This window comes from Pristis pectinata, chromosome 19 (genome assembly GCF_009764475.1).
Source record: "Pristis pectinata isolate sPriPec2 chromosome 19, sPriPec2.1.pri, whole genome shotgun sequence".
NCBI lineage: Eukaryota > Metazoa > Chordata > Chondrichthyes > Rhinopristiformes > Pristidae > Pristis > Pristis pectinata.
The window spans coordinates 6,809,863-7,098,220 of record NC_067423.1 but is presented as its reverse complement, the minus strand read 5'-3'; the positions used below and the strand labels follow the sequence as shown (position 1 = coordinate 7,098,220).

General features: G+C 40.8%; 2 protein-coding genes across 6 annotated transcripts; both read right to left on the bottom strand.

Annotated features, from left to right (window-relative positions):
* Positions 1-50,472: 50,472 nt before the first annotated feature.
* gata3 (GATA binding protein 3) lies at positions 50,473-78,518 on the bottom strand. 5 transcript variants are annotated; one of them, XM_052033634.1, is made up of 8 exons: positions 78,456-78,518; positions 77,114-77,150; positions 69,507-69,896; positions 67,751-68,290; positions 64,875-64,976; positions 63,431-63,576; positions 60,989-61,114; positions 50,473-52,671 (listed from the first exon to the last, which is right to left on the bottom strand). In XM_052033634.1, the coding sequence occupies exons 3-8, from the start codon at positions 69,739-69,741 to the stop codon at positions 52,372-52,374; spliced, it is 1,449 nt and encodes a 482-aa protein (XP_051889594.1). In that variant the 5' UTR covers positions 69,742-69,896; positions 77,114-77,150; positions 78,456-78,518; the 3' UTR covers positions 50,473-52,371. The 5 variants fall into 5 exon arrangements, with proteins under 5 accessions (XP_051889594.1, XP_051889593.1, XP_051889595.1 ...); XM_052033633.1 differs by lacking the exons at positions 77,114-77,150; positions 78,456-78,518 and adding an exon at positions 70,322-70,464; XM_052033635.1 differs by lacking the exons at positions 77,114-77,150; positions 78,456-78,518 and adding an exon at positions 70,322-70,464 and having other exon boundaries at positions 63,431-63,573.
* A 40,805-nt stretch (positions 78,519-119,323) lies between these two features.
* Positions 119,324-276,844, bottom strand: taf3 (TAF3 RNA polymerase II, TATA box binding protein (TBP)-associated facto). Its single transcript, XM_052034131.1, has 8 exons — positions 276,667-276,844; positions 276,178-276,318; positions 269,000-269,242; positions 162,155-163,941; positions 150,907-150,989; positions 126,353-126,617; positions 121,584-121,690; positions 119,324-120,040 (listed from the first exon to the last, which is right to left on the bottom strand). The coding sequence occupies exons 1-8, from the start codon at positions 276,842-276,844 to the stop codon at positions 119,926-119,928; spliced, it is 2,919 nt and encodes a 972-aa protein (XP_051890091.1). The 3' UTR covers positions 119,324-119,925.
* Positions 276,845-288,358: the final 11,514 nt, after the last annotated feature.

Sequence of the window (288,358 nt, the reverse complement as noted above, 5' to 3'; positions counted from 1 at the left end):
AGAGGGGATAGATCTTAAAGGGGCCTGAGGGGAAACCCAGGGGGTGCTGGGTATGTGGAATGAGCTGCCAGAGGCAGGTACAATTATAAAAGTTAAAAGACATTTAGACAGGTACAGAGATAGAAAAGGTTTAGAAGGTTATGGGCCAAACGCAGGCAAATGGGACCAGCTTGGATAGACATCTTGCTCGGCATGGACGATTTGGGCCGGAGGACCTGTTTCCATGCTGTATATCTCCATGACTCCATGACTTTTCCATCTCTGATGTATTAGAGATCGCTCATCGTTGACATTGCATTAGTGAGGGCCATTTCCAGTACCTGCGTTATTTCACCTGTACCCTTTCTGTGGTCAGGCAGTTGTATCAAGCATTTTTTTTACATCTTACTTCTTTTATGAAATTGTATCTTTTTTTTCTGAGGCTCAGATGTTTTAACTGTGCTGTCTATCATCTTATTAAATTCTTTGATGAAGGCAAAAATAATCTCAAGCAAAAGGGGAGGGAGAGTTCAAATTAAAACTCAATTACGAGCCATTGGCACTGAGAACCATAGAGAGAGATAGGATCAACCCTTCTATCATTCAGCGTTATTTTTAACAAAAGGAGTGAGCTGAAAGATTAGGTTAAAAAAGACATACAGAAAGGCACAAGAATAGCATGTAATGAGATTGTCTCAGCTGCAGTCTTCACAAAGCAGTGCTCCAAGTTATATTTGTGACCTGTCAGAAGCCTACATACAACTGTGATCACACTTTGAAAAGAACTTCACAGGCTGTAACCCAGTCTGGGATCTTCCAAAAAGCTCAACAGAAATGCAGGTCTTACCGTCAAATGTGCGTGGAATGGGCTGCCGGAAATGGTGGTGGAGGCTGATACGATAGGTATATGGAGCTGAGTAAAATAGAGGGCTATGGGTAAGCCTAGTAATTTCTAGGGTAGGGACATGCTCGGCACAGCTTTGTGGGTCGAAGGGCCTGAATTATGCTGTAATTGTTCTATGTTCTATGTTCTATGATACCTGTGTCTGCTTCATTCAGTTGCGAAGACTGCTCGTGATGGATTAGCATGAGTCCGAAAGCTGGACTTTGGTGCACTGTGTCATCTGAGGAGCATCATAGCACCCCTTCCAAACCTCCATCAGGTTCTTGAAATGATCTGCACAACCCTAACCTTACCTCAGCAAAGGAACACTACGGACCACCTCTTGCACTACCGTGGACTCTGATTGTGTCTTTTTTTTTGCACTGTCTTGTTTTTGTTGTTGGATAGGCACATGGAGCTGAGAAAAATAGAGGGCTGTGGGCAAGCCTAGTAATTTCTAAGGTAGGGACATGTTCGGCACAACTTTGTGGGCCAAAGGTCCTGCATTGTGCTGTAGGTTTTCTATGTTCTATGTTCTCTCTCTCTTTTCACTGTCTTGTATAATTTATGTATAATTTATGTTCTGTGTGTTGTCTGTACCTACGTGCCCGTGATGCTGCAATAAGCAAGGTTTTCATTGTGCCTGTACCTCACCGTACTTGTGTACATGACAATAAACCTGACTTGATTTGACATTCCAGGAATGTCAGCCCTAGCTGATATACTCAGATCCCTCTTGACAGTCCCAGTGCTCCTGATCCATGCGTGGAAGTCTGACCAACTGAATTGTCCAGACACTGATATTTGTTAGATCATAAAGGACAGCTCACCAAATGACTTGCATAGATACTTTCTGATATTTTTGATATTTATTTATTAGTCACATGTACATCGAAACACACAGTGAAACGCATCTTTTTGCCTTACTGAGAAGGTGCTGGGGGCAGCCCGCAAATGTCGCCACTCTTCCGGCGCCAACATAGCATGCCCACAGCTCCTAACCCGTACATCTTTGGAATGTGGGAGGAAACTGGAGCACCTGGAGGAAACCCATGCACTCGGGGAGAACGTACAAACTCCCTACAGACAGCGGCAGGAATTGAACCCGGGTCGCTGGCGCTGTAATAGCGTTACGCTAACCGCTACACTACCATGCAGCCCCCTAAGGAGGGTTCTAAAGAAGGGATTTATCCCTGACATTATTGCATGGCTTCGTCCTTCTCACTCAAGCTCATGATGCTCAACACTTCCAACTGATAAGATAAACTTGATCTTGGACCTGTTAGTGCTATTACACAGACAAAGAAGCATAACATGCTCCAATCCCCACCATGAACCCATTTGGTCTCTCCCTATCAGAGATATTTCCCTTGTTCTACTCATTCCTTCCACCTGAAAACATGTTTTTCTCTCTTTCCCAGTTCTGATGAAGGGTCTCAGAACCTGAAACATCAACTGTTTCTCCTTCCACAGAGGCTACCTGACCTGCTGAGTGTTTCCAGAATTTTCTGTTTCTATTTCAAATTTCCAGCAATTTTTTGTTTGATTTTCGTTCACTGTTAGTGTTATTTTTCCTTTTTTCTCTTTAAGGGCGTGCCCGCCTTATGAAAGTGTAGATGGTTTTTGCCACGAGATAATGAAGGTGGCAGGGAAGGGGGAGGTGTAAAATATATTATTATCGCCACTGAATCTCACAGTCTCTGAAGCAATAGTATATCTCATACAAGCTCCATATCAGAGCACCATTCATTATATTGTTGGCTCTGGCAGAATGGGGAGAAGGAAAACTAACTCTAGCCACTTCAGGATTGAAGAAACACTTTAAAATGGCTGAATCCACTATTATTTTAAACATTCATGTATTTCCTGAGATGTTATGAGGTTAACTGAAGTTAAGAGTAATTTGAGACCCATCATTCTGCTACTTTTTGGTATTGGTATTGGTTTATTATTGTCACTTGTACTGAGATACAGTCTAAAACTTGTCTTGCATACCATTTGTACAGGTCAATTCATTACACAGCGCAGATACATTGAGTTAGCACAGAGTGCATTGAAGTAGTCAGGTAAAAACAATAACAGAGTACAGAGTAAAGTGTCACAGCTACAGGGAAGTGCATTGCAGGTAGACAATAAGGTGCAAGGTCACAACAAGTTAGATTGTGAGGTCAAGAGTCCATCTCATTGTATAAGGGAACCATTCAATAGTCTTATCACAGTGGGATAGAAGCTGTCCTTGAGCCTGGTGGTATGTGCCCTCAGGCTCCTGTACCTTCTGCCTGATGGGAGAGGGGAGAAGAGGGAATGACCCGGGAGGGTGGGGTCTTTGATTATGTTGGCTGCTTCACCAAGGCAGCGAGAGGTATAGTCAAGAGTCCATGGAGGGGAGGCTCGTTTCCATGACACGCTGGGCTGTGTCCACAACTCTCTGCAGTTTCTTGCGGTCCTGGGCAGAGCAGTTGCCATACCAAGCCGTGATGCATCCAGATAGGATGCTTTCAATGGTGCATCGATAAGAGTTGGTGAGAGTCAAAGGGGACATGCCCAATTTCTTTAGCCTCCTGAGGAAGTAGAGGTGCTGGTGAGCTTTCTTGGCCATGGCATTTATTTGGTTGGACCAGGACAGGATATTGGTGATGTTCACTACTTTTGCTAGAAAAGTTTATTAAATTGGTAAATTGGTTTATTATTGTCACATGTATTGTCACATTATTGTACAGTGAAAATCTTTGTTTTGCATGCCATCCATACAGATCATTCCATCACATCAGTACATCGAGCTAGGACAAGGGAAAAGAAATAACAGAATGTAAACAAGGAAACATCCCAAGACACTTCACAGGAGCATTATCAAAGAAACCTTGAAACTGAGGTAAATAAGACGTTAGGACAGGTGATCCAAAGCTTGGTCAGGGAGGCAAGTTTTAAGGAATAACAAACAATCTGCTGGTCGGCGGGTTGAGCAGTATCTGTGGAAGGAAAAGAATTGTCATCACTTCAGGTTGAAACCATCTACAGGGTTGTAAAGGGCTTCAATCCAAAATGTTGACAATTCCTTTTCTCCCATGGATGCTGCTTTGACCCGCTGAGTTTTTCCAGTAGATCGTGTGTTGCTCCAGATTCCAGCATCTGCAGTCTCTTGTGTCTGCAAGTTTTAAGGAGTGTCTGGTAATAATGAGAGAAAGAGAAATGGAAGGAAAATCCAGAGTTTGGAGGCGTTGCATCTGGCTTGCAATTGTTGAGTGGTTTAAATCAGGGATGATCAAGATGTCTGAATTGGAGAAGAGCAAGTTTGTCAAGGAAATTTGCTTCATTTAGGACCCTAACTATTCTATACACTTCAAAGAAATCTTCCCTCAACCTCTAGAGAAGAAAGGTTCTGACCCGAAACGTTGACTGCCTGCTTTTCTCCATGGATGCTGCCTGGCCTGCTGAGTTCCTCCAGCACCATCGTGTTTTACAGCCCCTCAACCTCTTCTATCCTGAAGAAAACAACCCCAACCAGTCAAATCTTTATTCTCAGTTACAATTTTCCGGTCCTTCTAGATCACTTCTGCACTTTCTGCAGTACAATCATATCTCAGTCAAGAAGTTATATCAAACAGGGGGGCAGAGGCACTGTTGCAACAGTGTGGAAATGGGAGAAGTGCTGTATAGGAACCCCAACAACACAAGCCAAACTGAATTGAATCTAATGTGCATTGAGAATATTGGTTTATTATTGTCACTTGTACCCAACTTGCCTTGCATACTTTGTTGTGGATTTCATAAGCAACCCACTACCCTATCCATCCAGGTACAAGCTACCCAATAATTCATGGACTTAACCAAACTTTAATGTCATTCTGTACAAGGACAGCCCAGTATGTGAATGTGCTGAGGCTGCAGGGACTGTTCGCAGCATACCCACACACCCAGGGTAAGGATCTGCCAAGCATCAATATGGTTTTCTCTCTCCACAGATGCTCCCTGACCTGTTGAGTTCTGCTTTTACTCCTGATTCTAATGTCATGCTCTACCTATGTTGTTGCCGTGTAAACATAGAACATAGAACAGTACAGAACAGGAACAGGCCCTTCAGCCCACCATGTCTGCGCCAAACATGATGCCAAATTAAACTAAATCCCATCTGCCTGTACATGGTCCATATCCCCCCATTCCCTGCATCTTCATGTATCTATCTAAAAGCCTCTTAAATGCCACTATCGTATCTGCTCCCACCACTACCCAGTAGCCTGTTCCAGGCACCCACCACTCTCTGTGTAAAAATCTTGTCCCACACCTCTTCTTTAAACTTCCCCCCTCCACCACCACACCACCCCCCCCCCCCCATATGTGAGGCACAAGGGAATAGTAAAGGGAAAGATAAAGATATAAAAAGAGTCCAAGAAGAGATGTAAACAGGACCAGCAAAACCATTATCTAAATCATTATCTCTATGCCTGTCACACTATTAAGTACTTATAGCAATTGAGCAAAATGTTGTGAATCTTCTACAGGGCAGGGACTTACACTAATTGAGTATTTTTGTTATGATCTAAGGATATCTCAAAGTGTTTTATAACCAATTAACTGTTTTTAAAGTGTAGTCACAGTTGTAAAATAAGAAATCCGGTAGCCTGTTTGCACAAAGCAAGCTCTCACAAACAGTGAGGTGGTAATGAGGAGATGATCTAATTCCATTGAAAGGATAAAGGTTGCTCAGGATGTTCCCTGCTCTGCTTTGAAAGTGTGCCATGCAAACTTACACATCGACCTGAGTGGGGAGATGGGACTTCAGTTTAATGTCTTACCCTGCTACAATCATTTAGTTTTAGCAAAGTGCAAGGAGACATGTAGAATGCTGAATTGAATGTCACAATTTCACACATACTTACCAATTGATTGTCACTTTAACAAATCACTGCATCTCCAATCCAGATTGGGGAACATTGCAGGTAGGTTAGAACATAGAACAGTACAGCACAGGAACAGGCCTCTTGGCCTACAGTATCTCTCATAATTAATCTAAACCGATCTGCTTGCACATGATCTGTATCCCTCCATTCTCAGCATATTTGTGCCTATCTCAATCCCTCTAAAATGCCACCATCGTACCTGCATCCACCCCCACCCCTGGCACTGCATTCCAGGCACCCACCGCTCTCTGCATAATAAACATCACTCACCTCTCCTTTCAACTTTCCCCCTCTCATCTTAAAGCTCCAATATTTGACATTTCTACTCTGGGAAAAAGACTCCAACTATCTACCCTATTAATGCCTATCATCATTTTATAAACCTCTATCAGGTTTTCCCTCAGCCTCCAACACTCCAAGGAAAACAATCCAAGTTTGTCCAAACTCTCTTTTTAGCTAAAAGAAAAACACGATGATGCTGGAGGAACTCAGCAGGCCAGGCAGCATCCGTGGAGAAAAGCAGGCGGTCAACATTTCGGGTCAGGACCCTTCTTCAGGACTCCTGCCTGCTTTTCTCCACGGATGCTGCCTGGCCTGCTGAGTTCCTCCAGCATCATCTTGTTTTTCATCTAGATTCCAGCATCTGCAGTCCTTTATTTCTCTTTTTAACGAGTATTCTCTGATCCAGGCAGCAGAGCGAAGAGGATATTAACCAGGATGTTGCCTGGACTGGAGGACCTTAGTTATAGGGAGAGATTGGATAGGCTGGACTTGTTTTCCCTGAAGTGAAGGAGGCTGAAAGGTGATCTGATAGACTCTGTATGAAATTATAAGAGGCATAGATATGGTAGGTAATCAAAATCCTTTTTACACAGAAGGATGCCCCATTATAGGAAGGATGTGGAGGCGTTGGAAAGGGTGTGGAGGAAATTTACCAGGATGCTGCCTGGATTAGAGAGTATGGATTATGAGGAGAGACTAAGGGAGCTAGGGCTTTACTCTTTGAAGGAGGATGAGGGGAGACATGATAGAGGTATACAAAATATTAAGAGGAATAGATAGAGTGGACAGCCAGCACCTCTCCCCCAGGGCACCAATGCTCAATACAAGAGGGCAAGGGAGATGTCAGAAGGAGGTTTTTCACCCAGAGAGTGGTTGGTGCATGGAATGCGCTGCCTGGGGTGGTGGTGGAGGCTGATACGTTGGTCAAGTTCAAGAGATTGTTAGATAAGCATATGGAGGAACCTAAAATAGAGGGATATGTGGGAGGAAGGGGTTAGATAGTCTTAGGAGTGGTTTGAAGGTCGACACAACATGGTGGGCCGAAGGGTCTGTATTGTGCTGTATTTTTCTATGGTTCTATGGCAGGGATATCAAAACAAGTGGGCATAGGTTTAAGGTGAGAGGAAGGAGTTTCAAAGGTGACCTGAGGGTAAAGTTTTTACAAGGAGAGTGGTTTATGTCTGGAGCACACTCTCAGAGGAGGTAGTGGAATCCGATATGATTGGAAATGGAATTGGTATTGGTTTATTATTGTCACTTGTACTGAGGTACAGTGAAAAACTTGTCTTGCCTATCATTCATACAGATCAATTCATTACATAGTGCATCGAGAAAGTACAGGGCAAAACAATAACAGAATACAGAAAAACAGCTGCAGAGAAAGTGCAGTGCAGGCAGACAATGAGGCACATGGTCACAACGAGGTAGATTGTGAGGTCAAGAGTCCACCTTATCGTACTAGGGAACTGTTCAGTAGTCTAGTAATAACAGGATAGAAGCTGTCCTTGAGCTTGATGGTACATGCTTTCAGTCTTTTATATCTTCTGCCCGATGGGAGAGGGGAAAAGAGAGAATGTCAGGTGTGGATGGGGTCTTTGATGATATTGGCTGCTTTACCGAGGCAGTGAGGAGTGTAGACAGAGTCCACGGATGGGAGGCTGGTGTCTGTGATGCACTGGGCTGTGTCCACAACTCTCTGCAGTTTCTAGCAGTCACGGGCAGAGCAGTTGCCACACCAAGTCATGATGCATCTGGATAGGATGCATCGATAAAAATTGGTGAAGAACAAAGGGGACATGCCAAATTCTTTAGCCTCCTGAGGAAGTAGAGGCGCTGGTGAGCTTTCTTGGCCGTGGCATCTATGTGGTTGGACCAGGATAGGCTATTGGTGATGTTCACTCTTAGGAACTTGAAGCTCTCAACCCTCTCGACTTCAGCACCATTGATGTAGACAGGTGCATGTGCACCAACCCCCTTCTTGATTGTTATGTTTAAGACCCATTTAGACAGACACTTAAATAGGCAAAGCATAGAAGGATATGGTCCCAGTGCAGGTAAATAGGACTGTGTAGACGGGCAGAATGGTCAGTATGGACATGATGGACCAAAGGGCCTGCTTCAGTCCTGTATTACTTTATGAAGTAGCATCGAGTAGTACCCTAACTAATGAAGGCCTTCAGTAAACCTCTCCATCCCACGTTCAATGAGAAACACATTAAATAGATTAGTTTCCAGGTCTTCGATCCTTTGAGAGAGAAGGAGGCATTTTTATACTGACGGTTCCATTATCCACCTCCATTTAGTGTGATTGTAGGGATTTGATGGCTGGCAGGTGAGCAGTCACTCCAACACACACCTTTCATCGGCATAGTCTTCCCTTGCACACCCACTTGGAAAGATTTTATGAGTTTACACCCCTTTCTTTATTCTACTCTGTGGAGAATAAAGAAAGGTGTTTTCAAAGAGGTAGTTCTAGGATAAATGAAGTGACATTGAAACCATGCAGCCTGCTCCGATGTAATCCAAATTGTATTCAGCTAAACTTTATTGCATTTACATCACCTCTACTTCCTCAAGAGACTAAAGGAATTTGGCATGTCACCTTTGACACTCACCAATTTTTATCGATGCACCATAGAAAGCATCCTATCTGGATGCATCACGGCTTGGTACGGCAACTGCTCTTCCTGGGACCACAAGAAACTGCAGAGAGTTGTGGACACATCCCAGCATGTCACGGAAACCAGCCTCCCCTCCATGGACTCCGTCTACACTTCTCGCTGCCTTGGTAAAGCGGCCAACATAATCAAAGATCCTACCCACCCAGACATTCTCTCTCCTCCCCTCTCCCATCGGGCAGAAGATACAAAAGCCTGAAAGCATGTACCACCAGGCTCAAGGATAGCTTCTATTCCTCTGTTATAAGACTATTGAACGGTACCTTTTTTTGATAAGATGGACTCTTGACCTCACAATCTACCCCATTATGGCCTTGCACCTTATTGTCTGCCTGCACTGCACTTTCTCTGTAACTGTAACACTTTATTCTTCATTCTGTTATTGTTTTCCCTTGTACTGCCTCGACGTACTGATGTGATGAAATGATCTGTATGGATGGCATGCAAAACAAAGCTTTTCACTGTACCTTGGTACAATAGTAAACCAATTTACCAATTGCAAAATCATTCGTCCATGCTACTATGTAAGGGGCAAGAGCCTTCTATGTTACAATGTTTACTGTTATCAGGAAAATAAAACCACAAACGATCTTTAACAAGGATAGTGCCATAGTAAACGCCCAAACTTATCGAGACACAAACCACACGTAGCGGGGTTAGAAACTGCTAGCGCGTGTAGTCACAGACTACAGTGGCGTTGCACATTGGGGTCATATCAACTACTCCCAGGGCCGCAATGAAATAATTCTCCACAATGCAAAGTGCCTTTTGTTTAAGCAGCATCATTCCCAGAATTTCAATCAGGTTACTCAATATTCAATTTCAAAAGCGAACTTATATGTATATTTGTAAAGTCAGGGCCTCTCCCCAAAGAAAGAAGAAGACTTTACCTTGACTGCAGAGACATCTGGGCCATTGATCCATATTCAATTGCTGCCTTCAGTGGCAGACTTCCTGACACCAGCTCAGGGAAGGGTTGGTACTTTGATTGACACTGGAACGTCTCTTCCTCCCTCTGTTAAGGCCTGAATTTCTAGTCATGGCCCCTCCCATAACTTGCAAAATACTTTCCATTTTCTAGCCTGTAGGAACATAAGAACATAAGATAAAGGAGCAGGAATCGGCCATCTGGCCCGTTGAACCTGCTCCACCATTCAAAGAGACCATGGTAGATCTGGCCGTGGATTCAGCTCCACCTATTTGCCTTTTCCTCATTACCCTTAATTCTCCTACTATGCAAAAATTCATCTCTGTCTTAAATATATTTAATGAGGTAGCCTCTACTGCTTCCCTGGGCAGAGAATTCCACAGATTCGTTACTCTCTGGGAACCTCCATGAGGGAGTAAAAATTAGTGTTTGGTCATTGATGTTAAACAAATGCACAAGCAATAACTATCAGTTGTATAATGTGTTCCAGTGAAGGCAAGGTAATGACCAGTAACATCTCTACATCAAAGTCCTTCACAATAGCAGTTACAATGTTACAATTGGCCTTGTACTCTTGTAGAGCATCAATCTATCTTCGTTCTCACAAATATTTGGTCAGAGGGTTGGGCAAGGACTCTCAGACGGAGTCTATCTATGGGGTACTCCATCAACCCAAATGGTGACCCCCCCCCATCCCCAGTTTGAGTGTCCCCTCCCAACCCTAACACCGAATATTTGTGAGGACGAAGGGAGATTGGTGGTGTACAGGATTACAAGCCCAATTGTAAAACTGCAACTGCTGCTGTGGAGGCCTTCAGCGGAGAAACATGTGAAGAACTGACAACTTTAGTTCTAGTTCTTGTACCCTCTAGTACAAGAGGGCACAACTTCAGGATTGAAGGGCGCCCATTCAGAACAGAGATGCGGGGAAATTTCTTTAGCCAGAGAGGGGTGAATCTGTGGAATTTGTTGCCACGGGCGGCTGTGGAGGCAAAGTCATTGGGTGTATTTAAGGCAGAGATTGATAGTTATCTGAGTAGCCAGGGCATCAAAGGTTATGGTGAGAAGGCGGGGGAGTGGGGTTAAATGGGAGAATGGATCAGCTCATGATAGAATGGCGGAGCAGACTCGATGGGCTGAATGGCCGACTTCTGCTCCTTTGTCATGGTCTTATGGTCTAACTCCCGGTAAGGGCAGCTTGTAACACTAACATTTGCAGGCCTTTGTTCAAGTGACTTGACATCTCCAGCAATTTTATTGTCCATCCCTAATTGTCCCCTACAGACTATTACAGGCCTCAGCTTAAAGTTAGACCACAGTGGCGACTCGTAGACCAAATCAGGTGAGTAGGGCAAATTTTTCTTCCTAAAGAATATCAGATAACAAAATAGATTTTTACAATAAACTGATAGTTTTATTGTTGCTTTTGTAAATGCCAGCTTTTAATTTATTTAATTACTTGGATTTAAATTCCCCAGCGGCAGTGATATCATTTGAATTTGCCCTCATTTAGGTAATTATTTTTAATTTCAAAAATAAACATAATAAAAAATATATTTAAAGGAATAAATACAGTGCAAAACCTTTTACATTATTAGATGGTAATTTGTCCTAATATGGCTGGCAAAAAATAAAACTAAGCTATTAATCTTCACAAAATCAAAGAACCACATATACCTTTTCTTGAAACAACGTTTTCACTTGTTATGTCAAACTTTTTATTTATTACTTCACAGGATGTGAACCTCACTAGCAAGTACAGCATTTATTAGAAAATCTGAGATATGGGAATCCTTGGTTTAATAAATAGGGGGATAAATTTCTTAAGAGGGTATGTAAATTTTCACAAATCATTGGTCAGGTAAGAGATAGCAGGAAAGTTCTGAAGTTTAAGATGCTGAAGAGATCTCTCTGGAAAGTAATGCAGATCTCCAGGCGTTTCTTTATTTTCTGGAGAAGATTAGAAGCTCAGCCTGCTCCTTGTAATTTAGGTTAGGGGTATGGAAGCATGGTGGTTAGTTTAGAAAGGCACAGTGGCAGAGCAAATAGAGCTGCTGGCTTACAACTCCAGCAACCTGGGTTCGAGCCTGGCTTGTGTTGCTGTTTGTGTGAAGGTTGCACGGTCTCCCTGTGACTGGATGGGTCTCCCCCAGGTGCTCTGGTTTCCTCCCACATGCCAAAGATGTGCTACAGACCACCTTTTGCACTGCAATGGATTGACTCTGATTGCGTATTTTTGCACTAATGTCTTGTGTGGTACAGTTTTTTTCCTTCACCGTCTTGTATAAATTATGTATAATTTATGTTCTGTGTGTTGCCTGTACCTACGTGCCCGTGATGCTGCTGCAAGCACGTTCTTCACTGTACCTGTACCTCACCGTACTTGTGCACATGATAACTATCTCGACTTGACTTCACTTGACTTGACCTAATAGGTTAATTGGTCACTGTAAGATATCCCTTTTGTTTTAAACCAGAAATGATAAAACATTTTACTAAAGATCATGTCTGATGTACATGAATCAAAACTCAGTTTGGTTTTCTAATTTTCATAGATAGTAAACCATTACAATGTCAACAATGTCTTGCCTGTACCCATTCTGCAATCTATTTACCACACCCTATTCCAAGTATTTTTTTTAAAAATAAGGTTACAGCAAGCGAAAAATGAAGCACAAAAATACATAGAAGCAAGTATTATAGTTTCACATTAAAAATTAAGTGGAGAACCAGATAGATTTCTTTTAATAAAATGATACTTTTATTGTTGCTGTTGGATTTAATTCCAAATTTATTTAATTACTTAAGTTTAAATTTCCCAGCGGTGGTGGTGAGATTTGAACTTGCATCACCGGATCAATAATCTAAGCCTTTGGGTACTATTTCAGTAATTTCTCATGTTTCTTTGTGACTTACAAGGAGGCAATTTAGCCCACCAAGTATATGCTGGCTCACAGAGGTACAATGGTTAAAATTCAGCTTGGATGCACACTGATCAATTAACTGGACCCTGTAAGGCACAGCTTGTGCTGCAGAGCCGGGTGTAAGATATCCCCAGTGCAGGCAGACGAATCAGGGTGGAGTTGATGGGCATGTGAGAGGGAATAGGTTAAAGGGGAGTAAATTGGGGAATGGGATTGGCATTTCTCTGTGAGCCAGCATATACTTGGTGGGCTAAATTACTCCTTGCACGTCACAAGGAAACATGAGAAGTTACTGAAATAGTACCCAAAGGCTTAGATTATTGATCCGGTGATGCAAGTTCAAATCTCACCACCACCACTGGGAAATTTAAACTCAAGTAATTAAATAAACTTGGAATTAAGTGCAACAGCAACAATAAAACTATCACTTTGTTAAAAGAAATCTATCTGGTTCTCCACTTAGTCTACTTGCTTTTGCCTACTGGAGCCACCAACTTCCATTTGCCTTTTCGGAGATCAGTTAAGGGTCATACATGTGCAGATTTGAATAAGGACTTCAGACTTCCTTTCCTGAAGGAGGTTAGTGAACCATGTGGGTCTTTACAACTATCTGGTGACTTTACGATCAACATTAATGAGCTGAATGGCCTCCTTCTATCACATAATCAAACATGGAAATTCCATATTTTACTTGAATTCAGAGACAGCACAGCAAATCTGGCCATATCTGCAATAATGAGGACTTACGAGGACTGGAAAATTGTAGCATTGAGGAAAGATTGGATAGGCTGGATTGATTTCTTAGGAACAGAGGAGTCTGTGGGGAGACTTAAATGAGATGTTTAAAATTTTTAAGAGACTAAGAAGAGTAAACAGGAGTTATTTCCCTTTGGGGTCAAAAATCAGGGTGCGCAGATTTAAAGTAATTAATGGAAAGAATAGAGGGCGAGTGAGAAAAGGTTTAGTGGAGAAACGATGGGAGTCTGAAACTCACTGTCTGAAACGGTAGAGGCAGAAATTCTTACCGTGCTTAAGAAGTACTTGGGCATGTACAGGAAGAGCCATGATCTGCAGGGCTATGGACTGAAAAATGAGAGGTAGGATTACACTGGTTGGCCCTTTCTTCTTTGGCGCAGACTCAATTATCCGAAGATGAAAAACACGATGATGCTGGAGGAACTCAGCAGGCCAGGCAGCGGGGAGAAAAGCAGGGGCTCAACGTTTTGGGTCAGGACCCTTTCTCAGGACTGAAGATCGGAAAAAGGGGAAGCCCAATATATAGGAGGGAAAAGCAGAGCAGTGATGGTTGGACAAAAGAGGGGAGGTGAGTTGGGCACAAGGTGGTGACAGGTAGATGCAGGTAAGAGATAGTGATGGGCAGGTGCAGGGGAGGAGGGGAGAGTAGATCCACTGGGGGATGGGTCACAGGTAAGGAGAGAGAAAAAAAATGGGGGTAGATTCCATCTAGATCCATTTTCACCTAGATTCCAGCATCTGTACTCCTTTGTTTCTCAATACTCGAAAGGCCTCCTTCAGTGCTGTGGATTTTCTACGATGTTATAGAAAGACTTTGATGAGTGTCAGCTCAGTTTCTCTCACCACTGATGCTGCCCGATTTACTGAACACTTCCAGCATTTTGTATGTTTCTGTGTGATTTAACCCACATGGTCACAGGGAGAACCTGCAAACTCCACACAGACAGCACCAGAGGTCGGGATTGAACCTGTGTCACTGGGATTGGAGCACAAACTGTTGCACTACTGTGCCATCCAATCAGACAGGCTATTGAGAAGTGAAATTAGGAAACACATACTCATGAAAATGGTAGCAGTAATATAGTGCTTTATCCCACAAAAAGCAATATAGATGAACTCTGTTGATACTTTTAATTGTGGAATTGACAGAATTTTGTTAGACAAGAGCATTAAGTCAAGAAGAGAGGATGGAATTAAGATAAAGTTAGCTTTTTGGAGCACGTTACGTTATAAACATGACAAACATACAGTAAGTTAACATAAACTTAAATTAAGATAAAATATACAGAACTTACACTACAAAATAAACATAACGACATCAGTGCAAGATGAGAGAGAGAAAAGAAAAATGGTCTGAGGTAATGTTAAGGTTTTTCAGGTGGGTTCAAGAACGTGATGGCAGTGGAGAAGAAGCTGTTGTTGAACCTTGAGGCGTGGGTCTTCAGGCTCCTGTACCTCCTGCCTGATGGCAGCAATAAGACAAGGGCATGGCCCGGATGGTGGGGGTCCCTGATGATGGATGTCGCCTTCCTGAGACATCGACTCTTGTAGATGTCCTCGCTGGTGTGGAGAGTTGTACCTGTGATGGAACTGGCTGAGTCCACCACTCTCTGTAGCCTCTTGTGTTCCTGTGCATTGGAGTTTCCGTAGATCTATGATCTTATGGAATGAAAGAACATGGCTCTAAGGGATGAACAGTCTAGTCCTGATGCTATGTTCATAGATAAACAACAGAGCAGACATTGAAAAAAATCATTTCACCATTTTTTGACATAGCCATGGTTTTGTGTCTCATTTTAGTTTCATATATGAATGGCTGCAACTATAATCAGGTAGCAATCCTTAGTATTGCAGCGGAGTATTATGACCTAGATTGCACTAGTTTAGGAGTTGAAGCCTTGTCCTTGACTCAGACACAAGAGTGCACAGCAAACTGATGGCCTCAGGAAGGACAGAAATGCAAATTCACCTGAGGCACTGTCTGTGCTGAAAGTGGAAAAAGTTTGCACGTATTGATGCTCCAGGCACTAGATGGAGAGTGTGGCTCTTGGAACAACGTACCAGGTAGCATGTGAAAGGGGTACAGCCAATCCCCATAGGAAAGGTATAAAAACACCTGTCTTTCTTCATTCTTCATGTGAAGTTGCATTTTCAAAATTCACACCTTACAAAGCAGTGCATTCTCTCAATTTTGTTAGTGGATTGTTTCAATGTGAAGAAAAGCAGGCATTCCTCCTTGTTACGTTGAAACGGACACCCCTGCTGTCCAGTCTTGTAGGAAAAGTGCGGCTGGGAGTTTAAACTCTCAGAATGCATAGAACCTAATCCAGCATCCATCCACGCTATCAGAAGGAGGCAAGAATAGAATCAAAAGTTCAAGCAACTTCAAAGTATCCAAGGATCTAATACCGCTCAAGGTAATCATGCAGGAATATGAATATTCCATTGTAAATTCATGCTCAGTGTTGGCATTTGATGAACATGTCTATTTGTCGATCTAACTGGACATCTCAAGCACAAGAGAACTATGGTTAACAGCAATTGAGATATTTATCATATTTTGCTGTTAATGTGACCTGCTATATTTATACCATGTGTTAAAAATTGAAATTGACACAACGTTCTGCATTTTGCTGAAACACAATACTTCTTAAATAGAAACAGCATATTTTTTTTTAAATTTGGGATAACGCAGGAAGAGGGAGAACAAGGTGAAAAACAATAGAACCCTAGGAAAAGGACCATGACCATCCACTTTACCTATGCCCCTCATGATTTTATCTACCTCTGTAAGGTCACCCCTGAGCCTCCTACGCTCCAGAGAAAAAAGTCCCAGTCTATCTAGTGTCTCCTTATAACTCAAGCCCTCCAGTCCTGGTAGCATCCTTATGACTCTTCTCTGCACTCTATCCAGCTTAGTGACATCCTTCTTACAGCTGGGTGACCAGAACCGCACATGGTGCTCCAGTGTGGTCTCACTGTTGTCTGGTACTGTGGTAACGTAAGGTCCAAACTCTTGTTCTGATGAAAGATCACTGATGTGAAACACTAACTTTCTTTCCCCACGGATGCTGCCTGAACTGCTGAGTATTTCCAGCCTTCTCTTTTTATAGATTTCCAACAACTGTAGTTTCCATAGTCCCTCTCTCTCTCTCTATATATATATCTCTCTCGCTGCCTCTCTCCCTCTCTGTCTCTTACTCTCTCTCTCTCTCTCTCTACCTATCTCTCTCTGCCTCTCTATCTCTGTCTCTGTGCTCATTCGTCTCCTTTCATTTACATCTCCTTTGGACAGATCAGCTGTGAATAACAAGCCGTCCTCGTGTTCTCTCAGTCAGCATTACTGCCACTGTATCATTCAGCCATGGTCTCGACTCTATCACACACATTTCCCTTTGTTCTCCCCACCCATCCCTTCACCTAAAATCAAAATCATATTTGATTCCTAATTATAGTCAACCTGAAATGCTAACTCTGCTTCTCTCTTCAAAGTTGCTTCCTGACTTGTTGAGTCAGTCTTCACTTCACTCCCAGTGGTAATCTCAATGGATGCGTTCCAGGCTTCTGGCTTCATATATTACAGCAGGGGACCAGGGAAAAGCAGGAGCAATCAGTGAGTATCCATTCAGGTCCTGAGGTATCAAGTTCCATTGACAATCCCACTGAAGATTTTAATGGGGTTTGTGGTCAAGTGCTCAGAGATGGTTTCAATGTTCGATTATCTCCAAGGGTAAAATTGAAGATACAGTCACAGTGTCACACAACACGCTGGAGGAACTCAGCAGATCAGGCAGCATCTATTGGAGGGAAATGGACAGTCAACGTTTCAGGTTGAGACCCTTCATCAGGACTGGAAAGACAGAGGGGAGAGAGCTGGTATAACAGGGTGGGGGGAAGAGATGGAGCAAGATCTGATGGGTAATAGGTAATAGGATGATAGGCAGGTGAGGGAGGGGGAGAGTGGGAATGATGTAAGATAAGATAAGATATCTTTATTAGTCACGTGTACATCGAAACACACAGTGAAATGCACCTTTTGCGTAGAGTGTTCTGGGGGCAGCCCGCAAGTGTCGCCACGCTTCCGGCGCCAACATAACATGCCCACAACTTCCTAACCCGTACGTCTTTGGAATGTGGGAGGAAACCGGAGCACCCGGAGCAAACCCACGCAGACACGGGGAGAACGTGCAAACTCCTTCCAGACAGCGGTGGGAATTGAACCCGGGTCACTGGTGCTGTAATAGCGTTATCCTAATGGCTACACTAGGTGATGTGGAAGTAACAAAGAACTGGAGAGGATGAAATCTGATAGGAGATGACAGTGGACCATGGAATAAAGGGAAGGGGGTGAGGAGGAGAGCCAGAGGGAGGAGTGTGTGGGTGATGGGCAGATCCAGAGGGAGGGGGAGGGGAAAGTAAACATCAACTGTCCATTTTCCACCATAGACGCTGTCTGACCCATTGTGACCCATTGCTTGTTGCTCCAGATTTCCTGTGTCTGCGGTCTCTCTTGAGTCACAGAATCATAGAGTCATAGAGCTATACAGCAAGGAAAACAGGCCCTTCAGCCCAGCATGTCCATGCCAACCAAGTTACCTAACCGAGCCAGTCCCATTTGCCTGCATTTGGTCCATATTCCTCTAAACCTTTCCTATCCATGTATTGGTATTGATTTATTATTGTCACTTGTACTGAGGTACAGTGAAAAACTTGTCTTGCATACCAATCGTACAGGTCAATTCATTACACAATGCAGTTACATTGAGTTAGTACAGAGTGCATTGAGGTAGTACAGGTAAAAACAATAACAGTACAGAGTAAAGTGTCACAGCTACAGAGAAAGTGCAGTGCAATAAGGTGCAAGGTCACAACAAGGTAGATTATGAGGTCAGAGTCCATCTCATCGTATAAGGGAACGGTTCAATAGTCTTATCACAGTGGGATAGAAGCTGTCCTTGAGCCTGGTGGTATGTGCCCTCAGACTCCTGTATCTTCTACCTGTCCAAATGTCTTTTAAATGTTGTAATTGTACCTGCCTCAACCACTTCCTCTGGCAGCTTGTTCCACATACCCACCACCCTCTGTGTGAAGAATTTGCCCTTCAGATCCCTTTTAAATCTTTTCCGTCTGACTTTAAACCTACAGCCTCTGATTTTAAACTCCCCTACCCTGGGGAAAAGACTGTGGCCATTCACCTTATCTATACCCCTCATGATTTTATAAACCTCCACAACAAGGTCACCCGTCAACCTCCTACACTCCGGGGAAAAAAGCCCAAGACTTGTATAATCATTAGTAACTTCTTGGAAATCACAGCTTTAGTGACCTGGGTTTGTGTGGTGTTTGCACGTTCTCCCTGTGACCATGTGGTGTTCCAGTTTCCTCTCAGTTCCAAAGGCATACAGATTAGAAGGTTAACTGGCCGCTGTAAATTGTCCCCATTGTGCAGAGGAATGATAGAATCTGTGAGGAGTTGAAGGGAGTGTGAGGAAGATAAAATGGGATTAGTGCGGGATTAGTACAAGTGGGTGTTCATTGGTTCGCCTGGACACAATGGGCCAAAATGCCTGTTTCCGAGCTGTACGGCTCTGTACCTCGATGACTATGAAGTTCTCCAGCTGTCCTTCACACCAACTGAACATTACGTATTTTCACTCCTTATCTTGCAAGTAAAACCACAGCAATTTTCTGGTATGCATTTACTTGGAGCCAGTGTTTAGCTGCACCCTTTCATTTCTTATCCAAAATTGATTTCAAAATTAAAAAATAGTGTGAAAGTTAGAACTCCTTATCGATGAGATAAGACACGTGTTGTCATTGCAAAACCGTTGGTTCTCTGCGCTGTTGGTTTGTTCATCCTGCCAAGTCCACCGGCAAGATAAGTGAGCTAATGTCAGCATCCTCTGCTGGGCTAACGTCCCCAGTATTGAGGGATTAATTGCACTCAGTTAATTATGCTCAACTCCACTGGGCAGATCACACTGTTCGCACACCAGGCACCAGACTCCAAAAGCAAATACTTGTTCTGAATTCTGTCGGGAGGCGAGTATACAGAGGAAGCAGTTCGAGGCAGAGCGGAGGTGCTCGTAGCGTTTCTGCTCCACAGCTCCAGCAACCCAATTCAGCCCTGGGTGGAGTTTGCACATTCTCGCTGTGACCGTGTGGGTTTCCTCCGGGTGCTCCGCTCTAGTACGATAAGATGGACTCTTGACATTACAACCTACCTCGTCATGGCCTTGCGCCTTATTGTCTACCTGCACTGCACTTTCTCTAACTGTAACACTTTGTTCTGCATTCTGTTATTGCTTTACCCTTGTACTACCTTGATGTACTTATGTTTTGAAATGATCTTTACGGATGGCATGTAAAATGGAGTTTTTCACCATACCTCAGTACATGTGCCAATTTACCAATTCCTCCCACAATCCAAAGACGTGCAAGTTGGTAGGTTGATTGGCCGCTGGTGTGTAGTTGAATCTCGGCGGGTGTTGATAGGAATGTGGGGCGATTTGTGTAGGAATGGTTTGAATTGGTACTTGAGGAGCAGTGCAGACTCGACGGGCCGAAGAGTCAGTGTCCATACTCTGTAACTCCAAAATGTTATCAGAGGCTCTGAGAAACTGAAACTTAAAGAGGAGAGTAGCGTTTGGAATAGCACTGCAGACTTCGAGTTGGAAGCGCACTGAAGTTCAGCATAAATGGCAATGGGAGCACCCCACCACAAAACTACCCACCTGCCCTTTCCATCAGGAACCTCTTGTTCCTCCTAAGGTCCCACATTGACCTTGCCAGTCACCTCAGAACCCAAATGTGCTCAGAGATAGATTTGGTGCCTGTTCACCTGAAGGATGCAGTCCCTCCACATTCCTTGCTGACCTATGGAATTTAGTCAACCGATGCTCCCCTTCACCAGCTGAACTTTGCCATGGTTCAGGATACTGTAATGAAGGATGTCCAGCTTAAAAAACGTTGCTGAGGTCATCAGGTTGCATTGATCCTCTTCTTACTCTGCTTGGGTGGTCCCTCAGGATCGAGGATAGACTCATAGAGTCATAGAGTTATACAGTATGGGAACAGGCCCTTCGGTCCAACTCGCCCATGCTTACCAAGTTTTCTGTCCCATTTGCCTGTGTTTGGCCCATTTCCCTCTAAACCGCTTTTTAATTGGTAAATTGGTTTATAATTGTCACTTGTACCGAGGTACAGTGAAAAACATGCCTTGCATACCATTCATACAGGTTAATTCAGTACAACAGTGCATTGATGTAGTTCAAGGTAAAACAATAACAATAATGCAGAATAAAGAGTTACAGAGAAAGTGCAGTGCAGGCAGACAATAAGGTGCAAGGTCAAAACGAGGTAGATTGTGAGGTCAAGAGTCCATCTTATCGTACTAGGGGACCATTCAATAGTCTTATAACAGCGGGATAGAAGCTGTCCTTGAGCCTGGTGGTACGTGCTTTCAGGCTTTTCTATCTTCAGCCCGATGGGAGGGGGGAGAAGAGAGAATGTCCAGAGTGGGTGGGAACTTTGATAATGCTGGCTGCTTTACCGAGGCAGTGAGGAGTGTAGACAGAATCTATGAAGGGGAGGCTGTACAAATGTCTTTTAAACATTGTAAATGTACCTGCCTCTACCACTTACTCTGGCAGCTTGTTCCACATACCCACCACCCTCTATGTGAAAACGTTGCCCCTCAAGTCCCTTTTAAATCTTTCCCCTCTCAGCTTAAAACTATGCCCTCTAGTTTTAAGAGTCCACTATCCTGGGACCATCCACTTATCTACACCCCTCATGATTTTATAAACCTCTATAAGGTCACCCTTCAGCCTCCTACGCTCCAGGGAAAAAGGTCCCAGCCTATGCAGCCTCTCCTTATAACACAGGCCCTCCAGTCCCGGTAACATCCTCTTGAATCTATTCTGCACCTTTCCAGCTGAATTTATTTCTGCTCCAGTTCTGTCAGTTCTGGAGGGACTGATGAGGCCGGTGTGGGACCCAGAGAATTTGCCCCAGTTGGCTCCTTTTGGGGCGGGTGGTTAGTTTGGGACGTGTGCACCTTCCGCCCTATTATCAGCCATCTGTGTTCACCTCACTTATCCATATAAAGCTCTCATTAACATCCTCCTTCAGTCCGAGCAGTTATGGACCAGGGGATTCCCAGAGTTGATGGGACTGTTGCATTTTTTTTCAAGGAGACTATCCTTAAATCTTTACCTCTAATGACCTAGTAATCTCTTAATGTGATGATGCTTGGCCTAGTGTCTGTTTTGGGAGTCTGATGAAAAATGCAACCTTCTCGTTGGAGCTGACTGAATGGAATTAGAACCTCAGTGCTGGGAATGTTGGCTGAGAGAAGGTGCTGAAACTGGTTGACTTACCCTGCCAGCATTGGTGACAGCTCACTATTGTTTGAAGTGCCCGTTTTATATGGTCCATTTCTCTGAAGCCTGCTGGAGATCCCTGCTGCCTGGTCGACCATAACCATTTTGACAGGTTCTCTGTCTTGGTCTTCAAACAGTCTTTCTTCAGGTGGCCAAAGGCTGTACTAGGGCACTGGGGGTGCTGGTGAGGGCCTCTTCTCTCATAAGATTCAGGTGTTACCCTTTGGAAGGTCAAATGTAAGGTGAAAGTATTGCAGTTAATGACAGGACCCCAAACAACATCAATGTACAAAGAGATCTTGGGGTCCAAGTCCATCACTCCCTAAAAGAGGCAACAAGATAGATAGCATGGTAAAGAAGGCACACGGTATGCTTGCCTTCATCAGTCGGGGCATTGAGTATAAGAGTCAGGAAATCATGTTGCAGCTGTATAAAACTTTGGTCAGGCCTCACTTGGAGTATCGTGTGCAGTTCTGGTCGCCCCATTACAGAAAGGCTGTGGAGGATTTAGAAAGAGGGCAGAAGAGGTTTACCAGAATGCTGCCTGGATTAGAGGGTAGTAGCTATAAGGAGGGAACACACACAAAATTCTGGAGGAAATTAGCAGGTCAGGCAGCATCTATAGAGAGAAACAGTCGATGTTTTGGGTCAAGACCCTTCATCAGGACTGGAATGGAAGAGAGCAGAAGCCAGAATGAGATGGTGGAGGGGAGGGGGAGTAGTACATGCAGGCAGGTGTTAGGTGAGTCCAGGTGAGTTCAGTGCACTGTCTCTGTAACTGTAACATTTTATTCTGCATTCAGTTATTGTTTTTCCTTGCACTACCTCAATGCACTGATGTGATTAAATGATCTGTATGGACAGCATGGAAGACAAGATTTTCATTGTACATTGGTACATGTGACAATAATAAACCATTTTACCAACTTACCTCATGACCTGCCCATCCCTTCCCCTGCCTTCATGACCTGCCCATCTGTACCCCACCTCCTTCCCTTTATTCCATGGTCCACTGCCCTCTCCTACCGGATTCCTTCTTCTTCAGCCCTTTGCCTCTTCTACCGATCACCCCTCAGCTTATTACATCTCCCCCCCTCCCCCACCCACCTCACCTGGACTCACCTATCACCTGCCTGCGTGTGCTCCTCCCCCTCCCCCCACCTTCTTATCCTGGCTCCTGCCCTCTTCCTTTCCAGTCCTGATGAAGGGTCTCGGCCCGAAACGTCGACTGTTTATTTCCCTCCATAGATGCTGCCTGACCTGCTGAGTTCCTCCAGCATTTTGTGTGTGTTGCTCCAGATTCCAGCATCTGCAGAATCTCTTGTGTCTCAGCTATAAGGAGAGGTTGGACAAGCAGGGATTGTTTTCTCTGGAGCATCGGAGGCTGAGGGAAGACCTGATAGCTTACAAAATTATTAGAGGCATAGATAGGGAAGACAGTCTTTTTCTCAGGGTAGAAATGTCTAGTACTAGAGGGCATAGCTTTAAGGTAAGAGGGGGAAAGTTTAAAGGAGATGGGCGGGCAAGTTTTTTTTACACAGGGAGTGGTGGGTGCCTGGATAAGATAGACATCTTTATTAGTCACATGTACATCGAAACACACAGTGAAATACATCTTTTTACATAGAGTGTTCTGGGGGCAGCCTGCAAGTGTCGCCACGCTTCTGGCGCCAACATAGCACGCCCACAACTTCCTAACCCGTATGTCTTTGGAATGTGGAAGGAAACCGGAGCACCCGGAGGAAGCCCACACAGACACGGGGAGAACGTACAAACTCCTTACAGACAGCGGCGGGAATTGAACCCGGGTCACTGGAGCTGTAATAGCATTTCACTAACCGCTACAGTACCGTGCCTGCCGGGGTGGTAGTGGAGGCAGATATGACAGTGGCGTTTAAGAAGCTTTTATATAAGCACATGAATATGCAGGGAATGGAGAGATATGAATCAAATACAGGCACTTGTTTAATTTGGCATCATGTTTAGCACAGACATGATGGGCTGAAGGGCCTGTTCCTGTGCTGTACCGTTCTATGTTCTATGTAACAAGTCACTGATAATTTGAAGCTCAGCCTGCAGACATGTGCTTGTAAAAGCGTTATCTGCATACTGCAGCTCAGGGACAGAGGTTGGGGTGTCCTTAGCTCCGGAGATGTGGGGACATAAGTTTGAACAGCTTCCATATGAGGTAAGTGCTGGTGCGATGACCCAGTCTTGCTTAACACCGGTCGACACTGACGTTGGATCTGTTATGGATGTGCAGACTGATATGAAAACTGGACCCCTCTGGCTCTTCACTAAACACCTCATAATTTCTCTGTCTTGGCAAGCCTAAAATTATGGGTTGGATTGCAAAATGGTTGTCATCTCTACGACCACATACAATACAATTATCAAGTGGGTGATCTTCACTAAAGGCTCACAGTTTAGTGTTGTCAGATGATACAAATGAGTCTTTTTCTACATGTGCCACTTGGAAAGAAAGCACACATTATAAGTAATGCTACCTAAGATTTTATTTTAGATATGACCTAGCTCAAGTATGCCAAGAAATAAAGACACAGCACCCAGGAATGGGTCCAGGTACCCAAACTACTGAAAACATGTCATTTGAAACTGTTGCTGTCTTGAGGCAATGCTTGAGTCATTTTATTTTTCACTCTGCACCTGTCCTTATATCCCGCCCCCTATGAAACTTTACAGTATCTGATATAGTAATAACCTGAAGTGAATAACAGCTAACAAGCTGCATGAATCACATACTCTGGAGTCATTCTACCTGGGGCGCATGACTCCAGTGTCTCTAAAGGCAGAGAAAAATATAGTCTGCCACTATTTATCACCCCATCTGTCAACAAACCAAGCCAAGGCACCTACCTGCCTCCCAGCCTTGATGCTCAGCAACCTGTGCCAAGAAAGGTCACACAGAGGTAAAGACGCCTTTCGAAGACTGTGCTTACAATTCTAGGCGCTTCCCCCCTGTATAATTGCAGCAATCACAGAGCTCAGGAATTTGCAGCCTACCAGAAGGGCAGGAAACAAAATTCCAAAGCTCTGCTTCAGTGATTGAGCAATCTTAACGCTTGCTTTCCAATTCTCTTTATATATCTGCGCTTCAAAGAGCTTTATGGATTCTCTCTTTTCCCTTCCCTGCAGAGACACATGTTGCATTGTAGAATAGAATCAATGTCTTCAACTCCTGTAATGGAATCATTCAGTTTTTTTATTTCTTAAGGTCTGTACCCGGTCCTTTGGGAATAGACATTTTTTTTTTAACAATCCTCTGAAATTCTCAGTGTTTACTTTCATTGCAAGATTTTCCAACTGACCATATTAGTAATGTAGAAGCAAATGGCCTTGTATAAAAATAGAAAGAACACAAAAAGAAATAGAGGCAGGAACAGGTCATGAACACACCAAAACCTGCTCAGTCCTCATTGACCCTCATTTTATCAATACACTAAAGAAATCATCCTTTCCGGATATATCATGGCTTGGTATGGCATTTGCTCTGCCCGAGACCTCCAGAAACTGCAGAGAGTTGTGGACACAGCTCAGCTCATCACGGAAACCAGCCTCTCTTCCATGGACTCTGTCTACACTTCTCACTGCCTCGGTAAAGCAGCCAGCATAATCAAAGACTACACCTACCCCAGACATTCTCTCTCTTCTCCCCCCTCCCAGTGAGCAGGAGATACAAATGCCTGAAAGAACGTACCACCAGGATCAAGCACAGCTTCTATCCCACTGTTATAAAACTATTGAACGGTCCCCTAGTATGATAAGATGGACTCTTGACCTCACAATCTACCTCGTTATGGCCTCGCACCTTATTGTCTACCTGCACTGCACCTTCTCTGTAACTGTAACACTTTATTCTGCATTCTGTTATTGTTTTACCTTGTACTACCTCAATGCACTGTTCTAATGAAATGATCTGTATGGACAGAATACAAAACACTTTTCACTGTACCTCCGTACATATGACAATAATAAACCAATTTACCAATTTACATGAATGCAAACATGGTTTATCCTCTACCCAAGTCAATTTTCCCAATCAATTCCTATGTCCCTTGATCCCATAGTGTCCAAAGACCTGTTGGTCTGGAATGTACAACTGAACATCTACAATTTACTACCCACGGACCAAAAGAATTACTACTCATCTTACCCCAAGATGGTCACCCCTGATCGTCAGCTGATCTCCCCTCGTTCTGAATTCTACGGCCTGAGCAAACAGCCTGTCAACAGCCTCTGTTGTTCTCTCTTCTCAGCCCACTGTTTTCCCGCCACCTCCCTTCATCCACCAAATTTCTCTGCAAAGAACCAGCCTGCTTCATAAGCCCATCATTCCCCACACTGAACATACATCCCCTCCACTATCGGTGCACCGTGGCTGCAGCATGTACCATCTACGAAACACACTACTATTGGATTCTGACAACAACTCACAAATCCACAACTTCCACCAACAAGAAAGACGAGGGCAACAGTTCCATACCATCCTGACTTGAGAGTATATCACCATTCCTTCAACACCACTAGGTCTAAATCTTGGAATTCCCTCCCCAACAACTTTAACCAGAGAACAGCAATGGTTCAAGTTGGTGATTCTCCACCACCTTGTCAAGGGCAATTAGGTATGGCCTTACTCTGAAACAATTGAGTAAGTAAAAACCTTTAAGATTGCTATCTCTACTTTCTCCACTTGAGGTGGACCTTTAGCACAATTTATTTCTGTATGACCGGTTTAACATATCCAGTCAATAAAAATGAAACAATGGCAGGGCCCTGAAGAGTGTTGTAGAGCAGAGAGACCTTGAGGTACAGGTTCCTATTTCCCTGAAAGTGATGCCACAAGTAGACAGGGTGGTGAAGAAGATGTTTGGCACATTTGCCTTCATTGGTCAGAGCATTGAATACAAGAGTTGGTACGTCATGTTACAACTGTACAAGACATTGGTGAGATTATACTTAGACTATTGTGTGCGTTCTGGACACTGAGTCATAGGAAGGATGTCATTAAGCTGTACAGAGTGCAGAAAAGATTCACAAGAAGGCTTGAGTTATAAGGAGAGACTGGATAGGCTGCGGCGTTTTTCCCAGTAGTGTAGGAGGCTGAGAGGTGACCTTATAGAGGTTTATAAGATCATGAGGGGCATCGATAGGGTGAATAGATAAAGTCACAGTCTTTTTCCCAGGGAGTCTAAAGCTAGAGGATATAGGTTTAAAGTCAAAGGGGAAAGATTTAAAAAGGATCTGAAGGGCAACCTTTTCACACAGAGGGTGGTGGGTATGTGGAACAAGCTGCCAGAGGAAGTGGTTGAGGCAGGTCCAATAATGACATTTAAAAGACATTTGGACAGGTACATGGATAGGAAAGTTTCAGTGTGATATAGGCCAAATACAGGCAAATGGGATTAGCACAGGCAGGTGACTTGGTTAGCATGGACGAGTTGGGCTGAAGGGCCTGTTTCATAACTCTAGGACCCTATGACCCAAAAAAATTGCAGATACTGGAAATCTAAAATGAAAACAGAACTGCTGGAAAAACTCAGCAGGTCAGGGAAAAAAACAGTTAACGTTTCAAAGTCCAAAGTCGAGTTTATTGTCAGATGCACAAGTACATGCATACACAAGGGCAATGTAAAACTTACTTGCAGCAGCATCACAGGCACATAGCATCATATAGGCAGCAATCATTAGAAAAACATAAATTAAATATAAATGATACACAATGAAAGAACACCATTAGAACAACAAAAAAACAAAGTCCATTTTAGTGCAAAGTGATCAAAGTGGTCATAGTGTTGCTAAACTGCAGTGAATAGGGTTGAGCCATTTGGTTCAAGAACCGAATGGTTGAAGGAAAGTAGCTGTTCTTGAACTGGGTGATGTGGGACTTCATGACTGAGACCCTTGACAGACCTCCAGTATTTTCTGTTTTCATTTCAGACACCGTAGTGTAGCGGTTAGTGTAACACTTTACAGCGCCAGCAACCCGGATTCAATTCCAGCCGCTGTCTTTAAGGAGTTTGTACGTTCTCGCCTGTCTGCGTGGGTTTCCTCTGGGTGCTCTGGTTTCCTCCCACATTCCAAAGAAGTTGTGGGCATGCTATGTTGGCACTGGAAGCATGGTGACACTTGCAAGCTGCCCCCAGAACACTCTACGCAAAAAAGATGTATTTCACTGTGTTTCGATGTACATGTGACTAATAAAGATCTTTTATCTTATCTATCTTAATATCTGCAATAGTTCTGAAACTAATATTTTAAAATAATGAAATGGTAAGATGGATGTGAACAGGTTCATTCAAATGACTGAGGGCTCTGGATCAAAGGGATGTAGATATATAATTTAAAATAAGTAATTAATGGATATTCTATTGACATGTTCTATTGTAAGAGTGTGGAATGCACCTTAGCCTGTTATACACTTTGAGGCAGGTTGTGAGTTCAAGTCCTACTCGAGGTTTAAGCAATTCATCTCCACAGAACTGAAGGAGTGCAGCACTGTTGAAGGTCCTGCCTTTCAGATGAGACATTAACCCAAGCTTACAGGAAAGGATGTGGAAGGTACCTTCAAGGAAGAGCCAGAGAATTCACCTGGTGTCCCAGGAAATATTCAACTCTCAACCAGCATTATTATAAAGTTGTTGGAAGGATATCATCTCAACAGTTTGTGGGCATGTCGATGTCCACAAAGTCACAGTAGCTGGTATTCAAGTATCCTGAGAGTTGGTTTGGAAATGGAAGTCCTTTCAGATCACAGTTTAGTGACTGAAACTCTGTCATTGATAATGTTTTAAAATCATGCAGGATGGGAGGGAGGGAGTTGAAGGAAAGGAGAATAAAGCAGAGTGGAAATATAATAGGCACTGTCAATAGCAATCAATCCGGTTCAGAAAAAACACCAGAATGGAGAGATTGGGCTAAACGTACATTTTCCATGCCAGAGTCTCTCTGTAACTCCATGGAAAGTCAGTCTGCAGTGAGGGAACAATCAAACAGGTTCCAGCAAATGCCTTACAGGTGGCGGCTCAGTCTTGTTTGTTTGGTGTAGGTATTGAATTGGAAACTTGCCTGGTTGTGACCTAATTTTTATCTCTGTGTAGGATCGGTGCCTTGCAGAAGTATCGACTAAACAAGATGGCATGTTGAGGTCAAGAGAAAGCTTAAACATCAGACCCCATTTTAACATTCAGGCCAGATTTTAGCTAAACCAGGAAGAAAGTAACATGGAGGAGGGGGGTGAGAGGGGTTAGAGAACAGAAGAAGGCTGCTTGAGAACTGAGGAATTGGTTTGGTTTATTATTGTCACTTGTACCAAGGTACAGTGAAAAACTTGTCTTGCATATCGTTCATACAGATCAATTCATTACACGGTGTACTGGGGTAGTGTAAGGTAAAACAATAACAGAATGCAGAATAAAATGTCACAGCTACAGAGAAAGTGCAGTGCAGGTAGACAATAAGGTGCAAGGCCATAACGAGGTAGATTGTGAGGTCGAGAGTCCATCTTATCGTACTAGGGGACCATTCAATAGTCATAACAGCGGGATAGAAGCTGTCCTTGAGACTGGTGATATGTTCTTTCAGACATTTGTATCTTCTGCCCGATGGGAGGGAGGAGAAGAGAGAATGTCTGGGGGTGGGGGGGGGGTGGTGGTGGTGTCTTTGATTATGCTAGCTCTTTACCGAGGCAGCAAGAAGTGTAGACAGAGTCTATGGAGGGAAGGTTGGTTTCCTTGATGTGCTGAGCTGTGTCCACAACTCTATGTGGTCCTGAGCAGAGCAGTTGCCGTACCAAGTCATGATGCATCCAGATAAGATGCTTTCTATGGTGCATCGATAAAAGTAGGGGTTGGGGTTGGATGGGAGACCATCCAAAATTTGGAAAGTTCCGCGTTTTTTTTACTCTTTTGCTTCCCTAAAGCCCATTATGTTGGGAGTGTGATGGAACACTCTCTGGATTAGCTCCAACCAGCTTAAGGTCATGTAGGATTTACCATCTGCTCTTTTGACACCCCATCCATCACCCTAAATATTCCGTCCCCCGTGACCAGTGAATCATTGTTACAGAGTAGATCATTCTCAAGATGCACTGCAACAGTTCACCAAGGCCATGTAGAAGGATGTCCAAAATGGGAACACTATCCCTGCAGGTTCCCCTCCTAGTTGTGCTCTGTCCTGGTCTGGAAATATATCACTCATTTCTGGGTCTAAATCCTGGATCTCCCTTCCCAGCAGCGCCATATCTTCTCCTGGGCGACAATGGCTAACACGAGGGGACAAAATTTTAAGGTGATTGAAGGAAGGTATAAGGGGGATGTCAGGGGTAAGTTTTTTACACAGAGAATGGTGGGTGCATGGAACACACTGCCTGCAGAGGTTGTGGGGGCAGATACATTAGGGACATTTCTCTTAGATAGACACATGAATGAAAGAGAAATGGAGGGCTATATGGGAGGCAAGGGTTAGATAGATCTTAGAGCAGGATAAAATGTCGGCACAACATTGTGGGCTGAAGAGCCTGTACTGTGCTTCAGTGTTCTACATTCTATGTTCTATGAAAGACAGTAACAGTTCAAGAAGGTGGCTCACCACCAACTTCTCAAGGCACTAAGGATGGGAAATATATGGTAATGAGACCCCATCCCCAGAACTAAATCAAACCCTTTATTTTTTTGATGGCTGAATGCAGAGCAAGACGCTTGCCCGATTAATCAGAAGCAAATTTTTAAAGGGTGCCCTCCTGTTTGCTTTAAATATTACTAAAACGTTTAACGACTTTGAAACCTGTTCCATGCATCTACACAGGATAACTAAAATTAGCTTCCGTAAATGTAACTGTGACCCATTGATTACTAAATTGGTCTGCTTCCTCAGAGGTAAAATGCACGCTGAGTTTGAGCTCGAAAGGTGGTGATTTTACCAGTGGGACAAGATAAAGGGTACTGAGGCAAATCAAGGCATTGAAGGTGATTCACTTTTTTCGGCCACTGTACCTCTCCCTTTTAAAACCACCACCATTAGTCCCTTCAAAAAACCCCTCTGTTTCTCCTCAGTTCCTTTTTCCCATCTCCTTCCTCTCTCCATGATCCTTGATCATGCCACTGCCTTCCAAATCTGTCCACCTGCGACTCCCAGCTTTGAATTACTCCAATTCAGACCCCACGGGTAGCATTCTTGCCTCTAAATCAGGAAGCTTTGAGTTCAAGGCCCACTCCAGATGTCCGTGGCAAACACTCCAAGGCAGTTGGAAGTGCTATCTTTCAAGCAAGACATGTTTTTTAGTACTTATTCATTTTACAGGATTTGGTCATCATTATCAAGGGCAGCATTAATTGCTCTTGAACTGAGTGGTTTGCTGGACTATTTGAGAGTCTGATTTAAGCCAGACCAGGTAAGGATTGCAGATTTCCTCCACTGATGTGTTATTAGTTAAACGGATGAGATTTCATGACAATTCAGTGGCTTTTTCATTGTCATTAACAATCACTACTTTCAAGTGATCAACTGAATTTATTTCCACAGTTGTTCTATGGGTCATAACATCAGTTTAAGATCAGAGGAGGAAAGCTTAGGAGAGATATCAGAGGTAGGTTTTTCACACAAAGAGCGGTGGGTGCCTGGAATGCACTGCTGGGGTTGGTGGTAGAGGCTGATACAACAGGGACATTTAGATAGACGCATGGAAGTAAGTAAAGTGGAGGGTTATAGGCTGTGTAGGAGAGAAGGGTTATAGGTTGGCACAACATCGTGGGCTGAAGGGCCTGTTTGGTGCTGTACTGTTCTATGGGATTCTGAATTCAAGTCCTTGGATTGTTAGCCAAGGCCACCGGTTTACTAGTCCAGCAAATTAAACACTGCATTGCCACTTTATCCAGCTGATAAAGATCCCACACTGCTTTAGAGTCATTGAGTTACAGAGCATTGAAACAGGCCCTTCAGCCCAACTCGTCCATGCTAACCAAGATGCCTACCTTAGTCCCATTGCCTGTGTTTGGCCCATATCCCTCTAAACCTTTCCTATCCATGTACCAGTATAAATGTCTTTTAACTGTCGTAATTGTACCCACCTCCACCACTTCCTCTGGCAGCTCGTTCCACATACTCACCACCATCTGTGTGAAAAACTTGCCCCTCACTATTTCAAAAGGGAGCAGGAAAATAACTCCTGTTGTTCTGGCCAACATCTATCCTTTAACCAACTGCATCAAAGCAGATTACCGAGTTATCAGAACATTCAAAGGTAAAGCAGGAACAGGCTATTCGGCCCCTCATACCTGGCCCAACATTCAATCAGGTCATGGCTGCTCGTTCACCACAGTGCAACTTTTCTGCACTAACCTCAGACCCCTTGATTCTCTTAATATCCAAAAATCTATCCACCTTTCGTCATGAATTTACACAGCAGCTGAGCCTCCACAGCCCTATTGAGTAGAGAATTCAAAAAATTCATGACCTTTTGGGTGAAGGAATTTCTTCTCAACTCTGTCCTGATTGGTTGACCCCTAACTTTGCGACTGTGGCCCTTGGCTCTAGACAACACGGCCAGGGAAAGCATTCACCTCATATCTAGCTGGTTTTGTGCATTCCAATGAGGTCACCTGTCATTCTTTTAAACTCAATAGTGTATAGGTCCAGTATGCTTCATATCTTCTCACATGACAAAACTGCCATCCCAGGAATCAATCGGTGAACTTATCTTGCATTCCCTTTATCACAACTTCTTCCGTAAATACAGAGACCAGACCTGTACACAATATTCCAGGTGTGGTCTCACCTGAAATATATATAAACGAAGCAATATGCCTATTGTCCTCAAATCCTCTCAAAATAAAGGCCAAGATACAGTTTCCTTCTTAATCACTTGTGGTACCTTCATGTTAACTTACAATGTTGCATGGACGAGGACTCCCAGATCCCTTTCAATCTTTCATGACGTAAAAATACCCAACCTTACAATTTTTATTACCAAGGAAGATGACCCGCCCATTTTTCCATGTTATAGTCCATCTGCCAGTCCCATTCACTTAGGCTGTCCATATCGCACTGAACCCTTTCAGCGTCCTCCTCACGGCCCACACTGTCAATTGGTTTTACATAGATAATGACAGACTTAGGTATAATGCTATTGTACCCCATGCCATAACTGTAATTGGTTTATTTTGTCACATGCACTGGGTGAAAAACGTCATTTGCCTGCAAACATTTCAAAACATAAGTACATTGAGGTAGCACAAAGGGAAAAGTTATAACAGAATGCAGAATATAGTGTTACAGTTACAGAGAAAGTGCAGGTCAGGTAGACAAATAAAGTGCAAGGGTCATGATGAGGTAGATCGTGAGGTTAAGAGTTCATCTTTATCGTACAAGAGGTCTGTTCCAGAGTCATATAACAGCAGGATAGAAGCTGTCTTTGAGCCTGGCGGTATGTGCTTTCAGGCTTTTGTATCTTCTGCCCAGTGGAAGGGGGGAGAAGAGAGAATGTTTGCGGTGGGTGGGGTCTTTGATTATGTCGGCTGCTTTGAATTTACACACAGCGAGCTCACAAGAGCAGCAGCGGACAGCAATGCAACAATGAGCAAACAATTGATTCTGGTTGGCAAAGAGATCGTCGGGGTCAGGGTGGAGACCAAGGTTGTCCAGGTGATATAATTGAGTCATAGAGTTATTAAGCACAGAAATAGGCCCTTTGGCCAATCATCAGATAGCTCATCCCATTTACACAGAACAGTACAGCACAGGAACAGGCCCTTGGTCCCACAATGTCTGTGCCGAACACGGTGCCAAATTAAACTAAATCTCTTCTACTTATACATGGTCCAGATCCCTCCACTCCCTGCACATTCATGTGTCTATCTAAAAGCCTCTTAAGTGCCACCATTGTATCTGCTTCCACCACTACCCAGTAGCCTGTTCCAGGCACCCACCACTCTCTGTGTAAAAAATTTGTCCCACACACCTCCTTTAAACCTTTCCCCCCTCACAATAAGGCTATGTCCTCTAGTATTTGACACCTACCCTGGGATAAAGATTCTGATTGTCTACCCTATGCCTTCTTTACCATCCTATCTACTTGCATGGCCACTTTCAGGGATCTATGAACTTGGACCACCGGATCCCTCTGTACATCAATGCTGTTCAGGGTTCAGCCATTAACTGTGTACTGTCCCTTTACATTTGACCTCCCAAAGTGCAACACCTCACACTTGGCTCTGACGAAAGGTCATCAATCCAAAGCATTAACTCTGTTTCTCTCTCCACAAATGCTGCCTGACCTGCCAAATGTTTCCAGGTGCTTCTAGTTTAGAGTGCCAGAATCTGAAATCTGATGACGGAGGGGAAGAAGCTGTTCCTGAATGGCTGAGTGTGGGTCTTCAGGCTCCTGTACCTCCTCCCTGATGATAGTAATGAAAAGAAGGCATGTCCCGGATGGTGATGGTCCCGGATAGTAATGAAAAGAAGGCATGCCCTCTGCAACCTCTTGCGATCCTGTGCATTGGAGCCTCCATTCCAGGCAGTGACGCAACCAGTAAGAATGCTCTCCACTGTACGTCTGTAGAAATTTGCAAGAGTCTTTGGTGACAGACAGAATCTCCTCAAACTCCTAATGAAGTAAAGCAGCTGGCACGCTTTCTTCATGATTGCATCAATGTGTTGGGCCCAGGATACATCCTCTGAGATGTTGACACCCAGAAACTTGAAGCTGCTCACCCTTTCCACCGCTGACCCCTCAGTGAGGACTGGTGTGTGTTCTCCCGACTTCTCTTTCCTGTAGTCCACAATCAATTCCATGGTCTTGCTGACATTGAGTGCGTTGACCCATCCCTTGGGTTCATGGTTTGGGATTTTTTACCGAGAGCAAAATAATATCATTTGCAGCTTTCCTTTCCCCTTCACATCCTTGAGGCTCAGAGATATTTTTTTAATATTTTATTTACAGCGTGATAACAGGCCCTTCCGGCCCAACGAGTCTGCGCCGCCCATTTTAAACCCAAATTAACCTACCCGTACATCTTTGCAATGTGTGAGGAAACCAGAGCACCCGGAGGAAACCCACGCAGACACGGGAGAACGTATAAACTCCTTACAGACAGCGACGGGAATCGAACCCCGATCACTGGCGCTGTAATAACGTCACACTAACCGCTACGCTACCGTGCCAACGTACATACTTTTAACTTGTGAGCTTTTGTACCTTGTGTCCTCACAATGCCAGAAGGGTGTTGAAATGGAAGAATCCTGGCTTGCAAAAGTTGCAGCTGCCTGGCTAGTATTTCACTGAGATGCTCATTCCAAGAGGCTCTCCATAATTGGCTGTCTGGTGTCAGGAAATGGTTTCACTTGTAGGAAGAAGACTGAACCACATGAGACAGTGTACTCTGAAAGTTCTCTCAGCATTTACTGCCCACAATGCCCAGTTCAGACAAAGCTGGAATGAAGTTAGGCCAGAAAGTGCACACAAGTGGCTCCGGAGTAACCACTAAGCGGGCTGTATTAAGGAAGCACATTTTTTCGAAGGTATAAAAATGCACCCATTGACTCAGCAGTCATGTAGTGGTTCAGCATGAAGGTAACCAAAATAATATTCAATATGATCAAAGAATCCACCTCTGTGGCAACCAGAGGCAACCAAAAATTCTGAAGTGAGGTGCTGCATTACCAAGAGACCACAATCAGTGAGGATAGGCTGCAGCACCTCTGCCACAATTATTCTCAACACTGGTGCCCCACAAGGCTGTGTCCTCAGCCCCCTACTCTACTCCCTATGCACTCGTGACTGTGTGGCCAGATTTTACTCTAACTCCATCTACAAGTTTGCAGATGATGCCACCATAGTGGGTCATATCTCAAATAATGATGAGTCAGAGTACAGGAAGGAGATAGAGAGCTCAGTGACATGGTGTCATGACAACAAACTTTTCCTCAATGTCAGCAGAACAGAAGAGCTGGTCATTGACTTCAGGAAGGGGGCACTCCTGTCTACATCGATGGTGCTGAGGTCAAGAGGGTTAAGAGCTTCAAGTTCCTAGGAGTGAACATCACCAATAACCTTTCCTGATCCAACCACGTAGACACCACGGCTAAGAAAGCTACCCAGTGCCTCTACTTCCTCAGGAGACTAAAGAAATTTGGCATTTGTCCCCATCAACTTTCACTAATTTTTATCGATGCGCTGCAGAGAGCATCCTATCCAGATGCATCACGGCTTGTTACGGCAACTGCTCTGCCCGTGACCTCAAGAAAGTGCAGAGAGTTGTGGGCACAGCTCAGCACATCACGGAAACCAACCTCCCCTCCATGGACTCTTGTCCACACTTCTCGCTGCCTCAGTAAAGCAGCCAGCATAATCAAAGACAAGACAAGGCAAGATATCTTTATTAGTCACATGTACATCAAAACACACAGTGAAATGCATCTTTTGCGTAGAGTGTTCTGGGGGCAGCCCGCAAGTGTCGCCATGCTTCCGGCACCAACATAGCACACCCACAACTTCCTAACCCGTACGTCTTTGGAATGTGGGAGGAAACCGGAGCACCCAGAGGAAACCCACACAGACACATGGAGAACGTACAAACTTCTTACAGACAGTGGCCTGAATTGAACCCACCCACACCAGACATTCTCTCTTCTCCCCTCTCCCATTGGGCAAAAGATACAAAAGCCTGAAAGCACGTACCACCAGGCTCAAGGACAGCTTCTATCCCACTGTTATAAGACTGTTTAATGGTCCCCTAGTATGATAAGATGGACTCTTGACCTCACCATTTACCTTGTTATGACCTTGCACCTTATTGTCTGCCTGCACTGCACTTTCTATGTAACTATGATGCTTTATTCTGCATTCTGTTATAGATTTACTTTGTACTACCTCGATGCACTGTGTAATGAATTGATCTGTATGAACGGTATGCAAGACAAGATTTTCACTGTACCTCAGTACATGTGAATAATAAACCAATTCCAATTATGAGGTTGGAATTAGCCAGAGGCTTGAGCTAATGATCTAGCATTATGAGTTCAAATCCCACCACATCAGCCAAGAGATTTAAATGCAGGTAACTGAAATAAATTTGGTAAATTGGTTTATTATTGTCACGTGTACCGAGGTACAGTGAAAGACTTGTTTTGCATTCTGTTCATACAGATCAATTTCATTACAAGGTGAAAACAATAACAGAATGCAGAATAAGGTGTTAAAGTTACAGAGAAAGTGCAATAATTTGTAAGTAAAGTATGGCCGTCAGTAGCAGTGTCCACAGAACTACTGGTTCACAATGGGAAAGAAACTTGGTAGCCTTATTTGTTCTGGCTCCAGTCACATAGTAATGTGATTGTGTCTCAATGACATAGAAAGCCTAGGGCAGTTGATAATAAACACCATCCCCTAATGCTTATATCCTGGAAAATCTCTTCACAGCAGCCTCACTAGTTTGAACTCAGATTTTAAATGCAATCTATTTGGAAATGTTCAGAAAAGTTGTACTGGCTTGAATGGAATTGAGAAAATTAGACATAATTCTGAAGGGAAAATGCAAATGAAGAAGATGATCAAGAACTGGCTTGTTACATGAGTGAACTTTGAGAGGCCGAACGGCTTTTTTCTATTCTTAAAAATTCTTATGATAGTCAAGAAAGGAATTGTTGACCTAAATATCTAGGAATAGGGCTTGAGATCAAAATCAAATTGTTGGCATTGAGAAAGATTTGTGTTTGCCAACCATGCATTCAAAGCTAAAAATGGCAACATCTCCCTCTATGTATTTGTGGCTACAACATGCTGCACTAATGTGTGGAAATCTTTTATACATGGAGAGTAGTTATGAGCTTGGAAAGTCCTTTACCGCATTTTAATGTTAGTAAAATAGTATTGTGTGCTACCTAACTCTGTTTTAAAAAGGTCACAGTTTTCAAATGCAAGATACTCAGTACTGAAGGGTTTCTCTGCACAACATCACCTAGTACCACTTTCAGTGCATGCTAGTCATAGAGCCATGATGTCTTACTAACACTCAACTTCGTGATTTTCCTTTGCCTGCCAACACTTGGGGTAAGACAAAGGTCTGAGCTTGGGCAGGCACGGTAGTGTAGTTGTTAGCATAATGCTAATGGGAACCTGCAGTGACCCAGGTTCAATTCCAGCCGTAGTCTGTAAGGAGTTTGTACTTCTCCCCGTGTCTGCGAGGGTTTCCTCCGGGTGCTCTGGTTTCCTCCTACATTCCAAAGGTGTACGGGTTAGGAAGTTGTGGGCATGCTATGTTGGCGCTGGAAGCATGGCGACACTTTGCAGGCTGCCCCCAGAACACTCCATGCAAAAGATGCATTTCACTGTGTGTTTCAACGTACATGTAACTAATAAAGATATCTTATCTTATCATGAAGGCCTTACAGGCCAAATGGTCCACCAGTAGTATTCAGACATGCATCAGAAAGAACAAATTTGGCAAGGCATTAGAGGAATGTCATTGGCTCTTGGCAAAAGCCAGTACTCCCAGTGGAAGTTGGGGGAAATCTGGAAATTTAAAAAGGAATTATCTTTATATTCATAACTAGTGCAGTGTAGAAACAGGCCCTTTAGCCCACCGACCATCAAACACCCATTTATATTAATCCCATGTTATCTCCCCACACATTCCCATCAACCACCAGCTCCCCCCACTCACCAACCAGATTGTATTGTTCACCTACACACTAAGGGAAAACTCACAGCAGTGACAAATTAACCTACCTAGTTAACTGATTAGTTACGGTTTCTGATGTTCTATTTGGTTTTGGATCCTTATGGCTTGATCTATTCCAAGATCTTGCAACTGCCAGCATTAACCGTAACTGCCAACCTTGGCAGCCAGCAATTAAAGGGACGTACACACTTTACAAGCAGCACTCTTCAGGCCACTGAAGTGTGATGCTGTTTAAAGAATGATATCTACAATGATGAAAGAGGGAAGAGTGCTCTCAGGAAGTCAAAGGGACCTGGAAAAAGCTGGTGGAGAGCAGTGCCCTCAGGAAAGATGTTCTTTATGAAAGACAGGAGACCCTTGAGGGAAACATCCAGTTACACCAGGATAGTCTTTATAAATAACACAGGAGACCCTTGAGGGAAACATCCAATTACACCAGGACAGTCTTTATAAATAACACTACGACAGAGGTGGAGTCTTTGAATGCCTAGTATTTGGTGAGGCTTGCAGTGGTAGAAAATACTTGTGCCCACTCTGAAAGAAAAGTAAATCCAGTCTTCTCTCCTGGTCTATGGAGCTCAGGTAACCTCCCCTGTGCAGCAGGGAGCAGCAAATTCTGGGATGTGGCTTGGAATGATGCTGAATCTGAGACCATGACCTTGACTTACATTGGAAAAGCAGACTAACTGCATGTGAGGCTGTATTTTAAGTCACAAGAGGTTGCTAAGGTTGGGGTTGTCTTGGTGAAGTGCGGGTTGCATACAAACTGTTCCTCAGGTATATGTATTGGTATTGGTATTGGTTTATTATTGTCACTTGTACTGAGGCACAGTGAAAAACTTGTCTTGCATACCGATCGTACAGATCAATTCATTACACAGTGCATTGAGGTAGTACAGGGTAAAAAGAATAACAGAATACAGAGTAAAGCGTCACAGCTACAGGGAAGCACAGTGCAGGTCGACAATAAGGTGCAAGGTCACAACAAGGTAGATTGTGAGGTCAGAGTCCATCTCATCGTATAAGGGAACCGTTCAATAGTCTTATCACAGTGGGATAGAAACTGTCCTTGAACCTGGTGGTATGTGCCTCAGGCTCCTGTATCTTCTACCTGATGGAAGAGGAGAGAAGAGAGAATGTCCTGGGTGGGTGGGGTCTTTCATTATGCTCGCTGCTTCACCAAGGCAGCGAGAGGTAAAGTCCAAGGAGGGGAGGCTGGTTTCTATGATGTGCTGGGCTGTGTCCACAACTCACTGCAGTTTCTTGTGGTCCTGGGCAGAGCATTTGCCATACCAAGCAGTGATGCATCCAGATAGGATGCTTTCTATGGTGCATCAATAAAAGTTGGTGAGTGTCAAAGGGGACATACCGAATTTCTTTAGCCTCCTGAGGAAGTAGAAGCACTGGTGAGCTTTCTTGGCTGTGGCATCTACGTGATTTGGCCAGGACAGGCTACAGTAAGCTGTACAGGGAGGCCCTGGGCCACAGTAAGCTCTGGTTTGTAAGTCTTTGGGTAATGTACTCTTCTAAAACTCCTCCCACATGGAGCCCGTGGCTGTCTCTGGTGCTCAAAGCCTATCTCCATGCCTCTCAGATAAGGGGAGTGTCAGATGAGGCAAAGGATCATTGGATATCAACTTGTAGTGCAGAAACATCATGGAGTCACAGTCATAGAGCACAGAAACAGGCCCTTCAGCCCAACTGGTCCATGCCGACCAACATACCCCATCCAAGCTAGTCCCATTTGCCAGCGTTTGGCCCATAACCTTCAAAAACTTTCCTATCCGTCTACCTGTCCAACTGTCCTTTGAGAGTTGTTACTGTACCTGCTCAACCACTTCTGCTAGCAGCTCGTTCCACATGCATACCACCCTTTGTGTAAAAAAAGTTGCCCCTTGAGTTCTGATTAAATCTTTCCCCTCTCACTTTAAGCTTATATCCTCTTGGTCTTGATTCCCCAACCCTAGGAAGAAGACTGTACGCATTCACCCTATCTATGCCCCTCATGATTTTATACACCTCTATAAGGTCACCTCTCAGTCTCCTACTCTCCAAGGAATAAAGTCCTAGCCTGTTCAACCAGCCCCTCAAGTCCTGGCAACCTCCAGTAAATCTTTTCTGCACTCTTTCCAGCTTAATAACATCTTTCCCATAGCAGGGCGACCAAAACTGAACACAATACTAAGTCATGGAAGATGCAAGGAGGACTCAGTGTTAAGTGTAAAGTGTATAGAGCAAGCAAGAATGCCACAGAGCATTACGGAACAACCTGAAAGCAAATGCATTCTGAGTCACAAGAAATTCTGCAGATGCTGGAATCTGGAGCAATACACAAAAAGTGCTGGAGGAACTCAGCAGGTCAGGCAGCATCTATGGAGGGAAATAAACAGTCGACATTTCGGGTCGAGACCCTTCATCAGGACTGGAAAGGAAGAAGGCAGAAGCCAGAATAAGAAGGTGGGGGAGGAGCACACGCAGGCAGGGAGAGGTGAGTTCGGGTGAGAGGGGGAAGGTAGGTGGGTGGGGGAGGGGGAGAAGATGTAATAAGCTGAGAGGTGATCGGTAGAAGAGGCAAAGGGCTGAAGGAGGAGGAATCCGGTAGGAGAGGGCAGTGGACCATGGAATAAAGGATGGGGGAGGGGAGGAGAGGAGATGGGCAGGTCATCAAGGTGGGGGAAGGGAGCCACAGGAATAAGGGAAGACAAAGGAGTGGGGGGGGGGGGATGAAAAGAAACGGGGTGGGGTTTCCAGAAGTTAGAGAAATCGATGTTGAGGCCATCAGGTTGGAGACTCCCAAGGCAGAATATTAAGTGTTGTCCCTCCAACCTGCGTCTGGCCTCACCGTGGCAGTAGAGGAGGCCATGGATAGAGATGTCAGTATAGGAATGCGATGTAGAATTGAAGTGGGCGGCCAGCAGGAGGTCCTAGCGGACAGAACGAAGGTGCTCGATGAAGCAGTCACCCCATCTGCATCGGGTCTCACCGATGTAGAGGAGTCCACACCAGGAGCACCGGATGAATAAATGACATTCTGAGTGCTAGCCCTTCAACTAATACAATTTTAGGGGAAACAAAGTAGGTCGTTTTGCAAAGTTGAATATCACACTAAAGAGAATTTTTGGTGTTCCACAATCATAGACATTGTTTGCAGAGTTTTAAGTTGGAAGCATCGTCTTGGTGCTGAGAAAAGCCCTGCTGGAAATGGAATTTCCCTTGGGAGCTAAGATGCCTGGAAACAGACAGAATATTGCTCTCCTCCAGAGAAAACCAACTTTCAACTACACAGCACCGAATTTTTTTCAGCATTGCAAGAAAGAACTTCCAGGCCATTTCTGGAGTTCATTGCAGTAGGAGTGGTAAAACCAGGATCGACCTGTGCCTTCTGAAAGGATCTGGAGAGGTACCACAGGGGAATAATTTCAGTTCTATGGGAAAAGAGGGGAAATGAGATTACATCGAACATAGAACAGTACAGCACAGGAACAGGCCCTTCGGCCCACAATGTTGTGCCGAACTAATTAAACTAATCTAATGAATCCTTTCTGCCTACACAATGTCCATATCCCTCCATTCTCTGCACATTCATGTACTTATCTGAGAGCCTCTTAAATGCCTCTAAACACAATTGCTCTGCAAGAAGCCAGCATAGACTCAATGAGCCAAATGGCCTTCTTCTATGCCGTAATGATTGTATGGCACCATTTCTTCTCAAGATATCCAAAGTGACAATATTGGAAGTTATAATTCATATTGGCTCATACGATCATGCCACATGGCAAATCTGACACTTCACGACAATGACTTCTATGATAGACACATGAATGATAGGAAAATAGGAGGCTATGTGGGAGGGAAGGGTTAGATAGATCTTCGAGCAGGATAAAATGTCGGCACAACATTGTGGGCCGAAGGGCCTGTACTGTGCTGTAGTGTTCTACGTACTATATGTTCTATGGAAGGTAAAATGAGCTGAGAAGGAAACAGGAGCCATGTGTCACCAAACATCAAAAACCACATAATGACATTTTCACTATGAAGTAAACATTACAATGAGGCTCAAATCACTCCCTTCTGAATGATCACACCTTAATAAATGCAGGTGCCTTGAAAGCACAACAATATTCTTTTGATTATTCACAACAGCTGGCTCTCTAAAGCCTGTCTCAAATGATTATATGCTAAATATAAAAGTTTGAATATGAAAATTACATCTGGGTAACTTTACATTGGATAGTTAACCTTAAATACACGGCTGTGTCAGTGTGACTCTGTTGCCACCCACTCTAAGATCAGAGTCAGAAACTCTGTATTGATGGTCCCAGTCCAGAGATTTGAGCAACAATATCCTGGCTGTTAGTGCAGGGAGAGAATGCTGCATTGCCAAAGGTGGTGTTCTTTTAGATGAGGTGTTAAACAGAGGCCTCTAGTCTCAGGTGAATAAAAAGAATCCCTGGCACAATGCAGAGATGGGTATTACCTCTGGCCACTTATCACTCAATCAGCGTCACAAAAACTCTTTGGAAATGTTACATTGCTTTGTATGGAGACTTGGATATGTGCAAATTGACTGCTGAGGTTCCTACATTACAATAGCACCCCACCATCGAAAGTATGTACATGAGGCACTGCCTTAAGAAGGCAACATCTATCTTCAAAGATCCCCACCATCTGGGCCATGCCATCCTCTCGCAGCTACCATCGGGCAGGAGGTACAGAAGCCTGAAGTCCCATACCACCAGGTTCAGGAACAGCTACTTCCCTTCAATCATTCCGTTCTTGAACCAACCTACACAACCCTAATCACTACCTCAGTATAGCAACACTGTGACCACTTTGCACTACAGTGGACTCTTGTTTTTTTTTATTCTAATCATGTTCTTTCTTGTATAATATTGTATAATTTATGTTTATGTTTTTCTTGTCAATGCTGTGTGTCTAATGCTATGTGCCTGTGATGCTGCTGTAAGTAAGCTTTTCATTGCATCTGGGTGTACATGTACTTGTGCATATGACACGAAAACCTAATTTTGACTTTGACAACACTTAAAAAGTATTTAATTTGTCTTGAAGTGCTATGGGTTGTTATGAAAGAAATGTGAAGGGTACAATGTAAATATAATCCTTCTTGCTTCTTCTCATTAAATGTACAGTTCATCATAACTAGCAAAATGCATGTTATTGGAGGCTGTATAGGTGCCTAGATAGATAAGCTAACACCTCATCTAAGGCTAAGGCTAAAAGCCTCATCTGCCACCAATTTGTGATTCTGATTAGAAATTAGACTAAAGATCCAAAAGTCCTTGGTTCAATCCTGGGTTTCAGCAGTAGCAAGACAACATATTTATTGAAAGCATCACACAAAAAGTGCTGGAGGAACTCAGCAGGTCAGGCAGCATCCATGCAGGGAAATAAACAGTCGACATTTCAGGCCGAGACCCTTCATCAGGACTGGAAAGGAATAGGGCAGAAGCCAGAATAAGAAGGTGGGGGAAAGGGGAGGAGCACATGCAGGCAGGGGATAGGCGAGTCCAGGTGATGGGGGAAGGTAGGTGGGTGGGGGAGGGGGACAAGATGTAATAAGCTAAGGGTTGATCGGTAGAAGAGGCAAAGGGCTGAGGAAAGAGGAATCCGGTAGGAGAGGGCAGTGGACCATGGAATAAAGGATGGAGGAAGGGAGGAGAGGAGGTGGGCAGGTCATCAAGGTGGGAGAAGGGAGCCACGGTAATAAGGGAAGACAACGGTTTGGGGGGGGGGGGGGAGAAAAAGAAGGGGAGGGGTTACCGGAAGTTCGAGAAATTGATGTTGAGGCCATCAGGTTGGAGACTCGCAAGGCGGAATATGAGGTGTTGTTCCTCCAACCTGCGCCTGGCCTTATTGAAAGGGCGGCACAGAGGCACAGCTAATGGAACTGCTTGCTCACAGCTCAAGCACTCTGGATTCAATCCTGACTTCTGGTGCTGCCTGTGTGGAGCTTGCATGTTCTCCCTGTGACTACGTGGCGTTTCTCCGGGTGCTCCACTTCCCTGCCACGTCCCGATGACATGGTAGGTTAATTGTCCACTGTCAGTCATCCCTGATGTAAGTGAGAAGGTAGAGAATCGATGGGAATGTTTAGTGTAGGATTAGTGCTAAATGGTGCTTGTGTAGGGCAGGTGCGGTAGTGTAGCGGTTAGCGTAACGCTTTACAGCACCAGCGACCTGGGTTCAATTCCCGCCACTGTCTGTAAGGAGTTCGTACGTTCTCTCCCCGTGTCTGCGTGGGTTTCCTCCAGGTGCTCCAGTTTCCTCCCACGTTCCAAAGACGTGCGGGTTAGGAAGTTGTGGGCATGTTATGTTGGCGCCGGGAGTGCGGCGACACCTGCGGGCTGCCCCCAGAATATTCCACGCAAAAAAGCTGCATTTCACTGTACATTTCGATGTACATGTGACTAATAAAGATATCTTAACTTATCTCTTATCTTGAAGCTCAGCACAGACTCAGTGGGCTGAAGGGCCTCTTTCTGTGCTGTGTGACACTATGAATGTAAAGCTGAGTCCTTTGTAAGTTTCCAGATTTCTCCCAATTTCCACTGGGATTACTGGTTTCCACAACTAATGACAATCCTCTTATACCTTGCTAAATTTACTCTTTCTGATACAAGTCCAATTCATCCTGGTGGACTATTTAGCCTGTGAGGGCTTCATGGCCAAGCTGAGACACCATTGGACAATGAACAAGAAAAGGAACCTCAACTTATTTTTGTCCCTCCCCAAGTGTTGACAGTCGGTACATTGAGCGTTAACCCAATATTAGGGTAGCACAGCGGCACAGCTGGTAGAGCTGCTGCCTCTCAGCTCCAGCGATGCAGGTTCAACCCCATCTGTGTGGAGTCTGCACATTCTCCCTGTGACCGCGTAGATGTTCCGCTTTTGTTCCAACTCCCAAAGGTGGTTGGTTGAGTTATTGGCCACTGTAAATTGTCCCTAGAGTGTAGGAGAGTGGTAGAAGCTCAGGGGTGTGCAGAGTTGATGGATTGAGGGGAGAATAAAATGGACAGGATTAACATAAAAATGTGTTGTTGATGGTCAGTGCGGACTTGGTGATTCAAAGGGTCTGTTTCTGTGTTGGATCCTTCTATGACACTATGTGCTCAGTTGAAGAGATATGATCACGTAAATTAGTGTGATGAACATTGACTAAGCTGCAGTGCAGTCTCAGATGTGAAGCCTTGGTGTGTGCCTCTGTTCCCACCAACATAACATGCATAATTAGAACTTCCAGGCACAGAGGACTAAACCAGCAATTAAGAACTGCAGATGTGATGAATGTCTCTGTCAAGTGGAAAGATTCAGGATATTTCAGTGATCTGTTTCCATGTACACCACAATGTGCCAATAGCTGTAAACAGAGCCAACCACTTTAAAAGGGTTGTTGGTACTGACTTGCTTTAGAATAGTAGGGACTGGCTCTGTGGGTGTGACAGCAGTTGTTCCACAGATCCTAAAGTCGTGGCCCAAATAAACAGAGGCTACCCTGAGGGAGGAGAATTTTGGCACCTTTGCCAATAGACAGCTGGTATTAGCATTTGGCAGAGTTTAGTTCAGAGAACACAGATGTTCCTCCTGACTGTTCTCATGAAACTTTCACTTTAATATCTGTCAAGAATAAGAGGAGAGCCACTCGAGTGAAGGTCCATTCTGTTGCTGAGATACCGCTGTGTAACTCCCCTGTTTTTCAATTGGTAGCATAATACATGTCCATTTCTGTTTGCTAAGTCAAGAACAGCACAAATATTCTGCAGAATCAATAGATTCCAGATACAGTTGTAAGGCAGCAATATGGTCAGCTCCATCACAGGCACAACCCTCCCTGCCATCGAGGACATCTTCAAGAGGCGGTGCCTCAAGAAGGCGGCATCCATCATTAAGGACCCTTAGCATGCCCTCTTCACATTACTACCATTGGGGAGGAGATAAGGAGCCTGAAGACCCAAACTCAATGATTCAGGAACAGCTTCTTCCGCCATCAGACGCAATACTGGACCTGGTACTAGGCAATGAGCCTGATCAGGTTTCAGATCTCTCAGTGGGAAAGCATTTTGGAGAGAGTGACCATAAATCCTTGACCTTTACTGTAGCCTTGGAGAAGGATAGGAGCAGACGATACTGGAAAGTATTTAGTTGGGGAGGGGGAAGTTATGGTGCTATTAGGCAGGAACTTGGGAGCGTAAATTGGGAACAGATGTCCTTGGGGAAATGCACAACGGAAATGTGGAGGTTGTTTAGGGAGTACTTGTATGGTTCTGGACAGGTTTGTCCCATTGAGGCAGGGTAAGGATGGTAGAGTGAAGGAACCATGGTTGACAAGATACATTGAATACCTTGTCAGGAGGAAGAAAGAAGCTTACCTAAGGTTTAGAAAGCAAGGATCAGACAGAGCTCTGGAGAGTTGCAAGGTAGAGAGGAGGGAGCTTAAGAATGGACTTAGGAGAGCTAAAAGGGAGCATGAGGAGTGCTTAGCAAGTAGGATTAAGGAAAACCCCAAGGCATTCTACACATATGTGAAGAATAGGAGGATGACTAGAGTGAGGGTAGGACCGATCAGGGATAAAAGAGCAAATATGTGCCCGGAGTCGGAAGAGATAGAGGAGGTCCTTACTGGATACTTTGCTTCAGTGTTCACAAGACAGAGAGACCATGATGTTTGTGAGGATGGGGTACAACAGGCTGATACACTAGAACATGTCGATGTGAAGAAAGAGGATGTGCTGGACCTTTTGAAAACCATTAGGATAGATAAGTCACCGGGACCAGACGGGATATATCCAAAGTTATTACGGGAAGTGAGGGAAGAGATTGCTGCGCCTTTGATGATGATCTTTGCATCCTCACTGGCAACAGGAGTAGTGTCAGATGATTGGAGGGTGGCAAATGTTGTTCCTTTGTTCAGGAAAGGAGGCAGGGATAACCCTGGGAATTATAGACCACTGAGTCTTACTTCAGTCATGGGCAAATTACTGGAGAAGATTCTTAGAGACAGGAGTTATGAGCATTTGGAGAAGCATAGACTGATTAGGGACAGTCAGCATGGCTTTGTGAGGGGCAGGTCGTGCCTCACGAGCCTGATTGAATTCTTTGAGGATGTGATAAAGCACATTGATGAGGGTAGAGTAGTGGATGTGATGTACATGGATTTGAGTAGGGCATTTGATAAGGTTCCTCATGGAAGGCTCATTCAGAAAGTCAGTGGGCATTCAGAATTGGCTCGCCCATAGAAGACAGAATGGTTGTAGATGGAGCGTATTCTGCCTGGAGGTCGGCAACCAGTTGTGTTCTGCAGGGATCTGTTCTGGGACCCCTGCTCTTTATGAATTTTATAAATGACTTGGATGAGGATGTGGAAGAGTAGGTTAGTAAGTTTGCAGATGACATGAAGGTTGGTGGTGTTGTGGATAATGTAGAAGGTTGCTGTAGGTTACAACAGAACATTGATAGGATGCAGACCTGGGCTGAGAAGTGGCAGATGGAGTTCAACCCAGATAAGTGTGAAGTGATACACTTTGGAGGATTGAATTTGAAGGCAGAATACAAGGCTAATGGCAGGACTCTTAGCAGTGTGGAGGAACAGAGGGATCTTGGGGTCCACATCCATAGATCCCTCAAGGTTGCCATGCAGGTTGATAGGGTCGTTAAGAAGGCATATGGTGTGTTGGCCTTCATTAGTTGGGGTACGGAGTTCAAGAACCATGAGGTAATGTTGCAGCCATATAAAATTCTGGTTAGACCAAACTTGGAGTATTGTGTTCAGTCCTGGTCGCCTCATTATAGGAAGGATGTGGAAGCTTTAGAGAGGGTGCAGAGGAGATTTACCAGGATGCTGCCTGGATTGGAGAGCATGTCTTATGAGGATAGGTTGAGCAAGCTCGGGCTTTTCTCTTTGGAGCGAAGGAGGATGAGAGATGACTTATGGAGGTGTACAAGTTAAGAAGCATAGATCAAGTGGACAGTCAGAAACTTTTTTCCAGGGCAACAATGGCTAACACGAGGGGGCATAATTTTAAGGTGATTGGAGGAAAGTATAGGGGGGGGCACGTCAGAGGTAAGTTTTTTTTACACAGAGAGTGGTGGGTGTGTGGAACACACTGCCGGTAGAGGTTGTGGGGACAGATACATTAGGGACATTTAAGAGACTCTTAGAAAGACACATGAATGGTAGAAAAATGGAAGGCTATGTGGGAGGGAAGGGTTAGATAGATCTTAGGGTAGGATAAAATGTCAGCCAAAGGTAACATGTGGGACAACATCGTGGGCCAAAGGGCCTGTACTGTACTGTAATGTTCTATGTTCTATTTCTGAATGGTCCATGTACCCATGAGCACTATTTCATTATTCCTCTTTTGCACTATTTATTTATTTTTGTAACTTATAGTAATTTTTACGTCTTTACGTCTTGCACTGTACTGTTGCTGCAAAACAACATTTCATGACATATGTCAGTGATAATAAACCTGATTCTGATTCACCCTGAAAGTTTGATTCTCTCATATTCCATTTTGGTTAAAAAAAGTATTAAATCCTGCCTTTTTTGACCTTGGGATGCCCCAGAATTCTTTACAGCCAAACTAAATGAGCTCATAGTCATAGAGTAATAGAGCAAGGAAACCGTCCCTTTGGCCCTACTGGTCCATGCCAATTAAGCTGCCTATCTAAACTAATCCCATTTGCCCATGTTTGGCCCATATCCCTCTAAACCTTCCTTATCCATGGAAGTGTTCAAGTGTCTCAACCACTTCTTCTGACAGCTGGTTCCATATACGCACCAACCTCTGCATGAAGAAGTTGCCCCTCAGGTCCCTCTTAAATTGATTTCCCCCCCCCCCCACCCCTCACATTTAACCTATGCCCTCTAGTTTTTGATTCCCTTTCCCTAGGAAAAAGACTGCATGCATTCACCATATTTCCCTCATGATTTTATACACCTCTATAAGGTCACCCCTCAGTCTCCTACACCCCAGTGTATAAAGTCCTAGCCTGCCCAGCCTCTCCCTAAATTCAGGCCCTCAAGTCCTGGCAACATTCTCATAAATCTGACATCTTTCTTATAACAGCTGAACAATCTAATAATTAATGACACCAGAATAAATTAATTATAGCAAAGAACCAAATTCAAGTATCAACTACAACTTAGTTGATGCTGAGTAAAAGGCTTTTGAGTTCCACTCACTCCAGGAACATGACCACAAAAATCCTCAGGAAGTGTAGCATTGTGCTGGGATTCTGAGAGATATTAATCTGGTGTCTCAAGTGGATGTGAAATATCCTATGGATATCATTTTGAAGATGACATATTAAAGATACATACTGGTCACCCAACATTTTGAGAAAATATCTGGACAGTAGAACATTGTTCCTTATGGGAGCAAGCTGTCTCAATATTAGTTGCCTTGTTTCCTGTATTAAAAAGTCACCTGCAAACTACATAACTGGATGAAAAATTGCTTAGGGACAAGATAAAAAGGTTTAGTAGAAATGTATCTTTTATTTTACTCATGTTTACCTCCAAATTGCTCTTACCCTCTCAAGGGGATTTCCTATTTCCTGCATTTACCCATACCCCAATAAGATTTCCTGCAACAGTAACATTGTTTTTCTTCTGAGCAACTTCAACACCATCTTCCTGGGCTTGGGACCGTGTCAATATTTGCATGCAATTGCCAGTAATCTGCCAAACAGAGATCAATGTAATGTATTATTGGCGTGGGTCTCCTAACTCCATTTTGCAGCCAATACACTTACTTACGCGTATCTATGAATAAGCACAGACGTAGGGAAGAAAACAAGTCTTAAATGCAAACAAACCGTCAACTGAAGAAAACCATGCAAATCAATCTCAAATTTCTGCCCTGCCCACACATATTAGATACATAGCAGATTCATTCAACCTCAACTACAGACCTTGAAGGGATGGATCATTACATAAGACAACAGATACAAACACGGACACTTCTTCTGTTCATTTATTAATGCAAGTAGCATAGTATTCCATTCTTTACAAGGATAGGAACAGGTAAGGTAATATCTATTCACCAATAACTTACTTTACTAGAAAAAAAAGAGAAATACTGTATCCTCAAAGCTCCACATCTGAAAGGTACTGCATAATTGTACAAATAACTTAGAACCTGTTATATTCGCTTTTGCTGCCAGTTTTCTATGTCATATTGCACCCCTTTTGTTTTGGCTTTGTCAGTACCTCGAAAACAACAAGAACAAGACAGAAATTATTTTACAACAAAAAGGAAAGAGGTGTGATGGGGCAACGTGTGTAAAAAACAGCCACTAAAAAGATGCACAAGGGGTTGTTATATGATGTGCCTGCTCTGCACCGTGGGTAAGGGTGCACAGCACCATCGAGTTTTTGGGTGGTTTACTGGCACTGCACTATTAAAAGGACTGCCAATAACTTGCTTGTTAACTCCCAGATGTGCTGAATTTAATGAGTTTTTACAGTTATTTAGTCCTTGATTAACTTCCATGTGGTTGAGGTAGAAAAGATTGGACATTGAAAGCAAAAAAAAAGATTTCTTTTAAGGGCTTGTAAATAAATGTTTTATTCACATTTTACTTAAATAGACTGTAGCAGTTAAAAGTTGCAAGAGGAGCTAAGATTTTTTTAAAATTTTTTTTAATGTTTTATGTGAAGGAGACAACATTTACAGTACTTAACTCTCAAGGCTACAGAAACTCTCAGAGCAAACCCTGGAGATTACAGGAGGTACACATTACCAGAACCACAGTATTTTGTCACTAGGCCTTAGGCTTTGAGGCCAATAGTGCTAACATGCAATTTTTATATTTCCTGTACAACCACAAACGCAGAAATTTTGTGGTGAGACGGACAAGCAAAAACAGACATTGTGGTGCCAGGAAACCATCCAAACATCAGCAAACCAAAACAAAATTTAAAAAACCCTCTCAAGCAGAATCGCAATAGATCAACAAAATTAAGTCTAGTTTATTTTTTTCTTAAAAAATTATCCAACAAAACTGTTGCAGTCTTTTTTTTAATCCACTAGCAATTATAATTGTTAAATGTATACAACCATCCAGCGTGTACAGCATGTAATGAAATAATTCTTCTACATCTTCTTCTGGTAGTTTGAATTACTTACAAACAACAGTTACAGGAACTTGTTCACAATGCATTTCAGCCAGGGACAATAGATGTCCAGATTCTTCATTGGTAATATCCGTGTATTACACTGATTGCTTGCAACTGATAGCACTTCCTATGTGGAGGCTGGAGGCCAGATAAATGGTCTGTCTACAAGGTAATGCATCAAACAACTTCCGCTGGTGTGAGGCAGTAGATCTGGGAGTTAGTTTTCGGCAGTTTTACGAGCAGAGAGGAGTTGTCTGGCTCCCTTTGGTGAGTTTGCTGTCTCCTCCTTCAAATTATGTGTGTCTCTCTTTCTCTCTTGGTCTGAGAGTCCTCTCACCCACGGCTGATCATGTTGCACATAAGAAGCCCCACACAGTCTCATGGTTGACCATTCTTCCTTGTATATTTTACAGGTATTTTCAGGATTTGGGGTTGTGGTTGGTGGGGGGGTGGAGTGGGTGGGGGTTGGTGGAAGCTGGAGAGAAGAAGGGCGGGGTCAGTGGTATTTTGTTTAAAATGATATTTCACAGCACAAGATCCTGTCTCACAAATAAACAGGTGACGAGACTACAATGGTGTATTCACAAATGATGGTTGACGACTCAGTATACATACACAGCATACCGAGCTCCTTATAGGTGATGTCTAGGGAAACTCTTATCTGAAGCAAAGCTTGTTAATTGAAGTAAAGTTTATGGTTGCTCAGTCTCAGAGATTTCCTATCATCTGAAAACAGTTGAAGTCGCTCGCATTTTTGTTTAATCCCTCGTTTGGAAAATGTTAATGCAAAGCAGGCGTGCTCTGCAGCTTCCCGCTGGAGATCTCTAGCCCATCGCAGTGACCATACTAGAGGGGTGGTGAGGTCCAAAAGACAGACCAGAGGATGGATGAACCGGGGTTGGTGTCGTCAGCACGTGGCCTGAATGGCTGAATGGTGGGATGTGATGAATGGGCGACATGTGTCTCGTGAGTGCTGTGGGGCTGAACGAACTGGCCTTGTCCATGAGGCTCTTTGAAAACTCATCCAGACCGTCGTGGGTCTTTTTGCTCTTCTTGGATTTGCTGGACATTTTCCGGTTCCGGGTCTGAATTCCTTCTTTCTTCATGGTCAGTGGTCGGTTAATCTGCAGGGGAAAGAAAGGATTTTAAAATGGCACAATTGATCATTCTCCCCAACCCCCGGCCTACAGTTTAATCTTTTCCAAGTGCTGGCTTCTATTGACACATGATGCAATGCATCCTGGAAAGCCTACCATCTCACCACCCTGAACTTAAAGTGATGAGTATCGAAAGACTCGGCACCAGCACAATCCCTCGATACTCCCAACAAACTCTTGAAGCACGGTCGCCATTATGGATCCCACAAACAACATTGTGATAGTTTGCTTTGGGGAAGTTGATCAAGGGACAAGTATTGGCCAGGACAGCAGGTGAGGGTGTTCTTCAAAAAAGTGCTGCTGGGTCTTTTATTTCCTCTTAACAGAGCAATGGTGCCTCAGTCAGTAAGTGGTGTGAAAAGTTAGCACCTCCAAAAGTGCAGCTATTTCTAGGAAGTTTACTTGATTGCCAGCCTGTGTAAGTTTGGACTGGCAGACTAATGAACTCCAGATGGTTGAAACGAATGCTGAGCTTAACTGGTGTGTTCACAGACAAACAAGGACACCTACACACACACTAACACACACACACACACACAAATTTAATTGCAATCAGAATCAGAAGCAAAAACCTTTATTCTTCCTTACACTAGATCACTAAAGCTAATCATGACACCCAGTTTGATTAAGTGAACTAGCTCAGACTGGGAGTTGAACAGATCTATGAAGTATTACATTTCTAATTGTTTTAATGTACTAAATTCAATTTGCCGAGTTTTGATGCTGGTAATTTTTTTTAATAATAAGGCTTGATATGTACTGTATATAGGAACAAATGGTTTGAACAAAAGATCCTCCACTATCTCCAATCAAAACAGAAACATCTACTATCGAAACCCAAGATGACACTTATATTTGTTTGCCTGTTTCTTTGGCAGAAAGGACACCAAAAGTATTATATACCAAAGCAACAAATGTTCTCAGGTTTCTGCAAGTACCAGCTAACTCATCTTCATTTACAGTCCTGCTACTCAATTCCCATCTTCAGATGCACTGTCTTACGTAGCTTCAACAGCTGTCAATCAGGTTTTAAGTGCAAGACTACCACCTTCTAAATATCACACGGCAAGGATTGGCCCAACGGATTTTCAGGAAGAAGAACCTTTGTGCAGGATCAAACAGAGCTCGGTCATAAAAAATATAGCACTAAATTTAAAACAATAATAGTTTGTGTGGTAAGTGTCAGGAAGTGATTGCACATTTGAAACACTTCCCTCAAAAACAATGGCGAGGAACCAACAAACAGCACATGAAACAGAGGGGGTTTTAACCAACTTCACCAATTGCTGCCTGCACCTTTTTTTAAACTTCTCAAAACTGGATTTAACCATCCATAACACCAGCGTACAAACTTAGCAGACACAATTATTTCCCTGACATCTAACAATATATAAATACAAGTCTTCTCAGCCTTGAAAGAGCTGAGAAGACTTGCATTTATATACCTATCAAATCCTTTCCAATGCATTTACACAATGTAACTTGCTGAACTGCAGTCACCATTTTAGTTAAGAACTCACAGTAGCCAATTGGCTCTCAGCAACCTCCACAAAAGCAATGAGCCGATCAAAGCGTTCAGAAACATAGATTAGGGAATAAAACATTGGGCAGGATACCGGGGGAGAATCTCCCTACTTCTCACGGGAGTGTCAGACTGAATTTTTGCACTCAAATCCCAATGTGGGACCATCTGGAAGATGAGCCACAGCTATATACGATACAATTTATGCAATGGATCTATAGATGAACACAATATGGTTGAGACTAAACCATCAATTTCTTAGAATGTGCTTGTGCATTGTGTACAAAGTACAGGCAGGTAATATTCCCTTTGGTCAGAACAGTTTCAGATAGAAGACCTTTCTGATGAAGGGCCTTCGACCTTAAATGTTAACTGCTTCTCCCACAGATGCTGCCTGGCTTTCTGAGTGTTTCCAACATTTTCTGGTCTTATTTCAGATTTCCAGCATCTACAGTTAGCTTTTAAAGGACCATTTTATTCATCCTTTGAAGCAGAATTTCAAAATAATAAATTGCTGACTCAGAGTTGCATACACATTGGCTGTTGTGATCACACCCAAGCCTTACCTAAATATATGGGTTAAAGTGCTGATCTGAACATTGCTTGTAGTACTGTTGCAAGATCATGGAACACTTTTTTTTGCTGTTTCACACCCCTAGGCCAATGTCTGCAGCTCGTTTGCATTATATCCAGCATGGATGGAAAACACCGTATACACTCCTTAGTAGATGACTGTTAAATGTCTAAAACAGCCCAAGCTGTTAAGTTTATAGTTCTGCCTTCAAAGCATTCTACTTTAAGTTCTTTTTCTTTAACCAACTAAGTGCTTAAGCGATGGGGTTGTGTTAATATCTCCAGTCCATTGAGAAATTTTAGGTGAACCAATAAATGAACCCAATCAAATCCATTCAAACAACCCATTTTTGGAGACAGGGGGGACAGGCAGGAAGGATTCCTTTATTTCCAATAAAACCAATTTCCGCTTGCATTTTTGTCCCTGCATTCTGAAAAGAGATTGTTTCCGCCGTTATATTCAACATTATATTCATGAAGAACAGAGTGAGCTCATGCTGAAAATTAGCCGGCCCTTGGTACTTTGCTCAAATGTCCCTCTGTAGGACTTGGTACTTTCACCACCTATTCAACCATTGGAGCATCACACTCAAACCCAGTCCTGGGTTCACCCAATGTCACTCAGAGGGACTTGCCATTGAGATGGTGGAGTGGAGGAGTATATCACACACTGATAACGTGTAAGGATCACTGAATTCCAAACTGTTAACAGGGCAAGGAAAAGCAGCAAGATTCCCTGGGAAAAAAGTATGGATAAGAAACCAACTGTACTCTATGGCTGCTCGACACCATCCTCTGAAAATAAAGGTTCACTTCCAAAACATGGATCACTTCCAAAATCTTGGAAGCCACCCCTTAACGAAGGAAGTTACTGATAGTGAAATTCACCCTGGCTGTAAGTACACGAGCATAGGAAAAGTGTTTGAAAATCAAAACCACAAACCTGGCACTAAATGGGTCAGCAGTACTCTCTGCCCTCCTATCTACTTCTATGGCTTGAACATTTTACAGCAGACACCTCAGAAGACTGGAGAGATATCACCAACACTGCAAAGTCCTTCAGATCCAACATCAGTTTGCTCTCCCAGGTCAATATCCCCATTACAGAAGCCCTAATTACACTCACACTGTTCTGCTAGGCAAACCACATTGTTTGCTTGCCTGACACTAGCCTCCCCAAACTAACACTCCACCCCGAGCTCTGTCACGGAAGACAGAGAAAATCTCCCTGAATTAATGGAACGTCCCTGTGACCATTCGAAGTGGAGAAGGAGCACACGGGATACCACTGCAAACCTCGACGCCGTGCATTGAGAACACACTGAAGTCCAGTGCAAATGATTGAAGGAGTGCCCCACCTCCCAAATGACCCACCTGCAGGTCCCGTCAGGTAGCTCTGCCTCACCCATGCCAAAACCCACAGGTATTGCATTAACTTCATTGGTCAACCGAATGAAGTGGAAGCAAGTCAACCTCAATCCCAAGGGACTGCCCATGAAAAGATGATACATTAGTCTACTCTTTCCAACCAATGTTCAGTTTCTGTCAAATAACGTCTGTTTTGTGGCACATGTGGACACTTTCATCCCAAAATCATCTCACATCTCCACTGGCCAGTTAGTTGGTGAAGGAACTGAGAACTGAGAAGTAGATTTTGAAGAAGTTCCTTATCTAGAATGGCTATTGTGGACCTCTTAGAACGCTGGGGTTCTGACTTGCTGCCTAACTACCTCAGGAAAGAAGATCCACATTCCATCTACCTTCAACACTTGCCACTCTTAGTTCCTCAACTCCATCTCCTCCACTGCTCTTCTTCAACACCAGTGTACGTCGTCAAGTTATCCCCCATGGTTTCAACTCCACCTCTGCACCTTCATGAACTAGGGATAAGCATCCACCTGCTTTCCAAGTGCCAGTTTTGCAATTACCATTAAAAAAGAATGTTCACTTATCTAAACTCAGTGCCAGTCAGGAGCTGGAAGCCAATCTTCCACACAGGCATCCAAGACTTGATGGCTTGAACTTAGCAGCTGGCTCAAGAAGTTACTCTACTCATTTCTATGTCAAGATCTCCCTCTCCAATCCGGAAGACAGCCATGATAATTGAACTGAAATGTTTATCCCATATACATAATAAGTGGAACATAATCCATCAGACTAGTCCTGGGAAATACTAATTAACCTTTCCTTAACAGAAAAACACTGTCCCTAAAGATAGGTGTTTTCCAACAAACGATGTCCTCTGTAGTTATAAATTTGCTCCACCACTTAATTTAGTAATGGCATCAAGCTAAGAACTATCTCTAATGGATACACAACAGCAAGTTCTAATGCAGTAACTGAACAAGTGCCATGTAACAACAGCTACTACACTGCAAAGAAAGTAAATGCACAAGTACTTTGAAGTGTGTCGCATGCCAAATCTATCAAGTTTATGCTAAAGTTGTGACTTTCTCAAATTGGACATTGAACACATTAATACACAGTGGCTGTGCTTTAACTTGCCTTTGACGAACTCGAAAGGAATACATTAACCAGTATGAAAAGCTGAGTCATTTTAAAACTATGCAAGCAGTTTTATTTATCTTACCACTATTAAAATGTTGACTTCATTCCCCCTTTTCCTCTTCCCCCTTATACTTCCTTATGCACAGCATACCTCCTGTTATTTGTTGCAATCCATACTGACCCTGGCTCTCATGCACACTGACAGGAGATGTTACCCAACATCAACATCCATTCCCTCCTACAGAGGTGAGTACAGTTCTGCATAACAAACCTGTACTTAGGCCAATACCATCTTCCAATGTATTAATGACCAAAATTCTTTCCATTTTGACTTAAAACTGGCAACTGAGCAAATGCATCATTTAGATATATATTACAAATGATGTAACAACCATTATCTACTGCATCTGTATGATTGCTTGTGGTCTTTTAGTGTAGTAACTATTCAAATCTATTACTACGAAAATCATAGCATATACAACAGCTATTGCTAAATAACTAATATAACATAACGTACTGTAATTTTTGTTTTAACATGAAAGATTAATATAAAGTATCACACTTTGGGCCAAAACTCTTATCCCAGAGTAGTTGGCCCCTAGCTTTACAATGTCCTTACACTAACCAGTTAGACAAAGATAAGAGAGAAGAATTAGATTTAATAAGGGATTGTCTAAGCTGTAATGTCAAAACAAAAAATAGATAAAGGAGTGGAAAATATTGAGCATAACATCAAATGATTTGATGGCAGGGATGACTGATGAACATCGCATCACTACCCTTCAAATGCAGTGTCACAGTATATTCCTGTGTATGAAAGTAAACGTTCACTTAAACAGGGATTGTTGCGTGCGCAAATGATCAGTCTGAAATTTTCTTTTTAAAATTACTGGTAAATCAAACCCACAGAAGGGGCAACCCCCAAAGCATCTGAACTTTAATAAGTAAATTCTGGAGGCTAAATCATTGTCTTTTTCAATGGAACACTTTTGAACCATTCTCAAAACTAATAAGACAGAACAGAGATAGGCAAACCCCAAATCAGCAAGCATTACTCAAAAGCCTGTGGGCTAAAGTTTATTGGCAGCTCCAGTGAAATGCACACCAGCTGAAGTCTGTTCACACTGCTGCACCGTAAAGATTAATTGATTGAATTAGACTGGCGCCATTCACGTGACAATTAACACAGACCTTAAATCCTTCCCAATAAACTGACAACAGAGGTGGTCTCTCCCACACCGTCCCCAACAGTACAATCCTGGTCTCATTTCACAGGAACACAACCAGAAGGTATCATTTCCATTTTTTAAACCTTGCACTCATGATTCCATCCTTTTGTCAACCATCATTCCAAAGAATTTGATTAAAGTTGCATGGTGCTCATATTAACACGTCAAGCAATTCAAGTCAATTACACTCGCACTGCACTTCAATTCCAACTCATTTACAACTGAATTACCTTCAATTTCATTTTTATTATCAGTTGCCTACTTTGACTCGCTGAATTTATTTCACAACATTACTGTGCACTGTTTCTCCAATCATAAGGCGCAAGTTCTGACCAAATACATTGCTTCTGTATGGATTAATTTACATATTAATAGATTTAAATATGATGTATTTATTATCAGTTTTTTTCTAGTCATTCTCACATCTTTCAGTGGATCGGTGATATCATAACAAAGCTCAGACTGTTATTTAATTTGCTTTGACATCCACTTCACCTTTTACATGGTTACTCTATCTCCACACCACTCCATAGCTCAAGCCATTCTACAAAGTTCAGTGTACCTTTAAGTTTACAAGAATTTTGTTGACTATTAGGCATGTCCCTGTTTTTTCTCTTGCCTTACCATTACCAAGACAACCTCCTGGGTTTTCTTCTTCCTTTGTGATTTGTTAAATTCAAGTTATATTTTTATCTGCATCACAAGGCTGCTGTCAGCCAATTTCAGCCCCAGCTGGCAAGGGTGAAGGAGTTAATTCCTTCCTGGACATTCCTTGCCTTTTCCTGGGAAAGGGATATACAGGTCGTCCCCAGATTACAGCAGGGTTCCGTTCATGTGAACTGTTCGTAACCCGAACAGTTCGCAAGTCAGAAATGCGGCCATGAAACAAGTTCCCAGGTGACAAGATATCTGAAGCCCCACAGCAGCTGGTAAATCCATCCCACCGGTCTCCCAAATCCTCGTTGGTAATGTATAGACTGTATATAAGCCAGCGATTTGTAGACTGGGGAGGATCTGTATCCAGTAACTCCTCTTTGCTGATTTTCTCCCTCTCTTTCCTACTATAACTCTCATTATAGAGGCCTACAGCATGGAAACAGGCCCTTTAGTCCAACTGGTCCATGCTGACCAAGATGCCCAATCCAAGCTAGTCCCACTCTCATTAGAACCTGCTTCGCATAGAGTCTTCACTCACACACATGCAAGGACAATCCTGAAGATAGGATTGTGAGTATAGACAGGATATCAAGAGGCTTCAAATGGAAGTGGACAGGCTGAGTGAGTCGCTGAGCACAAGGCAGATGGAATCTAATGCGGAAAAATGAAAGGTCACTTATGTTGGTGCACATAATGAAAAGCAGAGTATTTGCTAAACAGTGGCAGATCGAGTAGTGTTGATGTGGACCTGGGTGTGCTTGTACACATGTTACTGAAGAGTAACATACAGATTTAACAAGCTATTAGGAGGCCAAATGGTATGTTGGACTTTATTATGCAAGGAATTGAATACAAGAGTAAAGAAGATTTATTGTAACTTCATAGGGTCTTAATATTGTTCTTAATGTTGATCTCCTTGCTTAACAAAGGATGTACTTGCCATTGAGGGAGTGCAGTGTAAATTAACTAAACTGATGAAAGGGATGATGGAGCAACTGACAATCTGCTGGAGAACCTCAGCAGATTGAGCAGCATCTATAGAAAGAAAGGAATTGTCAATGTTTCTGGTCGAAACCCCGCATCCACGGTTAGCGTAGCACCATTACAGCGCCAGCGACCCAGGTTCAATTCCAGCCGCTGTCTATAGAGAGTCTGTACGTTCTCCCCGTGTCTGCGTGGGTTTCCTCCGGGTGCTCCGGTTTCCTCCCACATTCTAAAGACGTACGGGTTAGGAAGTTGTGGGCACGCTATGTTGGCGCCAGAAGCGTGGCAACAGTTGCGGGCTGCCCCCAGAACACTCTATGTAAAAGATGCATTTCACTGTGTGTTTCGATGTACATGTGACTAATAAAGAAATATTACCATATCTTATTGGCTTGCTCTCAAAAACAGAATATCTTAATCCAGGAGCACTGCTATTTGTGGGAGCTTACTGTGCACAGCTGGACTGCAGGGTTTCCCACATTCCAACAATGATCACATTTAAAGTACTCTACTGGCTGCAAAGTGCTTCTGAAAAGGGTGTGAAAGGCACTGTATGTGCAAGTTGTTGCCAACAATTCTTTTTCTTTGTATTAAAATGCACCCTTTTCTTCCCCAATGACTGATAACAAAAAGAGTTTGATCCATTGTCCCTGTACAGGGCATTGCTCTTTGGATAATTGGAATTTGCTCCCTCCTTCCCCCCCCCTCAACAATCCAAAGGCACAGGGATAGGGAAGGGAGGAAGGGGTTGGGAGAGGGAGCCACAGGCAGGTAACAGGGCTCCTGAGTAAGAGGCGGGGGTTGTACTCACATTGTGGAGTTTGTAGTAGAGCCCACAGGCGTTGCACACGGGGTCTCCATTGGCATTCCGTCTCCACAGAGTGGTGGTAGTGGTCTGACAGTTTGCGCAGGATGTCCCTGCCCGTCTAGCAGCAGACTGGAAGAACACAACAAAAACAAACTCATTTAGCAAACACACATATGCATGAACTCTGTCAACCAATGCCAAACTTTCAGTGAACACCTTGTTTCATTTTCTGTATTGTCCATACGCTAAATAATATTTTTAAATAACATAACTTTCTTTCCTGTTTTCATTATAGCGGAGCAAATTGCTTCACAAGCTAACTATATGCACCCTCTTATTGACTTTAAATTTTAAACAAAACTCTTGACTGCCTTGGGAGAGTGTGTGCACGCTGTATGCAAGTAGACTGCTGGATAAGGGACTGCTTCCTGAAGCCCAAGCCCATGGAAAACTAAATCTGCACAAATACTACCTTGTAAGACTTTGATGCTGTTGAAGATCCCTAAATGGATAGATAACATCCAGGCAAGTGACCAGAACCTTATTAAATTGGGCCTGTCAAATGTTCCACATATCATTAAACAATTGCATCACCAGGACAGGACATTTAAGTAACAGCTGTATGTTTTAACCATGTTCGCTCACTCAGAAATTCCTTATCAAATAAAAAGTTTTTTTTAGTATCAGAAAAATTATTTGTCAAAAAGGAAGCAATGCTATATTGAGGGAAAATGTTTTAGTTTGCGTCATACAGGAGAATGGCATTGGCTTAGGTCTGGGAAACAACCCTGGTGTTGGGATGAGACAGACGGAGAGAGAAAAAAATCTTTGCATCTCTCCAATATTCAATAGCTCCATCTACGATATATATTTCCATTTGTGCAGCCCACTTAACTTTTGCTCCTGTTGATCTGTTCCACATTACCAGCAACAGAACGTGAAAGAATTTTTTTTAAAAGAACATTTACTGGCCTTTTAAAAATAACAAAAGCAATGGACACAATTCAAAGGATGCCTGACTTGAATACTTCTTAATACATGTTATTGTACTGAGTATTCAGAGCAGTCAGGGCTAATAGAGTGCCACATATTTTTCTGCTGATGACATAGACTTTGAGTTGATCCTGTTTGGACAGTCACCCGAAACTACTTCACCAAACTTTAGTCGTTCCATTCCACCCCCCCCCCCCTCCCAATTTCTTGTTCAAACACCTTTGTGTTTTGAGGTCGGGAAGTGATATTGTTGTAGAAAGCAGTTATCTCGACTAGGCAGATATCCGGCTGCTTTCCATAGGAAGTCAGCTTTTTACATTAGAGAGCAGGGAAGGTGGGGGTGGGGACAGAGAGTAAGAAAAGGGGAGACCTGCTGCCAAGTAAATGCACTGCAAACACTTCTCTCCCTCGAAAGTTTTCCTATCTTAACGAGGCTATGAAAGATTGGAATTCCATTAGGGGTCAATCATTAAAATCAACATTTTCACAAAGGCACAATGGGAGTGGGATGGTTTGGTCAGGCTAGTGCTACTGGGACAACACTAAATTCATGTTGATTGATCTGAGGCAACGATAACCCACGTTACTTCTTTGTTTGTTTCTTTGGTGGAAGGTTGATGTTGGCGGGGGGGGGGGGAGGGTGGGGGCAGTGAGGAGGTAGGGGCAACATGGTCTTAAAAAAGAGAGCTGGCAAACGACGGACGTCTTAAAGCCAGAACAAGCCAGGTTCAAATGAAGTCTGTGCTAAAGAGACGGCAGTTCACTCAACAATCAACAGTGTGTACTCTGAAACATTATTGATGGTCAGGGTGCCAGTGATAATTGGCATTTCAATAGGCCTGTCAAATGGTTTAGGGATGGTTTGTTAAACTTACAGGGGCCTGTCACTTGAATATACTGCATTATATATATTTTAAATGGAATTAGGACACTGTGTGCCTGACTCTATAGTACAGTATATCAAAGAGCATTTTGGCAGGTCTGATCAAATGACGTGGATGCAATATTTGCAAAAAAAAATCTACAAAACTGGCATAGGAAAACCAATTTATTTGCTGTGATCTTTCCAGGAAGTCAGTATGTGTTTAAAAATGTCACTTGAGGAACATCACACGTTAAGAGTTTGGACAGACAGCCTTAAAAATATACATACTAATTCACATTTGATTTCCATTTGTGTTTGAGATGACTAATTTAAAGTTTCTGTCAATGAAAAAGATAAGCTTTCAAAGCTAACGCAAGGAGAAGTGAGATGTTGTTTCCCTTTAATGTGTGGTACAAAAATACTAGAAAATAGCTGCGTTGATCATTGCTACTTTGGCTACCGAGACATTGTCAAAACTGGTTGAAATTTCCGCAACCCCACCCCACCCCCCCCCCCACCCCAAAAAACCTTACTCAGATCAGGAAATGAAAAACTGCTGTTAGATCACTTAATCCCCTGCTACCTACCAGTCTCCTCTTGGGTTTGATAAGAGGTCGGTTCTGGCCGTTCATTTTGTGGTAAAGACCGCAAGCATTACACAGATAATGCCCAGTACCGTCTCTCCTCCACAGGGGTGTAGAAGTGGCTCCACAGTTCACGCATTCTCGACCTTCTGAAACAAAATCACAAGCCAGTCACTGCCAGTCTCGACAACTCGCCACAGATTATGAGATGAATTATTGCTGGTGAACTGCGAGGGAATGTATACAGTACTGGATACATTTGTGACACTTCGTGGCAGATTTGCCCAATATATTAACCACTAGCCACATGTGGCTAATTGGAAATCCAGATGTGGCTAATTGCCCTTCAGATGACTAAATAGCACATGGGTGGCACACACCGTTCTTGAACACGTGATTCATTTGGTTCGTGTATGCGTTAACCTTTTATTTTGCGGGAGAACGGGAGCAAATATTTTTTTATTATTATTGTCATCGTGATCTTTCATTTTTCCTTAGTTACTAAATAGCGGGGGGGGGGGGTCTTCGTTAGCTAAATAAATAAACTTTAAGCGCAATCATTTGAGTTGACTAAAGCGATTTCTACCAATGTTAGTCTCAAAAGTTATCCCTGGTTGAGGTAAATTTACTCCCCGAATCTGACTCTCTCGCCCACCATCCTAATCACACGCTTCCTCTGGATGTTCGCAAGCTCCTTGCTTTGTTTTCGTTTATCTTTCGGTGCATCACCTTGTAAAAACTCCTTGTGAAAATGTTTTAACGTTATTTATGGTGGTTAGTGCTTTTCAATACTCTTTAGAACGATTCTTTATTTAATTTCTTCATAATGCGCCTGGCGCCACAGAGGATATCAAACTACAATAAAGTGTGCTTTAACTCACATTTTTAGGCAAATATTTGCAATGTACTGGGAAGGCAATTACATTAAGCTGAGTGCAGTCTTTAACTTGTAGGTCAGAATATCTTGGTAAAGCTATTTGCAAAATTTTTAATGGTCGATGTTTATTGGTGGGTCCATAGATAACCAAATAAATAATTTACATAGACTGATCGAGTGGGAAAATATTTCTCAGTTTTATATCTAGTTAGTTATTCATTAATCCGTTTATGCCGCTTCTGTGCACTAGAAGCGTAAACATATTAATAAATAACGTCAAAAGTGACTGTACATAACACACAAAAAAATTAAAACAATGGATAATTGAACATTTTACAGTTTTCAATAAAATGCAAGTCAACAAAATGGCACGGACACTGCAAAAAAAATCTTAAAACTTCTAGATACAAAAGTGTCAACTGTGTTACGCAGGCTGTCGCCATCAGCAAAAGTGTACATCATCTATTGATAATGGCTACGTGAGCATTCCTAGCTGTCAACAGTTGACATCTTTTAGACAAGAATATGCCATATACTGGACAATGTCCTGACCTACATAAAGTTGCACACCTATTAAAATGTCGAATGCACATATCCCCAGATCACTACAGCTTGCTCGGTCAACTTCCAAATGGTGCAATTTACAGTCACGAAGTATTTTTTCGCGATCCCCTGAAAAAACAGAAGGGGAACGGTCAATGCATTGGTAATGTATTCTTTATGTCAGTCCGAGGGATACTCAGACACATTAAAAGGGACTTTTGTGCATTAGATTTTTTAATAAACATTCAAAAAAAAGAGGGCGAGGGTTATCGTGATTAATCTTGACTGATTTTTAAATTCAAGATATTATTCCTACAGATCTAAAATCCGCCCCCTGTCACTGAAACTAACTGGGGCTAAACTAAACATTAAATGGAATTAGTCAAGAATTATCTGGTTTTGGGGGTGTGCTCAGTATTAAACACTGAAAATAAAGTGAGTCCATAATGGCAGCTTGAAGGGACAATTTGAAGGTGAGTGTTTTCTCGAAAGGGGGGTGGTGGGGTGAGGGGGGTGGGTGTTGGTGGGTGCTGAAACTGACACGTCCCGTTGCCTCAGGAGCAACCTTTGTATTTTCAGTGGCGCGTGTACGTGGTGACAACCGCAAGAGTTAAAAAAAGTTAGTTGGTAGCATCACGGCCCTTGTAATTTACATCCTTTCATTTTTCACCGTTGCCGTCATTAAGTTCTATGTCGCTTTACTTTTTGTTTGTCCTCGACGGTTTTTAGTGTTTGTTTTTCCAATTCCTAGTCGTTTCTTTGCTAGCCTGGCCGTCCTTGAGTGTTAGAGTGAACCTTTACAAAGCATGCAAAGGAGGTATTGAATAAGTACGTTAAGAAGAGGCATCCGCACCCTAACCACAAACTCTAACCGTTTTTCCAAAAGTTGCAGCTTGACATGATCTCTATAGAAAATAATACAATTGAGGGCAAGGCCCTCTTAATCAATTTGCGTTCCCACTCTTTAGCCTTTAAATGTTTGTAATCCAGTTTTTCCTGTTTTATTTGTTTGAAAAATTGAAATATTTATTACAAAACATTCTCTTGGTTTGGCTTCTCCAAACCGCAAATACCTGACTTATGCATTAAAAAGTCTCTCATAAATAGTGTGTAAAAAATATACATCACGCTGCGCGTCAAAAGTGACCTATTTTAAAACATTTTTTTCCTAGCCTGTATCAACTTACGCCTAGTCTGCTGCCGTGTACGACATTACAAGAACAGCTTTGTAGAAATCTAGCTGATGCAAGTCATTTTCAATAAATTAGCCCTAGGACTTTACTTTGCCATATAAATAGCGATTAATCTCACGGTAATCCCACCAATGTACAGAATATAATCATGGAAGAGTATTTTGGAAATGCTACTCATTCAATATTTGATGCAATGACATACAACATACGCACATAGTGTGTTATATATCTGAATCATAAATATTATCACAAGATTACAAAAATTTTGTTCGGTAGAAAAGCTTTTATAGAATACTCCGTGATTTCTTTGCCCATTGCCTCAATGGTTTATTTATCGGTTGTGTTTGATTTGCTAATAAACTTGTTTTCATTATCACTGTCAGTGTCTAATTGTTGCGTTGATGGGTGTTGAGGTTAGATAGTGTTTCTGAGTGTCCGGCTGGGTCGCCTTCCTGGGTCACTCTGTCACGGGGAGCACAGCGGTTAACGTTCCGTGTGTAAGAAGTCTGTGGGTTCCCTACACCTCACCCCTCTCTGTCCCATTGCTCTGCAGTTTGGCCTGTTCCATTACTGCATCCGGAATCTATTAAAGTTGCCGGCGCTGGATAAACAATGTAACTATCGCGTGCATCAGTCTGAAATTAATTGGATTAACTAAAATACTGAGACCCGAAAAAAGGGCCTTTCTAAGTGCCCCAGTTCTATTAGCTACACCGGCGAGGCAGCCCTCGAAACCTGGTCGCTGTTACAGTTTATCGCCGGGGAAACAGCACTAGATTAAAACGACTCCTTCTCCAATAATAAAAGCGATTACAAATCACACATACAAACCACGCTTTGCGAGGTACAACGTTTAATGGGATAGACATTGTGGTTTCTCTTCCCCCCCCCCCCCCCCCCCCACGTTAAGAGCCTTCGAGTTGGAGGCTGACATCTATCATACTATCACAGTTGATAACAACCAGTGAATTACAGCACCTGAACTGCAATGAGGAAATAGGAGTGGTTTGATATTAATACAGAGATTATTTCCAGTGTTTGCTTTTGAAGTCTATGTCAACATCAGTAGATAAGATTCACATTAATTTGATTTTAGTGTACTCCTTTAGAGTAGGATATTTCCATCTGTTATCTTCCAGTATCTTTTACACACATTGGTTACAGTTTGCAAACGTGTTCAGAGGAGTTATGGGTCAAGATCGGACTTCTAGTCGATTTCAGGGGGGATACATGTCCCTGGTGCTATTTGCTAATAGTGATATAATTACAGGATACATGTCTCATCTGAGGTGCACTAACCATAAGCTCCTATTGGAGAGTGCTTTATTATGAATTTGGATTCAAAAATAACTCTCAATAGGCAAATCAAAGTACTACTGCATAATTTGTTTGAATGCTCAAGAGTAGCCTCCAATATATTCTGGATGTAGGTATTTAATCCATGCTAGATTGTCTTAATTATTTAATGTAAATCTTTCTGAAAAAATTGTTTTGTTTGTGTTTATTAGTGCACTGGTGCATGCTTGTTCATTCAAATATCATCCTGCCTAATCCTGATTACTTTTGTGTATACTGATGATGAGCACAGAGGAAAGATTGTCAGTTTCATAAGGCAACGTTGATTTCACAGTGCCTCCAAGTGTTTCAGTGAGCAGTGCCACACTTATTGTGGGATGGTGCTTTGTTAAATAAGGAAGGAGTCATGCTTACCTGTGCTAGAGCGTGCTTTTGGTCTTGCTTTGGAAGAGAAGCTTGGGGGAGAAGTTCCAAGCAGACTGCCAGATGGGAAGAGGCTGGTGCTGTATTCAGGGACGTAGGATGGGTAAGTGGTCAGAGGGTGATGGGCTGCGGTTGAGCACCCTCCTAATGCCATGCTGCTTCTAGGGTGAGAGGATCCTGTCTCCAACTTCATGCCCTCAGCCAGGGACACCTGGTACTTGATGCACTCCTTGTCCTCCTGGCGGCTGGAGCTGGTGGACCCAGGGGTGGAGATGGTGGGGTCTGGGGAGACATCCTTGGGAGGGGTGGGGGGGAAAGTGAAGAGATGAGGGCTGGAGTGTCCCGCCGAGAGGGATGCTGAAGAGGATGGAGGGTAAACGGAAAGAGCTCCCGGGGAGCTGTGGTGGAGCGGGGCCTTGCTGAAAGCACTCAGGTTCCAAGGAGAAGCATTGTGATGAGATGCAAGGGCTTTTCCTCCATCAAGCCAGGACAGAGAGCTGTGAAGCAGAGGAGGGCGGCAAACCTGACCCCCTGTAATGTCAAAATAAAAGTATGCATCAGTATAACACAATGTATTTTCATCAGAAAACCTACTGAGATTTGCTTTCAATTGTATTTGTTGTAGCTGTCACATTCCCAGTCTCACTGAAGCTACATTTTTGTTTCATTTAAAGCTCTTTACTCACACAGACCCGCATTCATTGTTACAATAAAAATTGCCCTGTCTGTCAGTAATGTTACTTTTTCCCCCTTAATTATCTAGCTTGTTTCTTACAGCGTGCCAGATTTGCACCGATAGTTTGCTGACGCTACGAAATGTTTTGTTTCCTGCCTTCTAAACGTTTTGTATATTTAGTTCCCTCAGTATATATATTCTTAATGCGTGGATATGGTGTCTTAGACTAAAGGCAGTGGTTGTGCTGAGAGAGACGTCCCTTTAGACACACATTGTTGCGTAGCTGTATTTAAAAAATAATTATTTTAGTGTGTGTAAATTGGTACGCTAAACGGCAAAGAGAAATAAAATAGTCCACAGAAATATTTTCAGTTTATAAAGTATATAGTTGTCTCCCATCAACTTTTAACCCTGTCAGCAATGACAGCTTTTAAACGCGATCAACAGGTCACAATTGAACGCCCACGCGGCTGATAGCCAGAAAAATATTTTAACTTTTAGTGCTTAGGGTCCAGTCCGCCTTTAAAATGTCAAACTCTGCAACAGGCTATACTGAATGTAACAATCCCAAATGGATTGAAAATATTCGTTCCAATTGGCATAATAATTTACTGCTTTTTTCTTAGAAAAAAAGACAAAACTTGAGTTTCAAGACTCAGAGAACAGCACCTCTCTATTACATCCGGGAAGTGTTCGCAGAAAAAAAATGGCCCAAGAGCCCCTCTTATTTTTGTGTGTGTGAAGATCTCGAACATTATATCAATTTCAGATTTATACAAAAAAAAACAATACTTTCTCCCTGGTGCCTGAGGCCCGTTTGGCAAGCGAAATGTTCCCAATGGAATACTTGAATGTATTTTTAAATGTCCCGCAGTGATAAACTTGCTTCTTCCCCCAATTGCTCCATGTAACATGTAATACAGGCCTTTTCCACACAAGAATTAAATCTCACTAACAGTGCACTGCATCATTCCCTAGCCGTGTTTGCGAAATCCTGAAACACGCGTGGATTGACAATTAAACAAAACCGTGGATGAAGAGTTTAACATCGACCTGAACGCCAAGTCTTACCGTGGTGAGGTGCGGGGTATCTCTGCACGGCTGCCCTGACCGAGTTTCCATAGTAAGAAGCAACGTGGTTGGCTTGGCCGTCGATGTTGAAGAGTACATCCACTTCTTCGGACGGGAGATACGGCGCCGAGTCCACATAACCATGGCCAAGACCCGGGTGGTGAGAATCGGGATGTTGTCCATTTAACACGGCAGGATGGTGGTGACTCATCCAGCGGGGCTGATCGACTTCCATCGCGATCAAACTTCGGAACAAGCTTGGATGTTTTTACAAAAAGGTTTATGTATATATATTTATATATATATATATATATTAAAGAAGTCCAATATTTGGTCTCTTTAGATTAAAGAATCCACACAGTGATCCTTGCCGTCTGTTTCCTCATACACCTGTACGCCAGAGGAAGGAAATAAAATAATTAGACGTGATTAGCACCTGACCTTTGAAAGCAGACACAAAATCGGGAGGGGGAGAAACATGTAGATCTAAAATCGAAAGTAATGTAAAAAGACGGAGACAGCCATGGAACAGAGGATGAGAATTACATTATTTAACTTAATGAACATCAACGTTAAAATATTCTGTTCCAATACTCCGCGGGAATCGAATTCTCGATTCTGCCGTCCACCAAATAAAAAGTGCTCAATAACTGAACTGTCATCCCTCATTCCCAATAATTGCAGTTCCATGGACATTGCATCTTATACTGTCGGCATTTCGTAAAATAAACAACGATATAGCACAGTCCTCTTTTAGAAGAAAGCCTTGGGTGAAATTAATTTGTTATTATTTTGCAGAAGAATGCAAGACAAACCTTGTTGCTGGCTGAGTGGATTTTATCAGCGGCTCACACTAGCTGCGGCTGCAGAGCTGACTGATCAGATTGTGTTTATGTCCCAGGTTTTTTTACAGTGAAGGCATTCTCTCTGAACTGGCGGATGGCGCCAGTCGGCTACAGCACGGCGGGTCGGAACTTAAAAAACAACCCACCCCCTCGCGGCCAATCAGAGACCTCCTCTCCTCTCGACCACTGCATGCTCTGCCCCCGAGCCTGCCCTCTCATTGGTCCACCCACTCACAGCGTCCCGCCCCTCGACTGCCTGCCCATTGGCTGGGTCTGGAGCTGGGGGACCAGCCCACAGCCACTCCATTGGCTGGTTGATGGGCATCGTTGTTCCAGGGTTTAGAATGAGGAGGAGTCCTCTGAGAATAATCAGAGGAAGTCTCCTCCTCCTGGGTCATGGTTGGTTGGGCTTGGGAGAGTGATCATCTGACTATTGGCTAGCAGTTAACGCAACCCTTCCGCAATTAAGTTCGACCGAAGTTTTCAAAATAATGTCAATAGAAGTCATATATTTGGTAAAACATCATTTTTTTTCCCTTAAATATTCTATCCCAACTTGGAATGGTTTTGTTACAGTTAAACGCCGGCATTGTTAATGCTCCTGCAATTAATACCAAAAGAATTAAAGTCCCCATGTTAAAACAGATCACGAATGCATGAGTATAACCTCGGTGCTTATAGCAGGAGACGTGTGATAATTGAGAAAAGGGGGTGGTTTTTAACACGAAAAATAATTATAATCCAAAAAACACACTAGCAGTTAGGAAATAAGGACCAGATCCTATTAGATCTTTTTGATCCTCTTTTGCACGATTTATTTATTTTTGTAACTTATAGTAATTCTTATGTCTTGCACTGTACTGCTGCCACAAAACAACACATTTCACGATATGTGTCATTGATAATAAACCTGATTCTGAGGTTATCACTTGCCCAAGTTTCCTTTTGGGAAATGAGTTCGGGTACTTGCTTTCAACGCGAAAGAGTGCAACAGGTGATTCTGGATGTACCCGCGACAGGTAGGCACAGTGGTTTGCCTTCGATAATCATTCCACGCCATTGCATCGCAATAGGAGGGCCGCGGGCTGGTATTTAGTGTCTTAATTCCCTGTTTGGCGGGTTCTGGCCAACAGATTGACAGTATGTAATTGGGAAATGGGAGGTTGCTCTTTTGATGCTATGCATTTTACTGAAATGCCCAGCCATACCGACGCCACTTGGCGTGACGTCATTAGCTGAACAAACAGGGAGGAAATGAGTGGGGTACAATGCAAGAGGGAAAATATAGAGAAAATTCCATTTTAAAAAGTAATATTCAACCGGAAGTAACATGGGAGGGAGAAATAAATACTGTTTTATCTATGCCAGTTAGTGATGAGGAGATAAATATTGACGATTCTGAGCAAAAAGTTTTTTTTTCCTGAACTTTTTATCTGCCAACTCGCTGCTACAGGCGTGTGCCCGCCGTTACGGCTTAAAACATTTGACGAAGGGTAGGTTCACTGTCTCTAATCTGACAATACGGCGAAAGGACATTCTTGCATTTCGGATCTCTGCTTCAGTATGAAATAAAAATGTGTTCTAATTTCACACACGGTGTCGAGTCCGCTTGGTGTTAGTGAACCCAAGCAGGGCGTTCCCAGCTCTTCAGCTGGGCTTGTGAAGTGGTTATTCTTTAATGTATATTCTTGGATCAATTTTCACGATCCGCGCACACAAAAAATCTGCACGATATACCTTTCAACGTAACTTCCCCTACACCTTTCCCTCTTATCCCCTAAAAGTAAATTAAAAATCTGAGTTTGAATGATAAAATTGGCGATTGATTCCAATCCAACAAGAGATATAGATAGATATTTATTTATTGTCAATGGTTTCCGGCCTATCAATGCAATTAAATTCTCGGTAGCAATAAGATACCATATCAGAATATTATAATTAGTGTGTATTCTTTCTAAATTTATCCTGCTTCAACAAGAACATGGACTGCCCTTTATAAATGGTCCGAAAAGCTTCTTCGTTGGTTAGTTTCCAATTCAAGCCCAACAGAATCGGATCATTGGCTTGCTTTGATCCTTCTCTTCAGACTAACTAATTTCGGTCCATTTTATAAATTTGCTTTCTCAAGAGAGCCAAGATAGATAATTAAATCAACAGGCCCATGAACCCCTTGAACAGGCCAAACGGGAGTGATTTTAAAATGAAGAGTGAAACGTTGTTAGCACAGATGATCTGTCACATTTTGAGGACATCTTGCATTAACCATTGTAATGGGGATTGTAAACAGGGCCTCAGCCAGAGCCAATATTAAAGATCAGTGAATTCATTAAGGACCCTCACCACCCGGGACATGCCCTCTTCTCGTTACTACCATCGGAGAGGAGGTACACACATTCAACGATTCGAGAACAGCTTCTTCCCCTCCGCCATCAGATTTCTGGACGGTCCATTAACCCATGAATACTACCTCGTTATTCCTCATTTGCACTATTTATTTATTTTTGTAACTTATAGTAAGTTTTATATCTTGCCCTGTACTGCTGCCACAAAACAACAAATTTCACGCCACATATCAGTGGTAATAAACCTGATTCTGAATCTTCACCATTGTTTCGGCAGTCGAACATTTCAACCGTATGATGAACACCCAACGCGTCCCAAGATGTCATGTGGAATCTAAACAGAGCTTTGGTAAATCCAAATACAGTAGTTGTCTTTAGTATTTACAATGGGTCAATAATGATACAGAGACACTCGGGACTATAATTACAATCTGTGGACCATAATTTATTGAGACAGGCCACACACGCAATTCGTAGTGTGCCGTAGGACCGGGGGGAATTGAACGAGCGAAGTTACGGAGTTTGCTGGGTTTAATGTGTGAAAGTTGGGGACCATCTTTGGACGCGGCGCCCCAACAGCTTTTAAGGAGCGTCGAGCCTCCGAAGAAAACCCACTTCTCAGGTTGTCTGTTGTACTTCAAGGATCACTGGTGATGCCGCATGGTTACGTGCTGACTGACAGGGCCCTGCTAATGGGCGCAATTGTTTCCACAATTAGCGCGAAGAAAAAATCCCCAATTGTGGATGTGAAGTTTAAAAGGTGCGCCACCGCCATTGATGTGGGTTGTATCTCTTGTCTAGTTGTGAGATCAAACAAGAGTGGGGGTGGGGTGGGGGCTGGGGGGTGGAGGGGGTATATAAAAAAATGCCCGGGGAATATTACCCATTAATCTGCATCGATTAACTCCTAAAGGCAGGGATACATTCGCTGCCATAATCACCAACTGCAGTGGAGACAGACCACGTGTAACAGAACAGATCCCAACTAGCCTGCAATTACAGTTTAATTAATCGGGTAACAGTTGCACCGCGTTGATCTCTTGTCTGTCTGTCTGTCTCTCTCATCTGCAATTAATATTTGGTTTAAATCACCGCTCCCCTGCGCAGGTAAAGCTGTATAAATAGTCCTTGGCTAAGGCAGGGGGTGGGGGGTTACGCCGAGGACACGCAGCCTGGAGGTGAACTGCTCCCTTAATGTTCAAAGAAAATGAACGCAACAAAAAACCTGAAATATAACAACTATCTTGTAGTTTGCGTGCGGACGGAGGACTAGATGGTAATTAGCGGGCAGGATATTTCATGCAGGAAATACTTTAAACAGTATTTTACCGTCCTAATGGATTACGAGTAGTCACTTCCCTGAGAGAGAAAAAACACACAAATAGCCTTTTATAAATCCTTTAAGGAAGCGGGTAAGAAAAATAAAGTATGCGCGATATATCCCACTTTATCTACACCCCGTTTACTGGCGGAGCTCCGTCTAAATAAACCGGTATAATGCGGAGATTTCTAGATTTATGAAAGCCTAACCGGACATTTCACAAGCGAGCTTTTTCGGATAAAAGATATCAGACATCTGTAGTATAAAAGACAGCCTAGTTATTTATTGCTCCTCCTACCTTCCCGAGAACAATCTTATTTAAGTGCTAATTCGATTCTTATCAGATTTATTACTTGCAGAGCGGGTAAAGGTGTTAGCGCGCTGATATATTTATAGTTAAATAGTGACACATAGAGGATGAATGGGTTTTCTTCAGAAAATTGATAAATCTGATGTTCAACTGAAATAGAAAAAAAACCCCAACAGCGTTAAATGAGTAATCAGCGATTGTGTTGATGCAAAAAAAACGATTGGCTTTCAATGGTCCTCTCTGGACTAATTTGCTAGTTTAGAATGCGGGGTGGTTATTAGGTCGGTGTGTGCGTGTGTGCCTCTGTGTGTGTGTGTGTTTGTGCCTGTGTGTGTGTGTGTGTGTGCCTCTGTGTGTGTGTGTGTGTGTGTGTGTGCGCGCCTGTGTGTGTGTGTGTGTGTGTGTGTGTGTGTGTGTGTGTGTGTGTGTGTGTGTGTGTGTGTGTGTGTGTGTGTGAACTCCTTTGCGGACGTGTGTGAACACACTGAACAATGGCACGTCAGTTTTAGGTCCAAGTTCCAGTGAGTTTCGCTCTGTGATTAACTTCAGGTTAGTTTTAACCTAACGATACGAGCTCTCTGCCGTGCCAATATGAAATGGTTCTTTCATTCATTCAGTGCTTTATTCAGCATTTGTTACAGGACGTTTTTTTTACGCCGCCGGGGAAAAAGAAGAAGAAAATAATCTTCAATTCTTCAAAAGTTATGCAGTCCCATTTTGGTCTGAGCAGCGTGCGGTTAGTGCGGGGAGTTGCTCTGATCGGAGTTTCAGGATAGGACCGAGATGTGGAAAAATGTCTTGGAATACCCTCCACCCCCGAGGGCCATAAATGCTTGGTACTGGACCATATCCAAGACATGCAATTGATAGTTTTATTTGCACTGTGCGGGGATCAATGGACGTGGGGCTCGGGTGGGGAGGGGTAAGGTCTTACTAAACGCCAGCTCAAGCTGAACGGGCCAGATTCTTGCTCCCGTGCCTTATATTCCTGACTAGACCGCTGCACGTTATAAAGCAATAAATGACTGATTTGCTTGCACCTCCACCGCACCGTTTTCTGTTGATATTCCATCCTCAACACTTGACGAGAGAAGATTGACAAGGACTGCAGGAAAATCGGTGTAAATTCGGCGACACACTCAGTAACTCTACCCCTGATTATACTACCTACAATGGTTCTAACTCTATTCTGGCACGTCAGATCGAGGAGAGAAATTCTACAATATGCTGGACCATATAGTCCACGATTCCATTTAATATTAAACATAATTACCATGCGTTAGTGTGCATTCAACGTGTATCAGGAATGTACTACGGGAGGGGAACAATTGTCGTATGAATTTTCTTGTAGAGGAAACGATTGTTGTTTACCTAAGTGGGAGAGCCTTTCGGTGACCAGATAAACCCTCGAGATTCTTAAATAGCGAGACCAGGTAATTTATACTAAGTTTTGTGTTCTGACACGCTAAAGCCGTGTCTCAGTCCCGTTAAGGATTTGATTCATCTCTCAACCCTTCTCGTCCAACTGACCGCAACGGATACCAAACCCATTAAACAGCAGTCTGACAGAGTGAGGGATGGGGTGTTAGTCTGAGCTATTGACATATCTCTGGCTTTGTCAGCTCGAATATTCGACCTGGCATGTACTGAGATAGTAGCCAATGACTGTGCGGAGATAACTGTAGCAGTCGATTCAGAACTCAAGTGTTTTCCCCCTTTGAGTATCAGAAAGGACCTATCTACCGCCTCTCAGAGGTGACACTGTGTATGGTTAATACAGAACAGTTTAATAAAAGAGCGACAATCATCAAAAGAACATCCCTTCTCCCCGACACCGTACTTTCTTTCCTTAATAGCGGATGGTTCTACTGAATGACAAGGAATTAAGAACGGTCACATTGTTCGGATGATATTACGTATTCCAACACAAAGTTTAGCCGGTTAATGAGATGCTACTTTATCCCTCCCCGTCTCTGTCAAGTTCTACAAGACCCATTTGGGGCCCCGAAACTATCCAAGCGATCCTTTGTTGCTTCCGAGGCGTTTGAGCATTTTCAAATGGAGAAGAAAAACTCCATCGGATTACACCCCCAACCCGACCACGTTCGGTTTTCGAACGCAAAAGAGATGTTTTAATTGCTAGTTAATCTGTGACGCGGTGCACACGGCGGACAGATCGCTCGCATTGGTAGGTTAGATGTGTCAGGGAACACGGCCGATTTGTGTTCGCACATTCCCGTTTTATTTTGATTCGCACGTCACATTAAATCTACAGTCCCACACATAACACGCGAAAATGTCACAAGACAGGTTTACATCGCCGGGACGATGTCCTTTGCCAAAAAGACTAGACGGAAGAAGGAGTGAAAGCGGAGAGATGGGTTGAGTGAATGGTTGGAGACAGGCCCACGGGAATAATCTGATTTACGGCCTTTCAATTCGATGGTGATAAGTTTTACCCTACTGAGTAGCTAGATAGATGCGCGACATTATAGTACAATTGACAAGACATTGTTGTCTTAAATAGAACATTCATTCGCATTGAGGTGCAAAGTACATCAAATACTTAGCACCCAGAATTTAAAAGTTTCAAATACACTCATATACAATCCGATATATTGCTGAGGTAAACATACAATCGCGCATATGTGTATATGTACACGCACATACATGTACACACGTAGAGTTAAGTATCTTCATATGCATACATACATTCACATGAACAAGCACACATACATAATGCGCACGTTTGCATATTTCGTGCGCTTAAATATAAACGCACCACTTACTGATGTCGCCGCTGAAGAATCTGCCAAGGACGCCGTTCTGAAAAAGTGAAATTGACATGAAATTGATCATTACCTAGTCTGACAAAAGACAACCGTCACTGCGAAATCACGACCTCTTCCTGTTTCTGTTTCTCTGTGTTTCGCAGACCAGCGAAGATTCTTACAGAAGTTTAGAATAAAGGTTTTATTCCCAGCAGAATACCGGGGATAAAAAATAATCAACTTGCTGCATAATATTGTCATAATGCTTGACGACATAAGAACACCTGCCTCATACTCCCACAAAAGACCATGGTCAGTTAATAACTACTACTGTGACACATTATTGAATCAGTGTCAAATTCTAATATAGCAGTCTGCAGAATTATAAATAATAGCATTTAAGTTATAATAGCTTCGAAGATATTAACCGTATATTAGAACTAATATTCAGTTTATTTAATACAAAGAGTCGCAGGGATATCTGACACACGTTTAACACTCCAGACCGGGTTAGATCAGGTTCAATTTCACATTCGTGCGGCAGAAACCGAGAATTTGGCGCCCGCGTCCCGAGGTGTCCCACCCAAGTCCAATTTCGACATGACGGATAGCGCCCCCCTCCCCCCCCCCCCCCCCCCGGTACAATCAAACAACCTGATTAACCTCACACCTTGTAACGTTTTAAGCCCATTTCCAATCCGACAGTTTTATGCGAATCTCTGCACGAACCGACTCCTTCATTGCCAAGCAGCAACCGAGTTAGCCGTAAAAATGAATTAATTTGGATTACTTTCATACACTCCGTTTGCACTGTTAGTATTGAGATCGTGATATATAAGGACAAGCTTTAGGGTCCATCTTAAATTAAGTTCTGACTGTATTCAACCTGAAGGTCGGAATCAACAGTTTCCTCAACCAGTTTCACACAGCGCATGTTTAGTCAGACCCATCTTTATTTCTAGACGGTACCGAGGATAGATTCACATGCAGCTGAAATTATTTCTGTTCTGTTTCAATCAAACCAGTGTACCCGAGACCTCGATGGCTCGGCTGAATTCCAGAGTAATTGATTTCATGATATTCCCAGCCACATTGTTATGTCCCGATTTCTCTTCCGATTGACAATCGGCTTTCACAACATAATTTCACTGCAAAATGCGGGTTGACATTCAAAAAGAATACAGCTCACTTCGACAGGGCTCAATCAGTTGTCAATGCCGCCGCGTTTGCTCATCCTATATTTTTCCAGCGTTAATATTAAGGAATAAAAATATTACTAATTTAGCCCCGAGCGAGTGCCTTCGGGGCTAGCCGCGTTACACGTGGAGAAAATGTAGAGAAAATATCAATATTTACTGACCTCTTGAGCTCTTGTGTGGAGCCTGACGCTTCAAACTCACTGTTTTTTACCCCCCGATCTCTCTCCCAAAAGGGATTGCATAGTGATAGACAGAGAAGCGATGAGCAATTAGAGCAGAGCCCCTATTTCAACCAGCGAAAGCTCTTCGTTCAGCCGTATCTGCCCACGCAAAGCCAGCCTCCCCTGTTCTCTTCCGGGTTGTTAAGATACTCAGGTCAAAGCGAGGAATGACCAGAGACGCAACGCGATTAAATCTTCTTTTAAATGGTTTAGACAGAAACAAACAAACAAACGCCGCGTTTTATAAGCGTGGCTCTGATGTAGGGGAAGTGTAATATCTCCCCGGTTGTAATTAACTCTGTTTTGTTTATATCATCAATGCAAAAATGTAGAAATTTTTCAGATGTACACTGCCCGTTCTAATAGGGGGAATATATCGTTTGACAAAATCTAATACGATACTATTAATGAAATTTCCATTTCTCTACCGCCTTTCAAATAAACTTTCCCCTCTATCCCAACATGAATTTTGTGTACAGGATTAATTAATGAAATAAACGGATTCAGATTTTTGCAACTTTAAAAAAAAGGTTGCATAAATTCTTGTTAATCAAACAAATAAGGCAACGGAAATGTGATCACATTTTTAATTATCTAAAACTTAAACAGAAGGTAATAGAGGCACGAGTCAAGGGATTCTCCTTAGCGCACATCATTTCAATCCATGTCTTTAATGAAAAGATAATCTTTCATAAGTGTTCCAGACAGATAGTATCTTGGCAAAACGTGAAGATTTTGTTACAATTGGGGAGGAATTTTCTTCACACGAAATTAAAGCTGATTTTGAGAAAGGTGCCCTTTTTAACCTGCGGTTTTGGAATTTGTATTAACGTTACGAGGGATTTGTAATATCTTTTCCCTCTTCCCACGTCAACCAATGTCTTCTATGTCTAATGTTAATCCATTTATTAATCCTTGTGTATTTCCTATATGTGTTCTTTTATAACTGGGTCTAATAAATCTCGTGGAAACTGATTACATCCTCGCTGGGCTGCTGAAAGAAGTGTTGGTATCATTCATTGTATCTCCTTGGATGTGAAACGTAAACTGATCGCTGTAATTTCTATCATCGGTAAACGAATTCAATCAAGCTAATAAGTTAAAGATAATTAAGTAGCAGCACAAGACTGATACAATTCAGCAACAATGATCAGAAGTGCAGATTTAACAAAAAACAAGGGATAATTTCTACAATGTTAAGAGCCGATATGGAGGAACCTGACTTTACATTTATTGCAGGTCTATTACAATGAAGAAAATGTCTTTATTCTCCACATTCATTCAATACAAAGAACACTTAACAGTGACGCACGGGAGTGACGGATTCCGTTAGACGATAACAGAATAACGCGTTTCCAGCATCTATTGTTTGCAGACTGCAAGAATATCTGCGGCAAAATTATTTGTTTTAATATATCGACTTTACTATGCCTTAGTCAAATTAACGTCAAAACCTGAGAGGTCAAAAGAACAGAAAAAAAATTAAACGACATGCAAGTGTTTTATACATATATAATATAATCTATATACAAATGATTTACTTATGTAGTTTTATATACTTGTGTGTGTATGTGTGTCTGGATAGATACATAGATATATATAAAACGCTTTTTAACAAATACATGATTTGCTCCAGTGAAGTTGGCGGACGTTCTCTGTATATTGTGCCTTTATTTTAATTGTTGGGCGAGATATTACTGTCACCATAACGGTCGGGGACATCTATGCACACAGACCAGGCTTGTGTGTGTGCGCTTGAAGAAATACAGGAGGGTTTTCGTGATGCAAACGAAACCGGAGGCAGTAAAGGGTTTTATTTTGCCTGATGCAGGATGGAAGAAAGCCAATTTGGGCGATCAGACTGATAGTAGTTGACATGTATTAATATGAGTAAGATTTTAGTTACTGTGTACCAATACACTAGGCGCTGTTCCTTTGTGTTGTGGCAACCGCCCACTAATCCGTCAGTCTTGCTTGCTTTTCATGTGCTTTTAAAAACATTTTTCGTCTTTCCAATGGCCACTGCATGTCCTAGGAGAGAGAGAGAGAAAGAGAGACAGAGAGAGACAGAGAATGAAATCAGAAATTCTCTTTTTTTTCCATATCCAGATAGTTTGATACCGATTAATAGTTTTTCAAGGAGCACAATAACAAAAAAATACATAGACTAAGTCATGGTAATGTTTCATTTTCCTAAAAGGATGGATTAAGATTACAACCTGCAACTATTTATGGCATTTATTTCAATGTGTGATTCTGTCATAATTTTGGAAACAATTTCCATTCCCAGACCTTGGGCTATATTACTATGTATATCAGGTCATGGTATTATTGATAGTTATTTCATTCGGGAAAAAAAAACCTGAGGAACAGGATTGGGAATAAGTTTGTTCACCACAGATAATTAGCATTAAAAATTCTCCTATTAAATCTATGAAAGGCAGCAAAGGAAAAACGAATTTTCATCTGCTAAACGTGCCATCAAAAAACAGTTGAAACTCTTTTTTTGAATAAAACGAGAATATATTTGATGATCTTTTATAATTAGCCACGATTGTTGAAATACCTTTATAATTTTATTTGCTTCCTTATCCCTCAAAAGCACTCAGTGTTGTAAAAACGATGATAACAGAGTCAAGGAGCATACGAATAAATTCTTATATCAATTCTCGGAAATGATATGCTTTGTAATATGTTTATCTCGATCTGACATCGAATTTCACGGTCATCTTCGGGCAAATGATGTAATCATCCCACAGCATCTGATTTCTGATAGGAGGTCTTAATACCATCTGAATATCCATCCAAACATCGTTGAAACTGTTAATACACACTCTCTCTCTTTCTCTCTCTCCCTCACGCACACACGCACAAAATTATGTCAATTTTCTTTCTCTCCCCCCCCCCCCCCCTTTCTCTTTGGGATGAAAAATTTAATTAAATTGTACTAATACCAACAATTTTTCATCTGGCTCCGTTAGTGTTTTTTATGGCGAGCTGGGGCTGACTTTTTAAATATTAGTGAAGGTGGCGAATTATAAATTACTTGCTGCTTATCTGTGCTGCTCATGGAGCCGGGATAAGAACGCCTGATTAAGAAAGAAGTCAGAGTCAACGTCGGATTCATAATGATTTCGAATAATGCACCCTTATCTCTGCACTGCAGATAATCAGCCTTTCAACTCCCAGTGTTTTGTTACATTGGGTAATTTATTGCATCTAATACATCACAATGAATCTGATGTAAAAATGCGATGGTCACCGTTGTAAAGCCCCCTATTTTTCATCCAGGGGGTAGTGAAATGCCTTACGATTTTAATTGGGAAAATATAGTGGATCTGATAAGGGCAATAATCTGCCTTTGAGTGCTCTAGTGCTGTTTAATTAGTGTGTCAATTTCTAGCCTGAAATTAACAAGATCGACCTGAAATTGCGCGCTTTTCCCTTTCTAAAGCACCTCAAGATATTTTCATCAGAATGCATGTCTAGAATTGTTGCATTAAAAAACACAATGATAATTATCATAAACATTAGAGACACCGTATCTTTTAGACCGCGTAGCATTATTTTGCATACTCGGAAACGGGATTGGTCAATCTACTGAATGTTTCGTTATTCCTAGAGTGTTTATTTATATTGGAAACTGTTTAGCGGGCATTTTTGAGGGTAATTTTTGAACATGCATTGTTCTACTTCTGCAGATATCATATTTAATATTATAAAAAAATCGATGGGCAACACAGAAGGGGAATTTATGGACGAAAATAATATTTATTATATGCAAATATTTCGTTTCTTAATATCTATGTATGTTTTCATACATATCTTAGAAGACATCGAGGACTATTGTGAAGCATATAATAGTATTATACCACTGCCTATCAAAATACATGCAATATCCCAAGATAGGTTTTGACAATAAAACTGCAGTCACATTTTTGGCAGGTACTTATTGAACAAAAACATACAGCTCGTTGCCTTGTTTCTTAATATATTGATTCCATTAAGGAGTCCCTGCATCTCCTTGCTTTGGCGCCTATAGAAATTCTCCGTTTTAAAAAAGACGCTTTCGTCCATAAACACTTTCTTTAAACCGCGTGTTCTTAATATCTCCGTTGATTGACTGGCTTTGTCAGACAAAAGACGCTGCTCGCTCTACAAGCTATACTGAACAGCGAGGTAATCTAGAACAACGGGAGGCGAGTGGAGAATATACTCTGCACAATTAGCCGTTTATTTAAGCATTTCCAACGCAAATTTAAACCCGGCGTTTGCAATAATGACTGCATGGATCTGCACATGTCACACAGACACCCGGGAACCTCAACGTGATTCAGGTATCTCTCTGGTCACCGACATCAGGTGTGCCTCTATAACGGAGAAGGACATAGTTTTGCAATTTGAATCGTCAGGAAATCTTGTCCATTTCGATTGTCCATATCAATTTTGTCGGATTAAGCAGTATCACACTAACATTGCAAATAAAAAAAATCACCCGCACATTAAATACGACACCTGAGAAGGTATTTATTCATGTCAACACCAACATAATCATTGCCGTTTTTAAAATTAGCTCCACGTTTTAACCCGCATTTTCAATTCCCTGCCAGTAATAAATTTGCATGATATTTGCAAGTTTAATTAGTGGATTCACATCTTCCTCCAAGTCCTTGTTTTTCTCGCCTCCGCTGTAATTCCAACCTCCCCCCCCCCCCACAACCCAACACACACGCCAGCAACCCACCCTTCCCCCACCCTCTGTTCTTAAAACAAAGAGAACCCTCTATGAGAATAATCTCTAAGCAATTGATTTTTGATATCAAAGTCTGTATTGTATTTGGTAAAGGGCACAAAGGACTTTCATCAGTATTGAGCATCAGAAAGTCAACCCCACGCAAGGTTTTTGGCAGTCCGGGGTGCCCTTTGATTGCAAAGCGACACATGGAGACTACAGCGCAACGCCAGTCACTTTACGTGGGCTGATATTAGATATAGTTTTGTAAAAGTCGCGGGTTGGGGGTTAAGTGTGGCAGGTGAACTGGGGTTGAAAATTGGGATTGTACCCGTTTGGGGTAAAGGGACAACCATTCTTGTACGCACATTTCTCCTCTTTTCTCATATTTAATAAGGAGATGAATCTTATATGGTTTCCAAATCCCACAAATTCCAAAGAGATCGCTGGTTGGACGGTTTCACCTTTAGGAAGTTGTCAGACAGGACTATACACAACATGAAACGGGGTGGGTAGGGGAGGTGGTATCCCGGACTCGGATCATTTAATACATTAGAACGATAACTCTATTTGAATAACAATCGCATTGAAATAAACTTGCCGCTGCCACAATAAATCGATGTGCTGGCAAAAAATAGGAAAATAAAAAAAACACGTTACTGCTTCGGATTATGAATTTTAGGAAAAGTTTATATCGCACACAGGTAGATAAATTTATTTTCACATGACTACTTAAATATAATGTTCAAAACACGGATTTATATGTGACATGACATTGCTGTCAGTATAAAGCACACTCATTAAATAGCTGGGGAGACCTTTCACTGTTACTTAACGCACTTTACCTGTTCATTTTGAAATGCCTTTTTATGAATGAAATTACAATGAACAATTTATTACACTTAGAATTTTACATATATTTAATAATAGAACGCGTTTGAATCCAGTCATCGTGTAGTGTTCAGTTTTTTATTTGAATAAACAGTTAAAAGAACTAAGTTTTAAGAAGTTAAATTGTGATTTTTCAGATAAATATTCGCCACTGGGGTTGGTGCGGGGCTAACAATGCAGCGATTTTTTTTACTTTTGCTACTGTCTGCTCTATCTGGGTCGCAGTCACTTTTGCTCCATTCGGGAATTCATTATGGTATTATTAAGAGAGTCTTTAAGCGGCTTAGTGAATGGCTGTTTGTGGAGACTCGGGAGCTCCAGTAAAAAGGACTCGGTTTCACTGCAATCGCTGGAACAAATAAATGTCGTTTAGCGTTTACACTCCGCCTGGCGACGTCTCGTCGGTGGCTATCTGGAGATTTCTCTTTCCACACGGCTAAAATGTCCTCAACTCTTTACAGAGCCCAACTTCGAAGCTATCAGGTTCTGCTGATCGCCGTCATTTCACAAGGCTTTGGTTACAGGAATGAGTTGTCCGAAATTTACTTACTGCTACGGGGTCCCCAATGAGAGTCAGAGATCCCAATATCAAATGGCCGGGGGTCACCGCATTTCGTTAACTTTTTGCTCTCGGCGTGCATTTGTGCGCAGTTAGATTCCCCCCTCCATAAACTGAGCACTTTACCGTGCAAACTTAATAGAGACAAACCAGTTAGGATTTTAATTGGTGTCGTCAAAGGAAACAAAATGCTCACAAGAAAACACTGATAAGTGACAGCTTTATGTAGTTTGGAGGAAAGTAAGTTTAAATATTGGCCCGGGAGTAATCCCATTGTATTGTAGGATGTATGTGATCTGGTTCTTGACAAAGAAAATGGATCTTTTTTTTTGTAGCTGACGAGAAACTAAATGTCTACATTTATTGCAATTTACGATATATTTAAACAATTTATAGTGTATACATATTTAACATATGCATTCACACATTAGACACATCTGTTTAAGTCTCTATATATTTCATTTTTAAATATATATCTATATCTCTCCATATATAGTATAGGTTATAATAGGTATAATGTATATAGGTAGTGGATAATAGGTATACAATAGGTATAATATATATAAGGTAGTTGAGTGGTGAAGGAACATTAGATCCTCAGGGCATGCACGCATAAACACCTCACCAACTGCCCGCCCGGATCTCCTGCCCAATCTACAGTGGGACCCACAAATGGCCTGTTCCGCCACCTCAAAGGCCACCTAAGCTGAGTGCAAGCAACTCCACCACCCCCACCCCACTCCCCCGCCCCCCCCCCCCCCCCGATCCCAACAGACCGCCCTAGACGAAGTTGCAAGTAAAGCTTTTTAGCCTAGAATTCACTCACGCGCATTGCTGACATTTTTTTGGGAACAATGTATAAATTCATTGTATATTTTGTTAGCACGAACGTGAACATCATTTGGGGATCATATTTTAACTGGAATGTATGAAAATACGCGTGAACACACATTCACCACAGCCCCATATTATATAGCATGGTATTTAATGTTCTCGAGCGGTGATCCTTGGATTGAATACCCGAGAGAAGCATTGGGGAGCAAGGCTGGGGTGCCTACGGCTAACGAAATTGACAGAGACCTATAACTGTACGAGGAAATTTGCAACTTCCCGGGCGTCCGAATTCTCCGTGTGAACTCAGGGCACGTGTGAGAACTTGTATGTGGTACTTTGGACAAATGGCGCCCGGAGAATGGGAAGGCAGTGATCTATTATTTTATTTCCCAGTCAGCTCTCGAATAATGCAAGCCATTTCCTATCCGTCACGAGTAAATAGCTCGGCATATAACAACACATCATAATCTAGGATTAAGTAACCAGAGAGAATGGAAGGAGATCTCCATCTCTGCGGCGCATTGTGGACACAACGACCCTGTTACTTAATGCAAGATTGGGACCGTCTATATTCCAACATCTCCAACATATTAGAGCAAACTTGAGACTCAAAGGCTCAAAGGGTTAAGCGGTGTATTTCTCTCAGTCTGGGAGTGTGTTGGTCTCCAAGCGCCGCAGGATTTAAATGCCGCCAGCATCAAATGATCGAAATAATCTTAAATAAATAAGTAAGCGGTGAATCTGCAGGCAAACTGAGTTAATGTCGTTCAGGGACTTTCAAGACACATTTTCAGGGGTTGAACGTAGTGGAGAGAAAGGCAGTTTCAGCTTTGAAACAGTGTATTGAAAATAGATGTAAGTGCAAAAGTTGTACCTTTGGGGCGGTAAGAGGGTTTCCCTGAAATAACTAACTTAAATAATACGGTTTAAGGCAAAGCGAACGCGATGTTGTATGTCATCTTGCAAGTCGCTCTGATTGACATGCTGCACCTCGGATCGGGTTAATCCTGTCTTCACTTCTGCGTTTTCATAACTCATTTATCCCTCCTAGATTATGACTTTGATCGTTGCCATGGAGAAAACGATAGGACTAAAGCCATTTCCATGTCTGTAAGAAGACCATTATTCCGCATGCATAGGCCATTTTCAAAAAGGTCGTCACAAAGTCATCGGCCACTGAACAGGTTTACACTTCGGATTTTATTTCCCCTCGCTGCCACTCAACCTTACACCTTCCCTTTAAATATAAATGCCCTTGCCCCCTTCCAATAAATAAGCGTGACAGCTTGTTGAGGAGGGAAAACAAGGAACGATTTTGCATCTTCATCAGTTTATTTAGAGGGAATAATGAGTTATAATATGGAAATAGTGTTCGAATAAATCTGGAATTAAACTTGATTAATTTCATTACCTGTTGCACGCTCCTATAATATCACAATGCAACCTACACGTAATTACATTCCCTTGCATTGTGGCTGGTGGAGTTTGAAATACACAGAGGTACACAGTTAAGTATATAAATCTAGCCCTGCAGTATATTTACCTCTAGGTAACTGGCACCCAGGGGTCAACGTTCATTAAAAATGTGCGATGGTGTGACTGTCAATGGAGCACTAATTGCTGAAAAATCGACACTGTCAACGTAAGATGCCAATGGCTGGAATTATTCTACACATGGATATAACATTATAATAATTTCTGGAACAGTTTTCCCTTTGCCTTTCTATGTAGGTCGTCATACATGTAATTCCGTTCACTGGAGCCACAGTAAAAGGCCACTCGTTCTTATCATCGGATAGTAAAATTACATCTCTGTCAGAACTCAGAGAGATTGCAACCTCCTCTCTCCTTGCTTTTTTTTAAATAAAATTTTGTCAAGGCGAAAAAGAAATGCGGGTGATTGTCTATTTTATGTAATAAACGCCCCTGGACTAATTGATGGGCTCCCAATACTTCATTACTGATAAAGACTCTTGGAGTAATGCTGATGTTTAGCAGAGTCTGATAACATTTTGTTAACAAGTAGATAACAGAATAGCAAGATATGTTTGTTTAGCTGTTTTAAGATAACCAGCTGCCTCGTTTAATGATAAGTTTTTTTTCTTTTGTAAATGATTGCAAATGGAGGAACGGCCAATCCCCGTATTTCGATTTGTCATGAAACTATCATAAGGAAAATGTAGCAAAGAGGTTTCATTATACCAATTTACCATGCTTAACCTGAAGAATCTATCCTTCGAGACTGGGTTTATAAAAAAGAGTGCATCAAGAGGACCGCATTAATTGATACTGCGTGAATTAATGAATGATTATCTGAATTTTAGACACTTTGATAGAAAAGTAGCTCCAAAGATCAATCAATTAAACACAACAACGTCTTTAAGAAAGAACATCTAAAAGCTTAGCTGTAACCCAAGCAAAATTTAGGAACAATTCGAGTTTGGGCGATGGCTGATAAATCGAATTAAGTTTTTTTTTAACATTGAAAAATACTTCAAGCAGGCATGTATTTAAAATGACATTCACCCATAGAATGGTGATATATTTCTAAATATATTCCAATTTCCCACGGTGACCTCGAAGTCTGTCCAAATATTTTGAAAACACAGCTGAATCACATTGCTTATTTCTTTTTCAGAACAAAATATCTGTTTCAATAATTAATTAATTTTGTCGAGAAATTTCACGTTTCAAAAGTCAGCTTTATTTATGTTATTGATAGTTCTGATTTCATTCAAGGGAGTCAGACAATTAGACGTAGCCGTTTATCTTTTAGTTGTTCGGTTGCAAACCCAGTTCAGACACCGTTTTGATTTTAATCCCTAATGTTCCCCTGGTTTATGAACGCCGTCGAAGTCAGGTTGATTGCAGTTCGCCTCGGCAACTGCAGATGCAGCGAACAACAGCAGGGGGCTCTGTTCCTCCCTTGTTCAATCTTTCAGTCCAGCTTCGAGACGCATTGAATCTGCTCTCGCTGCACTCTTCTCACTATCTCCCGAAAGAGCCAGTTTTCTTCTTTGCCGTGAGCTCTGAGGAACATCAATCTAATTTAGCAAGAGCGATTTATTTGTTTTGAAGTACATTGTCATGCAGAATTTGGACAGAGTAACGTTATTCCGTCTGCAGCCCATTTGAACCTTGTTGCTCAAAGACTAGGTACAATGGAGACAATGTAATGACTATCCCAGATAGGAATACCAACTCTCTGCAGATCAATATTTGTAAAGGAAATGAAATGTGAGGTCGGACCTTATCGGGATTATAAACGTGTATCAAAGTATTCAAATGAAGCTATTAAGCAGTCTAATGGTACATCAGCCGGCCATAACGCCGTAGGTGGTGTTAAAAAATGAAGGCAACCCGAATTTTACAAAGTATAGTGTTTATTAATGTTTTTTTTTGTGGCATGCCTAATTACACAGAAGTGCTGTCAACAGATAAATAATGGGATTCTTAATTAATTTCCGACTCTTCGCTTCATTATAACGTCCAGTAATGACTGTGGTATGATTATCAGTGGATGATTGCAAAACCGGGTTAAACCCGTGCAGAAGTGAAGCTGGGAGCATTTGTCTTTCCCCCATCCAAAGGCACAGGGCACGCCGCAAGGAAGCAGCACAACTCAATTTCATGTCAACCTTCCAATTTGTCAGTTTCTTTCATTGCAATATCGGACAACACTCTGCTATTAAAAGAAGCGAAAAGAGCTGTATAATTTACAGGGCGCACAGTGTACCGGGAAGATGAGAATCGATGATAATTTAACCCGTGGGCCGGAATTCGGATAACCCTTTTGGGTTGAAGAACACATGGAAGAGAATTCTCCAGTCCATTCAAAGTGGCTGCTGTCAGTGATTAAACTGTTCAATTCCAAGAGTACAATCGGAGAAAGGCCGGGGTTTATATATGCACAGAAATACATTGGTTATAAATGTATTGAAACACATTCAATAAAAAAGGAAATACTTTTATTTCTGTTGCACCTTTCACAATCTCTATATGTTCCAAAGAACTTTACAGACAATGGTGAGGCCAAATTTGGAGTATTGTGTGCATTTCTGGTCACCTAACTATAGGAAGGATATCAGTAAGATTGAAAGAGTGCAGAGGAGATTTACTAGAATGTTGCTGGGTCTTCAAGAGTTGAGTTACAGGGAAAGATTGAACAGGTTAGGACTTTATTCCTTGGAGCACAGAAGAATGAGGGGAGATTTGATAGAGGTTTACAAAATTATGAGGGGTATAGACAGAGTAAATGCGAGTAGGATCTTTCCACCTAGATTAGGAGAGATAAGTACGAGAGGACATGGCTTTAGGGTGAAAGGGGAAAGGTTTAGGGGGAACTTCTTCACTCAAAGAGTGGTGGGAGTGTGGAACGGGCTGCCATCTGATGTAGTAAATGCGGGCTCACTCTTAAGTTTTAAGAATAAATTGGATAGATACATGGATGGGAGAGGTCTGGAGGGTTATGGACTGGGTGCAGGTAAATGGGACTAGCGGAATAAAGTGTCAGCACAGACTAGAAGGGCCGAATGGCCTGTTTTCTGTGCTGTAGTGTTCTATGGTTCTATGGTACAAGGAATTACTTCTGCAGTGTAGTCTACTAAAGAATCTTCACACAGAAAGCTCCCACCAATAACAATGTGGTAATGAGCAGCCTGTTTTAGTGACATTAATTGCAAGATAAGTATTGGACAGGTCACCTGTTCTCCCCTTCAAAATAGTTCCATTGATTTTTTTATGCTCATCTGATTTGGTTTGGAATTGGTTTATTATTGTCACAACGATACAGTGAAAAGTTTCTGTTTAGCATGCCATCCAGACAGACCATTCCATACATAATTATATCAAGGTAGGAAAAAGAAAACAGAATGCAGAGTATAGTGTTGCAGCTACAGAGAAAGTGCAGTGCAGGTAGACAAATAAAGTGCAAGAGCTATGACAAGGTAGATTGGGAGTTCAAGAGTTCATCTTTTAGCATACGAGAGGTCCGTTCAAGAGTCATAGAACATAGAACAGTACAGCACAGAACAGGCCCTTCGGCCCACAATGTTGTGCCGACATAGCTATTCCCTCCTACCTACAGAATGCCCACACCCTTCCATTTTCCTCTCATTCATGTGCCCATCCAAGCCCTTCTTAAAAGCCCCCAATGCCGTGAAAGTCTCTGAAATGCTGTGTCTCTGACAGTGCGGTATTGGAGAATCAGCCAAAATTTTTACGCTCAAGTATCGGGTGCAGGGCTTGAACCCATAAGGATTTAAGAAACAGAAGCAGGAGTGGACCACTCATCTCTTGATCTTGCTTTAACATTCAATAAGATCAAGGGAGATCCAATGTTAGTCTCACCATCATTTTCTGACTTTCTCCCTATAGCCCTTGACTCCCTTGTAGTCTATATATCTGTCTGTCTCCATGTTGAATATGTTCAATGATCCCACCTCTACAGCTCTCTGGATAGAGAATTCCAGAGACTCATGTCCCTCTGAACGAAGAAATTCCTTCTCAACTCCATTTCAAATGGGTTATCCCTCATTCTGATGTAGAAGACAATGGGACGGGAGCTCTGGTGAACAAAGGCTTACTCTCTCTCTGTCTCTCCTGGTAAACAGCTTGAGTCACCTGCTCGTGTAGTCTCTGCTTGGCTGATAAGGAACTTCAAGGCCACAAGAACAGGGTTGTTTCAGACTAAATGTGAAAGATGTGTTAACCTGTCTGGGACCAATGGTAGCGTGAGCTGGTCAAGCATACCCAAATATGGGTATGTCAGTGCAGTGGTGGACACCCACCAAAGAACAATGTACTTAAGTCTGTTAGCACCCTGTATTCCTTGAGTCATGTGCAGGGAAGAGCAGCACCGTGTTTGCTCTTCCGTGTACCCCCTACTCCTGCTAGCATCAAACAATAAAGAACTTTTTGTACGCTCCTTGGTTCTGCTGTTGTCTGATTTATTACAGAGCGCGGGTCAACTTTGACACTGAAACTAGTTCTAGATACCCCACTTCTAACCAAGGTTGTACATGTGCAACATGCTGTCAACTGTGACACATAAAAACAAAAAAAAATTGCATTTATGTGGTACTATTCTATAGTCCTGAAGATGTCCCCAAGAGCTTGCAGCCACTTTTGAAGTGTAGTCATTTTTGTGATGGAATCAATAACCAGGATAATCAGTTTTTTAGTAACATTGGATGAGGGTTAAATATTAGCCAGGACACTAAGGAGTTGCCCCTTCTCCTCTTTGGTTAGAGTCATGGGATCTTCCCTTCTTTATCTTGATGGGGCAGATGAGGTTAATCATCTAAGATGCAACACCTCTGAGGGTGCATATTCCCTCAGTTCTGCACTGAAGGATCAGTATAGATTATACACCAAGGCTTTGCAGATTTAATTTATGTTGAATTCATTTCATTCACACAGGTAATTTTCATAAAACCGAGGGCTTCCTTCACATAAAGAGGCTATTGTGTCCATTGAGTCTTGTGCTGGCTCTTTGCAAGAGTAATTCAGCTACTCCTACTCCCTCAACCTTTCCCCATAGCCCTGCAATGTTTTCCTTTCAAGTACTTGTCCAGTTCCTTCATGGTATAACCCACCATCCACCACCAGATCCTAACTACCCATCCCATTGAAAAATATTTTACCCTCATCTAACTTCTCGATCCTTTGTCAACTCCCTTCATCCTCTATCTCATGGTTCTCAGCCTCTCACCCACTTGAAAGTTTCTTTCTGTCTACCCTGTCTGTACCTTTCTTGGTTTAAAATAGATCATCCCCCTCACATCCTCTTCAGTTGCAAGGAGAAATGTCCTATCTTCTCCTGTCAATCCTTACAACAAAAATCCCTCAATTCTTGAAATTATTTTCATAAATATCTTCAGCACCTTTTCTTAAGGCCTTCAGATCTTGAAGAAAAATGAAAAACACTATGATGCTGGAGGAACTCAGCAGGCCAGGCAGCATCCATGGAGAAAAGCAGGCGGTCAACGTTTCGGGTCAGGACCCTTCTTCAGGACTGAAGATAGGAAAAGAGGAAGCCCACCTTCAGCCTGATGCTGCCTGGCCTGCTGAGTTCCTCTAGCATCATTGTGTTTTTCATCTAGATTCCAGCATCTGCAGTCCTTTGTTTCTCTTTCTTCAGATCTTCTTGTAGTGTGCTAACCAGCACTAGACACAATACTACTACTGTTTAAAATAGATTTAAAAGAATTAATAAGGAATTTTATTGGGAAGTTATAGAAAATTATAGACTTGGATAAGGATATTGTTGATGCAAAGAGGTAGTAAAGAAATCCTGATATTGCAAGAGATATTACCTTCTAAAAGAATATCCCCTGTGAAATATTCTCCCCAATGAATTGACTCTGATTAAGAGATGGATGAGGGAATCTTCTCAAACATATAAAACATCCACCAATCAACTGAAAAAAAAAGCCCTCCGTAGAGAATCTATTTCACAACTGAGTTCACCCAATAAGTTCATCGCAATGTAGGATCTCCAGTGCAAGTGCATCCACCAGTGCAGTCTCCTTCAGTGAATCAATTCTAGTATTGATTCTTTTTGAAATAAACCCTAAAGTCCAACAAGGTCATGTCAACCCACAAACTGTTTGATGTTATTTGTCCAGTGTGAGCACCAGGGATAGTACCACCATTTATTGTCCATCCTCAACTCCTCCTCAGCAGTTGGTCTTGAAATAACTTCCTGAAGCACCACCGTTTATGTGGTGAAGATGCTCCCACAGCAGTGCAGGTAGGAAGCTGAGGAAGTCTGACCCAATGATGATGAACGAATGGCAAGATATTTCCAAATATTCAAGTGACTAGGGAATTAGTTTTTTAGAACATGGATACCCCATTCACTTGATGCCTTTTTGTTTATTGAAAATAGGGGGTGAAGATTTGGGAAGTATTATCAATGAAATCTGGTAACTTACTGCTGTGTTTCTTGCTGATGGTTACACAGTAGCCAATGAGAACTGGTGATGGATGCTTAAGATGGTGGACGGCGTGCCAAGGAGATGGGGTGTTTTGCTGGACGATATCAAGCATTTTGACTGCTTTAGGACCCACTCTCATCCAAGCAAATGGAGAATATGCTCACACTTCTGATGTGCACTTAAGCAATGGTAGTCAAATGGTTTTGATAAACTGGAGGGTGAATATCTCAGCATAGGCTATCCAGCCTCTTCCCAGCTCACAGTGTTACCAGGACTAGAAAGCTTGAGTTTTTTGGAGAGGTTGGGCAGGCTGGGATTTATTTCCCTGAAGTGTAGGAGGCTGAGGGGTGAACTCCTGGAGGTTTATAAAATCATGAGAGGCATGGATAAGGTGGATGTTCACAGTCTTTTTTCCAGGGTCGGGGAGTGTAAAACCAGAGGACATAGATTTAAAGTGAGAGGGAAAAGATTTAATAGGGACCTGAGGGGAAACTTTTTCCCACAGAGGGTGGTGGGGATATGAAACAAGCTGCCAGAAGAGGCTGTAGAGGTGGGTACAGTTACAATGATGAATAGACATCTAGACAGGTACATGGATAGAAAATGTTTAGAGGGATATGGACCAAACACAGGCTAATGGGACTAGCTCATATAGGTGGCATGAGCAAGTCAAAACGCTCTATGACTTTATGTCTCTAGCTACTGTCTTTATGTGATGGGTCCAAATGAGCTTCTGCTCAATGATTCACCTCTCTCCCCAGGAAACTGAAGGAGGGAGACGTTTGTGCAGTTTCCCATATTGTTGGATAGATTCCATGATTGTATCTCAACAAAGGTTTCAGGTGGCACAGTGGTACAACTGTTAGAGATGCTGCCTTACAGCTTCAGTGACCCGCATTCAACCCTGATCTCCAGTGCTGTCTGTGTGGAGTTTGCACGTTCTACCTGCAACCACGTGGGTTTCCTCTGGGTGCTCCTGTTTCCATTCACATCCCAAAGACGTGAGGTTTGGTAGGTTAATTGGTCACCGTAAATGCCCCTCGTGTGTTGGTGAGTGGTAGATTCTGGGAGGAGATGTTGTGAATGGGGGAGAATAACTATAAATTGACCAAGGCAGCGAGAAGTGTAGACAGAGTCCATGGAGGAGAGGCTGGTTTCCGTGATGTGCCGGGCTGTGTCCACAACTCTCTGCAGTTTCTTGCAGTCTCGAGCAGAGCAGTTGCCATACCAAACCGTGATGCATCCAGATAGAATGTTTTCTATGGTGCATCAATAAAAATTGGTGAGGGTCAAAGGGGACATGCCAAATTTCTTTAGCCTCCTGAGGAAGTAGAGGTGCTGGTGAGTTTTCTTGGCCGTGGCATCTACATGGTTGGACCCGGACAGGCTATTGGTGATGTTCACTCTTAGGAACTTGAAGCTCTCAACCCTCTCGAGTTCAGCACCATTGATGTAGACAGGTGTATGTGCACCCTCCCCCTTCCTGAAGTCAATGACCAGCTCTTTTGTTTTGCTGACATTGAGGGAAAGGTTGTTGTCATGACACCATTCCACTAAGCTCTCTATCTCCTTCCTGTACTCCAAGTCATCATTATTTGAGATACGGCCTACTATGGTGGTATCATCAGTGGCTTTGAGCTAAAATGCAAATGTTTTTTCTCTTTCCACAGATGTGCCTGATCTGGCTTTTTCTGTTTTTATTTCAAATTTCCAACATCGGCATTTCTTCCTGATTTACGCAATCTGGGTATCAGCAGCCAGTTTACTGGTGGATCTTTGCTTGAGAATTGTTGGCTGTCTGCCCCAGGTTCCTTCTAAGATAAAATATCTTAATTAGTCACATGTACATCAAAATACACAGTGAAATGCATCTTTTGCGTAGAAATGTTCTGCAGGCAGCCCGTAAGTGTCACCACTCTTCCGGTGCCAACATAGCATGCCCACAACTTCCTAACCAGTACGTCTTTGGAATGTGGGAGGAAATCGGAGCTCCCGGAGGAAACCCATGCAGACACGGGGAGAACATACAAACTCCTTACAGACAGCAGCTGGAATTGAATCTGGGTTGTTGGCGCTGTAAGAGCATTATGCTAACCACTACTAGCTTGGTCCAGGGTGTGATTTTCCATTGAGGTCAATGGTTCCCAGCAGTTTGGTCTAACGGTGCATACTGTAGATAGCTCAGCACCCTCTCCACAGAAGGGGTTTCCCAGCCTGTGAAGTCCCACCCCAAACTCAATGACAAACAAAGTGACCTTTAATGTTCATAATCATTCAATAACACGGAAGGTGTCAAAAACCTTTTAAAAATATATTGACACTTAAAACAGGTACAATTGAAAACAATTAAAAACATAGAAACTGACTTAATTAAATAATAAGGAAGAAGATTACTTACACTTTTTCTGTCCGCCCTTTCTTCCTGTTCAAAGTCGATGTTATCAAAGTCAAAGTCAAGTTTATTGTCATATGCACAAGTACATGTATGCCCTGGTGTAATGAAAAGCTTATTTGCAGTAGCATCACAGGCACATAGCATTAGATATGCAACATTCACAAGAAAAGCATAAATTAAAAATAAATAATATAACATTTTACATTTATGTGGGGCCATTTCCCTTGGCACAGCTTCTGTGGACAGCATTCACAGCCTGAGATCCAGAAATCCAGCAGAAGTCATTGGCCTACACTGACACTGTTGTGGGGAAGCTAGCTTGAAAGGTGTAGATTTCACAGCATCCAGATCATGCCAATAGTAGGGCAGAAGATTTGTGCTGTAAACCCCGGCCATACTTCAAGCCAAGCTGCTTCAGTCTTAGAGTCATCCAGCACAGAAACAGGTCCACCAAAATCACCCGACCATCAAACCCCCAGTTACATTAGTCCTACAACAATCACAATAAAGTCATTGACTTCAGGAAGGGGGATGGTGCACATGCTCCTGTTTACATCAATGGTGCTGAGGTCGAGAGGGTTGAGAGCTTCAGGTTCCTGGGAGTGAACATCACCAATAGCCTGTCCTGGTCCAACCATTTAGATGCCACGGCCAAGAAAGCTCACCAGTGCCTCTACTTCCTCAGGAGGCTGAAGAAACTTAGCATGTCCCCTTTGACACACCAATTTTTATTGATGCACCATAGAAAGCATCCTATCTGGATGCATCACAGCTTGGTATAGCAATTGCTCTGCCCAAGACCGCAAGAAACTGCAGAGAGTTGTGGACACAGCCCAGCACATCACGGAAACCAGCCTCCCCTCCTTGGACTCCATCTACACTTCTTGCTGCCTCAGTAAAGCAGCCAACATAATCAAAGACCCTCCCACCCCAGACATTCTCTCTTCTCCCCCCTCCCATTGGGCAGAAGATACAAAACCCTGAAAGCACGTACCACCAGGCTCAAGGACAGCTTCTATCCCACGGTATTGTAGCGGTTAGCGTAACGTTTTACAGCACCAGCGACACGGGTTCAAAGCTGGCCACTGTCTGTTTGTACATTCTCCCCGTGTCTGTGTGGGTTTCCTCCGGGTGCTCCGGTTTCCTCCCACATTCCAAAGACGTATGGGTTAGGAAGTTGTGGGCATGCTACGTTGGCGCCGGAAGCGTGGCGACACTTGTGGGCTGCCCCAAGAACACTCTACACAAAAGATGCATTTCACTGTGTGTTTCGACATACATGTGACTAATAAAGATATCTTTTGAATGGTCCCCTAATACGATAAAATGGACTCTTGACCTCACAACCTACCTCCTTATGACCTTGCACCTTATTGTCCGCCTGCACTGCACTTTCTCTGTAACTGTTACACTTTATTCTGCATTCTGTTATTGTTTTACCCTGTACTACCTCAATGCACTGTGTAATGAATTGATCTGTACGAACGGTATGCAAGACCTCGGTGCACGTGACAATAACAAACCAAATCCAATTCCAATTCCAAAGTCCCATTACCAGAACTCAGAGTGAGAGAAAACAAGTTACTTTTAGAAGAGGCACCGAGGAGTAGTTGAGGCCAGCACAGATCAGCCACGATCATATTGAATAGTGGGGCATGTTTGAAGGACCGAGTGGCCCACTCTTGCTCCTGTTGTCTTGTGTTCTTATCAGACAAAACAGAGCAGCCATACGTGAATAAAACCAAAACAATGCTGGGCGACTTGACCAAATTTATAATGCTGCATCAGAATGGAGCAGAGGAAGTTTTGGAAGCTGCTGTCACAAGCTCCCTTTGATTGACAAGGCAAGAGATATGGACACCTTAGCAACGACTGTTATCTTCTCAAAAGGACGAGACTATAGCTGTCCCCTTTGCTCAGATACCATAAGACATAAGAAACAGAGGAAATAACACATTCAACATCTCACACCTGCTCCACCATTCAGTAAGATCCCAGTGTCACTTTCCCAAATTTACCTCAAATCCCACGATTCCCTTTAATACACTCTGTCTACACTTCTCGCTGACTCGGTAAAGCAGCCAACATAATCAAAGACCCCACCCACCCCGGACATTCTCTCTTCTCCCTCCTCCCATCGGGCAGAAGATACAAAAGCCCGAAAGCACATACCACCAGGCTCAAGGACAGCTTCTACCCCGCTGTTATAAGACTATTGAACGGCCCCCTAGTACAATTAGATGGACTCTTGACTTCACAATCTATGTCGTTATGACCTTGCACCTTATTGTCTGCCTGTACTGCACTTTCTTTGTGACTGTAACACTTTATTCTGCAGTCTGTTATTGCTTTTCCCTTGTACGACCTCAATGCACTGATGTGATGAAATGATCTGTATGGATGGCATGCAACATAAAGTTTTTCACTGTACCTCGGTACATGTGACAATAATAAACCAATTTACCAGTAACTAAAAGTCTGTTAATTTCTACCTTGAAGATACTCAGGATAAGCCATGCACGGCTCTCGTGGGCAGAGAACTCCAAAGATCCTATTTTCATCTCCATCCCCCCTGCTCCCTGGTCCATCACCTCCCCAATACATTTCACCCATCAGATCTACCTATTCTCCTCTATCTGGTCTTGGTTCCATCCGTCTTTCACCTCTTCTCTAATGGTTTCCACAGTCTCTTTCCTTACTTATCAGAGTCCAGCACCAGCAGCCCTTCTTCCAGTTTATCACCGTCCCAGTTGTCTTCAACATTTACCCTCCCCTCTCCCCACCTGGCTCCATCTTCCTCTTCTGTTTTGTCTGCCTCCATCTATCATCCACCTGCCTATCTCCCAACTCCAAGCCTCCCCCTCCCCCACACGGCTCGATCTGCCCACTATCCTTCACCCGCTGCCTTGCTCCACCTGTCACCTCCGGTGCCTGCCTCAGCACCCCTGCTCTTCTCTGCAGGCAGACTATCTCTCTTTTTCACTCTTAGTCCTGATGCAGGGTTTCGACCCAAGACGTCGACAATTCCTTTCCCCCCCACAGATGCTGCTTGACCCGCTGTGCTCCTCCAGCAGATTGTGTGTTGCTCCAGATCGCAGCATCTGTAGTCTCTTGTGTCTCGATCCATCTTCGTCTAGAATGTACTCAGTGAAAGAGCCTCCACAGCCCTCTTTGGTCAAGAATTTCCTCTGGATGAAGAAATTCCTTCTGATCTCTGTCCTGAATTGGGGCAGAGAGATATAGTTTGTTGTAATTTTGTGCAGAAGATGCAAAAGTATCATTCATTTCCAATCTTCTTTCATAATCACTGTAAGCAGATTGTTTGTTGCTCCAGGTTCCAGCTTCTGCAGTCTCTTGTGTCTCCAAAGGTTCATTACCCACTGGGTGAAGAAATTTATTCTCATTTTACTCCTGTCTCACTTTAAATATTTACAAGGCTGTTGCCAGGACTTGAGGGACTGAGTTATAGGGAGAGGTTGGACAGGCTAGGACTTTATTCATTGGAGCGCAGGAGACTGAGAGGTGATCATATTGAGGTGTATAAAATCATGAGGGGCAGAGATAGGGTGGACGCACTCAGTCTTTTTCTAAGAGTTGGGGAATCAAGAACCAGAAGACATAAGTTTAAGGTGAAAGGGGAAAAATTTAATAGGAAATTGAGGGAGAACTTTTTTATATCTATCTAGAATGAGCTGCCAGAGGAAGTGGTTGAGCACCAACTTTTAAAAGACAGTTGGACAGGTACATGGATTGGAAAGGTTTAGAAGGTTATGGGCCAAACGCTGGCAAATGGGACCAGCTGAGATAGGGCATCTTGGTCGGCATGGACCAGTTGGGCTGAAGGGCCTGCTTCTGTGCCGTTATAACTCTATGACTATGACCCTTTGGTTGTACACCTCCCCAAGGCAGGGGAAACATCAACTCTGCATCTATCCTGTCAAGCCCCAGTAGCTGCAGAAGGTATAACACTCACATTTGTTAATGGTTTCTAGGAAAGAGACCATGAAGCAACTCAAAGAAGGCATGAACACTGCAACATCCCAAAGAAAGAAAATTGACAATTCTAGGTCTTGCTGTGCTCCTGTGAGTATCTTTATCTGTAAAATTACTGTGCCCTAAAGCCAATCAACCAGTAATTTAGGAAAGTACTTCAGTTTATCTTTTTAATCCCTCATGTTGTAAGAAGTTCGAAATTAAACTGCAAATTTTGGGCAACCTGCCTTCACAACATTGAAGAGAGGTCTGAGCAAAATGTTGATTCCAGAACTCCAAACTAAGTCAAAAGGTAACATTATCAGAAAATAATTTCCTTTTAAGAGACAAAAAACTGAGCAGAAACCTGATCTAGATCTTTAAATTCTGAGCAGCATAAATAATGCACACAGTTTTATTAAGTTAAAACATGATCACACAGAATAAAGATTAAAATAAGGGCTGTTAAAGTTTTTAAATGATTCCCATTAACTCTTGAATGGATAAATATTTGGTAAAGTGAAGTTTGAAGGTTAAAGTTAAGTTTGATAAAGGTGGTTTCTGGAATATTATTGATCAAGGTTTTTGTTTGTCATTTTTCAATGTGTGGGCTTTATTGCAAGACCAATATTTAATATACATCTCTAAACACTCCTTCAGAATGTGATGGTGAGCTGGCTTCTCAAACTATTGCAAAATGGCAAAGGTGTTCCCAGAATCATGTTAGATGGAGGTTTGCAAGACTAATGAAGGAATAATGAAGGAACGGCAATATATTTCCTCATCAGGAAGGTGTGTTACTTGGAAGGGAAGCTACAGATGGTTACCTTCTGTGCACTTGCTGCCATTGTTCTAGGTGATAGAGGTCCCTGGTTTCAGAGGTAAAGTCAAAGAAGCCTTGGTGAATATTTGCAATGCATTTTGCAGATGATCCCTACTGCAACGATAGTGCAGCAATGGTAGAGGGAGTGGACGAATAAGGTGATGGCAGGGTTACCAATCAAGCTTCGTCCGGGACTGCAGTGAGCTTCTTAAGAACTACTGGAGTTGCATACATTGAGGCAAGTGAAGAGTGTTCCTCTACGCTCCTGACCTGTGCTTGTAGACAATGGAGAGGCTCTGGATAGTTGGAAGGTAAACAAAATCCACGGTAGTGTAGCGGTTAGCGCAACACTATTACAGCACCAGCGACCCGGGTTCAATTCTGGCCGCTGTCTGTAAGGAGTTTGTACGTTCTCCCCGTGTCCGTGTGGGTTTCCTCCGGGTGCTCCAGTTTCCTCCCACATTCCAAAGACGTACGGGTTAGGAAGTTGTGGGCGTGCTATGTTGGCGCCAGAAGCGTGGTGACACTTGCGGGCTGCCCCCGGAACGTTCTACACAAAGATGCATTTCACTGTGTGTTTCAGTGTACATATGCCTAATAAAGATATCTTATCTTACCTTTTCAACTGCTCTTTCCAATTTAGTCTTGGCATCCCAGGAGAAGAATAATCTCAGTCCATTCTGTTAGCTGTGGAGATAACATGGTTTCTTTCTTCTCTTTTAGACATTCCTGACGACCATTCTAAATATTCCCTGATTTGCAATAACCTGCTAAATAAGCCCCCAGTTATTTATCATCAGCTAAGTCTCTAAGGAGAAAGGCAAGTCTCGGTGGGCCGGGGAGCCGAAGAAAGGCTTAGAGAGTGAAGGATGGGCGTCACTGCAAGGCTAGTTGGTGCAAGGAATAATGTGCTGGGTAGACATGCAGAGGCCTTGGAGTTATACCACATTCAGGATGTTGGTGAATGTGTTCACGCACTCACCTTTCCTGCACTGCTGAGGTCATTAAAACCACGTTCAGCATTGAATCCATAAGAGGAGCACCTCATCAGTAATTTCCAGCCCAAACTTAATTTCACCAGTAGGCTTCTTCCTCCGATCCAGAGGAAATGAATATCCCTGCAGCCCCTTCCAGTCCTAAGGACATATTGTACAGTCTTCAGTGAATTAAAGTGAACCCTTGAAATCACTGGATTTCAATCTACTGGTCCAAATCCAGAATCAATCTGTTTTTAAAGAGTCCCTTTGAATACTGCATTTGAAATTACTCACACATGTCCTGACCATGCCCACTCATTCTAATCGACCAGGAAACTTGGAAATAAATCTGGATTAAAGCACCGCAATTAGCTGCTCTGCACTCACTTTCCAGCATTCCCAAATGTTACTGGACCCACCAGCTCCCTGCATGCCAGGAAATTAAAGTCTAGCCCCAGGCATGTGGGAGGAACTAGTTTCCACAGCAAAGTAATCACATCATGTCTTAGATTCCTGGAGTGTCATAACATTTCATTATCAGAATGAGATTTGTCAAAGTACAAGCAAATAAGCACTTAATGGGTTGCACCAGAACATTGATCTACAATAAACACACACCATGGGCTATTGATAAAATAAGATAGATGTATTGCCAAATGAAGCGATGTTCTTTGCTGCTGTCTGTCTTTCCAATCATTATAGTGTGCAATTTTAAGGGGCCACGGTAATTGTTTTCCTCAAACAAAGTGAAGCTTAAGAAATAAACTGGTGCAGTAAAGCAGGATGTTTTCATATCATTAAGTTTAGTAGACAGAGTAAGTAAGGATAAACTGTTTCCATGTGCAACAGTCATTAACCAGAGAACACAAATTTATGGCACTTGGCAAAGAAGGCAGAGTCGTGAAGAGAGGAACTTATGTTGGACATGGCAAATTAATTGGTTTAGGAATGCATTTAAGGTAAGAGGGGTAGGTTCAGAACAGATGTGAGGGGTACGTTTTTTACTGAGAGAGTGGTGGATGCCTGGAATGTGTTGCCTGATAGGGTGGTGGGGGCAAATTCATTGGGGGCTTTTAAGAAGGGCTTGGATGGGCACATGAATGAGAGGAAAGTAGAGGGATATGGGTATCCTGTAGGTAAGAGGGAGTAGCCATGTCGACACAACATTGTGGGCCGAAGGGCCTGTTCTGTGCTGTGCTATGTTCTATGAATGCACTTCCTGGCAGTTGGAAAAGGAAGTGGATAAAATACTTGAAGGGAAGACAATCTGAGGATACGGGAAAAAAGCAGGGGATAGCATGCCCCTATAGTTGAATGGCTTTCTTTATGCTCTATAATTCTTTGCAATCTATGGTGGACTTAAACTATATCCCAAGAAGAACCGTGAAGTTCCATGATGGCTGTGTTGGTAAAGTACTATCAGGAATACAGGTATCCAGGCCAGGAAGATTATGGATCGAGTTGCCTGCTTTGAGCTGAATTCAGTGTGGGCAGGATTATTATGGAGCACCTTTGCTCCGTCCGCCGGACTAGCCAGGATCCCCCGGCGGCCAGCCATTTTATTTCACTTCCCATTCCCACACCGACATGTCTGTCCACGGCCTCCTCCACTGCCAGGTTGAGGCCAGACACAGATTAAAGGAACAACACCTCATATTCCGCCTTGGTAGTCTCCAACCTGATGGTACGAACATCGATTTCTCGAACTTCCGGTAATCCCCCCCCTCTCCCCCCCCCCCTTTTTTCCCTTATCCCACCGGCCTCCATCACCTCCTTCCCTCCCTCTCGATCTGCCCATCATCCAAACTTTCCTCCCTCCGGTTCCCCTGCTCACCCCTTTATTCCATGGTCTACTGTCCTGTAGAATCAGATTCCATCTTCTTCAGCCCTTTGTCACTTCCACCTATCACCACCCAGCTTCTTACATCATTCCTGCCCTCCTCCCTCCTTCACTTGCCTATCAAACCCCCCTCACCTGGCTCCACCTATCACCTGCCGGCTCTTGCTCCACCCCTTCCTCCCATCTTTTGTATACCGGCTCTCTCCCCTCTATCTTTCCAGTCCTGATGAAGGGTCTCGACCCGAAACGTCAACTGTCCACTTCCCTCCATAGATGCTGCCTGACCCATTGAGTTCTTCCAGCCTTTTGTGTGTTACTTAAGGAGTATTACCCGGGCTGGGTTTGGAAGGGGTTTGTGGGACCTACTCCTTGTGTAAGCCAGTGAATTCTCCAAACAGCGGCATATAAGGTTGGACTTTGCTTGGCATCCATGTGAGAAAACCCATTGAAGATCAAGATCTAGAATGCCCAATCAATGTTCCATCAAGACTGACTGTGGTAATCCATCGAAAATAACCTTTGAACATCCACCTGCAGTCACATGCAGAGGTGGGCTCTTTGATGCGGTATTATAGTGGATGCTCTGACTGGTACGGGCTGTAACCCAGGGAGAGGCGACTCAAGATCATGAGATAATTTTCAGGATTCAGGTGGCCCTTGATTCAGGTCTGACACAGAAGCTGCACTCTTCATTAACCCCCAGAAGTTCCCATCACAAATGCTACAACAACTTAGAGGAACATAAAAAATGTGAAGTCAAATCACTTCAAGGTCTTACCCCTCTCTTCCTCTGTAATCTCCTTCTTGTGAAACAAGTTTGAGGTCTCAAAGGACAAGGACTCTGAACACAGCCTTAGAGTTAAATGATTTATTTACAAAGGCAGACGCAGGGAAAAGGTAATGGGACAACACACACACACACATAGCGGTGATAGTGAGCATGGGAAAATCGCAATAAGGGTAAAACACACACACACACACACACACACACACACACACACACACACACACACACACACACACACACAAAACAAACTGAGTACAGACAATCAAGGAAAATCAATATGATACCCGCCACGCCTTGAATCAGTGCAGGCATGGCTCCACACCACTGGGAATACTAAATTAAGATGTTTCTAACCCTGTTGAAGTGCACACCTTACCAGCGGCCTCTCCAGCGTCGTTTCGCGATTCCTCCGGGGAAACGAAGAGACCGGACCCAGCACATGGGGCACTCTTTATAGTGCTGGAGGGCTGGGGGGGGTGGTGGGGTGTTCAGCCCAGGTAGTTCAAAAGGGCCAATGGCCTGGTGCCAGCAAGGACTAATTGATCACCAGAGACCAATGGCCCAAGGCAAGGTACAAAGATGCTTAATGGGGCCGATGCTCAGGTGTGCACTGATGGATGGGGTGGAGCCAAGCCTTGATTGACAGTGGTGTGTCTTTTGACCAGGTACTGGGCAGTGCTGTCACGTGACAGCCCCTGTTTCTGCCCCCCCCCCCCACAATACACTCCTCCAGCTCTACAACCCCCTGTGATTCTTAAATCTATATTTCCCATATTTCCTTAAGACGTAGAAGGAGAGACCATTTGGCCCATTGAGTTTATGTTGACCATCAATGCAATTGCATCAATTCCATTCTTCCAAATTTTCCTGTAACCTATTCTCTTCCATGCGCCCATCAACTTTCTGCTGATTTTCCTGGTCCACCTCCTCAAGAAGCAATTTATAATAACCAATTAACCTGGCATCAGAGTCAGCACAGACATCGTGGGCTGAAGGGCCTGTTCCTGTGCTGTATTAATCTATGTTTATGTTCTAATCTACCCAATCAGCATGCTTTTAGGATGTGCACCTAGACATCAGCAAAACATACGTCAGGCTGCTGTTTATCGATTGCAGCTCAGCGTTCAACACCACCATCCCCTCAGTACTAATCAACAAGCTTTAAAACCCAGGCCTCTGTAACTCCCTCTGCAACTGGATCCTCAACTTCCTTATCAGGAGACCACAGTCAGTGCGGATCGGTACTAACATCTCCTCGTCGCTGACAATCAACACAGGAGCACCTCAAGGATGCGTGCTTAGCCCACTGCTCTACTCTCTCTACACTCATAACTGTGTGTCTAGGCACAGCTCAAACACCATCTATAAATTCGATGATGACACTACTGTTGTTGGCAGAATCTCGGATGGTGACGAGGAGGCGTCCAGAAGTGAGATAGATCAGCTGGTTGAGCGGTGTCGCAACAACAACCCCGCACTCAACGTCAGCAAGACCAAGGGATTGATTGTGGACTTCAGGAAGGGGAAGTCAAGCGAACACACACCAGTCCTCATGGAAGGGTCAGCAGTGGAAAGGGTGAACAGCTTTAAGTTCCTGGGCGTCAACATCTCAGAGGATCTATCTTGGGCCCAACACATCGATGCAATCATGAAGAAGGCACGCCAGGGGCTCTACTTTGTTAGGAGTTTGAGGAGATTTGGTCTGTCACCAAAGACTCTTGCAAATTTCTACAGATGTACAGTGGAGAGCATTCTGACTGGTTGCATCACCGCCTGGTATGGAGGCTCCAATGCACAGGATCGCAAGAGGCTGCAGAAGTTTGTAGATCAGCCAGCTCCATCACAGGCACAACTCTCCCCCCCATCAAGGACATCTTCAAGAGGCCGTGCCTCAAGGAGGCAGCATCCATCATTAAGGACCCTCACCACCCAGGGCATGTCCACCACATTACTACCATTGGGGAGGAGGGACAGGAGCCTGAAGACCCACACTCAACATTTCAGGAACAACTTCTTCCCCTCCACCATCAGATTTCTGAATGGTCCATGAACCCATGAACACTACCTCATTATTCCACTTTTGCACGATTTACTTATTTTCGTAACTCATAGTAATTTTTATGTCGTTATATCTTACACTGTACTGCTGCCACAAGACAACAAATTTCATGACATATGTCAGTGATAATAAACCTGATTCTGGTTCTGACATGGGTGGGAACCAGGTGGCTATAGGAAGAACATGGGAACTCCACAAAAAGCACTCGAGGTCAAATCGAACCTGGGTCACAGGGGTTGTGTGGAATCAACATTATCTGGTGCTGGGATCAAAGGCCTTGCAATGAGAGAAGGCGGCAGAATGGGGTTGAGAAAAGAAAAAAAACAGCCATGATTGAATGGTGGAGCAGACTAGATGGGCCGAATGGCCTATTTCTGCTCCTATGTCTTATGGTCTAAAATGGGAGCAGGAGTAGGCAGCTCAGATCCTCAAGATTGCCCCATGATTCAACGTGATCATTGGTGATATGCCCCAGGCCTCATCTCTTCATACCTATAGACCTCAAGGCCGCGACCTTTCTAAACTGTATCTAACCCCAATGATCTAGCCCTTACAACCCCCTGGGTTTAAGACTTGAGATCTGTCTTAACTAGGAGTTTCCTTCCTTGTCACAGGTAGCTCAGCAGAAGCAGGGTGGATTCTCTGAAGCTGCAGATAATAAATCTGCTATTTTCTACCAGCAGTAAAAAATGTCACACTGGATGTCTAGAAAGTCACGCAGCCAACACGAAACGATCGGTGCCGTAGTTTCAGATAGGAAGATACTTTAACATCTTGGCACATCATTGCAAGGTGTTGTTATTTAAATAAGATATTGCCACTGGAAAAATAAATGATTTAAAATAACATATTTTGCAAGATTAATGTTCCTTTCATTTACAAATGAGCTCTTTCAACAACGTCAGTCATCAACAATGTCTTTTCGTTCAGTAGATGAGCTGAAAGATTCAACAGAGTGGTTGGTTCCACAGGATGTACAGTAGGCTGACAGTTCCTAGCAAGGAAGTCATTCTTCTTAACCTCATGTTCCAGGTGAAATATGTCATTGAGAAAATGAGCATCGTCGCATGGAATTTCATATAAGAATGCGAGAAAAAGAAGCATTCGGCCCCTCTGCTTTTCAATGAGATGCTGGCTGATTTTCTACCTCCCTGCCACCTTTGTTGATATCTCCATGTCCCTTGATTTCCTTCGTATGCAAAGGTCAGTCTTGCGATCGGCCGAAATTGTTGAAACACTTCTCTTTTGACTCCTCTCACTTCCAACAGATTGAAAGTGTATCCATGGGCACCCACATGTGCCCCAGCTGTACCTGTCTTTTTGTTCCCTGTTCCAAACCTTCTCCGATACCGCTCCCCAACTCTTTCTCTGTTACGTTGACGGCTGCATTGGTGCTGCTTCCTGCACCCCTGCGGATCTCGTCAATTTTATCACCTTTGCCACTGACTGCCACCCTGCTCTCAACTTCACGTGGACCATTCCTGGCACTTCCCTTCCTTTTCTAGATCTCTCTGTCTCCATCATAGGAGACAAACTATCCACTGAGAGAAACAAAGGACTGCAGATGCTGGAATCTGGATGAAAAACACTGTGATGCTGGAGGAACTCAGCAGGCCAGGCAGCATCACAGTGTAATCCACTGAGGGTCTTGATGCAGGGGTTTCAACCCGAGACGTTGACAATTCCTCTCCCCCCACAAGACGCTGCTCGACCTGCTGAGTCCTGATGGTTTGTAGCTCCAGATTCCAGCACGGAAACCAGCCTCCCCTCCATGGTCAAAAACTCTCACTGTCTTAGTGAAGCAGCCAGCAAAATCAAAGACCCCACCCACTTCTCTCCTCTTCCATCAGATAGAAGGTACAGAAGCCTGAGGGCATGTACCACCAGGCTCAAGGACAGCTTCTATCCCACTGTGATACGATGAGATGGACTCTGACCTCACAATTTACCTTGTTGTGACCTTGCACCTTATTGTCTACCTGCACCGCACTTTCTCTGTAGCTGTGACACTTTACTCTGTACTGTTATTGTCTTTGCCTGTACTACCTCAATGCACTCTGTACTATCTCAATGTAACTGCACTGTGTAATAAATTGACCTGTACAATCAGTCTGCAAGACTACATCAGTGGTGCTGAGGTCGAGAGGGTTGAGAGCTTCAAGTTCCTGGGAGTGAACATCATCAACAGCCTGTCCTGGTCAAATCACATAGATGCCACGGCCAAGAAAGCTCACCAGTGCCTCTACTTCCTCAGGAAGCTAAAGAAATTTGGTTTGTCCCTTTGACTCTCACCAACTTTTACTGATGCACCATAGAAAGCATCCTATCTAGATGTATCATGGCTTGGTACAGCAACTGTTCTGCCCAGGACCACAAGAAACTGCAGAGAGTTGTGGACACAGCCCAGAGCATCACAGACACCAGCCTCCCCTCCTTGGACTCTGTCTTTACCTCTCGTTGTCTTGGCGAAGCAGCCAGCATAATCAAAGACCCCACCCACCCGGGACATCCTCTCTTCTCTCCTCTTCCATCGGGTAGAAGATACAGGAGGCTGAGGGCACGTACCACCAGGCTTAAGGACAGCTTCTACCCCACTGTGATAAGACTATTGAACAGTTCTGTATAGGATATTTTCTATAGTACATTGATAAAAATTGGTGAGTGTCAAAGGGGACATGCCAAATTTCTTCAGCCTCCCGAGGAAGTAGAGGTGCTGGTGAGCTTTCTTGGCCGTGGCGTCTATATGGTTGGACCAGGACAGGCTATTGGTGATGTTCACTCCTAGGAACTTGAAGCTCTCAACCCTCTCAATCTCAGCACCATTGATGTAGACAGGTGCATGTACACTGCCCCCCTTCCTGAAGTCAATGACCAGCTCTTTTGTTTTGCTGACATTGAGGGAAAGGTTGTTGTCATGACACCATGTCACTAAGCTCTCTATCTCCTTCCTGCACTCCGACATCGTTATTTGAGATACAGCCCACTACGGTGGTATGGTCTGCAAAGTTGTAGATGGAGTTAGAGCAGAATCTGACCACTCAGTCATGAGTGTATAGGGAGTAGAGTAGGGGGCTGAGGACGCAGCCTTGTGGGGCACCAGTGTTGAGAATAATTGTGCCAGAGGTGTTGCTGCCTATCCTCACTGATTGCGGTCTGTTGGTCAGGAAGTCAAGGACCCAGTTGCGGAGGGAGGTATTGAGTTCCAGGTCTTGGAGTTTGGTGGTGAGTTTGCTTGGAATTGTAGAGTTTTTGTCAATAAACAATAGTTTAACGTAGGTGTCTTTACTGTCCAGATGCTCCAGAGATGAGTGTAGGGCCAGGCAGATGGCGTCCACTGTAGATCTGTTTTGACGGTATACGAATTGCAGTGGGTCAATGATTTCTAGGAGGCTGCAGTTAATGCATGCCATGACCAGCCTCTTGAAGCATTTCATAATGGTGGATGTCAAAGCCACTGGGAGGTAGTTATTAAGGCATGTTACCTTGTTTTTCTTCAGTACCAGGATGATAGTGGTCTTCTTAAAGCAGGTGAGTACCTGAGATTGAAGCAGGGAGAGGTTAAAAATGTCTGCAAATACCCCCACCAGATGATCAGCACAGGATCTGAGGACACAGCCAGGGACACCATCCAGGCCAGATGCTTTCCTCGGGATCACTCTCTGGAAGACTGATCTTACGTCCTCAATGGTGACCATAGGTTCAGGTTCATTGGAGGCTGTCAGGGTGGGTGGTGACTATCCAATCCCCTTCTGTTCAAAACGTACATAGAAGGCGTTAAGCTCATCAAGAAGGGCTGTTCTGTTGTTGGCGGTGCTGCCCGACTTCATTATAACATGTAAGCCCTGCCGCAACTGACGGCTGGTCTGGGACTCGATTTTGGACTGGTGTCGTCTCTTGGCATGCCTGACCACTTTACGGAGGTCTTATCTTGATTTCTTGTGAAGGTCAGACTCACCTGATTTGAATGCTGCAGTCCTCGACCTCATTCAGGAGTGAATCTCCCGGCTTATCCATGGTTTCTGGTTTGGGAACACCCATTTGGGAACATAGACGTGTCCGTCCCTACCAATGGCAGAACAAGTCCATTCCCCCCTCCCTCCACAGATGCTGCCTGACCCACTGAGTTCCTCCAGCAGCTCCTTCTGTTTGCGGCAGAGCAAGTTTCCTCTCACTTTCCATTTTCAGTAATTCTTTCTTATCAGTCTGATGTGTTTTTGATGCCATTTTGTTACAATACTGTTGCGGTACCGTTACCACATTGAGTGATTTTAGTGTATTTTCTGACTAATGGACAAAATCAGCTGAGGGGTGTCTGTAAAGAACGGAACCAGGGACAGCCGGTAAACCATTTTAGGATGAAAAACTCGGCGTTGCCCCTCACCAACCAATTTGGGGTGGGATAATGATTGTTGACCTCCTGAGAAAGAATTAAGAAATCTCCAATTTTATTCAAACCCAGTCACAGGCATGCACTACGTGTGTGCTTCACGAACTGCACCGATATAGAAAGAAGCAGTTTGTCAACAAGATGATAAATAGGCAGACCAGGGAGAGAAATTGAGACCTCGAGTGTAGGCAAATAGAACGCCAGAACATAAAAGCTGAGGCTTTATAAGGCGTTGGTCAGACTGCATTTGGAATATTGTGAGCAGTTTTGGGCCCCGTATCTAAGGAAGGATGTGCTGGCCCTGGAGAGGGTCCAGAGGAGGTTCACAAGAATGATCCCAGGAATGAAAGGGTTAACATATGAGGAGCATTTGATGTCTCTGGGCCTGTACTCGATGGAGTTCAGAAGGATGAAGAGGGGGATCTCATTGAAACCTACCAGATAGTGAAAGGCCTGGATAGAGTGGATATGGAGAGGATGTTCCCATCAGTAGGAGGGTCTGGGATCCAAGGGCAAAGCCTCAGAATATAGGGATATCCCTTTAGAACTGAGATGAGGAGGAATTTCTTCAGCCAGAAGGTGGTGAATCTGTGGAATTCATTGCCACAGAGGGCTGTGGAGGCCAAGTCACTGGGTGTATTTAAGGCAGAGATTGACAGGTTCTTGATTGGTAAAGGTGTAAAGGTTACGGTTAAAAGGTGGGAGAATGGGGTTGAAAAAAAATCAGCCATGGTTGAATGATGGAGTAGATTCGATGGGCCGAATGGCCTAATTCTGCTCCTATATCTTCTGGTCTTCTGGTCTTAATGCAAAGTGCAGCAGCTTTTCCCGACTAAATCCAGTCAGCACCGAGATCAGCACGTTCTGTAGGCACAAGTGATTGACAGTGGCTTGTTATGGAGTCAATGGCCTCTCACATGTCTTAGGACGTCCCAGAGTGAACCATAGCCTGAAATGCCATGATAACTGCTCACAAGGGAAACAGGTGCTTTTTCCCTTCAGACCCGTGGTACAGAATAAGTGGCTTGGAAGCAAGTGCTATCTCTCAGACACAAGGATTATGGAATAGTGTGGCGTTAAATGCAGCCTGAATGAGGGAGTTGAAATTGTTGCCTTTTGAACCCTTGTGATACTGCATAAGGCTCTTCACTAAAAAGAGATTCTGGTAGATTCCGAATGTATGAAGATCTGCTTATACCACTCACCACAGCATTAATGTCAATCAAAATGAACCTAACCTCACCATTAAACTGAAACTTGATGATTTAAGGTGGAATCCAGTTTTGCATTTGCCAGAGAGCAGGTTTTTCCTCTCTGGAATAAGTGCGGATAGATCCAATTTATTCAAGGAGAGCGTTAGGCAAAGGTCACATCTGGCAAATTAAATGATTTTTTACATGCAGCATGGAGTCTACATTCCAAGTCACGCCACATGGTAGCAATTCACCTAAACAAGAGTTAGATCATTAGATCCCATAGAAAAATATTTAGAAGGTTTTTTTTTAAAGATAAAGGCCAGCTCAGGAGTTGCCCAATGACTGAGGATTTTATACAGTATTCAGGTAAAATATAATTCATGCATCTGAAAGGGATCTTGATAGTTTCTGTGAGATGTGCTCTTACCTTTGTGCAGTTTTAGTCAGTAATGGGAGTGAACTCCAATGCAGGACTTGCTTTACAGTTAGATCCAGTGTCACAGAGTCATAGACAGCACGGAAACAGTCCCTTCAGCCCAGCTGGTCCATGCCAACCAAGATGCCTATACAAGCTAGTCCCATTTGCCTGTGTTTGGCCCAGATCCTTATGAACTTTTCTTATCCATGGACCTGTCCAAGTGTCTTTTAAAAGTTGTTATTGTACCTGCCTCAACCGCCTCCTCTGGCAGCTCGTTCCACATACGCAGCACCCTTTGTGTAAAATAGTTGCCCCTCAAGCTACTGTTAAATCTTTCCCTTCTCACATCAAACTTATGCCCTCTAGTTCTTGATTCCCCAACCATGGGAAAAAGATTCACCCTATCTATACCCCTCATGATTTTATGCACCTCTAAGGTCACCTCTCAGCCTCCTGCACTAAAGTCCTAGCCTGTCCAACCTCTCCCTATAACTCAGTACCTCAAGTACTGGCAACAACCTTGTAGATATTTTTTGCACTCTTTCCAGTTTAATACCATCTTTCCCATAGTAGAGTGATCAAAACTGAACACAATACTCCAAGTGCGGCCTCACCAGTGTCCTGTACAACTGCAACATAACTTCCCAGCTTCCATATTCAATGTCCTGATTGATGAAGGCCAGTGTGCCAAAAGCCTTCTTCATCACCCTGTCTACCTGTGTCTCCACTTTCAGGAAACCATGTACCTGAACTCCAAGGTCTCTCTATTCTACTACACTCACCAGGGCCCTGCATTTACTGTGAAAGTCCTACCTTGATTTTACTTTCCAAATCCATTACGTGAAATAACAGGGTGCAGGAGACTATTCAATTTATCAGAACCATCCCAGCTCTTTGAAAGAACTGCTCACTTTAGTCCTGTTCGCCTGCATTTTTTACCCATAACCCTGCATTAATCTTTTATTCTAGTTCGTACAAGTTGCCTTTTGAAGACTGCATATTGAATGGTCAAGTTTCAGTTTAATGGCAAGGTGAGGTTCATTGTAAATGTCCTGGAGTGGAATTGGATTCTTTCCCTAGTCAGGTAGAGTGTTGTGGAATCTGTTTTTTTCGTTTTGCCAAAACCTTTACATACATGCTCTTTGGTTGTAGCCTATTTGTCTGAGCAGCTTAATATATTATTAAATTTTTGTTCTTTATTTTTCAAGATCTGGGTGTTGCTGGCAAGCAATTGATTGCCTGTCTCTAACAGCCCCTGAATTGAGGACTTAATGGGCTATTTCTGAAGACATTTGAAGAGTAACTCACTTGTAAGGTCTGAAGTCACAGATAGCCACACTGGGTAAGAACTGCAAATTTTCTTCCCGGATGGACATCACTCATCCAGAGAGATTTTTACAATGGTCCAATAGATTGGTGAACATCGTTAATATTGACGTTATTTTAAAAAATCCATCTTATTAAATCAGATTTTAAATTCCATGGTGGGATTAGAACTCAGGTCTCTGGATTACTAGTCTAATAGCTGCACCACTACCATACCCATTTTTGCTCCAGCAAAACCCATCGTAATTATAAATATCTCTGTGGGGTCACCCCTAACATTCTGCCCTAAGGAGAACAACCTGGGCTTACCCAGTCTTTCCGTGAAACTAAGTTCCTTGTACCTGGGACCTTCCTAATGAACTTTCTCAGTATCCTCTCATAAGAACAAGAAATATCGGCAGAAATATTTCCCATTTTTCCCATTATTGAGTGATCTAAAACCAGAGGGCATGCATTTAAGGTGAGAGGGGGTAGGTTCAAAACAGACGTGAGGGGTACGTTTTTTTACTGAGAGAGTGGTGGATGCCTGGAATGCGTTGCCTGATAGGGTGGTGCAGGCAAATTCAATGGGGGCTTTTCAGAGGGGCTTGGATGGGCACATGAGTGAGAGGAAAATAGAAGGATATGGGTATTCTGTAGGTAGGAGGGATTAGCTATGTCGGCGCAACATTGTGGGCCGAAAGGCCTGTTCTGAACTGTACTGTTCTATGTTCTATGTTCTAAGTAGGCCACATAGCTCCCTGCTCTACCATTAAGATCAAGGCCAATCTCATCTTGGCCTCAGCCCCACTTCCCTGCCCAATCCCATGAGCCTTGACTCTCCTATGGTCCAAGAATCTGTCCAGTTCGACTGCGAACATATTCAACGATTCAGCCAAGCCCTTGACTTTCTTTCTAAATTTAGTGTCCAAAAATGTCCTCAAGCAGAGATTCAAAAAAGGTTGTATTCAGCACTTCTATTTATAAACCTACATTTCCAAATGTTATCTTAATTTCCTTACTAGCTTGTCTTGCTTCCTTCAAAGATTTCAGAATATACCTCAGGTCCTTATCACTCCCAACATAGTTCAACTTATTCTATACTGGCTTCTGCATTGTTTCTCCAAGAATGTAACAATCATTCACAATTAACTTCACAGTAAATTTTGGCTACAGTGAAATTATTCTTGAGTGAATTCAAATAGACTAACACAATGGTAATGCTGTTGCAATGACATGTTCCTTGCTGGGAGCTCAGCTACAAGGAAACTAGTTATGAAGCTCTCTGGTGTATCAGAACCTACCAGTTCAAACATAGCAATGTGTATGGCAGCATATTGGTTAAAGTACAGGATTAGTATCTTGAAACCTCACCAATTTTTATAGATGCTCCATAGAAAGCATCCTATCTGGATGCATCATGGCTTGGTATGGCAACTGCTCTGCCTGAGACCACAAGAAACTGCAGAGAGTTATGGACACAGCTCAGCACATCACGGAAACCAGCCTCCTGTCCATGGACTCCGTCTACACTTCTCGCTGCCTTGGTAAAGCAGTCAGCATAATCAAAGACCCCTCCCACTCCGGACATTCTCTCTTCTCCCCTCTCCCATCAGGCAAAAGATACAAAGGCCTGAAAGCACATACCACCAGGCTCAAGGACAGCTTCTATCTCACTGTTAAAAGACTTTTGAATGGACCTCCTGACCTCACGATCTTCCTCATCATGGCCTTGCACCTTATTGTCTGCCTGCGCTGCACTTTCTCTGTAACTGTAGCACTTTATTCTGCACTCTGTTAATGCTTTTCCCTTGTACTACCTCAACGCACTGATGTAATGAAATGATCTCTATGGATGACATGCAAAACAAAGTTTTTCACAGTGCCTCAGTACATGTGACAATAATAAACCAATTTACCAATTTAAAAAACCTGAACCATTATCTCAGTTATCTCACTAGAAGCTGGGGTATTTAAATTCAATTATGGTGGCTGTGAATCTACTAAATTGTCATAAAAAATTACCGGATTTGCTAATATCCATTAGTGAAGAAAATCTTCCACCGTCACCCAGTTTGGCCAACATGTGGCTCCAGTCTCACCAACGTAGTTGACTTATAACTACCCACTCACTACAGTGTTTAATTAGTAACAGAGATCACGTCAACATTGTCAGTGCCGTCCCCACACAGTGAGCAAGCTTCTAATGGGTCCTGACACATATAAACCCCATATAGTGAACTCAGAGACAGCCAAGGACCATTTTGATTCATTCACTTTTTGAATGACGTGGTAATTATTTCACATTGATAACAGTAATACTAAGCATTTGTATTCTTTGTTTGTTCATAAAGGTCAGTTATATGTGCCTCAAAGATCAATATAAACCAATGCTTCTGGCCACAGTGACTAACTCTTTTAAAAATGTTAATTCCTGCAACGTCTACTTATGACTCATGCCTAAAATACTCCCCTTGTGTCTGTGGTGAAATTAGGGGCTCTTTGTTCGGTCTTTCATAAAGTTTCCTTCAGTTGTCGCTTTATTCCGCATAAATTCTCCTGTGTCATTCCGTCCTTAATTGAGAAAATTTCCTGCAATGTTCATTCATTTGGAAAAACATAATTGCATTCCTTTGATTTAAAAAAAAGATGGTATTGCCTTTGTAGAAACTGCTTTGGGTTTTTGCTCTGTTCCTGATCTGATTGCTGTGGACTTCGGACACAGAAAACCTCTGGAGACACAGGAGACTGCAGATGCTGGAATCCGGAGCCACACACACAAATGCAGGAGGAACTCAGCAGGTCAGGTAGCATCTGTGGAGGGAAATGGACAATCGACGTTTCAGGTCAAGACCCTTCATCTGGACTGAAAGATAGAGGGGAGATGGCCGGTATAAAAAGGTGGGGGGAAGGGGTGCTGGCAGGTGATAAGTGGATCCAGGTGACAGGGGTGATAAGACAGTTGGGAGAGGGGAGAGAGTGGGAATGACGTCAGAATCTGCGAGGTCAGAATCAGAATCAGGTTTATTATCACTGACATGTCATGATATCCAGTCTCTGACCTGGTCTGCAAGATGCACGACTTATATGGCTGTGTTTGCAGTTGAGTTTCCATTCAGTGGTGACTCCCAGGATTGATGGTGGAGAGCTTGGTGCAGGTAATACCTCCGACTTTCAGAAGTAGGTGGTTTGAATCTCCTTTGCTGCAAATGTTCCCAGATGAGGAGTTTCAGCTTCAAGGTTAGACCAGAGAAGCTGGGGTTGAAATCCCTGGATTCCCAGGGGACCAACGCTCAATACAAGAGGGCATGGCTTTAAAGTAATGGGTGGGAACTTCAAGGGAGATATCAGAGGAAGGTTTTTTTACCCAGAGAGTGGTTGGGGCATGGAATGTGCTGCCTGGGGTGGTGGTGGAGGCAAGTACATTGATCAAATTCAAGAGATTGCTCGATAAAATAGGGGGATATGTGGGAGGAAGGGGTTAGATAGTCTTAGGTGAGGTTTAAAGGTCGGCACAACACTGTGGGCCGAAGGGCCTGTATTGTGCTGTACTGTTCTATGAAAAGAGAAAGCTGAAGGAAAGTTTGATGGAGGTGGACAAGATCAGGGCTGGGTTAGATCGAGTGCTCTGAGGGAAGTGGTTCTCATTAGGGATGGTTTCAGGTCCAGTGAATGAAAATTTAAAATTTTGATGCAAAGTAAAATGAGGAAGTGAGAAAAACCTTTAATGCAGAGAATGGTGATGGTCTGGAGCCCACTAACAAATTGGACTGGTTCAGTTAGGCAACTGGGTCACACGGACAAGTTGGGGCCTACAGTAGGGCGACCAAACCTGAACACAATACTCCAAGTGCGGCCTCACCAGCGTCCTGTACGACCGCACCATGACCTCCCAACTTTTATGATCAATGCCCTGATTAATGAAGGCCGATGTGTAAATCTGAGTTTTATTTAAAAGCTCAGGAAGGTGGAAGTCCAAAGGGAATTAAAAGTTCATGCATGTAGTAATCAGGTACAAATTAAGGTTCTTGGAATGTTAGCTTTAATATCTGGAATGGTAAAAAGTAAAGGAGAAGAACAGTTGCCATGATTATACAAAACCCAGGAACCCACAGGGTCTCGGCCCAAAGCATCGACAGATCCTTTCCTCCCACAGATGCTGCTCGACCCGCTGAGTTCCTCCAGCAGGTTGTGAGTTGCTCTGGATTCCAGCGTCCGCAGTCACTTGTGTCTCAATATTGAGTGCCGTTTGGGTCCAGATTGTCATTTGCACCCACAAAGTAAGCAGCTGCCCCAAGTATTTTAAACCTCTAAACTATCTAGTTAATGCAACCTGAAGATTGCAGTTCATGTCTGGCTGCCTAATTGATTGGAAGAACGAGTTGCCTGGATTTTAATCACATAATGACGGTGAAACTGCTGGCATTCACTGTGGTAACTCCATGAAAATGAGAACAACGTCAGCATTGCCATGCACACACAGAGTAAAACAGAAATCCTGTTGCTGCTGTTGGTGATTCAGTGGTTCATTCAAACCGTGGTGTTTACAGGTGTCTCCAGCACAGTTCAATCACTTGAACTGACATTAGTTTCAGGTATTTGTTAATAAACCCCCTGTAAAATATCCTGAAATTCTGCTATGAAGCCTAACTGAATAAAATGTCTCTCTCTAAATATGGGCAAACTATCCCTGAAACTATTTCCTTAGCTAACTGTGGTCATCATAGTGTAGCAAGATAAATTACAATCTGTTAGGAAGAAATGTATCCTAACCCATAATTATTAGAAGCCATAGAAAGGGTGCAGAGGAGATTTACAAGGATGCTGCCTGGATTGCGGAGCATGCCTTATGAAAGCAGGTTGAGGGAACTCGGCCTTTTCTACTTGGGAGCGACAGAGGATGAGGGGGTACCTGATAGAGGTGTATAAGGTGATGAGAGGCATTGATCGGGTAGATAGTCAGAGGCTTTTTCCTAGGGTTGAAATGGTTGCCACAAGAGGACATAGGTTTAAGGTGCTAGGGCGTAGGTATAGGGGAGATGTCAGGGGTAAGTTTTTTACTCAGAGAGTGGTGAGCGTGTGGAATGGGCTGCCGGCAACGGTGGTGGAGGCGGATACGATAGGGTCTTTTAAGAGACTTTTGGATAGGTACATGGAGCTGAGAAAAATAGAGGGCAATGGGTCTCTAAGGTAGGGACATGTTCGGCACAGCTTTGTGGGCCGAAGGGCCTGAATTTGACTGTAGGTTTTCTGTGTTTCTATTTGTCAGTAAACATCTGGTCCTAACACACTAATTGGTAATTTCACAATTAAAGTAAAGATATTTCAAAACATTTTTTCAACTTCAACCATATGTATAATGTTTAAGAAGTTAATTAAAATTTGTGCTCTTTGCCTTATTTGCTGCCTATGAGAATTCTTTAATGAGATTGGCTGCTCAGCCAGTTTGATGATGTCAGAGCACCTGGTCGCCAAGGCTACCTTTGAACTGATGCATGCTACATTGGGAAAGGGGAAATGCATCCCACAGCAATCAGCAGCTCTCCCGGAGGTTAGCAGAAAGCATTGTTGCTGACTGCGGATTCTGGGCTAACAGTGTCTTCCAGCAATGAAGGTGTGCTGCGAGATTCAATCCATCAAGGTGCAAAATGACTGAATTTTGAAAAAGACAGATTGTCCTGTGCCATACACAATTCTTAGGAGGAATATTTATTTTACAGTTATTCATCTTTTTTGGAGGATTCTGGTGCTCTGGAAATGAAGTTCTTTGAAAGCAACGTACCAATTGAAATTCTGAAGGCATGTGTTACAATCCATTCATTTCTTAAAAGCATCACAAATACATTACTTCCCAGTACAGATTTTTTTTTAAAAATGTAATTTATTCTCTTAATAAACCTTAGCAATCCACTATTTTGGTTACAATCACCATGCCACTGTTGGTTAAAGCAATGAGGGTTCTGAGCAGGGAAGATAAAATATATTACAAGCATAACTAAGAGGATGATGAGTCCGTACAGAATGCAAAAAATGATTGTGGTGTATAATACAAACTTTCATTTTAAAAGTATACAATTAATTACACAAAAAGGCTAACAAAGGGGTTCATTCTCCAGCCTTTTCCTAGAAATGGGTGGAATTTGAGCAAATTTTTTATTTACTGCACTGTACAAAGCCACTTATTCAGGTCTCGGATTTACACAATTCATCACCATCGTTGTCCTTTCAAAGAAATGGAATCAAAAAGGAAGAACCTGCTGCAAAATATAAAAGGGTACGTAGTTTGAAAACCCTCTTAATGGGCTCGAGATTTCTTTCGCTTATGTTTTTTCTCCTTCTTCTTGTTGATGCACTTGGGGCAAAACCACTGTACTTCATCAGGAGGTGCGGCAGTGATTCCAACACACGGCCTGCGAACATGAGAATCCAATGTAAGGTACCGTCACAATTCAAGTTACTTCAACTGAACTCAACAATGCAGACACCATTTGGTTCTTAAACCAAACAGCACAACCCTAATCACTAGAGTTTAGCAACACTTAAGACCACTTTGCACTGAAATAGAGGATTTTTTTTGTTTTCATTGTGTTCTTTCTTGTAAAAGTTGTGTTTAATTTATGTTTTTCTTGAGAATGCTGCTTATATGATGCTCTGTGCTTGTGATGCTGCTGCAAGTAAATTTTTTTATTGCAACTGTGCACACATGGACTTGGGCATATGGCAATAAACTTGACTTTGATTGGCATCTTTTAACAGCGTCAGTGAACTAATATAAAGTTAATTTTGAAGTTGTGGTGACCTGGTTTAGGTGACAACTGGAGTATTGCAATCCCACTCTCCTGCCTCTCTTTAGGAAGATTGTTAAACTCCCAGAAGAAGTGCATGAAAGGTTTACTGGAATGGTTGCAAGGATGAGGGATTTCAATGACTGCACAGTGGCGTTGCGAGTAGAGCTGCTGTCTCACAGTGTCAGAGACCTGGTTTCAATCCTGATCTCGGGCGCTGTCTGTGTGGAGTTTGCACGTCCTCCCTGTGACCACACCAGATTTCTCTGAGTGCTCCGGTTTCCTCCCACATCTCTAAGACATGTGGGCTGGTAGGTTAATTGGGCTGTTTTTCTGTGATGCATCTCTCTGTGACCCTGGAGAGGCTGGAGTCATTCTCAATGAAGCAAAGATGTTTGAGAGGAGATGTAATATAGACCAACAAGATCACAACTGGCATAGGTAGGGGCTGAGATAGAAGGCGTATTTAAAATATTGAGTCAAAGGTACAAGGGAGATGGGAGGTAACATTTTATTTTTTAAATGCCAGTAGTTATGAGTTGGAACAGACTGCCTGAAAGGATGACGGAAAGGTGCCTTTATAAGGGAATTGGATAGGCACCTGAGAGAGAGTAACTTGCAGGGATACGGGGAAAGAACAGGAGAACGGGACTGCCCTACATGGAGGTGGTTGCCCTAATATTTATTAGCCTACAAAGTTGTTGAAAGTGTGCAGTGAGGGTAACTGGGACCTTTATCAGCAAAGCCTAAACTCAATCTCTTATTACACCATTCACTAGGCTTTGCATTACTGCTCAGACATTAGACCCAACTGAAATGGAGAGGAGGACTGGTGTTGATGTGCTCACTATTTCAGTTTGCTTCTTTTGTAAAATGCACCAAATACCGTAATGATTCAGGATAAATCTACCTCGTCACCTCCTGATCATGCTTTGCTTCAATGGGACACAGCTGGCTTAAGCTTAGGGAGTGTCACCTTATCACAGAAAAGAAATAATTATTTGTACTTGCACAATTTTTTTTGTCTGTGTTTACTGTATGTCTTCTGTTTTATGTACGTCCTCTGTTGTGTGATTCTGGGGGAAACAACATTTTGTTCCTCCATGTGTTTTTATAGCATATGGGTGAATGACAATAAAGTAACTTGAACTTGAACTTGATTTCTTACCAATGGTACCAATCATCACAGTCATCACACCCGATCATCGGGCTGCCATCGTCTGGTTTGTTGCAGCCCGGACAGATCCAGATCTGGTTCCCCCATTCGTCACGGATCTGCAGGTACAATGGAAAAAACAGTTTTCAGGTAATTGGTCAACAATTAAAACAGATGGTTCAGGGTATAAGTCTGTCAGTCTCAATATCCTACATGCTCCTTTGGAATTTACCTAATGTACAAAAATGCATGCTACAGAGATAGTCATTGTGTTCAAATGTTCTGATTCACGATCAGCATAACATACTGCGTGAATGGAAAGGGGAGGAGCTGAGAATTCCATATGGAATTTGACAGGAATCCTGATGGGAAAAAAGGGTCTCTTAAGGGCAGTATAAAAAAATCAGCACTTCATTGTAGTGTTCATCCAATGAGCAGATGATTATGGACTCAGTCTGATGTGATGCTACATTAGACCAGCAGTGTGGGAATTACAACTGACCTTGGCAACCTGGGAATACAGGGAAAGTTGTTGGTGGGGGGTGGGGATATCAGTAGAGGGAAGGAGGTTTATTCCCTGATCAGGAAAGGATACACATGGATATCCAATAAAGGGCTGAAGAGTTACCAAGTCACCCATTGCTGCTTAGTTGGCTAATACGGTTCAAGCTCATTTATCAGGCATGGTCACTTGAGCAAAGTAAATGGAGCTCTGTCAATGTGATTGAAGCTATACCCAAGTATCTTTATTGCAAAAGATCACAACACTTAGGGAAGCAAAAGCATTTCATTCATGGATGTTTAAAATTAAAATTTATTGTCACTGCAGACATCTACTCGGCTTGGTACATCTGAGTTAACTACTATTGAAACTATTAAATAAAGCAACCACTACTAGTTTTCTTTCATTCTGCCCAGCAATGTAGGCTCCTTATGGATAAAATCTGTCCACGCAAATGGTGGAGTTAAATATATTGATATGGAGCTCGTGTGAAAGATACGCAGTAGCTCAGATGTTCTGTGTGCACCATGATATTTGAATGCTGGCTTATATACCACCAGAACACTTTCACAGCATTGTAATTTCACACTTAGGGAGTGGACTATCACTTGCAAACATCAATCCATCTGATATGCCTCAGTGTTCTATCCGAAAACAAAGAGGACCCATCTCTGCAATTGTGTCTGGTACTACTAAAACACAACTAACTAATTTGTAGTGAGATCATTTATTAACCCGCAATACATACAGGAAAAATTGTTTAGTAAAATTAGCCAATAATATTTTCACAATAAATTTCTCCCTTCTTTCTTAAAGCAACCAAGTTAGGGGGAATTCAGTATTTATTTTAACTTCAACTTCTCACTGATAATGAGGTAAACAGAAACATTAAACCAAGACCCTGGGTCTACCTGTTTAGACAGATGTGAAAAAAAATCTATAGAATCCAAAACAGTAAGCTGTTAAAGTTCCTCATTTTTATCTCAAATTAACTCAACTCACTACAGATTTCAAAACTGGTGGATGGAAAACTCAGGTTGCTTGGATCAAACAGAATGTTTCTGGAGAAGACAGTGATGTGAATTTCCAATAAATGCAAACTACCATGTACTTCTCCTGGAAGCTTTGCAAGTTTGTCTTAAAGTATTTAATATACTTCATTGTTACTTCTGTACTGCTGGGAAATAAATGATATTACACTGGAGAATTTGGTTGCACAAGTCTACCAAGTGACTCAGATATGGTTCAATCCTAGGAATGTCCAGATAAGATCACAGACCAACTGTATTTACAGTACCGTGTGATGATGTCATGTGTTTTAGAGTGTTTCTCTTGCCATGTCAAGGAAATACTTGAATCCTCAAGCCTCAGTTTACAATGCTCTTGGATGGCTCATGGCAGACTAGAGGAAGTGCATTTCTTGGTTTGGGTAGTTTAGGACAAACAAGACTTTTAGCAAATAAACTGTGTTCGCTAATCGATAGAATTCTCAAAAATCATCTGTTTAGTTGGATATAAGATCTTTATTAATCACATGTACATCAAAACACACAGTGAAAGACATTTTTTGCGTAGTGATTTTGGGGGGCAGCCCGCAAGTGTCGCCATGCTTCTGGCGCCAACATAGCATGCCCATAACTTCCTAACCTGTACGTCTTTGGAATGTGGGAGGAAACCGGAGCACCCAGAGGAAACCCACATAGACACAGGGAGAATGTACAAACTATCAAACTGTGATATTTCACAAATACCATAGATCCCAATGCTTGTCAATTTGTTACAAACATTATACCCACTAGTCCTGCTATTTTGAAGCAAAACTCACAGGTATAGGTTACAGTATAAATGCTATGGTTTGGTGATAAGTGCATACATTTAAGGTTCCAGCATTTCAACATTTTCAGAATCAGGGAACAGAGCAAACTAAAGTAGCAACTGCAACGTAGGAAATGGGTGGACAGTTTAAGAGGATGCAACAGCTTCCTTCCCTGGCTGTACATTCCACAGTGATAAGTTCTCTAGGGAGCATGGTGCAAGACAACAGAATTACTAGTCAAAAGCAAGACAGATCTTGAAATGAGCCCCATATTCACAGGGGAATATTGTAACTCACTGAGCAAACAGATGAACTATTCAACAATGGAAAGTGGAATGGGGTAAAACAGTAGTGCTTGATTTGCATCAAACTTTCAAAATTGGACAGATCTTGTAGAAAGTTAAGAGTCAACATCTACTGGATTAAAAGGGCCAAGTCTTTGCACACAGAGGGTGGTGGGTATATGGAACGAGCTGCCAGAGGAGGGGGTAGAGGTGGGTACAGGTACAGTTCCATGAAACCGCAAGTAGCTCATTGTTTTCATATGTGGCAGTTGGCAAACTTTAGTTACTGCAATGTACTACCAGGAAGCTTCATTCTACACTGCTTTCAGCAGGCACAGTAGTGTAGTGGTTAGCGTAACACTATTACAGCGCCAGCGACCCGGGTTCAATTCCGGCCGCTGTCTGTAAGGAGTTTGTACGTTCCTCCCATGTCTGCGTGGGTTTCCTCTGGGTGCTCTGGTTTCCTCCCACATTCCAAAGACGTACAGGTTAGGAAGTTGTGGGCATGCTATGTTGGCGCCAGATGCGTGGCGACACTTGCGGGCTGCCCCCAGAACACTCTACGCAAAAGATGCATTTCACTGTGTGTTTCGATGTACACGTGACTAATAAAGAAATCTTATCTTAGACATTCAAAAGTACTGCACAGTATTACAAGGTTTAAAAAATATTTGGACAGGTACATGGTTAGGAAAGGTTTAGAGGGATATTGGCCAAATGCAGGCAAATGGGATGAGCTTAGATAGACATCTTAGGTTGGTATGGAGGAGCTAGACTGAAGGGCCAGTTTCTGTGCTGTATAACTCTATGAATCAATAAAAAAAATAGATGTCCATATTGGATGGATAGAATCATTTTCCCTGCACAACCCTTAATGCTCCACTTGTATTACATGGCTTGAGGTGCTGTAGCTCTGAACTCCACAACATTCAGCCTAAGATTTCCTGCCTTATTAATCTTTCCTTTCCTCCAAAAACCTCCTCACCTATCACCGTGTCTTGCTTTTGTCATAGCCCTCAATTCTTCATTTACTGGTATCTAGCTCTATTTTAACTTACTGTGAAACACTTTTGAATGTTTTCACATGAAAGGAGTGTACAGTAGAATGAAGCTTGCTTGTAATGCATTGCAAGAAGTACAGTTTGCATTGCAGTAAGTACAGTTTGCCACTTCCCACTGCCTTGGGAAAGCAGCTGACATAATCAAGGAACCCTCCCACCCCAGTGATTCTCTCTTCTCCCCTCTCCTACTGGGGCAGAAAATACAAAAGCCCGAGAACACGTACCATCGGACTCGAGGACAGCTTCTGTCCTGCTGTTGTCAGACTCTTGAACGGACCTCATATATGCTAAAAGATGAACTCCTGATCTCCCATTCTACTTCACCGTGGCCCTTGCACTTTATTTGTCTGCCTGCACTGCACTTTCTCTGTAACCGTAACACTATATTCTGCACTGGGTTTTCTTTCTACTACCTTGATGCAATTATGTATGCCATGATCTGTCTGGATGGCACAGAAAACAAAAACTTTTCATTGTATCTCAGTACATGCGACAATAATAAACCAATTCCAACTGTCATATATGAAAACGATCAAACCGTTACTTGTGGTTCATGGAACTGCCCCACAGTATCTGATAGGAGTGGTGGGGAATGGGAGTTATGGGGCAGGAAGCAAGCTCTCAGTGCATCTTATGTCCTTTCAGGAGCTCTTGTTAATATTTCCTTTTAGCTCAAAACCACGAAAACGTATAGTAGTGTGAGGAAAATAGAGCTTTGATGTACTGTTTTATAAGCAATTGTTTCTTTGTTTTGATAATTTCAAATTTATTTCATTTTGAGAATATTTATAGAAATGAGAAACGGTACAAAATATGAAATTATGGAGCGTAGTGTAGCGGTTAGCGTAACGCTATTACAGCGCCAGTGACCGGGGACAATTCCGGCTGCTGTGTGTAAGGAGTTTGTACGTTCTCCCCGGGTTTCCTCCGGGTGCTCCAGTTTCCTCCCACATTCAAGAAACATACGGGTTAGGAAGCTGTGGACATGCTACGTTGGCGCTGGAAGCATGGTGACACTTGCAGGCTGCCCTCCAGAACACTCTACGCAAAAGATGCATTTCACTGTGCGTTTTGATGTACAAGTGACTGATATAGATATATCATATATCATTACTCACCACGTAGGTACTGACAGTCTCTGTAACCACACTTCTGACTGGTGTCTTTGAAGCTCCCGCGGCAGAACAAGTAGCTGCAGGAGACACAGCAGGAAGAGCAGGAACTGGAGATGGAACTGCTGTGGGTGGAGGAAGGGGAGCTGGTGTGAGAGCTGGAGCTATGTGAATTGGCGGAGGTGCTGGCGACGGAGGTGGTGGAGTCTTTGGGTGACCTGCCGGAGGTGATGGCTTCGCCTCTGCGACTGGGACCACCTTGCTGATGACACTGGAAAAAAAACAGAAACAGAATATATAATTTAACGTTGCTGGCCACTAAATACTAATCATTGCGGTAAATTTGTCACAAGGAGGCAGTTGGACATGTTATAATTCATCCCTTCTGCCTAGCTGACATTCAATTAATCTGTCATCAGTTAATTATTAATTCCAATACATGTCATAGATACAATGTTATTTAAACTTGGACGTATTCTAAAGGATTGAGCCTTTATAAATTGTTTTCCCTGAGAAGGGGCAAGTAAGTGTGCTTCCATCCAGGTTAGATTTCATTACTGTAGGGCAGTTTGAACTTTCTTTTCTCTTCTTTGCAACTACACAGAAACATTGGAGATTCACTTTCTCGGGTGACATACGACTGTGTCAAACCAATGAACGCAATTGTGTTTTTGGATCAATAAATAACAGGGTCACATGGTAACCCAGGGTTTGATTAAATTAATCACAAGAAAATAGGAGCAGGAATAGGCCACTCGGTCCCTCAAATCTGCCCCACCATTCAATATGATAATGGCTGATCCATGCTGGCCTCAACTCCTCTTCTGTGCCAGTTCCCCATCACCCCAATTCCTTGATCTTCCAAGTATTTATACATCTCCACCTTAAATATATCTAATGATCTGCCTTCACCACCCTCAGGGACAGAGAATTCCAGAGATTCACCAGCCTCTGAGAGAAGAAATTTCTACACACCTCAGTTCTAAATGACCAACCCCTTCCATAACTTCAAGAATTGTCCCCTTGCTCATGACTCTCCCACTGGTGAAAACATCCACCCTGTCAATCCCCCTTAGGATCTTGTATCTTTGAACAAGGTCACCCCTCATTCCCTAAACTGTTTGGCCTTTCTTGATAGGACAAACCTCTCATCTCAAGAATTAACCTGGTGAATCTCCTTTTGACTGCCTCCAATATCCTTCCAAAAAGGGGACCAAAACTCTGTGCAGTATCCCAGGTGTGACCTTACTAACACCCTGTACAACTGTAACATAACCTCCCTATTTTTAAACTCCAACCCCCTTCACAATAAAGACTGTTTTCCTTGTTGGACCTGCCTGCTAACATATTGTGATTCATGCACTAGGACACCACGATCTCTCTGTACTTCACTCACTTTCCGCCTATGTCCATTTTGAGTATAATCCACCTTTGATTCCTCTTACTGAAGTGCATGACCTCACACTTGCCTAGTACGGAGGCTCCAATGCACAGGATCGCAAGAGGCTGCAGAGGGTTGTAGATTCAGCCAGCTCCATCACAGGCACAACCCTCCCCACCATCGAGGACGTCTTCAAGAGGTGGTGCCTCAAGAAGGCGGCATCCGTCACTAAGGACCCTCACCATCTGGGACATGCCCTCTTCTAGTTACTACCATCGGGGAGGAGGTAACATTCAAGGATAACTTCTCCCTCTCTGCCATCAGATTTTTGAACAGTCCATGAACCCATGAACACTACCTCGTTATTCCTTTCGTTTGCACTATTTATCTATTTTTTGTGATTTATGGATTTTGCCTTTGCACTGTACTGCTGCCACAAAACAACAAATTTCATGTCATACGTCAGTGATAATAAACCTAATTCTGACTTCCCCACCTTAAACTTCACTTGCCAGCTTCTTGCCCAATCACTCAATCTATATTCCACTGCAGAATCAAAATGTCCCCATCAAAACTTGCCCTTCTATCTGCTTCTATATTATTGGCAAACTTGGAAACCTTGCATTTTGTTGCCTCCTCCAAGTCATTAATGTAAAAGTAAACAAGTGAAGGCCAAGAACCAATCCCTGGGGTACTCCATCAGTTACATCCCTCCAGTCTGAAAAGGACCCATTTATTCCAACGCTGTTTTCTTTGTGACAGCACTGTTCAATCCATGCCAAAACACTTCCTCCAATACCCTAGGCTCTTACTTTATGCACCGGCCTCTTATATCGCACCTTATCAAAAGCCCTTTGGAAATCTAAATATACTACATCTACAGGTTCTCCTCTATCAACTCTCCCTGTCACATCCTCAAAGAATTTGAGCAAATTTGTCAAACATGATTTACCTTTCGTAATACCATGTTGATTAAGTTTGATTATATTTAGTTTTCCTAAATGATTAGTTATTTCCTCTTTGATTATCGACTTTAATATCTTGCCAACAATAGACGTAAAACTAGGTGTTCTATAGTTCCCTACATTCTCCTTTAATCCCTTTTTTTTGAAAAAGGAGTCACATTGTCTGTTTTTCAATCTTCTGGTAACGTCCCAGAATTTAGGGATTTTTGAAAAATTTCAACCAATGGGCCCACCATCTCTGTAGCTACTTCTTTTAAAGCCCTTGGATGCAGACCATTGGGTCCTGGTGATTTGTCGGCCTTTAGATCCATGAGTTTCTCTCTAATACTTTACTCCTTGTGTTTGGGATTTTTACAAGGTCCTCCCTGTTATTTGAAATTAGCCCATCTGTTATCTGAGGGAAATTTGCAGTGTCCTCCACGATGAAGACTGACGCACAAAATTGATTTAACTCATCTGCCAATTCTTTGTTTCCTGTTATTAATTCACCAGCCTCATTCTCTAGAGGTTCCACACCTACTGTAGCCACCTTCTTTCTATTTATATATCTATTGAAACTCGGAATGTTTGTTTTGATATTACGTGCAAGTTCTCTCTCAGAATCAATTTTGTCCCTTTTTATGAGCTGTTTAGTCTTTCGGTACCACATCCCAAAATCTTCTAGACATCTGACCTACCACCGGCCTTTGCCACTTTGTATGCTCTTCTTTTCAGTTTAACATTAGCCTTCATTTTCTTTGTTAACCACAGATTGTGCTCTTTCTCATGGAATCCCTCTTTCTAATTGGGATAAAGTCTTGCTGAGGGTTATGCACTGGCTGTTTGAATATCTGCCACTGTTCACCTACTGACCTGCCTTTTATTTTATTTATCTGTCTTTTATTCCCTGGAATGTAGGAGATTGAGGGGTGACCCGATAGAGGTGTATAAGATCATGAGGAGCATGGACAGGGTGAAAGCACATAGACCTTTTCCCAGGGAGGGGGTGCTAAAAACAAGAGGGCATAGCTTTAAGATCAGAGGCGAGAGATTTAAAAGGGACATCGGGGCAGTTTCTTCACACAAAGGGTGGTGAGTATTTGGAATGAGCTGCCAGAAATAGTGGTTGAGGCGGGCACATTAGCAACATTTAAAAGCCATCTAGATAAGTACATGGATAGGGAAGGTTGAGAGGGCTATGGGCCAAACGCAGGCAGATGGGACTAGCTTTCTGGGCAACAAGTTGGCATGGACGAGTTGGGCCAAAGGGCCTGTTTCCATGACCCTATGACTCCATTTTCACAGTCCACCTTGGACAACTCCTCATACCATTATGATTGCCCTTATTTAAAGTGAAGACAGTGGTTTTGGTCCTGTTGTGTTCACCCTCAAGCTGCATCTGGAATCCTATCATATTGTGGTCACCACCTCTCAGAGGAATTTTAACAAGATCTCTTATTAATCCTTCCTCATTATTCATGATCAAATGCAAAATAGCCTGTGCCCAGGCAGGTTCCATAACGTACTGTTCTAAGAAGCAATCCCTGATGCACTCCCATAAATTCTTCTATGATACCCCTGCCAGTATGGTTTGTGTACTCACACATCCGTTCAAACGATGGTTAGAATAAGACTTTAAAAAAGCCTTTGTGAAATATCACAAAACACGCCACATGCTTTGAAGTGCAGTGGCTGTTGTTACAAAGGAAAAAGAAAGATGTGAAAGTTTTACAAGATCAAATACTAAGAAGCTAAAGAAAGTAGGGTCCAGATAGGAACATGAGCCACGGTAGCTGAATATTCGATCCCTTTTGACTGCTTCACCATGCAATAAGATCACAGCTGATGTGCATCTAATTATAACTACCTTAATAAGATAGCAGACAGGAAGACCAGAAAAGTTGTGTGGAATTGTATATAACTAGGTTAGTATTATAATAAAGTGACTCCTGATGTTTCAGTATCTCGATATTTAAAAAGTAATGTCAGTGCACTAATATAAACCAGTCAGCATAAATTGCAATTGCTATTTTCTATCTATTTGAACAAGTGAGTGTTAAAGATTTCAATGTTCATAGTATCTGGTACCCTGACACTTTCTTCACAAATCCCATGTCTTGGGTTAACATCCCAAAATTTCACTTCGGTCATCATTGGTGGATCGTGTAACCACCACTTCCCTTTCAATCCTGGCACGTACAGGTGGAAGATTATACGTCACTGTGTCACTTAGGTTAAGAACAGACAAGAGGGCTTCCAAAATGCAGTTAAAGAATTGGTATTCAACTTTAAAACTTTAAACTTTCCAATCTGAGAAGGAAGGTAGACCATGGATATTCCTGCACCCAATTAAGAAAACAATCAATTACAAATGTGCACACTCACCATTTAATGCAAATTTTTCACATTCAGTTCTGTGATCTCTGCATTTGTTGTTGCTTTCAAAAGTACAGTACACAATGTCCTTTGTGTCACATATTGCCAAACTGTCTTTACAAGACAAGAATATCTCCAGGGAGATTTCTGTATGAAAGGTCATGTCAACCACCACTTAAATGCAATCAAAAAGTAATTAAAGTAATTATTCAAGGATTACAAGAAACTATATTTGTTTAGCACATCCTGATTCAATGTTTCCACCTACATACTGAATATAGTTTAAGTTGAAAGGTTAACAGAATTTCTTCTGGTAGAAGATACCTTATACCAGGTACACACTGATAAAATTTAGCAATAGGTAAACAAGTCTGAAATATTGGTCAAGGTTCAGTTCTTTTGCATTTGATATATATTTAAGTGGTGGTAGGTCATATTATGAGATGTTGCAGTTGAAAAACTTGTTTTATTTTGCCTCTTATGCAACTGATGTGTGAACACCTTGGAACGATTTACCTGTTAAAGGCATTTTGTTACACTGCTGCCATTTTGGAAATTGAAATGCAACCAGCAACACTGACATCTTAGTGTTTGTGAAATTACATAATGACATCCATTAGACTAACCTTGAAGGATATATTACACCTAGACATAGCAATTGTTCAAGAAAGGAACAAACAGCGTGACCTTTCCATAACATGTCGTTCTGACTTCAGAAAAGGGCACACAGGAAATAAAGATAAAAATAAAGTTGATGTGGGTGGAAGCATATAGCAATAGGTTTTCAGAGCTAATGTGCTTTATCCCCCATCTTTAAGTTTACAGCATTAGATCCAAAAATCTATAATCGCAACTAATCTGGTTGACACAAAAAAAAATGGATAGATCTTTACGCCTAAAGTCAGCTCCCTAAATGTTAGATGGGAACTTCATAGCAGCAGTGACTGCAAATAACTTAACTAAAAATAATTCACAAAGATCAAAATAATTTGAGCTAATTTCATTAGTTAGGTTTTGGGCACGTTCAGACCACTGCTGCACAGGAGGGAGGGTTAAAAGTATCAGGTGGACAAAAGCTTGCAGTCTCCATATATCAAAGCACAAAGGTAACATGGACCCTGGTCAGACCCCACTTGGAGTATTGTGCTCAGTTCTGGTCACCTCACTACAGAAAGGATGTGGAAGCCATAGAAAGGGTACAGAGGAGATTTACAAGGATGCTGCCTGGATTGCGGAGCATGCCTTATGAAAGCAGGTTGAGGGAACTCGTCCTTTTCTCCTTGGAGCGACGGAGGATGAGGGGGGACCTGATAGAGGTGTATAAGATGATGAGAGGCATTGATCGTGTGGATAGTTAGAGGCTTTTTCCCAGGGCTGAAATGGTTGTCACAAGAGGACATAGGTTTAAAGTGCTGGGGAGTAGGTATAGAGGAAATGTCAGGGGTAAGTTTTTTACTCAGAGAGTGGCGAGTGCGTGGAATGGGCTGCCAGCAACGGTGGTGGAGGCGGATACGATAGGGTCTTTTAAGAGACTTTTGGATAGGTACATGGAGCTGAGAAAAATAGAGGGCTATGGGTTAAGCCTAGTAATGTCTAGGGACATGTTTGGCACAGCTTTATGGGCCGAAGGGCCTGAACTGTGGTGTAGGTTTTTCTATGTTTCTATGTAGAGGGTGAGTGAGAGGGTAAACAGAAATAAAAACAGCAAAGGTTGGAAATACTCAGCAGATTAGGCAGCATCTGTGGAGAGGGAAACAGTTAACATTTCAGGTTATATTGATTTTTATTACATGGAAAGTGGAATACAAGAATAAGGAAATCTTACTGCATCTAAACGGGCCTTGAGTGAGACCACATCTGGAGTACTCTGTTTAGGTTGGTCTCTATACCTGAGGAAATGTACATTTGTCTTGGAGGTGATGCAACGTATGTTCACGAGGATACTTCTAGAGCAAAAAAACAAACTGCTGGAGGAACTCAGCAGGTCAAGCAGCAGCTGTGGAGGCAAAGGGATGTCGAGCTGTCGAGACCCTGCATCAGGACTAATTCTAGCTGAGGTCATCTCTTTGGCAAGAGTGTCTACAACCTGGGGACATCAGTATCAGGGGCTTGTGATGAAGAGAAATGACCTCACTCGGAGGGTGGTATGTAAACCTTTGAGCATACAAAGCCCCTTAACTGTTGAGATTGCCCGCGTTACTAAACATAATTGAAGACTTAAAATTTCTGGGCTCAAAGGAAATGGGGACTGGCTGGATAGTGGACAGGTAAAGAGTCAGTCATGATCTTACTAATTAGGTGGGAGAGCCATGGGAACATCAGGCCAATTCTTGCTCCAATTCCTTACGTTCTTTAATTCCACACTTATGCTGCTAAAATTAGTCACAAGGTTATGGTAAAGAGAATGAAGAGACTTGGTGTCTGTTGGGGACCTCCCAAAAGAGCGGGAAGGCAGATTCAATTTTTGAATCACAGCAGACCATGTTTGTGGATCTAAAACTGGCAGACTATTTCTTGGAGTGGGAAATTGTACATGGCACGGGAGAACAGAGTAGACAAGGCGGAAATGGTGGCAAACAAAAAGCAGAACAATCATTATGATACCTGGACACAAGTGAAGTTTAAAGTAATTGTTTGCATTCATTGATCTATCATCTTCTAGACCTAAACTTTAAGCTTTAACAAATTGCTTCAATTTGTATCACCTAGTGGCAATTGCTCTTTCCTCCACAATGCTTGGTCAAACTCAAAGTTGAGTTTGTTGTCATATGAACAAGTCCATGTGTGCACAGGTGCAAAGAAAAAACTTACTTGCAGCAGCATCACAGGCACAGAGCATTAGTTTGCTCCCCTTTTTGCATCTACCCAATGCTTGTATCTTTCCCTTTGTTTTCAGCGTTGCTTAATTCAACCCTGCTTATATTGTTAATCTTTCAAGGTTCGACTTTATCTTGTTTCACTTCACAAATGCTGAAATTGGAACATATATTTACAACAACCCACTGTTGAAGCAGACTGATGGTTTACCTGTGACTTACCACAAATGATTTTGACTCACTGTCTTAAAGTATGGGTTCCCACAAAAACCTTTAATATTGCAAGGCACTTTTTTTTTAGAAGTACAAAAGAGCAAGAATTAGTTGAGTGATGGAAATAGAAAAATTATACACCACATTATCAACATAATTCATTCAACAGTAATATATGTTCAGCTCAGATGTTTGAATGAAAGCATACTCTGATGGCAATGCAAGTTCTAATGATCTCAACTCAATTTAAAATTATTCTGAATTTAGCATGAACTATCAACTTCACTCAATGGTTAGGGAAATGGAAACAAAAAACATTACGGGGACCATTTGGAAATGAGTACACTGGGACAGCACAATGCAGCCGCATTGTAGGACACAGCACATGGAAGCTTAACCTTCTTGCTGTTCTAAATCAGAATCAGATTTATTATCACTGACTTAGATGACATGAAATTTGTTGTTTTGTGGCAGCAGTACAGGGCCAAGACATGAAATTACTATAAATTACAAAAACAAATAAATAGTGCAAAAAAAAGAACAAGGAAGTGTTCCTGGGTTTATGAAGTTGGTACAGGGTGCTCCTGAATCTTTCATTCAGATGCTTTGAATAAAGTTGTCACAAAAAAAATTGTGAAATGATTTTAGTCAAATCAAAAGGATATTTGGCTGCAAAACTCTAATTCCCAAGGAAAGCAGAAGTAATTCTTGCCCTGATCTAACATTTATTAATTATTAAGTTGAACTGATCATGAACTCAAAAGGGGTGATGGAAGAGGGATAACCTACTTATGACCCTCTCAAATAACCATTTGCCAGACAAGAGAGTATTTTCCATCTCACTTGTATGTGGGAAAGTAAAGTTTAAAATGATGCTTGTGTCCCCAGCTAAAATTAGTTCAAACGGCTACTGAACAGTCTAATCAGTGAGAAATGGGACATGCACAAAGACAGGACGTTATTAGGCTTGCACTTAAAAGGGATTTTGAAATCATTATCTAATGCAGAATTTCCTTCCTAAAGTAATAGCTAGGAAAAGGCACATGGGACGGTCACAGATGTCCCGTGAACTCAAAGCTGCAGCCTGGGAAATGTCTCTAGTTTCTATTAAAATTTTTGCTGCAATCAATTAAATTTAAATATCCAAATATAATTCTACATTTGAAAATAGGTTTCTGGAAAAAAAAACAAAAGTATTGCAGCAACCAATAAAAATGACCATTAAATACTGTCTGAGCCCACAGTGGTTCTTTGACTCCGGTGCATCATACCTTTTCATCACATAACTGATGCCTATATCCACATTCTAATATGATTATTTGCTATCACACAAACCTTGCACGGAATACTGGCATATGAAATGACAGTTTACGTCAGGAGGAGCTTCAAAACACATAATATCTGAGTTCCAATGCTAAGGTTTTAAATGTGACAAGGGTCTCTCATTAAACTATAGTGTCTTAAAATGCCACCTATTCAATCCACTGTACTGCAAAAATGTGTTCACAAAAATGTAAAATAGGATGTCATGGACTTAGATGATAATGTTAAGTCCCAACAAGACCCACATCAATTTGGAACATTGAGAAGCAGCAAATATTTAGTAATGCAACTGATAGACGACATTTAGACTTTCACACCACATTTTAACAAGGGATTCAATGGGGGATGGGAGCAGTTTGCCTCAGTTACCATCAGCCAAACAGAGAGAGAAATATAGCCACACTTCGCTCTGTCGGGGGAGGATAGGATCAACTTGGCTCAGATATCCTCTGTGCATAACCAGTTTGCCATCTGGGTTCACACATGAAGAAAGGCCTTTGGGAGAGGTTCTAGAGTCATAGAGAGATCCAGCATACAAACAGGTCCTTCAGTCCACACCAATTAAACACCCATTTTGCAATAATCCTACATCATTTCCATTTTTATTATCCCCTCATTCTCTTCAGCTCCCTCCCACTCTACCACTCACCTACATGCAAGTTACAAGGAGCAATTAATTAATGGTCAATTAACAATTTTTTTTAGGGACGTGGGAGGAAACTACGGCACCCGGAGGAAACCCACGTGGTCACAGGGAGAATGTGCAAACTCCACACAGACAGCGTGGGACGTCAGCTCTCTGGCGCTGTGAGGCAACTAATAGTGGCCTCCCCATTGTTGGCCCTGGAGACCGACCAGTGTTGTGGAACTGTGCTGCCATGAGGGAATTACAGAAAGACCACTAACGGAGGAAGATATCACTTCGAAGTGTGATGGGGAGATAGGGAATTGTGCAGAAATAAATTGGGGTAAAACACCAGAGGGATTTATAAAGTGGACAAGAACTTTGAACCAATTTCATTTAAGGATGGGGAACCTATGTACACCATGGATGATGATCAGCCAAGACCAAGTGTCAGACTTTATGGACACAGCAGAGGTTTAGACATTAGTTCTTCTGAAGATGACAAATTGACAGATTATAGATTATAATAGGTGAGTCTGGGAGTGATTAATGCACTTAAAGATTTTTATAATGTCAAGGTTAAAGTAGCTAAGGACTTCTACAAGTCATTTCCTTACCTACCCTTAATGTTGTACATAACTGACCGAGCCTGCAATTGGCATTTCAGCATTCTACTAAATCAAGGTGTGTTAAGGTGTGTTCACAGCTGCATTTGGTTTCTTTCTTCTTTTTGAAAATGTTTGAAGTCAAGAACCAAATTTATTGGGTCAAGGAACAACAACGCGAGAAAATAGGAGCAGTAGGCCACTCGGCCCCTCAAACCTGTCCCGCCATTTAATATGATCATGACTGATCTGCTCCAGGTCTCATCCCCTCTTCTGTGCCAGTCCTCCAGAGCCCTCGATTCTCCGCTCTTTCAAAAAATTATCTACCTCCACCTTAATTACTTCTAAGGATCTAATGAAAAGGAAACCTTTAACCATTTATACTGACACATACTTATGTTTTACTGATGTCATAAATGATGTTGTTCCTCAGCTCTGATTTTCAGCCCCTTTCAAAACAGCCACATTGTCCCGATCATTAAACAAAAAATCTGGCCCTATTGACTCTGTATTCTCTAACTACAAGACATTGGTTAGGCCACCTTTGGAATATTGTGTCCAGTTCTGGTCATCAGTATAAAAGACGTAGTAGTGGTGGAAAGAGTGCAGAAGTGATTCACCATGACGTTACACACAAAATGCTGGAGGAACTCAGCAGGTCAGGCAGCATCCGTGGAGGGAAATGGACAGTCAACATCTTGGGTTGACACCCTTCATCTAGACTGAAAGATAGAGGGGAGATGGCAGGCATAAAGAGGTGGAGGGAAGGGGTGGAGCAAGAGCTGGCAGGTGATAGGTGGATCCAGGTGAGAGGAGGGTTGGGGGTTGATAGGCAGATGGGGGAGGCGAGAGTGGGAATGGTGGCAGAAGCTGGGAGGTGATGGGTGGAAGTGATAAAGGGCTGAAGGTGATGGAATCTGATAGGTGGAGCATGGAATCGAGGGAGGGAGGTGGGGAGGGAAACCAGCAGAGGGGGAGTATCTGGGTGATGGGCAGATGGAAAGGGGGAGGAGGTGAAAGAGGCATGGTGATGGGGGCCAGGTAGATCAGGAGGCGAGAGAAAAAGGATGGGGAAGGAGGGGGAGTAGCTACTGGAAGTTGGAAAATTCATTGTTCATACCACTAGGTTGTAGGCTGCCCAGGCGGAATATGAGGTGCTGTTCCTCTAGTTTGTGTTTAGCCTCAACTTGGCTGTATTCAGGCACTGTCTGCATACTGCTGCTTGACTACTGATGTTGGGGTGACTTTGGTTCTGGAGTGCAGTGGCCATAGGCTAAGCAGTTTCCCATTAGTTCTGAAGGTTAGCTCCACTTATAGTGCCATTTATAAATTCACAGATGACACCACTGTTATTGGTAAAATATCAGATGGCAACAAGGAGGCGTAAAGGAGTGAGATAGATTGGCTGGCTGAGTGGTGTCGCAACAATAACCTCGCACTCAGCGTCAGCAAGATCAAGGAATTGATTGTGGACTTCAGGAAGGGGAAGTCAGGTGTTACGGGTCAGGTTGCTATTTGGTGAATGTCCCTTTAAGGCACCTGGACAGTAGAGGAGTAGTGTGTGTGTGTGTGTGTGTGTGTGTGTGTGTGTGTGTGTGTGTGTGTGTGTGTGTGTGTGTGTGTGTGTGTGTGTGTGTGTGTGTGTGTGTGGTGTCATTAAGACAGCAAGAAGATAACAACGTGCTGGCTGTTTTTTTGCTCAGTGTGGATCGAAGTGAGTCAAGAAGAGAGAGGAAGAGAGACTGACTCTTGGTCTCCGTAACAATGGATGAAGAACAATAGCTGTGTCTGTCACCTACAATCAAGTGGAGCAATCAAGTGAAATCCACTTTGTCGTTAACCTGTAGTGGGAAACAGGTATTTCTGTGGCCAGCCACGTATCGAATGCCCTCAGGGTGGCAGACGCTTTGGAACAAAGCAATGGAGATCATCAGTGATTGAGGTGTCGTCTGGGTTCCATCGTGGAACATGTGGATTTTGTAATTTCTCTCTACATTCTCTCTACATTTTCTCTTCAGTCAACGGTGGTTTTGCAAAAGCCTTTGCTCACGTTTCACCTTATGTCTTGCTGAACTGAACTTTGAGAACTATTCCAAGACTTGGAGTTTGGGAATTTGCCACACACACACTTTTGAGTTTAGTTTTGGGGTTTATGTTTAATATCTTTTCATTTTTACTTTTCTTATTATTACAAGTAGTTATTAATAAAATAGTTTTTAACACTTGTACATGACTCGGTGTGTTTCTATTGTTGCTGGTACATAACAAAATTGGGGGCTCGTCCAGGATTGATCCCAAGATTGACGAGAGTAGTCCGAAATCGAACTCAAGACTGGTACTAGAGGTCTGGGTTTGAACAAATTGGGGCTGATTGGACGACTGATTGTTGGTCGGCCTGATAAATTTCTTTTTGATTGGCTTGTGTGTGTGAAAACCAGCAGCAATGGATATTGAAGCATTCTTGGGTTCACCAACCTTTGATGGATTGAAGGTGGGGACAAAGGAAGAGTTGTTGAACATTGCTGCACAGCTAAACCTTGAAACAGTAAGGCGGTCTATGAAAAAAGCAGTTATTCATAGAATAATGGTTGACTATTATTTGGAGACGGGGGATTTTGAGGTGAGTGAGGTAGGAGAGTTTCCTGAGATTAAACCAGTGATTTCCGATGCCCAGGTATAGCTGGCACAGATACAGTTAGAACAAAGGAAACTAGAGTTGGAACAAAAGAAGTTGCAGGTAGAGGCTGAGCTAGCAATCCAGAAGATGGAGATGGATGGGGAAGACAAGGAAAAAACAGCCAGCATGTTGTTATCTTCTTGCTGTCTTGATGACACCACACACACACACACACACACACACACATACTACTACTCTATTGTCCAGGTGCCTTAAAGGGACATTCACCAAATAGCAACCTGACCCGTAACACAGGAGAACACAAACCAGTCTTCATTGAGGGGTCAGTGGTGGAAAGGGTGAGCAGCTTCAAGTTCCTGGGTGTCAACGTTTCCGAGGATCTGTCCAGGGCCCAACACATTGATGCAATCATGAAGGAGGCACGTCAGCAGCTGTACTTTGTTAGGAGTTTGAGGAGATTTGGTCTGTCACCAAAGACTCTTGCAAATTTCTACAGATGTGCAATGGAAAGCATTCTGACTGGTTGCAACACAGCCTGGTATGGAGGTTCCAATGCACAGGATCGCAAGAGGCTGCAGAGGGTTGTAGACTCAGCCAGCTCCATCATGGGCACAACCCTCCCCCACCATTGAGGACATCTTCAAGAGGCAGTGCCTCAAGAAGACGGCATCCATCACTGAGGACCCTCGCCATCCAGGATATGCCCTCTCCTCATTACTACCATCGAGGAGAAGGTACAGGAGCCTGAAGACCCACACTCAATGATTCAGGAACAGCTTCTTCCCCTCCGCCATCAGATTTCTGAACGGTCCATGAAAACTACCTCATTATTCCTTTCTCTCGCATTATTTATTTATTTTATAATTTGTAGTAATTTTATGTCTTTGCTCTGTACTGCTGTCACAAAACAACAAATTTCACGTCATATAAGACAGTGATAATAAATCTGATGCTGATCTCCCCCAAGAAGCTGGGTGGAGGTGAGAAATATTGGAAAAAAAAGTTTGGGGGCAATGATGTGGCCTTGTTTGACATTGGTGTCCAGTGAGTTAGGCTCTGTTGGTTGGGATCATCGTTTGCATGCCATCAGCCTAACGCCAACACCATTCTCACTGACCCCCCCCGCCCCCGCCCCCCCCCCCCTCCTCACAGTTACAGAGTACTGTCTGGATCTGTGGCCACTTATTACATTATTTGTTGCTCATGTCCCTCTGGTTATCAACAAAAAAGCCTTGTTTAAACTAACCAAAATGACATACTATAAATAAATCACTCAACCTACAGAGAACCTGCAGTAAAATGCATTGTAACAATTACTACCTTGAATCATCTTTATAACCTACTCATCATCCTGGACTAAACTTTCAGCATGAGCAGACTTTAGGTTACTGAGTACTCTATTTTGTTCTGAAGAATGCTTCTACTTGCATTAACCAAAATGCAAATCTGATTGGTCTAGGAACCATTTCAGTTGTTGGGATTTGCAGTATTTGGTCCAACGTAATATTAAGATTGAATAATTCCATGCAATGTGCTTTTTTAAACAACTAGGCTCATCTTCCGTGCTTAGCACTGATTTTCACAGTTACCTTTAGCCCACATCACTGTTCAAAGTTGAAAACTTAGCCAAAGAGTTGCCAGGAGGCCATTATGCCAGATTTTCTGCTTTTTGAAAGAGTTTGTCTTGCACAATACAATTATCCATCCACTTTTTTCTTTCTAAGGTATCACCTTTGCTTCATGTAGTTCATGAGTAACAGTTCCTACAGCAGGACAATTGAATAGATATGAGGGAACAAACACTGCCCACATCTGTGGTTAATAATGGGCCCTATGTTGCACTGCTGATTGCAGTGGGCTAACTGCTGAAGACACTGGCGACATTCATGAAAGCGTGTGGCAGGAAGGGCTTTCACTAGTGTCTCTTTACCTAATTCCCCATCACAAAAAGATAAGTGTACGGATTGGAACAAGCTGCACAGGCTGAAATGCAAGCCCACTGCTTGACAAGTTACCAATGAGTCAATCCAACCTGACCTTGAACACACATTTTGATGGAAGGTTATACACATTCATTTTATGCAGAAAGCAATGCCAGTAGATTAATAATCCTATTATATAGCTATTGTGTACAAACATTATATTGCCTGCCATATAAATTACCTGAGACTGAAAGTGCTTTGCTCACTTAAGTCACACAATTAATTCTGTAGCTTTTAGACAACTGTTCATTAACTAGATTTCTTAAGACTCATAAGAGAGTCAATCACCTCAAAACAAAACATTTTTTTTTCTATTGTATGAACAAGGAAGATAGATTTAATTAGCACAATAATCTCAATTATCATGAAGACATCATTCTAGAGACCATAGCTGGGACAAATGTACAGTCTGCTTAAACGTTCCACAGATTACTTCACCTCAACATTTAAAATGTGTAGATGCACTGTTCTAAACATGATGAAAATTATAGGTGTCTAATTTGAGCTTTAAGAGATGAGATAGAACATGTGAAAGTATGTTTAATCTTTTTAAACAAATAATTAGCTGGTTTCAGTAGAACTAGGAACCATGGATTTGATATAGACAAGATGCTGGAATCTGGAGCAACACACAAAAAGCTGGAGGAACTCAGCGGGTCAGGCAGCATCTGTACAGGGAGATGGGCAGTCAGCGTTTTGGGTCAAGATCCTTCATCTGGACTGAGAGAGTAGTGGGTTCATCATTTCTACCACGTTTTCTCTTCTGTCTTTCAGTCCAGATGAAGGGTCTCGACCCGAAACGTTGACTGTCTCGTATTTCCCTCCATCGATGCTGCCTGACTTGCCGAGTTCCTCCAGCTTTTTGCGTGTTGCATGGATCTGATGTAGCCTTTATGATGTACTTAAGGCCAGAGTAAATATGTGCCTGAGTCAGAGAATGAACTATTTTAGTGCACGTTAGAAGGAAAACGTAAGCCATAGTATACAAGTTAATGGACAATGAGTGCAAGCCCCACCCCACTAGGTTCTTGTATTCTCACAGTGGAATCTCCTGTACACCTGTGTCAAAGACATTTGGATGAGATGCTTGACAGTGACCTAAAATTGAAGAATCTTCAGGGGGAGGTGGGAGATTTGCAAGAGAGAGAGAGAGAAAAATTACCTTTAAAATAGAAAGTAAAGAACAATGATCTCACTGAAATACACAAAATTCTTAAGGAATTTGACAGGGTCGATGCAAAGTTGATGTTTCCCCTGGCAAGTGTGCCTAGTACTCAAGGGTCACAGTCTTATAATAAAGGGTCAGCCATTCAGGGCAGAGAGCAGGAGACATTTCTTCACCCAGAGAGCAGTGAATTTTTGGAATTCTGTATCCAAGAGGGCCATGGAGGCTAAGTCACTGAGTATACTTAAGATGGAGACTGAAAGCATTTTAGATACTAAGGGAATCAAGGGATATGAGGTAATGCAGAAAAACAGCTCTAAGAAAAATCAGCCACAATCTACTGAAGAATGAAGCAGGTACAGGATGGCCTACTCTTTTTTTTCCTGTTTATTGTGTTCTTAAGTACTTGTACAAAGCAGATGAGACAGCATCTATGAAGAGAGACACGAGACTGCAGGAGGGTCTGAGCAGGTAAGGCAGTAGGAATGTACATCTTCACTCTATATTCCTGTACTGTTTGATGGCATAAAACACTAAATTGGAGATGTTATGCTGCTATGCTGGAGTCTGCAGAAGAATGTTAAGTTAGAAATGCACAGACCTACTTTGATGTTCAATGTAAAAGATATCACCACATTTTAGCCAATGGAAAATCATAAGTGGATAAGATGCACCATAAATATTTGTTATTGCACTACCTGGGGCAGGTAAAACCAGGAGTAAAACATCTCTTACTTTTGAAAGTCAAGAAATCCTAAACTACATCATGTGCATCGGATTACATCATAGACAAACCTGATGCAGAATTAAAAACAAATCAAATGATGGATGGTTGTTTTTAAAGAGTATGAGAATATTGGAATGAATAAAAATATTTCTCTTGATTTTGTGTTCAGATCTATTTATCCTAAATGACTGTGTTTTTAAGCTGGAAAAGCATTCTATATAATTCAAACAGCAGCATTTAACACTTTATTCTCAGTACTGGACATTATTGATAGAATTGATAAAATAAATTTATAGCCCTGTGCAAAAGCATCTAGATTCACATTAGAAAATGCTATGTCATTGTAGTAAAAGAGAAGTGACAAGCTGCTCACGAAATGGCATCAATAGGGCTGGAGACATTTACTACTAATTTTATTTAAAACCAATAAATCTTACGCAATCAGTTGCATTAGCAGTGAGTGATTACCAGAACCCGTTTTTATCGAACAGAGGATGATTTTAAAAAAATCATTAGCTGGAACTCATTTTTTTAAGGGGCACCTGGACAGAACAAATAAATGTTTAAAACCTACATAAACCAATTAAATTTCGGAGCCATTGAAGATAAGATCTTCTAAAGTGATTAAGGAAGGCAATTAATTTTTTGTGTTGATCACTTCTACAGATAAACCCTTTACAGGGAAACCCTGAATTCAGCATGATAGTGAATTAAGCCTCATTTGGGTTTGACTATCTGACCTACAGAATTATTCATTCTGTGTTCAATCCGCATCACTATTTCTTTCCACTATTATTTTTTCCCATGTCTTATATTTGCAGTGATATTACTAAGAGCAGTCTTGCATAGATAAACTCGCAGACTTTGCAAATCATTTGTCAGCTCTCCTGATTGCAAAAACTAATGTTGTGGATACTTTTTTAAAATTCAAACAATGACGTATTTATATCATGGCTTTCATGTCTCAAGGCACCGCACGAAAGTTATCAAACTAAATCTGACACTAAACCACTAAGCAGACAATAGGACAAATGACCAAACTCTTGATCAAAGAGCTAAATTATAGTCAGGGAGGAGAGAGGGAGGAAAGGAGAGAGAGAGAAAGGAAAGGAAAAGAGAAAGAGTGAGAGAGAGAGCGCTAGAGAGACAAAGGAAGAAAAGTTTACGATAGGAACTCCAAATCTTAGTGACATGGTAGTTGCTGACACAGCTGTCAAAGGAGGAGTGAGTAAATATAAGAATGTACAGTCCATTGGAATTGGAGGCATGGAGATGTACCAGAGGGTTATAGGGCTGGAAGGAGTCGTCATCATCATCATGGCTATCCCTCAAGGTCGAGGATGATGGTCCTCGTTCCATTGATCTATTTATGGGCTCTCAAGTGGCTTATGTCCAATCTTGGCTAGAAGTAGCCCACAGAGCGGAGACACCTGTGCGTGTATTTGTTTAACGTGTACTTGATGTTGCACTACAAAAAGCACACGATACTTCACAAATCAACCAACTGATTCCAATGGCACAGAAACCACGACGATTGGAGCTGATGGATTTGTTGCAGCCTTCATTCACCTTCACAGCCGTTGAGTCCACCTGTTCCACCGTTGAGGTCTTAGTTGGATTGTTCTTTGTCAGTGACCTCACCGTCGACCTTACCGCCATGGGTGACCCTACCAGGAGCATAGCTCCAGACGGCATCGCTCTCGGGATCTCAGGACCACACAAGTTTCTCCACCACAACAAGGTTACAATCCATGAAGAAGTGGAAGGAGTACTGAGGCCATGGAGGGAATTACAAATAGGAGAATTTAAAAATCAAGGTGTTGTTTAACTAAGAAACAATGGAGGTCAACAAGCACAAAGGTGATGGGTAGGTAAATAGAAAGATGGAAGTTGGCAAACAGGAGCAGAATTTGTGTTCTGAAGTTCATTTTGGGGGCTTTTTGTTAACAGTGAAAAAACTTAATGTAGAAAATCGAATAGTGACAGAACTAAGCCGGAACAAATCTGAGGAGATTTAATTTTTAAGAAAATGTTCAAAGGTTAATTTAAATTGCACCTATCAGGGAACTTACATTAAACAAAAAATAGTGCTGCCTGAATTCTTACTGGCACCACATCGTTCATCCATTACCTCTCGTTATGTCTTTGGAAATTTTTTATATTCTCAGCTTTGTTTTCACATCCTTCTCTGCTTCTGTAAAGTATTCCAACTGTATCACCATATGAAATCTCCATGCTCTCCAATTCTGGCCTCATGCACATCGCTGTCATTTATCTCTTCTCCACTGGTGGCTGTATTTTCAACTGCCTGGGCTCTAGGCTCTGGAATTCCATTCCTAAGATCCTCCACTTCTCCTGAAAGGGAAGTTCTCACTCCTTTAAGATATTTCTTTAAAAGTGCAGCTTTTGGACCAAGCTTTCAGTCACCAGACCTAATATCTCACGCAGCCCAAATTTCATTTGATTGCGTCCTGATGCAGGGTTTTGACCCAAAATGTCAACAATTCCTTTCCTCCCACAGATGCTGCTCAATCCACTGAGTTCTTCCAGCAGATTATATGACTCTTTTTCCAACATTAAAAGTGTACTTAAAGCCAAGTAAGTTTATAAAAAGAAATGAGGCATAAAGTTGTAGCGCCTATACTATCCAGTCAAAAAGCTGAGAGAGTCAAACATTGTTTTCTGTCCAAGTGAAGTAGTGTCCCTGTCAATCTCCTGGACACTGCTTCAAACGAGGATTTGGAGAAATTTCACAACAGTTTTGTTGTGGTCATTATTGTGCAATCATGCCATTTAGCCCTATCAATAGTGTTACCTTCAGAATACAATGACGTCATTTGGTGGTCACAGCACAGAAGGAAGAAACAGAAGGATGAGAGGGGACCTCGTAGCGACATTTAAAATGTTGACAGGTAAGGATAGAGTAGATGTGGCTAGGCTGTTTCCCTTGGTGGGCGTGTCCAGGACCAGAGGGCACAATCTTAGAATTAGAGGGTACAGTTTCAAGACAGAGATGAGGAGAAGTTTCTTTACCCAGAGGGTGGTGAAATTGTGGAACTCCTTGCCACGCACAGCAGTGGAGGCCAGATCAGTGGGGGTATTCAAGGAGGAGATAGACAGATATCTAAATAGTCAGGGTATCAAGGGATATGGGGATAAGGCTGGCAAATGGGATTAGAATAGTTTTTTTTTCTCTCTCTTTTTTTCCCACCCCATTTCTTTTTCCCTTTTCCTTGGAGCAGATCGATGGGCCGAATGGCCTGCTTCTGCTCCCTTATCTTGTGATCTTGTGATACCTTCTCTGTGCAACAATAATTTAGCTAATTGCAGTCGTGTCCCTTCTCCTTAGCCCTAGAAATTCCTTCCTTTCAGACAATTACCCAGGTGACAACTATGTGCACATATTATAAAACAGTGTTGCAAGTTGAGCAAAAGTAATTTTTCATTTGCTTTATTAAAAATAACAGGAGTACCATGGCCTTCATGAAACAGTGAAGTGATTTTGAGAAATTATTTTGTTTTTTTCACCCTATGCACCTGGATGGAAATGTTAGTTCTAATTCTCTGTTGGTGTGTGAGCAATAGCTGGGGATAAGGAGGCAAAAGCAGAGAATTTGCAATAATTTTCCAAACTGCTGAGTTAGCAGTTATATTTTCTTGACCATGTGACTATATGATTGATAGAAGATTGACAGGTTGAAATGGGCAACTTATCTTGGTGCTCAATTTATGTAGTCATGCTACATTCCTCAGACAAAATTACACCATGCAATGGACTGCCCTGGAACAAAACATCCATCATCTTCTGGCCTTGGAGTCAATTACTTATGTATTACAGCTGATCGTGGTGTTTCATCCCCCCACATCATTAATGTCATCACGGAGTCAACCAACTTATCTCAGATCAGAACCTTCCATTTCAACACAACAACAACTTCCATCTCCATTCCTTCTTACAAGTAATCAACTGCCATTAATAAGTACTTAAGGAACACTGCATACATGTGAGTGAAACACAAGACAGCAACATAATCTTGGTGTTCAGATAACATTGATCATAATGGTAAAACACAAATGATTTGTATTTATCTAACCCAAGGCTGGATTTCACACAGGACTGCATTTATATTACAACTACAGGCTCTCTTTCTTAGATTCCCTCTTGAATGGGTAGATATGCTGCACATTTCTAACTTTTCCATTTTTTATTTCCAGTTTATAGCATTTGCACTTTTGGCTTTGTGTATTTATAGAAGTCTTATTGTAGTGTTTAAAATTATGAGAGGCATAGATCAAGTGGATGGTAACAGTCTTTCCCCAGGGTAAGGGAGTCCAAAACTATGGTATAGGTTTGAGCTGCCGGAGGAAGTGGGTGAGGCAGGTACAAGAGTATCATTTAAGAAGCACTTGGATAGGTACATGGAGGGGCGGAGCTGGGAGGGATATGGGCCAAATGCAGGAAGTTGGGACTAGCTGGGTGGACACCGTGGTCGGCATGGACTGGTTGGGCCGAAGGGCCTATATCCGTGCTGTGTTGCTCTATGACTCTATTTGTTAAGTACCAACATTTCCAGCTTCCCACTCTGGTTTAATTCCCACTTACTATCACCCCCAACTTCTTCCCCACTCCCCTGATATAGTTACGTGATTGTGTTGATCACTGAAAACTAACAGGAATTTAGTTGAACCTATTGCTCAAACTATTTGTGGGGATTAGTCACTGATTTCTTTCCTCACAAACAGAATCTGAGCCAGGTAACCTATTATCCGAGATGGGCTTCTTGCCTCTTGTACAATAAATGACACCTTTGAAAGTTTTATTGCACAATTTACGGATTCCAAACAATTTTGTGCAATCTTCAAATACACATTGCTAAATGGCCATCTTAAACTAATAAATTAACCTAACATCAGTCATTGTTGTGAAGATTCATGAAGACAGTACTCATGCTCTCAGTGAAAGTATACAGTGAGCCCTGAAATTACAGTTGCTTTTCCATTTTTAGTTTTGTTGCACTGTTGTTAGATGACAGCTCCTATACACTACAATAACACTTCTGATTTGATTAATGTAGAGGAACTGGTCTGCAATGATCATGAAGATACAAGCAGAAATTGTGTTTGCCAAATCCCGCTTAGATGCATTCTATTTGGCTGTATTGATCAATGTGTGCTTTATCAGCTGCATGACCCGTTGTTTCAGTGGCATATCGGGAAATAAAAGCAATTGATTGACAAAGACCTGATGCATACACCTTACTTAAAACATTTCCATTGGAAAGAAACACTGATTTACATGAAACCTACTGAATAAAATTTTAGAAGTTAACAGGAAGAACAGGTCAAAATTAAACAGGAATGCTAATTGTTAGAAATTTACTGACACAAATTTAAACATAGAATATAATGAATATGCAGAGAATAGAGGGATATTAATCCGGTGCAGGCAGATAGGTTCAGTTTAATTTGGTATCATGGTCGGCACAGACACCATGGGCCGAAGGGCCTGTTCCTGTACTGTAATGTTCTATGTTCTCTGGATTATCTGGAGCAATCTTCTGGGAATCTGTGCAAGTTTGTCGAGATTAGGTTTCACTATAATTCTAATTTTGAAGCAATATTAATCACTATTTGTAATTAATTCCAATTCTACTGATTTCAAAATTACCAGGTTTTAAAAATTACATTCTTATTAGCTGTAAGTTAGGACCTATTCTGAAAAGTTATTTCAGAAAAAAAAGCAATATTTGCAGATATCTACGCTATGAGAATGCATTCCCATTGTCTCTTCCAGCATTTCCACAAAAGGATCTTTTCAGAATTCCTGTCAGAATCTTTCACCCAGGGTAGAAACGTCAAACACCAGAGAACATGCTTTTAAGGTTAAAGGAAGGAAGTTTAAAGGTGATATGAGGGGCAAGTTATTTTACACAGAGAGTGGTAGGTGCCTGGAATGGGTTACCGGGGTAGTAGTGGAAGCAGGCAGTTTGGTGATTAAGAAACTTTTAGATAGACACATGAATATGAAGGGAATGAAGCGATATGGTTGATATGCAGGAGGAGGATATTTAGTATTAATTAGCATCAAAATCAGTACAACATGTTGGGCTGAATGGCTTGTCCAGTGCTGTACTGTTCTCTGTTCTATGAATGGTAGAAAGCACAAAAGAACTGAAGATGTTGTCAGTGTTGCCATGTGCTTTATTCCCCTCTCTACCACAGAAGGAACGTTTCTGTGGGGGGTTAGCCAAAGCTTTAGTGGTTATAATACCTTTGCCAGTCAGATGTAGAACTGCCCAGAACATTGTCATGTCACAGAGCTTCTAGCAACACTGCATGACTTCGCCTACAAAGAACGGTTTGGAACCTAACTGCTCAGTATTCCCATTAGAGCATCAATTACCTCTAATAATAAGTGGGCAAGGGCTTAGTTTTGCTGAAGCAGGCTACAATGTAACTGAGCACCGGTAAGTTATTGAAATGGAGAGAGCATTACAACAGGGCGAAGGCATTAGCCAGATATTTCCAGCTTATTCATGCTCTATTTCCAGTTTCCAGCATTTGCAGTTCCTCAATTTTTGTGTTAATTACTGATATTTCCAGCTTCCATTTATGTTGCTCTTTGGTTCTGTTCCATCTCACTACTTCTCCCTGACCTTGTTAATCACTGAAAACTAATGGGAATTACTCATTTGAAATTATTGCAAAATGAAGAAGTCATTTGAAGAATTCCAGTATCAAAGCAGCATATATTTTGTAAATGATCATGCAGGTTTTGAGTTGTAGTTTCAGTTAAGGACAATGATGAACTTGGAATGGATTAGTACTCAGTTTAGGACTTATCTTCACTACATGGCTCAAAAGATAAACTTGTAAGTCCTTCCTATTGTTCAGAATTATGATAGATGATAAATATTTAACTCAATTGCTTCATTATTCTAAATAAAGTCATCCCTTTTTCCAAGAGTTTAAGTTTTCAAACAACAAATTAAGTTTTCAGAGACAGATTTCCTGTCCCATGAGATGCTGAAGTTGTTGTTGAAAGTTCCTCTGCCTTCAATCATGGAGTCAATGAACTAGAACCTGAATTTCAATAAGTGGTTTGGTCCTAATTTATTTTGCAGAGTGCTTACAAATCATAAAGACATAACAAGTTTTATTAAACTTTGGCTTACCAATATAACAAATTATTACATGTGATTCCAATTCTCATATCTACTTCAATTTTGCATGCATTCATTTCAATATTGGAAGCATATTAAGAAATTGTTCCTTCAACTGTTCTGATCTATCCACACAACAGTCTGCCTTCCCAAACCTCCCCACCACCTTTATCACTCAAAGCTGGTACATTTGACTTGGTTGAAGAGATCTGCAGTACCTCTTTCTGAAAGGAAACTAGATAAATGAGCATAATATATTGCACATGCAGAAGTGAGTAGGGAAATTCATTCAATCTGATCAATACTTGTTTTGTGTTAAGTTTACAATTTATTAGAGTCATAGAGCAATACAGCATGGATACAGACCCTTCGGCCCAATGAGTCCATGCCATCATTCATTTAATACTCTGCCATGTAGCCCAACAGTTCCAGCCCCAAATGAACTATATCAGAAATAGACATCCGAGTTCTGCACTATAGCTTCAGGAGGAAATTAGAGTACTAAACTGCAAATTTTACCATATAGAAAATAAATGCCATTGAAGTTCATCTTAATGCAAAGAATAGATGCTCTAAATAATTTTAAAAAATGCAATACTCACATCTTATCCTGACCAGCACCAACTCTCAGCGTAAGCCTTGGAATAACAGGAGAGGGAGCTGGTATATTTGTTTCAGGTTTTGCCTGCCACAGAAATACAATGATAGTTATTATATAGTATTGGTATTGGTATATTATTGCCACGTACTGAGGTACAGTGAAAAACTTGTCTTACAAACCGATCTTACAGGTCAATTCATTACACAATGCAGTTACATCAAGTTAGTACAGAGTGCATTGATGTAGTATAGGTTAAAAAAAACAATAACAGTACAGAGTAAAGTGTCACAGCTACAGAGAAAGTGCAGTGCAATAAGGTGCAAGGTCACAACAAGGTAGATCATGAGGTCATAGGTCATAGTCCATCTCATTGTATAAGGGAACTGTTCAATAGTCTTATCACAGTGGGGTAGAAGCTGTCCTTAAGTCTGGTGGTACGTGCCCTCAGGCTCCTGTATCTTCTACCAGATGGAAGAGGAGAGAAGAGAGAATGTCCCGGGTGGGTGGGGTCTTTGATTATGCTGGCTGCTTCACCAAGACAACGAGAGGTAAAGACAGGGTCCAAGGAGGGGATGCTGGTGTCTGTGATGTGTTGGGCTGTGTCCACAACTCTCTGCAGCTTCTTGCGATCTTGAGCAGAGCAGTTGCCATACCAAGCCATGATACATCCTGATAGGATGCTTTCTATGGTGCATTGGTAAAAGTTGGTGAGAGTCGAAGGGGACAAACCAAATTTCTTTAGTCTCCTGAGGAAGTAGAAGCGCTGGTGAGCTTTCCTGGCCATGGCATCCACGTGGTTTGTCCAGGACAGGTTGTTGGTGATGTTCACTCCCAGGAACTTGAAGCTGTCAACCCTCTCAACCTCAGCACCATTGATGTAGACAGGTGCGTGTACACCGTCCCCTTTCCTGAAGTCAATGACCAGCTCTTTAGTTTTGTTGACATTGAGGGAAAGGTCATTGTCATGACACCATTCCACTAAGCTCTCTATCTCCTTCCTGTACTCCGATTCATCACTGTTTGAGATACGGCCTACAATGATGGTATCATCTGCAAACTTGTAGATGGAGTTAGAGCAGAATCTGGCCACACAGTCATGAGTGTATAGGGAGTAGAGTAGAGGGCTGAGGATGCAGCCTTGGGGTGCACCAGTGTTGAGAATAATCGAGTTGAGTAAATTGGCTATTTCCATATTGGTGCTTCATTCAAAGTCTAAATAAAGTCATTTTGACATTAAGCTGCTCAAATTACTTCATGCTGAAAAAAATATGATATATGTTTATAGATAGGGTTGGGTAAAGTACATTGCACCCCCTGTCCTGCAACAAATACGCCATTAGGGGATTACATTTGAGGCAAGAAGCCTTCCTGCAACCTAAAAATAGATTCTCAGATGTTCAAGAAGTAGGTAAGCTGTAAAAAGATGGTCTGAAAAAAGAATGAAGGGGCATCTTTAATTTAAATATCTTTATCCTTAATTTTGAAAATATTTTTCTGGTGTTTTAGGGCCCAATTATCATCAAACGTCCTAACATTATAAGGAAAGGCAGGAAATAACTTGTCCCTCGAGTGAGACTCGGAGCAATCTCTTTCCCTGACGGCAAAATTGAGACTCAAAGATCATTATTTAGGGTACTGATGTTAATCATTACCTCACCTCCGTACAGTGTATTACAGTAGTATTAAAATATCTTGGATACATGAATATAAGGTGGAGGTTGCTTAACATTTCAAGATTCTTCTGCTGTGCAATAAGATCATGGTTGATTCTGTACCTCAACTCAAGTTTCCTGACCAATCACTAGATCTCTGATCCCCTTTGTCTCCAAAGATATATTGATCTCAGCCTTGAATATACTCAATGACGAAGCATCTAAACTTGTTAAAGACATTTCTCCTTATCTCAGTCCCAAGTGACATACTCTTTATCTTGAGATGAAACCCCATAACTCTGAACTCTCAGCACTAACCCAATTAGCCCCTCTCAGAATCATGTGCATCCTGATGAGGTCATTTCTCATACTTCTAAACTCGTGAAATACAGCCCAATTTGTTCAATCACTCTCCATGGGATAACTCCCTCTTTCCAGGAATTAACCTTGTAAATCCATGCTGGACAGACTCAAAGACCAGTATATCTTTCCTCAGGGACGGAGATCAAAACTGCACAGAGTTCTCAAATATCACCCGTCAAAGTAGGGCTAACAAGTGTAGGGAACCCTGGATATTGAGGGATAGACGATGGTAAGTGTTTTTTGTTTTTGTGATTGGATGCCTGTGACCAGTGGCATTCCACAAGGAAGATGCTGGGACCTTTGCAGTTTGTAACATACGTGGATGACTTGGATTTGGATGTGCGAGGCAAGTTCGCTGATGACATGAAGATTGGTAGAGTTGTTGATGATGTGGAATGTAGTCTAAGGCTGCAGTGAGATATCGACGTGTTGCTGAAATGGGCTGAGAAATGGCAGATGGAGCTTAATCCAGACAAATGTGAGATAATGCATTTTGGGAGCACTAATGAGGTTAGGACATGCACCATGAATGGTAGGGTGGTTGAGTGTATCCAGGAACAGAGGGACCTTTGATTACAAGTCCACAGATCTTGAAGGTGGCAATGCAGGCAGATAACGTGGTTAGGAAGGTATATGGGATACTGGCCTTCATTAATCAGGGCACTGAATACAAAAGAGGGGAAATTATGCTCCAGGTTTATAAAACCTCAGCTGGAGTACTGTGAACAGTTCAGGCAAAGGCATAGGAAGGAAATGATAGCTTTGGAGGCAGTGGAAAAGATTCACCAGAATATTGCCTGGGCTGGAGCAGTTCAGTTATGAGGAGAAGCTAGATCTGTTCTCCCTGGTGTGGAGAAGGTTAAGAGGGGACATGATTCAAGTATGTAAAATTATGAGGGGTAAAGGTAGGGAAGACTGCAGGAAATTCTTCCCCATATCTGAGGTAGACAGTGGTTGACAGCATTTAATAAGTGTCCAGATGAGCACTTGAATCCCTTCAGCAATGAGGTTTAGGGACCAAGAGCTGGGCAATAGGGTTAATACAGAAGGGTGCCCACTGGTCAGTGTGAATGAGTTGGGCTGAATGGCCTGTTTCCATGCTGTATGATTTTATGATTCTGAAGTCTTGTGTAACATCAATAGAATTTTTTACATTTGTAGACTGACAGAAGGATTAGATAGAAGAGGAGCTCAGTACCTGAAAGGATGGTAGAGGTTGAAACTATCTTCACATTTAAAGAGTACTTGGATATGTACTTGACCTGCAGGGCTATGCACCAAATGCTAGAAGTGTGATCAGATTTGAGGGCTCTTTTTTGACTGCCACAGACACAATGCTTTCCTTTGCGCTGTAAACTTTCTACGACTCAATACTCCAAACACTTACCATAAAGGTCAACGGACCATTTGAAACAGTTGAGATCCTTTAGGACCATCAGTTTTCTGAACAGCACCTCATATTCCGCCTGAGTAGTCTACAATCTGACGGCAAGAACACTGAATTCTCCAACTTCTGGTAAACTGCTCCCCCTCTGTCCCTTTTCTCTCTCCTTCTGATCTACCCAGTCCCCATCACTGTTTCTTTCCCCGTCTCCACCCACTCGATCTGCCCATCACCCACACACTCCTCCCCCTGCTGTTCCCAGCTGCCCACCTCACTCACTTGATTCCATGCTCCACCTTCTTCTCCTATCTGATTCCATCACCTTCAGCTCTATCACCTCCCCCTATCACCTCCCGGCTTCTGACACTGTTCCCACTCTCCCCTCCCCCATCTGCCTATCACCCCTCTTCACCTATCACCTGCCAGCTCTTGCTCCACCCCTTCCCTCCACCGCTTGATACTGCCTATATAGAACCATAGAACAATACAACACAATACAGGCCCTTCGGCCCACCAAGTTGTGCCGCCCTTCAAACCACACCTAAGACTATCTAACCCCTTCCTCCCACATATCCCTCTATCTTAAATTCCTCCATATGCTTATCTAATAATCTCTTGAACTTGACCAACGTATCAGCCTCCACCACCACCCCAGGCAGCGCATTCCATGCACCAACAACTCTCTGGGTGAAAAACCTCCCTCTGACATCTCCCTTGAACTTCCCACCCATTACCTTAAAGCCATGTCCTCTTGTTTTGAGCACTGGTGCCCTGGGAAAGAGGCGCTGGCTGTCCACTCTATCTATTCCTCTTAATATCTTGTATACATCTATCGTGTCTCCCCTCATCCTCCTTCTCTCCAAACTGTAAAGCCCTAGCTCCAGATGAAGGGTCTTGACCCAAACATTGACTGTCCATTTCCCTCCATAGATGCTGCCTGACCCACTTAGCTCCTCCAGCATCTTGTGTGTTTCATCAATTCTATTCTCCCTATACATATAGATCTTATAAAAAAAATGGGAACTACCAGCAAGGCAGGAACCATTGCCTATTTCTAGACTCTCATAAAGATGATGTTGGGACTCCTCTTGAACTATGGCAGTTTTTGTGGAGAATAAACTCTGCTGCACATGGTCTTCCCTCGTTAAAATATCTGACCCCCAGTAGGGACTATTCCTTGTCACTAATCTCACAGAGGGATTTAAATGATGAAGTAACATGTAAGGGTGAAAGTGGATAATACAGAAATTTGAATGCCAAACTACTGTGGAGGCCATGACAGCAATACAATACTATTTCCAGTTGTTTTTTTGCAATTGGCAGGTGTTACGCTGGACAATTATTACCCATTCTCTCCAAACTGGATTTTCTTCCCATTCAAGGTAAATAAGCAGAAAATCTAGGTAGTTATGAAGTTGCTTTGATGTGTGATGCCATGCATAATGGAGGATTAATGGATGTCTTACACCACAAATTTAAGCAAGAATCTTAAAACAAGTATACAAAAAAAAAGGACAGTGCGTGTCTTTGTATTAATTAAAATGCAGTAATAATTAGTAAGTGTTTGGATATCATAGCAAGATTGAAGTTCAAGTAACTTACTCTTTACTTGAACACCAGCACTAGATTATCCACAGCTTTCTAAGACAGCTGCTTGCATGGCTTTTAAAGTTAAATGAATGAAAGAATAATCCTCACATCACAACACAGCCCAAGTCCAATAAACAATTGAGAGAATAAGCATGAGGCTATGCTCAGAAGTTCTGTGTGACTAATATTTTGGCTCTATTTATTGTGATCCCCCTTGCAGCAACTGTATATGTGGAGTCTGTACAGGTGGTCTGAAGTGACCTATTTATGGCCTGTGCAAGATCTAGTTATAAATGATTTCACGGATCCTTATCTGATGTTGACTGTTTCTTTCATGCCAAATAGTACCAATGTAAAACAAATCCACTTACTCTTTTCCAAGCCTGACTGGAGATAGAATTCTCAATAACAATGTTAATCACCATATTATGAAGTTTAGACCCCTCCATGGAGACAGTAAAAGTTTATTTTACATCTACATTGTGGAATAGTGGAGTCATGGAGTGGAAAGAAGGTGCAATTAACAAAAATATATTTCTGCAGAATGATAACATTTTGTAATAATCTTGGCAGGAAATTTAGATGTAATCATAAGAGGAGATTTTTAATAGAAAAATCAAATCAATTCCAAGTAGGAAGATTTTGTTTTATAAGGGATGAAAATAATTAAAGAGATTTAGTATAGTAAGTGATACAGTATCTGAACCTGAGTTTTAAAAATCTTAACTCCAGAGGAGGAGTGAGTAGCAGATCGACAGCAGTTAGACGACTAATGTTTGGTCCACTTTACATTACTTTAAAAACTGCAAGACGTAGGGAAGAGGAAGAGTTTATATGACTAGCTATTTATCACTCTGGAGGAACAGAGAATGTTCAGAAATTACTGGCTGTGCAAAACCAGAAATGTTGGAATAATCCAGATTCAAGTGCCATTTATCTTTATTTCAAATGAAGAATAGTTGAGTGATCAAAACCTGCTGTTTCTGCCAACAAAGAATTTGCAAAGAAGATTATTATGTGATATGTGCAGTTCATCTAAAAATCTTATCAGTTTGATCATCTACATCATAAAGAGTAGAGCTATTTTTTTTTTACAGATTCAAAAGATTATGGTCAAAATACATGATAGTTTTAAAAAAGTCTTTATCTAAATCAGCTCTCTCATTTCACTTTCATTGTAGAGTGGATTTAACTTTCCCCATCTGGGATTAGTCGGATCTAATGTATCAAAAGGAATAAAATGAATAAAAGAACCTATTTAATGAAAATGCCAAACTGGAATAAAAACCGTCCATAAATAGGAAGTGAAGCCAGCTCAGCCATCGCTTAACTCAGTGGTTTCATATATTTGCTCCAGTGTTTAACTGAAACAAATGGACAAGAAGGTGTTGTTCTAGTTTGTACAGAATTTCTCAGGACAGGGGGTAGAAAATTCTGTTAGCTCTGACCTCTATTTAGTCAGTTTTGTTGGAAGGTTAATGTATGTGAAATTTAGGTGAGAATCGATTCAGCTATAATGTCCTCTTCCTTCCTCATGGTTGAACATTTCGCTAGCAATCACGCCTTGGCTCTCACATGACAAATGGCTACTTATGCATGCCACTACTGGCTGCCATTACCTGTGAATCCATAGCATTACTTTCAGGGAAACAGATAAGAAAAGTAAAGGTTAGGCACCCTGTAATGATATGGCCATAAAGAGCAAAGCAGAATACATTCTTAGATGCTAACATAAAGTGTAATGGTAAGACTGCAATTAATCAGAAAGGGCAAGGCAAAGGTAGTGACAACATCAGTAAGTAGATAAAGACTGTTACACTGCACTAGTTTGTTCTGAAAATTGTAAATAAATTTGCCTTTCAGTGAACAAAAAGGATTGGGCTTGCTTTCTAGTCTCTGGGAGTCTTGTTACTGACAGCAGATCTACAAATAATTCAGCAAATCATTGTCCAACCAAAAGGAAAGAAACTGGACCTCTTTTGAACATGTTGCTTCTTGGACACAGTTGCAGTTATCAATAAAATAATAACACAACTAATGAAGAGATATTGTATTTGCGCAGTCACTGCTCAAACAGCCTGATGAACGCAGGGCAAAATTCTCCAGAAAGGACCAATGAAGAACACCAAATTAGTGGTAATTGATGTACCAAGTGCCAAAGAGGTACTTTGTATCTGGCACCGATTTTAAAACAGCCTTATAGATATCCTTGAAACTAATAAGCAAGGTTTGTCTGGATTTGAAAAGCAGGAAGGCTGGAGGTTGATTGAACTAAGTTTGCTGCTTAGGTTTTTGTTCAAAATCGGGAGGTATCAACTTAACTAAGCGACCTAACAATATCAGTGTGTGTGACGGCCTCAGAGGAAGGGCTCACTTGTCCCTCCAAGGAAGAGGACAGAGCAAAATTTTAGATCATAAGGGCTAGGCTGCACTTGGAATAATGGGTGCAGTTTTGGTTGCCCCATTACAGGAAGAAAGTAGAGGTTTTGGAGAGGGTGTAGAAGAGGTTCACCAGGATGCTGCCTGGATTAGAGAGCATTAGCTATAAGGAGAGTTGGACAAACTTGGGTTGTTTTCTCTGGCACATCAGAGGCTGAGGGCCGAACTGATAGAGGTTTATAGAATTGAGAGGCATAGATAAGGTAGGCAGTCAGAGTGTTTTTCCAGGGTGGAAATGTCAAATACTAGAGGGCATAGCATTAAGGTGGGAGGAGGAAAGTTTAAAGAAGATGTGTGGGGTGCCTGGAAAGCGCTGCTGGGGGTTGTGGTGGAAGCAGATACGATAGTGGTGTTTAAGAGGCATTTAGACAGTTTACTTAGAAATAAGAAAGGAGGAAACTTGTCCTGCTGAAATGATTGCACTCCAGTGGATATGTCTTTGGTCACGTGAATTGAACAGAATGTTGAACGTGGATCTTCTGTGATACTGAGAAACAATGCTTGGGCCAGTATATTACATGCATGTAATGGAGGGACATGAATCATGTGCAGGCAAATAGTTTTAGTTTAGTTTAGCATGGTCATCACAGACATCATGGGCTGAAGGGCCTGTTCCTATGCTGTACTGTTCCATGTTCTCAGGGTACACTGGATGAGTAGAAAAAGTGATTTTTTTTCTCATCCTGGAGAAGATTATCAGACTGGCAAACTTAATTCTACCTCTCTCCGTTATTACATTATTGTCTCTTTAGCATTTCTTTTTGCACTACTTCAGCTTGCACGACTATCTTTGCACCATTCTATTGTTTTATGCTTGTTGTTGTATTTGTTATTACCGGGTACATTGTTTACCCTGTGAACTTCACACAAGCAAGGAATTTTATTGCACCCTGGTTGTATATGACACTAAACTAATCTGAATCTGAATTTATGAAGTTGAAAACACATTAACGAGAGAAATGTGTGGCACCTCTCATAGTGTACCACCTTTGTATTTTCCTTGCTGGACAACAAGAGGAATTGAAGGTACTTCTTCTGATTACAAATATTTGCAGAATTCAGATTGTTTGGATATTGAAAATAATAACTTCTTAAGCCTTGCACGAAACTTAGATTCCCGTATAGAGATAATTTGATTCCCCAATACTACACTCTCTCCTCAGCAAGAAGACTTGTTATTGCAAACATTATTTCATATTGGATTAAATATATTTCAAAATTGGATTTTCTCCCTCTGCTAATATGGCCTTGCATGAACCTTTTATTATGATTATACGTTCTGTATGCAAATCTCAGTATATTACATGATTACTTCATTCAATACGTGTTCCTTATTTTAGTGTCTTACTCAAAATTAATTATATTCCATTTGTTTTCATTTGCCATCAACTGGCCCAAGCATTGTTTCTCAGTATCACAGAAGATCCACGTTCAACATTCTGTTCAATTCACTTGACCAAAGACATATCCACTGGAGTGCAATCATTTCAGCAGGACAAGTTTCCTCCTTTCTTATTTCTAAGTAAACTGTAACTATAGTATTCTCATAAATCTTCAGTTCTCTTTTCACGAGGCCATATTGGCTAAGAGACTGTTATATGTTTTTTTTAAGAAAACCCTTCAGCTTCACGATTTTGTCTCTCTTTTATTGCAATTTATTTTTCAAGAATTTGAGTCAATTAAGCAGGTATTTGTGTTTTATCAAGTGTTACGGACTAGGTTACTATTGGTGAATGTCCCTTTAAGATAGAGTTTTGTGTGTGTGTGTGTGTGTGTGTGTGTGGCGTGATGACGACAACAGAAAATAAGGACATAATGATGTTTTTGGAGCAGACAGTCGGAGGCAGTAAGAGAAGAGAGGAGAGGAGAGAGAGAGAGAGAGAGACCAGTCTGCTTGTCTCTATTGATGGATGAAAAACAGTAACTGTGTCTGTCACTACAATCCATGTATGGATTTTTGGAATAATCCAGTGGAGTCCACTTTTTCGTTAACCTGTAGTGGGAAACAGGTATTTGTGTGGACGGCCACGATTCGAGTGCCTTTCGGGGTGGCAGATGCTTCAGAACAAAGCGATGGAGTAGTCATTGCTGAGTAGACATGGAGGTGTCGTATGGGTTCCATCCTGGAACATTTGGATTTCGTGATTACTCTCTATTTTCTCTCTACGTTTTGTCTTCAGTCAACAGTGGTTGTTGAAGAAGCCTTTGCTCACGTTTCACCTTACGGCTTGCTGAACTGAACTTTGAGAACTATTCCTGGACTTGGAGTTTGGGAATTTGCCACACACACACTTCGAGTTTAGTTTTTGGGGTTAATGTTTAAGATCTAACATTTTTATTTCTAACATTCTAACAGTTTTACTTTTATTTTTCTTATTATCATAAGTAGTTATTAATAAAATAGTTTTTAACACATACATGACTCGGTGTGTTTCTTTTGTTGCTGGTTCGTAACACAAGTCATGCTTTTTAAGATTTTCTTGGGATAAATTCCTTTAAAATACATTTATAATATTCTGCTTCCCACTGATGTAAACCTATAATTTTGAGGGACCCAGTAACCTTTAAATATTACGATCATATCTGCATTGTTATATTTTAAATAAATTCTTGATGATGAGTTGAGTTGCAGCCAGGTGAAGGTGAACAAAAAGGTAGATTGCAGATTTATCAATTATAACTAGATGATTCAATTAATAGGTTTCTCATTGATTGAAACATATAACCCTTGTTCTACAAGGCTGTGTGGACTTGAAGTGGCTGTGAATGGATACAAGTTTGTAAAGCTGAAAGGAAAAGACAACGGCAAAAGAAGCTAAGTTTAGTGAGACGACTAGCGTAGGCAGGTAACAGGGTTCAAAGGAAGATAGTGAAGGGCCACCAACATAAGACTCCTTTGTGGAGTGCTAGAAATACATTGCCAGTGGATTTGTTCACAGTCTTATATATGAGCACCATTCTTTTCACCTGGATAAATAATACCAGCCACATAAGCCCCTTTTTGGAGTGTGTTGCATTTTTCCCTTAATCTTCTGGGATTTAGATTCTTTTTACTGCATACCTCAAGGCACAAACTGATAATGCTCTGCTGCTTTACATTTCTCCTATGACACCCGTGAAGCGCCATCACAAAGTGAAAGCGTTAAGGCTGATTCTCTGAAAAATTTATTTTTTTTTAAATCCTGTCTTGCAGCAAAAAAAAACCCAACTTCGAAGCTTATCTAAGCAGATTAATCTAAATTACAATAGTATCTAGGAACATCTGATGTCTTCTGGCTCCATGATTTTCTTTACAACAAATAATGCAGCAGGAGAAAAGACCTCTGAGCTGAACGTGAAGTTCAGTAAAGACATCATTCAGACCACAAACTTGAGCAGAGTGTGAAACAGTCATTCATATCATTTTACATTATATTTTACGAAATGTATTTAATCAATACTTTGAAGTGCCATTTTATCAAATGGCCCCATTGTAAACCTACTTAAATAGCTGGTATCTAAGCAGCTGGAAATATTTTCTAATAAGAAAATAGAGTTCCATAGCAGTAAATAAATAAATAACCCTATGATTTTTCTTAAAATTAGTTCAGTTTGAAAAGGTACTGATGCAGGATTTTTAAAGTTTTGCTGCTGGGTACCTTGTAATTTGCCATCTGCCCAAAATGAGTCTTTAAAAGAAAACGCTAGAAATAAAATCAATATTCTCACATCGATAGTTTTTGATGAATAGTTAATATTTCAGATGGTAGTTCAATTTTGCAATGGTCATACTTAAATATCAAAGAATCACGGTTAAAGCATTATACCACAGCATAACTTACCTTTTCATGTTTATGCTTATCTTTCTCTTTCTCTTTTTCCTTTTCCTTCTCCTTCTTTTCTTTCTCTTTTTTCTCCTTTTCCTTCATCCTGTCCTTGTCCTTATCCTTCTTTTTCTTTTTTTCCTTTTTGTCTTTCTTCTTGTCCTTTTCTTTAGATTTCTCTTCGAATAGTCTTTCTGGAACCATAGGAGGCACTGTAGGCAAGACAGACGGACTCCTAACGCTGCTCGGGGTACTGAACAGGGGTTCTTTTGGAACAAACGGGAGTGGTGCTAAAGGATTCTTAACTTTATGTTTATCTTTGTCTTTATTCTTTTCTTTATCCTTCTTACCCTTTTCTTTCTCTTTCTTCTTTTCCTTGTGCTTTTCTTTGTCCTTTTTAAAGTTCCCATCCTTATGTTTTGCCTTTATATCATCTTTAATTCTAAATTTAAATGGATCCATCTCATGGTCTTTCGGAATTTCCTTAAAAACTTTGGACTCTTTGTTGGCCTCCTTTTCCTTGTTTTTCTCTTTGTCTTTACCCTTTTCCTTTTTCTCTTTATCCTTCTCTTTCAGCTTTTCTTTTTCCTTTTTCTTGATTTTCATCTTAATTTCTTTCTTCAGCTTTTTCTTCACATCAGATGAAGACGTGTGCCTTGTACGTTCTTCGTAGAGTTTAAGGAGGGGTTCTGGAGTAGGTGGAGAAGCAGATGGGGAAGACAGGTAAGGAATTGATGCAGGAACAGAGGGGGGTGTGCCCATGCTTGCCTTCCTAACAACTTCATTGATGGAATCATCCAATGTCCATGACACATTTGTGCTAGTTGTTGGGGCGGATGATGACACAGGGGTTGCACTGCCCCTGCTAAAGCTGCTAGATAGGGAAAATATCCGTGGGGTTGATGATTCTGAAATAGTAAGTCTTCTGGGGCTAGTGAAGATTTCTCCTTCTGATTCTGAACCTGAGGAAAACTCAAAGGGGTCGGGCTCACGCTCAGCACAAGCACGAGCTATAACAGCATTGATAGAGTCATCAATACTCTTATCAGGCACTGGCAACTTTTTTGGAGATGTATCTGAAACATTTGGTTTCTCCACTTCAATCGCTGGATGTGACTGCTTTGTTTGAATGTTTTCTTTACCGAGTTTTTCAGGCCCAGAATTACAGACAGACAAAGGTGTTCTGTTTGGTGTTTCGTTCTTGGTTGTGGAATGAGAAACATTTGGTGGTACTTTTGGACTTTTGGGGCTTTTGGGACTTTTTGTGCGCATCGGTGATTTTTTTTCCGTTTTCAAAGAAGCTTTTGGAGAACGAATGGGGCTCCCCAAAAGTGCCAACTGAGCTCCTTTTGGGGATTTGGGCTTCTGTACAGAAGAAGACGAGATCTTAGATTTGACTTTAGATGTGAATGCTTTTGAATCTGAAGTTTTAGGGGTTGAAAGTTGCGATGGTTTTGGTATTGGTGCAAGCATTGGAGGTTCGGGGGAAAGTGGCAGAGAGTCAGAATGATCTGGTGGCGGAACCGGAGATAAAACAGGAGGCACTCTTTGAGAATTGATCATACTTAAAGGTTCTCTGGGTTCCAAAACACCATCAGGGCTGTCCGTTTTACACCCAGCTGTTCTGGCTCGCTTTGCAACTGGTAAATCGACTGAGTCTGGGCTTTCTAACGGTCTTTTGCCCAAAAAGTTTTCATCATTAACTGCCTCTTCTTCCTCCATTTCCTCCTCTTCCTCTTCAAGAGGGACCTGCATGGCTTCTGCTGATGTACCTCCATCAGTGGGGACCTGTTCTTCTTCCTCCTCTGTGGAACAAAATGCAACATTAAAAAAGGTAGAACTTGCACTTTGAATAGAATTATCATTTTCAAAGTTTTACAGCCAATAATAAACATTTCAATGGCAGTCATTTGTTATGGAGGCATTCTCAAAGGTACCTCTCCATAAAATATCTCAAGATTAATAGCTGAGGTAAAAGACAAAATGACTTAATTCACTCTGTTTAAATGAGGAATTCTGGCCAGGATACTGGGAACGTATGCATTGTTTGTTCAGATGACGGAAATAGAATCTTACTTCTTGTTTGAATTATGCCAATGCAATTTTTTTTACATTACCTAAACCATCAGTACAGTTAAACAAATGTTGCTTTAATCCCTCTTCTCAAAGACAACATATATTAGCCCTGATGCAGGATCTCAACCTGAAACGTTGACCATCCTGCTTCCACAGATGCGGTCTGACCCACTGAGTTCCTCCAGCAGTTTGGTTTTTGTTCCAGATTCCTGAATCTGCAGTCACTTGAGTCTCTAACATACATCTTTGGCAGGTGGTTATACAGAGAGGAAGGTCAGGTGCTCGTGCATCTGATCTCTTATATGTGGCTAGGGTAAGTACAGCAAACCTGGACGTGAATCAAGTAAGCTTTGTGCAAGTCAACCACGTGCAAGTAAATTTCTTTATTTAACTTTACCATAACATTTTGAATTAATTTCTAGTAATGTACGCAGTATTAACTCAATGTAACTGCACTGTGTAATGAATTGACCTGTACGATCGGTGTGCAAGACAAGTTTTTCAATGTACCTCGGTACAAGTGACAATAATAAACCAATACCAATAAAGATATTTTTATTTAAATATTTTTTTTCTCCTTTTGAATGAAAATTTTATTTTTAATCTTTTGATATGTACTTACATGTTTTTGATTATTGGAAAAATTTAGAAATAGCTCAAAGGCATTTGACAGCAGCAAGCTTTCAAAATGTTATTAAGGTGTTCGAGGGGCAGGGACTCAGGATGTGTTGCCGAGTCACAGCTTGCAGACTGCTCGGCTTCACGAGAGGACACTTGGAATTGGAGGGTCACTCTGGATCAGGTTAGTGCAGTGTGTGGCCACCCCAGATGGTATCTTGTATCCAGTACGATCTGGCCCATCATGTTGCCCTTTGGCTATTGTCTCCAGCAGCATGGATAACCCACTGTTGATGGTCAGATGAAGCTAATGTTGGTTTTTGTTCAGGGTGGTGGTCAGGACAAGAAGACAGTGTTTCAGCAGCAGGCAACAGCCTCACTGTAACTGGCAGAAATGACAATCTAAGCATACCTTCTTGATGATGCTCATAAACACATTTGGCTTGTTTTGTATATCATGATGTCAATAAAAGAAGGCATCATGGCATGATTCTGGTGCACAAATAATTGTCAATTTATCATGCCCTTCTATTCATAGATAATCATTCTTGGTCACCTATTTCAAATACTCTGAAAATTAGGGAGAACTGTTTCCTAAACTTAAAGACTACAACATTAAGTTGATCTTCTGACTCAGAGACAAATGCCACCAACTAACATAAATAAAGAAGAAAGACTATAACTGAAATTACAGCAATTCACACACACACACACACATATATATATATATATATATATATATATATATATATGTATATATGATTTGGAGGCAAAATGTCTCAGATAATGATAATGACAACTTTTATCTTGAAATATAATGAATTTGAACCAAACTATGAAAGGAAATAAGGAAATCTTAATGAAATCTGTGCTGACCATTTCAACTTGTAGCTATTTGTGGCATGAGGCCATGGGGGGTATTTCGTTTGGTGGAACTTGCAGAATCATACATTAGTGATCTGGGTAAAATAATCTCTTGGGTCCAGAGTCATTACATATACTCAAAATTAGATGCTGTGTTCTGTACACCTTTCCTATCCAAATCTATTTATATGATAGCATGAATCAATGGCCATCATGAGACAATACCATTATCAGAATACTGGAAATTCTCAGTAGGTTAATCAGTGAGCAGAGAAATAGAGTTAATATCCTTTAACAGACTCACTCATGCACTCAGTGCTGGGATCTCGTGTGTTTCTTTCATCTTATATAAGTGAACCAATAAGCAACTTGTAATGAAAGCTGATTTATTTTAGATTAGCAAAACAGACAATATAGCCACGTGTGAAATTATAATCTCAAACTTCGAAATCTCTGGAAACTTTGCATTGGTAGTGCAGTTAGATGTGCGGATGCTCGTGTGTGTGTGCGCTAAGACTGCACAACTGAGCCTGACCTCCCTTTGTTTTGGACTTCTCTGCAAAGACCTCACCTTGTCAAGTCCACGTGGTAACTGGTGTGCAATACCACCCATCCAACAGGAATCTGAAAACATTGGAGTGAAAGCAAGTGGTCCTTGAGCATGAGACTGCCCAAGGAGAAGAAGCAGGATTATTCAATTGTTTTTCCACAACTCAAATCCAAAATGCATCAGTTGCTGCTTTGGTATCATAATCTCAAGCAAACGGGTCAGCATTATTTGGCTCAGGATGGTTCTTTCTTTGCTGTCCATGGAATATGGAGCAGTATCCCCAGCATTTCACTTGAAATCAGTTGGTCCTCTTTCTCTTTCGTAAAGTCCAGCTTTCACATCTCTGCGATGCTATTGGTAAAACCAATGTTCCTACTAGCTTTGTTCCAACATTCATAACATCATCTGTATTTTGATCAAATCCAACATTGGTCATTTCCTAATGTTATCCTCCTTCAACACATGCTGCAGCTTTGTCTATTCTGGAGCCGGGCTGATGAAGCTTTCCACTACTTCTATATGGCCATTGCGGACTTTGAGTTCCTTTAGCCCTCTAGATGACATAACCTTTGCCTTCTTGATGTTCAATAACAGATCAGTTCTGCATAACTATACCACTCAACAAGAAAGTAATTCTGCAATGAATGAAAGACTTCCCTTGCTGCCTTAATGTAAAACATAAACTGCTGATTTACCTAAACTTCAGTTCAGGGTTTGATTAAGTGCACAGATTAAAGACAGACTGCAAAAAAAAACTACTTTTCCCTGGAGGTTGCTTTGAAACAACTTAGCAATTTTTTTGTGAAGTTCAGGTGGAACTATCAAACAATTACTGAAACTGATAAAAGTTATATATATTCTTTTGTTAGTTCTCGTGAAGCCTGCTTCTTTGATAATTATGTTATATAGCAGGTGTTTTATGTGAAGTATTTATACAATCATTAAGCTCACTACACCCGAGCCAATTTCCATAGATTTCCACATTCTTTCCCTGAGCTTTGCGGTTCATGCATGTCTTTTTTAATATTTTTATCCATTTTGCTTCCATTTAGCTTCTGTGTCCTAACAAAAATTTCCAACAAAATTAATTACTCCTACCATCTTAAGGTAAAATCATTTCCTCAAGTTATCCCTTGTTACCTCATTGAAACTACTTATATTGCTGGGCATGTTCACTGTAATTTTGACATTGTAATTGGGCGGCGCGGGCTCGTTGGGCCGGAAGGGCCTGTTACCGTGCTGTATAAATAAAGTTTTAATTAGAGTGAAGAGCTACAGTCTGTCCAGTTTCTTTGCATATCATCTTCGTTCACTCAGCTTGGGAAGAAGGAGGTCGCTCTGTACTTCAATGATAGTATACATTAGCACAAAATGTATCAATCGTTTAAGATCCAATTAGAACATAGAACATTACAGCATAGTACAGGCCCCTCTGCACACGATGTTGTGCCGACATTTTTTCCTGCTCTAAGATCTATCTAACCCTTCCCTCCCACATAGCCCTCCATTTTTCTATCATTCATGTGTTGATTTAAGAGTCTCTTAAATGTCCCTAATGTATCTGCCTCCACCACCTCTGCCAGCAGTGCGTTCCACACACCCACCACTCTCTGTGTAAAAGACTTACCTCTGACATCCCCCTTATATCTTCCTCCAATCACCTTAAAATTATGCCCCCTCGTGTTAGCAATTTTCGCCCTGGGAAAAAGTCTCTGACTGTCCACTCGATCTATGCCTCTTATCATCTTGTACACCTCTATCAAGTCACCTCTCATCCTCCTTCTCTCCAAAGAGAAAAGCCTGAGCTCGCTCAACCAATCCTCATAAGACATGCTCTCCAATCCAGGCAACATCCAGGCAAATCTCCTCTGCACCCTCTCTAAAGCTTCCACATCCTTCCTATAATGAGGCGACCAGAACTGAACACAATGCTCCAAGTGTGGCCTAACTGGAGTTTTATAGTGCTGCAACATTACCTTGCGGCTCTTGAACTCAGTACCCCGACTAATGAAGGCGAACACACCATACGCCTTCTTAACAACCCTATCGACCTGCACAGCAACCTTGAGGGATCTATGGATGTGCACAGCAAGATCCTTCTGTTCCGCCACACTGTTAAGAGACCTGTCATCAACCTTGCATTCTGCCTTCAAATTCGATCTTCCAAAGTGTATCACTCCACACCTTTCTGGCTTGAACTCCATCTGCCACTTCTCAGCCCAACTCAGCATCCTATCAATGTCCTGTTGTAACCTACAGCAACGTTCTACACTATCCACAATACCCCCAACCTTCGTGTCATCAGCAAACTTACTAACCCACCTTTCCACATCCTCATCCAAGTCATTTATAAAAATCACAAAGAGCAGCAGTCCCAGAACAGATTCCTGCAGAACACCACTGGTCACCGACCTCCAGGCAGAATACGCTCCATCTACCACCACCCTCTGTCTCCTATGGGCGAGCCAATTCTGAATCCACACAGCCAAGTTTCCTGGATCCCATGCCTCCTGACTTTCTGAATGAGTCTTCCGTGAGGAGCCTTATCAAAAACCTTACTGAAATCCATGTACACCACATCCACTGCTCTCCCTTCATCAATGTGCTTTGTCACATCCTCAAAGAATTCAATCAGGCTCGTGAGGCACAACCTGCCCCTCACAAAGCCATACTAACTGATCCCCTCAGTCTATGCTTCTCCAAATGCTCATAAATCCTGTCTCTAAGTATCTTCTCCAGTAATTTGCCCACCACTGAAGTAAGACTCACTGGTCTATAATTCCCAGGGTTATCCCTATTCTCTTTCTTGAACAAAGGAAGAACATTTGCCACCATCCAATCATGTGGCACCACTCCTGTGGCCAGTGAGGACACAAAGCTCATTGCCAAAGGCACAGCAATCTCTTCCCTCGCTTCCCGTAATAACCTTGGATATATCCCGTCCGGCCCTGGTGACTTATCAATCCTAATGTTTTTCAAAAGTTCCAACACATCCTCTTTCTTCACATCGACATGCCCTAGCTTATCAGTCTGTTGTACGCCATCCTCACAAACATCAAGGTCTCTCTCACTGGTGAATACCAAAGCAAAGTATTCATTAAGGACCTCCCCTACCTCTTCCGACTCCAGGCACGTTTCCTCTTTTGTCCTCCTTGGGATTTCCCTTAATCGTACTCGCCAAGGCCTTCTTATGCCCCCTTCTAGCTCTCCTGTCCATTCTTAAGCTCCCTCCTGGTTAACCTTGTAACTCTCCAGAGCCCTATTTGATCCTTGCTTTCTAAACCTTGGGTAAGCCTCTTTCTTCCTCTTGACAAAATATGCTACATCTGTTGTCAACTTCACTCTACCATCCTTGCCCTGCCTCAATGGGACAAACCTATCCAGAACCCCATGCAAGTACTCCCTAAACAACCTCAACAATTCCGTTATGCACTTCCCCCAAGAACATCTGTCCCCATTTACACTCCCAAGTCCCTGCTTAATAGCATCATAATTCCCTCTCCCCCAATTAAATACTTTCCCATATTGTCTGCTCCTATCCCTCTCCAAGGCTGTGGTAAAGGTCAAGGAGTTGTGGTCACTGTCTCCAAAATGCTCCCCCATCAAGAGATCTGAAATCTGATCAGGCTCATTGCCTAGTACCAGGTCCAGTATGGCCTCTCCTCTAGTCGGCCTGTCCACATACTGTGTCAGGAATCCTTCCTGGACACACCTAACAAACTCTGCCCCATCTATCCCCTTTACACTAAGGAGGTGCCAATCAATATTAGGGAAGTTGAAATCACCCATGACAACAATCCTGCTATTTTTGCACCTTTCCAAAATCTGTCTCCCGATCTGCTCCTCAGTGTCTCTGCTGCTATTGAGGAGTCTGTAGAATACTCCTAATAGAGTGATCACTCACTTCCTGTTTCTGACTTCCACCCACACTGACTCAATAGACGAACCCTCCAGGACGTCCTCCCTTTCCATAGCTGTGATACTGTCCCTGATCAGCAAAGCCACTCCCCCACCTCTTTTACCTCCGTCCCTGTCCCTTTTGAAACATCTAAACCCTGGAATATCCAGCAGCCATTCCTGCCCTTATGACAGTCAAATCTCTGTAATGGCCACAATGTCATAGTTCCATGTACTTACCCATGCTCTAAGTTCATTACCCTTCTTCCTGATACTTCTCACATTAAAGTAGACACACTTCAGCCCATCCAACTGACTGCAATTTTGCCTTTTCAACTGCCTATCCTTCCTCACAGTCTTTCTACATGCTGCATCTACTTGTACATTAAATGCATCAACCTCTAACCCAACACATGGGTTCCCATCCTCCTGCCAAACTAGTTTAAACCCTACCCAACAGCTCTAGCAAACCTGTCCGAATTCATGAGCTGTGCCCCAATTAACAATTTCTTTGTAAAATTGCTTCTATATTGGACAGTGGAACATTAGAGGTTTCAGGTTTTAATAGAAGGGTCTTACACAACTAACAGCAACCTACAGTAGGAAGATCCATTTTAATTTTTAGGTAGTGTCTTCAAGGTGGTGAATTTCAGCAAAACTGGCAAATTCACTCCAGAACTATGCTGGAAACCTGATAATAAACGACCCACTAAAAAGAGGGTCGAGATCATGATGTTATAAATTTCACAAAATAAGTGTTTCTATTAATTAGGTGCAAGTCATCAAACAATGGACACAAACTTTTTAAAATCCAAATTCAAAAATAACACTTTTCAATATTTTTTTTATCAGAATCAGCTCTATCTTGTTATTTGATTATGCCTTAGTGAATGCAGTGTTGTTGTAACTAAAGAAATCATAAGCAAACCATTTACACTGGCCAGGAAATGTATTCTGGATTCGAAATTTTATACAAGAACCTCGTTCCTACTTTCTGACTGTCTTATATAACTTTCCAGCAACAGCAATTGGATGAATAATTAGGTAAATTGCAGAGTGCTGTGGACGCAGCTCAGTCCATCATGAAAACCAGCCTCCCCTCCATGGACTCTGTCTACACTTCCCACTGCCTTGGAAAAGCAGCCAAAATAATGAAAGATCCCTCCCACCCTGGACATTCTCTCTTTTCCCCCTTTCCATCGGGCAGAAGATACAAAAGCTTGAAAAATTGACCTGCACGATTGGTTTGTAAGGCAAGCTTTTCACTGTACCTTGGTACAAGTGACAATAATAAACCAATACCAATACCAGGCTCGAGGACAGCTTCTACCCCGCTGTTATAAGACTATTGAATGGTCCTCTTGTACGACAAAGACGAACTCTTGACCTCACAATCTACCTAGTCATGGCCCTTGCACCTTATTGTTTACCTGCACTGCACATTCTCTGTCACTGTAACACTATATTCTGCATTCTGTTATTGCTTTGGGCTCGTACTACCTCGATGTACTTATGTTTTGAAATGATCTATGTGGATGGCATGCAAAACAAAGTCTTTCCACTGTACCTCAGTACATGTGACAATAATAAACCAATTACCAATAAATCCTCTACCGATTAGAAGTCAGTAGTTTACAAAACAGCCTTGCCAAAGGTAGAACTGCACAAGGCCTATTGGAAGGAATTTAGCGATAGTAATGGAATATTGTACAGCTATACCTTACACAACAAACACAGGTAAACAAAGAGAAGGAAAACATTTGATTGGGCATGGGAAAGAAGGACTGGTGATAACACAGGTGGCAAACACATCGAGAGGCATTTTAAAAGAAATTCATTTTCAGGATCTGGGCTTTGCTGACAACTGCAGCACTTATTGCTCAATCCTGATTGCTTTTAGGAAGATGGTGGTGAGCGACCTTGTTGAACTGCTGCAATCCTTTTGGTGAGAGTACACCCACATGGCTGTTGGGCGGGAGTACCGGGCTTCAGACACAGTGGTGGTGAAGTACCAGCGATATATTCTCAAATCAGGATGGTGTACAACTTGCAGGGCAACTTTAGGTAGTGATGTTCCCATGCATTAGCTGCTCGTACTTCTTGCTGGTAGAAGTCTTGGATTTGGGAGGTGCTGTCAGAGTACACTGGGCATGTAACTGCAGAGCATTTTGTAGGTGGTAAAAATTGCAGCCACTGTGCATTAATGGAGGGAATGAATGTTTAGGGGGTGCCAGTTAGGCAGCCTCCTTTCTCCTGGTGGTGTCAAGCTTTTTGAGAGTTGCTGGTGTTGCACTCCTCCAGGCAAGTGAAGGATAATCTATCCCCTTTCTGACGTTGATGGAGGAAAGGCCTTGGAGCATCAGGAGATGAGCAACTTGTCTCAGGATACCCCAGCCCCTGATCTGCTCTTGTAGCCACAGCATCTGGAGATGGTCCAGTTAAGTTTCTGGTCATTGGTGACCGACAGGGTACTGACAGTGGGGGGGAAAAATTGGCAATGGCAATGCCATTGAGTGTTAAGGCTAGGTAATTAGATTCACTCTTTTTGGAATTAGTTGATTGCTTGCCACATTTGTGGTGCGAATGCTGATTGTCACTTACCAGCCCACGTTTCCACGTTGTCTAGATATTGCTGCATGCACACAAGGACTGCTTCATTTGTTATGGAATTGCAAATAGAAATGAACATCATGCAATGATCTGCGAGCCTATCATACAGGGAAGGTCATTAATGAAGCAGCTCAATGTCATTGGGCATAGAACATAGCCCTGAGGAATGCCTGTACTGATGTCCAAGGGGATGGGATGATTTACCTAGATAACCTCAATCATCATATTTTGGGTGTGAGTTTTGACTCCAATCACTGGGGTGCTTTCCCTTTGATGCCTGTTGATTTCAGTTTCACCAGTATGCCTGGATGTCACACTCACTCAAATGTTGCAATGACATCAAAGGCCATCTCTCTCACATCGGCTCTGGAATTCAGCTCCATTGTCCACCCTTGGAGTCTACTGGTCCTGGTGAATCTCAAATGAGCATGGGTCAGTAGGTTATTGGTGAGTGGATGCCCTTTGATACCACTGTCAACTACAGCTTCCATCACTTTGATGATTATTGAGGGTAGATTAATTGGGTAACAATTAGTCAGATTGGATTTGTCCTGCTTTTTATGAACAGAATATACCGATTTTCCGCATTGTCAGGGTTGTATCTGGACTGGAGACGCAGTTTGTTCTGGAGTACAGGCCTCCAGTACTACAGCTGGGATGATGTCTGGTCCCCAAGCCTTTCCGTATCAGTGCTCTCAGCTATTTCTTGACAACATGTGGAGTGAACTGAATTGGCTGAACACTAGCGTCTGTGATGGTGGAGATCTCTGGAAGAAGCCGAGATACGTCATCTACATCATCACTTCTGGTCAAACACTGCAGCAAATGTTTCAGCCCATTCTTTAGCTCTCACATGCTGGGTTGTGCCTTCAGGGAGGATGGGGATGTTCTTGGGAGTCTCCTGCTCCAGTTAGATAGTGAACTGTCTGTCACCACTCACAAATAGATGGGGTTAAGAATTGCTTGAGGAGGAACAGAAGTGGGGGAGAAAAGAAAACAGGTGGAGCAACTTATGTCTGGGAAGAATTCTGTTCCCAGCTTGCTGATTCACAATGTAAAACAGCCTATTCCCTAAGACAGTGAGCAGAATCAGAAGAGATCCATCAGTTCATTAGAAATGTACTGAACTGATGCAATTACATGATGCACATTGAGGACTATAATACACAAAACCTGCCCCTCATGTTATCATCAATTCACCACTGCTTCAGTCTTCGATAAATTGCAATTTCCTTCTGTTAAAAACTGGGGAGACAAAGGCTAGTTTTTCCCCTTATAAACTATGTAACTTTATCATGAATTCCATCTTCTTATCTAATCGCTGCCTTTCGCTGAATTGGACAACTCATAACCTATGTCAACAATCTGCTGGAGGAACCCAATGGGTTGAGCAGAATCTGTAGGGGGAAAGGAATTGTCAACGTTTCAGGTCGAAACCCTGCATCAGGACTGGATGAGCCCCCCACAGATGCCGCTCGACCAGCAGATTGATGCTCCAGATTCCAGCATCTGCAGTCTCTTGTGTCACAATCTGCGAGCTCTATTCACACCCAAATCTCTTGCACAATTCTCTCTCCTTAATCCCACTAATGCTGGCTGGAATTATAAACTTGAACACCCTGTACCTCCCTGCCATTTCATAACCTTTCTTAAAAACTATTCTGATAGCCTAGTATGTATTTCTCCTTCTTAATGTCTTTGCACATATTTTACTCCAATTCCTCACACAAAAAGTGCAAATAAACTCAAGCTGAATTGTTTAGTGACATTTCTGGCACTGCATGAAGTATTTTGCTTATATGACTCTTCTCCAAAATTAACAACTCTGATTTTTATGAAACAAAACTGTTTCTCTTAGGTAGGACAACATCCAATGCAAATTTTTCAGAGATTTATAAGGCTGAGGGGTTCTGATGAAGACAGATCACAACAGAAGTGGCCTACAAATGTCAGCCCACCCAGATGGAATTAAAGCCTGCTACTGTCAGCATAGCATCTGTTATGTATATATGCCAGGAAAATAAGCTGTTAATAATTATTAACTAAGCAATGTATAACATGGATTAGCCTTTTTGGGAACACAATAAAATTAACTTAGCACTCCTTAAAAAATTGTGTAATTTAATTGAATAGCTTGAACAATCCATGAATGATCAAACTCTGAAGGTAAGGATCAACAAAAGATTAGCAATGGAGGTATGAATGAATCCACGGTATTTATAATCAAACAGGTTGACCTCATTATCAGGATACCAAAACTGAAGAATATTTCAGTATTAATAATTTGGCAAACTGGAACTGCTCAATAACAGCAAGCAACGACATCAGCTGCAATCCCAAAATAACAAAACTGAGTGGGACCAACAAAGTAAGAGCTGTTGTGAAAATGTCACGAATAACTAAATCCTTGACAAAAAGATGCTGGGTAAGCGAGTAGGATACAATGGCCATGAAGTAGATCTGCACTTGACCTAGCAAAGTGAGGCCATTAAAAACATTTTACAGAGTAATTATATATAATAAATACTACAAAGAGCAAAATCGCTTTTGGACACTAAATTTGGCCAGTTCAAAGTAAATCAGTAAATTATTATTCAGGACTAAAAGTCCACTAGGACTGCCCTTAAGGTACAATTTGCAAAGAAATGCAGTTCAACTTCACAATTCTTAGTAAACAGCAAGGTAGCAAGCCATGACGCATAGTTATCAGTGCCATAGCAAGCATTAATACAGATACTGAGGAGAATATATAAAACACATAATATTCATACTGCTGTTTTCCCCTCCTACTATTATTACAATTGTAAGCATGATTATTATGATTGTAGTAGATCACAAAGGGCCAAGTAATGTTTAGAAGAGGAATAAAATGAATTAATATGATTCTGCTTTACTAGCTGAGCAGTTATTTCATTTTTTTTAAAAAGTAAAAAAATCACTGTGACATCCAAATGCACAATTCTATAATGCAGAGTAAAGCAGCCCCTAGACCGTGTACGCACAGAAAGGTGAAACAATTTACAGTATTATGAATGGCCTAATCTATATGTTAATACTACTGGATCATATAACTCCTGCTTGAATAAGATAGGGGCATAGTTGGAGGGTTTCTATAGTTACCACCAATGACAACAGATCTGAAAGGTTGCTTGACTGACATGCACATGCTGCTCAATTGGTGCCCAGCAGTTGCTTATGATATGAAGCTATGATAACAGCAGTTTCTCTTACATCTTTTACCTCCTTCAGATATTTTAAATCACCTTTGTTCGTCATAGGCTATTATTCAGTCACCAGTTAACATAAACTTAAAGCTTTACTGGTCTGCATCAGTTCTACGAACGATTAAACACAGGATGGAGGTAGATCATCTCTAAAAGAGAAAGGGGAAGACAATATTTCATAAAACAAATAAAGTTGTTTAATGAGTTGGCCTGTGGCATCTTGCAAACCTTCTGTGTCTATCTTTTGTGTCACTCACCTGTTCCTGTACCAAAAAAAACAGCCAAAGGGGTGAGGGGTATTAAAAAAAACCTTAAAAATGGTCTGTTTAAAAAAAAAGGCAGAACAGAGTCATATGTCACCTTCTTTAATTTTAATCTCAATAGAGATACTTTAATTGAAACAGCAAATTTAATTCTGTGCTCAATTAAACTTGCTTGCACGTATTTTGCATGACGGACTACTTGTAGAGTCAAAGAACTGTACAATATATGAGAGGCCATTTGGCCCATTGTATCCCTGTTCGTTCCCAATACAGCAATCTATTCGGACCTATTCCCTTGATCATTCCCTATAGGCCTGCATTTTATTCTCCCTCATGGCCACTTAATTTCCTATAGAAAGCTTCAGTTTCCACAGTGTTCCAGATCATAACCGCTCTATAAATAGTTTTTCCTCACATGCCCCCTGTGTTTTTTCCCCCATCATTTTCAATCTATGTCATCATGTCCTTGAGCCATCTGCAAATGGGAACAGCTTCTCTCTATTTACCTATCAAAACCCAGCAGGTCCTTGTACACTTCTATCAAATCTCATCTCAACCTTTTGCTGCTAAGGGAACAGCAACAGCTTCTCCAGCCTAACCTTGTAGCTAAAATCCCCCATCTCTGGAACTACTCGAGTAAAAACCATTCAGAAAGAGCCACAACATTGTAAACTCTACACTAATACAGAAATGAGTTGGATTTTATCAAAAAGGCAAGGTCAGGGATTAAGTTACCCATCTGTTACAACAGATGGTAACTATATGACGTCAGTTACTTTTAATAACTATAATGGCAAATGTCATTTCACACTACCTGGTCGAAAAAAATAACTATAATTGATTTTAAAAAATAGGCACAAGCAAATGTTATGACAATAAATAGGCACGAAAATAATTCATTTGTGATTCTTTGTGACATAATAAATATAAAGGGTTACTGTAAATTTGTACATCTGCACTATGTTATTATAACACTCAACTTTTAATTATGTAACGGATGATGACTATGACTTTATAAACTAAAATATTCTGCTGATATTCTTTACTAATGTACTATCTTGCTTTGCTAAAACCAACTGTGCACAAAACATTTACAAAACTAAAAATGCTCTGCAGGCGGAGTTGCTCCACAAGTAGCTACAAGCAGTCAGGTTTCAGTTTTAGTATTATTGTGTTATTTATATCAAACGCTTTTGAAAACATTGAACAACACATAGAACACTACAAGCCCTTCGGCCCACAATGTTGTGCTGACATTTTACCCTGCTCTAAGATCTATCTAATCCTTCCCTCCCACATAGCCCTCCATTTCTCTATCATTCATGTGTCTATCTAAGTCTCTTAAATGTCACTAATGTATCTGCCCCCACAACCTCTGCCAGAAGTGCGTTCCAGGCACCCACCACTCTGTGCAAAAAACTTACCTCTGACATCCCCCTTATATCTTCCTCCAATCACCTTAAAATGATGTCCCCTCGTGTTAGCCATTGTCACCCCAGGAAAAAGTCTCTGACTGTCCACTTGATCTATGCCTCTTATCATCTTGTACACCTCCATCAAGTCACCTCTCATCCTTCTTCTCTCCAAAAAGAAAAGCCCTAGCTCACTCAACCTATCCTCATAAGACATGCTCTCCAATCCGGGCAGCATCCTGATAAATCTCCTCTGCACCCTCTCTAAAGCTTCCACATCCTTCCTATAATGAGGCGACCAGAACTGAACACAATACTCCAACTTCAAACACAGTTGAAGTTTTACTTTTATTTCAATTTATTTTTAATCTGATAGCTTTTTTTAAAAGTTTTAAGGAAGCAACAGATTAAGGAATTAAAATATTTGCTGTAAATTAAATCAAATTTGCCATTCTCCCAGTTTTTCGATAAGCAGAAGCTCAAGAATCAGAACAAATGTGTAATTTACAAATCTCCATGTTAAAAGAGCAATCAGAAAATGATTATCTTGTGGGTGAAACTTGATTTATCGAGCAGCACTTTTTAAAACAAAGTTTCATAATCAACTGGGAATGTAACCAAACTTAAACATTTTTGTTTATTTTATAAGGCCTTTTGATGAAGTGATCAAATAGCTTTTTAGACTTAGTAACACTGAGATTTAAGGATGTAAAAAAATTGCTTCGTACCTAATTTCCAGAAATGTGTGTGTAATGATCCACTGTTCACTCTATATAATTGAAAATGGCATCATTTATGTAGAAATAGTGGATTATGGTAGAAATAACATGGTATAATTCTTACAATATTTATTGTCTGGATGTACAGCAGCCTCACATTTAATTTTTTTCTCATGGGAGACAATGGAAAGAAGGTGGGACTCATATTTATCATTTCTCCAAGGAGGTCTTAAGCTATTTCACAATGGTTTACTTGAAGAGCAAAAGCACCAGCCATTTTACATGCAGTGAGATGACACAGAGAAGAAGATGAGTAACCATTTTAATCAGTTTTTCATGGTGGTTGCTTAAAGGAAAACATTGGTCAGGAATTTGTGAAAACTCACTGTTCTTCTTCAAAAAGACAGGAGATGGTTAATATTCACCTGTATCGGCAGACTTTTAATACCTCATTGAGATTACTACACTCTCCTAGTAATGGGCTAATGTAATCATATAGGATTATACTGATAGTAATGTGAGAAAGCAGGACTATTGAAATTGTTCACTACTGGCAAAGATTTAGTTTGGCTATTCTGAATTCAAGACCATAATTAGTGCAAGATAGCTGGCTCTTCAGGTCTTCTTAATAGGTTGTTTAAAGGCAAGCGTGCAAATGAAGTAAAAGAAAACTGAGTTGTTCTAACAGTTGAACTTAGTTTCCTTAAATTTTTAATTAGGAACATGATGGATGGGTGCAATACAGCAACATACAAGTAGCACATTACTATACCACATAAAGCAGTCCATTCGATTGGCAGCCCATCCACCACATTCATCTTCACGCCCTCCACTATCAGCTGATGGTTGCTGTGGTATACTGTTGTACTGCAATAACTTGCCAAGGATTTCTCAACAGCGTCCATCAGACCAGTAACTTCTACCTTCAAGGGTGATAAAAGCAGTGGGTGGATGGGACCTTCCCACCCCATGTCACACATCACCCCAACACGGCATTTCTTAGATGTATTGGTATTGGTTTATTATTGTCAATTGTACAGAGGTACAGTGAAAAACTTGTCTTGCATACCGTTCATAGAGATCAATTCATTACACAGTGCAGATACATTGAGTTAGTACAGAGTGCATTGATGTAGTACAGGTAAAAACAATAACAGAACAGAGTAAGGTGTCACAGCTACAGAGAAAGTGCAGTGCAATAAGGTGCAAGGTCACAACAAGGTAGATCATGAAGTCATAGTCCAGCTCATCCTATAAGGGAACTATTCAGTAGTCTTATCACATTGGGGTAGAAGCTGTCCTTAAGCCTGGTGGTACGTGCCCTCAGGCTCCTGTATCTTCTGCCTGATGGGAGAGGAGAGGAGAGAGAATGACCCGGGTGGGTGGGGTCTTTGATTATGCTGGCTGCTTCACCAAGACAGCGAGAGGTATAGAGGGTCCATGGAGGGTAGGCTGGTTTCAGTGATGTGCTGGGCTGTCCACAACTCTCTGCAGTTTCTTGCAGTCCTGGGCAGAGCAGTTGCCATACCAAGCCATGATGCATCCAGATAGGATGCTTTCTATGGTGCATCGATAAAAGTTGGTGAGTGTCAAAGGGGACATGCCAAATTTCTTTAGGCTCCTGAGGAAGTAGAGGTGCTGGTGAGCTTTCTTGGCCATGGCATCTACGTGGTTGGACCAGGACAGGCTACTGGAGATGTTCACTCCTAGGAACTTGAAGCTCTCAACTCTCTCGACCTCAGCATCGTTGATGTAGACAGGTGCATGATTTAAAAGCACGGAACTCCATTGGAAATGTACAATGTGAGTACTCTTACTAACGGACTACAGTGGTCTCACCACCAACTTCAAGAGCAATTACAGCTAGACCATTAGTGCTTTTCTTGTTAGTATCAGCATATGATAAGAACAAATTTTAAAAGTCAGGCAGGTAAAATGCAAAAGAAGGGGATCCCAAAGGACAGAATCGAATAACTGAGCATGTAAGAATGATGCAGCACTGGATTCCTACTTGATAGATGGGGAAATGGGTATTCTGCTATCTGAAGAAACGTTGTCACCTTGCTTGTGCTCTCCTCATAAGGCAATCAGTACTGGTTGGCTTAATGATGTGTACACTTCCTGTGGGACATGGAATTTGATTCAAGAGAGGATGGCTTTGTTTAGAACTTAGCAAAACAACTTTACCCAATACCACCATGTCCCAAGGCTACATGCCACCAAAATGATACTGCGCCAGACTCTCAAACAACTTTCCATCTCTTCCATTGCATGCACACGTTTAAGCTGCAATTTAGAACTGAAACTGACTGTATCCACAGGTCTCATACAGAATATTACTGGAACACAGGTATCCTGGACTGGAAACTTGTATAGGTTATGTACATCTATCAGAGTATATGTTTCTTCAATTTACAATCTCGCAAAAGCAGTTCTCTATTTGTGTAACAATGTAGCACATAAGGGGTAATATTACAAGTAGGCAATGGCAGTGGGGAACTTTGCCAGCTAACATTCCATGTGGGAAAACTTCATTTAATGATATTGAAGTTTCAAGTAACATGTCAATGATTTTTGTTCTAAGTAGGAACAGACCAAATTGCTTCATCTAATAAATAATCAGAAAAAGAGATACCATGATTGTATGATGCAAGTTCACACTATATCATCATTGGCAGAAACACAGGCACAAGGTCTCATTAAGAAATGCCTTCATTTCTTTACTGTTAATATGTTGCAAAATATTTAAAAGGTTATGGATAATACTTCAGCAGGTGAGTGCTAAACTAAAGTGAAGGATAGTGGGTATGTGGAATGAGTTGCCAGAGGAAGTGGTGGAGGTGGGTACAAATACAATGTTTAAATGACATCTGGACAGGTACATGGATAGGTAAGACTTAGAGAGGTGTGGGCAAATGCAGAGAGGCATGGGACTAGCTTAGGTAAGCGACTTGATTTGCAAGGACGTGTTGGGCTGAAGGACCTGTTTCCATGCTGTATAACTCTATGACTTGAATCTTGAATGCTTCAAATGCATCTTTTTAGTTTAGATTGACATCTCATTCACCAGAGAATGCCTGATGCATGAGAAATGGACAAGAAAGAACCAGCTGGTTCCTCTCTTCCCAAAGTAGCCATGACACAACCAAGAAAGACTTGTATTTACATACCATCTTTTAAGACCTCAGGTTACTCCAAAGTGTCTTACACTCTACTAAGTTTAATAAAGTGTAGACACTGTTATAATTCAGGAAACATGGATGTTACAGTGTGCACAGGCAGATCACACAAACCAGCAATGTGACGATGACTTGCAAATTTGTTTTTAAATGTTGGTTGCATAATGACTCAAAGCCTGCCGGTCTCATATAGTAGTCATATAATCTCATGGAAGAGGCAAAAAGAAGTTGGAAAAATTCGATATTTTGCGATATCTCCCTGATAGAAATGTATAGAAATGCCATGTGGCCACATCCTTTCTGACGCCATATTTGTAATTTTTGATCATGAAATCCCATTGAAGTTCTATGATTTTTAGATGCTAATAATTAAGCTGCTAATTTTATTGGTTTATCCATAACAGCCTAAATTTTATACTTTTGTTGGCAATTTAACTGCATTACCAGTGTTCAGGCTTTCTAGTTGAAAGTATATTACAATAACATAAATCATAGTAATATACTTTCAACTGGAAACTGGGCTTAAAGTAATGGGGCTACATTGACAATATGCATGCTTCAGATGAAATAAGCAGTTTCTACTTGATGCAAGGGATTTTTTTATATATAATGGGGGAAGGGATGAAGAGAAAGCAACATTCACAGGCAGGATCACACACAAAGAACACCAGGCACTCCTGCATGTAGTGCTTTGGGAAAACCAACAGAAACATTTGCTGGTCCTGAACATAAAGGTTACATCTGCATCCATTCTAAAATTGATCAGTTAGGTTCGGAAAGCATGCAGAGACTTGCACTCCCTTCAAGGATTTGTATTTCAACTTGAATCCATTGTGTAAGATTTCTGCTCTGAAAAGGGTTATTACACTTTCAACAAACATTTCCCTCAGCTCTATTATTTTTTAATGGGCATGTTCCAGAATTGCTTTAGGGTTTATGTGGCGTTAATTTATAAATTACCTGACATGTCCATTAGGTTATGTTGCAGTATGTTCCATTACTGTAAACTGCATAAGACATTCTTAAACATGCCTCACCATCTCCTGTCAACCATGTATTTTCTACAGTGCTACAGACTTGCTCAATGCTTATAATGACCTTGACAAAATTCTGGAAAAATAATCTCTGCACCTCCAGCTCTGAGCTATTTTTGAACTGGCTTTGAATAATTGTCACACAATATGAGTTTCTTGATTAATTGCTTGAGATAAGGCCTACTTTCCTCATTGGCCTCCAGTGATTCCCTCACTTCCCACAATCACTTTTTTTTTCTAGTTTGCAATCACACAGGGATGTGCAGAGCAGGAAACTCACAGATGCCAGAGAGGGGAAAATGTATTATAGAAGGATTAACTAGCAGACAATGACAAAAAAGGATTAACTCTTCCAATGCCATTAACACTAATAACAGGTAATTATTTAGCTACATGCTAAAGGGTCACTGAGTGATTAGCAATATTTTCAGAGAACACATGGCAGCCTTCTCCATTCTCTGCACCTCCCCTCTTACATTTTATTCAAACAGCATACAAGAGAGTTAAATTACTCAAATGAAAATGTATGCAATTGTCTCAAATCTACTGTAAATATTTCTTTGAAGTACGAGTCATTTTTTTAAAATCACAAATATGTTGTACACTCAACAAAAGTAGAACTTCTTGCAACCTATATGAAGTGCAGGTATGTATTATCAGTGCACTTTTAAAAATTACTGCCTGTATTGTTTTGCCTCGAGGCAACTAGCATAATTGATAATATTACAATTTGGTAAACCAAAAATAGAAAAGATTCTATCCAAAATGTTTTTCCCCCATTATTTGGTCCCTTCATTTAATTCTGCTTAACTTATTATCTATTTCTCTCTTCCTCTCTTTGCACTGCTTTCATTTTGACTTTCACAAGGTCTTTTCCATGTAATCTATTTTCTTCCTTTTCATTGTCCATTTTAAATTGTTCTTAGATTATTCTTTTAAACTCTTTTTAACTTTTATTGAGTGACAGACCTTTGTACAGTTAGGGCAACAAACACCATTGTTGGCAAATTTAGTGAAATTCTTATTTCATGACCCTTTGTTCTTCTCTCACACGCTTTATGATGGAAATAAATCTTTACTGCCTACCTTTTAAGGTAAAAATAAAAGCAGTTTTGTGGTTTGAGGTTTAAGCTTTACAAACTGATCCTAAACTTGCTTTTTCTTTTGCTTGCTTGTTTTACTCCCTTGAAAACCTTAAGTCTCTTAATGTTCCCAATGTTCAAGCTTCAAAGCTTCAAAGCTTCTTCCAGAATAATGTTAAAGCCCCAGGCAAAAACAGTAAAATTTGAAATTTTTAATCCAGCAGACAATAATTATTAAAACAAAACAACTCCTTTTCAGTGGTTCTGAGGACAACAGGAGGGATTTAAGTGTGTTCCCAAGTTTACCAAATAATGTCTTTCATTGATTTCTTGAATCCACATACTTTATCATTCTAAAGTCTTTTTTCAAGTTTCGGGTTAGACAGTCTCTGTGGTTCTTTGATCACTAAACAGTACAGAGCCTTACTGGACATCTGTAACACCAACACTGCAGCATTTGGCACCATTACAATCCTTACACCAAACTGCAGAGAGTTGTGGACACAACTCAGCACATCACGGAACGAGCCTCCCCTCCATGGACTCTGTCTATACTTCTCGCTGCCTTGGTGAAGCAGCCAACATAATCAAAGACCCCATTCACCCCGGACATTCTCTCTTCTCCCCACTCCCACTGGGTAGAAGATACAAAAGCCTGAAAAATTGGTAAAGGTCTACAGGGAAATGTCAAATTTCTTTAGATTTCTGAGGAAGCAGGGGCGCTGGTGAGCTTTCTTGGCTGTGGCATCTATGTGGTTGGACCAGGACAGGCTATTGGTGAAGTTCACTCCTAGGAACTTGAAGCTCTCAAACTCAGCACCGTGATGTAGACAGGAGCATGTGTACTGCCCCCCTTACTGAAGTCAATGACCATCTCTTTTGTTTTTCTGATGTTGAGGGAAAGGTTGTTGTCATGACACCATTTTCCATTTTACCCATCTTTGTTCCATCTTTAAAACCATTAGTTATCAAAATCTACCAAACAACCTCAGATTTAAAATCAACAATGCCCTGGTGTCTGTGGGACAGAGTTCCAAATTTATGCCATCCTCTGGGTGCAGAGATATTCACAACTTCACTCCTTAAAGGCTTGGTTCCAATTTTTAGATCCTGGTCCTGGACTCCCCAAAGAGCCTCCCTTAATATCTTTCAAACTTCAATCAAATCACCCCTTAATGTAAGCTCCAAGAAAGGGGGAGTGGAATGTAAACATGGCTGTTTATAGTACAGAGGGGTTTATAACTTCCTGAATCAACTATTTACTTTAATCATAATAATAGGCGAAGACTTTGCAACTCTGGGTTTAACATGCAAGTTATAAAAACACTTTTTTGGTAACACTCATCTGTCTATTTTCTCCCTCCCTTTATATGAAGCACCTTGGGATATTTAGCTACATTAAAAAGAACAATAATCTTCTCAAAAATGCAAACTATACTAAGTTCCAAGTCCCATTCCTTAAGATTTCAGAATGTAGAGTTTGCAGCATCTTTACTTAATATTAAGATAAAACACAGCACTTATCTGTGACAGGATTGTTTATATCACTGAATAAAACAGAATACTTGGGGCAACTACAAACAAAAGCATTTCTCCTTGGATATTTAAGCCACAGACCGCTGTGCAGAACACTGCTATGGTTGAAAGTAACTAAAAAGTTAAGCAACTCAACAAATGATAATTAGATAATGCTGATTATAGTTTTAAGAGTTTGAGGACTGCAGATAGATGAAAAGACAGAGTCAAAGGAGTTCTCCATTTTGAGATTCAGGAAATATGTTGCAATGAGTGCTAATTTCAATATAACGCAGATACAGGGAGAAAGAAGCGTGCGCGTTTGAAGCTTTTCAAGAACAACAAAACTCCCCTTGTTCAATTCACCACCAATATCCTTTCGTTATTCACACTCAATATCACTGTAATGTGTGATGTAGCTAACCATTTCATTTTTTACTGTCTCACCTTTCTATCATTGTTTCATTTCTCCTAGCACATCAAAACAGCATGTGGGCAAGCAAAGAGTTGGAAACTGCAATACCATGCAGTTATATGATGTGTCTACAGATAGTTCAAATCTTCTTGACCATTGGAAATGTCCAAAACTACTGGAAAATCTGAATTCCCTCAAGTCTGATGCAAGCGTGCAGACTGCTCAGGTGACGTTTGATTAGGCAGTTGTCCTAATAATGGCAGATGTCAGATCTTTGAAACTATCACAGTGAAGAGTTTGGAACAGATAACTTTTACTCCTCTCACATATTTTAGCAACATGACTTACACTGAAGATTTACCATAACGGAAACTATACCTTTAATGAAAGGTCATCAACCTTGCAGATTTCTCTCCACAGATGTCTTTATTTCAGAAAATATGTCATCCTTGTACATGGGTCTTCTCTGTCCTGTTCCAATTTTAGTGTAGGTACTGCTGAAGCCTTTTAGTATTAGCTCAGCTCAGTGATTGGTTTGTTGTGGATTTACAGAGGGGAAAAAGAAAACATGGACTGTGGGGAAAAAATACTTTTCACTAATTTGGGTCAACGAAGAACTTTTGAGCTGAAGTAAAGGCAGAAAATGTTGGAAATATTCAGGTTGGGCAATATCTGTGGAGAGGAAAATGCAAAGTTGATGACCCTTCATTAAAAGTATAGTTTCCATTATGATGAATTTTCAATGCAAGTCAAATGTTCCTTCTACATAAAATCAATCACGTGAGAATGACTGAATTTGTGTGAGTATATAACTGATAATATTCATTTTTCAAGATACAGGCATTGTTGACCAAGCCAGCAATAACTGCATGTTCCATATTGGCGCTAGTTTGCTTAGCTGTTTCAGGGGACATTTAAGAGTCAACCACATTAGGTCTGAAGTCACATATAGGTGACACAGGAGGAGGATGGCAGATTTCTTCACTTAAAGGACATTTGTGAACCAGATAGGGTTTTGCAACAATCCGGTGATTCCGTGTCATAATGACTTTTTTTTATTGACATCCTGAATTTTAACAAGTTAAATTATGCAGTTTATCATGTTGGGACTTAAACATGGGGATTGTTAGTCCAGGGTTCTGGATTACTAGTCTAGTAATACAACCTCTTTGTCAGCACATGAACAATTGAAGAATCATTAAAAGTCAGGTTATGATTAGGCTTTTAAAATTGGAGAGAGGACTGAGGTAGTCACGTTTGGTGTGGGACTTCTGGAAAGTATTTCCTAAATGGGGAAAACTTTGCTCCCGAGTTAAAGCGCCAGTACAGTGAAAATACAGAATATTGTAACTTCATATCTGAGAGCTGGGAAATATACTTGGAGTGTCAAGGACAATTATGGAGGGGTTTGTGAATTTACATTATTCATTGGATAGATCAAATGATGTACATCAAAAATTGGCTTGGAAGCATCAATAGTAGGCTGTAAGGTATGTATTCAGTTGGATACTAATTACCCACACAAAAATCATAAGAATAAACATATTTTAAAAAGGTGTCTTATCCATTTCTGTCACTCTCTCTTATTTCAACAGATGCAAGGGATATCTTTGCCATCCCAACACATAGGCTAAGGATTAGTTAGGTACCATTGTTCTGAGCAAAGGCTTGCTATCTACACAGGGTCCTTGTACAAAAGTCCTACCAGATTTGAAAGCCCTCTGGGTAGAATTATTGTAAATGCAGCCCTCTTGTGCTAATGTAGACAAGGTAATTGCAGGCTCTATGACAAGTTCAGAAGAAAGGTGAAATGATTTTGTTTACAGATAAGTGACACAGGATGTTATTTACTGTTACAAACTGAGCTTTAAAGAGAATGATTAGATGACCTTCTACACGATAAGTCTAGGCTAAAGACGCACAATTTTTCTACTGATCCCGCACTAGAACTATAAAATCTCACTCCCTTCACCAGTTTCCTGTACATCATAAATTACAGAAATTTGAATTTGAAGCAGCAGCATCTGATGGTTAGTTGTGAAGACAAAAATTCGTGTCTTCAAATCAATGGAGACAGGAAAAGGTTATCATGGCAATCAAGATTACTGAAATTTCAAATTGTTCAAGATAACCTCACTGAAACTGATTGATAATCATAATTCTCAATGAAATCATGTATCTAATTTTGCATAAATCATGTCAACAAGTAAACAGCTTCAACTTAAACCACCAGGAATTATCCACAAGTAATTTTTTTAAGGAAAGGTACACTCCCTATTCTTATGGTAAAGCTAAAGATCCCCCTGAAAAAGTTACAGAAAAATAAAATCAAATTCAGGCAATAATTCAACATACTTTCTATTACTAAAAAGTAGCCTCAGCTATGTAGTAATTGAAGATGTCACATCCACATACTTCATTACACACTGCATTACCTCAGCCAAATTCCAATCAGTTGGAATTTCACAATATTTGGCAACTGAAAGAGCCTTTACAATGCAGGTTTAACATTGGTACAGAGAGCTTTTCACTCTGCATCTATGCTCAGCTGTCTCCCAACAGTTCTGAATTTAATGAAGAGTAAATTCAGTGCACTGTCAAACCTTGACTTACAAAGTTTCCTGGGTTGGGGAATGGGATAGATTCAGGGAGAAAATGTGGAGGATTTAATCAAACTCCACGTCATATATTATTAAATCATGTATCTCAGTTTAAACATAGACAGCAAGAATGCCCAGCTTTCTATTTACAAATATCTATGCATTTATGAATCCATGCATATATAAAATTATCTCCTGATCAGGCCAGTTGAGGATCTCTCCGGGTAACAGACAAGAAGTCTAATGGGTTTCTGCAATTTTGTAGTTTGAGGAGATTTGGTCTGTCATCAAAGACTCTTGCAAATTTCTACAGATGTACGGTGGAGAGCATTCTGACTGGTTGCATCACAGCCTGGCATGGAGGCTCCATTGCACAGGATCGCATGAGGCTGCAGAGGGTCGTAGACACAGCCAGCTCCATCACGGGCACAACCCTCCCCACCATCGAGGACCTCTTCAAGAGGTGGTGCCTCAAGAAGGCGGTATCCATCATTAAGGACCCTAACCACCTGGGACGTGCCCTCTTCACGTTACTGCCATCGGGGAGGAGGTACAGGAGCCTGAAGACCCACACTCAACATTTCAGGAACAGCTTTTTCCCCTCCGCCATCAGATTTCTGAACGGTCCATGAACCCATGAACAATGCCTCGTTATTCCTCTTTGGCACTATTTATTTACTTTTGTAACTTATAGTAATTTTTATGTCTGGTTCTGAATTTCTTGAAGTACATCCCACTGAATCAAAGTTAGTTCACAATTTCTGAAGCTGTTTGGAAAATAATTTTCAAAATCAGAATCAGATTTGTAATCACTGATATATGACATGAAATTTGTTGTCTGCAGTACAGTGCAAAGACATAACAATCTATAAATTACAAAAATAAATAAATAGTACAAAATAAAAAGGAATAACTAGGTAGTGTTCATGGACCATTCAGAAATCTGAAGGCAGAGGGGAAAGAAGCTGTTCCTAAATCGTGAAGTATTAAATATTGAATATTAATATTGAATATTGAAATTGAATATTGAATATTAAATATTAGATAAGAAGTCTGTCTATTAAATATTGGTGAAAAAATGGCAAGCATGAGTGGGAATGGGAAATGCAGTTATCAATAAAATCTGAACTGACTAGGGTATAGGTAAAATTTAATTTTGGAATTTAATTAATCTCTTGCAATGTATTAACAAGGTACAGGCAAGCATAAATTACATTGCCAATGTCTGCTGTATAGGTACATTTTGAATCATCACATGAAGCAGCAGTGACATGGGTGAACATGACATTTACCATAAGCAAGAAAATACAAACATTTGGAATAAACATAGAAGCTTTGGCATGTTAGACTTCAAACATGAAAGAGATGGTCGTGATATGGTATTGTGCAGGATAGTTTGTTTTCATATTAAGCAATTCTTACTGTATTTAATAATCACATAATCAGCTTGCATTTAAAAGAAAAAACAAATTGCCAAGGCTCTTTTCTAGTTGTGTTTTTGGTACCGCACATCTGAACAGTCAGATGGTAGTTGCCATCTCATGCTTCAAAACAGATAGATCAAATTCACTGAAAAGAAAACATTCAACATCATTCAGGCTGATGGCCTACCATTCAATGTAGCCATAGCAGTGTACACTGTTCATGGTAGAATTGGACCCACATGATTCTAGTTTTTAAAATAACTTCTATCTAGCTCTTAGTTAGGTTAGATTGGAATCCTCTCGGCTGGGGAGAATGAGAATAATTTAAGTGAATTGTTGAACCCCATTGAGAAGAAGAGTCACCTGAAAACTTTGTGACTCTCAGTTAAAGACTAAGCTGTTGAATTCTCCAGAGAGGAATCACTTTGCAAACTGCACATGCTTTCAATTAAACAATAAACAGTTGAGTAGGCACACAGATCTCCCCTGCGCATAGTCAACTTAAAGCCAGTTATTTGATTTACAGTAAGTACCTATACTACAATAAAGATTTAATCTGATTTTTGATTTCTTTTGCCAGGTACTAATGCAACTTTCAGCATTAAGAAAATTTAGCAAGAAGATTCACACAGTCAATGCAACAAAAGCATCTATTTTCCTAATAGCTTAATTTCCCTATTAGGCAAGTGTGTATTTTCTTAGCACCTAATATTGCTTGAAAGAATGCATGCTGGCCTTTGAAGAGTTTACATAAGAACATAAGAAATAGGAGTAGTCCATATGGCCCCTTGAGCCTGCTCTGCCATTCAACAAGATTGTGGTTGATCTGATCTTCGGTGTCAACTCCACTTTCTTGTCCTAGTTCTGTAAATCTTGATTCCCTTATAGTCTACCTCAGCCTTGGTTCTACAACGGCAAAATTCTTTCTTATCCCAGTCTTAAGTGGATGATGCCTTATCCTGAGATTTCATCCCCACGCTCAAGAATTTCCCACCAGGGGAAACATCCCTATAGCTTCTACCCTGCCACAGTCTTATGCTTCAATGAGAAACTGGATGATAGGTCAGGGTGACGCAACTGTTTTAATTAAAGAGTTAATTGAAAGCCCTTGATATAATTAAGTTGTTGGGCATTTCTCTCACAAGTAATATGGTCAGGTCATTACAACTTTGACCATTCTTGCAGAAGCTGCCAGATATCATCTTTGAAAATGCTCTTCAGCAATGCCATCTAGTGTTTCACTATGGTTAGAAAGAAAGAGCATTTGAAATGGCTGTACCGATGTACAGACCTATGATTTCTGCTGAATGATATCTTTCAATTTAAAACGTTATCAGAATAGTTTGTTCATATTGTCTGCAGTGACAGAAGCACTATATTTTGGTGAATGATAGAGAAATGGAGGGCTATGTGGGAGGGAAGGGTTAGATAGATCTTAGAGCAGGAAAAAATGTTGGCACAACATTGTGGGCCAAAGGGCCTGTACTGTGCTGTAATGTTCTATAAAATTTGTCTATATATTTAAGGATTACTGGCTTTGGATTCAATTGGCAGCATTTTGAAAAACGTATCTGCTGAAGAATAGGCTCGGATTTGCAGTCCTGATGTTTGTATTTAAATTTCTGCCCATGTGTTATGATACTTTTGTAACCTTGCATCCACATATCTTCCACAAAGGCTAGTGATTAAAGCATGGATGTCCAGAACGGAATAACCTGGTACTTCTGAATTTTCTTTGGCAGTCCCTTGGGGTAGAGGAAGATTTGCTTTCCTTCCAGCTCTGGGCGTGGATAATGACTGTGCACAAATTCTTTTAACGTGCAATGGCTGTGGCACACCAACCATCACATAGACTTGGCAGAATGAGGTTTTGCTTCTAATGACAAGGAGGTAACTTGGCTCTGCTGTAAAGGCATATGACACACAAGTCCATGTGCACACAGCACCTATTTAACCACCCACACACAGACACATTCAATCTTGCTCAGCCCTCCCCTATCCACTCTCCTCAGCCCTGTTTCCCCCCTCCACTATGTACTAACATCATATGTAAACTCAGTTAATGTAAAATTGGGTGATAGTTAATCCTGGGCCGCACCACCCAAGATGTAACTTCATGAACTATGAGGGTTGTAGCTCGACTCTGGGAAACCGTGACAATTGTTGAAAGAAAACCCACATTCAAGAGCTCAAATTCATGTCATCTTTCGAGAGAAGTAAAACAATCAAGGGTCATGGAATTGTCTCAGAACAAAAACAATTAGGAATTCAACTGAAAAAGAGTAAATTGAAACAGTACTACTCGCAGTTTCCTTAAATATGTTAAGTATTTACAACCCAAAACTGGATTTGATCAGGACTGTTCATGAGTGTCTATAAAGTGATCTGTAATTATATTTTTCTGGTAAGATTTTTTTTAGGGAATGCATCTATGCTTCATTAGTTCACAGTCGTCGCCAAGTACAATAACTGATAAAGTGAAATGAGAATTTGTTTTAGTGCTTTCACTTATTACTGACAACTCTCGGCACACAATTATTGTACAGCTTTATTAATTATATCAATTATTTCCAATTTTCACAAAGGCAAGAATGAATTACAGCAAGAATCAAAATGGGGGGGGGGGGGTTGGGCTAGAGAAGAAACTATTTCCTTTGCCTCATAAACAGGCAAACCAAGTGGTACAGGTTTTGACTGCAAGTCACAAATGAACAACATTGACTTCAAAACTGTGAATGGAAGATAACTGGAAATAAATTGAACTACCATTGAAATAGGATCTTGTGCATCAAATAGAGATAGTTTCTGGTAAGTATTATTACTAGTGGAAAAAGTTTTAAAAAGCTGTATTTTAACCCAGCATGCAAGAAAAATTTTACTGGCGGTATGTAATGGTGGAATAATTTCAAAGTAGCTACAAGCACAGAAATAATTTTATCACTGGAAAGTAGAAATAAATATGATTTAATGCACTTTATTCAAAAATCCTCCCATGGTCTTTAAAGGGTTAATATTTTTCAATTGTGTAAAGGGCGATCATTAAGGTGACTCTTTGAAGGCTTGCTCAGTAGCTGCACTTAAAATGTACAGCTAAATCATTTGATCGGCATGACATCACAGGAGAGAAGGCTAAATGATTTGGACCACTGCAAATGATTATAGAACCACATGCATACTTACCCCAGGTCACAGTGGCACCAATGTAAGACTATGGTATGTACAGCAGAAAAAAGTGCTGCAACAGACCGAAACCCAAAAGGGACATCCAAGCCCACATCTTGCTGTGGTTGGCTTGTAATGCATATGCCTCAGCAAGGAAGCACAACCAACTACATATTGTTTATACAAAAGATTCCTTTTGATCGGAGCGACGGCAAAACCACAGGCTGTGCTCGTCCCCAAAACAAAATGTTTTTAACTCCTAGCTTTTGCAATGCTTGGCGCCAAGCTGAGAAAAGTAAACAATAAACATAGGGTGAGGAATGACAAATTGCTTTTTATAGTTGAACAAGTGATGACATAGTACAGTACATGATCCGTTTTTGCAGCAAGGAATTTGACTCTCACTCAGGTGAAACATTTAATGTATGCTACAATTTCCTACTAACAATTAGAGCTTGGACATTTTTTTCTTTTTGGAATGCAAAAATAAATTTTTTTGCAATTAACCCTTCCTGGTAGACTGCATTACTGAAATTCTCTAGAAGTGGATTTAAGTGTTTGATATAGTTCCTTTAATGTAAAAATATTTTCACAGAAAATCAGAAAGAGTTATGGTAAAAAATTCCTTGTACAAAATATAAAATTTGAATTACTCAGTCATTATAGTCCCTATTATGATTAGAACCTACAATATTTTCTAGACCAAGTCACTGCTTATAATGGAATAACTGAATCACGGATGCAACTCTTAACATATGTGTGGAAATCTTGAGATTCCCTTTTAATGTAAATTCTGTTTTAATAAAAATACAATCAATTTATTCACGTCAAAACCACACACCTTGATACAAGCTTTCTTCTGTTTAATTGATTTGGAGATGGCAACCGGTATACTCTCTTAACTGATTTGATTTAAATTATCCTGAAATTTTATGATCAAAACAATGAAACTGGCTATAAAACCCATTGATTTTAAAACTTACAACAGAGCATGTACCAAAGTTATTTTACACTTTGGGCAGGAGTAGTTGAACTATATGTGTTGCTTCTACCTAGTGCAGGTATGAGTTTAACAGGCTGAATGCTCTCCTTCCGTGCTATATTACATCATATCACATGTATCACATAATCATTAAGGAGGGTATTCGTCCTATTGAGTTGATACTGGGTCAGGGTAACAGCAATACAGCTGGCCTTATTACTCTGCCCTGCTAATTCTTGCCTTTCACATAAATATCAAACTCTCCTTTGAATGGCTCCACTGCCACCTCTAATAATTTATTCCAGACTTGAACCATTTGCTGTGTAGCCTTTACTCATGTCACCTTTTGGATCTTTTATCAATCGCCTCAATTCTATGTCCTCTGGTTCTTAATCATTGTTCCCATTTCCTTCATGTTCTCTGCTCATGTCCTTCATGATTTTAAATATTTCTATCAGATCTCCTCTCAACCACTTTTCCAAGAAGAACCACCCAGCTCCTCCAACCTATACATCTTTTTTCTTCCTGGACTCATTCCAGTAAATCTCTGCTGCTGCTCTCTAAGTGAGGATTCTGCTGTTGTCTATGGGTAGAAGTTCCAGGATTTTGACAGATCAGGATGGCGTGTGATTTTCAGGTGATTTTCCTCTAGGTCTCCAGCTTCTGAAACCCCATTCACATGTAAAAACAGTGACAAACCAATGGTAGTGAACCTGGAGAATCCCTGGGCAAATCCCCCTCGTTGGTGCTTTATCCCCACAACATGGACCGAGCTAGCATGTATTGTTCAAACTCAAGGAGAAGGTGGCTGGGATCCATTTAGTGACAGTGAGCCAGTCTGGTAGCAAGTATTTCAGCATGCTTTTACCTTGATGCTGGGGTGTACTAAAGTCTTTGGAAGCTTTAGAAAAAGGCTGCATTCAGATCACACTGCTGCCCCATTATCAGCCAGAGACCCTTGGCCAAGCTGTTAAGCTGAGTTCACCACCCAAAGAACAGGGCAGTTATTGCCGGTACCGTGACCATAATATACTCCTCTTCCACCACTGAAACTAATTACATATTCATTTTTTTATGGGATCATGTTTTGCACATGTTGGCCTGTTTTCCATGACTATGTTGGTTATAATGTTTTTTGTGCTTTGCTGAATGTCTTAGTCCAGCCTTGGCCAAACACTTTCAACCAACATCTCTAAAATATGTAAGTGGTCATCATCATGTAACTTCTTACAAGCCTGCTGTGCAGAAAATTGGCGATTGCATTTTCTACAACAGTGATTACATAGGACTTCATTTCCATTGAATGCTTTGGGATATTCTTTAAAGGTGCTAAGACAAACACATCCTTCCTAACTCCTACCAGACAACCATTACCACACCTGAAAAATGTTCTACTTTGGGTTAGTACAAAGTAGCTGAGGGATTTGTGTTTGGTGTAAGATCATGGTTAGGGTTAATCACTTCTCCTGTCACCTCATCTGCCTTGACACAAGACAGCGCAGGATTGGGGGTAATACCTCCTATATTAAGGCCAGGCACTTGGTGAATGGACCTCAGACTTTCAACCCTCATGCTTGAAAAATATGCCCAATTTGATGTCACAGATACAAGCTATGTTGGTGTAGATCTTGCGTTATGAAATTCAAGTGAGGATCATAAGAAACTTCAGAAGAATCCATGACACATTAACTTTATTATAGATTAAATATCAAGTGATGCATTTTGGTAGGAAGAATGATATGAAGCAGTATGAACAAGAAGATACAATTTTAAATGATGGGTTGTTACAGCAAGATCAGCTGGGTGTCTGTACCATGCCAAAGGCAAAAATAGAAGGGGGCAAAATGAGGAAATGTATTTCCCCACTGCAAGTTGCTGTGACCTGGAATGCACTGCATGAAAATGTGGTGGGTGCAATATCTGTAACAGCACTCTAAAAATAGGCTGGATAACATTAAGGCTATCAGAAAACAACAGCAACCAGGATTAATGGGATAGTTCTACCAAAGCCGTCACAATGGGCTGAATAGCTTCCTACTGGCAAGTCATTCTATGATTATCAAAGATTGTACTGATTTCAAATGGTTGGAACAAAACACTGAAGAACTGTTATGTCACAATACTCCTAGCTTGGACATTAAGCAGCTATATTTTCCATGAAGCTGAGAATTAACAAATGTATTAAATTATAGATTAATAAAGTACAAACAATGAAACTCCCTGAGACTTTTTCTATTGTATTTCTCTTTTGTGTCAAACAGAACTTTAAAAGGAAACACAATATAAAGGTTGTCATGGCTGGTTAGCTGCAAGACGAAATTAAGTTAAATAAAGTTAAACCGCATTACTTAATCTTAAATTTTGATCTTTTTTCCCCCCACTTTGCTTATTTTCTTCATTTTTTTTTCATACGTATAACCGAGTATTTTAAAAGATCTTTTTCCTTTCAAGTCTTTTTGCACTTCTCTGATCTACCTGTCAGCCCATGCAAGGATGTACCATAGGAGTGACTGGGTTATCAACAAATTAGTCTTCAGCTGTATGTTTAAAATAAAAATCCTTGCACAATGCTTTGCAATTCATTTTTTAACCTTTAGTAAGAAGTTACTTGCTGTGTAAATTAAGGTTTTAAGTCTGTTAAATCACAAAAGGAGAATATTCAAATCATAAACCAGGTACTGTCCTTAAAATTGCCAGATTGATTTAGATAAAGCTGTGCGCAGGAGTGTGCAGGTAACATCAATGGCAGTTAAAAACGAACAGATTTGGAGTTTCAGTCATTAATGTCACAGTCCTCTGCTATACATCGAGAATACTTATTAGTTCAATAGCAACATTTTAGGCGTCCCATTAAAAAAAAGACAAGTTCCTGATTCCCATTGTTTCTTGGGTGCACCTATCCAGATTAACTAAACATATTCTCAAGAGCACATAATTAATTGAAGATCATGGACCACTGATAGATTTTTTTTTGAGTAATAACTTTTTGTTTTCAGATCAGAAAGATCTTCAAAGAATTTATTTTTCCATCATTGTAAATCGCATTAAACTAATGCAGGGGGTGAAAAAAAGAGCAAGAAACTTTGATTTTAAATAGCCTTCTCTGTTACATAATGGCATTGTTCATCCTCTCATTTATAAGCTACATTGATTTGGCAAAGGATAGGGAATCTGGAAGAAAAATATCATTCAACAAATGTGGATTAATTTTATAATGCATAACTGTGCAATCATCACCATAACAGACATTATGAAAGTAGATGGGATGTGCTAAATTTAAACTAAAGCAGATTTATTTTATAAATTTTGCAGTAAATTAAGAAAGCAAACTACAGTTCCTAAAGGGCAATGCAGATTCTCTGCACTGTATTGTTTTCAATTTATATTTTGGCATCATTTAGACTGCAAGAAATTAGCAGCCAAGTTTTTGCTAGAAATCAAATATACAAAGACTGTATTGAAGTTACACTGTATAGGTCTAGGTTCATGGCGGAGGCAAAGGATAATTAAGTTTTCAACTAATCACAGTTCAAAAAGCTGAAGAGGCATTGGCAGTGAACCCTTTATGCTACTTTTAAAAAAATGTAGCCTAAACGTACTGTGGCTTGGAAAGGAACTCAACAGAATTACCTGGGGACCTCACTTCCCTCAAAATATAGCGCCACTAATACTCTCCAGATCTGCTGGCCCCTTTTCTAACTGTGTCAAGAAAATGTTTACGTTCAGGATGGGTTCATCTGAAAGGTCAAAGAAATTTAGAGTCTTGAGATCCAACGACAATAGCACTAAAACTTCTCCCTCGAAAGGGGAGGAAGAAAAAAATAACTTAAAAATCATTTACTTGCTAAGATCAATGGAAACATTATTTCCACTGCATTTCAATTGCTACCAGCTTGTAATTTTATAAAATCACCATCACTGTGGCAAAAGAACCATGTTTCATCTGCACTTCAAAGACTTGTACAGTTTGAAGAAAAAAGCATGCTTACGTGCTTGCAATGCATTTAAAACCTTGATTAAAATAATGGGGACTATCTGGAGTAATTATTTGTGATTTCATCTAACGGACATTTGGCCAATAATCCAAAATACATGTACAAAATTGAAGTAAACAAGACATTAAAAAGTCAAAGCCATAGCACAGAATGGAGGGACTTACAGAGTCTTGTCCCAAATGAGATATAGTTCAAACAAATCATGCTTTTCAAATGGACAGCATGATCAGTTCGTCAGATTTTGTCACTATGGGGAACCTTTTTGGGAACGGAAATGCTTTCACAAGCCCCACACCATTTTATTAAAATAATACCTCAGCGAAGTCTTATTTTGATCCAGCCTTAACAAAAAATACACTCACCGTGATGTAAAAGTAAAATCCTTTTGGTCTATTTTGAATGTGTACTGAGCCAATCTCCAAATTTTCTTTACAAATAAAACTCTAAAGAAACCAATGGCTAGCATACAACACCAGAATGCATATTCCCAGTTGGACACTCCAATACGATGACAACTTCCTTCATTATAGCAAGAAAACCACTCTTGTTAGTGGTTAGAAAGTTCAACAAACAACAAAATGGTACGAAAAAATGTAAAAGGTTTTGAAGTTGGCAAATCCCCTCTTTGACCAAAATTCTAAGCAAACATCTAGGAAATTTTGAACATATATTCATTTGAACATATATTCAAATCATTGGGACAATCTTGTGTTGACAGTATTTTGCAAAGAGTTTAATTTTTGGCAAATAAGCTAAATATGTGAACTCCAGAGAGACTAGCTAAGTATTAAAAATTTGGACAGAGACAAACAAATTTTGGACAGGATTTCTAAGTGGATAGAAACAGTGAAAATAAATACTACATCATTCTTATAATGCATGAAATCATTGCATATTGAAGTGAAAACAATGTAAAACACTGCGTAGGATCACTTTTAGTTTAAAGGAAAATTAAGCTGTTCAGAACACTAAAGAGAATAATTGTTTGCATTAAAGAGAAAAACTGCATCAGAAATGCAGAGTCAAGTCTGCAGAAAGAGATTAAAATGAGATAATGTTTCTGAATATTAATTTATTTTCATTTTAAAAGGTCCTTAATAGAATCCCACGTAAAAAAAATTTCGGAAGTTAAAACTGAAAGAGTTGTTTTTCACACCCGCAGTTTTTCTTTAAGTGATTAGTGTAAAAGCCTTTAACAAAAATTCTTTTGGACCCCCATGCCGCACACACATACCACTGCATGGTAACAGCATTTTTTCTTAAAGATATGACAATGTGCCTAATTTGTATTACATGCTCCCACTTATCTGCTGGTTACGTGCCATCCATATAGTGGGCTGGCATTCTTGCAGCAATCACGGTGAAAAGACCAAACAGACTGGCGCCTGATGTCTGGCATCTCCATGAGAAAGAAACGGCTGAATGACAATGGATGTCATCCAGTCATCCAGCATGCAGCAGCATGCACTGGCATGCGAAACTGTACACATACCGTTCTGTCCCACATACTACCTAGCAGAAGTCCACTCCAAGTTATTGTGATTACAACCTTGACTTCTAAACAATTTTAGAACAAATGTTCAAAGAAGGAAAATTAAGATGGCTCCTTTCTCCAACTCCTTAGATCACTGAGTTTAGCTACCTCTAGTCCCAGCATATCCCAGAGCAATAAACCCTTGCCTCCTTCCAAGTTCAACAGAGAACATTAGGGAAAAAATATACTTTTGGAGTTGTAGCATATATATACATTTCTAATGAATAAAACAGAATTCGCACATATGTATTAACACTAGAAAATGTATTTTATAAAATAATAACACTATATGAAAAATTAAATGGAAAGGTGAAACAGTCAGGATGCTGTAATGGTTACACCCACAACACTTAGACTGTCAAATATAACCCCTGCTTATTTTGGGGGAGGAGTGTAGCAAAGCTTCCTTGATCTACATCTCAGAAATGGGGAATAAGTTTGATTTTTTGACTTTCTTCTCTCAAAACTTTCAATCATAAGTTTATTCAAAAACGTACATCACAAAACTTTGGTCATCTCTTGTATTTGAATTTAATCTTGTCTATTTTATTCATTTTCAGATAAATTCAATGCTCTGGAATCTATTATATAATTAACTGGTATACACAATTTAGCTCATCTGAGCACTAAAACACTAATTTCTTTCAAACATAAGCATACACAAAACCTTGTTTTCAAAATAAACACTGATACGTATTAAAACCGACAGCAAAATAATCTAAATTCTCAAATTAATAGAAGTAATTTTTAATAATTATTTATTATTATACTAATTTCTGAATTGTCATTTTGGGTGACATATTTACGTTCACACTTATTCTGAGAATATGGAATACCGTGCTTGGTTTCAGAAACAGTTGGCTTGCCAACAAAACCTTTCTCAAATGCCACTATGAATCAATTAATAAGGATTCACAATACAATAGCCTTGAAAATGCTCCCGATTTTAGTTTCGCCAGCTTTGCTTTGGCCTATTACTCCCTGCACTGCTCTGACACCTCAGATTTTGCGAAAGTAAACTACTATCTTGTGATTTCTCTACAGACATCAACACATTTATAAGACATGAAAATACCGACAAAATCTTGTTACTTGAAAAAGACACAGATCTGAAAAATTTTAAAAACCTATTTTTTTCAAGTGTGAAGCAGAAGGAAAAGCAAATAACTTAGATGAGTTAAATTTTTCACGCAAAGTATTTAAGGACGAATTTCTTCTTAGGAAGAAATTCACTTAAGAAGAAATTCACTTCCAGGCCACAGTAATTGAAGATTAAAAAAAAGATATATGCAAATGGGAAATCCAAACATTGTTAAAATAAAATCTACTGGAGGATGTTTGCAAACTATCTCCAGAACTGTGTATATTATATACATAATATATGACACATATTGTCACATAAATTGAATCTTTTAAAAATTACACTGCAGTACAGTTTTATAGTCACAAAAACACAAAGATAATTGTAGACGCTAATGGAGTGAAACACATTATTATTAAAATAACAAGCCATACCAATAGAAAATCTTACAACAGTTGCTCACGTAGACTTGTTGTTTTAAATCAAAGATTAGAGACTGTCCTTATTCAAACTTCAAATACTTCTGTTATAGCAGACGGCATGGTAAGTTGGAAACCAAAACTTTTTTTGTGACTAGAATTTAAACAAAAGCAGGTTCCAATTATATGCATGATAGCAGAAATCAGGACCATAAATGGAAACAAAAATGCCATGTGCTTTTCCAAATCAGAACCCAAAAACTGTACAAATATGAAATGGCCAATTCTTGTATTCTGATTTGATACAAATGAGATTCATTGCAAGGCTGAGTTTCTCGCTATCAAGGTATTATGTTGATGCTGGACTAACCTGCCTGTTTAAGCTGCAACAATATATGTATACCTGTGTATCTTCCTTCTCATTTTGTTAATATTAAGTAATTCTAAAAAATTACAAAGATTTTAATGGTGTTATTGAAATATCTGTAAGCTCACACTGTTCTAATATGTTGATCCAAGCATTTTAAGTCAGATACGAATTATATTCTCTTAATAAAAAGGGAAGCTTTGAAGTTTCTAAGCAAAGTCGATATCCGGATGAGTCTATCTGGGCAAATGTGTGGTCAAAAGTGCAACTAAGACAGGTGGATTATTATTCCAAGTGCAAATTTTGTCAAGACACTGGAACTATTTTTAAATAAACACAATAATTGTTCTGTCTCCTTGATTTTACATGTCAAAATTTATGTTTAAAATGTAATTACTTTTTAATATCAGCTACTAAGAACAACAGCTCATGTTGCAGAAATATTTTAACATAAAAACACTTTGAAAGAAATGGTGATGAATATGAAAGACAAAATAAAAAGTGAGGGAAAAATGAACTGCAGGTTATAAAAGCCAATATAACTTCCCTCCATTCTTTAATTGCCTGCTGCATTTGAATCAGACATTACATTACAAATCAAAATCACGTACAGTAGTTCCGGAATCTAATTACACATTATCTGCAGATTTGATAAAATATATTTCAAATAGTTGCCAAAGAATAGTTGAAGGTCACTTCACAGAGAATACATAAAGTTCACAGAGTAATTTGCCTAGCATTTCAATCTAGTGCGGCTGATGGCGCCGTTATTGTCACTGTTTCAACATCGTAACAGCTCTACAAAATAAAACTTAATAAACTGACACGATACCTTACATTAGATTTCAAAGAGACTCATTTCATGACCTTTACAATGACACCTGGCATAGTCTTGGCAGAAGAAATATCTGTTTCTCAAAGAATGTCACCATCATAATCCCATTAGTCAATTTTAAAAAATATAAAACTGCAACAAAGAATTGTCAGGTTCCTTTTATTTTTTGTTATCTTTTTAAAATGGACCTTTTTGTTTAAGCAAATGCTGATGACACCAAGGAATAACTAGTTTGCAGGAGTTACTGCATCTGACTATTCAAGGGAACAGAATTACTAACAATTATTAACCCATGGGATACTTGAGCTTTAACGGTGAACTGCTAATTCAGTTCTGCCTGGCTTAGTATTCCGAAGGGGTGTTCTCTCTTCCACTGATTAAACAAATATTTGAATTTAAATTAATTTAAGCCCAAATATTCAGAAATTTTAACTTTAAATCCAGGCTTCTTATATTAAAAAAACAGCTTAAGTGCAGTCACATAAGGAAAAAAGTGGCCACCATACCAGACCAACACCCCCCCACAAGAGTGCATGATTAACCTTTTGCTGCTGATATTGAGGCAAGAGTGCTGCTTGAGTATGGAATGTTGGCCAAGATACAATTGGTTCTTCTTTAAGTAGGGCCACAGGAACTTTAACACCCTCCAAACTGTCAGAACAGACATGTAGGTTTGTGGTAATATTCACTGCATATCTGTCAATACAGCTGCACAAAGCAAGTCCAGACTATGCATTCATGTTGAAAATTGATGCTTAAACCACCATTATCCAATGCAGAAGCAATGGCACTCCCAACAGATGCACAGAAAAAAATGACCTCAGAAAGTGCATGCACAGCAAACATCCCATTGGAATATCTACTTTTCCACATGATGACATACACTGTCTGATGCATATTACTCTGCCTACAAAACAATTTTCCAATTGGCATCTACACAAGCAGTAATAGTTTAAACAATAGAATGGGTAGATGATATGAATTCTGAGTTTTCAACTGTAATTGATGCATTTGGTTCTGAAACTAGTTGCAATGACTTGAGCAGCATAAATAAGCAATCATTGCCCTCTAAATGATCAACATCGTGTCGGTACTCAAGTAAAGCATGTGAAGTTATTGGTCCATAATTTGGGGTCAGCCTACTCATCTTCAAGTACTCAAAAGCAAAATAAAAAAGTGCAGATGTTGGAAATCTGAAAAAAAAATCAGAAAATGTGAGAAACACTCAGCAGGTCAAGCAGCATCTGTGGGAAGGGAAACAGAAAGAACCAAGTTTCCACTGTCCCAGTGAGCAGTGAGGTGACAACCCCCACCCACAAAACAATCTGTCTCTGCGCTAGATCCACTTGTTCATGCAGATTCATCAACAAAAGTGTTGGGGAATTACCCCAACTTTGAGCATTGACATAGAACACGAGGAGGAGTCCAACACTGCAGCACAGCTGAAGCGGCTGCTGCAAACAGCTGCGTGCAACTTTGGGAGTTCCATGTTTCTGCAGAAGTAACAAAATTGCAGAGGGTTACATGCGGTGAAACGTTAACAGATAAGAACTATTCACAAAAGACAGGCTATTACAATTTGCTACAATCTTTAACTTACTGCTTTCCGTATCAGTGCAGTAATATACATACAAATTATGAATTACACAGAGAAATTAATAAATCTCTGCAAGTGGCACACAATATTTTAAAAGTCTTTGATTTCATGATTGAGAAACAACTTGAGCAGAAAAAATGACCACCCATTGATGTCAATAAACCTTACTGCCTATTGGGAAGAAAAAATGCACAATAACAATATATGAAGGCATGAACAGATTGTGGTATTTCAGATTTTTTTTTGATTTAGAGTGTAATTTCCGTTTAGTAGTATGCCGATTTCAGATTTTCCACAGCTGTCACAAACAACTACAAAATGGATAGGGATAACCCACAAGTCTGAACTTGTGAATGACAATCACCAAATAAATAATTCTTCACTTTAAAGTCAATGCACAATAAACTGCAAATCAAATTGTTTTGCTTGCCATTTCTCTGAGCACAACCAGCACTGGCCAGACTACACCCAATACTGTACAATGCATTTTATTCACTCAATGAAGTTGCATGTATTAAAATAATGGATTAAATTTCAGTGTTTACTTCTTGTAAAATAAATTTGAACTGAAACATTTACTAAGCATAAAGAACACATTTTTTGGAGTAATGGGCCATTTCTCTCAACTTATCCTTGATGTTAACCTCATGTTCCAACAATTATCAGGATGTTAAATCCAAATGTGGCATCACCTCATCTGATTTACCTTATCTTATTCAACTCCACAAATCTGATGGTACCCTGCAACATGGGCCATGGTCTAGGCATTGATAACTACAAACCAGATCGCAAAGACAAATATGAAGATCAAAGCACAGTTTTAGGGCTGTCATTTAAAAATTTATGGGATTATGTAAATATCCTGTGTTATAAGATCTACATATGGTGTAATTTGCATTGATTAAAGTCAGTATATTTATTGTAATGGGTTTTACATCAGGTTCTAGGTCATTTGGAATGCAATTCCTTAAAACACTGGTCTATCTGTAGCTACTGAGATTCAACATGTGAGAAAGTGAAAAGAATGCAAAAGTAAAAGATTGTGGGGAAAAGTACACAAAATGACGTCGCAAAAGTCTGTAGGAAAGGCTGGCAGAGACAGAAAGAAGGACAAAATAGGAAATGCGATTGCCATCAATATAAATAAATACTGTGACCTTTCATTCACTAACATTTTATCCTGTTAGCATTCACGTGGTACAAATGATGACCTGGATTGCTGAAATAATAAAGTTCCATCATGTATTATTTTAGCAGCTAAGTTTTTTTTAATGACTGTACAACATAGCTGTGGTTGTGATTCTTTTTTTTGTGTGGAAAACACAGGAAAAGGGAAATTGTCAAAGCAGTGATGGCATCCTTTCTCCTGCAGATGGTGGACTCCTCCAGCACTTTCTGTTTTAGATCCATGTGTGACATCCAGAAATTCAGGAAATTTACTCCTGATGTACAAGTTCTGGCACTTCTCTGAAAAATAAACTGAACAATAAAACGAACAATGTTGAGATTATTCTCAACATCATACATTTTATTGCTTGTTTTTAAAACTGTAATTACTATGGCAGAAGGAGGAGATTTTTGAAAACTCAATCGTCTGGCACCATGAAAGAACTAAATATCTATGGTTGAAATGATAGGACCATTGAAGTAAACAGGTTTAATGATGATATCTAGCACTACTAATTCAATATTTTACATTATCAGGGTCTGTAATTCTGCCAATTGTTTCACAAATTAGATCAATATTTACTACGCATAGAAAAATGGTAAGAAAAATCAAAATTTAAATTGCATTCTTTTCTTCAAAAAGAGGCACCTACAGCAGCACTCACTCACTGCAGTCCAAATGTAACAGAGAAGGAGTTAAAATCCGGCTTTTTGTGTGGACAAATGCACTCAGTAAAATAATTCTTCCAGTATTTATGTAAGAACAGCTGAGCACAAATATTTTACTTTACAACAAAGAATCGAGATCATTAATATAACAGTTTACATTAAAGAAAAGACATGAGGGTCACTAAATGAAAATATGTTGAAGCTGAAATATTCATTCCTAAATGTAAAGCTTAAATATTTATGGGGATGCAACAAACTTATTTTTTATACCCTGATTAAAACATATAACTAAAAGAAGCAGATAAAGGAGTTGAGTTTTTGCTGCTTGTTTAAAAATTGTACACATAAGCTGTAGTTATCTTTTATATTAATCAATGGTTGGTAATGGCTCTTCAGCAATGACTATTTAAGGAATGAATGGAGAACAAAATTATCTTCAGAATATTTCCAGGAAAGGCCTGAGTTTATGCAAGTAAAATGAAAAGCTCCATACAATTATTAAGTAGTCTTGATCATATGCCAATTTTTGTGTGTATAGGTTGTAAGAATCAGTTACTTTGAAACAGTAATGAATAATCTGGGATCAAACTGCTAATCCTTGCAGTTTGCCTTTGTAGCCTCAATTCCAACCCCTGAAACCAAACCAATGAGTGTTACTACACTTCAGTGAGTGGTCCTCCACAACAGGAAACACAATGAGGAGTGAAGCTATTTTTATATTCTGAAAAACTGCCAGCTTTCACATGGAAGACAATCTTCACCAATGAGATAATCATGAACTTTCTCCTCATTTTGTTAAGAGCATTTTTCTGCCTTTTGACTGCAAGAGGAAGGAGGGAACCCACTGTCAAATCTGTACCAACAATACAGATGGTCACCAGAAAGTACACACCTTCATTCCTTCAAAAGATGCTTGGCACTTGCCATTACAGCATACAGTTTCTTTGCTGATAATTACATTTTGGTTGCTGTGTCTTCCTTTACCATTTCTTCAGAGGTAATGATTCAAATATGCATTAATGTCATGCATTGGAGGCTCTACACCAGGCAGTGATGCAACCAGTCAGAATGTCCTCCACCGTACATCTGTAGAAATTTGCAAGAGTCTTTGTGACATTCTCAAACTCCTAATGAAGTAGAGCCGCTGGCGTGCCTTCTTCATGATTGCATCGTTGTGTTGGGCCCAAGATAGATCCTCTGAGATGCTGACGCCCAGGAACTTGAAGCTGCTCACCCTTTCCATCGCTGACCCCTCAATGAGGACTCGTGTGTGTTCTCCCGATTTCCCCTTCCTGAAGTCCACAATCAATTCCTTGGCCTTGCTGATATTGAGTACGAGGTTGTTGTTGCAACAACACTCAACCAGCCGCTCTATCTCACTCTTATACACCTCCGCATTGCCATCTGCGATTCTGCCAACAACAGTGGTGTCATCGGTGACTTTATAGATGGCGTTTAAGCTGTGCCTAGCCACAGAGTCATGAGTGTAGAGAGAGTAGCGCAGTGGGCTAAGCACGCATCCTTGAGGTGCTCCTGTGTTGATTGTCAGCGAGGAGGAGATATTACTACTGATCCGCACTGACTGCCCATTTGCCCGCACATCCACGGATCCACACACTTGCGACGTCAGTTATTAGGAATTTTGATAATATAGCGTGTTCCTTCACAGCCCTTTCCTATGGTGTCTGGTGAATCTTATTTGTTATGAGATGGAGTGCATTTGATGTCAGTGTGTGCCTGGAGCTGGGGTCTGGAGTGTGGGCAGGGTGTGTGGCTGGAGCTAGGTTAGGGTTGTGGTTGGAAGCACTGGGGTCAGGGTCAGGTGTAGGTTTGCAGATGGAGTTGAGGTCCTGACTGCTTCCACTTTTCCGCGCGTTCTTTCGTTACCTGTGGGATGTCTGTGCCCTTATCCCATGCAAATAATGACTTAGTGTATTCAAAAATTATATACAATAAACGACAAACTGTCCCATATGGTTGTAAGGCTCATGATGCACACTCTTTGACCAGCCAAGGCCAAGTGAGAGGCAAAAAAATAAAAGCTCTGGACAACTTGGGCATGTGAAGTAGCATCTGGGAAATATCTCTACGACCCCTTTTAGGCCATCAAAATTAGTGCAGGAACTCGGAGGTATGGCTCAGCTGGGAACACACCCAGTTCTTTCTTGGAGAAGTAGAGTAATGCTGCTTACATTGCACGAGCCACCAGCTTCTTTCCACTGCTCTCCCAACTATGAAAAATTGATTAACATACAACCTTCCCTTGTTTTGAAGTTGCCATCATTCCTCTATAACCTATTAACATAATTAGTTTATTTCATTGGTACTTTACTACATAGAGTCCCATCATTTTTTTTTGTAGGAAAATGGCCAGAGTCTTGCCCATCGGATAGTCAAATGGTAGCGCATGCTGGGTGTGAACTTCAATCTGGTCACTATCTGTGAACATCCAGCTACCTTACAGACTATTCCTAGCTAATAAGCTCAGTTCATTTGGGCCCCTACATCTAGTTAGAAGGTACAACAATTATTTCTTTTTCCTGGAGTCTACAATTTTCTCTCATTCCCAGACCTTGTTCTTTCATATTACCTGGTCAAAAAAGATATTTTAAACTTGCGCCACTCTGCATTTTACCAAAATCTCAATAGCTGCAACCATGGAAGTAAATCAAAATTAGGCAATACTGTAACTGAAGCACATGCATCCTGTAAAAAGACAAATGGCGTGGTTAGGTTTACAATGAAATATCCGATGAAGACATCATGGTTTTGTTTAGTCAAACTTTCATTTGCGCTAGAACACTGATTAAGGAGGTTTACCATCCTTTTTCCCCAATTGTTTTAGACCTTTTGGTTTGTGCGATGTAAATCTTTGGTATGAAAACTCAACCTTCAAATAGTAAGGGGGTCAAACAGAGATCACACAAATTCTAAAACAGCCTGGCGTCTCAACCTCTATTAGTAGTATGAACTACAGGCTGTAGTTGCAAACCTAACAAGTCACTTTAGATCTCATTGCAAAAGTAATATAAGAAATAAAACACAGAAAGAAAAAAAAATGGAATAGGTATGCAAGAATGAAAAGAATGGTATATACTGAAAAAGATAAGATGGAGAGATTGCCAAACAGGTAAAACCCATACAGACTGACATGATTAAAGAAAAAATGAAAGCAAAGACAGCAATTACTTTGCCGAGACACTCTGTCTACATTCAATTCCACTTAAATGAACACATAAGCAAATAATGAAAAAATTCAAACAAGTTTTTATCTGCACTCTTGTTAAGTGATTGACCAATAATGAATTTACATTATTTATCACGTGCACACTCTGTAACAATGGTCTATTAAAGTTTGTGCTCTATTTTTACTCCAGCTACATTTAATCCATTTCCTGAACTTCATGGATAATTTTTTTAAAGTACTCTGGTGCTTCTCTACAATGCACAAACTGGGCCTTCAGGAGAGCTAAAATAAAAGACTTCAGGGGGAGTGGGAAATTGGGGAGAGAGAGGGGATTTGACCCCATCAGCTTGTGGTTTTCAACAACAGAATATGCTGTGACACACATTCGTTCTTGTTTAACTGCAGAAGTTCAAATGGAACAGTGACTTGGAATGGACGAAATGTGTAAACTTTCATCTCACAGAAATTGCTTGCTACAACCTAATAAATAAACATGCATTTCAAAATTGATAACAGCTTTAATCTCACTTTATCGATGACAATCCTTTAAATCAATAACATTTATTTAATCCATTTGTGAATATTATACACAAAAAAAGGACACATTTTAAAGAGACAGGCTGTTTCCATGCTGAAGTCATGAAATGCCATGATCCCATCATAGTGCAAGAAGCCCTGCAGCATGGAATATACAGGAACTTTACATTGAGCAGGTAGAAAATAGATCCGCCTAGTTTGTGCCATTACTCCACTACTTTTGATGAGGTGTTTACCCAGTGGCATTACAACAATGTCAGAAATAAGTATTGTGCACACAAAAAGAGATTTTGACTTAAGGTCAGCTATAATAGTTTATAGGCTATTGTGTTGTCTGAGTTTTTTTAAAAAAATGCAAAATCACTAACTACATTGCATAAATAAAATACATATTGGAAAGTAACTTTACAAAGAAAAAAACTCGAGTCAGACTTGTTTGTACTTTCAACTTCAAAGCTACAAAGCCCTAGTGAATATTCTCACTAAAAATATTCATGTTTAATTGTTACATACTTCAATATATTTTAGTGTGCAACACAAAAAAAACTGATACCTGCCAAGTTCCAGCTTGGCAAATTGTGGTGAAAGTCAAACAATGGGGAATTTCCTTAAAATTTTAAATACAGTCATAATCTGTGTGTATTTTCCTCAATGCTTGGTATGAAGGAACATGAAAACGTCAGAAAACATCCATAACTCCAAATAGTTAAGAAATAATAATGCACAGTTAGCAATAGAAGATAAAGTAATACATATTGATATGTTCCTTTAAAGCTTAAACAATAATATTGTGATTGTAATACCCCCAGTATACTCACTCAGAACATTGTTTAACAAACTTTCTTTATGCCTTTCAAGTGCTTCTGCTTAAATATTCCATCTGCTGGTCATAGGACTTTCGGTGTTAGTTTTAACCTTGGCATCCATTTAAAAATCAGTCTTATTTTAATTAAGTACATAAAAACAAAGTTTGCCAGCAACTATGAAGTTCAATTACATGCATGTGTGAGGCATTTGATCAACCACCTCTTTCTGAAGTTTCATTGCAAAACTTGTCATATATGCTGTTCACTGGTACTCAATTATATTTTAAACTGGTCTAAGAAAATAATTGTTTCAGATGTTGGTTGTCCAGGCTAATCTGACTGGGATGCATAGCTGAAATACCACATCTCAGCCTGTGTTATTCTGGTGGCAGCAAAGTTAGTTCACACAAAATCCATAGGTGAAAACCAGCAGTTGCTGAGCATGCAAGAGACAATTCTTCAGTGATTAACGTTTAGCTGTGAGCTACTACTGTGCTGGATCACACAGCTGAATGCAAGATCCTTCCTTTATTGAATACCGCAGGGCTATGAAGTGAACCATAGCTATTAAAAAACTAGTACTACCCTTCAGGAAAAAAAATACAGAAATAACTATCACCTTCAGTGACCTGCAATGTAAAGCAGCAACTCCTGTTTAGAATTGCAAATGAAATGCTGCCTTTGAATCTAAAAAGATAAAATCAGTTACAACTGGCGCGTTGCAAAATGAATTATGAAGCCCAATGGGTAAATGTATGGGAAAAAAGTGACCTCCATTTGGCAGTGAAACACCAAAACAGGAAATAACAATACCTGCATACTTCTTTGAAAACTATATCGACCCTTCTCACTTTTGGGGATAATTACTCATTTTTGGGGAGAATTACTCATTTTTACCCCCAAATCCCAGCACATATCCAAAAGCAAAAATTAATGGCAGGGAAATGATGTTTATGCATTCATAATAATTTTCTAAGAATATATTATGCAAAAGTAGACTTGTAAGGCAGTATTGGTTCTTGGGAAGTGGACGATGTAGGTAATTTGCATTCTCATTGTCCCTTGAAAAGAATAATAGGATTGTGCCTACACTGGCTGGTCAGAACAAAACCAGTTATAAGAAATGCCTGTAAAGCAGTTGAGTTCACTTAGACTAAATATATATAAAGGAATGGTAGTTAACATAACAGTTCTGCTTCCTGGAAGGAGGGTTTTCTAGGGACTATATAAACTCATAGTTAAATGTTGCATGACTGAGCAATCAGAAAATGTAAAAGTAACTTATTGCATGAATCACATTGACACTCATTATATATACTATGTACACCAAGCACTGGCAGTTCCTTTGTGCCCTTTGAGTGGCAGTACACATGCTTAATTCATTTACTCACAGAAGAGGGAGGTAGGTGCACTTGGAGCTGTGTGGGAGAATCAGCTGTCACAAGTCAAGTTACAGTTTCTTTCATTACGTAAAGCATTACATCTAGTTGTCCAACATAATTACAGCTATAACAAGACACAGAGAAACAGCATTTTAGCAAAGAATTGCTTAAAGGCAGTATAAAAGAATGAGAGACCCAGCCAAGAATAAATACTTATAGCATCTCTAAACACAAGAGGCTAGGTCCTTTTCATTTAGCCAAGTATTTTGTTGAAGCTTTGAGAAGTGAAGTTGTCAGCAGCATAGAAATACAGATTTTCAACTCAGTAAACTGAAAAACAAAAAGTGTTTTGATAAATTACCATTCTGAAAGAAAGACGGTGCACTGGTCTCTGGTTAATTTACAAGGCAGATTGTGTGCAGTGACAGCAACTTGCAGAATATTTATTTAATAAAGATTATAACTGCCATTGTACACAGTTAAGAATAAATGTTCAATAATAATAATAAAAATTTAAATAAGGCTTGGAATTTGAAAAAAAAAGATTAAAGATTGTAAGTGAAGTACACTGTGGTGTACATTAGGCTGTGGTTATACTGTTTTAGATAGTTCATTACAATAACAGTTACAGAGACTTCATTTTCTATTTGTGTTAGCCATTAATACTCTGCTATTTATAGGCCACAGGGAAGAACTGTGTCACTGTGTCCAATTCATTCAGTTGACTAATGTTAGCCACTAAGCCTGACATTATAATAATCTGCAGAAGACCAGTATTTTTATTTCTTTTATTGTATGTATGAGTTGTGCCAAAGAAAAACAAAAGAGGCCAGCATTTATTGCTCACCCCCATCTATCTTCATCAAAATGGTGCTGAGTCACTTTCTTGAACTATTGCAGTCCATGTGGTGTAGATACTCCCAGTTAGATAGCAAGTTCAGGATCTTCATCGGGCAATAATGAAAGAATGTGATGTCTGGTTTCAAACCAGGATGGTGTGTGGCTTGCAGGGGAACTTGTTGTAAGTGACGGTTTTCCCATGCATCTCCCTAGTGCTTCAGGTGATAGAGATCGGGGGTGTTGGAGCTTCTGTTACAGAAGCCTTGCCCACTTGCTGGAGTGCATGTTGCAGATGACGCACACTGCAGCCACAGTTCACTGGTTGTGGAAGAAGTGAAAGCTAAAGTAACAGCTGGGGTGAAGGGGTGGGGAGCAACTATTGAGCAAGTTACTTTCCCAGAAATAAATTTGAGCTTCTTGGGAGTTACCAACACCTGTCTCTCAAGTATCCTTCACAAGAGATAGTGCAGAATTATGAACAGGTATTGCATAATTAGGCTCAGCTAACTCATAATAGGTAAAGAATTAATTTTCATGCCTTCTGCTCTGAATGCCCCTATTAGCTGAGCTGCTGAATTAGCGAATGGAAAAGTCTATTAAAATAATGGCAATTTAGGAAGAGCAGGAAAAATTAAGATCCAGAACCAACTGTACATGACTTACTACCACAAAGATGATCTAAAATAATACAAAAAATTAACAACATTGGAACAATAGATGCATTATTTATCACATTGGGGTTCAATGATTCAGAAACAGATTCTTCTCCTCCGCCATCAGATTTCTGAACGGTCCATGAAACCCATGAACACTACCTTGTTATTAATTTTTTTTTGCATTATTTATTTGTAATTTATAGTAATTTTATGCCTTTGTACTGTACTGCTGCCACAAAACAACAAATTTCACGTCATGCAAGTCAGTGATAGTACATCTGATTCTGATTCTTTAGGATTTATTTCGTATAATGTTCAGAACATTGTAGTACCAATTTTATTTCTTTCTTGCTCACAAAATAAGGAAAGTGGTACAATTAAGAGGCACATCACAGATGGCTGAGTGTGCTGAAAGACTGACAACTGAATGAAGACTTAAGGAGGTTAGAGGGGAGTTACTGCCACTTACAATTCTGAGAATGGTTTCTTTTGTAAAATTTTATTTCCTCCTTTCTTTTAACTCCTCTTCCTCCTCCTCTACTCCATTGCATTTTCTCTTACGTTTTTATTCTGCCAGCTCTAAATATTCCTTGCGTTTTACCTGTCGAATGCCCAGCTTTTGCCTTCTTCCCCCCCCCACCCCCTTGTAGAACTCCTTTATACATCAGATATGAATGTGACTACTAATTGCACTATGCAAAACCTTCATCCATAGTCGGGCATCTGAGGGCCTTGTAACAGGCTGACAAATTCAAAAGCAAATGGATTGAGCTAGAAAAGGTATCCTGCTGGCCAAAATACAAAATTATGCACTAGATCCTGCTGCCTACTCACTCTGCCTTTCACTTGTCAGATAATAACTGCAAGGAAGGAAAACTGAGCAACGTAAAACCCAAATGCAAATAAGAACATAAAGGGAAAACTGAAATATGTCTTTAAGAAAAAAACTAATCTAAACTAGTAGTGCGGGGGCAGTATGTACCTTCAAGGTCTTCGTGCAGATGCCAATTTCACTGCACGTATAACCTTATTGCTGTAGTCCCACTTTACAAAAAGTAGAAATTTAATCCACTCAGTCATTTTCTTGTTGGAGATGGTCATGGCCTAATATTTGTGTGGCATAGTGCCACTAAAACCCCATGCTTGAATATTGTCCAATACTGTTGCATGCAGATATGCACTATCCACCGGGTTTATTCTAAAAGACAGAGGATATCTAGCAACACTTGCTTGCCAATGCTTGATTTGGGTTTTGCCAGGGCTACTTGGCTCCAAATCGCATTTACAACCTTGGTACAAACACAGACAAAAGAGTCAAACGCCAAAGGTGAGATGAAAGTGACAGCTCTTGATGTCAACATAGAATCTGAAGTGTGTGTGGCATCAACAGGCCCTGGTAATACTGAATCACTGAATTACTGAAACTCTCCACTGGCTGAAGTCATGCCTACCACAAAATAAAAATGATGGTTGTGTTTGTTGAAGTCAATTATCGTAGCTCCTGGGCATTACTGAAGGAGTGTCCTAGATCCAATCATCTCCAGCTGCTTCATCCTTCTGTCATAATGATGGAAATGGGACATTGCATTATGTTCAATTCCATTCTCAACTCAGAAAATGAAGCAGTCCACACCCTCACACAATGACCTAGACAATACTAGGCATAGGCTGAAAGTGGCAAGTAATTTCCGTGTCATACAAGCACAAGGCAATAACCATTTCCATCAAGAGAAAGTCTAATCATCCAATAAAGTTCACTGCCATCAAAGTCATAAGGTTTTCAATAACTGAACCAGCCACATAGATACTAAATATTACATAAGGATGTCAGAGGCTAGGTACTGAACCTGTGGCAAATAACTCACTTCCCAATTCTGCATTGCCTTTCCACTAACCACTTGGCTAAAGCGAGGAGTGTGATGGCACACACCTCAGATGAGATCTGGAACAAAGCAGCCCACTTTGTATGATCAACTCCTTTCAATAAATGCCTGCCATGGCTACAGCTTTTCCCACCCACAAAATGCATTGCAATTACAACAGCTCTCAAACCCGCAACCTCTACCATCAAGAAGGACAAAGGCAGCAAGAACATGGGAACATCACCTTCCGGATCTCACATTCCCCTGACTTGTAAGTGTATTACTGGACTTCATTATTGCTGGGTGTAATTCTTGGAATACTCCATCTAATGGTCTTTTGGGAGTAGCGTCACCAGAAGGACTGTAGAGATTCACAGTAGTACATGCACACACATAAGTACATGCACAGTTTTTTTCCCAGGGTTGGGGCATCAAGAACTAGAGGGCACAGGTTTAAGGCGAGGGGGGAGAGATTTAATAGAAACATGAGGGACAACTTTTTCACAAAGAGGGAATGAGCTGCCAGAGGAAATGGTTGAGGTAGGTACATTAATAACATTTAAAAGGTACTTGGACAGATATATGGATAGGAAAGGTTGAGAGGGATATAGGCCAAACACAGACAAATTCAGGCAAATGACTGAGACACAAGAAATTGTGCAGATGCTGGAATCTGAAGCAATACACAAAAAGTGCAAGAGGAACTCAGAAGGTCAGGCAGCATCCATGGAGGGAAATAAACAGTCGACGTTTCGGGCCGAGATCCTTCATCAGGACTGGAAAGGAGGAGGGCAGAACACACACAGGTACGTGGATAGGAAAGGTTTAGAAGGATATAGGCCAAACACAGGCAAATGGGATTAGTCTAGGTGGTCATCTTGGTTGCCATGGACGAGTTGGGCCGAAGGGCCTGTTTCCATACTCTGTGACTCTATAACTCGAAGCCAGAATAAGAAGGTGGGGGGAGGGGGAGGAGCACATTTAGGCAGGGGATAGGTGAGTTAAGGTGATAGGCAAGTCCAGGTGAGAGGGGAAAGGTAGTGGGTGGGGGAGGGGGAGAAGATGTAATAAGCAAATAACTCCCTTGTCCCTCCCCACTGAAGAAACCCGCTCCCCCCACCCCCGGCACTTATCCCTGTGACCGGACTAAGTGCTACACCCATCCCTACAACTCCTTCCTCACCAACATTCAGGACCCAAGACAGTCCGTCCAGGTGAGGCAGCACTTCATTTGTGAATTCAAAGGCATCATTTATTGCATCCGCTGCTGTCTCCTCTACATTGGTAAGACCCGACGCAGACTGGGGGGCCGCTTCGTCGAGCATTTTCGCTCCGTCTGCTGCAAAAGCGAGGACCTCCTGGTGGCCGCCCACTTCAAGTCCACATCCCACTACCATACTGACATGTCTATCCACGGCCTCCTCTACTGCTACGGTGAGGCCAGGTGCAGGTTGGAGGAACAACACCTCATATTCAGCCTTGGTAATCGACCTGACGGCCTCAACATCGATTTCTCTAACTTCCAGTAACCCCTCCCCTCTTTTCCCCCCCGACCTTTGTTTTCCCTCATTCCTGTGGCCCCCTCACCCCTTCTCTCTCCCTTCCCCCACCCTCATGACCTGCCCATCTATTCGCCACCTCCTTCCCTTTATTCCATGGTCCACTGCCCTCTCCTACTGGATTCCTCCTTCTTCAGCCCTTTGCCTCTTCTACCTACCACCTCTCAGCTTATTACATCACTCCCTTTCATCCCCCCTCCCCCAACCGCCTACCTTCCCCCTACCTGGACTCACCCATCACCTGCCAGCCTGTGCTCCTCCCCCTCCCTTGACCTTCTTATTCCAGCTTCTGCCCTCTTCCTTTCCAGTCCCAATGAAGGGTCTCGGCCCGAAACCGACTGTTTATTTCCCTCCATAGATGCTGCCCGACCTGTTGAGTTCCTTCAGCATTTTGTGTGCATTGCTCCAGATTCCAGCATCTGCAGAACCTCTTGTGTCTCCGCAGACAAATGGTACTAGCTTAGATGGGAATCTTGGTTGGCATGGACCAGTTGGGCCAAAGGGCCCATTTCCATGCTGTATGACTCTATAAGTTACTTAAATGCAATCAGAGTTTGCCAGCAATGACCATGCCCCATAAAATATATAGAAAATGCAAGATTGTGGAAGATTCTCCGGTTCTGAGCTAAATCTTATGAATACATAACAAGTAGCAATTATTATTTGTAGAGTTACATAAGTACATGCATTGTTCACATGCAGTAACAGAGTATAGGTCCCACTATGCAGTAACAGAGTAGAGTCTTTAGGAAAAGTGAGACTTCATTTTGATGGTTATGGTCCTTTCTTGCATGAGCAGAATGGGAGTTTCAAGGCTTGGGCAATGGCTAATAATGGGAGTAAATAACTTCCGCAATTTAACAGGCCTCAATTGCTGCAAAGCCTCAAATGTGAATTTGGAAACCTTAAAATTCATAAAAGATTCATTAATATCTGAAGTGGAAAGATTATTATAAATGCAACCCTTTCCTAGTTTTGAAGGATCCTTTCGTAATCCGTAGTGCTTTCGGATGCCAATCAACCTGAACTACATTTCCAGCATTTTCTGTTTTAACTTCAGAATCCAGCATTAATGGTTTTTCTATTTACCGTTACAAATCCACAGTCAACCAACTGAACTCAGTTTTTAATAGAAGGATAATGGATAGCTGTAAGTGAATTACAAACCAGTAATCCAACTGAGGATTTCAGATAACATCAAACTGTCAGAGAAGATAGTGGCATTTCATTTTTTTAAAATATTTTTTTAAACTGTGTAGCAGTCCATTTTGACATGGAGGTGTTACCAACGTCATTTGAATTTGAAAAGAATATCTTGTGATCGAGGACAAAGTGGCATTAATAATTTTATGGTATGAAACTTGATTTAATGGACGTTGGTAACAGTACTACATTATTAGGATTGCAGTCCTTTATTGAACTATGCTGAATGTACAAGGTACAAAATACAATGCTCCTGCAGTGTAGTGGTCACTTTATAATAAATATGATGAGCAAAATATTTAAATTAAACCATAAGTATACAGGAATAATCTTGTTACCTGTGTGATATTTGATCTTTATTTACAAAAAAAAAATCCAAAAATTGCAATATCACTAATTTTTTTATCTGCAAACAGCGTAGTTTCCTTTGGCTTTATTACATTGCTCCTGTAAATAGAAACCACTTGTCTGTTTTATGCCATAAAGCATTTCTTGATGTACCATAACTGGTGCTGTAATAATAGTCTGCTGAAATGCAAGTTTCCTGAAGCAGGCATGTCTCCATCTACTGACCGAGTTTACTTCACTTCCTTCTGTGACTGCCCTGCAAATTGATTGTTTGCTGCTCCCAGGAGCATTTTCAAGCCATCTCGCTGCCACTTCCAATTCAGCAAATTATACTTAATTTCATCGTTTGGCCAGGCAATGAAATTTATTCCAACTGGACACTTCTTCAGTCCACAACAGGCTCTGTAGCAGCAGCCCCTTTTTGTTAATTTATCAGCACATTTATCAGTGCAGTTCTACCAGCGCCAGCTCTATGAGGCATAACATCATTCTCAATACATTGTTTGTATTCAGCAGACTAGTCTTTGCATTCAATGCTTTTTGAGGTACTTTTTTATGTAACCAAATGAACTCTTGGTTGCACTGAAATGTAATCTTCCTCCTACATTTTATACTACGATTAAATTCTATCTTCTCTCCCCCAGTAACAGGCAAAATGCTGCACTGTATCTTTTCATTATGGCCAGTAATTCTAGTCTATTTACCTCCTTTAGGAATGTAATGTTATATTTCAATTTTTGTGCATGGTCTTTGGACATTTAAGTTTAAAACCCACAAAATCCTTAGCTACGTTATTAACTATGCAATTCAGCTGTTCAAGTGACAACATGATGACACAGTTAGAGACAGGTGGTCTATCATGATATCCCCTAGTTATAGATATAATACTCCATATTGTGGAAATTGAATTTCTCTATGATCAATCGCAGATTACTGATTGAACCTCTTGTGTGAACATTATCACATATCATGGATATACAGTACACATCATAGTCCCTTGCCTTGAGTCAAATTGACTAAAAACACATTAAAACACCTTCATAAAAAATAATTTAGAACTGAAACAACTGATACCAGTCAGATGTTTCAAACCACAATTTCAAGGTTGTAATGTACATTAACCACTTTTACTTTTGCTTTTACAGTTCATGTCAACCAAAATCCTCAAACTAAAATTATTTTTAGGCACCAATCTGCTCCACCTAGAATTCTGTATTATTTTTGTGTTTTTTGCTTTTGGTTCAGAAAAACAAAATAGCAAAAGACCACTGCAATTGCATTGTTGCTTTGCAATGTTAAGGTTTGGGATTTGCAGTTAAACTACAAATATAGTCTTGTGGCCTCTGATATCCAAACCAAAAGTGGAAGTTAAATGCTGCTTATCTGTAGCAGTCAAATTATCAACAAACTGGGATGTTACAGGAAAATTACAGAAGATTTTTTTCTCTTCCTAAAAGAATGCTTTCACATAATCTGTTAAGAACTGAAAAACCAACTAGGATCAGAAAAGCTTTTTTGGCAATTGCTGTTTCAACCAGGTATATTCAACAATGCCCCTTACAAGTTCTATATTTCCCCACAAGGGAAAATACCCTCTTAGCATCCACCGTATCAAACCCCTTTAAAATCTAAAATGTATTTCAATGAGATCGCCTCTCATTCTTATAAATTCCAATGTGTATTTGCCAAGTTGCTTGACCTTTCCTCACAAGCCAATCCCTTCATCCCATGAATCAACTTAATGAACCTTCTCTGAACTGCTCCCTGCTCACATATATCAATTCTAAGTAAGGTGAGCAAAGCTGTCAGCAATATTTGAGGTGTGGACTCACTTGTGTTCTGTATAGTTGCAGCATGACTTCTCTGTTTTCATACTTCACCTCTTTTCCAATCAGGGCCACCATTCCATTGGCTATACCTGCATGCTGAGTTTCTGCATTTCATGTACAAGGGTACTCAGGTCCCTCTGTACACCTGCTTTCAGTAGTATTTCTCCATTTAAGCAATATTCTGCTTTCCTAGTTCTCCTATCAATGTATATCGACTCACATTTCTCACATTGTGCTCCATCAGTGAAATTTATTCCCACTTGCTATATCGTTTAGATTCCTTCTATCCTCAAAGTATTTTTCCCCACTGTCTTTGAATCAAAAGCAAAGTTGACTACAATAAGTTTCATCCTTTCATCTAAGCCAATAGTATAAATTATAAAAAGTAGGGGGTCTGGCACTAATCCCGAGATACAGCATGCCAACCTGAAAATGATCCCTTCATCCCAACTCTGGTTTCAGTTAGTTAGCCCATGCATTATCCTGTTATGTGACATTCTATTGAATGCCTTCTGAAAATAAAAATATACCACATACTACTAGTTCCCCTTTCTCCAGCCTGCTTGCTACACCCTTAAGAGAACTCCACTGAATTTGTCAAACAGTATCTTCATTTCATATAAACTACATAGATCCTGTCTCAATTATATTGATTTTCTAAATACCCTACTACTATTTCCTCAATGAAGTATTCTTGAATTTTTCCAACAAAAAATATCAGACTAGCTGGTCTGCAGATTCTTGAATGGAGAAACCAGTTGTGGTTTTATAATCTGTTGGGATTTCTCCAAAATCTAGGAAACTTTGAAAGATCACCATCAATGCACCTACCATCTCTGCAGCCACTTTGGAGTACCTGGGATAGTTAAGTCAACTGTGATTTTATTTTCCTCTCCCTTGACAAACACAAGTGTTTCTAAGCCTAACCAGCCAAATGAAGATAACAAGGTCTATTTGTTCTCATTGCTGTAACAGGATTACCACTCTGCAAGTAGTGATACTCAACTGGTTTCACTTTGGGATTTTAGCTAAATGAACACTGACACTCAACTGAAGGTCTTATCTCATTCATATTCTGTATGAATCAGATTTCTTCAAAAATTAACCATTATTTTCTCCTCAAGCAGATGTTCTGATAGTCCATAGTGAAACTTGCAACTTCTTAATCTTCATCACCACTGCAGTTTCAGACTCCAACAGCTTGCCTGACATCTTAGACAGTGGTTTGACCGGTCTCCAAGGTGCCAGTAGTTTTCATTCTCAGCTACCAAAATGATTAGCACAATCTCTGAACCCAAGGCAGAAATCAAGGAGTGGAAAATCAGGTGCAGACAGCATTTCAAAAGTCTCCCAAGCAAATTAACATCCTGGTATCAGCAGAGTTAATGTATTGCAATGTTTGGAGTCTTGTAGTTGGTGGCTGTGCCCTGAAATATCATTCAAATAAAGTTGCATCATTTTAAGGGTATTGGTGAAAATGCATTTTCACCGAGAAGGGTGAAGGTATAACGTAAGCTTTCTAGTCACAACAAGTTAAACACAGCCAAATATGAATAGCATTTAGCAGGTAATGCTGTCGTAGATAATCTTATACTGAATGCCAGCTTATAAGACTGCCGTTCACTGTTCTCCTGGTTAAAATGTCTGTTCAGCTTTCTTAGCAAATCTTAGAAAAGGGCTGTTGGTGCTTCCTCTTAGTAAAAAGACACTATCTGGGGAATGGGTGCAAATTATATTGAACAGCTCAGTGTCTTTCTCAAAGAGCAAAAGAAAATCAAGATATCCTTATTTTTTTAGCTTGACGATACTAACAGAACACAAGGACTAGAATTTCAGTTGATTTGCACTACTGAAAAATGCTGAAAGCCATTTTATTGTCTTCTTGAATTACAATGTATCCAGAACAAGGTTAAGTGGGATAGTGATCCTAAATGGGCTTCTGACAACTTTACTCTCCTCCATATGTTGGATATTACCCTCTTTGCCTGTAATGAATGAACTTGACTAAGCAAGTACATCTACAGCAATTGATACAGATCAAAAACACATTCAAACGTTAACTGTTATAAAGCAGATGTAGCTGTCCTCTCTCATTAGGGCCCCATATCCAGGAAAGAAATTCAATTTTTGATATTATTTGTCTCTTGGAGGCCTACCAGTTCATGTCTCAAACTTCTTATAAAACTACACAGCAACAGGTCTCTTGGAACTATGGAGTTCAACAATGAACAACGGTTATTTTCAGTCCTCTTGTCATAAGAAGGCATCATAGAAAGGGCTGAGTACAGAGCAGAACATAATTAGTACTCAATTTTCTGGCCATCATCGCCTCCAGATCAGCAAAACAAAATGTATTGATCAGTGCATGAAGAATTGTATGGTCTTTGAACTGAAATGGCTGGAATCCTGCAAGGTGGGAGGTTATAAGGCTCTTCCTACTCGTACAATTGTTGAAGTCAGTAATTTCTACACTTTCCCTTACATTTATTCCATAAATTGATAAAAAGCATTTTGCAAATATGGAAACATAGATGGCAAAACCAGCATTCCCCCAGAAATATTCTCTTATTTCATGTCATGTGCATCAACCCAAGGGCCATTCAAGCACTCATTTGTTTTCCAAAGTATGTCCATATTTACCACAGAATCACAATTTGTTCTGTACAAAAACAGCATTTATGAGTCAGAAAAAATGTGGCAGTTTGGATCAATAGTTCAGTTCCTATTGGAGTATGTTAGTCATTATTCTTAGATCACAGAATGTAATGATATTTGCTTATATAACTGCAAGCATGAAATGTCACTGTTGTTGCTTAGATAGGTGATGGGAAAATAGTTATATAATATGTAGAGATTAAAAGGGGAAAGCCAAATGTACACGATGAAGTCAATCATTTGACATTCTATCAAAGGAAAGCATCTTGTCTAGTTGGTCAGTAACCCACAATAGATGCCGGAAAGGTCAATGCACATTCAGATATTGTATTACAAAAGAATTTTATTCTTACAATATTTCTGAAACTGTAGCCAGCAATCAAGCCAAGGGCATTTAAGTATATGATTATGATAGTCTATGGTATGTATTTGAGAAAGTTGGATAGTGTTAATCTAACTGAAGCTCAGGGTAAGGTACTGTTGTAATAAAGTTAGACTTTCCCAGAGATCAGCCATAAGCAGAGACCCACTGTGCTCTGGCTCCCTGTTAGGAAGATATTCGCCACAATAAAAGAGTTGGAGAATCGATTGATCTTTTTGAAGGTTGGCGGAGGGAAATAAAAGTTGATAGAAAAGCTTCCAGCTAAAAAGAAAATACCCTTGGTACTACTGAATCGTACAGATATACAAATTAAGTCACTTGACCCCTCAGACCATTTAATAAGGTCAAGGTTGATCAAAATGCAACATCAGCTCGTGGTCCTGCTTGTCCACATCCGCCCTGTCAACACTGTAGAAAATACTATACATTTCATTCAAGTCCCCTCTTACTCCTCTAAACTTCAGCTGCTGCACACCTAGTCTGTCCAACCTTTCCTCAAAAGACATTAGTCTAATACCCTCAATAAAGCAGCCTTGAAATTGATGCAGTGTTGAAGGTGTATACCTGCACATTACAAAGCACCACGATTAAAGTGTCCAAATGCATGGAATTGCCCATTTGTTCCCTAAATCAGCAATGCAGCCTAATCCGAGAGTACTTTTGTTTACAATTACGCCTGTCCTGTTGCTTGTCATCTTTACAAGTGTAGTGGGAGCAAGAGTTAAATTCTGCCATTAGCAGCAACTATGCACATACTTATATAAAAATACCCTGTAATCAGAGTAAAATACTGCAGAAATATGAACATAAAACAGTACAGCACAGGAACAGATCCTTCAGCCCACCATGTCTGCGCTGACCATGATGCCGAATTAAACTAATCCCATCTGCCTGCACATGATTCACATTCCTCCATTCCCTGCCTGTTCACATGTCTGTCTAAATACCTCTTAAATGTCACTATTGTATCTGCTTCCAACTCTCCCCGCCCCTGCACCTTCCCCCCCCCCCCCCCCCCCCCCCAAACTGGCAGCACGTTCCAGACACCTACCACTCTGTGTAAAAAACTTGGCACCTAAATCACCTTTAAACTTTCCTCCCTCTCACCTTAAACCTATGCCCTCTAGTATTTGACATTTCCACCCTGGGAAAAAGACTCTGGCTGTCCACGAAAAGTCAGGAAATACTGGAAGTACTCAGCAGGTCAGGCAGCATACACACAGAGGTAAACAGAGTCGACATTTCAGATCACCCAAGATCAGAGTTAATGACATGAGAAAACTGTGGTTTTCTCATGTCATTAACATGAGAAATTGTAGAATTGGGGGAAGGTAGGAGAAAGCAGAGAAAAGGGTGAAGACAAAAGTTGTTAAGGTAACCAATAGTTGTTAAGGTAACCAATAGTTTAAACACGGGCAGTTAGACACAGGAAAGAAACAAAAAGGAACAAATTGAAACTAAAATATCTAGAAAAAAAAATCTGAAATTGTTACATTCAATATCAAGCCCTTAAGGGGCAATGAAAAACAGCTCCTCATTTCCCACACGGTTAGCACCCCATCACTGGCATTCCTTACAAAATAAGAGCAAAAGTCGGCTTCTCAGCCCCTCAAGCCAGCTCACCATTTAATAAGATCTAATTGTAACCTCAACTGCTGATTTTCATCTCCCACTTTCTGCAACAAAACATGCCTGTTTTTTCCACTTTTCCAGTCTGATGATCAGGGACCACTGACCTAAAATATTAACTCTGTTATCTCTCCATGAGTGCTGCCTGACCTGTTGGGTGCTTCCAGCATTTCCAATTTTTGTTTTTTTTATTAATACAGATAGACTGTTACTCTGATGTGATTGAAATCCTGACTAAAGCATCTTTAATTTCTTTCCAATAAAATATACTTGCTCTTGCTCTGAATAGTCCCACTTCACATCTGCCACAATACATATGCAACAGTCTCCTGGTGCAGGTTCTGTAAACTGCTTTCTACTTCAAATTAGCTGCATGAATTGTAGTTCAAATGTCATCAGTTTTGCACTTCTACAACTTGATGGAGACCACCTCCAGATGCCAGCTTTGTGGTAGCTTGCAGGATTACTGGTAAAGATGAAGTATTGAGATTTGCTGCTGTAGATTAATTGAGTGACAAGTTATAAGAAGATGGTCAAACTGTGAAGGAAGTCAAAAACAAAGATGGGATTCAAGCTGTAATTTATGGCATCAAAACTAAATGCATAGCTCAGTCCTTGAAAATGCTGAGATGGTAAAGTGTTTGTTAAATCCTAAGATACTTTCTAAGCTGCAAACCTTGCACATAAAGATTTCCTCACTAGTAGTAAGTTGTGACTGACAAAGTCGAGAAAATGATGCTGAAATCTGGCTTCTACTGAATGAAATAAGCTCTGCTTCTGAAATACACTTCCATCAATGTCAAGGGAAGACAACTTGAAGCAAAATTCAACAATCATACATAACCTCATTGCACATTTAGTGCAAACAACAGTGGATGAATTTCTACCCAACTGCAGCTGAAACTGATAACACTATTTAGGTTTACACATTGCATTCCACTTCTGTTCTTGAACTTCTTCACACAGAAACATTTCTGCAATACAATAGAGCTGCTATAGGTGCTGGTCACCTTTATAGTACGTTGAGAAACTGGAATTACTCTACAAGTATAGTCTGAGTATAGCTGCATCAAAGTCACAGTAGCAACTTTGCACTTCTGCCTGTGGGAGTCTCCTTGTGAGCATCCATGCAAGTCAGACGATATCACATTAGTTGCCTACGGCTGGGCTGAGTTTTCAGCCTGACCCCACCAGAATAAAATGGTGACTTTGGGACTCGACACTGTCAACTGCTAGCTTCCTTGATGGGACATTTCCTCTGAAAGTAGAAAGAGTAAACAGTTCCCAAGGATGAGGCTTGTAACTCCACAGGGAAACACATTGCTGTATAAGCATACAGTGTTAACAGAGTACCAAAGTATACAAAAGCAAAAATAAAACTGCAGATGCTGCAAAACAAAAAAAAACCCCAAGATGCTGTAAAATAATCAGCAGCTCAGGCAGCATCCATGGAGAAAAATGAGTTAATGCTTCAGGTCAATGAACTTCCAAAAGAACTAAGAAGAGTTAGAAACCAAACACGTTTCAAGCTGCAGAGAAGGAAGATGAATTGACAGAACAGTGGGAATTCTGTGGAGATCAAGAGAGACTGATTTGATAGCAGTAGTGGTGATGTCGGCTGAGAAGTGAGGTGAAGGTTTGTTAAAACATTACCTCAACAACAGTATACAATGACTGTTATCATTAATAAAACTGGGGATTTAATGACCTTCATCATCCTGGCTCAGCTGATACCACCACTTTTTATGTCATTAAGATACTCTTGGTCTCCAGTTTTTCACAGACACTCTCTTTGATTTTACCTCTTCCTCCTCTCTCCCCCACTATCCTCCCCTTTACCAACTTCTCCATCTGATTTCTAACTTTTCCTAGTTATGGTGGAGCTGATTGAACTGAAATGTTAACTCTGTTACTCTCTTGACAAAGCTGCCTGGTTGGCTGAGTACTTCCAGCACTTTCTGTTTTCTTTACCTGTTTCAATCGGCCGGATAAGCACCGAAGGAAGAGGATAAAAATAAGTTTGGTTGGCATGTAATGACCAAAACAGTGAACAACATTACTGGGTGTAACGACTGGAATATGTAAAATTCTTGGCTGCAATTAGAAAGTCTGAAGGGAATTATAATACTAACTGTGCACAGCTTGGTCACAAGTTATTTTGAAAAGGTATGTAAATTATGTGGATAGATTCTATTATCAGTTTTCCTTAGAGAGAAAAGCTAAACTGATTTGTTTGACCCTACTAATTCAGTGTTCTATTGGGAATCAATAGAATTGTAATTTTGCATTCACTTATGTTGTCCAGCGATGTAGAGATGGTTAAACAAATACATCACTGTAATCAAAATTTCAAGAGATCATCTCACCGAAAAACAATAACTTTGTTACTGAGTAAAAATATGACAAAAATATAATTAAAATAAGTTAGAATTTTGATTTTTTTAAATATAAATCTTTGTTAGCATCATGTGTAATATATTTTCTAATCAATGTAATTTCACATCACTTGTCAGCAATATTTCATAACAGAATCAACCTTTCAAAAATTGCAATCGTATCCACATACACGAAAACAAACAAGTTTGCCCATAACTAGTGGTTGTTCTTTATTCACACAACCAAGTGCTTCCACTAAGCACATGCCAACAGAATAAAAATAAAATTGGGGAAGGGAGAGTCACATATTAACTTCCATTTATTTCCAGCAAAGATGATACACATTCTTTCTTGCAACCCTAGAGGGCTGCACTAAAAGGGGAAACTAAATAGAAGAGGCCGATATGCTCCGGAGTTTAGAAGAAAGAGACTGAAAGACACAAGGCTCTTAAAGGGCTTTACACAGTGGACAGTAAGTTTTAAATTGGGGGTGCAGTCCAACGTAACAGATAAAGATTGGACATTTTGAACTGAATGTAAATTTTTGAAATTTTCTATCACAGAATGCCAAGATGGTCAGTTGAGCACCTTTAAAACTGAGGTTTTTGAATCTGTGAAATATTGGATTTAGTGAGAACGTGGAACTGGGGAAGAACAGCTATGATCTTGTCAAATGGTGGAGCAGGCTCAAGGGGCTGTATAACCAATTCATTTATTTGTTTGTTATTCAGCAGCAGGAACAAAGGCTGACCGTTGAGATCCACCACGATCTCAAACCAAGATCAGCTAACTCAGCACAAACTAGCAATCAAACTTGGTGCCTTATCAGTCCGTATGGCTCAATGCTACATCATCTGGTATATTTCCCCGTTCAGATCCTGTGGTTCTAGCTCAATGTGGAACAATGGCAGAGATATCCTTGAGGACCAGGTTACTAACAAAAATATTCTAACTAGGAACAGATTTAAGTAACTACAGCATTGCAAAAGTTATTTGGATTTTATCATATGAAACACAGGCAGAATTGTTGTTACATATTTTCACCTAGTTTTAAGTAACTCACACATGGGGGGGGAGGTGGGGGCGGTGGAATGTTGCGTTATAATATCACTGTGAATGCAACAATCTTTGTTTATGGAAACAACAATTTGCATCCACTTGGCACCAGGAATGTAGCAAAATACCTTAAGGCACATAAAATAAATGATGGTTAAAAAATTGGATACCAAGTTGGAACTGAGGAAGAAGCGGGGGGGAGAGGAAAAACAGGTTTGAAAGAGGGAAAACATGAAATATAGGAAAGAGGTAATGAACAGGCTAAGAATTGTAAATTATTGAAGTATCAGAGGAGCACAGGGTCTCAGATTAGGTCAAGATGAATTAATGCTGATATGAAAACTAGTATAATAGTTCTCATAGCTCAGGAAAGAATAGCAATAGAGGTAGTTACATATAGAATTCAATTTCAAGGGGTGCCTCCCAAGATTTGGGGTGGTATAAGGAAGGAAAAATGTAAACACCACAATCACAACTGTATGAACATCAAACTAAATCTATGCATTCTGACAATCTAATCTCTACCACAATACAATAAGGCAATACCAACACAGTAATTTAGAACCTTTTCCCTTTGCATAGAGCGTACAGAAATTATGATTAAATACTTAATCAAGTAAAAATAGATTTGGATTCACAGAACTATTTGGTACAAAATAAATAGGATAGCTTTAATTAAGATACTAACTGAAGGCTTTTTTAATGATTCAAGAATTACAGCATTCAACTTAATCTTAAATCCAAGTGGACCACAATTTGAATCCTGAAACTGGCAACGGAAATGGTGATACATGATTAAAGGGTATGAAACCTGTCTTTCTGTTCAGGATTTAGTTATAAGAACACCAAAGCTGTGCTATTGTTAACGACATTAGACTAAATGCAGCCAATAGAATTAAATCAAATTGCATTATATTTGGCAGTCTGCCAGGTTTGAATCGAGAAAAATGGTGGTGCACTATTCATCGAGGATGGCTCAAACATCAGCCAATTGGCTAGAGGTGAAATCACAGGCTCTAGAGAACTGCATTTTGAACAATGGGATAATTAAAATAAGTCGAGTAAGTGGTGAAAAACCTGAGGAATTACACAGGTTAGGAATCTATTTGTGGATGATTATTACACGTCCTTCCTGCAATTAAATGCTAAGAACACAATCTTTGCAAATAATTCATTAGCAATTGCAAACAAATCTATTACGCCGAAGCAACCAGTGGGTCTGTTCAATATGCCAAACTGTACAGAATTAACTCAACGTAATAAAACTAGAGTGTGGTAATACATGGCTTTCACTTTTTGGAGGAGCAAGGTATTTTCCATCGGACAACTTCAGTGTTGAAGTTTAATGTGACATAATGTGGAATTTTACATGAAGAACATACATTCACTAGCAACCACATAGACATTGTTCAAACTCATCTCACCCTTTTAAACCATGCAATTGAATATGTCCCAAAATCAAAAGTCCCTCACAGAGCAATAAAGAATTAAAACATTTAAAGACACGCTGAAATGTGGTGTAATTTTACAAAATTACATGCTTACATCACCTTAGGAGACTTTTTTTGTTTTAAACATGTATATTATATAAATGTAAACATTTCCATAATAGTCACATGAAGAGAAAGGAAATTTATGGTATTTGTTTCATAATCCATTTTCAATAAATACATGCGCACATGGTGGAATAAGGTTCCTATCCTAGCGGATTAGTGGATTTTTATTAAGTGAGTCACTTTTCCCAGTTACAAGTATAAGCTGACCACAGGCTCAGCTGCCTTATTATTGATCTCCACTACAACTTGCAGTCAGGAAAATGTGCTAATATTGTCCTGCTTTTGGAGTTTTAAGAGAAAAAGCAAGCAAAATCTACTCACTATTTAGAAAACTTAGGGAAGACCCATTCAACTCACTGCATACTTCAGATCATTTTCCTCAGGAAAAGAGATCATCAAAAGCTGTCTTCAATAGCAAGTGGTTTTCATGTACTTTATAATGAACAGGGATAGTAATTTGGAGATGAAGCACTCTCTCTTCAACTGCAACTTACTATAATGACACAAATTCAATTGTAATAACTATATTTAAAATTATATCTGTGGAAAATAGAATAGATAAAACCCGTTGCAGCTTAGTGCGGCACAAGTCAATACTACATCCAACAGCATTTACGGCTGCAAAAGTGACTGTACGGATTTTTCTTATAAATAATCTGTCATCTATCTGTAGGAATGGATACTGGTGGAATTCAGACTGTCAGCAATGCTCTCTTTGATTAAGGAAATACTGTACCTCCCGTCGACAATTATATGGGATGTCCGCAAGTTGCTTTGTATTTATCAAGCACAAATAAAAAGGCATGTGACCAGTCAGACCCAACTATAAAATAATAATTGAATTATTAATTGAAATAATAATCGACTATTAAACAGTTCCGGTCTCCGATTGGAGACTGAAATCCTGATACCCAAGAACTCCCCAAAACTCTCAGGTGTTGGGAGCAGGGGTTGTGGGGTTGGTTGTTGGAGGAAACACTCCTTCCTTGTTTTGGGTGAGTGTAGAAGAGGGAAGACAGTCAGTCCTGAAAATGACTACAAATTATAGGAAGATATTAATAAACTTGCAGAAAGAGCCAACAATTGGCAGAAGCTAACATAGATAAATAGAAAAGCACATTATGGTAGGAAGCACAGGGTCACATTACTTGGAAGATGCAAGTCTAGGTGTGGCAAAAGAACAAAGGAATCCAAGGTACAAATACAGCTGTTGCTAAGAAGTTGTGCCATAGGTTAGCAAAACAATGAAGTTTACTTATAGATAGATAAGCAGAATTGAAAAGTAGAGAAGTTATGGTAAACCTGTTTTGAACCTTGGTTGGACCACACTTGGAACTGTGTACAGCTCTAGTTACCATATAATAACACGGATAATGAGGCATAAAGATAGCGCAGAGAAGATGTAAAAACAAATGCAAGGTTATACATACCAAGGAAGGATGACCAGAAAAGGCAGCTGAGGAAAGACCTCCATAGAGGTCTGTAAAACGATGAAAGCGTTACATCAAATAAATGTGCCCATTTGTGGGGAAAAGCACTAAAAGCCATTGATATAAGATAGTTACTGAAAAATCCAATGGGGAATTCAGAAGAGTGTTATTCACCCAAAGAATGGCATGAATGTGCAATTCCCTGCCTCAGAGAACAGTTGAAGCAAATAGTATAGGTGCATTCAGGAGACGACTTGGGAAGCAAATGAGGGAGAAAGGAAGAGATTAGTCTGACAGACTCACATGAGGGAAGATGGGAGGAGACTCAAGTGGAGCAGAAGAGTTGGCCTGGGTTGGTTGGCCCAAATGGCCTATTTCTGTGCTGCAATCCTCGGGTCAAGCAACATTCCAATAGAAGGTTATTGACCTGAAACATTAACTCTGTTTTGCTGTGCACAGATTGCTGTCTGACCTGCTGAACATCTCCAATATCGTTTTGGTTTTACACCAGATTTCATCACATTTAACCTACATTTACAACAATTAGTGCACTCACCAATTTAAAAACTACCCCCCTCCCCAAAACTCCCTGCCATCAAACTGCACTGTCATGCACACTATACATACCAATCTGGTGCATTTCAGAATTATAACAATTACTTAATGTTATAATATATGGCATTCATATGGCAATATACTCCACAATATATGGCATTTCCTTGAGATTTCTATATTTAAGTAGGATTCCAGCAATGTTTAACATCTTGTGAAATGTTCACTTGAACTATGAAAATCAGTCAGCAGTTCTATTGTAGATTTCATCATATCTAAACTGGTGGGTATGGGAACATTTTGAGATGAATTATGAGAAATGCACATGTACAACACTGGTATAATTTCAAAACAGTGCTGACATAAGACTGCCCCTTTCAAGCAAGCACAGCATTCTTTTATTCTTAACCAGTTATTTTTTTTCGTGACTTAACACTCTGATGTTCCCTGCAGCTCAGGAATCACCATTTTCCCGTGAGAATTTAGTTATCTCTATGTTTATTCTTAGTACCTTCAATGTTGCTCTTAAATGATTATTTATTTAACTCCTTACAAGAAATGCATGAAGTAGACTTAACTGTTTTTGCTGGAAGGCTTACCCACTTATGTGCTGCTCTGAGGGGAGGAGAATCGCTCCTATCTAATTTTATTTGTGCCTTGCTAATTTTGTACTTGTGCTCCGGGTCCAAACTCACGTCCAAAATTAAATAACTTCCTTATCTGCACAACACTGATGCCTTCAGCATTTGAGAGAGACAGGGATCATATTTTCTTAATGGAAAAAAATGCCGGCTCTCCAAGTCTTTCCTTGCAACCAAAGCTAATGGAACCAAAGGATATTTGAAAAAAATATTACTGAATGTCATGCGAGGCTAAAAATCAGAGGATTGGACATGGAACAAATTATTAGTCTTATTCCCAGAATCACCCATTGCCGAATCCTCTTCAACACATCAATCCAGTTATTCTATAATGGAACTAAAGCTCCTGAATAGCCATAATTTTCCTTAATGACTTCCTCTGTCACCCTCGGATTTGTGATCAATTTACCTAATTCCTTAGTTCCACAGAACTCACAATAGAATGGATTTTCTAAATGTTACTTCAGTCTACATCGAAACAGAGGACCACAGTGCTCCTGGTCAGATTTTTGTGGAATAATGGAAAATAATGAGGTATAAGTAAAATCCCGTTCTGATGCTAAGTTAACACCTGATCCGACTACTGTAGTAAAAGAGCCATTTCAGACTAAAATAATTATCTAAGCAAGTTTTCAATATTAAGGATGGAAAGGATTCAAAAGAGGTTGACATCAAAGACTTCAAGATGAAGGCTAGCTCTCATTCTCGGTAATGCAAAAAGGACACATCTCACTGTGTGTTTTGATGTACATGTGTCTAATAAATAAATATCTTTATCTTATTCAGCTGTATTTGGAAATTTCCTCTTTTGAGGAAAACAAAAAGAAAGGGATTAATGTAGGATGGCTATAAATGGGGGTGCGGGGCAGGATTTTGATGGTCAGCACGGACTCGGAAGGCTGAAGGCCCTGTTTCTGTGCTGGCTCTCTCTATAGATCTAAGCATATAGAATACAACGTTTTTTTAAATCCATAATGCAAAGTAATTCATATCAAAGAACTGATCTGCTGTGATATATCCAACATATGAATTAGCTGTAATAAATCCTCATGTATATTAGTAATGAAACTTTGTGCTCAAAAAACTTTCATCATGAGGTGCTCAACTGAGGTGGTCCATGTTTAAATGTGCTTGGTAAGTGAGGGATTCAAAGAGTTTTCAAGTTCCTAATTAAATCTGTCAGTCATCCTCACTGTTACTTTCATCTTCCAAGCATCAATAGGAGTTTTCATGCTCAGTTGGTGACCTGTTGATATCACATTAAGTATTCTCTGGACATGCCATACTTAGTTGATGACAAAATGGATGGAAATCCTTGAACTTGGTTCATTTGATAGAAATAATTATAAATCTTATAAACAGAAGATAATCACAATTTGTAAAGAACTTCCTTATCATCTAAAAGTTCAAGAACAAACCATTTTCATTTTCTGTGCATGTGTTCTTTTACATTTACATAGATAATAGTCACTTCAGAAAAAGTATTCCCCAGCTGATAAAAAGATCAGTTGTGGGCTGAATGTTGTAATATTTCAAAAACTGTCATCTAGTACAGTAAACAGTGGGTTTCAGTGTTCAAATGTCAAGAAACCAATTCAACTTCTTGGCTTCAATCCAAGTAAAACTTTGGGTAAATTCAAGGATGTCAAGAAGAGAACCCCTCAGCAGCATAACAAAACACTTAAAGATTTTGCTGCATTTGGAAGCTCGCACCTGGAGTTCAGGTTCCAGTCAGGGAGAAATCTGAGCAAGGGTTGCAATTGGTACCTAGTAAGAACTCCATAGATGGTTGGAAATATAATATGATGAACAAGAATGGAGAATCCCTGCTGTTGGATTCGACTGTTTTAAGTAATTTTTTAACATGTAAAGTGTTTAATATACCTCAAGTGGCTGTCCAAGAAATGACCGCTTCCTAGCTTATTGGTTCGTCCATCAGGTGAATACGTGTTTTCTCACTGGACTATTGTTAACTATGGAGTACCTCTTATCTCAGGTATAAAAGTGTCGTTTTTTGCTAATCTCTCTCTTACTCTCTTCCCCCCCCCCCCAGCCCTAGCTCATTTTTAGTTCCCTCATCTCCTAGCAGTAAAGCTAGTGCCATGTGCTCTGTGACTGTTTCTTTGTTTTAAACTTTTCCAATAAAACTTTGTGAAGCACCAAGTTGTTTTCAACTTATTCTTGGAGTCCTGAAAGAACCTGGGCGGCATGCGAAAATAACCAAATCCAACACTGCTGAACATGTTAAATTAAGAACATTTTAACTAATGTTAAAGAGATCCTAAATGCGTTGGAGAGCCTTGATTTACGAGTTTGGTGGATTTATCCTCTCTGCAGTATCAAAACAAAATGTGCAAGTCTACCGCCTGCAGGACTTCCTATATTATCAGCTTGGACTGCTGCTCTGGATTTACAATGCAAACTTGCGGCTGGCAAACATTATTTTAGTCTGATGCGAAACTCACTGTGCAAATTCCATCAGGAGATAAAAGAGATTCACAAAGCTGAACTTGTGAGAACCGAACTGCTTCAAGAGTGGTAAGCTCAGATAATGTGGATCTGAAATCAAGGTGCGTATGATCACTGATGACCAAGATGGTCATCTAATTTTCCAAGAGATTAAATTAAGGGAGTTGTTTAATGGGAATGAATAGGCAAGCTTTATGTCCTTATAATTTGGCTTCTGTCAAGATACTGTCCAAAATACCCTCCTCTTCAAATTCTTAACTTCTGAAAAATCAAGCCTCATCATCAAGTAGAGAGCCCACTTACAGGAATATTGTAGGTCGGAACCTGCTGATGGCAAGATGGCTGTTTTATGGAGAACTACTGGCAAGCTGTAGTGTGCACATCAGTGCACTTCAGACTTGTACCTACTCACTATAGCACAGGACAAATACACATGCATCTGATTTGTTTCTCAACTGGACTCCCCACACCAAAGTTGCTAACCTGGGGGGCGGGGGTATACACTTTGTGTAAGTAGTGCAGCCCTACTTCTTTGAGTGGAATTGCTGACCATTAGAAAGGATAGTGAAGATAAGGTTTTTCTTCATTTTACTTCCTTTTACTGTAGATTAATATGTACTTTTAAATTCATTTTTAATTTCTTTAACTAGTTAATTGTTTTCAGCTGATCATCAGAGGTATTTGGAAATAGTATAAAAGGCCTTTGAGGTCACAAGCTGTCAGGCCTTCAGAGCAGTCCATGGGTAAGGCCTTAGGTTCTGCTTGAAGCCTACTTGTAGACTGCTTCACAGAACAACCCCAAGACCGCAAGGTCAATGGAAGCTGTGTGATCACAAAAGGTTAGTGTAGGTGGTGAAGGCAAGGTCCAGACTGGGTTCAGTATGATCCAGCCCAGTGTTGCTGCCCAACAGATAACACTGGTATCTTTTGTAGAGTTCATGAAGAATGATGAGTGCGGTCAACGTCTGTATCCTTGCTTATATCAATGACATATTCTACTACCACTCTCAGCAGTGGCTGATGTAAAACCACACACACCAAAACACTGCTAACAAAAATACCTATGCATCAATAAAATTAGCAATGAGCTCAAAACCAACCTCATGGGTAATGTCATTGCAATTTTGTGATTGATTCTTTAACAATTATTTATCCAACATCATATTATCCTTGGATTCCTTGGCTCCAATCCTTTGCCATTAACTGGTATGGAACATTCCCAAAAGATTTCTGAAGGTATACATTGAGCAGATGACCTTTGTTCATCAGTCAACACGTTTCCCTTGGAAGTTTAAATAGACATCCAACATTTCCTCCACATTCCAATTATAAAACCAAATGCAGAATTTTTCAAGGACAGAACATCTAGCCTTCCTTCAAACTGGACTTCTACTTTTCTGATATGGTTGCTCATATGGTTGCCTATCCTCTAAATACAATTTTCATGTCTGTCTTACATTTTCAAATGTTCTGACAAAGGGTCTCTGACCTGAAATGTTTCTCTTCCCACAACGTGGCCTGACCTACTGAGTATTTCCAACATTTTCTGTTTTTGTATTATATTTTCGAAACCTAACTCTTTACTATTTGCTACTTAGCACTTACCCTTGAACCTGAAGCATGCTTCCATTGAAAAGTCCTCCTGCTCTTCCTCTCTACCCAAACAATCTCACAAATTTGTACATTGAGGAACTTGCACTTTTGTGTGGAAACTGCTATAGGTTCAGATGAAAGTGATTCTTCAACACACCTTGTCTCAATCTTTCAAAATTGTGATCCTATCTCTTTATATTAGAACATCTATTTTGCTCTTCAGTTTAGTTTAGCCCCAACAATCCTTTTTAGCAATTGATCACTTCTGTATAAGGTACTTCCTAATATGTGTCTAAACTTGCCTCCTATAGTTTATGACCAAGCTTCTAATGTAGTACAAATTGAAACTTTTACCAAATCCCCATAACCAATGTGAATTTATTTCTCCACATCCTCCTGTTTAGGATGTTGCAGATAAAGGATCTGATGCTCGTTACAATCCAATTGATAAGTATACTTGCTTTGAACCTTCAATTCCAATGGACTACTTGAGTAAGAATCAAGAGATCAGATCTGTTCTCAAAACTAGGGTTGGATTTAAGCTTGAAAATTATAAAATATAGTATTTTATTTTGCAGATTCTGAAATTAGTTTAAGAATCATCAGGGTCGCAGTTGGATACTGCCGAAAGAGCATTCCTCATGCAAATATTGCTACAGAAATTGACGGTTAAAACCAAACAAATGATAAAGCCTAAGGCACATCTTAGCAGAAATGTCGGTACTGTCTTAGAATGTTTATTTTCCCTGGTGATTTATCACTTTCCAAATTCTGTTGGAAACAACTGCACTTAACAGGTACTTTAAGTTCAGCTTGCTTTCTCCACAACAAAATTCATTTTCTTTAAATAAGTTAAAAAAAAGAACAAATCAGAACACAATATATTCATTCCTCATGCACTCCTGTGCTTCAAATAAGCACTGTCATTACATGTGAGCTTAGAGTAAGCAGACAAAATCCAAGGAACAGTGCTAACTTTTGGTGATTCTTAGACTGAATCCCAGATCTCAGCACCAGTACAAAACATATACTATATTATGTTTCCAAACCTAAAATCTAACCCTAGTACTGGGAACAACCTCAGACCAGATCCCTTGGCCCTTTGCCAAATCAATGACTGTACATGACACCACTGGCAAATTGCCAAGCAACAGACTGCCAGCTGCAAAGTTTACTGAGCCTAAAGCAGTTATAGCACTCACTTATTCATCTTTGGTTTCATTCAATAAGTGGAAATTATTTTAATGCATGTCACATTTTGGAAACCAATTTGCCAACAAATTCCATAATAATCCCTTAAGTAACCAGGTGGCCACAAAGTTTAAAAATGTTCCTTGACAAATTGCCTGTTTAATAGATCCATGTAATTTTACACTGGAGTATCACTTCATTCCTTATTTTATAATTTAGCTTTGCATTTTTGGAAATATTTGATTGAAAAGCAAAATGAAGTGTTTTACCTTAAAACTAAATTGCATAATTTATACATTTTGCTCAAGACCTAATTGAATTCTTACTCCTATTCTCTTCTTTTTATTAGTATGATCAAATATAACTATGATACAAGAAGCAGTTTTCATTAAAAATCTTCAGATGCCCCAATCATTACATCCAAGGATAGTCTTGAGCTAAATATATCTGAAGCATATTTAACCCAATCCTTTTTAATGAAGTAATATTCGTCATGCTATTCTGACCATTTTGGTTCAAAGACAAAAAAAAACAATGACTACAGTACTATACAATCAAAGGGTTGGCTGGAAAAGAGTATTTTTGTAACCAGCACATTATATCCCACTGGCACTTAATATGGTGAAATGTATCTGATTCTTATTACAGCCAAACCGAAGAGCACAATCACATAAATGCTGACCATAATAGCCAAAAACCAAGGAACTCTGAAACATTACTGAGAACAATAATTGACTATTAATTCTATTGTTAGATATTTTTTATTGCACTGCTCAAAATCAGTGAACTGGATACAAGGCTAAAAGTGCGAATGTGCACATAAAACTGGAAGGAAGCATCACGTTAATAGGAGCACTGCTCTACAAAAAGCAAAACAATGATATGGCTAACTTTCTATTATTTCCTTTTTCTCCTACTGAGGTGTGGCTGAGGAGAGAGAAACCTACTTTGCTGTTGTCAGAAGTACCAGACAAGTTTCTCTTAATTTCTTGCTGCTACTTCAGAAAAAGATTCCAGAGTGTATAGATCAATAAGCAACATTCCCTCCCATTACAAGTTGCCACTTACCTATCTAAATTGAACATGACCATTGGTGACTAGATATTTCATACCAATCATGGGATCCTCTCTCTGTGCTTTCATTGTTCACCTATTGGTGGACAGAGCACACATATATTGGATGCTGCAGATGCAAGAGAGACTGAGAAGATGTAACTGCATACTGTGAGGAAGGTTAATGCACAGAAACCAGTGGTGAGCACGCTGTGCACATAATGAATTCAAGATGAGAATAGACTTCCGTGAAATACAAATGACGTAGATCAGTGGTGTTGAAAAGCCTGTATGTTTGCGACAAATTCAATGTAGTTGCACATTATAAACACACAAGTCTTGGAAAAGAAACAGATCCTTCCAAACATAACATTTAAGCATGGGCTACATGGAAAAAATAATTAACATCGTTGCACTGGCCACTATCTTCAAAAATACAACATTTCTAAAATAACATTGCAAAGAATCAAGCCCCTTGGCTAGAATGTTGATTATGCAGTTTACATATTGTCTGGCATACATAAAAAAAATAATCTTCAAAAAGGATATGGTCCATTGAGAGAGCTGTAAATTTCTGATTTTAGCTGCTGCTGGCCATTAAAAATGTTGAGTTAAACAATGACATGAATTGAGTACCTGTTTGGAAAAAAAGACTTGAAAGCACAAAGATTAATCAACATGAGCCATTCATGCGTATGCACATTTTGAACCCTTTATTAGTTACAGCAGCTAAAGGGATTTGCCTTCAAACCTTCAAGCAGACAGGTGGTTGTTTCAGTACTTCTAATGCTACTTAAGGTGGAGATTTATAATCGCTGGCAACAGCATTCCAACTCTAATTCAGTATTGCAACTGAAGAAGTTTCATGTGCAACTGTCGCAACTTAATTAGGCATTCAAGCAAAGCAAATAATTTGCAATGAGACATTTCTTCTTTTATTTCACAGTAATGCATAATTAATTGCAATGAAACAATGTACATTGTATGGATATCATTCTAGCAAATGAAAACATAGAAAACAATACCTGAGCCACGTATTACTGATTGGAAAACCACCACTGGACACAAACAAATGGTGGATATTACTTCCATTGTTAAGTGCGATTAAGTGGTCATTTTCGGGACTGATGAAAGTGGGCACTTAAGGCAAGTAGTTACTAAACAGGGATACATTTACTTTAGGCTGAGTGGGTTTTAAAAATCTACTTCACAAAATGCAAGGTATGTGGTAGCCAGAGAGAAAAAAAAGGAATACGGATACTTCAGGGAAGATCCAAGTGTATTAATTAGTGTAGGAGTGGCAAGGTAAACTCAACATCATTAGCAACACCACATTCACAAACACAGGAATGTTGTAACTGTGAGAATATTTGCAAGTTGTCATGACAGACACGTACCATCATTAGGACACTACTTTAGAATGTACAGCAGAGAAAAAGGCCGAACTGGTGTTTAAGCTCCCAGTTCTATTCATCTCCCCTTTATATTGATAATTTAAATTAATCAATTTCTTGAATATTTACTAGATGTGGGAAACCTAAAATAATGATAACACAAACTGAATTCCTTCAAATTCATTTGATGTAATTATTAAACATAAGCTCTGGCTCTTATACCTTTTTTCAGACCATAAGACAAAGGTGCAGAATTAGCCCATTTGGCCCATCGAGTCTGCTCCACCATTCAATCATGGATGATTTATTTTTCCCTCTCAACCCCATTCTCCTGCCTTCTCCCCGTAACCTTTGACGCCCATACTAATTAATAACTATCAACCTCCAGTGTAAATATACCCAATGACTTGGCTTCCACAGCCATCTGTGGCAATGAATTCCACAGATTCACCACCATCTAACTAAAGAAATTCTTCGTTATCTCTGTTCAAAAGGGATGTCCTTCTATTCTGAGGCTGTGCCCTCTGGTCCTAGACTCTCTCACTATTGGAAACATCCTCTCCTCATCCACGCTATCCAGGCCTTTCAATATTCAGTAGGTTTCAATGAGATCCCCCCTCATCCTTCCAAACTCCAGTGAGCACAGGCCAAGAGCCATCAAACACTCCTCATACATTAACCCTTTCATTCTTGGGACCATCCTGTAAACTTCCTCTGGACCCTCCAATGCCAGCACATCCTTCCTTAGACATGGGGCCCAAAACTGCTCACAATACTCCAAATGTGGTCTGACTAACATCTTATAAAGCCTCAGCATTATATCCTTGCTTCTATATTCTAGTCCTCTCGAAATGAATGCTAACATTGAATTTGTCTTCCTCACTACCAATTCAACCTGAAAATTAACCTTTAGGGAATCCTGCACTGGGACTCCCAAACAACATCCACTGACTCTCCTTTGTTTATCCTGTTACTTCCTTAAAGAATTCCAACAGGTTTGTCAGGCAAGATCTCCCCTTAAGGAAACCATGCTGACTTTGGCCTATTTTATCATGAGCTTCCATGTAGCACGAAACAACCTTAATAATGGATTCTAACATCTTACCAACCACTGAAGTCATGCTAACTGGCCTATAATTTCCTGTCTTTTGCCTCCCTCCCTTGTTAAAGAACGGAGTGACGCGATTTTCCAGTCCTCTGGAACCATTCCTGACTCTAGTGATTCTTGAAGAATCACTACTAATGCCCCCACGATCTCTTCAGCTACCTTTCAGAATCCTGGGGTGTAGTCCATCCGGTCCAGGTGACTTATCTACCTTCAGACCTTTCAGTTTCCTAAGCACCTTCTCCTTAGTAATAGCGACTACACTCACTTCTGCTCCCTCACTCTCTCAAATTTCTGGCATGTTGCTGGTGTCTTCCACAGTGAAGACTGACACAAAATACCTATTCAGTTCATCCGCCATTTCTTTGTTTCCCATTCTAATTCTCCAGCATCATTTTCCAGCGGTCCAATGTCCACTCTTGCCTCTCTTTTACTCTTTATACATCTGAAAAAACTTTTAGTATCCTCTTTCATATTATTGGCTAGCTTACCTTCATATTTCATCTTTTCTCCCCTTATTGCTTTTTTTAGTTGCCTTCTGTTGGTTTTTATAAGCTTCCTCTGCCCACCTGCCTGTCTTTTCGATAGGATGTGTAACCAAGGATACAAATCCAGCTGTGACTTTCAACCATGATTCTGTGATACTCACAACGTCATACCTGCCAATTTCTAACTGCGCTACCAGCTCATCTACCTTATTTCATGTATTGCATGTATTCAAATATAACACCTTCGGTCCTGTATTCACCACCCTTCTTCTCAAATTTGTCTCCATGTTGCCTGAAGTTAAATTCTTACCCCTTTCTAAACTTTCTGTCTTATTCTTTATTCTGGAGACTTCAGTAACCTCTCCCGTACTCTCCTTCCCTTTTACTCTATCCATACTTCTCCAATCTGTTGAAACGACCCCCCCTACTATTTAGTTTAAAGCTCTATCCACAGGCCTAGTTATGCGATTCGCCAGGGCCCTGGTCCCAGCGTGGTTCAGGTGGAGCCCATCCCATTGGAACAGCTTCCTCCTTCCCCAATACTGGTGCCAATGCCCTATGAATTCAAACCCATTTCTTCCACACCAATCTCTGTGCCACACATTTAACTCTCTGATCTTATTTACCCTGTGCCAATTCGCACGTGGCTCAGGTAGCAATCCAGGGATTATTACCTTTTTGGTTCTACTTTTTAAATTTAGTCCCTAGCTGCTTAAATTCCCTCAGCAGAACCTCTTTCCTTATTCTACCTACGTCATTGGTACCCACATGGACCATGACAACTGGACCTTTCCCGTCCCATTCCAAATTCCTCTGCAGGTCAGATGAGATGTCCCGAACCTGGGCACAGGCAGGCAACACAGCCTTCAGGTCTCTCGATCCTTGCGACAGAGTCTATTCCCCTGACTGTATGATCCTCAATCACAACTACATTTCTCTTCTCTGCCCCCTCCTGAATCACAGTGCCACAGTTCAGTTGCTCATCCTTCCTACATTCCCCACTCTCATCCACACAGGAAGCAAGAATCTCAGATCTGTTGAACAAGCTCAAGAATTGATGCTCCTCCAGCACTACCTGTTGGATCCCCCTACCTGCCTCACTCACAGTCACACCCTCTTGTCCCTGACCACAGACCAAAGTCGTTGAATCTAATGGGTGTGACTGCCTCCTGAAACACAGCGTCCAGGTAACTCTCCCCCTCCCTGATGCGTCACAGTGTTTGAAGCTCAGATTCCAGGGCGTCAACTTTGAGCCAGAGTTCCTCAAGCAACCAATACTTGCAGCAGATGTGGTCACCAGGAACCACAATGGGGTCCACCAGCTCCCACATCATGCAGCTACAACACATCACCTGATCCTGCATCCCTACTTTATTTAATTTGTTATAATTTGATGTCTTTCTATTTAACTACTATAAAAAACCTTACCTGTTCTTACCTGCTACTCACCTGTGCCTCCTTGCTGAAGCCTCTCGAGCCAAAGTTTCAGATTCCCACTCCTACACTGGCCCACTCTCACAATGGCCACTTCAAAATTTCACCCTTGCACCTCTCCTAAAAAAATTCCATGTACTTTCCCAATTGTTGCAATAATGAAATTACTTTTGGATCATTCAACTGATTTTTTTTTACATAACTTGCCAGGTTTTAACACTAAAGATGACAGCCTAAAATAATCAAAAGAATTCAACAGAAAAGAATGTGGAGGTTTGCACACATACCAACCAAACTAATCTACTTGCTTCTTCTTATCAAAACAATCAGATCACCAACACTGGGGACGTCAAAGTGAAGCCTATCTGAGATTATCTGGCAATTTAAATGATCAGGTAACCAATTTTATTCCTCAATTCCTAATCCTTTCTGATGAGTATTGCATCACCTGGTTTAGTATTTATATACGAGTTGCACACATTTCATTTGCTTTAGGTTTTTACAAGCACAAATCTGAAGGAGGTACAGCCACTACCTGAGAGCTAGATCTGTTGTCTCAAACACCACTGGGTATCAATTATATGTTGATCTTCTTCCCCAACAGAAGTAGGTGATACTGATATCTATTATTTGGTTATAATCTAAATTGATGCTAATTATTAACCACCAACCCAAACCAAAAGCTCAAATGCTCTGCAGGAAGGGAAAAGTTGACGAGCACCTAACAAATGCATTTTCTTTTGTACTAATCTATTTTGGAGAAGAAACAACTCCACATTTTTTGTACCTTATTTAGTACATACAAAGGCCAGGCTGTCTTTTTGTTAATGCTGTTAAAATTGAAGTTATTATTGAACTATTTAATTATTGTTTTAGTTTAATTATCATCAAGACAATTTTCCATTAATATTGCTCTAATTAGCCTAACAATATTAAATCTAATAGCCAGAAATACTAAGTATTTGAACTTAAACATAACATGAGAACTTAATTGCCATCAATGAAGAGGACCCAGTAGTACAATATGGAAACTGGCCAACAGTTCCCAAATTCTGTGCATATTATACTGCATTAACCTAGGTATGATGGTGAAGAAAAAACACTATGTACTTGTAGGGGTGATTTATATTGGGTCGGAAGACTTAGCTGTCAGTGGATTGTCCACCGAGGCAACAAGTCTTTTTTTTGTCCCTCAAAACTATCGGGGAATAACCAAAAATATGGTAAATACAGCGTGGAGGACATGTACTGTTAACACAAGCATTTTCTTTCCTTCACCACATTTTAGAGTTAATGCTGTTAAAACAAAGGAATAGAAAGCTATGTTTATGCTTTATGCTTGAAGTTTAAGAAGCATAAGAAGTTTATGCTTGGCTTTCACTAATACTCAATACAGTGGGAGAACAACAGGGTATCATGCAAGCCAATTTAGTGAATGGATATAACAGCCTTCGCACATTACTGAAAATCAAATGTAAAGTGGAACTCTCAAAATAACTGAGCAGCAAGATGCTCAAATCACTGAAAAATTCAATTTGTTCAATTATGATAAATATTAAACCTATAATTACTGCTGAAATGGCAAAAGGTATTACAAAAAAAAACAATATGGTGAAAATATGACAATTTGTCATGTGCTGGTTACAAGAATCATATAAATAGCAAATTCAGAATCCTATTAAAGTTGTTTTTATTTAAAGAAATGCAAAATCTCTCAAATAACTTATAGTGTTTAAATGCAGTTGGGGCAACTCAAGTCTTATAATTGTTCAACTGTTGACAAATAGTAACCAGGGTGAATAAAGATACTACCAAGTAATTAGAAAACTATTGGAAAAACTCTTATGTTTTACAATCCTAAAAAGTGTTACTTTAGATTATACTCTTTCGATTTAAAAAGAGTGGAAGAGCTATAATTCATTGCGTGAAGAAATCTGGTTTTCCCACATAAATTACCATAATATTTTATTTAAGCTAATGTGTATTCAAATGTTCACAAGTAGTATTCCACCCATGCCCTCCACTCAAGCAATACTGCATGGTTTGAGTAATCAGATTGTGATCAAGATCATCCAATTACACATCCAATACAAATGAGCATGAAATTGATTGGGAGAGATAAAAACAATTGTGGTAAACTTTCACAAAAAGGAATTTGGGGAGATTAGCAAAAGTATTCTATTGAAACAAAAAAGAAAAAAAAAAAAAAAACAAGGTCACTGTCAATGGTAATGGCACAATGTACTAAATATTAATTTGCACTTGAAATAAACACATTATATAAAATTATTTTACAGAAAAATAAACAAAGTCTTTTCTCACACATCTCCAACTTGGACACACAGAGCACACATTTTGAAAGATAATTCTGTTCTGCCACTCATAAAATGGGCCTTTTTTCAAGGCCAGTGTGGATGGCGTTTACTGTAGGCTATAAAACCCAGAACCATTCATTGTAACAAAGGTAAACTGTCCTATCCAAGCAACTGGAAATAGAATAGAAGCTTGGCTGGAGAAAACCATCTGCACACATAAAAGTGGATCTAAACTTTCTCACTTGACAAAATTATTTGCATTTCTATGAGATTAGCTGAGTTTGCCCCAATGAAGATTTGTAATTTGACAATATCTGTCTGTTGCTTAGAAACTGCAAGCAACTTCCTATTCTCCAGTCTCATGATTGGTCAAGCAGTTGTATGCATAATAGATTGTTTTAAACCAGTGATCCAGGTTGCACAAGACAATCAGTAATCTGTTCCATGTTCTGTGCTTTCTATCTTCTTAATCTGCCAATCTCAGTTTTTGTATGCAACTAATAAAATACAGAAGGTATTATCAAAATAATCTGCTTTTTCAAATTATTTATTGTTGCATGACATTGGAACCTTTTTGCTTAATAGCTTCCAAAACATCCACATTATTTTAAACTTTGCCCACAATCCTTTAACTGAACTAAAAGGGTCAAGATATTTTCTGGCAAATGGACGACTGTAGATTGGTCAAGTTAATTTAAAAGAATACCGACAAAAGTTTTAAGAACTCCATGCAAAGATCACTTTTCTACCGTTCCAATCATGGCTTTCTCAATTAAATGATGGAATTAAAAGAATTAAATATTGAATGAATTGTGAAAGTCTCAGCTATTCACTTTAATACTCTGCTGCATTACTAAAGCAAGGATGTTAGCAACTTTTGCCAATCAATGCATTAAGTTCCTTAAACTGGCATTTTTGTTTAATCAATCCAGTAATCTTTTTTTAAACCAACACAGGAGTTAAACTTCAAACAGTTCAGCAACTAATTAGTTTGTTGTCAACCATTCAGACTTTATGATACTTATAACTTATCCACGCTTTGACAATGAACAGTGCTGTTGTAATGGAATCTCTAAGTCTTGAAGTCATGAAAAGCATTGTATCAACACGAGTCTCTCCTTTTATAAGAACTGCCTGGGCATTTTAATAGATCTGTAAATGCAATCCAATTTGCATTTCATTCAAGCTAAATTTATATAAAAGTTATATCAAATAAAAGCATTGAACAGTAAGTGAACAAAAATACTTGGCAGAAATCATCTGCATTTAATACTTTTTAAATTTCTCCATGACTTTGCCTTCTGCTTTCTCTGTAATCTCCTTCAGCTCTATGTCTACACCCCTTCAATCCTAGCCTCTTGATCACCTCAGAATTTAATCACTCCATCATTGGCAGCAATGCATCAACTGCCCAGATCCCAAACTGTGCAATTCCTTCCTTTAACCTCTCCTCTTCCCTCTTCCTTAAAGACTCATTAAAATCTTTCTCTATGATCAAGCATTTGGTCATTTGCCCTCATATCTTATGCAACCTTTTGCTTGAGATTCTTCATATTAAGTACCTTGGATCATTTTATGATGTCGAGTGTGTTCTTTAATTAGAAGTTGCTGTTTTGCACCGTACAAGCAAGAAAAATGTTGGCAGCACACTGCCTTATTTGGTACTAAGTAGGGATCAGTGATTTCAGTCAATTTGTTCAAATATTCTTTTACTTGGTGAGACAAAATATAAAGATTTCTAAATATAGTACACATCCTGGATTGCACAAACCCGATCAAAGTATGTCAGACAGTATACCTAATACGAAGAAGAGAAGAATGATGGTGAATCTCTGGAATTCTCTGAGTGGAAGGTTGTGGAGGTTGGATCATTGGGGGTATTGAAAGAGGAGGTAGATACATTGTTGAAAGATCAAAGAATTGAGAGCGATGGGGAACTGGCACAGAATGATGCCTGGGGCAGATCAGTCATGATATAATGAATGTTCAGACTGGCTTGAGGGGCCAAACAGTCTACACTTGCTCCTGTTTTCTTGTGTCCTTTTGAGTCATGCAAAACACAAGATGACGTAAACTGGGAACTTGAAACAAATAAGAAAATCTGGAACAAAAATTGGTGAACAATACTCAACTGGTCAGGCATATATGGAGAAATAGAATTAACATTCCAGGTTTATAATCCTTCATCAGAAGACAATAACATATTTAGTGGTTGTGTGATTGGCAAATAAATTTCAAGTTAGATCAGAGAGAGGTAGTGTGTTTTGATAGGAGGTGTAAGCAGACAATCCACTTCTTGAAAACTGAGATCAAATGAGGTGGAAGAGCCAAGGAATTTAGGGGCAGAGAAGCAGAAATCATTAAAAAGAACAAAGCAATACAAAGATGGAGACACAAGAAATTCTGCAGATGCTGGAATCTGGAGCAATACACAAAAAGTGCTGGAGGAACTCAGCAGGTCAGCAATACAAACAAGGCTCAATTTATAGCAGACAAGTTATGACAAACTCGTGTAGAACCTTGGTTAAATTACAGAATATTATGCATAGTTTGATCTTCTTATCACAAAATGGACACAGAAGCACCAGAAGAGCCAGATGATTACCAGAACCAAGTGTTCAACTGTCACTAATGAATGAAAAGTCTGGGACTCATGTTATGAAGAGATATAACAGGATGGGCTTTGAGTGGGTTTCCACTGTGTTTTAAGAAGTACAAGAGGAAGAAAGCAATTGAAGAATGTATTAAGAGGTGAAATTGAATGAAGGGGGAGAAGTCTTGGGTGAAGCCAATATACTATTAGACAAGTGGCCTATGTGTTACAACATTCTGTGTAAAAATACAACTTCGTGAAATGATAGGGAAGATCTAGTTTGGAAAAATATATCAAGCACACATTTGTTTCCCTCTTTGGCCAATGATAGTTCCATGTTATGGCAATCAATTAACTCCTTACCCAGATGGCAACTTTTCATTTACGGGCACACATGGTGGGTGCAGGCAAGCTGTTCAGTTGTGCAGGGAGGCACAGTGAAGTAAAAAGATTAAAATTTAGAGAATCCAAGTGCTTTCTGGTTGACTGTCTGAACCGCTGCATAAACTATGGAAACGATATGCACTAAGCACTGATCTATTGGCACTCTTTGCAGCTGTGCTGGATGATGCTATGTGAAACCATCAGATAGGAGTCAGTAACATAAAATAATAGAAAATACTAGAACGGTTCAACAGGTAAAGCTGCATCAGTGAGGAGAGAAACCAAGTTGACATTTTGGGCCAAGGACCCTTCATCAGAGCTGGAAACGTGAGACTATAAGCATGTCTTAAATTGCAGAGAAGGTTGTTGTAAACAACAAAAAAGTAATAAACTGAAAGAGAAGGAAACACAAGAGACTGCAGATGCTGGAATCTGGAGCAACACACAATCTGCTAGAGGAACTCAGCAGGTCGAGCAGCATCTGTTGGGGGGGAGAAGGAATTGTTGACCTTTTGCATCAAAATCCTGCATCAGGACTAAGAGTGGAGAGGGGAGATGGCCGGTATAAAGAGAAGGAGAGTAGCTAGAAAGGATTCCAAGGCGATTGGTGGACTGAGGAGGGGTGTAAGATAAGTAGTGCCAGGTAGGGGAGGGGAGTGGGGGTGGAGTTGGGAGGCAGTGGCAGGTGGATGATAGATGGAGGCAGACAGAGAGAGAGGTAAAAGGGGAAAAGCATGGAGCAAGGTGGGGGGAGGAGAGGGTGAAGGTTGGAGACGGCTGCTGGAGGGAGATAAGCAGGAACACAAGGGGCTATCAGCGCTGGACTCTGATAAGTAAAGGAGGTGAGAGTGGGAACCATTAGGGGAGAGGTGTATGGAAAATGGAACCAGATTGGGCTGGGGGGGGGGGGGAATCTGTGGGTGAAGTGGGTGGATGGAACCAGGAGGGGGTGGGGTGCAAAGATGGGTGAAGGGGAGCTGGGGGGGCGGTTGGTGGGAAAGGGAACAAAAATAGGAGAACTGGAAACTGAAAGAGAAATTTGGAGAGAGAGCAAATGAGAGAAGAGAGAGAGAGAGTGTGAGAGAGAGAATGGACTAAATATTAAGTCTTGAGTACTGCAATGTGTCCAAGCAGAAGTATGAGCTTAAATTGGAGCAACGTAGGAGGCCCAAGACAGAGAATTCAAAGTGGGAGTGGAGTGGGATTAAAGCAACAGCTATATAAAACTCAGGATCATACCCGTTTTGCAAAATGGTCACCCAATCTGCATTTGGTTTCTAAGTTCCCTGTTCCTTTCAGCTTGAATAAAGATTGTTAGGATAAACCCTAAATTTTTAATAGAAAACCAATAGAACAGGAAGCAAGGAATTGGTTTTCCATGAGCACTGGTATCTTTTTTATAAATATAAGGGCCATTATGAAGAAAGCATCTAATTATCTTTCAGACTGCATTAGATTTTTAAAATTTTTTTGATGCAGGTGATTTGTTTTTAAGGGCTTCACTACAGAAATAGAATCTGCACTGAAATTAGAAAACATGTAGATTTCTCATGAAGGGTCATAGACCTGAAACATTAACTCTGTTTTTCCCTCCACAGGATGCTGCCTGACCTGCTGAGTGTTTGCAACACTTCCTCTTTTTATTTCAGACTTCCAGTATTCAGTTTTTGAATTTCAGATCTCATCTGTTATGAGCCAGGAATCCTGTGACCCAAACCAATGACTATCGAGGTCCCAAGTGTCATAGCTCCCAATGCATTCTTCAGTTCTTCTATAATGGATAGACTATTTCTGTGTTTTTTTCACAAATTATAACAAGGAACTTCTTCCATCAGTCTAACGCCTTGTTAAATTAGTACTTTCCAACGATTCTTATTCATTTTTCACTCTTGCAGTTTCCAAAGAATCCACAGCATGCAAATGTATTTTCCTGTTTTCTAATACCAAGTAAAAATCACAATAATTTACAATACTTTACTAGGGTTGTAACCTGATTAACACACTAACATAGTTTTCATTTACTGTAAAATTCTTTAACCTGTTTACTGGATAGTGTTAAAATAGCACACAGAATTTTTTTTTAATGGAGATCATGTTAACCGATGTGTTACTAGAGGGAGGTAAATCTCTTAAGCAGGTAATATTTTTCCTCATTCCATTTAGTAACTGATTCTACAGTCTCCAGCACTGGCATTACTCTAATTAGTTATCAGTCATCACCAAATCTCTCTTTCCTTGGTTGAACATCCGTTTCTCTCATGCTATTGAGCAGCACCTTAGTACTGTATGAAGTTGCTATTGTAGCACCGATTAAGCTGACTCTTTTAAGTTACCACTCACAAATAACCTATTGTTCTGCAGAGGCCTTGTAGTGAGGCAAAGTATTAAATCCTGGAACAGTATAAAGGCGATTGCCAAATATTCCTGCAATATGCTTTTCTTAGGATCTGCATGAGTTTGAATTGCTGCTTTTCAGCTCCTACACTTGAAAGAATGTACTTTTGGATTAAGTATTATATTTACTGAAATAGTCTCTAAAATTATCATTGGAAAGCAAGTTTTAGCTAATATTCATTAGTGAAATTTGCTGTAGCCAAAACCTTTTTCACTATCGCAGAATACTTTCCCACTGCCTGGTAAAGTCTGCTTTGATAAGCCTACTTTTAGAAACTTACTTCAAGGTAAAGCAAGATTATCCCAAAATATCAGTTCAATAACTGAATAGGAAGATAGCCAAAATGACAAAATATGGTAGTAGCCTCTTAAAAGAGCAAACACTCTCTGTATCCAATCAGTTCCATTAAGTAAACACCGTGGAAGCTATAGGGAATGAATTGGCTGCTGAGCAAATGCTCCCTGTAAACGAATAATCACACAAAAATGTGCCATACTTGATTACAGAGATCTTGACACCTTCTCCAAGTGCTGATGAGCAACAGCAAAACATCCCACTCAGTTTACTATTAAAATAGCATTACTTGAAGATCAATTGCATGGAATCTTAAAACTTAAAATAGTCACAGGGGAAGGTAGAAAGAGAATGCTGGTCATGTGCAATAACAGGTTAATAAGTCATCAAATCATGGATTAAGTTTCAGCTTCTCTCACTCCTACATCAAGACAGGCAGTGTATTCTGAAAGGTATCTTTCAATTTTGTAATTCAGAAATTATATTTAACTAATAACTAAAACTATTAAATTCAATTGAGAATAGGTTGTGCACTGTTAACTGGCTATTCTGCTGTAAAGGAATCTGCACAGAACAGGGTCTTTAATGAGGGTCATGATTCAGTTTACCATACACAAGAATAACAGGGCATAACCAATTAAGTGAGGCAAAAAAAAGCAATCAACCAGAATATTGAATCCCATAATGTTACGACTTTTCAGGGAAAAAAAGAGGAAAAGCTGGAAGGAAAATTAGTGGGGGGGGGGGGGGGGGGGGGGGGGGGGGGGGTAATTAAACTTCAAAACCTGAACTGTGCATTTTTCATGCAGTTCCCTGCCCTCTTATTTCTAAGGCACGTTAGCATCTACCCAGGAAAGGATCAGTTTTGGTCACAGGAACCCTTACAATGATTTGGGACGGTTCCAGTAAGAACAGAAAGGTGATGCATGATGAGTTAGTTCACAAATCTCCTTGCCTCTACATGAACAAACCACATTTCCCTAGCACCTGAGTATCACTCCCATTATCCACTGACTGATTGGGGCGGGGGGTTGGGGTGGGGGGGGGGTTCACTATAGTTTAAAACCAAGGTGAACATTACACTCTATTTTAATATTATGACCAACAGCACTTAGCTTTAAACCAATAACATTAATTCTACAAATATCTACCACTACGCATTTATGACTGTTCTGATTCCACAGCAGTTAGGTACAGTATGAACCCCAACCCCTCTGCATAAACAGTATTTAATTATGTTTAGAACTTATGACCAGAACATCAATGAAAATCTGCACAGAAAATTTATTTTACTTGTCCAAGTATATGCCAGACCAAAGGTAAAAGGGAAAAAAAAATCATTATGATATAGAATACAAAGGAACAGAATATTTTTTTTGTAAATCTGGACTTCTCGTGCCAATGGCAAGTCAAAGCCAGCATTTAAAATATCAGAACTAATCCTGACCAAAATCAGCAAACAAACTTGATACAAAGCAAAATAAATTCTGACCGCATTGATCCTAAACCTCTTATCTGTGCAAATGAAACGGTCTCTTTAAATTATGTGGACTTTGTACTGAAGAAATATTGAAGACTACAAAAACTGATAGCCTCCAGTGAGTGAAACGTAGAGAGATAAGAGCTGTAGAGATAATATTGGAAGGGTATATCAGCAGCAATATCAGTTAGTAGAAGGAAAACTATTGTGAAATTGATCTAACTCTTTTGAAAAACAATTGCAGGGACAGGAATAAGATGAATCTGCATATTAGTCTCCTGAGATCTGGATTTTATTCACTACAGTCCTCAGACAATTTACAAGAGCAACATATCCTCTTCATTTGCAGTAAAATAAAGACGGGTCCATTTCACTACGATTGCTTTTTCTTAAAAAAAGATAAAAATCTGATTAACCTGATGGTGCCCGGGTGGAGACAGAACTGAAGGAAAAATGTACGCCTTATAAAATGATTGCCTCTTCCCCATTCAACTCCATTTTACTTACCCCAAATGCAATTGAAATAGTTGACCTCCACCAGAAGAACCTTGATTTAAATTCTTTGATGTTTTAATCCTAAATAAAGTAATATTGGGCTGGATGGCTCTGTCCTGGTACATTTTTGTTGGTCTACAAAATTCTGATTTTAACCTCTGGGTACAGCTTTTAGTCAGCTAGCTTTTAATGAACTACTTCTGGGCAGCATTCTTTCTCAGCACACTCCAAGTTTAATTTTTAACCCATTCCATTCCCTAAATTCCTCCTCCTATGAAGTGTTAGCAGAGAAGCAGAGCAGCCATTTCTGTGTTAGTCTCTGCTTCAGAGATGTTTATAAATTTAAGACTGTGGTGTATTTAGGTATCTACAATGTTTCAAATCATTTTTAAATGCAAGCACACGTTTGCAAACACACTTGGATATGTGGCATGCAATCAGAGACAAAATTAAGGAGTTTCATTTAACCACTTGGTTAAGAAAAATGGGGCCAGAAATAACACTGAATTTAAAAAAAGATTAATAAAGACTTTCACAATGGCATTAAAATCTAAATTCATATGAACTATGAAACAGCAAAACATCAAAGATATTTATGTGACTATCACCCACAATCATGATACAATACCAAAGGAATTGTTTCTCATGTCAGAACATGTCCAGATTCTCACTTAAATGTCATGTTTTATTATTGATGATGCCAAATTGCCCTACCTTCCTTACCAAATTATAATGCATATTTCTAGATAACAAATTAAAAATTCAAAATAGCTGTAGCAGAAATCTGGAGAACATATTATAGATAACACTTTGTTATGTAAGTGCAAAATAAAGCCAGTTTCCTTTGAATATTATACAACAGATTTTTAATGTATGTGTAAATATTAATCAGGCTTTAAAATCCAGTAACCAGCCTATCCAAAGAAAGCAACAAAATATCTAGCACTGATTAGGAATTTTAAGATTGTCACATTTACAGTTTTTTAGCTCTAAAACAAACCTATGCAATATAAATCCCCTTAGCTGATGATTAAAATCAAGACTGGAGATCAGGGCCCATCTTTGAGGACTGTTGTGCACATCCAGCTTCTGAAGGGCTAAGCCAATGGCAAAATATTACTCTCATTAAGATCCCCCTTTTTCTACATTGATCTATATTTTAGGACAAGGATGGAATACCACCTCAGGTATACAGTATGCTCATTTTTTGAATTCAGTTTGAATAAATTGATCTTTAAAACACACTTATAGACCAACTAAAATGAAACAGTAAGTTCTAAAAATGCATTCATACAACTAATTGAAATGTTCCCCTTGCTGGAAAATGGCCAATCACTACTTGTAATGAATATTATCTCTAGAACTGGCGGTTCACAAATAGCCACATGCATATTACTACAAACATGCCCCGCAAAATTCATTCTCAGACAGCATTTTTTTTTATTTGCACTATTTATGTCTTGCACTGCACTGCTGCTGCAAAAACAACAAATGTCGCAACATATGTCAGTGATAAACCTAATTCTGATTCTGATTCCAAAGATGTGTATAGACATATCACAACCAAATTATTGTACAATTTAAATCTATAAGCGGAGTTGATACAACCCACTAAGCACACAATGAAGAAAGAAACCAATGCTTGCAAAGAAAACAACTGTAAAATTTACATGAAATACTGATTTTTTCAAAGCAAAATGCATCTTATTCAATTCATAAGATTTCACTTCATGAATTGATTTTCTAATAAATTTAATGCCACTAACAGATTTAATCCAAATATAGCATTTTCTTCAAAGTTCTTAAGACATACATATCCCAAGAGTATTTGTTCAAGTATAAAGTCGACCTAATTCATATAAAAGAGCAAGTATCAAATCTTCACCCACAATTTTGTTTTGAAGGGATCTATTCGTTACCCAAGCTTTGCTTCTGTTCACATATCAATAATAAAAAGGTTTAACATTACTTTGAGCTTCTATCTGGACTTATACAAGTGGTATTGAAGGATAAAGACATCTGCTTCAAGACATCTTGTTGACCAAGCAATTGACCATGAGAAACTTGGTTTAACAGCACCACCCAGTGTGTAGATATTGAAGTAGAGATTTGCAGGAAGTGATTTGACACAACTCAAAAACATTCCCAGAGTTCAGTCAGCTGAGTTATGCTTTTAACTTTGTATATTTACAAAAAGAAAGGGGATAACACTCTATCTGCTTTTATACTAGTCTAGGTCAGTTATATTGCAGCTCTCTTTTCGAGAGCAAAGATATAATCTGCCTCCTGCATCTGTTCATGAAATAAATGTCATTCCAACTTTTCTTTTAACTAATACTAGCAGCGTTTCATAAAACCCTTTGGTGGCTAAGAAAGGAATGCTTTATTTGTATGGGAGGCAAAAGTTTATGTCAGAAGCACGTCATGGTTCTACACAAAATTTAAAAAAACTACAAAACTGTCAGCACGAGAATGTGGAATGTGCTGATTTAAGGGCAAGTAAGCCACCAATGCAAAACTAAATGTCTATTAAAGATTTATCTATAGATTAATATAATTCAGGGCTGGGATTCAAGAGTTTTTGTTATTTGTCCATAATTAGCATTGGAAGAATACAACTGAGTTCATTCATAGAAGCAAAACGAAATCTAAAAGACTTCTGCTTAAGAATAAATATGGCTCACTTTGCATTAGTTTCCACATGTTCTTGATGTGCAAGGTAAAATATATGGAGTTAAAAGAGCAACTTGGAAGTAAACTGAGAGTTGCAGAGAGGTTAAGGAAGGCAGGGAAATGAAGCAAAGAAGCATAGAGATTGTGACAGATAGAGTTGGTGAATAGTCAGGTGGTGTGGAGGAAAACAAGTGTTACTAAGTCAGTCATGTGAAAGGAGTTTGACAGGCCGTGGGCGAAAAGTCTTCTGCCATTTGAAATCAAGTAAATAATTCTTTTTTACTGAAAACAGGGAATGCATAATGAATACAATTGCTCAGCAAAATTCCAAAACATCTTTATGACATTTATAGCTCTTGTTTTCTAAGGAAGAAACTAGTTAACAAAGATAGACAATCCTCGACAGCATTATTAAAAACCTACATGTTGAAAACTGGAGGATGGCTCTCCTTATGCACGCCTCATAAATAAGTCCCATTGATATACACATATAACCTAAGAGACAAGTAAAATCTCGGACTATTACCGGCGATGTGTATTTGCACAACAATGGCTTCCTAATTCAGGCCAATAGTAGTGTTTTACCTTTTCCAAGATAGTCTTCCTTTATATACCAATGTCCCAGTCCCATGTGGCGAATTGACTTCAGCCATACTGGGAAGTTCTACAGCATCCATTCATTGATAGAAGTATTCTTTTAAAGAACAACGGCAAAAAGGCTGTCATTATATTCATGAGGCTTAATATGGGAAAAATATTTATTGCCTCAGAGTTGCAACATGTTAGAGGCTTAATAAAAAATATATAATGTGTTTTCTCCATCTAAATACAAATTATTGTCACCGACAGTGCATCTTGAGTAAACACATAATGTTACTAATGTTGCAGTTTTCTCAACATCCTTGTAAAACTTCCAACAACATAAATCTACAGCAAGCTATGGTGAGGAAAGGAGGGTTATGCCTAAATTCGCAATAACCTTATTAAAGCAGAATATATTGCACACAACCGTCATCTAAAAGCTTAGTTATAGCAGTTGAGGAAGCTGGGACTGAGAACAGATTCTTCTAAAATGCTGCGAACATTTCTAGCCAATGGTTATGGTCTTTTCAGTGGTCAGAAGTAGTTCATTTTGAACTGAGGGAGTCCAGCTGAGATGAGTCACCTATCAGGAAACCAACATTATTTACTGTGCTGTCAGAGGGTAGAGTGAGCCTAAAAGAATCTAATCCTGCTCTTTTAAATTCAAGCCAGGCATTCTTCTCCCTAAACACACTGGAGCCAGGAGGAAATGAAAAGCGATCCTTCCTGAGTTCATGTGGCACTAGAGGTTCCTGCATGTCTCACTCAATTGCCGGTTGGTCCTGAACTATTATTTCCTGTCAACTCTTTCTTAATAGCGTGTGACAGGGATAATTAGTGTTCTACAAAAGGAATGGAACGAGACCTGTAGAATTCTTAACTAACTCAAAAATGTCTGTGCCTGTGACCCTCACTCACTAAATGTAGGCAGTTTTACTTAAAAGGAATGCTACCAGCGACAGGCAGACAGGCCATACTCTATAGTGGACTCCTGCCGACTGTAGAGTACAGTACCCTTCCTGGTCCCAGCAGCATGGGATCCCCACACTGTCATGCAGCTCTACGCGTTAATGTTGGGTCTCCCAGTATCTGCAAAATATCCAAAGGAAGATTCCAGTTGCCGGGTCTCCGGACTCGAATGAATCTTGGTTTAGAATAAGAGCAGCAAAGAAAGCCAAACAGTAGACAGCGCTGCTCAGAGGTCAGAGGTCTCTGTTTGAGAGCCACTTCCCCAGGACCCCCAGGAGTTCTCCCCTTAAACTCAAGACCTCCCATGTAAACAAGGTGAACTTTCCACTTTTAAAAGTGAATTAAGTCACTGCGATTACTCCTAATTAAGTGCAATTAAAACCTCAGCATAGCATATTGTTTTATTAACATTTACACCATTCAGCATTTCTCTTGATAGGATAATTACTATAAGACTGGATGCTAATGGAGAATTATCTTTTTTGTAATATTGGGGATGGACATAGCGTAAGATAGAATATTAATAACAGTACGCACCATTAATAGATAATTTTAATTTGATTGAGTCAAATATTTAATATTCAGTGATATCAAATAAGTCTACAGTGTAACCAGCAAACGTTGAACTTAATGCTTCTCCTCTCAAGCCAATAATTCGTACTATTCCACAAAATATGCCTGAAGTGAAATTAATTTAGTTTTCAGAGAAGTTGTTTATATTGCGCCCAATCCAGACATTTCAACTGAATTTTATTGGATTTTTTCTGATTCAGAGTCTCAATTTGACCTTGGATATTATCGAAATCGAGGGGTATGGGGAAAGTGAACCCAAGGTACAAACACAGCCATAATCTTATTGGATGGCAGATCAGACACACGGGGCTAAACATCCTATTCTTGCTTCTATTTCTTATGTTTCTTACACCACTGTGCTTTAATAACAATAGCTCAGAAATATAACCAAATGTGAGCCAAGAGTGCCACCTTCAGGACGTGAAGCAATCTGCAGTACCTTATAAATAAATAACTGTCGTATTTAGAAATTAAATTAGTTTACATAAGAAAATATCAAAATGAATATAGAATTTACACATCTAAGTCCATAATAGCAAATTATCCCAGAGCTGAATGAACATTAGAAAACAATTTTGTGAACATGGAAAAACTAATATTTACCAATTTACCAACTAACCTGTCTTCTACTAAGTCTCTCACAGCATGGTATCTTGCTAGGTTTTTGTAGTAAGGTGGTAGAAAGAAACATACTATTGTCACGCCACATAGATAAATTGTTAGCTGATTGCCAAAGAGCACTGCCTATGCAGGTGTCCTGAAATATAGGTTTAAAAACAATTAGCCTAACCAAAATAGATTGCAACAGAAGTTATCATGTCCACTTGCGATCAGAGGACACATTCCATAAAATCAGGTAAATGGTTTTTTTTTGCACTGTTTAATTTCATAGGAACATTAGTCACAAAGTTAATCACTAAAGCCAAATTCTGAACAAGTTTATTAATTCCTTCTCACACTTGACTTACCTAAGTGGAGTCCCATTTCTCTACAAAGGGTGCTGGACAACTTTACGATCTGCTTTATTTCCTGCTTGCTAACAAGGGTCAGCATCTGAAATCCTGACATTCTGAAATTTACTCTTCATTTTACCTGTCTCGTCTCATTTTTATTTAAATCCATCCTCTCAGCAGAAAAAACTTTTTTTTAAAAAAAGAGACAGACTCAAAATTCTTTTAAGTATTCAACATAATGAAGATGCAAAACGCAGGGAAGTAGATTAGAGTACTGTATTGAAAGTGGAGGGTCCATAACACTGCTGGGCATGGTTAGAATTCAACAAGTGTGGGGTGAGACTCGAGATGAAAAGGAACGATTGTCCCAGGGTGGTGGTGATCCAAAACAAATTCCCAAAATAAAGCAGTTAATGTCGGTATCAATCAATTATTTCAAAACAAAATCAGACGTTGGAAATCTGAAATAGAACAGAAATTGCTGAATCAGAAAAAACAGAAGGACCTTTCAGCAGAAGAGATTTTTGATGAAAGGTCAACCACTGAAAACATTAATTTTACTCCTCTCTCTACAGGTGCTGCCTGACCTGCTCAGTATCCCAAGCATTCTTTGTTTTTGCTTCAAGAAATGAACTGGGCAATAATATATTTAGAAATGAGGTTGAAAAGTTGTGAGAGAAACAATTCCAACACTGTTTGTCTGCAACACCAAACACATATTATCCACTTAAAGCCAACAACTAGGGTTGAATCGTAATTGGAGCAAAGAAAAACATTCCAAACAAATACAGAGAATGCTTGAAACACTTACAGGTCAAGTGGTATCTTCAGTCAGGAGAGAACCAAAGTTGACATTTCTGTTCAAGGACCCTTCCTCAGAACTGGGAAGGTGAGCAAATAAATATGTTAAAGCTACAGAGAGGGGAATGGCAGACAGAACAGAGAGAATGTCTGTGATAGAGTGCAGACCAAAACTGAAGGTAACATTTACTTTAAACACCAGCAATTTGAAATAAAAGAGAAAAAATGAAGCAAACTAAAATAGGGGCAGGTGACTAAAAGCTCAGACTTAACCTTGTGAACCAAATTGAGTTATTCTAATAAAAGGTCACCCAATCTATGCTCGGTTTCTCCAAGGTAGAAGACACCGCATTGGGAGCATTGTAGCAATACACTAAACTTGGAAGAAGTGCATGTGAACTGCTGCTTCAGCAGGAAGTATTTGGGTCCCTGCAAGTGGGAAGGGAAGAGGTAAAATGCAGGTGTTGCATCTTCTGCCATTGCATGGGGCGATGTCGTGAGAAGGGGGGGTGGTTGACAGAGATGGAAGAGTGAACCGTGCAGAGGGAAAAATCTCTTCAGAGTGCTGAAAGGGGACGAGAAGAGGAAGAGAAGATGGAAGTGGCAGACATTTTGGAGATGAGTCTGTGAATGTGGAGGCTGGTGTAGGAATGGATAAGTATCTAGATGCTCCGTTAATTAAGGGGTTCAAGGAAAATTTTCCCTTCTGTATTTATTAATTCATGATGGGAGCAAATAGCATGTGATCTAGTAAATCTCTGGAAATTACATGCAACTTATCACTATATTACATTCAGCCAATTAGATTTACAGGAGCCTGTAGACCCACACCTCAGGGTTCAACAGCTTCTTCCCCGCTGCTATCAGGTTCTTGAACTGACCTGAAAAACCCTAACACTACCTCAGATTATATTTCTTTTCTCTCCCTCAATCTTGCACTAATGCTGTTGTGTTTATTTTGTTATTTATTTTTGCACACAAGTTGTGTATAATTTTTGTTAATTTGAGCTTGCATTAACTTGTTTGTCCTCGTTTTGTAACATACTGTGCTGCTACTAAAAAATGTTAATTTTCATGGCATCTATACCCTGTGTATGTATGCCTGTGACAACAATAAACTTGGAACTTGGAACTTAGATTTTCTTCTTCCATTGCTGTCCACACATACCTATCACCCTTTGCTTTGCCCAAACGCATTGGCTCTCCATTATCCATCAACTAAATGTCAAGGTATAGGTCTCCCTCTTAAACCCTTGCTTATTCCATTTTACACAGGAATATAAAGAATGAGTAGATGGACTAACCAGTCACCAGCACTGCAAGATTCCAGAGGATTCTTCTTCCTGATATATGTTACAGATAAAACTGTTGCTCATCTCCTCTCCTCTGCTGCTAATCATTATCCCCAATGTCACCTCATGGATGCCCCTTCCAAAAATCACTTTACTTGCTTTATTTCAGAAGCCTCTAAAAAAAAATCAATTTTCTGAAAGCCCATGCTTTAATTCTTCCAACCTTAATTTTCATTGTTCCTCCTTGGTAGATTCTTCAATTTCAAAAATGCTCCTGCAATTATATACAAATGTAACAATCTCTTCTTAATTTTATCTGGCAATGAGGGGCTAATGGAAAACTCATTCAAGTACATAAAAACCAAAGGTCACAGCCATCTGTAATGACAGTCATTCACACAATAACAGCATTACCGAATTATACTTCTGTAAATAGAACTTTGAGTGATGTAGGGATTGATGAAGATATGGTCAGTGCTTCTATGAACCTTCCTCTCTTCCTGCTGAGTTCCATAAGCTGCAAAAATAATGTGTTGATCTTGCTCCTCCCATCCCCAAGATAAATGCTGGTGTCCTCTATTTAATTCATTCCCTGCTAGCATGACAAAACTAGTTTACTCCTTACTCCCTCCAGCTCATACAATGTTCAGCCACGACTAAATTGTTCATCTTGTGCAAGTGACAAAGGATGAATTGTCATCCCCACAGTTACTAATGAACATGGCCCTCGAATTAACAATGCATTGTACTCTGATGAATGCAGCCACAGTATCCAGATGCAAGATCAGATTTTAGGTTAAATGCAAAAACACAATGATATTGGAACTTAAGACAACCCCATCGGCTGTCACTGTTAACTCTCACAGTACCATCTGCTGTGTTTAATGGCAGGAGGGTAGGTGACATTTCTGGCCTTTCTTCACCCTCACCATCTCGCATCCATTTAAATGGTCTCGAGAGTCTTTCCATCAAACGCACAGTTGTGGATTCATCTGGAAATCTGAGGATAGTCAGATTCTATAATTCAATTACATGACTGTGCTCGTCATTTTTGCTCAGTCAAAGAACATATTCCACAATATTCTTTTACCGCAAATCCTTCACCTTGCCAGAGCAGAGTACAATTTTGAAGACCATGGCCAGGCACAGCAATCTGAACTATATATTGCTCGGAGTCTTAAGCCTCTGAATTTTAACTGTTAGTTGAAAGCTGCATTGCAGGCAGTGGATTAACCTGTACATACGCCATCAGTTCCTACAGATATTTTAATAAAGTCAATCCTTATAGTAATTTGAAAAAATCAATACCATCACGACCCCCATATCCACACAACTACATAACTGTTGCAATTTGCCTCAACTAATTTCACTAAAAGTAATCTAATTGACCTTAACTTTGTTGCCTTGCCAAGATCCCTCAGGCTTCAACACACATTGTCAAGGCTCTGTGTTAGGCATGGTCATTGAGTTGATGCTACTGGGCAATCATATTCCAACAATGACCTCTGCCTTCAAAGTGGAGAAAAAAATTGGACAACTCCCAGTTAAACACGTTCTAATTAAAACAAGAGGAACTGCTATTAATGTACAAGGACCTGCTTTTTCTATAAGAGTATTGGCACCACCGTGGCCAATGACAATTTCCGAATAGGCTTGATAGATACAACAGCCCATTCCAATTTACTTAAAAATGATATTGGATATTAGTTCAGTAACGTACCTAACATTTCAGTTATCAACATTAGGCGACTAAAGTGTTCACTCACTTCACAGGGTAAAGCATAGGTAGCGGAATAGACACTGTTCTCTGCTGCAAAGACAGGGTCCCAAAAATTGTTGCCTGCCTGGTGTTAGGGTTAGGCACACCTCCTCTGGGCCGGAGAAGCACTTGGAGTGGGAGGGGGAGGATCCAATTGTCATGGTCCACATAGGTACTAACTAGCAAGGCAGTTCTACTGAGGGATTATGAGCTCAGGGCAAAACCGAAAAGCAGAACCACAAGGGTGATAACCTCGGGATTATTACCTGAGCCACGTGCAAACTGGCAAAGGGTAAATAGGATTAGGGAAATAAATGTGTGGCTCAAAGTGTGGTGCGGCAGAGATGGGTTCTGATTCATGGGGCACTGAATGGGGATGGAGAGAGGTGTTCTGTTGGGATGGGTTTCACCTGAACCTGCAAGGGGACACAGCTACAAAATAAGGAACCAGTGTCCTGGTGAATTTCATAAATAGGGTTGGAGACTTGATTTTTAAACTAAATGGGAAAGGGGAGGGCTCCTAGAACTGGGGTCCTTACTTTGCAGCTATGTCTTTTTGGAGTTTAGAAGAATGAGGGACGATTTTATTATACATGATCCTAAGGAGGCTTGACAAGGTAGATGTTGAGAGGTTTCCACTAGTGAGCCAGTCACAAACAAGGGGACAAGGCTATAAAATAAGGGGCTAGTCATTTACAACTGAGGTGTGTAGCAAGTTCTTCTCTCAGAGGTGGTGAGTATTCTCTGGAATTCTTTGCCCCGAGGGTGGTGGAAGCTAGATCATATATTTAAGGTGGAGATAGATAAATATTTGAAAGATCAGGGAATTGAGGGTTATGGGGAATCGGCACAGAAGTATTTCAGGCCACAGGTTATTTGAATCCCTGAAGAAATTATTAAGCAAATGCTGTGCTGGGTTGCTGCAATAGATACAGTAACCCAACTAAAAGCATAATCATCCTATTCTGATCATACACCAGGATAGTTTGATTCATTAATTAAAAAACATTCACTTTCCACATACAAATAAGTGTCTCACTCCTTCTGATATAAAAAAACAGATTTTGCTTAACCTTCACGTTATCTCCCTTTAATAACAAAAAAAATCAAAGGTTGCCTAAAAGTTTGTTAAAGGGATTAAGCCTGAACTCCTGGTCAGTCTTCTGTAAAACCGTCTGATTATACATCTGCAATAAATAATTTGCAATTTAATTATCAATCGTCCCTGCTCCAGGCTCTGAAAATACCAGTAGTAACAGCAACTTAAGTTCCTTCAAAGCTGCCTTTTGCCTGGCTGAAAAGCAATTTATGCTGAAGAATGGCCCAGAATTTCCACAAAAATCATGTCAGTTGTATCTGACAACAGATCCCGATTATGCTCTTGACTTGCCTCCTCGCCAGTCCAGTGGTGAAACCAGACCTCCTGCAATTTTCCAGCAATTACGCAGGAAAATCTTCTCACTGTACCTTTGCATCCATTGGAAAAGACTGAATTTGAGGGAGAGAGATGGGTTGCAGGTGTCTTACATTTTTCTTTTGATTCATTTGTACTTATTTTCTAAAGATTATAAAACTGATATTTTAATGCTATGATTTTTACTGGTTAATAAATGTTTGTGATATTAACAACCAGATGTGAAAGGCCATTTGTGGATGACACTTGTTCATGGTCTCGATACAAAAGGATTTGCCATCACTGATCAGGTCAGAGATAGTTTTATTGGGGAGATTTGCAATGGGGAGTCTGCCCAAAGTTAAGAGAGGATTCAACAAGAAATTGGCTGACAATTGAAGGCAGTGAGTTGTTCCAAGGAAATTGGGGCTAAGTTTTTTTGAAAAAGGTCGTTCGATATGTGTGGTTTGCTCACCACAGCCGAGACCCTTTGCTGGTATCATTAAATTACTTTGAGTGCCTAACACAGGAAATGACACCTTACAGACTGCACACCAGAAGAGAATAATAGGTATACTTGGCAGTGGTAATTCAATTGTGGAGATCAAATGAGTTAAACAAGTAGGACTTTAAGAGTTTTAGCTGATCACAAATTGTTAAAACAGCTTTTACCACACTGGTAAAATTGGGGATTCATTTGCTATTTCTGGCAAGTAGGGATTATAGGTGCTCTCCGCATCCATGTTGCACGTTGACAACATGCAATTCAACCAGTCCTGTGTTGAAAATAAAAAAAACTGCAAATGCTGGAAATCTGAACTCAAATCAGAAAATGCTGGAAGCACTCAGCGGGTCAGGCAGCATTTGTGGAAAGAGAAACAGTGAGCGCCTCAAGTTTGAGACCCTTTATCAGAATTGGAGAGAGGAAATGTTAGTTTTCAGTAGCAGAGATGATGGGGGAAGAATAGGTAGAACAAATGAAATATTTCTGACAGGGCAAGATCAAAAGAGTTAATATAGCAGTCAGAACCAGATTATGCTCTTTAGTCTGTGTAATGTGTTGTTGATAGCAAGGTTGTGAGACATGCCCAGCAGACCAGACTTAACCAGTTGCACAAGAAAAAGCCAAAATGATGACAGGGAGAAGGGGCCAGTTCTAATTGTTATGGGTCAGGTTGCTATTTGGTGAATGTCCCTTTAAGGCACCTGGACAATAGAGTAGTAGTGTGTGTGCGTGGTGTCATCAAGACAGCAAGAAGATACAACGTGCTGGCTGTTTTGCTCAGTGAGTCAAAGTGAGGAGGAGAGGGAGAGGGAGACTGATTGCTGGTCTCTGTATTGATGGATGAAGAACAATAGCTGTGTCTGTCACTACAATCCCATGTATGGATTTTTGGAGCAAACAAGTGGAGTCCACTTTGTCGTTAACCTGTACAGGGAAACAGGTATTTCTGTGGGCCGCCACGTATCGAATGCTTTTCGGGGTGGCAGATACTTTGGAACAAAGTGATTGAGGTGTCATATGGGTTCCATCGTGGAACATGCGGATTTCGTAATTTCTCTCTATATTCTCTCTACGTTTTGTTTTCAGTCAACAGTGGTTTTGCAAAAGTCTTTGCTCACGTTTCATCTGATGACTTGCTGAACTGAACTTTGAGAACTGTTCCTAGACTTGGGGTTTGGGAATTTGCCACACATATTTTGAGTTTAGTTTTGGGGGTTATGTTTGATATCTGACGTTTTTACTTTTCTTATTATTACAAGTAGCTATTAACAAAATAGTTTTTAACACTTGTACATGACTCGGTGTGTTTCTATTGTTGCTGGTACGTAACATAATACAGACAGAAAGGGTTACCCAAAGTTGGAGAATTCAATATCAAGTCTGGAAGACTGCAAGTGCGCCCAACAGAAGATAAGACGTTGTCTGTCTCCTCACTGAGGAATCCAATTCCCTCACTTATCTATTCTCACCAAGTTCCCATTGATTATCCCCAGATCCTACCACTCACATTAGGGCCAATTTACTTACCAACCTGCATGTCCTTGGAATGTGGGAGGAAGCTGGTGCCCCCAGAGGAAACCCGTGCACTCACAGGTAGAACGTGCAACCTTCAACACAGGCAGATCAAGACTGCCTGTGTTGTTGCTAAAAGCTGTGAAGCAGCAGCTCCACGACTTGCACCACCACAAACACTGTGCAAATTGTCTATCGTGTGTCCTACATTGTAACATAATGACATTTTTAACAAACTTCAGTGCCAGTAAATCAAAGAACTAGGGGAACTTTTGAAATTGCAGAAGATACAACATAAAGTCTGTAAATACAACATAAAGTCTGTAATTATTAAATGAATCCCAAATCAGTTTATCATAATTTTTTTTTTGAATTCATTTAACAATTTATGCACAAAATAATGTGATCATTGAATTAAGTTTTTATGCGTCTCCAGATACTCCACTTAAATGGTTCACACAAACAAAGCTTGGATCCAGCTAGTCCGTAAAATGCACGCCAGAATATTTTTTTTTAAAAAGTCTTGCGGTTGAACTGAAAATGAGTTAGTGGAATTGCTCAATGAATCCTCTCAGTTATCCAGCTAAGGGAAGGCAACATGCAGAGGAAAGAATTGAAAGAGACTTACTTTGGCTTCTGGCAGCAATTCCCAACTGATGGGTCAAATTTTACAGAAACAGAATAAACACACCGTCGAGCTTCTCCACGGGAAAATGTGCAACAAAGAGAGGCCAAATTTAGGTAAAATTGCAAAAAAAACAGTATGGCAATTTTACATAAAGCTGTCAAAGCAAATAGGGTTATATTAATAAATGTTAACAACCTTCATAAAGTTTACAAGAAATTGCCTGTCACTGACGTTGTCAACCAGAGCACTGCTGACTAACATCAATCTGGTTATCATAAGGAGGCTTTGAATAGCAAATTTTAAAATATGTAATTACCTTTCAATATAAAGACCAAGCTTACACACAGTTTATTCACTATCTGCAATTTTACAGCAAGTTTTCATGTCCATCAGAAAACTTCAAGCAGTTCATGTACAGGAGGCACAGGAGTTTACTGGACATACTGCATTAAATCTAAAGGTCACGAGTTCAAATCCCATTATGACAAACTGTGGCATTAAATTCAATAAATCAGGTGATTAGTACCATGGCACCCCCAAGAAAAATGGCCATGAAAGCTGTCAGAGTGTTGTAAAAACACAGCTGGTTCACTAATATCCTTTTGAGATGAGAAACTGCCACTCATTCATACCTAACTAGTCTATAAACGAATCCAGTCCCACACTACAAATTGACTCTTAATCCCTTCAAGGATTGACAATAAATCCTCCCTTGTCAGTGTTGCCATATCCCAAGAGTAAATAAAATAAAATACAAAAATGAATTACTTTGAAGTACATCACTGTTATTACGGCAGGCAGGTCAACCAACGTGACACACAGTAAGAGCTATAGGATATTTAACATCCACCTGGTAAGACTGGTCTTCTGTTTAAAGTCTCATCTGAAGATTGGCACTTCTTTCAATGAGGTGCTTCCTCTGTATTATACTGCAGAATGAACCAAGACTGTGTACTCAAATTCTGGAATGTGTCCTAAAGCCACAATCTCCTGTGTCAAGAAGTAAGAGAGCTCCCAAATGATGCAAGTTAATATAACATTATCTGGAGAACTTACGTCAATCAACACGGAAGATGATTATATATTGGATAATTTGCAAGCTTAAAGGTATACTTTCCTTTTAAAAAAGGATGTATAAAATTCTAGGCTTACGTATTTTTTTAAAAAGCACCAGATGGATATTTTTTTGCAACATACCACATACTTGCATCGACCAATGCTTTGAGGAGTACCCTAACTTAGGATCTTTTCCAATGTGAAGAGATTCCCAAACACAATGTAAAAAAAGCAAACCATTGAAACATCTTTGGATGTTTTTAGTCACAAAAGATTCCATGGATAACCCTCATTCCTTAAGTCTGATCTAATTTTTTTTAAACAGAATTTTAAGCTTTGAGGCTTCAGTTAATTAGATAAGCTAAGATATTTTCATTAGTCACATGTACATCAAAACACGCAGTGAAATGCATCTTTTGCGTGGAGTGTCCTGGGGGCAGCCCGCAAGTGTCGCCATGTTTCCGGCCCACAACTTCCTAACATAAAACTCCTTACAGACAGCGGCCGGATTTGAACCTGGGTCACTGGCGCTGTTAAAGCGTTATGCTAACCGCTACACTACCGTGCCTGCCCTAATTACTGGAGGGATGTTGTATTGTCAGAGAAGTCATCAAATGACATTACATTGAAGCTGCATCTGACCATACCAATTGTTTAGGTCTGAAATGTCAAAGTATTGCCTTGTTTCTGGTCAAAATACTGATGGCCCCTGTGTGATGGGATGGGTGTTCCTAGAAAACAGTTCGTATTGCAATTTTCCATAACGCAAAGCCGCAACATCTGTGCATACATCAAGAAATTTTTTTTCTTCACATAAATTCCGTGAGAGAGACTTCCATATCTCAGATTTTTGGGTAGTGATTTATAAGTTCTGTAAGGGCGAATTTCTGTTACCCAAATGTTATCCATTTGGGTAACGTGGGGGTCACCCATACTTCTCTGAAACTCTATCAAAAATAAGTTAACTGGCTATACAGCTTATTTATTGTTTATGGTGCCTTGTGTGAAAGTTAATTGCCATGGCTGCCTCAACAAAACAATAGCAATTACACTTCATAAGTTATTCATTTGTTGCACATTTTGAGAATGTAATGTGGAACTCTATAAATGATAGTTCTTTCAGTTTTACACTGGTTTCAAATGTAAAAGCCTTTAGGAGGGATGCAGTTTTAAGCAAATAAAGGTGAAACAAAATCTCTGGTGGTGCAGGTTCACGTATAGTTATTTGTTCCTCCCCTTGCAGTCAAAATATGTCATGTTGGTTTTAAAAAAAGGTCCATAGTGCCTTAATGATGTCCAGCTACACTGCACCTTCAGACTCCTCTCCATTCTCTGAGAACACCAAATCTACAACCCATCAAGTTATTTGTCTTCCACTGTCCCAACTCTTGATTATCCCTCAATTTAATTGCTCCAATATTGGCAGCTGTGCCTTCAGATGCTGAGGCCCTGGGCTTTGGAATCCCTTCCCTTAAACTCCCTGCCTTTGTACTTCTCTTTTTACCCTTAAGGCAAATGCTTCTCTCATCATCTTTGGTCATCTGTCCTCATATCTGCTTGTGTGAATTGTGCTTGCTAACACTCCTGCAAAATGTTATTAGTCAGCTTGCTATGTTAAAGAAATTACAGAAATGGTAGCTATTTTTAATTGCTTAGTATTTCAAGTATTTCTCTTAACCAGTGAAGTTTGATGTGATACAGGCCTCACCTTCTTGTGATGAGATGAGAGGTGGCATATATTCTGGAATATACTCCTTCTCTTCACAAAGACTCTTGGCTCCAGGCTGAGGGAACTGAAGCACATTGTTTTTGCTGACAGGAAATGCTGGGATTTGATGTGCAAACCCTATGGGCTCAAGGTTGTGAATATAGTCTTCGAGTTCTGAAAGGCTGATTCCCATTAGTTTAAAGGCCTGACTTAGATCATCCAAAACAGGATCCGTGCGACCATCTGACAAAGGAAAAGGAAAGGTTAATGGCTAAGTGCAGCATTCTCAATAAGAAACAAAGCAGTTTTAAAGTACAATATTCATATAACTTTGACAACTTCAATCAGCCCTACGTGCCAGGTTGTTTATGCTATAGGGAACATCAGCTCAAGCTTCTGCCAATGACTATGGCTGCAAATGCATATTCTCTCTCACTCTGAGCAGCAGTATACCGTTAATATGTGCTATTTCCCTCTCAGGTTTTGTCATTTTCCAATATAACATTTCTGCCAGTCACAGGCGACTGGTCATTGTTTACCTTCAACACTCAATGAAATGCATCTTGTAGCATTTTAATAACAGAAGGTTTAAATAAACTTATCAGCAGCAGAATTTAATACAGAGAGCACATAATTTGAAGTATTATAACATTTCAATTACTAAATAATCTCATGGCACATCATAGAAGAAAGGTACTTATATAAAGTTACATATATTTTAAGTTGTATGAACATATTTTTTATAAATTGGGAGCAGGAATATGCCATTTGGCCCCTTAAGCCTAACTGATCTGTTTATAACCCTAACTCTGCATTCCCACTAATGTGATAAACTTCTATCCCCTGGCTTATTGAGAAGCTATCTATTTCTTCTTTAAAAATATTCAAAGATTCTGCTTCCACTATCCTTTGAGTAAGAGAGTTCCAAAACTCTCAGTCTTTTCTGTCTTGTGTAATAATTCATTATTTTAAAGCAGTGACCCGTAGTGTTAGATTCTCTGAGAGAAACATTCTCTTCAGATCCACACTGTTGAGATATTTTATAATTTTATATTTTTGTCAAGTCACTTTTCACTCTTTAAACTCCTAGCCTGTCCAAATTTTCCTCATAAAACATCCTACCCATTCCAGGTATTATTCTCACCAGTGCCCCCTCTATGATTGAAGCATAAATTCCCAATTTTCTATTCGATTTCTTCAGCAAGAAACAACAACGTTTTCTGAATTGCCTTCGTGAATCATCACTAGGACACCCTAATTCCTCCTGAATCTCAGAGCTCTGCAATCCCTCATCATTTAGATACATCTTTCTTTTCATTTTTCCTTTAAGAATGGACAATTTCACATTTTCCCACATTAGTCTCCACTTGCAGGTCTTTGCCCCTCAGAAAACCTATCTGTTAGGAAATTGTCAGACATGGGACATCTTTCAGGGGTTACAGAACAGGGGTAGCAGGCCTTAATACAAACGAGAGCCAAAAAACCTGTTGAAATGTAGAGTACAAATGGTAATCAGTTCTGATATTAAAAAGACAGCTATGTGAACAAACCATGTTGACTCTACTGAGAGGGTCTGCAGGAGAATGACTGCTTGTCCTAATGAACAAAGACCGTCCACATCTACCAGTGATTTAGGTCACAGTCACAACACTATGTCCCTTTGTAGCCCCCTTATGGCCTCTTCACAACTTCTTTGCCTAGATATCTGTGACATCTGCAAATGTAGCAACTGCACCTTCAGTGTCTTCAACCAAATCATTTACATAAATTCTGGACTCATTGATTCCTGTAGCACACCACACGTAACATCTTGTCAACCAGAAAAAGACACAGTTTCCTGGTTCACGTACTGTAGATATCAAGATTTTGGCTATTTTGATCTCTTTCATACTCTCAAACATAATAAAGTTTGAATTCTATTCCACATTTAATTCTATCCATGACAGCCTGTTCCCATCAACATCTCTACATTCAACTGACAGATGATGGGAACATGGACTGCCTTTTATTACATTTTAATTGATGATTAAATCATCCCTGTTCAGCAAACAAAAATGCCTAATACTGCATTTTGATTTAATCCAACAAGGCAGCACGATGTTTTATCCTGCATACACCAGCCCAAAATCTATGGTTTCAATTATAATATATTTTGAGATGGATTTTAGACAGTGTCTAGAGGGCACCAGGACCATCTAAACACGTGTATGTACTTAATTCTGATCCAACACCAAGGTACCCCTGAGACATTGCGCTTATGTCATTACGTAATCCATTTACATATCATAGATAAAAGCGCCACACTGCTTTCTCTCTTTGAAAATAGTGTGTGAACACTCCCATCCCTTCTCAGCCTCTGCCACCCCTCTCCACCCTTCACTCCCCCACCTGACTCCATCCGCCGCTCAATCCCTGGATCCACCTATCGCTTACCAGCTCTTGTCCCACCCCTCCCCCTCATTTCATCATCTGGACTGAAAGAGTAGAGGGGAGAAGAGTCCCGACCCGAAACGTTGACTATCCATTTCCCTCCACAGATGCTGCCTGAACCGCTGAGTTCTTCCAGAAGTTTGTTTTTTGCTCCAGATTCCAGCATCTGCAGTCTCCTGTTAACTGGCTTCATTTTCTTGGTTCATCCTGCTCAACTATGTACTTATCTCCAATGTTGTATCAGCTTCTTGAACTGGAAAATCTGCAAACGTTTGGCTTTGAGACCCTTCAACACTTGTTGATCCTATGTAGACATCAGCAATAGTTTCACTATTAAACACATCTGAAGATGCTAAACTGATGCTTTGATCATTTGATCAAAAATGGAAAATTGGTATTAATATATTATTGTCCCTTGTACCGAGGTACAGCAAAAAACTGGTCTTGCATACCATTCGTACAGATCAATTCATTACACAGTGCATTGAGGTAGTACAGAGTGCATTGAGGTAGTACAAGGTAAAAGCAGTAACAGAATACAGAGTAAAGTGTCACAGCTACAGGGAAGTGCATTGCAGGTAGACAATAAGGTGCAAGGTCAAACAAGGTAAATTGTGAGGTCAAGAGTTCATCTCATCGTATAAGGGGACCGTTCAATAGTCTTATCACCGTGGGGTAGAAGCTGTCCTTGAGCCTGGTGGTATGTGCCCTCAGGCTCCCGTATCTTCCGCCTGATGGGAGAGGAGAAGAGAGAATGACCCAGGTGGGTGGGGTCTTTGATTATGCTGGCTGCTTCACCAAGGCAGCGAGAGGTATAGAGTCCATGGAGGGGAGGCTGGTTTCCGTGATGCGCTGGGCTGCAATTCTAATCTTATTTCCAACACATGCTCAATTCCTTATTAACTGACAAAATCTGACTACTTCACTGAGGTTCCATTGTTGTGTTTCATATTTGCTTACTGGTCTGGAGACGCTTTAATTTAATTGAAACTACTTTTCTTTGCCTCCAGTTATTGCTTTGTGTCTCAATTGCCACCCTTTCACCCTTCCCTCTATGTTAGACTGTAAGACTCTCTTTGGACACTATGGACAACCCTCTCAGAATTTATTCACATACTTGCTTCAGGAGTGCATCTTTCTGAATCACTTTAGCAATTTCCGTGGCTGTAACAGGGAAATCTTTATCTACATTGTGTGTGAAAATCATACTTTCACTATTCATGCATTAATCTGGACAGAACATCCATAATTACATTTTGTCTTGATGAGCAATATTCAATTGTACAGAGATAGCAAAATTGCCCACTCTAGAAACTACTCACAAAGCGCAATCTAAGAAACTCTAAAGCTGCAATGCCTTGATAGTTTTCACTGTGACAATATAATCATTCACACTTTCTCCCGTCTTCTGATTATCTGTGTCAAATTTATAGCTCTCTGTTATCTCAAACGGCTGCAGGTTGAAGCACTCTTCCCATTTCTGAGCTACCTCTGCAAACGGCTATCTTCAACTTTCTGAAGAGCTACCATTAGTGAATACACAATATACTTTGGCGCCGATCTCTGTTAGTAAAATCCCTCACAATGCCTGTGCACTGTCTTCCACCTCAAGAATATTACTGGCCATGAAAAGCATCCCTGCCTTCTCCACAAAGGATGTAAACGATTCACACACCTTGTTATGCACCCCTGGATGCCCATGAAGACTGTTTATACTTAAACCCCCATTTTCTTTCTTTTCCCACCAAAAACATGTCAAAACACTCAAGCCTCTGTGTTTTCATTTTACATCCCATTATATTGCATACTGACACTGTCCATCTTGTTTTTATGTTTAATAATCTGTTGATACAGTTTTAGCATGTAAGCAGTCATTCTTAATAAAGATACTGCTACTTGTAGCTCTATGTTTTCTCCAGCTGACCTGTCAATACCTGTACAAATATACTCATTGGTATTATACTCAGCAGCTTTGAGGCTTACTGCTACTTTTACTTCCCAAACCTACAGAGAACCTTCAGAGTCCCTTGACGAGAGCTGGTGGCACTCCACAGAACTGAAGACTATCTTTGTCACTAACTGTAATATAATTTGGGGGAGGATTTTGGATAATGCTGAGAATGCTGATGTTCTATTCAATAGTCTGTCTGCCGATCAAGACCTTTGACATGACACAAAGTTCATGGTCTGCAGGGCAGCAGTGACTTGCATCAGGCACCTCAAAGCACTGGGTAGGTGTCTTTGCAATATCTTCCAAACCTGCTGGCAGGGTAAGCAAACCAATGTCAGCATCTCTCTCAGGCTAACATCCTAATTGGATCAGTCAGCCCACAGACATGTCGCTCACATGCTGAACACCAAACCGCCGAAGCAAACCAAGCTCTAACAAGGCAAGAGAGTACCATGTGGCTAGACAAAATAATTCAAGGATGCTCTCAAAGCCTCCTTATAAAAGCATTCCCTAGCAAAGCCCAAATACAAAACCACTCAAACCAACAAAGTAGTACTGAAGAGAGCATTAAAGACCTTATGTTCACTTGTAAGGAGCAGACGGAAACCCAGCATATAAGGTGGAAGGAGCACAGACACAACCTATCCATCCGGCCTGTCAACCACCTCAAATACCCATGGAACTGGGGTACAAGAAGTTATTCTTTATCCTGAAGGACTGCCAAATAATAGTTAGAAGCATATTTATTCTGGTCTAAGAGCAAGGTACACCAACATGCCAAAATACATGATGAAATCATTAAGTTCTATGATATGACACTTGCATATTATCCACAAATATACTTTTTTGCACAATTTACTTCTGTAGTTTATAGTAATTTTATGTCTTTGCACTGTACTGCTGCTGCAAAACAACAAATTTCATGTCATCTAAGCTAGTGATAATAAATCTGATTCTGATTCACATCAGTTATTTTTAACAGAGAAACTTGTCAGAAAAAAAAAACTTTTAACTCCAGGAGTTAGATAGAAAACCATTGCACTAGATTACACATTGCTATGGTATTTGATCACAGATAATAAAATGTGATAAATCCAGAATTTAATTTGGTTAAAATATTTGCTGGATAAATGGTGTTCCCCTTGCTTTTGCTGCCCTCGTCCTTCTAGCTAGTAGAGATGCTGTCTAAGGAGTCGTGGTGAGTTACTGCAGTGCATCCTGTAGATGGTACAAACTGCTGCTATTGTGTATCAGTGGTGGAGTGAGTGAATGGATGTGGATAGGGTGCCTATCAAGTAGGCTGCTGTGTCCTGTATGGTGTTGAGCTTCTTGAGTGTTGTTGAAGCTGCACTCATCCAGGCAAGTGGAGAGTGTTCCCTCACACTGCTGACAAATCTTGCAGGTGGTGGACAGACTTTGGGGAGTTAGGAGGTGAGTTACGCAGGATTCCTAGCCTCTGACCTGCCCTTATAGCCACATTGTTTATGAGGCTACTCCCGTTTCTGGTCAGTGGTAACCCCCAGGATGTTGATAGTGGGGGATTCAGTGATGGTAAAGCCATTAAATGTTAGGGGATGATAATGGGATTTCCTCTTGTTGTCTACAATACATTTCCATGTTAAAACACACTGTGTCTTAGTATCATTCTGGTTCTATGAATTACACATGTGCCATGGTTAGCTTTGCAGCAAGAAATGTTAACATTTTTTTTCTCAAGCATAAAATAATAATTGTTAGTCTACAGCAAACTGAATAGTTTTTCACTGTACCTTGGTACATGTGACAATAATAAACCAATTTACCAAAATTACTACTGTACAAATAGCGGCCGTCTCAGAGTTAGTTGCACCCCTCTAATTCATCAGGGCATTCTATTTTTTTGCCCTGTGAGTTTATCTAAGATTCTCTCTTGCTCTTTATATTGTTCAGCACCACACGTCAGTTTGTCACGTGAGATTTGTAGGTGATCTATTTTCCAGTACCAGCACACTTGACTCTCTGAAAAGTACTCAATTTCTCATTTGTACTTCCTTATGATATAGAACGAGGCCATTCAGTCCATCGAGTATACACTGACTCTCAGAGCAAGACCATCAATCCCAGTCCCCCACTTATTTCCCTGTAACCTTTTCTCTCTCATGTTCATCAACTCCCCGAGTCTTTGATCATCACCTAAACTTGGGGGCAATTTGGTGGCCAATTAATCTACCAACCAACTTGCCCTTGGGATCTGGGAAGAAAACAGATCACCTAAGGGAAACCTACACAAGCACAGGCATAATGTGCAAGCTCCATACGGATTGACCTTGACTTGCTGGAGCTGTGAGGCATCAACACTACCTGCTGCACTACTGTGCACCACATTTTTTTGTTTTACAATTTCTATTGCCTACATTTTACCAAGTACAACATCTCTTTACCACCCCTTGTCAAAAAGGCAAGAACAACTTATTCCCTGAAACAGAACACAATGCACAGCTGATGCTTTGTGAGACAATATTTTGTAGCTGCTGACATTGACTGAAAGCTCTTGATGGATTTTAAACAGCTGGTTTTCACTGTGCAGCCTCTTCCTAATGAAGCAAAGTTTTACAAATCCAAACTTTGTTAATAGCTTTACAATCATACAAGTACTCAAGGTACTTTGACCATTTTAAAACTTTCAGCTGTATTTCCAACTTCTAAATTTATGAAAAGTTTTGATAGTGCTGGCAATGATTAATTAGCTTCTACTTTTGCAAGGGCCACTTAGATTACTTTCACTAAAAAGTTCTCTGGCACTGTTAGCCAGACAGACCTGCAGCTGCTGGGTTTACCCCGTTTCTATTTTTTTCTGAACTCGGAGGAACGTTTGCAATCCAGTATTCTTCTGGCATCATTTCCTGCTCGAAGACTGTGAGATTGTGACCCGAGTCTCTGCGACTTCCAATCACACTTCCTGCAGTAATTTATGATGCACCCTTCTGGATTGGGAACTTTTGCTGCCAACCATTTCAATAAATTTCAATAGGAACTTTTCAGAACCTCTATTCTATTATATTTTTTGACTAACTTATTGTTGCTAAATATCACAAATCTAATTTATATAGTGCCTTCACATTGTTTTCAGGGCATTCATTAGAGATAACAAACTTTCTTGAACTGGTAGCCAGTTTTCATGTTTTGAATCATAGAGAGCTATAGCACAGGGAGAACTTGACGGACAGCACAAGGTCGGGATTGAACCCAGGTCTCTGGCACTGTGAAGTAGCGATAAGCTGCGCCACTGTGCCACTCTGAGTCTCACTGTTTGATCCTGAGCTTCGGGCTGCTCTCACTTTAATTGTACATCTTACTTCTTCTGCCTTTGTCTTTAATGTTCCACTGAAACTCAATGTAAGCTCAAAAAGCAGCATCTCCACCAGAGACACATTATAGCCTTCCAGACTCAACGATTTCAGATAGCCAGCAATTCCTGCCTTCATGTTTCACATTTCCAGCATTGTTTTTTTTTCCTAATGGTAATTTCAGATAATTATTCAACTTTTTCTTTTTATGCTCTTTTTCCTCTCAAAATTTTTTTCTGGTTATTCATTAATCCCTTCGTTATTCCCTTTCACCCTACGCTATCACCCCTTCTGACATTCAATCTCTGCTGATGGGAAATAAGAAATATACCAGAGGAAGATAGGAAAGAAAGCAAACCTGGGGCTAGTGGGATCCTCAAAGTCTGAGGCCATGACCCGTGGAAGGAAAATGGCTTCAACCTGCGTGACAATGAATTCCACAGTGAGGGTGAAGAAGACACAAGAAAGGATTCCAAGAAGGCTTATGGTAGAAAAGAAAGATGTAGATGGGGCTAGTTTTGTAATCTGGCACACCCTGAACTGGTAAGCAGTTTGCGCAGACAACAGTAGGACCCTAAGTGGCCAGATCTTCATGTATGGCTAAACTGTTGTCCATCATGTCTTAAGTCTGCATACCTTGGGCTGATTGAATTAGAGATGAGGGATCATAACAAGAAAATGGCCAGGTTGAGAAGGGCAATGAGGACAAACGCAACAAGGGCAGGGGTGAAGATGTGCTTGTGAAAATTAATAGCTATTGTTAAAAGGCAGTGCTTCTTATATTGTGTTTATCTGTACTGAATTAGTCTTCAACAGCATAAAACGTAGACATGGTTCATAAATTCAACATTTATTTTACTGTGAGTGAACCATGGAAAGATTTATTGCACATCTGACACAAGTAGAAATTCCAAGTAAACAATTTTTTGTATCAAAATGACAACTACAATATTATGTAAATCCTAATCTTTACCAAGTCCTGTTATGACTAAGTCTCTGACATTGAAAAGCTAATAAAAATCCACTTTGTACAAATAGTGAGACAGTGTTGTAAGTATTTCAGGACAAGCTCTATAAATATATTTACTGATGAGCTCAACTGTTTTTTTTGTATAAGTAAGTGTTCTAAGCCACATTAATGAATACCACTAACACAGTGCATGCAATTTACAACTAAAACAAATACCCATGCATTTAGCTCCAAATCTAATTTAGCTGATTAACCTAAAGATCAGGCCAAAACAATAATCCAGGAAAAGGTTAATTCAATTAGACCACTATGAAGCTCAATCATCTCTTTAATCAGACCAATGCTTGAACTTTACAAGCTACCAGCCATTTTCCACCAAAATTGGCATTTTAAAAGGTAAACAGAATATGTGTTAAATGTAAAAAAAACACAGAAAATGCTGCAAATATTCAGCTGGACAAACAGCATCTGTGGACCAAGAAACAGAATTAATTGATAGCCCTTCTTCAGAACTATGGATGCAAGTTTGATAAACACCTTATTTCCACCTTAACAAAGAGGAGAACAGAAACCACTGAGAGTGAACAAGGTAAAAGAGACAAGCAGAGAAAATTGTGGAGAGGAGCAAAACTTCTTCAAGGTAGGCATTCCTAGAACAAAAGTGACAGTGAATTCAAAAGTAATCAAAAAGCAATAAAAATGCAGAGACTGGAAATTAGAACAGAAAATGTGGAAATACTCAGCAGATCAAGCTACATTTGTGGAGAAAGAAACAGTTATCATTTCAGCTTGATAATCTTTCCTCAGAGCAGTTCTGATGAACAGTTATTGACCTGAAATATTAACTGTTTCTCTCTCCACAGATGCTGTCTGACCTGTTGTTATTTCAGATTTCCAGCACCTACACTTTTTTAAAAATAAGCTTTGTCAACTTGTACAGATGTACCGAACAGCATTTAAGGTACACATGGAACTGATTGATAAACTGTAGTTACAAGGCACAGAAACAGTAAAATCAATCATCTGAGTTACTATGCACGTGCCAGTATCTATACAAGTACCTTGGCATTTTCCATATTTTTTCTGCTACTCTTCTAAATGTATCAACAACTTGTACTGCTATTCTGTGAGCAAGTTGCTAAAGAACTTCCATTGCTTAAGTGTCTCAGATGCAAAGATAGGACTGGGAATAGATTATTTTTTTCAACCTGTTCCACCATTTCATAAGACAATGTATTTTGTGTAGACACAGGAGACTGCAGATGTTGGAATCTGGATTGAAATGTGAGCTGCTGGAGGAACTCAGTGGGTCAGGCAGCATCTGTAGAGGGAGATGGACTGTCGATGTTTCAGGTTGAGACCCTTCGTCTGTACCAAAGGCAGAGTGGAAGTTGGTAGTGAAGTTAATGAAACTGACTAGTTCCACACAGTTGAAGGAGGAAGCACCAATGAAGTTGCCGACATAGTGGAAAAGAGTTGGGGAGTGGTGCCAGAGTAGGTTTGGAACAAAGACTGCTCCATGTAGCCAACAAGAAGGCAGGCATAGCTAGTGCCAATGCAAGTGCCCATGGATACACCCTCGATTTGTAGAAAATGCGAGAAAATTGTTCAAGACAAGCACAAGTTCCGCCAGGAAGAGGAGAGCATTAGTAGAGGGCAACTGGTTGGATCTATGTTCCAGAAAGAAAAGGAGAGCTTTAAGGCCTTTCTGATGGGGGAACAGAAGTATATAGGGACTGGATATCCATGATGAAGATAAGTCAGTGGGGGCCAGGGAACTGGAAGTTGTTAACATGGTGGAAAGCATGCAAGGTGTCCTGGATGTAGGTGGGAAGGGACTGGACAAGGAGAGACAAGATAGTTGAAGTATGAGGAGATAAGTTCAGTGGGGCAAGAGCAAGCAGAAACACCAGGCCTACCAGGGCAGTCCAATTTGTGAATCTTGGGCAGGAAATAGTTCCCCAACCCCATAATGTCTGTTTCTATCAGGTTGGGGGGGGGGGGTCCAGATGAAGGGCCTCAACCGTTGACTATACCTTTCCCTCTGCAGATGCTGCCTGATCCTCCAGCAGCTTGTTTTTTTTTTGCTATGTATTTTGCATAGCCAGGGAGGAGTTTTAATTCATCTTCACTCAAAGCTGAACAGCAATCTGTCCAAAGCACCAAAGATCACCAGACACAAAGCAAGAATAGGTCTAGCTGATTTTCATGACCCCAATATACAGATTCAAGTCCACAGGACAAAAATCTAACATCTCCAACAGAATTCTAGCTGAGTTTGGTGAGTTTCACAACACCTTATTGAAACTTCTTGATCTATGTGACTCATAACAATACTGAATAAAGTGTGCAGACTTAAACAGCATTCTATTTTTTAATCATTTAAATTGTCTCTCTTAATCATTTTGACCAGATAGATCCAAACTAAAAGGCACCCAAGCCCAAACTTCAACATTATCCAGGACAATGCAGCCACCTGACTGGTTTCCCATCTTCCACCCTAAACAATCAATCACTTCACTACCAGTGCACTGTAGCTGCAGTCTGGGCCATCTACAGAATACACTGCAGTAACTGACCAAAGCTGTTCTGACAGTACCTCCCAATACTGTCTACCATTAATTGGGACAAGGCTTCAGGTACATAATACATAGGAGCAGAATTAGACCATTCAGCACATCAAGTCTGCTCTGCCACTTGATCATGGCTGATTTATATTTCCCTCTCAACCCCATTCTCCTGCCTTCTCCCCATAGCCTTTGACACCCTGACTAATCGAGAACTTACCAACCTCCACTTTAAATATACCCAATGGCTTGGCCTCCACAGCCGTCTGTGGTGATGAATTCCACAGATTCACCACCCTCTGGCTGAAGAAATTCCTCTTCATCTCTTTTCTAAAGGATGTCCTCTATTTCTGAGGCTGTGCCCTCTGGTCCTAGACTCTCCCACTACTGGAAACATCCTCTCCTCGTCCACTCTATCCAGGCCTTTCAATATTCAGTAGGTTTCAATGAGATCCTCCTACCTCCTTCTAAACACCAGCGAATACAGGCCCTGAGCCATCAAACATTCCTCATACGTTAACCCTTTATTCCCTGGGATCATCCTCATAAACCTCCTCTAGACCCTCTCCAATGCCAGCAAATCCTTCCTTCGATATGGGCCCAAAATCTGCTCACAATACTGCAAATGTGGTCTGACCAATACCTCATAAAGTCTCAGCATTACATCCTTGCTTTTATATTCTAGTCCTCTTGAAATGAATGCTAACATTGCATTTGTCTTCCTTACTACCAACTCAACCTGCAAATTAACCTTTAGGGAATCCTGCACTAGGACTCCCAAGTCCCTTTGCACCTCCAATTTCTGAATTTTTTTCCCTTGTTTAGAAAATAGTCTATTACTTTATTCCTTCTACCAAAGTATATGACCATACACTTCCCTACACTGTATTCCATCTGCCACTTCTTTGCCAATTCTCACAACCTGTCCAAGTCCTTCTGCAGACTCCCTGCTTCCTCAACACCACCTGCCTCTCCACGTATCCCTGTATCATTCACAAACTTGACCACAAAGCCATTAATTCTGTCATCCACATCATTAATACATAACATGAAAAGTAACAGACCCCGGGTCATTCTCTCTTCTCTCCTCTTCCATCAGGTAGAAGATACAAGAGCCTGAGGGCACGTACCACCAGACTTAAGGACAGCTTCGACCCCACTGTGATAAGACTATTGAACAGTTCCCTTGTACAATGAGATGGACTCTGACCTCACGATCTATCTTGTGACCTTGCACCTTATTGCACTGCACTTTCTCTGTAGCTGTGACTTTACTCTGTACTGTTATTGTTTTTACTTGTACTACATCAATGCACTCTGTACTAACTCAATGTAACTGCACTGTGTAATGAATTGACCTGTACGATCGGTATGCAAGACAAGTTTTTCACTGTACCTCAGTACAAGTGACAATAATAAACCAATACCAACGCTGACCCCTGCGGAACACAAGTCACCGGCAGCCACCCAGAAAAGGCCCCCTTTATTCCCACTCTTTGCCTTGTGCCAGTCAGCCAATCTTCTATCCATGCTAGTACTTTTCCTGTATTACGATGGGCTCCTATCTTGTTTAGCCGCCTCGTGTGGCACCTTGTCAAAGGCCTTCTGAAAATCCAGGTAAACGACATCCACTGACTCTCCTTTGTCTATCCTGCCTGTTACTTCCTTGAAGAATTCCAACAGATTTGTCAGGCAAGATCTCCCCTTAAGGAAACCACGCTGACTTCAGCCTATTTTGTCATGTGCTTCCAAGTACCCTGAAACCTCACCCTTAATAATGGATAAATAATTCATAATAACTAAAATCTTACTAACCACTGAAGTCAGGCTAACTGGCCTATAATTTGCAGTCTTTTGCCTCCTTCCTTTCTTAAAGAGTGGAGTGACATTTGCAATTTTCCAGTCCTCTTGAACCATTCCTGACTAGTGATTCTTGAAGGATAACTACTAATGCCTCCACAATCTCTTCAGCTACCTCCTTCAGAACCCTGGAGTGCAGTCCATCCATTTCAGATGACTTGTCTACCTTCAGACCTTTCAGCTTCCCAAGCACCTTCTCCTTAGTAATAGCAACTACACTCACTTCTGCCCCGACTCTCTTGAATTTCTGGCATGTTGCTGGTGTCTTCCACAGTGAAGACCGATGCAGTGAAGACTATTCAATTTGTCGACAATTTCTTTGTTCCCCATTACTACTTCTCCAGTGTCATTTTCCAGCTGTCCAATATCCACTCTTGTCTGTCTTTTACCTTTTATATATCTGAAAAAACTATTGGTATCCTCTTTCATATTATTGGCTAGTTACCTCCACATTTCATCTTTTCTCTCCTTATTGTCTTTTTAGTTGCATTCTGTTGGTTTTTAAAAGCCTCCCAATCCTCTAGCTTCCTGCTAACTTTTGCAATATTGTATGCCCTCTCTTTTGCTTTATGCTGTCTTTGAATTCCCTTGTCAGCCACGGTTGCCTCATCCTCCCTTTAGAATGCTGCTGTTTCTTTGGGATGAAATGATTCTGCATCTTCTGAATTACTCCCAGAAACTCCTGCCATTGCTGCTCTGCCGTATTCCCTGCTGGGGTCCCCTTCCAAGCAACTCATCCAGCTCCTCTCTCATGCCTCTGCGGTTACCTTTACTTAACTGTAATACCAATACAAGAGATCTTAGCTTCTCCCTCTCAAACTGCAGGGTGAATTTATCAACTATGATCACTGCCTCCTCAAGGTTCCTTTACCTTAAGCTCCCTAATCAAATCTGGTTCATTGCACAACACCAAATCCAGAATTGCCTTTGCCCTAGTGGGCTCGACCACAAGCTGCTCTAAAAAGTCATCTCATAGGCATTCTACAAATTCCTTCTCTTGGGATCCAGTGCCAATCTGATTTTCCCAGCCTATCTGCGTATGGAAGTCCCCCATGGTCACTATATCTTACATGCCTCTTTTGTCTCCTGTTGTAATTTGTACCCCACATCCTGGCTACTATTCGGAGGCCTGTATAAAACTCCCATCAGGGTCTTTTTACCCTCGCAGTTTCTTAACTCTACCCACAAGGATTCTACATCTTCTGATCCTATGTCACTTCTTGCTAAGGATTTGATTTTACTTTTTTACCAACAGAGCCACCCCACCCCCTCTGCCCACCTGCCTGTTTTTTTTCGATAGGATGTGTATCCTTGGATGCTTAGCTCCCAGCTGTGATCTTCTTGTCCTGTAATGTCCGCAACGTCGTACCTGCCAATTTCTAACTATGCTATAAGCTCATCTACCTTGTTTCGTATACTGTGTGCATTCAAATATAACATCTTCAGTCCTGTATTCAAATTTGTCTCCACGTTGCTTGAAGTTAAATTCTTATCCCTTTCTAAACTTTATCTTATTTTTTTTTGTTCTGGAGACTTCAGTAACCTCTCCTGCACTCTCCTTCTCTTTGACTTTATCCAATCTTTCCCAATCTGTTGAACCCACCCCCCTACTACTTAGTCTAAAGCCCTAGTTACGTGATTCACCAGGACCCTGGTCCCAGCATGGTTCAGGTGAAGGTCGTCCCATCGGAACAGCTCCCTCCTTCCCCAATACTGGTGCCAATGTCCCACGAATTCAAACCCACTTCTCCCACACCAATCTTTGAGCCACACATTTAACCCTCTGATCTTATTGACCCTGTGCGAATTTACACATGGCTCAGGTAGCAATCCAGAGATTATTACCTTTTTAGTTCTGCTTTTTAATTTATCTGCTCAATTTCCCTCAGCAGAACCTCTTTCCTTGTTCTACCTATGTCATTGGTACCCACATGGACCACGACAACTGGATCTTTCCCCACCCACTCCAAATTCCTCTACAGGTCAGAAGAGATGTCCTGAACCCGGGCACCAGGCAGGCAACATAGCCTTCAGGACTTCATATCCTTGCATGTTCCCTCCAAGTCACACCCTGACTTGAAAATGCATCACAATTCCCTCATCCTTGTCATGTCTAAATCCTGGAACTCCTTTACCAACAGCATTGTGGGAGTATCCTCAACAGAAGGGCTGCAGCAATTTAATAATTAGCTTATCTTCGCCTTCAGGGTGGACAAATTAAGTTTGACCTCGCCCACATCCCAAATAAAATTAATAAATATAAAAAAAATGCTCAAGCAATAAATTTAGATACAAAAGCTGTTTTTACTGGAATTAATACAATGTACTGCTAATCAGTTTCAGAAGCATTTTTCAATTAATAACCCAATAAAGTAATTAGCATTTCAAAATGTACAAAAAAAACTTTAAATCAATCATATCACATGTAAGCTGTTTCTCTCCAGGGAAGCTGCCCTATCCTCGAGTTTCAAAGTCTGCTGCTGGAGGTAAGACCTACACATGGGATAGGATGAATGGAGCTGGAAGTATTCTAAAGACACCAACACAGCTTCAGCCAAAAAGCTGGAAACTGCTGAGCCACAGGAAAAAGGCTGTCTGTTGACACAATGCAATGTTAATCATTCTTTTAACCCCTACACTTTAGTAAAATGACTGGTTATTTCAGACATCCACTTTAAAGCTGTCAAATATCCACAACTAGCTAGTAACCACCTGCTAGTTGTGGATATTTGAAAGCTTTAAAGTGGATGTCAGAAATAACAAGTAACCACTTGCTAGTAAAGTCTCATTTTAATGTCAACCACTAACTAAAGAAGGATCTAATTTAATAATTTGAAATTATCAGTTCGTGAAACTAATTTAAAAATAAACACTATAGCTGCATAAATATACTGAATTCATGCCAATTTAAAGAAAAAATTAAAAATTGGAGGTGACTACGTTCTCCCCGTGTCTGCGTAGGTTTCCTCTGGGTGCTCTGGTTTCCTCCCACATTCCAAAGACGTACAGGTTAGGAAGTTGTGGGCATGCCATGTTGGCACCGGAAGCCTGGCGACACTTGTGGGCTGTCCCCCAGAACACTACGCAAAAAATGCATTTCACTGTGTGTTTCGATGTACATGCGACTAATAAAGATCTTATCTTGAGCATTTGTGTAGGACAGCAATGATGTTCATGGGGTCTCTACAATCGTGCACAATGGCATGAATTAAAACAAATCCATGTTGGATACAAAGTACCTACAAGGGTCACAATGTGTACACATTTAGATACAGTTTCCCAGTAGAATCATCTAATGCAATAAAACCATCACCAGAAGAGACATTACAAAGTTGTCACGTTTGTGGAATTGCATGGAATCTTAACAAGCATAGAACTCACTCCATCCCAAAATTCTCAAATTTCGATTACAAATATCACAAACCATTCAAAAAATACACAAGTTAGGTGGGATAAATCTAAAGTAAACTGAAAATTATAGCACCAAGGATTTCAATCATTGTGCATTCATTGTGGGGCTCAATAAACAATGCCTTTTCTGCATCAATACGAACTAAGTCTCAAAAATTTTGTATATACTCTGGATAGTACATACATTAATATTGCACCACAGAATGAACATAGAATAGACCTATAGTTTATAATGTCTCATATCACATATTTATGCCTTTAAGCACAATGTATACATCCACTAGCATGACTCATACATTATTAGTGATCATGTTATAACAGCTTGATAGCTGAATTATTTAGTATTTAATTGAGAAGCTCTTAACCTAAGATGCATTTCAAAAATAACATGCTGCTGCACATCTAATTATGAAACTGTTACAGGTTGTTATGTAACAGCCTATAATGTAGAAAAGTGGTATTTCTAAAGTTGATGTCACTAGCAAGAAAAAAAAGTTAGATGTCAATTTAGTTATATGCAGAAATGCTTTATTTTTTATTTTGCTTTGTGAGATGTGGGAATCACCAGGAAAAAAAGAGCCACAATGACTGCTTCTGCAGCACTTGAATGGAGTCAAATTACAATGGGTAAGATGGGGAAAAGAGGAGTTTATAATAGTTTCCATTCATTTGGGTTGCTTTATAATAACTGTCAGCTATCAATATTAAAAAATCATATTAGATATGAAGTTTCATGTGAAATTACAAACATATGGAGCACTGTTTATGATTAAGGTATATCCAACTCTGTAAACATTGAGTGAAACTCGATAGGCGTCACAATATTTTGAAATGTAATGTGTTACAAGCAGATAACAAGAAACTATATTCACCAATTCAAAAGTCCAGGACCAGAGGGCATAGTCTAAAAATTAGAGCCAGGGCTTTCAGGAATGAAAGAAGGAAACTCTTTTACAAAGCAGCTGGTAGAAAATTTGAATTGTCTTCCACAAACAAACTGAGATATTTGATTATCAAACATATTGGAGCCAAGTCAACACAGTGAATGGGACATAGCTTATGTTCCTATAACCAATCACCTATTACACCTATTCCTTCAGCACAAGTGCAGAAACACAGAGATTCTATTTTTATCCCAATTTCATGAAATGCTGAACAGAAAAGTTGGAGGAGGACGCCTATGTTCTATGGGGTTGCTGGCGGCGAGCTCCTGTGAGAGAGGTGCAGGGAGGAGGGAAGCATCAGAAGGGCTGTTGGCACAGGGCAGTGAGTGGTCAGGCCAGTGGGGGGAGGAAACCAGTAATCAGCGATGGATGAGTAAAGTGGCATTGGGAGAGTATGGCCATTGATGGATTGACATGGTGGTCACAGTAAATGGGAGTTAACGGGGAGCAGGGAGAACTGGGAGAGGTACTGCTGCCAGCCCATGTGTGATGCTGCGCTGTGTGGCATGGTCCTGTGAGCAACCAAACAGCGAAGAGAGCTATGGTAGTGCTGACAACAGTGAAGGTGGGTAACGGAGAAACAGTTACTGATATAAGCAGGGCGTTGGGGGACTTTGGGAGGGGGAACAGTGAAGGTGGGGAGAGGTTAGTGAGAGTGTATGCTTGCTGGTATGAGCAGCTGATGATAATGGACTGGGGGGTGGGGGGAGAGGAAGAGCTGACAGGGGCCCAAGGTGGTTGACAGAGGCCCGGGGGTGGGGGGGAGGGAGGGGAAAGGGGTTTAGGTGGCGGCCAACAGGTGATGGATGGTCAACAGAGGCTGGGGGAGGGGGCAAGAAGCCGTCAGGGCCGGGGCAGTTGACAAGGAGTGGGGATGAGGGATCGTTGACGAGAGAAAGAGGGGATGATTGATGTTGGACGGGAAGATGGTTCTCGAGGGACGCAGTGGTTGGCTGACAAGGGACAGAGCTGTTAAGGAATGATTATTAAGGGGTGGAGGAATTGCTCACAGGAGTTGAGGGGATTACTGAGGGGTGGAGGAATTGCTCACAGGAGTTGAGGGGATTACTGAGGGGTGGAAATGTGACGGAGAATGGATGATGGGTACTGTTGATAAAGGATGAGGCACTATCGTTGAGGGATGTAGACTGTTAATAACACCTGTGGGGTTATGGAGAAGGGGCAGAGAAATTGTTGATGATGGATGATGAGTGGTGGGGGTGAGGTGGATGGGGGAGAGGTCAATGGGGGCCAGGCTGGGGTGAGGTCAGGTTGGTGGGGGTGAGGTCAGGTTGGTGGGGGTGAGGTCGAGTGGGGGACAGGTCGGGGGGTCAGGTCGGTGGGAGGAGGTCAGGTGGGAGTCAGGTCAGTGGGGGTCAGGGCGGTGGGGGGAGAGGTCAGGTGGGGGTCAGATTTGTGGGGGGAGGTCAGGTGGGGGACAGGTCAGTGGGGGGGATGGGGAAGTAGTTGATGGGGGGAGAGGTTGATGGGGGTCAGCTTAGAGGGGAAGACAGGTTGATGATCCTGATGAAGGGTCTCGATCTGAAACATCGACTGTGCATTTCCCTCCACAGACGCTGCCTGACCCACTGAGTCCCTCTGGCATCGTGTGTGTGTGTGTGTGTGTGTGTGTGTGTGTGTTGCTCCAGATTCCAGAATCTGCAGAATCTCTTGTGTCATAGGTTGATGGGGGTCAGGCTGGTGGAGGAGGACAAGTTGATGGGGGTTGCGGTTGCCCAAGGTCATGTCAATGGTGGGGAGGTGGGGAGGAGGTGGGGAGGTGGGAGGAGGTGGGGAGTGGGGAGGAGGTGGGGAGGTGGGGAGGTGGGGAGGTGGGGAGTGGGGAGGTGGGTGGGTGGGGAGGGGGAGTGGGGAGGGGGAGAGGAGGTTGGGTGGGGAG

Coding starts and splice junctions, on each gene's coding strand:
- gata3 (XM_052033634.1), bottom strand. CDS start 69,741: ATGGAAGTCGATCAGCCCCGCTGGATGAGTCACCACCATCCTGCCGTG. Junction 64,977..67,750: donor AAAAGCACGCTCTAGCACAG/GTAAGCATGACT, acceptor CTGTTTTTTCAG/GGGATCGCGAAAAAATACTT. Junction 61,115..63,430: donor TCAAACCCAAGAGGAGACTG/GTAGGTAGCAGG, acceptor GTGTTCTTCCAG/TCTGCTGCTAGACGGGCAGG.
- taf3 (XM_052034131.1), bottom strand. CDS start 276,844: ATGAAGGCAGGAATTGCTGGCTATCTGAAATCGTTGAGTCTGGAAGGC. Junction 269,243..276,177: donor GGTAAACCCAGCAGCTGCAG/GTCTGTCTGGCT, acceptor TTCCTTTGTCAG/ATGGTCGCACGGATCCTGTT. Junction 150,990..162,154: donor ATAAGCATAAACATGAAAAG/GTAAGTTATGCT, acceptor TTTCTGTGGCAG/GCAAAACCTGAAACAAATAT.